Source organism: Antechinus flavipes, chromosome 4 (assembly GCF_016432865.1).
Source record: "Antechinus flavipes isolate AdamAnt ecotype Samford, QLD, Australia chromosome 4, AdamAnt_v2, whole genome shotgun sequence".
Lineage (NCBI taxonomy): Eukaryota > Metazoa > Chordata > Mammalia > Dasyuromorphia > Dasyuridae > Antechinus > Antechinus flavipes.
Genome location: NC_067401.1, coordinates 125,914,501 through 126,202,858, shown reverse-complemented (window position 1 = coordinate 126,202,858; position 288,358 = coordinate 125,914,501). Strand labels below are relative to the sequence as shown.

Sequence of the window (288,358 nt, the reverse complement as noted above, 5' to 3'; positions counted from 1 at the left end):
AGCTAAAAAAGATTGACACATTTTGAATCATTAAGATAGAAATAATGATCAAAAATTTCATCATTGGGATAAATATTTTGGGAGTTTCAAACACTTGTCTTCCTGTGTTTAAATCTGGCTTCAGATAACTTACTAACTATGAAACCCTGGGCAAGTCATTTAACTCTGTTTATCTCAGTCTCTTCATCAGTCAAATGAGCTGGTGAAAAAAATGACAAACCACTCCATATTTTGCTTAAAAAATCCCAAAAGGGGTCACAGATAGTCAGACATGACTAAAACAATTTAAAAACAAAATCAATATTTTGTCAAGTGATAATAATGAAATCATTAAAAATAAAAACACAAAAATGACACAAAGGTTACAAATTATAACATTGTTATAAAAATTAGAAAGTTGAAATGGGCATAAAATATTTTTTCTCCATAATATTTTAAAAAATTATTTTTATGTTAAATTGTTAAATTTTATTTTTTGATTATTTCAATTACACATGAAGTTAGTTTTCGAAATTCATTTTTGTAAGATTTTGAGTTCCAGTTTTTTTCTATTTTCTTTCCTTAGCTCTCCCTTCTGTAAGACCATAAGCAATCTTATATAGGTTATATATGTACAATCATTTTAAACATATTTATTTGTTATGTTGTAAAAGAAAAATCAGAACAAAAGGGACAAATGACAAGAAAGAAAAAGCAAAAACAAATAAACAAACAAAAAGCTGAAAATGTCATGCTTTGGTTCTCATTTGGTCTCCATAGTTCCCTCTGTGGATGCTGATGATTTTCCATCCCAAGAAGTGTCTTGGATTACTGTATTACTGAGAATAGTTAAGTCTATCATAGTTGATCAGTATAATCTCGCTGCTATTGCTCATTTGACTCAGATTCATCAATTCATATAAGTCTCTTCAGCTTTTCTGAAATCAGCTAGCTCAACATTTCTTATAAAATAGTAACATTCCATTACATTCACATACCATAACTTATTTAGCCATTCCCCAATTGATGGAAACCCATTCAACTTTCAATTCCTTGCCTTTACAAAAAGAGCTGCTACAAACATTGTTGTACATGTAGGTCCTTTCCCTTGTTTTATTATACCTTTGGGATATAGACCTAATAGTGACAAAACTAAAACAAAAGATATGCAAAGTTTTATAACCCTTTGGGAATAGTTCCAAATTGCTCTCCAAACTATCTGGATCAGTTCTCAACTCTATCAACAATGTATTTTTTTTTTTTTTTTTGGTTTTCCCACAACCCCTCCAACATGGATAACATTTATATGGTACTTCATGAATGGCACATAGTTAGCCCAAAGTCTGGCACATAATAAATGCTTAATAAATGTCTATTGGATTAAATTGATTTATCTCATTTGATCCTGGTAACAAACTTAGAGGGTAGGTTCTATTATTATCCCCATTTTACAGATGAGGAAATCGAGAATGTGAGAGACTGACTTTCCCAGGAGTATATGATTACCTAAGTGCATGGAGCAGGATTTGATTATGGGTTCTTCCTAACTCCAAATCCAACATGCAGAAAAACTGAAACTCTCAATGTCAAACTGGGAAGGGATAACAGAAATGCAATCATAATAAAAATAATGGCCTGTAATTTAAAAGAATTAATTGTCAAGAAAGAAAACTAAGCTTCTTTCTGGAAGTAGAAAGAGAAAACAAGGATCAATGTGGTGGCTCTTCTAGGCTTGGTTCTCAATCACCATCATATACCTAGTTTTGTTGGAGTGACATGATTCCCCTCACAATAGCATTTTCTTTTATGTATGTGTATGTGTGTGTGTGTGTGTGTGTGTGTGTGTGTGTGTGTGTAAATAAAAGTGTAAATAAATATATATATATAAAATCTTACATTCTGTGGCATATATACATACATACATATATATATATATATATTATATATATATATATATATATGTATGTATGTGTGTATGTATATATGCCACAGAATGTAAGATTTTTGAGGGCAGGGATTATTATACATTGTCTTTGTATCTTCAGGGTTGGTATATAGTAGGAACTTAATAAATGCTGGTTGTCCAAATAACTGAACAACTTTCACAAAAATGGTCAGATACTTGATACTGATCAGGCTACAGAGGGGAGGGTGTAAGTACACAGAATACTTTTCTGCTTCCCTCCTCCCCCCAACTACTCACCAACACATCTGTCTGGTCCCTGGGCACATTATACTGTGAATTCCTTGGGAGCAGAGACTAATTTCTTTTACCTTTATATTCTCAGAAATGAATACAGTGCTCACACATAATAGCTTTTTAAAAATGCTAGCTTGACTGACAGATTGAATATTTTATTGCCTTTCTAGGGAATCCTCCATTAAGCAACACTCAATATTTCTAATTAATTATCTTTAATAAAAAAGGGGATAATTTTGTATTTCTGCTCTATCTAATCTTAGGAAATTGTTTTATCTCTTTGCTTAGTTAGTCACATCTTATTATTAGTCTTTGAGAGTCCTAGAATCTGGAATCTTTAGAGATGGATTGTTTGGTTGGTTGTTGTCCTTTAATCTCCAAGATGACCAAAATGGCATCATTATATTGGGAGAATCAGACACAAATGGAATAATTCAATTAGACATAAAAAGAATTTTAAGGATAAACTACTTTAAAAAATTTATAAATATAGAAATTGTGGTCCTGAGATATGAAATCATTATAGAGAAAATGGAACCCTAGGATTAAAACCATCATTATTTGATTTATTTAGTTAAAATTAGTTCTTCTACCACTTGACCATCCCACCTCATTTTCCATCTGGGTAAGGGTGATAATATGAAATGATACCCTTATAAATGGTTTTGGCATCACTATAATTCCATTCTTGATTGTTGCAAGACAGAATTATACAACATTGTAGTAAGTAGTCTTTCATTGGAGTCCCAAAATAATACTGGCTTGGTTGTGAATGGAAAATACAATATGCAAAAGCTGTCTATGCTCTCTCTGTTACAACTGAGTTTCCCAAGAAGAATTACACTAATTGCCAATTTCATTTGTCTTTAGCAATTTCATTTCCTTTAATATATCCTTAGGAACCTTAACTCAGCCTCAGACAGTGTCTGTGAGGCAAATTAACATCAATATTAAAGAAGTACCTTCATGAGTAGAGATTTCCATTGTTGGGTTTTGCTTGATAACCACAAAAATGTTTAAATTTTTTTGCCATCATTGATTTTTCTCTTATTTTTCTAATGTTGTCCCTCAAATTCTCTTTATTTGGGCAGGTTACTGAAATCTGATCTCTGGCAAGCCTTAAGAGAGACACTTTCTAATGATCAAATATTTTGAATATATGGTTTCCATAAGTGGAACCATTTACTGCTAAAACAATGTGGAACAGTCAAGAGTCTCAGCAGAAGTTCTCGCTGATGCTCTCTCTGCACTTTCTTGACTGCAGATTTTCCCCTTCTTGATCTATTCTGCTTCCTTTTGGTCATTTTTGATTATGTTTTCCTGGATAGACTTCAGAAAGATGAGCTGTGACTTCTAAACTCTGAATCATATCCTACAGACTCAATTTAGCAATCCTTAGTTGATGTGATCACCTCCCCTTTTCAAACTGGTACATGAGGTCACTCAGTTATTGTCAGCTCTCCAAGATCCTCATGAACAATTTGTGGGGAAGAAAATACAGTCTGATTTCCAAAGATCTTTCAGGTTTTTAAGAAAATGTACATAGTTTGAAATTAGCTCTGAATCAGAAGACAATTGTGTACAGCTCTGTATGCTTACGTACATCTGCGGTCTCCCTAACATTCCCTTTTCTGCAGGTTGTTTGTATATATGTGTAAATAAAGGAGACAATAAACATATTCTGGCAAAAATATATTAGTTCTTCATTTCTGCAGGACTTAGAACTATCACGTTTTAGGGAATCATAAGCCTATTTCTAGCAGCAAGGGAAACTTTTGCTAGATGAGTTATTGTGGTCCTCTCCATTTCAGAGATTTTTTCCCTACTCTTGGACAAGCAGAAACAGAATAGTTTGAGAGATATTAACAGAAGAGGAATTGGAAGCTACCAAAACTGGCCACACTTTGCTTCTACAAAAATGTTTGAATTTTCAAATATTCTTTTTGTCCTTGAAATTTTATTTTAGAGGTTATTTTAGAGGGAAAAGTAGGTAGCAGGCTAATTGCCATCCCTGAAATCTCACAGTAGGCAAAAGACAGAGTCAAGATGTGAATCCCAAGCTTTGGGATGGGAGCACTATGAGTTAACCTCAGAATTATGCTGATGGCTGTTTGATTGACGAATACAGTGCAGGAAAGGGTATACTCTAGGGGAGTAGACTTTAGAGAAATTTAAATAGGGCAGTTGAAGAACATGTAACAGAGTCAAATTTTTCCAGTTTTTAGAAAAAAAATATTGTGAAGTTAGAGGCAGCTTGAAGTAGTAGTTGGAGAGGAAATCTTAAAACTAAGATAAGCTTACTTACACTTGCTGGATGTGTGACTATTTCAAGTCATTTTATACAGCAAAGATCAGACACTATCTGGGTGACCTTATGCAAGTTATTTAATTTATGTCTGAGAAGCAAAAAAAGGAAGGCAGGACGAGGAAGAAGGATGAATAGAGAAAGGATAGAAGGAAGGAAGGGAAGGAGGAAGGGAAGAATGAGGAAATAAGAAAGAAGGAAGGAAGTGAGGGAGAAATGGAGGGAGCAGTCAAATGGAATGAAAGAAGGAAGAAAGAAAGGGAGGAAGAAAGGAAAGAAAAAATGAAGGAGGGAGGGAGGAAAGAAGGAAATAAAGAGGAAGAGTGGGAGGAAGAAAAAAAAGGAAGGAAGGAGGGAAAGGAGAAGGAAGAAATGAAGAAAAAGAGGTAGGAAGGAAGGAAGGAAGGAAGGGAGGGAGGGAGGGAGAGAGGAAAGAAGAAAAGAAGGAAGGAAGGTTATTAAGTGCCTACTATGTGCCAGTCAATATGCTAAGTGTTTTACAAATAGTATTTCATTTGCTCTTCATGAAAACCCTAGGAGGTAGGTGGCATTATTAATTCCATTTTTACAGATTGAGGAAAATAATAGCTAGAAAATGTTTGAATCTAAATTTGAACAGTTTTTTTTGACTCTGAGTCCAATTTTTTTTTCACTATATCTCTTAGATGCCTCAGTTTCCTTATCTATCATTACCTAACTTTCAGGTTATTGGGAAAATCAAACCTGATTATATATATATATATATATATATATATATATATACACATTACTTTGCAAATCTTAATGTGTTATACAAATGTTAGATTATTATTATTTACATTATATTTTATTATATAATATAAATATGTATATATTTATAAATAAATAAATGAAAATTAAAAAATATAAATATAAATGAATATAATATATAAATATTATATAAATTGCACAGAAGTGGCTTACCTATACTGGTAAAGTTTCCTCACCCTGGAAATTTTTATATCAGTGAACCACTGGACTAAAATGCAGTTCCTATCCCTTTCTATGGCTAAATTGCTTCAGAGTGGTTAAGGTGTTCAGGAATTTTTAAATACTTTAAATGCAATGGGACACAATGCCAGTATGTTATATTTATATAAATAATTACTTAGGAGCAAGGATTAAGTCTGGAAAGGAACTTAGAGGTTACCTATTAGTCTGAACGCTTCATTTTACAGATTAAAAAAAAAATAGAAAATGTCAAATGTGAAAGCACCTGTCCATGATCACACAACTAGTAAATAGCTGTGCTGAGAATAGAACTACTGCCTCCTGACTCTAACTCTGGCAATTTATTTAATCTTTATACTACAATGTCTCCTTGTGTTCTATTACAACTACCCCAAACTTTTGATCAGCTCAAATGTTAGAATCTTCTTGCTACAGAAATAATTATATTTGAAAATAAGGCAGAAGTAATTGTATTATTCTATTTTTTTCATGGCATGTTAAGTGAAAAGCTATAAAATATTCACAGCTGAAGACTTGATCTTATTCTATAAAAAAATTAAATTGGTAGAAGCTCAAGTAAATTGATATTCAATTCTTCTCAATTCTCTAGTAAAATCTAATTATTCTGCCCATGTGAAATCCAATGGAATTAATACTGTGTGGCTCCTTATGTTATGTTTATGATATACATTTTATAAATGTAGTTTATCTATATATGTGTACATATATATGTATATGCACATGCTATTTGTGCATGAATGCACACACAAATACATACATACATACACACACACGCACACACACACACACACATATATATAAACCACAAACTGACCATTAAAATAATAGGTTAACTCTAGAGTTTAGAATGTCAATTAGGAAATCAATTAGTTGAAGTCATGTTATACTTTTGATGCCAAAATTAATCACTTATTATAAATGAGATGCTCCACTTTGATTAAAGCTATTAGTTGCTATTAGTAATTTTATTTAAAATTTTCCTAAAATGATCATTTCACAGTGAAAGCCCATGGTTATCCTACATTTTCCTATACTGACTCACAGAAACATTTCTTAAGTTAAGAAATAACATTTCCATATGGTATATAATAATACATTAATATGTCCACAATCCCATCCATATTATTCCCTCTGTCCAGGTCCAGATAGCAAAGACTAACCATATCTTCTCAGCCTATGAGCTTTGTTTACATATTTTCATATTTTGATCTCAGAGAATCCATTAATTGAGTTGGGAGCCCTCCTCTAATTCTCTTAACATGTCAGAGATGCCAGTGGAACACAAAACCTATTCCTTTGCTTTCTCTCCTTTTGCATTAAAGAGAACATTCCTTTGTACTGGCTGTCATCTGTGGCTGGAATACTTCATCTCTTTGCCTCATCCTCTTGGCTTCCTTCAAGATTCAGGTCAAATCTCATCTTGCAGAAGATGAGAATTTTGGTCCCTGTTCACCCATTATTGCCTTCTTTTTGAGATTAGCTATATGTGTGTATATTTATATATACATACTTATTTGCAGGTTATTTTCTTTTTAGAATGTGAGATACTTGAGAGCAAGAATTATATTTTTGCTTTTCTTTGTAATGCTAATACCTAATACAATGAATCCCTTATAGCAAGTGCTTAATAAAGGCTTGTTTAATAAATGCAATCACAAGCTGGACCTCCTCCTTTTCCAGCTATACTTCTCTCTTGAAAGATCTTTTCCACTATTTCTTTTGCATAATCCTTGATTGAAAATATGTGGGAGGCTAAGCTGCCACTTTCCCTTGGTCTTTTGGATTTACCCTTAATTTGAATTCTTCAGAGATTTAAGTATTCCATAAATAGAACCATAATATGTGAATCTGCTTTTGCCCATTGCAGATATGGAAAGCACAGTTTTATATTTCACTTTAGAAATGGAGCAGTTGAGAATCTTACTAGTCTTGCATGACTTCCTCTAAACAAGCTGTCTAAAATGTCCATATTGCAATTTCATTCAAATACACAATGTTATTCATTGTTCAATATCATTTTTGCAGTGGTTTCATGCTTTCTCTGATATGTTTTCTATTTCAAAATCTATGGGGCTCTTTCATTGGTTTTGTATGGAATGCTCAGCTGGTCTATGCTATTTGGTGGCTGAAAAAATAATAGAAACTCATCATTAGCCATAATGCTGCTGTGTGGTATTGGGAACCTAATGCAATGGTGAAAAACTGAAAGGAGAAAGCACAGACCAAATGAGGACCCCCAGCTCAGTTCAGATAGCATCAAGATTTTTGGCCGGTTCTTAACATGAGATGTTAACTTGTCCTATTCACACTTGGAGGTATAAGTGAGCTAGCCCGGACTTGACAATTCTTGATGACAAAAGTTTCTTAGTCTTAATGATTTTTCTACAGGACTGCTCCTTCTTACTTGCTTTCTGATCATCCATGTTCTTATATATTTCTACTCTCCAGAATTTGTATTACAATCTATATATAATAGTTGTATATGGCGGTTTTTTTTTTGTTACTTATAAGACTATGCAGTTTAATTTTTTTTGTTTGGGCTTATATAATTGACTGATAAAAGAAAATATTTAAGTAGTTGATATGAACTACAAATTTAAAAAAGAAAAAAAAGTGACTCACACTGACAATGTACCTTGGACCTGAGATTTTTTTTTTTTCCTTCAGGAAAATGGATACAGTGGGGAAAAAAAAAAAATTAAAATGTACGTTCAAATCCAGTCTCTGATGTTTATTGACTGAATAACTTTGGGCAGATTATGTTACTTTTTTTTTTCTCCCTAAGGCAATTGGGATTAAGTGAGTGACTTGCCCAGGGTCACACAGCTAGAATGTGTTTAAGTATCTGAGATCAGATTTGAACTCAGGTGCTCCTGACTTCAGGGCTGGTACTCTATCCACTGCACCACCTAGCTGCCTCATATGTCAATTTCTTTGACACTATTTTCCTCATTCATAAAACTGAGAGATTTGGATAAATTGATTTCTGAAATTTCTTCTGAGTCTTCCTGACTCCATATCTAGCACTCCATCCACTGAGCCACTTAGCTACCTTTTGTGGCATATGGTGAACGATCATTTTTCTTATCATTTAACTCTACCTATCTATGGCCCTTAATATGGCATTAATAAATGCTTTTTCACTGCCTGGCTAATTATAAGCAGTGTCTTCTTTTTTACAAATTCATATAACACTTTCTTCTTCTTCTTCTTCTTCTTCTTCTTCTTCTTCTTCTTCTTCTTCTTCTTCTTCTTCTTCTTCTTCTTCTTCTCCTTCTTCTTCTTCTTCTCCTCCTCCTCCTTCTTCTTCTTCTTCTCCTTCTTCTTCTCCTTCTTCTCCTCCTCTTCCTCCTCCTTCTCCTCCTCCTCCTTCTTTTCTCTCTCTTTCTCTCTCTCTCTCTCTCTCTCTCTCTCTCTCTCTCTCTCTCTCTCTCTCTCTCTCCCCCTCCCTCCCTCCCTCTTATTTATTTATTTGCTTGTTTATTTATTTGTTTGTTATTTGTTGCTGAGACGACTAGGGTGTAGTAACTTGCCCAGGGTCACATAGCTAGTAAGTGGTAAGTGCCTAAGGCCAAATTTGAACTCAAGTCCACCTGACTCCAGGAACAGGTGTTCTATCCACTGTACCATCTAACTGCTCCCTCATATCACTTTCTATAGACTTCTGCACTTATAACTTGTGTTACATTTAATTTATATATTTATTATCCTCATTTAAGCTCCTTGAGAAAGTAATTATGTACCTGTATACTCTTTCCTACCGGCCACCTATGATTCTAAAATATAGTTTTAAAACCATATTTATTTAGTAAACTTTTTTTAAACAGAGGTTCAACCAGATGATCCCTTCTAGTTCTACTGCTCTATAATTCAAAATAAAAGTATGGAAATGGTGAAACAATGAAAGCAGGTTTCACTTTATTAGAACATGTTTTTCCTGGGTTCCTTTACTTCACTATTCCCAAAAAATCCCCCAAAAATACACAGCATTGTCATCTGTGTATAGATACAGAAAACCATTTCTTAGGATATATGTATACTTATCATCTAGGATTTTTTCCAGATCTGAAATTGTTTCACCAAAAACTAATCAATTTGTCAGTCAACAAAGAAACAACATCATCAGTTAATTTAAGTAAAAATTTACTGTAAGTAAACTGAAAGAAAGATCCTTAAAAGTCACCGGTCTAAATCCATTTTACAGATATAAAACTGAGGCCTAGAAGAGGAATGACACTGTTCCAAGAATGTGTTGGTATAAGCAAAACCTAAGTCCCTGACTCCTTGTCTGTCATTTGTTTTTCACTACTTCAATGTATGTTTTTAAAATCCAATCATGGAACTCCTTTATCAATTTTCATCATTTTTTTTTTTAACCTTGGGATTTTGAGGAAATGTTCACTGCTTTTTATAGATTTTTGTCCCAACTAAGCATTTTTATGTCATGTTAATAGTGCTTTACAATTAAGATTTAGAGAATTTTACAGTTAGCCTTAAAATATTTTCAGAATTCAATTATTATTCAAAACTATTATTTATCAAATATACACATATATCTCACAATAGGGAGCCATAGTGGAAGGAACACTGACTTTGGAATCTGAGACCCAAGTGAACATGTCCCAATTTTATTGGCCTATTTCCTTAACTATAAAAAGAGGAGGTTGACCAAATGATATTTATTGGCCTTATACATCTATATTTGTGATCTTACAACTCCAAATGTTAGCCTATCTTAGCAAACATCTTTGTATTTTTAAAAAATATTTTTTCATATAAATATGTATATGTATGTATATTATATATGTGTGTATGTATGTATTTATATTTATATATATATGAATATATACATACATATACATTTATATAGATACATATGTACTATGTATATATGTATATTTTTCCATTTTTCTTCTATATTCACTGAATTCATTGATTGAGATCTGATGATGTGATTGGTCACCAATGGATATACATGATATTAATACAGAATGCTGAGGACTGATTCTAACAATGAGTTAAAATAGTTCTCTTTGAGCTCTAGCTTTAGATTATTTTCATTTGATTTTCCATAAACTCTTGATATTTTTTTTCCTTGGAAGATAAAAACATAGAGGTCACAGAATTAATGCTGGAAAAGACCCTAGAGATCATGTACTTCATCTCTATTATTTAATGGTTTAAAAAATTGAGACGAAGGGATTAAATGATTCAGTCAAGATACATAAATACAAAATAGTAAAAAACAAAGGTGGATGAGCATTCTAGAAAAGGGCTTGGCAAGTCCTAATAACCAGAGGTGCTAGATCTCACCTAAATATTGGAGATCTAAGAATCATTTGAAGAGAAATTATAATTAAACCCATAGGAATTGATGAAAGAGAAAGAGAGACAGAGAAGGAGAGAGAGGCAGAGACAGAGGCAGAAAAAAAGAGAGACACAGAGGAAGAAGAAAGAAGGAGGAAGAGAAAGAAGAGGAGAAAGAAGAGGAAGAGGAAAAAGAAGAGAAAAAGGAAGAGAAAGAAGATTAAAGGCAGAGGAAAATGAGGGAAAGAGAAAGTGCACAATGGAAGTTCAGAGATCTGGATCATTAACACATTTGAGTTATTAGAATGTATGGTACCACTCTTTGATGACATTGTTTCTGCCAATCCATGAAGTCCATCACAATAGCACTTTTACCTTTTGTACACAAATAGCAGAGGACAGAGAAATGGGTAAAATTTGAAATCCTATTCATATAACTTAGTCCACAATGTTCATAATGGATTGTTCTTCTGATAAGGCATTGCTATGGCAGAGAATGATGAGAAATAAATTTTAAATCTTAGCCATATATGTATGTGTGTGTATATGTGTGTGTATTTACATATATACATATATACACATACATATATCCTTATATATGTATGTATGTATGTTTATGTATGTGTGTATTTATGTACACACACACAGTGTGACCATGAGCGAATGAATAGTTTATTCCTTCAGTGATTCAAGCAATTCTCTAAGACTTTTGTGCAGATATTTACTGATGTGTATCAGTGAAAGAAGGTTCCATATAATGAGAACTAAAATCCAGGCCCGCTCCCCTATAAAATAAAGAAAAAAAAGGAGGGAAAGGGTATGACTACTTATACATTGTTGATTCATAGATATAGAACAGGAGGTAGCCTTAAGAGGCCAAAAAGTTCAAATCCTTTATTTTGCAGATGAAGAAAGCGAGACACAAGCTGACTAAGTTAAATGTACCTTGGGCCATTTCATTGTCTAATGTGCTTGAAGTCCAAGTCTTCCTGCTTGTAGTCTGGTTCAATAGCACAGGTAGAAGGCTACTTTCTACATCTATATGTCTGTATCTATACATTTCTATGCCTATATAGATATAAATATATAGAGACACATACACCTACATATATGTATATCAGGATATACATACACACATATATATATATATACATGTATGTGTATATGTGTATGTGTTTGTACATATATTTATATATAATTCCTAGAACAGCACAGTATGATGACTAATTAAGGTCAATGGGTCCTAGGAAGAAAGAATCTTATTGTTGAACTCATTGAATGTTTTAGGGAGATATGTTGGAGAATGTTAGGGAGATATAGGAAAGGTTCCAATCTTAGTTTTAATAAAAGCAGTGACATACTCAGGTGGAACCAGGAGTTTTCATCACAGATTTATGAACAGCTGTGATTATGCTTTCTTCTTCTATGTGAGTAGTCCTGACAGCTTATGACAACCATGACTTCCATTACAACTTGTGCTCCACATTGAAAATTATAGCACCTTTCACTCCTCCTATAAATTATTTTCTGCCTTTGACCTCTTTGCATTTTAAAAATGATCACCAAGGAGAAATATGTGCTTTTCTTTCTCATTGTAGACAAATTATTACAAGGACATAAGGACATAGAAAGTTATAGGACAAGGGAGTGACTAAAGGATTCGTCTTGAGAATGGAAAGTCCTTGATTTGACCTTGGCTATTTGACTACTAGCTATGTGTGCCTGGTAAAGTCACATAACAATTCATTGTCCTAGAACGCCCTAAGGGCAAAAGTCACAGATGAGTTGCTGATTCCAGGTAGTGAAGAGGATTTCCCCATCAGGAATCCTTTATTCTGATAATATCACTGGTCTGCCCCACAAAGATAGAGATTGAGAGATCTAGCAATATCTACATCACATCTATATCCATAAGAAGATATAGGCTATCTATCTATTGATCTATCTATTCAAGATGCTACATACATATAATGCCAGAGACCATGTTCTTGAGAATATGTCAGAGACCATGTCCTTGAAGACTGCCGGAGACCATGTCCTTGGAGGCAGGAGACAAAGAGCTAAGAAGAGTAGCAAACACCCTAAATTCCTGAGATTAGATAATGTGTGTCCCAAGAAATCGGTCATCTCCGCCCAGGATCTAGATAACAGTATACTCCAGGATTTCTGCCACACCTATGGTCCGACATTCTTCTCATTGTAACCCCCCACTCAGAAATCATATTTAATTAAACCCTCTTCATTCATTAAACAGAGACATTCACCATCTTAAATCTTGAGTTGCCTCTCTGTCTCTCCGATCCTGTTCCCAAGCACAGCGTGCTTTACAGACTGTTGTCTTACAGAGCCTTTGCTCCTCCTCGGCCCCAGCTCCCCTCGATGACCCACTGTTGATGTCCTGCTGGACAGGACAATATAATATAATACAACTTAATTTAATGCAATGCAATGAAATAAAACATAACATCTCATTATACATGTATGACATATTATGGATAATATAATATGATATTATGCTATGCTATATTACACATTATACACAAACTCTATCATATTACATTGCATTGTATTATACTGTATTGTGTCATGCTCTGCCATATATCATTGCCATATCAATATACTGTAGTGTATTATTCTATTCAGTACTATATTACATTATCATTATATTATACTATTGTGTGATGTGGTGTGATGATGTATTATATTATTAATTAATATTATATAATCAAAATGTAATAATTTTAAGTTATATAATTTAACATTATATAATATATACTAATTATATAAATAATGTTATTACATTATGATTCAATCATTGTATTATTTGTTTTATATATTCCATCATTCTATTTTTTTATTTTACACTATATCGTGATATATTATAATGTAGCTATTTTAATATAATTTACAGATCAACTTGTATATATCTGTAAGCCTATCAGAAATTGGGTTCTAGGGTTCTAGCATATTTTTGTATGTAATCTAGACTTTAAAAGATATGAAATTTCACACAGGTGAAGGTATAGGAAATTTCAGATAGACGCTAACCAGAGCCAAAGCTTTTTATCAGCCATCCTCCAGGCTACCAAGCCTTCCTTGTGTGGGACCCCCAGCTAGACTGTGTTGGGTGATGACTAGTTTCCTTCTGTATGATTTGACAGCTACAGGGGCATACCTGCACATATTTATCCATTTAACTCCGACCAGCTTGCTCTTCCCCTTGGGTTCCTTAGGACTGATCCTATGACTTGTAAGAATACCTTACCACCGTGAAACTGAAAAGAAGAGGCTTCTTATTCTGGCTGGATTTGCCTTCATTGTAGGAAGTGGTCGGGCCCTATCCTGGATTTATGCGTGACTGCTAATCCAAACATTGTTCCAATTTTCTAGGTTGGAACTGCAATTATCTTCAGCTGTTTTTCCTTGAGTTCAGTTTTGCAAGTCATCACAGCTATGGCTTCTTAGGGGGCATCTTGATTTCTGCCATGAGCCTTATTTTTGTCGCCTCTTTGGGGAACCTCTTACTTGGATTTCATTTGCTCTTTCAGGTGAATCTGTATTTGGGACTGGCAGTTATTTGTGGCTTTATCCTTTTTGATACTCAGTTCATAATAAAAAAGTATGAGAATGGAGATAAGGATTATATCTGACACGGTGTTGACCTCTTCTTGGATTTTGCCGTCTTCTTATGGGGATTTTTGATGATCCTGGCAATGAATGAAAAGAACAAGATGAAATAAAAGGAACAAACACCATCCAGCCTTTCTATCTTTTGGTGTCTATCCCTCAACTCCCTTATTTTTTCAATGTACACATTATAGGGGGCATGTTCCATCATGGAACATCAGAAATGGAAATGGAAAACATCAGAAAAGATTTTACACTTTGCATTTTTATCTAAGATAGTTGTTTCAATCCAAAAAAAAAAAAAAAAAAAAGTGATTAACACCTTCCCCTTTGTAATTTTCCTCTATGTTCCCTGGGGTTCTTTATCAATGCCTTTCCTTCTTCTATGTAGACCCTTGTCTTTTTCCCTTCTTAAGTCATTATATCCTGATAGTAATGATGAAAATGGAACCAAAGCAAAAGCAATGGATTCTAGGAATCAAGCTTTCCTAGTTGTACTTTCCAGGTGGATTTGAAGTTTTTGTGGGGAGGGGTTTATTTTGTTTTGCTTTATTTATTTATTTTTTAAACTTTTTAAAGCCCATTTCTTCTCCTTTGGCTTCATTTTCATTTGATTAGTTACTATGGGTGTGAATATGGAATTATAGGAAAGGGTATATTTTAGTGGATTGGTCAGAGGCATTACAACTAAAGCAGTTTGGTAGTAGGAGAGTTGATAATATGCTTTTAGGATTGGGAAAGCCTGAATTCAAATCCTGCTTCAAAGCTTTGCTATTAGTTTAACTTTAAATAGATCACTTAACCTCATTCAATATCAATTTGCTCTTCTATAAAAAAAAGGCAATAATATTAACATTGAGAGTACTGCTAGGTTCAAATGAGACAGTATATGGAAAGCACCTTATATACCTTAAAGGGCTATATAAATACTAATGATGATAATGATGATGAATTCAATTCAACAGGATGAAAGACAAATAACACAGCACATAGAAAATGCTTACTAAATCCTTATTGACTTGCCTATTAAATTGTAGCAACAGCAGCATACATAAAGAAAATGCACAGCTACCATATGTGGGTATAGTCATAGCTGGAGAGGAAGTGTCCAGTGTCCCCAGAAAACATGGCCTAGCTGGACCTTCTCAGACAAGAGAATAAATAGGCCCTAAAAGAAAAGTATGCATTATAGTGATAAGACATTTGCAAGGCCGTGAGTAGGGTAGTTGGGCAGCTTGACATTGAAGGATAAGAGGAAACTAAAAGATGAGGTGTAAAGATGAGTGGTTGCTATGGGAAGCAAATGGGTCTATTTGCCATACACTGAGAAACATTTACCTGTCCCGCACTCCATAGATATGGACAACATTGGGCAAAGCCCAGTACTATTCAGGAATCTAGCTAGAGGCTTCACTGATGAATGGAAATTGCCAAAAATGCTATAAATATAATTATTTTGTTATCCAGTCCCATAATAATGTGAACAACTTCCTAAAGCACTTGCAAACAATCTAGAGTCTGAGAACATGGGTTTAAATCCCATTTTAGATGCTTCCTACTCATGTAATCTTGGGTAAGTCACTCTACATATTGAGTCTATTTCCTCATTTTTAAGATGGAGGCTTGTTACTAAGATTATCTCAAGTTCTTTCTAATACTAAACTTATTATTGTTATCTTTGTGAGTTTTGCCTTTAGGTTGATACTATCAGTTTACTGCTGGCCTGGCAGATATACTATCTTGTCTCATCCACAAAATAGAATAAAAGACAAAAACAAATTCGTTCCTATGTGCTTTGGTTGTACCCTAAGAATTCTAACTCTGCCTCTGGACAAATCACTCCAATTTCCCCTTGTCCAACCCTGCTTCAAGGAATTATCTTGCTTTGACATAGTAGAGTTAAACTTAAATATTCATCTAGTGTAAGCCCTTTGATTGTAAAGAAGTTTCAATATAATAGATGTATGGGATAAACATTGCAGAAGGCTGAAACACTGTATGATTGATTTAAACAAAGTGTTAACTCAGTGGAATTGATAAGACAATGGTTATCTAGTTTAGCATGGTGATTAACAGTTCTCTAGTTCAGTATGATTGAATTAATCTTACAACCAATAATGGTTCCCTAGTGATATAATGATTGGCTTATACTCAGCATGATGAATGGGTTTAATTGTAATAGAATATTTAAGAAGGTCAGAGTCAGACCTACAGACCTATTTGGAACAGACTCAGGGAAGACAGAGGACTGGAAGCTGGAGCACAAGCTCCCAGACTCAGGGAGACTTTAAGACCATCGTGGTGGTCTGCCTGCCTTCCCCACATAAACTAAGACACATTCTGGAGGACTTCTGGAAATCTGGCCTGGGCCCCAGACAAGGAAACAGACTGTGAAGGAGATAATAAAGAATTTGGCCTTTATCCCTGGTAATTTTTGTTATGATTACTCAGCTGAAATGAAGGCTGGTTCAAAGACATACAGAAAACTAACCAGAACATTACAAAACATAATACTTATAATACATAGACTAAATGGAATGTGAGTTGTGTGACTCAAATTTCCTTATTTAGTGGATGATTGTTGAAATATGGGTTTCACTACAGTATCCAAAATATCTTGGAGAAAGAATATAAAGGATAGAGAGAAATGGTGATTCCTATAAAGTACTGCTTGTATTGTTAACATGTTAGGCTAACCTTGAACTGTGGGGTAAAGGGAACATAGTTATGTCTAGGAAAGGGGGATACAATGGTGAGAAGACCCTTGATATGTGTCAGCCAGGCCTTGTTAAGGAATGTGGGCTAGGTTAGGATAGTCACATATATGTTGAGTTTGGAAAGGGACCTCAAAAGTTTGGGGTTGCAGACCATTGTCAAGAAGTGTCTCAAAAGAATTTGCAGGCTTAAACTCATAGCCAAGTCAAGGGGCATTAATCCCTGAAATACAGAGCAACACTGGTGAAAGAAGCTGTCCCTGTCCCCTGCTTTTACATCAGAAAATCAGTGCCCTGGGGAAAAGCTCCTTCTTCTAGTTACAGCTCTACCAATCACTGATCTAACTTTTTGCCTTGAAGGTCTCTGGATATCTGGACTAGACTGTTTCTTCTATTCAGTCCCAAATAGAACATTTCCTGTAATTATAGTGATTGTTTATCTCTGATTTAAAAAAAAAAAAAAAAAAAAGAAGTCACCCAAATCAAACTTTACTTATTATGATTTCTAAATAGAATAAAGAATTTCTTTCTTTCTTTATTTTCCTCTTTAAAAGCAGTGCCAATACTGACAAAGGTAAAAAAATAAATACTTTTCAAGGAAAAGCCCTAACAGTAAATCCGTTAATACAGTAATCACTGTAATTATCACTTCTTTTTCTAGTTTCTTGGCTTTCAGCTCAGGCTGTTTTCTACAACTCTATAATGTCAAGAAAAAGTAGTCTTGATTTTTATGTAGTACACATATTTGAATTCTAAATAGTGAAGTTATGAAAGGGAATAGAGAAAGAAAAGAAGGTGGGAGAGATAGACAAAAACAGAGACAGTGAGGGAAACAGCTAGAATGAGAATTGGGAACTTTTAATAATAGGAGTAATAAAACAAACAAAAACCAAAAAATGACAATAACAATAATAAAAACAACTCTCCTGAAAAATCTCTTGGTCAGCTGCTGGCAGACAGTAATGAGGATTTTAGTGGTTTTAGTTTCCTTTCTCTGATTTCTCTAAGATTTACAGAGGTCAACATATAAAGAAAATCATAATAAAATTCACCTGGAAGAACAAAAGAATGATTTTAAAAGATTTTTTAAAAATGGAAATGAAGGACGATTATTACTAAATCTCCAAGTAGGCTATAAAAAAAAAAAAAAAGGTAATTATCAAAGCTATTTGGTACTATTAAAAATAGACAAATTGATCATTGAAATTCCAATGTCTTTGTTGAGTCTACTTCTCGAGCAGATTTCACCCTAAAGATAATTACTTTGAATCAGCTGCTGGTCTTGATTCTGTTTGGGGATTTCTTTTTCCTCTACCTTAGGGCTACACTTTCCGTGACTGCATGGAGGATCGCCTATATTAGTTTGATTTTAGATGAGATATTAATGAATGTTATCAGATATGAATGCTCTCCTCAACCAAAAATCCTGCAGTATGAAAAACTCAAAAGCCCTTTAATATTTTTAAAAGGAGCCAAAATACATAATTTGAGCTAAAAAAAAAAAAACTCATTTTAAAAATTATTTTTAAATATGTTTGTGAGGAACTGACAGAATGAAGAGATTTTCATAGTAATATAGCCTTAAACAATACTTTAATTGTGACTTGAGACTTTATAATAACAAATGGGGCTATAGCTAAAAAGCTGCAGGTGTTAGATAATCTTAAATGAACATTCCCCTCCAGCTTTCCCACCACCTCTTAATTAGCATTTAAGTACTTCTTTTCAAGGTGATGATGGTTTTGGATTCTCTTAAAAATTTATTACTTGTATTCTTTTGCTTCTGGCTAGATTTTAGTGATTAGAATGTAAGCCTGGACTCCCCCAAACAATGGGAGAAAAGGCCAGGCAGGCTAGGGGATTGGGCTTCTGTGCTCAGGGTATTTAATATTGTGTTTTGAAGTTTTTACTTGGCTCTCCGTTCTCTGACAAAAATCTTGTCAGATGAGAGATGTCCTTTCTGGGAGATCATAATAACCCCCTTTTGCTTTTTCTTACTCTGAGTCTGTTTTTGTGAACTTATTGTCCCACACATGTTGATACAAAAATGTATAACAACACCAGCTGTTGTAAAAACCAATCATTTCATAAGTCCATTCTAGGTAAAATGAACAGTCTCTTCCTTCTCAAAATCATTTTAATGCGGTTGATGTAGTAAATGATGTGTTTGTAAGCACCAGAAGATGTGATTTAGGAGCTTAGTGAATATTGAAGTTTGGTCATATGAAGAATTCATAATAGGCCTTCTCTTTGGCAAAAAAGTAGGTTTATGTAGGAGAAGAAATTACAGACAAAATAAAGAGATACAATAGAGAATTAGGAATACATAGAAAGAAAAAAGGTTTTAATAATTAATGAACGAGATGAGGCGAGATCTTTCAAGGCAGCTGTGAAAATCGAGTAAGGGTTCATCTACTTCAGAGTTTGAGTAGGCCTGAAGGACATTAAGCACAGAGTCAAGGGCATACTTACGTAAGTCTCCTTCCTGCTATCCTCCCATGATATCAGTGTCTCCCCATTTCAGTCAAATATGGGCAACTATGTACTTATTGGTCAAGTTCAATTTCTTGGGTAGTTTCCAAGTTTAGAATGTGAGACCCTCAGCCAATAAGGATGAGGGTCAGTGGTGGGAGGGGGTATTTGCGTTAGGGATTAAAAGTGTTGACCCTGCCTGTAATGGGCTGAGGCTTGAGTTGATGCACTGAGGTTCCAAGCACATGAGGCTAAATAGTAATTGGACCATACTCTATTAATATATAAGCTTGGAGAAAGAATGGCCCCCGCCCACTCTTTGAGCAAGTCCTGATGTGTTGTATAGGAAATGACGATTTTGGTGGGTGGAGGCAGGGGAGTAGAAAAGGAAGGGGAAGGAGAGACTTTTGGGATTGCCGTTGCCACGGTTGGCTCAGCTCACATCTCTCTCTGTTAGCTGGCTTCCTGTCGCAACTGCCCATATTGCTATTGCAATCTTTCTTGCCCATATTGCTATCACAATCTTTATTCACCTCTTCACTTCAATAAATATTGAAGATTTTTCCCTTAACCTGAATTCCTGACTCCGGCTGATTTTAAATACACGGTCACTACACCTGCCCCCCATGATGCTTCCTCCCTTCCATTGTCTGCTCCGTGGGTAGGACACTCTTCTCTCCAGAATGTATAATAAACTTTGCTTTGCTTCTAGAGAGCTCTCCAGCTTTTTTATTAAATGGTGACCCCTCCCCTTCCTGAACCACACATTAATGATGAAAAAGACAGTTGTGGATTTTACAATAATTAGTCAGGCGAAAGGAAACATTCCAAGAATTTGGGGCACATTCTTAGCTCACAGGCTAAGTCTTAAGAAGGATTTATCACCTTAAAAGAAGAGTTAGTTAGTTATGAGGAGGAGGCAGAAATCATAAGGCATAGTGGTGAATGAGACCAAGGGAAGTTTTCTCAAAAAAGTCTATGAGATGGACAGACCTTATGACAGGAGTCATATGACCCCTACTCTCAGAGGTCTGCAGGGTCTTAGGCCCAGGTACAAGAGGTCACATGATTCCTAGGCCTAGCTTAAGGAAGTGATGTGACTCACAAGAAGCAGACAGCATTGGTGACCATTGTTCAATCATGGTTACTTCCTTTTCAGTCCATCCAATGAAAAGACTTTTTAACCAGCTTTACTATTTTCAGCTTGCCAGATCAAGCTCATGTTGGGAGCTATGTGCTTGGGCCTCTCCCTGCAGGGAATAAATACATGCTTTTTCTTTGTATCTGAAGATGGCTCTTAATTAGTCAATTTGGGTAAAGAGTCTAGCACCCATCCCACATTGGGGGGTGGGGGTGGCAGTGGGGGGAGGGGTGTGATGAGAGGAGAGGCACAATGTGGCATGGGGGAGGACTGAAGAGAAAGACCCCACAAGGCAGGGTGTCAAGGCTGACTGACCCAAAGAAGCTCAGCAAAGAGGGGGTGGGCCATAAGCATTTTTATAGGAGAAATTTAATCTCAGGGACATGACTTGAATTTCTTGGCTGCACACAAGGGGGGGCACCCATGGGATTGTGAGGTGGGAAGGCCTGCACCTCAGGGGGTTGACATAATTTGGATTTTTTTGCTGAATACAGCAAGGTAGGGCTATAAGGCTAAACTGATCCCCATCAGTGCTCCTCCCTATTTGTCTCAGAGCAATACTTCAGTTTTTCTCTGCCAACTGTACCCAGTCATCCAGGACTTCTTCAATTTAATTTAAAATACTAAAACAAACCCACTACCTAATTCCCAATCTTTTACCTTTTGATTAGAATTCAACCTTTTATCATTGTTACAAAAATTAATTCATTTGTACTTTGTAATTCATTTCACCCAAAAGTACCCTCAATTTCCAGCAGCTATTTGTTCTGAGTTCCCCCTCTCCTCTTTATACTCTCTTCCCTCCCCTCTGTCTTCCTTCTTTTCTCTCTTCCCTTTCCTTTTCCTTTTTTTCCCTCTCTATTTCCTTTTCCTCTCTCCTCCCACTTTTTACCTTCACTTTTCTTCTTTCCTCCAACTCCCCCACCAGCAAAAGCCAAAGCTTGAATTCTGCTTCTAAAACTTTCAATGGAAGCCAGGAGAATCTTGTAAAAAAATCTGTTAAGTCAAAGGACTGCGCTGAAAATCTTAACTCTTCCTCTGGGAAAATCACTTTATTTCTTCATCTTTGGCAAAACTTTGGGGGTGTAAGTTAATGACTTCTGATCTATTTAGCTTTTAATATGTGGATTTTGTTTAGAAACCCTACTTAAAGTGTTTGACCTTCAGTTTCCTAATACGTAAAATAGGAATATTAAAATTTGTACTGTCTTCTTGTAATAGAAATGATCTGCTAATGTGAAAACATAGAATTGTGACTTTTTTGTCATTTCCTACAAAAGGAAACAAATGAGTCATAAATTATCTGGATGAAGCAAAGGAAGTCATTCAAATAGCTACACCTTCCCCATTAACCCATTCTCACTTAAAAATTTAATGGATACCTCCTAATCCTAGTACCTCTAATTGTTATATAAAATATACTTTGCTTCTTTATCAGGACAGAATTTTGATTTTCTGATTATGTGAGCCCAAAAACTAAGTGCTTGTATTCATTTCCATAGTTAAATTGTACAGGGAAAGAATACGTTATTTGGGTGACAGAACAAAATAATTAAGGAGAAATTTAAAAAGCAAAGCAAGAAACTAACTAGTATGAACCTTAGTTATGCTTCACAGAACATCTTCATGGTTGACTGAGGCTTTAGCAAATCATACAGATATCTTTGTATTCCACCCCTCCCGAAGGGTCAGGACCTTGCTCGTTTTGTATTGCTATGATTCAGCCCAGGTTCTGAGTCCTCTCTGACACTGGCTTACTGAAACCACATTAAAGTTTCTCAATATTTTAGGCCAACTTTACTGAGAAAACTTTACATATAGAAATATTTTTGTAGTTGCTTGGAGCACAAATCCTTTTGATGCCATGAAGATATTCTGACATTGATCCCTTTTGCAGTGGAACAGACACTTCATTTGGGCTTGAAAGAACTTGGTTTCAAATCCTCCTTCCAATGCCTGTTTGGCATTATGTACTTGGGTATCAGTCTCCTCATCAATAAGATATAGATGGCCTCATATACATAATATGTAATACTATATAATTATATCTCCATATATCTCTATAATTGGAGATATCTCTAATATGTCTCTATAGTTATAATTCAAGATATCTCCACTATATTGTATATGCACATATAAATTAAATTTAATATACACATACATTATGTATACACAGATATTCATATATGTATGTTTATATGTACATATGTATAATACATATGTAAACATGTTATATTTAAAGAGCATAGTTTTAGATTGTTAGAGAATAATAGAATGGGATAATATAATTTTAGATTTTTAGAATAGTAAAATTGTGGTTCGAGAGACATGAAATATTCACACAGCACATTTATCAAAGGACAAAGACTTGCCATTTATTACATGATATAGCTCACAGGCTCATCCAAATATGACTAAGCAAGAATAGAATCACAAAAGATTAAGCAATGTGCTTCCTGAGTTGGTGAACTTTTAAAATCACAGGGGAGAGAGGAAGAGCAAGGGCAGGATCTAGAAAGCAAGGGAAGGAATTAAGGAGGAGTTGGGGAGGAGCTAGGAAGAAACCAGTGAGGTACCAAGAAAGGGTCTAGTCAAGATCTAGTGATTTAAGTACACAATAAGAAGGCATTAGTAGGGTAAGTTTTTAGATACGCTGCTAACAAGACAGTTGAGTGAAACAGGATGGGTGGTTTATATTTCTGACAACGGAGGCCTGATGGGGTGATTAGAAATCTGGTTCCATATACATTCGAGGTTTTCTTTGCAAGGATACAGGAGTGGTTTGGTATTTTCTTCTGTTTATTTTTCTGAGGAGAAAATAAAGGGAAACTAGGTTAAATGACTTGTCCAGGGTCACATAGCAAGTATATGAGGCTAGATTTGTGCTCACTATATGAGTCTTCTTGACTGTAGACCCAGAGCTTTGTCCACTGAACTACCTTGCTATCCCAAGTCTCTTCCTATGGAACAGAGATCATTCGAATGCTGTTGTCACAGGTGGATGATATAAAATTTGCTTTCATAATCTATCAGTAAGTCCTTGGAAAGTCCATCAAGGGTAATTTTTTTTCCTTACACCTAAATAATCACTAAGTCTCCCATGAAGACCAAATGCTTTTAAGTCTTTCCCATAACTTTCCTTCAGCCAAAAGAAGAGATTCTTAACCCTTTTTGTGTTTTATGGCCCACTTTGGTAGTTCAATGAAGCCTATCTTTCCAAAACAATTTATAAATGTGTAAAATAAAATATACACTGTAATGCCAGAGAAACTGAGGCAGGAGAGAGATTAGAGAGTTTTTAATATTTTATTAATGGGAGAGTAAAATTGACTGGACAGGACTCTCGTCTCAAATTATCCAGTCAGACAGAGATAAAGATACATTGGGACCAAGGAATCCATGTTGGTCCCAGGACTGGAGGAGACTGTCATCTCAAAGAATCCAGCAGACAGCATCCAGCATCCAGCCGCCAGCCGCCAGCCGCCAGCCTTAAGAGATGAATGGGAGAACCCCAACTTCTTAAATATCTTTTCTCTAAACAAAGGAAGGGGTGAGAAGCATGGGAAAATTTCTGTCAGGATGGAGGAGGCCATAAATCCTAAAAACCCAGAGACAGGATATCTGAATACACAGAAATAAAGATATCAGTGAGGTATCTTGGAATATTTCAGAGGGATATTGTAAATTCTTGAGGGCAGAAAAGAGTCAGGAGGTCTACTCTCTTGTTTATCTTGCTAACAATTTATAACCTTAGAGCAAATGGTCCTTAGTCTTAATGGCCAGAGAAGGAGTTAGAAATAAGGGGAATAGTTAGGGAGACTGAGATAAGGGAAACTCGTACAGGGAAACTGAGTCCAGACAGTTAAAGAGAACTGTGGCATAACAACACAATTAAAGAAAATTGGCTATACTGAAATATAATTATCAAGATACTTTTTAAAACACACCCAAGTTCTCAGAACCTAGGTTAACAACTCCAAGAGGCCTAAGGGCCCTTCAATACCTCTCCTGGACACAACCTAACTTGAATACCTTTTCAAATTGTATTCCTCTCTTTAAACATTTCTAACTTTTCTCCATATTCCATTCTAGGACAGTATTTTTACTGATCCTTTTCCTTTTTATTAAGGATATTCACATCAAGTCACATATGTGCACATGCATGCAGATACACATTCACATGTACACAGGACCTAAAACTGTGGCTAATAACTTGCACACAATAAGGAAAACTCTCTCCACTTCTTTTGGAAACGAAGATTGCCTCTGCAGTGCCCTTTGCTTTCCCAACTAAGACTTAAAAGATTCCTCTTGGGAGAATTGCTCAGAAATAGGTGTAATATTTGTAGAATGAGGATAATATCAGCACCTATTTCCAAGGGTTCCTGTGAGGATAAAATGAGATAATATTTATAAACTTCCTTCCAAACCTTAGAATTGAAATAAATTCTAGATATCATCATCATCATCACCATCATCATCATCATTATAGTTTTATAGTCTCTATTTGTAGTGGAAGCAGTAGTGCAAATTAAAGGTGGTTTCATAAATGTTAAGAAGTTTCTCTTCAGCATTCAGATGTCCCAGTTCCACATCTGAAAATAGTAATCAAGTTTTCTCTATCTTGTCTACATAAACAATGGATTCTAACTTTATATGAAATTACTTTTCAGCAGAACTGTTTGAGAAGACCATTTTGATAAACCACTCTGTTTTCTCTGTCCCTTTCAAACATGGGATAATGTGTTATAAAATCAATTATATATATACTTTTTAGACTATTTTAGAATATGCTTTAAGCTACTGAAAGATAAATTCTTCTCTGGAAAACAGCAGTCTTAAGATTATAGGTTTAATGGTAACATGTATAAAGGGGCAACTATAGAGCCAACTAGCAATTATGTGGCGCAGGGGTTAGAGCACTGAATTTTCAATCAGGAAGATTCATCTTCATTTCAAACCCAATCTCAGACACTTTACTAGCTGTGAGACTATGTGCATATCACTTAAACCTGTTTTCCTCAGTTTCCTCATCTGTAAAATATCCTGCAGAAGGAAATGACAAACCATTTCAGTATCTTTGCCAAGAAATCCCCAAATGAAGTCAGGAAAAGTCAGATACAATGACCCAATTTAAAAAAAAAAAAAAATACATTACTTTCACATCAGAAATCTCATTTGATCCTTACAACATTAAAACATTGAGTTTGTAGCATTTCCCCCATTTTACAGAGATGATTAAATTTAGATATAAGATCATAAATTTAGAGCCAAAATCTTTAGAAGTCATTTAGCTCAGTCTTCTCCTATTATTGATGAGAAAGCTGAAATTCAAGGCTAAATGGTTTGTCTAAAATCATGTTAAGTACAAGTTAGAATCCAAACCCAAATATTTTATTACCATTTAATATTAGTATTGAGGTGGAGAAAGGGGAATCCCAAAAGTTTGGGGTCCCAAAATGGTGCTGTGAGAATTTGCAGTCTTGAACCCATCTCCTAGTCAAAGGGGCAAAGCAATGCCATTACAAAGTGAGCTGAATTCTAAGGAAATTCAGCAGAGGAACAAAAGGAAGGAGATATATTTATCCAGCTTTCAATCATTTATATGCTAATTCTATGGCTCATAGGTAGTAAGGAATTTGGTTCTCATTGACCAGATTATTACTGTCCAGATTTATGGGTCAGCAATGAATTGAGGAGTGGTCTTATTCACTATTGCCTCAAGAGTTTGATCTATGGGAATTTCCTGAAGCAAGAAGCTATCTGACTAAGGAGTGATCAGAATCAGACAGAATAGACTTGGGAGTGTCCTGAGGCAGAAAATCTAGAATCACTCGCTTATTGCTAGAACAGAAGCCCCCCTAAAATCAGGGGACCACAAAATCATATTACATCACTAGTAAAAGACCATGTACTCAAAGCCTAAATTTTAAACTCCAAGTGCATCATTTCACAATGCTGAAATTTCCAATTGATGCATTATTATAGAAAACATCTGAATTCTTGATTTAAATAAATAAGCACAGGAATTGTCTTCACCACTCAGTTTACAGCCTTTCTTCCTCTCTCAGTAATCTTTATAGTTCCCAGATCAGATCTGCATGAATTTCATTTGCAAAACAATTGAAGTAATGGAGGATTTCTTTGCCTTTCTATGAAGAGTGAATGTCTCTATTCATTCTCTAAGACAGATTTAAAAACAAAACAATACAGAACCTTGGAAACTTCCAATGTCACTGCATCAATTGCAGAAATTACAATGAAATAAATGCTCAACTCGGCATCTGACTTACTCCATTTACATTTGGCAGAGATAACATTCAAATATGAAAACAAGTAATACAAAGAATAATACAGGTTATAATAGAGATGGTATGATTTGCAGTCTTGGTTGCATAAAACTGGAAAGGTCAGCATCATGGAAGATGGTCTGCTTTCCTAAGATAGAGATACTAAGAAAAAAAGGTCCATTTTTAAAATACTACCCTTAGACAATCAAAAAGGAAATGAATTTTCATATTGAAGAAGCAGGAGCTACTCTTCAACAGATCTAGTCATTTCTTCCTTTCAATAGGACCCCTTAGGGAAATTTTGTGTACCCAAGAAAATAAAACCTTTAGAGAATGTGACTGTCTTTGCTAATATATGTCCTGGAGCTTACTGGTGAGATGGAAGTATCCAATGTGTATATGTTCAACAGCTGCCTGTCTGGGGGAAAAAAACAAATCATGACATTTAAGTTTAATCTGCATTATTATTATTTTTACTTTTACTTTCTTAAATCTAAACAATTAAGAAAAGAATAATTTAAGACGATTTATAGCATTTGCTGATTTCTGAGGTGTAAATGCTATCAATGAAAATATTAAGCCTGGGATACACTCCCAGAATTTTCAGACTTATCCTAACTCTTTTAAGTGCTTTTTGTACTTTGAAAGGAGAATTCCACCCAAGTCATGAGATCAAGTGAGTGCCTCTCTCAAGAAACCTCAGTCAATAAGGTAATTTTGCTGAAATATATCCTTGTCTATTTTTAAGCTTTCTCTGGTGTAGTGAGCAAAGTCATCTCTTTTAGCATCCTTACTGCCTTCAAACAGTTCTCCCATGAATTCACTTGCTTTCATTCTAAACCAGAAAATCCATTACTCAGCAGTCAACTGATCAGATTGTTGGTGATGACATTCCTGATAACATTCCACACCTAATCCTGATCCACACCTAATCCTGATGAATACCTAACTTTATTTTATTGCCATGATCCATACTGACTTGTTTTTCAGTAATCAAAATGAGTCTGATCTTACTATCTTCTGGGCCATTTCTATGACCCCTAATAACAAACTCAGTCCTCAACACCATGCAAGTCTATTCTTCCTTCTTCTAGGACCAACTACCTACAAATAATGAAAGAAAGAGAAAATCAACACTGCTCTGAACTACTTCATCCAACTGTGTTTACTCTGGAGTTCAAGATAGCAAAAAATGGCATTTTTTCTTATTTCTAGAAATGCATATTGCATTGGGAGACGCTAACGCTCTTCATGAAATTAATAACATATTTCAATTCAATTCAAAGCCGTAAATTGTTGGAATCCTTACTAACTGCTAAGTAATTAGAGTTGATCTAATCTTACAAGAAGTTGTTTTGGCCAGAACCTGAAACAAGGTACTAAGTAGAACTAATCAATACAAGGCTTGTGTTCACACCTTTACTCATTGGAGTTCAATGAGTTCATACCTCCCTTGAAGTTCTTTGGGCCAGAGAGCACTATAGGAGAAAACCCATAATCCCTCTCTCTGGAAGGAGCATAAATAGAGCTTCAATGGGCCAGTCAAGGAAGTTCTTCAGAGGAAGACGCTACAAGTCGAGATTTCACCTGAATGACATGAAAACTGGAGCTGGCTGGAGGCTGAAGAAAGCAGAGGCAGAGGCTGAAGGATCAGACCTTTGGATTTGGTGACATTCGGAGGGAGCTCTTGGAACCAAGCAGAGAGATAGGCCTCTAAGCTAACCGGGCTATATTGGAAATAATAAAAGATCTGAACTTTTATCACCTGGCTGCGTTTTAAGAAGAAAAAGCTCACCACATTTTGGCGCCCTGAACGTGGGACTAACAGACCCCTCAGTGGATTTCAGTGGAAAAGCTACGATCCTGATCCAGTGGAAAAGCCTCTGATCCTGATCCAGTGGAAAAGAATCTTCAACCCAGAAATTAGGGTGAGTGCAACAAAGAAATTTTGTTAGAAGAGTTAAAGTAGAATTTCAGCTAAGATGGGACAGATATTTAGAAAACAGCCTGTTTCTGTTCAAGGAAAATGTTTAGAGAGCATTGTCAAAATTATGGAAAGCCAAGGTTTAATTATAAGTTTACAGCAAATCACTGAATTTTTACAAATTGTAAAGGACATATGTCCTTGTTTCTCTCTTGATAAGGAATTAGATCTAAATGAATGGAAATTGGTTGGAGAGGATCTTTGTCAATTCTATGATAAAAATGGGCCTAACTCAATAATTAATACATATAATATAATACAATTGGCTATAAGAAGTTATTTAAGTGATAGAATGATGAAAAGGAAAGTACAGGAGGAAGAAGTGCCAACTTTACTAGGTGAAAAGGAGGACGGATCAGATGAGAATGGAGTTAATTACAATTCTGAGTATGATACTTCACAGCAGGAGGAATTAGATGATTCCACATCTCATGACCCTCCCCCCGCAATTAACCCTTCATGGGTGGAACAAGGGGGAGAGAGAGAGACAGAAACACAGTCAGCTTCTCCTGTAAAGCAGAATTTGAAAAGATTAGAAAAAGCATTAATTAAGGCAAAAAATGAAGGAGAAGATATATCTGATTTTATAAATACATATCCTGTGATTGAAGAGCTCAACTCCTCAGGTCAAAAAGAGAGAAAATACACTGCTTTTAATTTGGGAAAAATTAAAGATTTGAAAAAGGGTTGCACTCTTTATGGGGCTACATCATCTTATGTGAAGATGTTACTAGATAATTTGTCTTATGAAATCCTAACCCCGAATGACTGGAAATCCATAACGAAAACTTGTCTAGAACCGGGACAAAATTTATTGTGGCTTTCGGAGTTTCATGAATTATGTAGGATTCAAGCCCAATGCAATAGGCAAACAGGAGCTATTGTACAAGTTGCTTTTGACCAACTAGCTGGTGAAGGTCAGTATGCAGAGAGTTCAGAACAGATTTATTATCCCATAACACTGTATGAGCAAATTTCTAAGGCTGCAATAAAAGCTTGGAATTCTCTCCCTGGACAGAAAGATGGAAATAATGTTTTCACAAAAATAGAGCAAGGTCCCAATGAACCTTTTGCAGATTTTGTGGGACGTTTACAAACAGCTGTAGTAAGAACCATTGGAGACAATGCAGCAACAGAAATAATGACTAAACATTTGGCTAAGGAAAATGCAATGAGGTTTGCAAAAGAATTATATGGGGGCTAGACAAAGATGCTCCTTTAGAGGAAATCATAAGATGCTGTGCCACAGTGGGCACAAATGCTTATTATGCCCAGACTATGATGAACATGGAAAGACAAGGTCCTTCTTGGCAGAGGAATTCTAGAGAAACTCGTCGATGTTTTCAGTGCGGAAAAATTGGACATTTGAGAGCTCATTGTAGATATGGATATAGAGTGAGAAGACAGGATGAGAGAAAACCCAAAACTCCATGTCCAAAATGTAATCAAGGCTTTCACTGGGCCTCTAAATGTATATTGACCCAGAGGAATGAGAGGCAGGGCCCAGCTCCAAAGTATCAATCAAAGGACAGGTGGGGCATAATAGCAGCTGAGGTTACACCCAGAGAGACTTTAGAAATTCAGAACTCTGATGTCATCAACCAACAGAAAAGTAATCAGGATTACAGTTGGGAAGAATACAGGCCTTTTAAGACAACAAGACAATATCCAATGCAAACAACTCCAATGTAATTACCAGATGATGAGGAGAAATCCCAAATTTGGTAAATAGAAGGGAATTAGATTAACTGCTTGGGGAAGAGGATCTGCTTATATTTCCACAGATGGAGAAAGAATCAAATGGCTGACAATGAGGCTGTCAAAAGGACTCTTAAAATCTTCAGAAATCAATGGATTTCCTAACACAAGATGAAACTATTTCAGTTCCTGAAAAACCAGCAAGAATCATTGGGTTCCCTGAGATGAAAAATTGTTGATGAGACTTTTTGCAGTACTTTAGAGCTTACAGGAATTATTAGATTCCTGGCATGTGAACTAATGGACAATGGATTGCTTATGGACTATTTCTAGGACTTATGGGCATGTGTAAATCTTCAGGTTGATTCATGTTGTTACATTAGTACTAGCCTGTGTTATATTGCTATGTGCTTATGTAAATTATGTATAATGCTTCCCATATTGATGGATTTATGTATACCATGTATATCTGTTCCAAAGTTCTGGCCCATATTGATGGATTTATGTGTACCCCCTCAGAAACCCCCTATGTTTTAAAACAAAAGAAAGGGGGAGATGTTGGAATCCTTACTAACTGCTAAGTAATTAGAGTTGATCTAATCTTACAAGAAGTTGTTTTGGCCAGAACCTGAAACAAGGTACTAAGTAGAACTAATCAATACAAGGCTTGTGTTCACACCTTTACTCATTGGAGTTCAATGAGTTCATACCTCCCTTGAAGCTCTTTGGGCCAGAGAGCACTATAGGAGAAAACCCATAATCCCTCTCTCTGGAAGGAGCATAAATAGAGCTTCAATGGGCCAGTCAAGGAAGTTCTTCAGAGGAAGACGCGACAAGTCGAGATTTCACCTGAATGACATGAAAACTGGAGCTGGCTGGAGGCTGAAGAAAGCAGAGGCAGAGGCTGAAGGATCAGACCTTTGGATTTGGTGACATTCGGAGGGAGCTCTTGGAACCAAGCAGAGAGATAGGCCTCTAAGCTAACCGGGCTATATTGGAAATAATAAAAGATCTGAACTTTTATCACCTGGCTGCGTTTTAAGAAGAAAAAGCTCACCACAGTAAATATTTATCTAACTGCCAATGTACAAAGAACTGGCATACCAAAAAATAAAAATAAAGTGTTCCCTCTTCTCATGAATCTTGTAATATGTTTAGGGATACAACATATAACTAACAGGGCATAGATATAAAGTTAGAAGGGACTTCAGAAGTCATCCAGTCCAAACTCGTTATTTTGTAGTTGAGGAAACTGAGACTCTGTGAGATTAACAAATTTGCTTAAAGTCTCAAGTGTTGGAGGCATTCCTCTTTGAACCCCATTCCCCTTACTTTAAAGCTATTGTTCTTTCAATATGTAATCAGATAATTATAAAGATAATTGTGCTATCAAATGAATGGCTAAGAAATGACTCTAAGTCCTCTGGCTTCTGTTACTATTGGGTTTCCAGGTATCAACACTTAGGGAACTTGAATCTGTAACAACCCCATAATTAAGGACAAATATGAATCTATGGGAATGGGTACATGTTTCTTTCTGAAGGGAGGCAAGTACTTATTGCTTACTTCAGGGAGTAAACTTATGAGCCTTTCTCTGCCAACCCTACTTAGAGACCCAAGACTTTATCACAATCACATGCAAAATCTTCTCAGAGATCATCTAATTTTCTCACTCTGTTCAATTCTGTTTTTTCTTATTTTCTCTTATCTGTAAATTCTTTTATCTCAATCTGCTGGGTTGCTTATCTCTCTTAAGAAGGAGGTCTGCAGGTTCAGAGGTGCCCAAATAAATGCTCTTTCTTGTTTTGGAGGTGGTTTGAACCTGAATTCTTTCAGAAATGGCCTGGAATGTATATTCTGACATTTTTGGTGTGCTCCAACAGAACTAAGCTTTGTAAGAAAACAGATTCAAGAGGCATAGATGAGAAGGAAGCACATTGGGATCTACCCCGATAGGTGCAGAGAATATCTATCAAATGTAATAGAAAATAAGAAACAGACCTATTTCACAGTAAGAGAAAATATGGAAAGAGAACATTTGGGGGGAGGAAAAGTAATTGGAGGAAAGAGCAACAATCAGGAAGAATGAGGAGGAAAAAAAAAATAGGATATAGGATCCTTCATGAACCTATTTTGGAATTTTCTTGGCAAAGATACTGGAGTGGTTTGTCTTTTTCTTTGTCAAACTTCTTTTTATTTCTTGAACAGATGAAGAACTAAAATAAACTGAGTCAAGTAACTTGACAAGGATCACATAGCTAATAAGTATGTGAGGACAGATTTGAATTCATGAAAATGAGTCTTCCTGACTCCAAGCTCTATGTTCTCTCTACTAGCTTCCCTAATATATTCAGAAAGAAGCTAATGATATTACAAAATGAAGATAAGGAGAAAGAGTTTTCGAGTCATTGGGAAATACCATGAAAAGACAATGAAGAAAATAATGGAAATGTCCTCTTTAAAGAGTAGGAGGAGGAATTTCAATACATGTCAGCTAAATGTTATCAAAATAGTCGGATAAAGTTATAGTCTCATCTTTCAAATGCATATTAGAGGAATGTCATTTCAGGTAGAAAAAGCATCAATTTCTTTTAACTAACTTAAAGGTAAACAGTTTAACCTTATTTTGATCTCATTATTTCAAAGTCACATTTTCTATTCATCTTTACTTTTTTTATCAGGAATGCTTGAAACTTCTCTGTCATTGAATATTCCTTCCTTCCTCCCTTCTCTTACCCCTCTTCCCTAGGATTATACTGAGTTTTGCTAGGTAAATGATTCTTAATTCTAATCCTAGTTCCTTCACCCTCTGGAATATCATATTTCACATCTTCCTATTCATTAATGTAGAAGCTGTTAAATCTTGTGTTATTTTGACTGTGGCTTCCTGATATTTGAATTGTTTCTTTCTGGTTGCTCCCTTAACTTGGGAACTCTGGAATTTGGCTTAATATTTATTTTCTGAGGCAATTGGGGTTGACTTGCCCAGGGTCATATAGCTAGGAAATGTTACATGTCTAAGGTCAAATTTGAACTCAGGTATTCCTGACTTCAGGACTGGTTTTCTATCCACTGTGCCACTTAGCTGCCCATAGATTAATATTTAAGATTTCATTTGAGGGTCTCTTTCAGGAGATGGTGAATTCTTTCGATTTCTATTTTACTCTCTAATTCCAAAATATCAGGGCACTATTCCTTGATAATTTATTGAAGAATGAGATCTAGGATATTTTTTTGATCATGGCTTTTGGCATTTTGGGTAACTCAATAACTGTTAAATTATATCTCCTGGCTTTTCCAAGTCAGTTATTTTTCCCACTGAGAATTTTCCCCTTCTTAATTTTTTCCCATTCTTTTGCTTTTGTTTTATTGTCTTTTTTTTTTTTTTTAATATTCCATAGATTCATTCTCTTCTACTTGCCCAATTTTACTTTTTTTTTTTTTTTAAATAACTTTTTATTGATAGAATGCATGCCAGGGTAATTTTTTACAGCATTATCCCTTGCATTCACTTCTGTTCCGATTTTTCCCCTCCCTCCCTCTACCTCTTCCCCCAGATGGCAAGCAGTCCTTTACATGTTGAATGGGTTACAGTATATCCTAGATACAATATATGTGTGCAGAACCGAACAGTTTTCTTGTTGTACAGGGAGAATTGAATTCAGAAGGTATAAATAACCCGGGAAGAAAAACAAAAATGCAAGCAGTTTATATTCATTTCCCAGTGTTCTTTCTCTGAGTGTAGCTGCTTCTGTCCATCTTTGATCAATTAAGGCTCTCTTTGTCGAAGAGATCCACTTCCATCAGAATACATCCTCAAACAGTATCGTTTGTTGAGGTATATAATGATCTCCTGGTTCTGCTCATTTCACTCAGCATCAGTTCATGTAAGTCTCGCCAGTCCTCTCTGTATTCATCCTGCTGGTCATTCCTTACAGAGCAATAATATTCCATAACATTCATATACCACAATTTACTTAACCATTCTCCAATTGATGGACATCCTTTCATTTTCCAGCTTCTAGCCACTACAAACAGGGCTGCCACAAACATTTTGCCACATACAGGTTCCTTTCTTTTCTTTAGTATCTCTTTGGGGTATAAGCCCAGTAGAAACACTGCTGGATCAAAGGGTATGCACAGTTTGATAACTTTTTGAGCATAGTTCCAAATTGCTCTCCAGCCAATTTTACTTTTTATAGAATTATTTTCTTCAGAGAATTTTTGTGCATTTTTTTTCCTATTTGGCCAATCCTACTTTTTAAGGAGTTCTTCTCAGTGGATTTTTGTGCCTCTTTTACCATTTGGTTTATGTTTTCTAAGTATTATTTTCTTCAGTATTTTTGTATGTGTGGCTATTTTAACAAACTGTTGGCTATACACTCATCTCCCAACCCCCAATTTTTTCTCTATTTCTTTTATCTGATTTAAATACACACACATAAATGCATATATATATTTCTATCTATCTATCTATCTATCTATCTATCTATATACACACACACACACACACACACACACACACACATATGTATGTATATGTAGATAGAGAAATAGAGATGACTGGGGTGAATCCTGAGACTGTGTCCCCTTTAATCTGTAAAAGAAGAGAGATTTGGGGGTCTCAAGCTCTCCTCTGGGAAAAGCATACCTCTTCCAGACAAAGCCCTCTTAAGTGGTTTCATTCAATTGGCGGGGACTAGTTGCACCCTCTATTGAGTTGAACATTATTAGCCTGGGACCACTTCCAGTCCCAGTTAAATGGTCTCATTCAGTTTGAGATCTTGGCCCCATATTCCTATTGAGTGGCTTGAAACTCCAAGATAAGTAGTCTCTTTTCAATTGGAATCTAGGCCTGGAGGCATTGACAACATTGAAGGATTGTCATTCAATTTTGAATGGAAGCCCTAGCTTCAGCCCACTAATAAAAGACAACTCTGAACTCCAAATCTCTGCAGAAGTCTGAAACAGGAATTTGCTTTGCCAAGGAGGCTCTCTTCTTGGCACAGCTGTCTTCCAGGACTCTTGCCCACTGTGAAGATATTCTCTTCTCAGAATTTTGCCATTTTCCCTGACAGAATCCTGCCACTAAGAAATCTGTCTTCCTAGCAAAGCTGGATTCTCAGTGCCAATAAAAATCCCTTTTGCCATTTAGATTTTGGGTTTGTGAATTCTTTTGCGTTGGACCTGCATCTCCAATTAGAGAGGATTCCCTACTTTAATTCTCATAACTACCATTATCTGATAGACAGACAAATAGACTATCTATCTGATAGACAGACAGATTCCAAGTCTCTTTCATGGACTGAGGCCAATTTACATATTTCTTTGAAGTTGCTGGATGTATATTGTTTTTGACTTTGTTGTTTTCTTCTGAATTTGTGTTCTGATCTTTCTTATCATTCTAGCATAGTAAGTTTCTGTGGCTAACTTTTTTTTTTTAATCATTTTTCATTTTCCTAGCTTACATCTTGACTTTTAAATTTTATGTTAAAGTTGGGCTCTGTGCCTGGGTTGAAGGAGATTCTTCAAGGTTTTCCATGCTGTTGGTTTCAGAACTACTTCTGTAAATCTGTAGGTTTTTGTTTCTTCCAAGGTGATATGATCTAAGGAAAACTGTGTTTACTACTCTTTAGGTCTGAGCTCTGGTCTATGAGAAGCCACAAGTACTTTTTTTCTGCCTTGGAGCTCTGACCACAGTCCTCATTGAACTGAGACTGGGACCCTAGACTACAATTTGGACCAGCAAAGGGAGATATTTCTATAATTTCCTTCTGATCAGTTGTCTGAGCTTTAAGGTCTGTGGGCTGGGAACCCTGCAAGCCACTGCTGCCAATTCAGTTGTTCTCAAGGCCTGCTATTGACTTGCCCCTAGATGCCTATGATGGGCTGCCCTTCTAAGATGTTGACCTTCTAAGATATCTTAGGGTAAAAAATTGTTTTACCCTATTCTTTTATAGATTCTACCACTTCAGAATTCACTTCATGATATTGTTTTAAAGTCATTTGGGAAGGACAGCTAGGTAGTACAGTGGCTAGAATACTAGTCCTGGAGTCAGGAGGGCTTGAGTTCAAATATCACCTCACACATTTGACACTTAAATCTAATTGCTTTCCCCTCCCCCCCCCATATTATTTAGGAGACTGATGAGAATCCTTGCTTTTTCCCTGCCATCTTGGCACTGTCAGTATGATGCAATTTTAAGCATAGGAATATCAATATACTCATATCCTCTTGGGGAATTTTTTTTATTAGATTTCATTTTTTCACCATAAACAATTTATTGCTTATTGGTTCTTAGTCTTTGGGAATAAGGAATATCCACCATTTAGAAATGACTATTAAAAAATATTGAGTTATTATTGAATGTTGAGAAACATGTCAATATTAATGATTTATATTCATCTGAAATTGCTAAGTGAAAGGACTCTACTAAAATTTTAACTGAAATCTAGGTAGTATAGTGGATGGAGTGCTGAGCTTAGAATTAGGGGAAAGAAAAAAACAAACTATTCTTCATGAATTACTCTTAGAAAAGCACTTAATCCTGTTTGCCTCAGTTTCCTCATTTTTAAAATGATCTGGAGAAGGAAATGGCAAATCATTCTATTATCTTTTCCAAGAAAACTTCAAATGAAGATACAATCAAGAGACTGTAAAACAACAAATCTTTAAAAAAAAATTTCAATAGTATTTAATTTTTCCAAATACATGCAAAGATAATTTTCAACATTTACCTTTGCAAAATCTTGTGTTTTCAATTTTTCTTCCTCTCTTTTCCCTCATCTTCCCCCCAAATAGCAAGCAGTTTGATGTAGATTAAGCGTGTACAATTTTTCTAAACATATTTCCTTATTCAACATTCTACACAAGAAATATCAGATTAAAAGGGGGAAAAAACAAGCAAAAAAAATACTTTGATTGATATTCAGTCTCCATAGTTTTCTCTTTGGATGTGAACAGCACTTGCCATCACAATTCTATTGGAATTACATTGAATCACCTCATAACAACAACAAATCTTAACAGAGCCCATCTTTCTTCTTAACTTCTCTACTTCTGTTGAAGGCACTCTGAGAAATACTGAAAAGTTAAGCTTCCATAGAATGTTGTAAACTTCAAGATGATATAAAATACACCTTGGAACTATCACTGACTGATGAGTTTTCAGAATGTGAGAAATTAAGGAAGGTTCCATTTCCACAAAACAATTAAGTTTCAATCTCTCAGAAGCTTTGAGAAAACAAGGACTTGGGGAGAAGGAAAGCAGTAGACTCAATCAAAAAGAGTATTGTGGTTTTGAGAAAACTACAAGCTTGAGATAATAGTTGATACAGCTCAAACTGGTTGAAGTCAATAATCTAATTTGACCAAATTACTTTTGTGATTGCTTGATAAACTAAATGAATAATAAACGACACAACCCTTAGGAGGAGTTTTCCACAAGTTTTTAACATGGGATATATGACAAGGGAGGAGGAACATATTTATACATATTTAGGGGAAAACATACAATGGGCATATCAGAAAGATTATAACCTCTAAAGGAATGGATCACTCTCATCTCTGAAGGGAGGGATTGTTCAGAGCTAACAAATATAAAGCTTCTATTTCTCTCTTCTATACTCAGCACTCCCTCTTCCCAGAGAGAAGTGACTTTTGGCCAGAAATGTTAAGATTCTTCTTAAATAAATTTCCTTTATATTTGATTTTCAGTGTCAAGTTGTTTCTAACAGCATCAACACTACCCTTCCCATCTCCTAGTTTCACAATTTCAGAATTATCCATGACTCCCATTTTTACTCAAATCATATGTAATCAGTTGCCATGTTTTGATCTACCTCCACAACATCATTTACATTTGACATATTCTCTCTATTCATACATTAATAGCTCAAACCCTTAACTCTTCTGAGATTATTGTAACAGCATTCTAATTAATCTCTCTAGTTTTGGTATCCCACAACCATTCTCTTTCCTCCAAACAACTGTCAAAGTGATTTTCCTTGAGGGTACAATGGACTGCTTTACTCCTATTCAATAATTATCCTTGGCACTTTATTGTCTCTGTGATAAAACAAGAATCTCTCTGTTTACCTTTAAAACTTGGACTCTGCTTATCTTTTCAAAACAGTACTTTTCTTCCTTTTCTCTGAGAGTTAGTCAAATTTTGAGCACTTTATGTCCCATCTAGGTGCCTTTGCATTAGCCAACTTCCACAGAGTACCTGAAATGCTCTCTCTCCTTGTTTTACTATATAGAATCCTTCAAGATTAAATTCAAATACTATCTTAAAAAACAAAACAAAACATTTTCTGATCCTCTCACATGGTAATGTCTTTCCTTATCTAAGCTACCTTTTTTTTGTAAATTATTTCTATATGAAATATTTTTATTTATTCAGCATATACTTATGAAGGATGGAATATTTTATTCACCAGTTTCCCATTAAGGTTAGGCTGAATCATTATTAAAGAATTAGTTGACTCAGAGGACTAAGAGCTTACTAAGAGCTTACTATTCAACATATAAAACAATGCTATAGATAATATTTTAAACAGTTCCTATATATTTTATGCTAAAGATTGTATTCCATAAAAGTTTCTATTGTTCTTCATGATATAAGAGGAATTGTATACAAATTTAATTGTTCTGCATATTTTATTTTTAAAGTGGTATAAAATAATTACATAATCCTGATTGTATAAATATCTGCTCTGGAACCAAATTTCCTTAGTAGCCTGTTGCAGAATATCAGCATGAATGTACACTGATATTTCTTTGCTTACAATAAAAGTCAATATTATCACTTTTGAAAAGATTGACCAATTTTTATTACCTAATACTTCCTCATTATTTCCTTATTATTTGAGGACAGAAGCAGTCATGATGTCCTGAGTCAGAGAGGACAGATTCTTGGAGCTGTGGTTGAAGGAAGTTTGTTTGGTGAAGCACAATTCACTATACTGGAATCAAAGGAGCTTCAAGAAATTGAATAAAATCAAGTGGGGCTCTTGATATGTTTATCCCTGTATCTTGCTCCTGATATGACTAAATAAATCTTTTGTTAAGTGTTGAATAATTAAAAAAATTTTATTTGGTTCTAACATCAAACCTAAATTAAAGAAGAACTGATCTGAATCTGGCCCGGACAATGTAGCATAGAGGATGGATAGTTAACCTCAAAGCTATGAGATTTGGGATTCAAATAGAGTCTCTAACACATACTGTTTATGTGATACTAAGCAACTCATTTGACCTCTTAGTGATCATTTTTTTTAAGATTATGAAATGTATAGAAGTTGCTTATCTGTATTAGTGATGGGAGTTTCCTCTCAGGTAGGAGTAGTCTACAACAGTTTACTAAGGAAATTTGGTTCCAGAGCAGATATTTATACAATCAGGACAATGTAATTATTTTATACCACTTTAAAAATAACACATGCAGAACAATTAAATTTGTATACAATTCCACTTATACCATGAAGAGCAATAGAAAATTTTATGAAATATAATCTTTAGCATATGGCATTGTTTTGTTTGTGATTTCCTTATACCAATGAAATCAAAGGTCCAATTGCATTTTTTTCACATATTTATATATCCCCATTAAAGTATATTTGAGAGTAGCCAGTTTATTTTTATATTTGTATACAGAGGTATATGTCACAATGCTTGTTTCATAGTCATAATTTAATGACTACTGTTTGATTGATTACTTGGTTATCCACTCTGAAGGTGCCCACAGAAACTATGATGAGAAATGAAATATGATGGCCCACATGGTGGTGTATTCCATCTCCATGGAATTGTTCTTACTATTTTGCTCATAGGTTTCTATTATCAGAATAAAGTAAATAAGGTGCACAGGGAACAATTTACAAGGAAGTAAAGAAAAGATGTACACTCATGAATATAATTTCTTCTACATATATGCATATATATGTACATATATGTACATTCTTAAATTGGTATTTATTAGCATATATTTTGAATCCTCATTCAAAATAAGGATTCTGCTGGGCACATGATAATGTTCTCTTTTGGTTTGTTTCATTTTGTTTTGTATTGTTTTTCTCTTTTTCTTTTTGCTTATTCTATTTCTTCTTATAAAATAAATTTAGGGAAAAAATGATGTCATGAAATAAGGTTTGAGAAAGCAAAAATGAGATGCAGATATGGTGAAGAATAATAATAAGGCATTATTATTAACAATAGCAATAAGGTATTCTCAATGCCAAAAGGTACATTTATAAATGTGTAAAGGTCTTGAACAAAATCCACTTATAATTTTCTGCCATTCTTTGGGAAGGTGTGATTTTTATACACAGAAGGAGGCAGAAGAGACCAGGAAAGCTGTTTTGACAAACATTTGGGGAGATATTTTTTTTAGAAGTTTAAGATAAGTATAAGATCAGGGAGGAGTGGGGAAGGATGCCTAAAGGATAAGATCAAAGAAGAGTAGGAAAGGATCATGGATATTTGAAGGACAAAGTGAGGGGGAATTTGAAAAAAAAAATCAGGAAATTTAGCAAAAATAAAGTTTGGAAAACAAAATCAGGAGAAATTTGGAAAAAACAAAGGAGAGATTTGGGAGAATGATTTTAGATTGGATTAAGGAATTTTGGTCTTAGATTGAGAGCAAACCAGCTTAAGTTCCCATCACCTTATGTGGTCTTTTTCTACCCTTGAGATATCATGTCTTTACATATTGTAGGGTCTCAACTGGTGGAAACCATACAATCGGGGTACAATCCATTCTAAGGAGATGGGTGGGTGAAAGTATTACAAAGGCACTATGCCTAGTACATAACTTAGTGTGTGTTTGGGAACTTACTCAAACTGACCAGTACTTGGTTTTGTGGAGTCCCAATTGGGTTGAAAGCAATAACAAGGATATAGTAACCAGATACCTAGGATCCAGGACCAAAATTAGAATTTCTTCTAAATGTGATGCAAATCTATAATGACATATGTAATGATGCTTTGCAACTACTCTTCTCTTTGTCTAATTTCTATAATTATCTATAGATAATTCTATAATTATCTATTTCTATAATATATAATATATATTATAATTATCTATAATATATAGAAATTATAATTTCTATAATTATCTATAAAAAAGCCATGGGGCTTTTGGTAGGTCTTTGCAGGAATCCACTGAAGAGTCTGGCCATCACCTCACAATGCATGGCAGGAATCTGAGATCCAACAATGTCTGGCAGCCACTCTCAGACAGTCCCTATGTAAGTAACTCATTACAATTATTAAACCATTGTTATAGTCTTACTAGAGCTCCCTGTCTCTTTCTTTGCTACAAATGATCTGCCCCTTGGTTGGGGAGATGGGGGAGCTTGCCCCTTGGTTGAAGGAAGACTCAAAGTCCCTTTGGTTAGGGATTTCTGGACCCTACATATGTAGGTGCACTGTCCTAAGCAATGTAATTTTTGGTCACATATTTTTAAAGATATCTTGAGGTTTGGAGGTAAGACTTTTTTTTAATTTTTAAAATTTCCTATTCATTTATTTTATTATTTTACACTCAAAGAACTAGAGCAATTTCTTCTTTATCCTGGGCAGTTCTCATAAATTTGTGATTTCTTATATATAGCCCTGGGGAAGGGGGGGAAGAACAGATCTTTTATAAAGCTCATTGTGATTCAAATGGAGCTACTTGAGTATACTTTAAACCCAAATCACTCAGGTTTTCTTTGAATGTCCTACAATAGGCTCCAGACCAAATCTTTGTTCATTGTTTGGGTTTTGCTGACTCAGAGTGAATGCAAATAATCATTGTCATTTTGATCTGGCCTGAAACTCTGAAATTCTTCCTCTCCCAGATTGACATTCTTGTAAAGGCTAACTAGACCTTCTTTTGCTTCAATTCTCTTCTAACCTGTAGTCTTTGAATGTGCACTGCGCTTGACAAACTGAGATTTGGAAAAGACCAGGGAAATTCATTGTACCCTGAACTAATGCCAGTCCAGATGAATTAAGGAAAGAATGAGACTGATAACCTTGAACAGCCCTATCTCTCTTGAATCCAGTTCATTTGCAAATTAAGACATTATTATCATCAATTGCAAGATGGCAAATTAAATAGTAAATTGCCAAAATCCCCCATATTCTTCTTCAAACTATTATAAAATCGTGTCCATAAATAAATCCTGAAACAGCAGAACCAGCAAAAAGGAGGGTGAAAAAAATCTTTTATCCCAAGAAATTTGGTAATTTGGTAAGAGAGGTCTGTTTCACTTGGATAAAGGGAAAGCAGAGTCCAGAACAGGAAACAACAACAAGCCAGCAGCAAGCCTGTAATGCCAAAGAAACTGAGGAAGACAGAGATTAGAAACCAATTCAATAGTTTATTAAATGGAGAGAAATACTGGGACAATGGATTCATGTTTGATCCTAGGGCTGGATGAGACTAGACTATCATCTCAAAGAATCTAGCCCCATGTATCGGGACAGCAAGCTTTTTTATAGGATAACAAGAACAATGACATAGTGGGGAAGGTACTTAGGTGGGGATAACCTAATGGTGGGGAGACCCATAGGATGACACAATGGAGGGAGGTTACTGATATTCTAATGACATCTAAAATGGATAAACCTTTATCCTTTCAAACATTAAGAAGGAATGTCTATAACCTAAAGATATAAAACCTTCATCTCATCAGACATTAAAAGGGAAAAGTTATAACCTGAGGCAGAATAACTAAATAGGACAATGGGGAAACTAGGTCAGGACATCAAGATGGACCTTTGGCACAACAAGCCTACCATCAGCAAACTAGTTGGGGGCGGGAGGAAGGGGGGGTTTCTGAGCCCAGTACAGTGGAGCAGGCAAAAATCAACACTAAAAACCAATAGGGTCCTCAAATTCCAGCTCCAAAAACTTCCATTTGTTTCAGTGTGGTCCAAGGAGAATACAGAAATACCTCACCAGCTTCAGCCCATGCTAGACACCATCCCATCTCAGGATCAGGTAAGATGCCAGACTCTTATGGTCTCTAGCAGTGCCAGCCTTCCCCAGCCCACTTAATTAGTGTAGCATCAGACACAAGGGTCCCCCTCCATGATCCTCAGGGCAACATCAATGTAGCACCAGCAGGTAAACAGCCAGTACCTGCAGCCCATAGCTCAAGAAGCCTGTACCTCTTCCACCCCAGGAATAGAGTTCAATTTCAAAGAAGGAAAAAGGTCAAAAAAAAATGAGCAAAACAATAACAACAAAAAAGAATCTGAACATTGAAAGTTATTATAACGGGAAAATCAAGACACAAATTTAGAAAAGGACAACAATGTCAAGATACCTATGGGCAAAATCTGAAAGAAAAACAGGTCTCAAGAGCAAAAAAAAACTCATGGAAAAGCTCAAAATAGAACTTAAAAATCATATTAGAGAGGTAGAAGAAAAATAAAATGAGAATAAAATAATTATGAAAAAAATTAGTTTACAGCTTAGAAAAAGAAAACATTTAAAAAGTAGAATTGGTCAGTTTCTCAAATGATAAATGATCAAAAGCTATGAACAACTTTCAGATGAAGTAATCAAATCTATCTATAGCTATATGCAAAACCAAAATGTTCCAATTCACTATTGATTGGAGAAATGCAAATTGAAAGAATTCTGAACTACTACTTGATACTTATTAGATTCGTTAATAGAACAGAAAAAAAGAAATAATAAATAGTGGAGGGGTTGGGGAGGAATGAAACATTATTGCATTTTTGGTGAAATTGTGAACGTGTTCAATCATTCTATACAGCAATTTCGAACTAGGAAAGAGCTATAAAACCATGCATACCCACCTTTTGACCTAAAAATTCCAAGGTCTATACCCAAAAGATATTTTAAAAAGTGCAAAGAACCTATATGTATAAAAATATTTATAGTAGATCTTTACTGTTGTTAAAGAATTGGAAATTGAGGAGAATGATTGAACAAATTATGTTATGTGATTATCATGGAATACTATTGTGCTATAGAAGCAGGTTGTGTCCCTTTAAGAAACCATTTCCTATTGATCTGTGATCCCTTTCAGATTCCCATCCCCTCCTGGCTGAAGCATATCCTCCCCAAAGTTGTCTTTCCTGGATGCCAGAGCCTTTGATTCACAAGTCCTGATCAAAAAGCATCCCTTTGAATTCCAATAGGAGATCCGGGCTTATCCCAGCTCCCACTGGATCTGAGCTAATTTAGGCTCTCCCAGCCCCACTGGTTCTGATCTGCTTCGATTGTTCCAGCCCCCATTCTGACTTGCTTGGGCTTTCCAGCTCGGACTTCCCAACCCCCACTAAGATGCCCAATATAATAAGCAGCCATCAACTAAAGTCTTTGCAGATGGACCTCAGTGGTTCACTCAGCTGACTTTCTGTCGATTGAGAACTACATTCTCAGTACAAAACTCTGTTTTACATAGATCTGCCACTAAAGAAGTCAGTCTCTGGGTAAACTGATTTCTATCTAACAATAAACTTTCATTTTGCAACTAATATTCGGGATAATAAACTTTCACTCCTAGAACCTGTGGCCGATTTAATGGGGATTCTTAATAACTCTCTTATAGCCACTAACCTCTAGACCACCAGGAATCTAGACCACTAAACCTCATCATTATAAAAAATGATGAACAGGAGGCTCTCAAAAACAAACAAAACTTGAAAGACTTCCAGAAGCTGATGTAAAGTAACATGTACTGTGTACAAAGTAACAACAATATTGTAAGATGATTAGCTGTGAATGACTTAGTTTTTCTCAGCAATACAATGATCCAAGACAACTCTAAAGTACTTGTTATGAAAAATGTTATCTACATAAACAAAGAACTGATGGTATCTGAATACAAATTAAAACATACATGTTTATTACTTTTATTTTTTGAGTTTCTTTTTTGCAAGGGGGGAATCTTTTTTTTTTTTTTTTTTTTAATCAGGACTATTATAAAAACCTTTTTCATGAGTACACATGTATAATCTATATCAAATTGCCTTCTCAATAATGGAAGGAAGGAGGAAGGGACAGAATTTGAAAATGTTAAAAACAAATGTTAAAAATCATTTTTACATATAATTGAGGAAAAATAAAACAACAAACAAATTTTAAAAAGAGGGGAACTTTTTTACTTTTAGAATTAGCTAAATGGGAAAGGTGATACAAAATTCCACTGAAGAAAACTATAACTTTTTAAACTCTTTAAAAAGTAAAATTGAATAAATGGAATAGGAAGTACAAAAACTAACTGCAAAAAACAACTCTTTAAAAGTTAGAATTAAGCAAATGGAAACTATTATGAGACATCAAAACTTAGACAAGGAAATTCAAAACAATGGGAAAGAAAAGAGGAAAATGTAAATTACCTCACTAGAAAAACAAGTGACTTGGAAAATAGATTTAAAAGAAACAGTTTCAGAATGCTGGACTAGTTGAAAGCCACAATTAAAAGGAGTTGCTGGACAGCATCTTTCAACAAATTATCAAGGAAAATGGCCCTGATGTTTTGGAATCAAAGAGCACAATAGTCATTCAAAGAATCCACTAACTACCTTAGGAACAAGATCCCTGAATAAAATCTCCAAGGAACATTATAGCCAAATTTCAGAATTAACAGATAAGGGAAAACATTACTGCAAGTGGCCAAGAAGAAATAATTCAAATATTGGGGAGCCACAATTGAGATTACACACAACTTAACAGTTTAACAAACAAAAAAGTCATGCATCATGATATGCCAGAAGGCAAAAGAGCTAGTACTACTGTAATGCTGGAGAAACTGAGGCAGGAGAGAGATTAGAGAGTTTTTAATACTGTATTAATTGGAGAGCATAATTGACTGGACAGGACTCTTATCTCAAATTATCCAATCAGACAGAGATAAAGATATATTGGGACCAAGGGAATCCATGTTGGTCCCAGGGCTGGAGGAGACTGTCATCTCAAAGAATGCAGCATTCAGCATCCAGCGATGAATGGGAACATCTCAAACCCTTAAATACATTTTAGAACAAAGAAGAGAGAAAAGGGCAAGAAAACTTGTCAGGATAGGGGAGGCCATAAATCCTAAAATACAGAGACAGGACTTCTGATGTCAGTGAAGTATCTTGGAATATTTAGAGGGATGTTGTTGAGGACAGAAAAGAGTCAGGAGGTCTACTCTCTTGTTTATCTTGCTTGCATTAACAATTTATAACCCCAGAGCAAATGGTCCTCAGTCTTAATGGGCCAGAGGGGAAGTTTTACAGTTTAGGGGATTGAAACAGAACAGTTAAGGAAACTGAGACGAGGGAAACTAGTGCAGAGAAACTGAGTCAGGACAGTTAAAGAGAACTGTGGCATAACACTACAATATAGAATCATTTATCCAGTGCAATTAAACACAATAATTTGGGGAGAGGGGAGAAGGAGGGAAGGTCATTTAATGAAATAAAAGGATTTCAGTCTTTCTAAGGAGAAGAATAGAAATGAACAACAACAGCAACAACAAAATGATCTCCAAAATCAAGAACCAAGAGAAGGCTAAAAAGGTAAAAAAGGAAAAGAAAACTTAAGACATTCAATGCGGGTGAACAACTTACATATCTTCAATGATACTTATAATTCTTAAAAATTATATCACTAATAATGCAGCTAGAATAAGTATACATAAACAGAAGGTACAAGTATGAGGTGAATTTTAGGGAATTACATAAAAACAATTAAGGGATGAGAAAGAGAAGTACACTGGAAATAGAAGGATGGAGAGGTAAACTAAGGTAAATTATTTCACATGAAGAGGTTTGAAAAACTTATGATAGTTGAGGGATAAATGGTAGGGTAGGTAATGGGCATTGCTTAAACCTTACTATTATCAGTATTGATCCAAAGAGAAAATAACATACACAGTTGTTTCATTATAGAAATTACCTGATAGGAAAGTAGGAGGGAAGAAAATTTTAGTAAATTGGGAGATGAGGGACTAACAGAAGAGAGGACAGCTAGGAAAGGTGATAGAAAGCAGCAAAATACTGTCAAGGAGGGAAAAGATAAAAAGGAAAGAGAGGACAAACAGAAGGAAAAATAGGATAGAGGGAAATACTTAGTAATCATACTGTGAAAGTAAACAGGATACACTCTCCCATAAAATGGAAGTGAATATCTGAATAGATTAAAAACCAGAATATGTTGTTTATATGAAACACATGAAACAAAGAGACACACAGATTAAAGGGAAGGGACTGGAGCAGAATCTAGATTATGCTTAAACCGAAGTTAAAAAGGAAAAAAAAAAAGGCATGGATAACAATCCTGATCTTAGACAAAGCAAAAACAACAAATAAACTTAATTAAAAGAGAAAAAGAAGGAAACTACACCATACTAAAAGTTACCATAGACACTGAAGTAATATGAATACTAAATAAATATACACCAAGTGCTGTGGCATCCAAATTGTTAAAGGAGAAATTAAATAAGTTGCAGGTTCATGACAAAACAAGAGATAGAGATCCTTGTAAAGTATAAAATGGATTGTTAAAAGGTATTTACACAAAGAAAATCAATGCAAATAATATTAGAAGGAAAACAAATTTAAGAAATAATCTTTTAAGCACTGATAAAAGTCTCATTTCTCAAATATATAGGGAACTAAGTCCAATTTATAAGATTATAAGCCATTTCCCAATTGATAAATGGTCAAAGAATATGAACAGGCAGTATTCAGAAAAAGAAATCAACGCTATCTCTAGGCATATGAAGAAGTGTCCTAAATCACTTTTGATTAGAGAAATGCAAATTAAAACAACTCTGAGGTACTACCATACACTTCTCAGCTTCACTAGCAGGACAGAAAAAGAAAAAGAAAATTATAATTACTGGAGAGGATCTGGGAAAGTGGGGACCCCAATGCATTGCTAATGGAGTTGTGAAGTGATCAAATCATTCTGGAGGACAATTTGGAACTATGTCCCAAAGGCAGAAAAACATGAAAAGACATAAACTGATGAAAAGTGAAATGAGGAAATATTATAAATAGTATTGTAACATTGTATGATGATTAATTATGAATGAAGTAGCTCTTCTCAGCAACATTATGACCTAAAACAAGTACAAAGGATTCACACAGGAAAATGTGTGAATTACACACCCAGAGAAAGATATAATGGACTCTGCTGCTTTTTAAATTTTTCAAAATTATTTTTATTTTAAAAAAATATTTATTTTCCCTAGTTACAGGTAAAAACTTTTTTTTTTGTTATGTCTGTATATTCATTTTATGAATCATATTGGAAGAAAAGCATCAGAGCAAAATAGAGAAGAACCATAAGAGAGAGAAAAAAAACAGAAGAAAAAGGAAAAAAAATGAACATAGCATGTATTGATGTACATAGTTTCCATAATTCTCTCTTTGGATGCAGATGGTATTTTTCATTCAAAGTTTATAGGGATTGCCTGGCATGACTGAACTGCTGAGAAGAACCAAGTTTGTCATAATTGAACATCCCACAATATTACTGTTGCCGTGTACAGTGTTTTCCTCATTCTACTTGTTTCTCTCAGTATCAGTCCATATAAGTTTTACAGGCCTTTCTAAATTTGGCCTGTTTATCATTTTTATAGAACGATAATGTTCCATTACTTTCACATACCCTTCTTTATTCAGCCATTACCCAACTGATGAGCATCTACTCATTTTTCAATTTTTTTTAATCATCCCCAAAAGAGCTGGTACAAACATTTTTGCACATGTGGATCCTTTTTCCTCTTTTATAATTTCTTTGGGATACAGATCCAATAGAGACACTGCTGGATCAAAGGATATGCAGTTTTATAGCCCTATCGGCATAATTTCAAATTGTTCTCCAGACCTAAAGAACTCTGAATACAGATTGAAACATACTTGTTTCACTTACTCTCTTCATGTTCCCTCCTACTTTTGATCTGTTTTTTTTTTCATAATTGTGACTATTATGAAAATTATGTTTTATATGATAATACTTGTAACCTGAGAGACAGGAAAAAAATTGGAACTCAAAATGCTCTAAAATTGAATGTTAAAAATTATCTTGCAAAATTGCAAAAAAATTAAAATACTATTAAAACAGACATCATACTCTAGATATTATTGACTCTCTTTAAGAATTAAGGATGAATAATAACATGTTTGTTTAGGATGAGGGAAGGATAATGATATGAGGTATATAAACCAGCTAAAAGCTTTCTTTATTTACTGATAATTCTTGCTAATTATTTAGTTGTTTGTATTTACTCAAAAAATACAAATGATTTCATCTATCCAAAACTTTAACACACACACACACACACACACACGAATTACCCTTCTCTGGTCATGGCAATGGCTATATTTTCTAAAATCATCAAGATTTTGTTCTTGTTCTTTTCTAACTTCCTTATAAGAAGTAAGATTTCAGAAAGAACAATTTACTTTATCCCTCTTATCTCTGGATGGGTTTGCTACTGATAAGGATTAGAAAGGTGTTCTTCTAAGGGAACTGTCTGTATAAGTGCCTAATATGTCTTTGAAATATAACTACTTAAATGGAGAATCAACATTCAGAGTGGACACCCAGGTTAAGCAATTCTAGTTCATAGAGTCTGACTGAAGAATATGTAACTAAAGTTTCAGTTCTAAGTTGAAATTAATTATAAACCATTAACTATGTGATTTCAGAATGGTATTTGTTGAATAATTTTTACATAGGATATACTGGCATATTCAGCAGTGAATAGAAAGTGGTCATGATGAATCCCCTTTTCCTCTTTTTCTTAAACATTGTTTAGTTCAAAATCTTGTAAAAAGCAGCTATTCTGATGACAGGTTGTAGATGCTGGATAATTGTGTGATTGATACAATAAAGTTATATCATTCTTGCATGCCATTTTCTTCCTGCTATCATATAGCATTCTCCTACTGTGATAATGACATCTTTTAGTATATTATTGATGGAGGTAGGCATCAAGAACATGCTGCTGTCAAGTTTACTTTTTCTCCAACATTAGACAGCAAACTTTGGTCTTAAAGAATAATTGTATTTCTGCAAAAATGAAAAATTTGTTAAAGTAATTTTACTCATATGAACTCTACTGTCATCAATCAATATACTCCTTGGAACTCATAATGTTTCTGTCCTTTAGCAGTGTGTCATAGAGAGAAAAGAAATAGAGATGTAAACCACTATCATTTGCTTTCTCAATTCTCTTCTTCCTTTTTTAAGATGACAATTGAAAAGCCTGGATGCTCAGCTTCAACATAAATGTAAATCTGTTCTCCTTTTCAAGTAATCAAGAATAGTTACTAGCTGAGGGTAGACTTTACAAGAAAGCAAAAGAGAGAAAAGTAATGTATTTATCTGTGGACTGAGGGAATATCTCTGGAATGGGATAGTTCATTTAAAAAGAAAAGCACCAAAGCAAAAGATAAAGAAAAAAAAAGAAGTATTTGAGATAAATCTGCTTTTATTGCTTTTATTAAATCTGATTGTGATGAGAGAAACAATATAGTGTACTAGAAAGAGTACTGTATCTTGTCAGAAAATCTGCCTCCAAGTCTCAGCTCCAGTTATATAATAAGCCACAGACATATCATTTAACTTGGATTCTATCTTTCCATTCTGTGCAACTAGTATAACCACTCATCTTTGAATTACTTATCTTACCAGGTTTGAACCTGATAATATTCCATAAATGTGAGCTATTATTTGTGTCTTAAGATCTACCTCAACATTTTTGTCACACATGTAAAAACTTATGCAATTTATTCATTCATTAGGAAAAAAAATAAAATGAATTATTGGCAACATTAATAATTATAGTAACATCATACTATTTATTATCATATTTAAAAATTTTGATGGATCTGAGATGAATTAATTTAAATATTAAAATCATTAGCATAACAACTTATTGACACCTCTCAGGACATTAATTATTGCCATTAAGTCAAGGGAATGCATTGGAAAGCAAATTAAAGTTTTACATGTAAACAGTTCTTTGAATTTTTGTTGAAATTTACATCTATTTCTCATTTTTTACCTAATATATCAAATGAGTGCCACACTAATAAGTGCAATACTTTGAACATATAACTTTGTCAATAAGCACTTGTTGATTTCTTTATTGGTGGCACAAATTAGAGAGCAAAAAAAAAAAAAAAAACAGTACATGAAAATACAATTAACCAATTGATTAATTTTATTTCTTTTTACTTATCTCTGCACAAAGCTACTAATTTGCATGAGATTCTCTCTTGATTAAGACAATTGTAACTGCAATGTATATTTCCAGTTATATTTGAATTTAACAGTTCTTGAATTTTTATTAAAAAGAAAGGATTAGATAATACTCATATTTTCTGAAACATCTAACAAATCCTTGAGAACAGAAGTATAAACAAATTCATAATTTATGCATTTCTAACTAGCTTTCCTTGTTGAACATTTTAACTGTCCACTTCTGTTTTATGTTGTAACAATTGCATGTTTGTTATTTTTCTGAGAAATTGTCATGATACTATCTATATGTTACATACTTTTTTTTTTATCTGAATTTCCATTAATGTCAGTGGAAATTTTATGCATGAAACCAGCATTAAATGTGGTCCCACCAAGCAGAAGATTTATTTACATCCTTTCTCATTTTATAAATTGATGTGTGGTAAATGGAAAGCATAGACAATATGATGCTGCTGAATGTCAAAAATCTAGGCAGAGTCTCATTTTTCATGGGATGAAGGAAATTTTTAGCTCTGTTTTAGAAATTATGTTCATATCAAATAAATTTTATACTTGTCTAGTTATCCCCATTTGAATAATAGATGTACTCTCCACTATTCAAATTTTATGTTACTCTCTTGCAAAGTATATCAGAGATTTCTTGGCTTCCCTGTTTTGTTGATATTAGTTTTTTTTTTTTTTTTTTTTTTTTTAATGAAGCATTTTGACTTTATAGTTTCCCACACAAGCAGAGCATTAACTAAGATGTAAAAATCAGGGCTTTCTTCTTTGTAGAATTATATGGCATTGATAAGATTGAGAGGATATTAGTGGATCACATAGGTTGTCCAGGAGTTGTTGCTTTGTCTCACCCTGTGACTACAATATCTTAGTTTCTATTCATATGTTTCTTTGGCGATATTACTTATTGTAATTCCATTTCATAATTCCCTGTCTTTGATGTGTTGGAGATCATTCATCCTTGTTTTTTTTTTTTTTTTTACTTCTCCATAGTTTCCTGAATGTTTTTCATTTTCTGTTATGTAGAGAATATATAGTTTTATGACTTACAGTGATAAATTGACACTATAACAGTAGTATTTATCATATCATCATCATCACTATCATATTTACTAAAACTCTGCTTCAAGGAGAAGCTTGGGTTCATCAAAATAACTTTGCAATTTCCCAAATGCAACCTAACCCAATTCCTTGTTGCTGTTGTAAGCTGAAGCACGAACACTACAGAACCCAAACTCCTCTTTCCATTTGGAAGGAACACCAGAGGGAGACCATGCCTATAAAAGTTGAGTGATTTTTATAAAGTAGAAATAATCACATGGGACAGATAGCCTAGTGCCCCAAAAGCTCAATTTGGGTAAAGCAGGAAGTGGTTTTTTATAATTTCCTAACAAAGGGAAGTAGGAAATGGGAAAGAGGGATGAGAAATGGGCTGATCTGGAGATAGAAAGGAGTATATTGTAGATGGATGGATCCAAGCACAAGGGTGAAAAGTTCCAGGAAGAGGGGCACTGCCTTTTTGGTACATTAAAAAGTAAATAAGACAAGGAGAGGAACAACAAGAGTCAGAGATTAGCTAATACTTCAGGTGATGTTCAAGTTTGGTTTGGGCTAAACTAATTTTATAATCAATGATTCAGTAACTCTAGCTGGGTTTACTCTTGGCCACTGCAGAGAGTTGGTGATTCGATAAGCCATCTTGTATCCTGATTAGTCAAGTTAGTCCCATACTGTTCCCCTTGGATAATTGGGGAGCTCAGGTAAAGCAGTTAGCATATTCATTTTCACACTATCTTTAATACTGGCTGGCATTTGGGCCCATTTACATGTCTTCCTTAGTGTTGCCTTCTTGAGTCTTACTAAGTTAATTATATAGCATGTGAATTTAAGTAGATGAATGAAATATCTGAATTGTCCACAAGGTGGTGATATATTTGATTCATTATTTCAGGTCCTGTCAATTTCTAATGGCATCTATAAAACATATCACTTTTCTAGATGGTAGCACTATTTCCATTATCCCCTAGAGCGTTTTTAACCTGTAAATGCCTGGGGAACTTTTTTACCATCAAGACAAGAAGTGTTGCTAAAGTAGCATGGTGAATTGTTCCCTTGCTGACTCAGTAACAGTTTAATATAGAAGATGAAATTCAATGTTGTTCAAAATATCAAAAGATGAAATCTATCTTCACTTACCTCAGGACTCAGACTCATATCTTATTGACATATATACTCTTTAATTACTTTCCAATGTATACATAACATCACTTAGGCTTTAACAACATGAGAATAAATATAAAAGAAATTTACCAACTTATTTTTTTTTCTTTTTCTTGTCCCCTAATTCACCAATTTTCTTTGTGAAGAGGAAATGCCCTTCAATCACAATCCACATAGCTTATGGAAAAAGTGGAAGAGAATATTTATTCTCTACTTTAGTATTATGACTGAAATAAGAACGCTAAGAAGACAGAAGAATTTCTACTAGGCATATCAGGATCATTGACAGAAAACAAACAAACAAAAACTTCCTAACATTTACCTGATAAATGAGATTAATAATAAGTGGCAGGAATGGTCACTCTGGATTTTTTTATCACACAGTTCCCTGTTTCCTTCTCTGATCATGGAATACAAATTATTATTTCAAGGTTTATCTCCTGTGCTTCTTTCTCAAGAAAAAAATTCAAATTACCAGGGCAAGTGAAAGAAGATGAAAAGGAAAAAAAAGGGAATAGAAAACTGGTGTAGATTTTGCAATCAAAACTAATCTAGTCACTGAGTGTGTATGTCCACCAAAAGGAGTAAATTACCAGATCATGACAATGAGATTGCCACTTGCAGGAAAACATCACACCATTATCATCATTGCCTATGCTACTACTCTGTCAAATCCTGATGAGGGCAAAGAAAAAAAAATTAAGACCTGGAGACTCTTATTATCAATATGCCAAGAGAGGACATGTTTATAATTCTGGGACTCTCTAATTCTAGAATAGGCTCAGATTACCAGACATAAAAGAGCCTTTGGGAGGAATGGAGTTAGAAATAGAAACAGCAATGATCACTTACTACCGAAGACTTGTGCATCTCATGATCTTCTCATTATCAACACTGTCTTCTACTTACATAAGTGAAATAAAACCTCATGGATACACCCTTATAGAAAATTAGTATTTAATAGATTATGTAATTTAATCTGACTAATGCGTAACTCTATTTAATATGATTGTAATGTATAACCTATATCAGATTGCTTGAAGTCTTGGAAAAGGGGATGGAGAAGAAGAGGAGAAACAAATGGAAATCAAAATCTTAGAAATGTAAATGTTAAAAACTATCTTTAAATGAAATAAAATATTTAAAAAGACCATGTGATTATAAGGAGGAGAGACAAGATGTGAGAGTGATGGAGGTAATGTATGGTGCAGGAGTGCTGTATTGATCATAGACTTATCCTCTAAAGTTAAAGATTTTCATTCAACAAATGGCATCCCAAGGCAAAAGGACTACCTGAAGAATACTTATTGTATTCCATTTCATAATTCCCTGTCTTTGATGTGTTGGAGGTCATTCATCCTTGTTATATGTCTGTGAAACCTTTACAATACACCAGTGTTATGCCAGGAAACTAAGTCACTTCCATTTCAGTTATCATACAAAGATTCCGAAGATCACTTGGGAGAATAAAACAACAGACACTGAGGTTCTTTCTTGAACTAAAATACCAAGCATTGAAATCCTACTGCAGAGATTGCAGTTGCATTGCACTAGCCACATTGAATGCTAAATATATGTTTGCAAAATGACTCTTTTACAGAGTACTTATACAGGGCAAGCTCTCATTTGGTCATTTGGTCATCAGAAAAAGTCATAAAAGGACTTTTTTTTTTTTTTTTTTTTGCTGAGGCACTTGGAGTCCAGGATCACACAGCTAGGAAGTGCTAGGTGTTTTGAGACCAGATTTGAACTCAAGTCCTCCTGACTTCAGGGCTGGTGGTCTATCCACTGTGCCACCTAGCTGCTCCCTACAAGGACATTCTTAAGGTCTCTATTAAGAACTTTTGAATTGGCTGCATGACATAGGAGAAACAGGACCATCCAGCATGACATGTCTTCATAAAGAGAAGGTTCTGTGTTTTATGAGTAGTGGACAATGGACAAGTGACAATGCTCTTGCATATTCTCAGGTATTAAAGTACCTCAAAAGAAAGCAAGATGCACAAAGAGAATCCACCCCAAATGTTCATATGAACTATTTGTGCCTGATCTGTAGTAGAGTATTCTGAGCTTATTTTGGTGTGAAGAGCCACAATTGGACACACGTAATTTGACTCTAACATAATGATGTCATTTTACTCCTTTTTGAGAACAAAGGATAACAACCAATCAACCAGCCCAGCCAAGTCATATTTTAGACTAGAGCAGACTTCCTCTAAATGCAAGTTTATGATCTGGATAGAATGAATCAAAGCAAAAAAATTGTGTGTGTGTGTGTGTGTGTGTGTGTGTGTGTATATATATATACATATACACATAATATAAACAAATAGGAATAATATACTAATATAGCTTTCTGAATTCCAACACAGAGTGCACATTGTTCCATAACTATCACAGGTATATGTTATAAACACTTTCTCAAATCTGAAGGACTACCATTCCATAGCTGAATTTATAAGATTCACTTCTGTCCCTGTCCCAATGTGACACAACAAAACAAAATTAGCCTTAATTCATTTGGTCTATCCCCTTTCTTGTTTCTTTGATGAAGGATTATGTATGCATTTTAAATAATTAAATGATATAATTCCCAAGTTCTAGGCAGAATGAACAAGGTATTAGACAGTTGGCAATTGGGTTCAGGAAAGGATGGTGAGACTATAGTAAATCAGAGAGGAGCATATTTTTGGACAAATGACTCATTGGAATATGTCCTGAATCACTGATCTATTTATTTTACTTACACAATACCACAGGATTGTTGAACCATAGAATATCACAGCTGGTAGGGATTTTAAAACTTATCTATTCCAACCTATTCATTCTATCGAGAAGGTAAGTGAGGGTTAGACAGATGAAGTGAACTGCTGAGGTTGTCACAGTTATTAAAGCTGCTGCTTGTACACAAGCTGACTCTTTTTCTGGGGCTTATTTCCAAAACACCACAGATATCTTTACATGTAAAACCTTGTCCAATAGGCTGGATTCCAATTTCAAACTTTCCTGCTGATTACTAGGAAATCATAATAGTAGCTGTGAAATCCTGTTTCTGAAAAATAGAGGAATGACCTATCATGCTTCTTCCTTTTTTCCTTCTTTCCTTCTTTCCTTCCTTCCTTCCTTCCTTCCTTCCTTCCTTCCTTCCTTCCTTCCTTCCTTCCTTCCTTCCTTCCTTTCTTCCTTCCTTCCTTCTTTCTTTCCTTCCTTCATCCCTTCATCCCTTTATCCCTTCTCCCTTTCCTTTCTCCTGTGTTTTTTTTTTCCTCCCCCTTCCTTTTTTTCTTGAATAGTTCTTACTTTAATGAATATGGGGACATAATTTGAAGGTGGAGAGGCAACAGAAGGAAAGTGATAAGACAATGGGTTAAACTAAGTTTTTCATTCTTTTAACACAGAAGCTGGCAAGTCTTGTGTGATCTTGACTATTATTCCACAATATTTGTAGTATTTCTGGCTGTTTGCAATATTTTCTCCTTAAAATTAGACTCCAGCATTTGGCCACAATGTTCTTTTTGTTGTTGTTGTTGTTGTTTTCTTGATTTTTAAAAAATAATTTAAAATGATAATAGCTTTTTATATTTTTAAAATACATGCAAAGATAGTTTTCAGCATTCACTCCTACAAAATCCTGTGTTCCAAATTTTTCTCCTACATCCTCCCTTTCCCCCTCCCCTAGACAGCAAGTAATCCAATATAGTTAAACTTGTGCAATTCTTCTAACATATTCCGCATTTATCATGCACAAGAAAAATCAGATGAAAAGAGGAAAGAATAAGAAAGAAAAAAAAAAACAAGCAAGCTGACAACAACAACAACTACAATGGTAAAAAATACTATATTGTGATTCACATTCCATCCATATAATATTTTCTCTGGATGGAGATGGCTCTTTTCATCCCAAGTGTATGGGAATTGTCTTGAATCACCTGGTTGTTCAAAAGAGCCAAATCCATCACACTTGATTATCACATAATCATGTTACTGTATACAGTATTCTCTTGGTTATACTCATTTCACTTAGCATCAGTTCATGTAAGTCTCTAAAGACCTTTCCAAAATCAGATTGATGATCATTTCTAACAGAATAATGGTATTCTGTTACATTCATATAACATAAACTTATTCAGCCATTCCTCAACTGATGGGCATCCACTCAATTTCCAGTTCCTTGCCACTACAAAAAGGGCTCTTACAAACATTTTTTCACATATGGATCTTTTTCCCTTTTTCACGATGGCTTTGGGATATAGACCCATTAAAGACACTACTAGATCAAAGGATATGCAATTTTATAACTCTTGGAACATAGTACCAAATTGCTCTCCAGAATGGTTGATTCAGTTCACAACTTCAATAAGGATCCTAATTCTTCCACATCCCCTACACCATTTATAATTATCTTTTCCTGTTATCTTAGTCAATCTGAGAGGTGTGAGATAGTACCTCAAAGTTGTCTTAATTTGCATTTCTCTGATGAATAGTGATTTAGAGCCTTTTTTCTTATAACTAGAAATTGGCAATAATGTTCTTAGGAATTTTTAGGTTGAGAGCTGTTTCAGAAGGTAATGCATTTATATATATGTATGTATGTATATATATTTAACCCTTCTATGAATTTGTGCTGGACTTAGATACAATTAACATTTTTCTTTGGGAGGCTTTGCTGAATGTTGTTTCACATTGTTCCTTCTTCCGAGTTTTGGTCTTTTTGATCTTTCCTACCATCAGAGGAGCTTTCTATGGTCAAACTTTGTTATTGTTGTTATTTGCTAATTTTCCCACCTATTTCATGGCTTTGAACTTGGGATAGAGAAGCACTGTATCAAACTTCAGGGCTCTTTTGTTTTGCTATTTTCAGAACTAGTTCTGGAGGTTGGCAAGTTCTTGATGCTTCTAAGGTGGTGTGATCTAGGAAGAAGTGTGGTGGTCACTGCTAGGGATCTGCACCCCTGCAGCCACAAACATTAGTTCTCTTCTTGGCCCTAAAGCTATAATCAGTCCTTCAGATAGCACAAATGTTTCTCTTGACCCTAGAATTGTGACCAGATCACCTATTGTCCTGCAGCTGCATACATTAGCTCTTCTCTTTTACTTGGAATTGACCCCTGTCCCTGTTCCCTTATGACTGACCACAAGCACTCTTTTCTGCCCTGGAATTGCATCCCAGAACAGTGTATGGGCAATAGAGCTGCCTGTCAGTTCTACATGCATTTCTAATCTCTTTCTAACCATTTGGCCAACTGCCTTACCATTTCTAGGCTAAGATAATAGATCCCAAAGCTGCTGCTGCCCTGTCACAGTTGACTCCAAGGCTGCTACATGTGCTTCAGTCAGACTCTGAAATTGATCACGGATCTCTATTGTTGACTTCCTAAGTTTCCTTAAGTTGGAAAATGCCTTCCTCTGATCTTTTGTTAACTCTGTTACTTTAAAATTTCATTTGAGGAGTATTTTAAAGTTCCTTGAAGAGGAATATTGGGAGAGTTCAGCTGATTGCTACCTATATTTTGCCATCTTGGCTCCTCCATTATAATACCTTCATTTTAAAGGGAAACACACTGAATATCATGATCCTGAAAAAGCAAATTGACTTATATGATGTCTCATAAGTAGTTGTAGGAAAGCTTGGATTTCAGTGGTTTTCTGACTTGAAATACTGTGCTGTTTTTACTCTATGCTGCTTGAATCATCAGATCTGGATATGACTATAGAAGATGGCCCAAGGGATTCTGACAATCACTGGGGAAACATCTTCAATAGTAGAATATATGCTACTATGCACACATGTTTCTTTCTTTTTATGTGACAAAAGAATGATTTATTTGAACAATCTATGATAAAATTATATAAAATAACCTATTTTCTTAAAGACATTTACCTTATCACCTGGGAATCAAATGTACAGATACTGCCCCCAATCCAGACAAAATAAATTACCACTCAGTGGGAAAGGGAAAGGGAAACAAACCAAACTGGAAAGAAAGGGCACACATGTTTCTTGATCACCTGTAAGCAATTATTATTTTTCAGTCATTTTTCAATCATGTCTGACTCTTCATGACCCCTTTTGGGGTTTTTTCTACAAAGATACTGGAGTGATTTGCCATTCCCTTCTCCAGTTCATTTTACAGATGAAGAACTGAAGCAAACTGGGTTAAGTGATTTGCCCAGGGTCACACAGCTATTATGTGTCTAGGGCTGAATTTGAACACAGGAAGATGAATCTCCTTGACTCCAGGCCTGCTGCTCTATCCACTATACCACGTAGCTGACCTTGTAGCAATTAGCAGAGACTTGGAATAAGAAGAGTCTGGGTGTGGCCTAAAATGTGGCTGCTAGTGAAAGGAAGTATTTCATCTTTATTTTCTAATTTTAACTAATTCACTCTTTTGCTTATATTTACTTTCTCAGAAGGAATACAAATGTTGCTAATGCTTTTTAAATTGTGTGCACTCTGGGGCTCTGAAGCTAGAACTAGCTTTATACATGGTCTTAGCTAGAAAATTCCTTGGAAATGGTTTATTCTGGAATCACACCTTGAATGGCCAAAGCAGAATATTGTTCCAGAGATCACACAATTTTAAAGGACAATAGCAACTTTTATATTATTTTTAAGGAAGGACATGACCAAAGAATGAATAAGTTAAAAATAAGAAAATACCAAATGGTATTTTTCCTTTCACTAGGAGCCACATCTTAGATGAGCTTCTCCCTTACCCAGACTCTCCCTATTCCATGGTAGCTCCCTCAATAACATTTGAGTAGACTTAGGGTTTTGATTATAGGAGTCATTGTGCTGAGATCTTTCTCCCATTTACTCCTCACAGAGTGAGGAACTAAAATGTTTCTTTTCCCTCCTACCTCACCTTTAGGAGTAAATCTTGAGGTTCTGAAGTGTCACTCCAGTTTCTCACTATCTCTAATGAATAAATTATCTATCTTTGTATCTATGTATCTATCTCCATATATACATACTTGTTTGCTTGAGGGGAGGTGCTTGAAGTATTAGTTGTGTTGATTGTTGTTTTGATCTTGTCCAGTCTTGTCATATTTTTTTTTCAACCAGGAAGGAGTCTCTTAAATATGAACTGACTCATCTAAAATACAGCTATTGCATTTATTATTTTCTGAGAAAATGCAATATATTTTTAAAATTCTAGATTATTCTAGTTTTAAGTTCTTATTAATTTTTCATTTTATTTTATTAGTCAAAGAAAGAGATAGACAAGTAGACAGACACACAGACAGACACAGAAACAAAGATAGAGAGAGACACAGAGAGACAAAGTCAGAGAGACACAGAGACAGGGAGACAGAGAGAGACAGAAAGAGAAAGTGAGGAAGAGAAACAGAATGAGAGAGACAGAGACACACATAAATATGGCAGGTGTGGGGGAGAGAAAGAGAGACAGAGAGAGACACACAGAGAGAGAGAGAGAGAGAGAGAGAGAGAGAGAGAGAGAGAGAGACAGAGACATAGACAGAGACAGAGAAACGATGAGGAAGGAGGGAAAAGCTCGCAAAACCACAAGCCTGTTACAAATTATGCTGGAATTATGACTATGGTAACCTCCAGCTCATCCTGGTCCTGAATAGTAAAGTATCAATCAGGGAGGTTTTATTATCCTACAAACTGTATACATAAGTGTCCAGGGAATGAGACCTGAGGGAGTGATTGGAAAAGGTTGGGTTTGCAAAATGAAGGTTTCTTACCTAGATGAAGGCTTTTAGACCTAGAATAGAAATTAGCTTCTTGTTCTTTCCTAAATTATACAGTATTATCTATGCCAAACATCAGTGTAATGCAATGGAAAGAGGAAAGAAGGGTGGATTTAGAGTCAAAGGAACTTAATTCAGACCACCTATTTGTCACTTACAATCTGTATGACGACTTTGGATGAATTACCTAATCCCACTTGGGCAATATGTTATTGAAGAATTCCTTGAACAGTATTTTTGCCTACTGCTTATCAACATCTACTTGAATATCTTCTAAAACTGAAAGCTTACTACATGCCAGGTCAGTTTATTTTATTTTGGAAGCAGCATGATACAATGAAAAAGGTGTTGCTATTTCAGTTCAGTTCTTCTCTTTCATATTTCCTGTGTGATCATGGGTAAATCATGTAATTTCTCTAGTCTTCAGTTTCCTTATCTGTAAAATAAGGATATTCAGTTAAATGACCTTTAGAGTTCCTTCTAACTTTAAATCCATGATTTAATGATCCAATGACCAAAGCACATATCCAAATCACTTGTTCTGCTCATTTTATAGTCAGACTGATTGATGATTTTCAATATCCTGCTTTCTAATGTTTACTCTCCATTTTCTCAGGCCCTGTAATGTTGTAGAATGAGTGCCACATTTGTAATCTAATAAACTCTTGGGTTTAAATCCCAGATCTTCTACTTAGCAACTGTATCATATTAGATAAGCCAGTTCAATGCTATATAAGACTTGGTTTTTCTCATCTATAAAATGAGTAGGTTAAGCTAAATAACCTGCAAAGTACCTTCTAGCTCAAAAGATGATCTTAAAATTATACTAATTTATCTCTCTGTGCATTGCATGCCCACAGTATAATGTCAGTCCCAGGAAAGTAGAAGCTATTTTTAATTTATTTGTCTCCATATCATCGATGTATATTATGGTGTCTTGCACATAGTAGGCACTCAATAAATATTTGCTGAGCTGAATTAAATAGTTTCCCCAGAATAATGAAATATTTTCTTATGTATTCAGTTTTACCCAGCCAATATATGTAAGGGCTGATCTAGATTGCAAGTAATATTCTTCACAGCTCTCAAATTAAGTATTGTCAGAGGTAGCATTTGGACCCCAATTTTCTTTACTTCAAGGGCACCTCTCTAACTCCATATTCCATGCTATGTCTTTGATGACAACCAACATATACACAGTAATTTGAAATTTAAAGTACTTTACATTTATTATTATATATAATTGCAATATTCCTATGAGATCAGTACTTCATAAATAATGGAGTTTTACATTTGAAAAAAGATAGATGTATATATTTGGTAAATGATTTGCCCATGGTCACACAGTTAATGAGTATCAGAGACAGGATTTGAATCTATGACTCCTGGTTCTATAGTAAGCTGTTTCCATTATGCTTCATGGATTTGTGCTTTTTTCCCCTTTATTCAAACTTACTTTTGTCATACTTATTGCATGATCAGAATTAATATGGAATCCAAAGAATTTTATTGACTATTTAAGGTTCCCTACTTGTTTATACAGCATTTCCACAACTTAGGCTCCCCTCTTCCCCTGCATGTCTTCCTTGCTACAAAGTACAATCCATGATTTTAGGTCACCAATTCTGTCAAAGGACTTTACCATTGGTATTCACTTCATCATCAGTCTTTTCTCTATCTTTACCTCTCTCCCTCTCTCTCTCCCCCGCCTCATCCCTCCCTCCTTGATTCCTTCTTCTTCTTCTCTTCTTCATTTTCTTTCTTCTTCTCTCTTCTCTCTCTCTTTCTTTCTCTCTCTCTCTCTCTCTCTCTCTGCCTCTGTCATCCACCCCTCCCCTTCTCTTTGTCTCTCTCTTACTCTATCTTTTTCTGTGTCTCTATCTTTCTGTCTCTCTGTTTTTCTCTGTCTTTCTTCATCTTTGTCCCAAAATAACATGAGACTGTTTACTGGGAGATGAGATTCATTATAGAAATAAACATATCTGTGAGTACTTTGTAGCACTTAAACTTCAAATGATTTTCAAGCAATTTTGCTGTCAGCATTGCAGTAACAAGTTAGCTAAATAAATGTACTGCCTTTTAAAGTTTCCTCTGCCAATGGCTGATATTTAGCAAAGTTCTGTGATTCCAAGGTGAGCTGGTTATTCGAGGTCTTTGTATAAGTTAGTTGAAATTTTATACACACTCAAGTAAGCATGTTATATACATGATGTGTATATGTGTATGTGTGTGTGTGTGTGTGTGTGTGTGTGTGTGTATCCAGGAAGCATAAAGAGAGGATCAGAAACCATTCTTTGATACAGCTGGTACTGTTCTCACGTTGAAGATTCTATCCCTCTTTCTTTTATTTCTGTGGTCAGCTAGACAACCTAGGGCTCAGACTCACTTTGCCTTTAATGCAGCTTTAAATGGTATTTGAATTATGAATACTTTTAAAGACTCATTTTTGATTTATATATGTTGGGAGAAGCCCAATGGGCAGAAAATATTAAAAGTAAACATAGAAAATGGCAAATAAACCTGTACAAATGGGGGAAAAAACCCTATAATCTTCAGGGGAAATATATTCAAATAGGATCCTTTTCCAACCTGCCTGTGGCTGGCTAAATTACCTTCCCACTGAGATATGCCAGGGGACCTTTGCCTGCTGAATACAGAAGCATGTACAATTATAGGATAGTTTGCAAAGTTTAGCAGCATATATCATTTATACAGTAGGTGCTTTGTATAACTTTACACCAGGGTGGAAACAGGTAGAGAGGATGCTGAGAGGTCTTGCTAAAACTGGGAAAGTGGGTACAGAATAGAAATTATGAATAGAGGAGAGGTTAAAGAATGAGAAAAGCTTTAACTTCCCCTCAGGATTCAGACCTCAATTCAGAAACTAGGAAAATACTGACATTGCTATGTGAATGGTTACTAAATAATAGCTCAGTACTTCATATTACAAAATGAAGAAATATAGGAGCCTATAGGAAATTTGTCTACTTCTATCCCACCCCTCTGTTTCATCTATCTGGAGTACTCTTCTGAATTTCTATACCAAGATTCACTCTTGATATAAATCACAAAATGGTGAAGAATTAGCAATAATAAGAATAGGGTAAGGTACAAGAGAAATCAATACTGTAATCTAAAGGAATTGCTATATACCATCTAAACTGATATTAAATTAAGGGATCGTTTATCAATGAAGATAAATATTTTATTTTTTAAAGTATTTTATTTTTCCATAGTTACCTGTCAAGAAAAAATTTAGCATTCATTTTTTTTACAAGATTTTGAATTCCAAATTTCTCTCTTCCCTTCCTCACTCACTCCATCTCTTTCTCTCTTTCTTCCTTCTCTTCCCTCTCCTTTCCTGAAGAGGGTAAGCAGTTAGATATAGTCTATATCAGGGGTCCTCAAACTTTTTAAATAGGGGACCAGTTTACTGTACCTCAGACTGTTGGAGGGCCGGACTATAGTAAAAACAAAAACTTTGTTTTGTGGACCTTTAAATAAAGAAACTTCAAAGCCCTGGGTGAGGGGAATAATCATCCTCAGCTGCTGCATCTGGCCCATGGGCTGTAGTTTGAGGACCCCTGGATATGTGCTGCCTTGTGAAATACATTTCTATATTGGTCACAGTCATGAAAGAAGAAATAGATCAAAAGGGGAAACAAAATCATGAGAAGTAAAAAAATATTCTTTATTCTGCATTTCAAGTCCATCAATTTTTTATTTAGTTATGGATAGCATTTTCCTTCATTAATCCTTTGTGCTGTTTTGGTTCATTGTGTTGCTGAAAAGAGTGGAATTATTCAGTTGATCATTACACAATGTTGCCAATAATGTGTACAATGTTTTCCTGTTTCTGCTCATTTCATTTTGCATCAGTTTGCACAAAACTTTACAGTTTTTTTTTTTAAGTGAAATTTTTCTGTTCATTATTTCTTATTGCACAGTAGTATCCCAATACATTCATATACCACAGCTTATTCAGCCATTCCCTAATTGATAGGCATCCCCTCAATTTCCAATATTTGCCACATAGAAAAGAATTACTATAAATGTTTTTGCATATGTAAGTCTTTTTTCCTTTTTGATGATTTTTTTTTTTTGGATACAGACCTTGAAGTGATATTTTTTGCTGGGTCAAAAGACATGCAGAGTGTGTTTGTATTCTTGACACAGTTCCAAATTATTTTCCAGAATGGTTGGATTACTGTTACAGTGCATTACTGTTACAATTTTCCTACAACCTATCCAACATTTAACATTTTCCTTTTTTGTTATAATGACCAAATTGATAGATGTGATACATATTTTAAATAACAAAAAAGCAGACTTGAATATTTGATAATAGAGAAAATCAATATAACTCATTAAGAGATGATTTTGGTGAAATCATGCAATTTTCAGAGGAATCATTTAATCAAGCAAAAAATTTCTGTGCAGTAGATGCAGTGTTGGTTTTAGAATAAAGAATAGGATTCAAATTTTGCCTCAAACATTTGCCAGCTGTGTGTACATAACTTCCCTGGCCCTTAATTTCCTTATCCAAAGAATGGTACTGATCATACCTACCTGACAAAGTTATTATAAGGAGCAAAAAATTATATTTCAATTCATAAAGTGTTATTGTTAGCTATTAAGTAGGACAAAAAGTAGATAAAGTATCCAAATTTCCGATGCCTAAGTACAGATCATTTTTCTAATCAATAAACATTTATTGAATACTTATTATGTGACGGACATTGAATTAGCGTAGTTTTGAGAGTTTCTCAACATTAGGTTTTTTTCCTTTTGGTGGAAGAAGAAAAATATTGGGTTTTATTTTTTTTCTCCTATTAATAAAAGCATATAAACTTTTCTTTTTCTTTGTAGTAAGTTTATTTATTTTTAATACACATTGCTTTATGAATCATGTTGGGAGAGAAAAACCAGAGCAAAAGGGAAAAACCATGGGAGAGATTTTTAAAAATTGAAAAAAAGTAAACATAGCCTATATTGATTTATATTCAGTCCCCTTAGTTCTTATCTTAGATTCAGATGGCATTTTCTATCCAAAGTCTATTGGGATTGCTTTGGATTACTAAATCACTGAGAAGAACCAAGTCTTTCATAGTTGATCATTGCACATTCTGCTGCTATTGTGTATAATGTATTCCTGGTTCTGTTTATTTTGCTCAGCATAATTTCATGTAAATCTTTTCATTCTTTTCTAAAATCAGCTTATTCATCATTTTTACATAAGAATAATATTCCATTACCTTCATGTACTGGATCATTTCCCAACTCCACCAATAATGCATTAATGTCCCGGTGAGGAAAAATATTGGTAAGGTAGCATCATGAGGTAGCATGAAGGCAGATTTTTGTGTCTGAAAGACCTGAATTCAAAGTCTATTTCTGACTCATAGTAACTATTCAAATAACAAGTAAGAGATTTCCTAATCTGCATCATTCCATACTAAGGATGTAGAATATCCCCTTTGGCAATGAAATGCATGTGTTTATCATTTTACCAGATCAATTTGTTTTCTCATTATTATTGGAGTATGTCTGTGTAGTGTATTTGGATTATCTATAAATGAGGTGACTGAATTTGACAGCTTCTGAGGTCCTTTTAGTTCTATATTCTATGATCCTATGCAACAGGATTCTAGTCCCTGGAGTAACTAGCTGTGTCACCTTATCCATATTATTTTATCTTAATTTTTGTTTCTTCTATTGAAAAATGCAAAAAAAAAAAAGCTAGATCTTGAAGGTTTATCGTAAAATGATTGGTCAATTACATATGAGTTGGAAATAGAACTTGAACTCAATTATTTCAGACACAAAATCCTGCCCTCACGGTACCCAATGATCTCTGAGTTTTAGAGAAAAAAAAAAGTTTGACATAATCAAATAAAACACATGAATAAATAAGTAAAGCTATTCTCCATGATTGTTGTTACTATTTTATACCATACTATCATTGTCATATTTTTAAAATTATAATACCCCAAATTTATTCCTGAAAAATAGATTTTTTTGGAGTAGATCATCAGTAAGATCCTTTACAATTCTAATAATTTTACATATTCACATTTTATATACATAGCACACTTCTGCTATCCTGAGCATTACACATATACTATCAGTTCTTTCTTCTATCCCCTATAAAATATTGTTTGGGAGGCATCCTTCATAAGTCAAAATATTAACAATATATTGAATGATATTTATAATAGCAGAATCACTTGTTTCACTTCTCATCTTAATGGGAAGAATATCTTTAGCTTATCTCCATTATATGTTATAAAAGCTCTAGATTTTAGATAGATACTATTGAACATCTTAAGTAAAAGTCTATTTACTCTTCTGGATTTATTTATTTTAAACAAATGAGTTATAATAAAAGATTTTTGTACATCAAATGACATGACATAAATATGTTTTCTTTTTTTTTGTTGTTAACCATTTTTGATAACATGATAGTGGTGGAGTAGAAACTGAGAATTATTTTAATTTACATTTTTCTAATTAGTTGCAATTTGGAATATTTTTTCTTTTTTCCCATTTTTAACCTTAATTTTTATTATTAATATTTTCATATCACTTTATTAAATCTGGACAATCAACAAAATAATCTCATTTGTAGTTCCTGTTTTCTTTGTTAAATAATAACCTTTTATTTTCAAAAATACATGTAAAGATAGTTTTCAACATTTATCCTTGCAAAACCTTGTGTTCCAAATTTTTCTCCCTTCCTTTCCTCTACTCCCTTCCCTAGATAGCAAGTAATAAAATGTATGTTAAACTTGTCCAATCTTCTATACATGTTTCCAGATTTATTGTGCTGTGCAAGAAAAGTCAGATCAAAAAGGAAAAAAAAAATGAGAAAAGTAAAGAACAATAAAAAAGGTCAAAATGCTTAGTTGTGATCCACATTCAGTCCGCACAGTCTTCTTTCTGCATATATACAACTCCTTAAATCACAAGTCTATTAGAATTGGCCTGAATCACCTCCTTGCTGAAAAAAATTTAAGTCCATCAGAGTTGATCATCACATAATTTTGATGTTGCTGCATAAAATATGGAATGTTCTTTTTATGAGTTTATAGATAGAATGAGTTTCTTCCCTTGAGAATTGTCTATTTACATTCTTAAAGAATTTATAATTTCAATAATATACAAACTATTTGGAAAAATAGGGAAAGAAAGAGTTCTACCGAATTCCTTTTATGATACAGATGTGGTATTTGGAAAAATAGGGAAAGAAAGAGTTCTACCGAATTCCTTTTATGATACAGATGTGGTGCCAATACCTAAACTAGATAGGGTCAAACCGAGAAAGAAAATTATAGATGAATTTCCTTAATGAATATTGATGCAAAAATCTTAAATAAAATATTAACAAAGAGATTATAGCAAGCTATCTCCAAGATAGTACACTATAACCAATTACCAGGAATGTAGGACTGGTTCAGCATCAGGAAAATTGTTAGCATAATTGACTACATCAATAACCAAAATAACAGAAATCATATGGGGAGCCAAGATGATGGAGAAGGCTCACTTGACTTTCTAAGCTCCTCTCATTCTCCTCATAACCAACTATTTAATTCAGCCTCAAAAATAGTTCTTCACTACTTAAATTCATGAAGATTAGAAGCACTACAATTTATCAGCCAAAGTCAATCTGGAAGATTGTCAGGAAAGGTTTGCCTTAAGGGGCCAAGAACAGACTAACCCAGGCAGCTAGAGATTAGTATCCTGAGCAGACCAGGGACCAGGTGATCTCTGTGACTAGAGAAGTTAGGCTCTAGGCTAACTGCTCTGCCTTGACTACAAAGCAGTAAACTGGCAGAGAAATTAAAGCCAAAAACAGAGGGTTCTCTAACTAACGAGATCTGGCTAAAAGTGACTCAGGCAGACTATAAGGCAGCCCTGTAGCCACATCCTGCAGTTCAGGGCGTTTGCAGGGGCAGTTACAATCTGCAAGGCAGGGAGGCACAGCCTGGGCATCCTCTAATTTTCACAGTGTGGGGCTCGGCTTGGGGCAATAGAAATTCCCCAGCAGACTGTGACTCCTGGGGCAGAAACACTTCCAGTCACTGCACAACTATTCACTGCTCAACTGCTAATACCCATAGCCCCAAGGCAGACTTTGGCTTGGGATAGTGAAACTCTCACTGCTCAGTGTCTAGCCCCAGGGCAGTCAGTCATTCTCTCACACAGCAGGGATTCTTTGCAGGGCAATTTCCCAGCTCAGCCCTGCCCGCCTGAGTTATTCCCGGGTGGGGAACTCTTTCCCAGAGCACTCCAGTACCTCACTGCTTTTTGTAGCCATCTGGCAGGACAGCTACACATCCATATACCATTCACTGCTCTGCAGAGGAAGCTGGTAACCTCCTGGCTCTGAAGGCAGACCCTACAGGCTCTAACAAAATGAGTAAAAAAATCAAAAGAATGATTGATAGTTTCTATACAGAAAGAGATCAGCTTTTCAATCCTGAAGAAACTAATAGCAGACAGTCTCCAGACAATTGTTGGTCCCCAATACAAAAGACTCCTAGAAGAGACTATTAAAAAACTTAAAAGAGAACTAGAAAAAAAATGGGGAAAGGAAAGAGAAGCTATGCAAGAGAGTACAGAAAAGGCACATAACTCACTAAAAGAAAAATTTGATAAAGTGAAAAAAGAAAACAACTTCCTGAAATGTGAATTGGAAAAGATAAAAAACTCCCAAGAAGTGCAGGGAAACAGAATTTGTGAATTGGAAAAAGAAAATAACTCACTAAAAAAAAAAATTAGCGAAATGAAAAAAAAAATTCCATAGAGCAAAATAACTCTTTTAAAAACTCAGTTGGAAATATACAAAAAGAAGTAAGAAAAGCTACTGAAGAAAATAACTCACTAAAAATCAGAACTGAACATAGAAATGACTGATTCATTGAGACATCAAGAATCAGTCAAGCAAAACCAAAAAAATGAAAGATTGGGAAAAAATGTCAAATATTTACTTGGAAAAACAACAGATCTGGAAAATAGATCTAGGAGAGATAATCTGAGGATCATTGGACTACCCAAAAATTATGATGAAAAAAAGAGCCTAGATACTATTTTACAGGAAATCATCAAAGAGAACTGCCCAGAAGTAATAGAACCGGAAGGAAAAATAGGCGTTGAAAGAATTCATTGAACACCTTCTGAAAAAGACCCTAAAATAAAAACTCTGAGGAATATTGTGGCCAAGCTTCAGAATTTTCAGAGTAAAGAAAAATTTTTACAAGCAACCAGGAAAAAATAGTTCAAATACCGAGGTGCCGCAATAAGGGCCATGCAAGATTTGGCTGCCTCAACATTAATGGATTGAAGGGCCTGGAATCAGATATTCTGAAAGGCCAAAGAGCTTGGAATGCAGCCAAGAATAAACTACCTAGCTAAGCTGAGCATTTTTTTCCATGGAAGAAGATGAACATTTAATGAAACGGAGGAATTCCATTTGTTTCTAAGGAGAAAACCAGACTTAAACAAAAAAAAAAAAATTGATCTCCAACAACAGGACTCAAGAGAAGTAGAAAAAGGTAAAAGCAAGTCTTGAGAACTGCATTCTATTGTGGATATAGATAAAAACCATATGTATAATTTGATTTTACTGATATAACATAAAAAGGGGAAGTAGAAATGGAAAGGGGATAGTGTCAGAAAAAGGGAAAGAGGAGATAAAAAGAAGGAAACTACATGTGACACTAAGGTAAAGGAAACCTATCATATCTGAGGGAACTTAGAGAGGTGGAGGAACATTGTGTGAATCCTACTCTCATCAGAGTTGGCTCAAAGAGGAAATAATTGACATATTTGTTTTACAGAGAATCTTCTCTCACTTCATTAAAAAGTGAGAGAGGAAAAGGGAAAAGGAAAAAGAGTAATAAGGGAAGGGTACAAAAAAGGGCAAGGGATTCAAAGAGAGGAGGATGGGATACAAAAGAGGGAGAGCTGCATGACGCAAGTTAGGACCAATAAGTTTAATACGAGGGAAGGAGGGAAGTAGAACAAGAAAAAGAAAAACATGATCTGGGAACATTAAGATGGCAGGAAATACAGAATTAGTATTGTAACCGTAAATGTGAATGGGATGAACTCTCCCATAAAGTGGAGTGGGTAGCAGACTGGATCAAAAGTCAGAACCCTACAATATGTTGTTTATAGGAAACACATTTAAAACAGTGAGATACATACGGAGTAAAGGTAAAAGGCTGGAGCAGAATCTATTATGCTTCAGGTGAAGTCAAAAAAGCAGGGGTAGCCATCCTTATCTCAGATCAAGCAAAAGCAAAGATTGATCTAATTAAAAGAGATAAGGAAGGAAACTATATCTTGTTAAAGGGTACTATAGACAATGAAGCAATATCAGTATTAAATATATATGCACCAAGTGGTATAGCATCTAACTTCCTTAAAGAGAAGTTAAGAGAATTGCAAGAAGAAATAGACAGCAAAACTATAATAGTGGGAAATCTCAATCTTGCACTCTCAGATTTAGATATATTAAATCACAAAACAAATAAGAAAGAAATTAAAGAGGTAAATAGAATATTAGAAAAATTAGGTATGATAGATCTCTGGAGAAAACTGAATGGTGACAGAAAGGGGTATACTTTCTTTTCAGCAGTTCATGGAACCTGCACAAAAATTGACCACATAAAAACCTCAAATTAAATGCAGGAAAGCAGAAATAGTAAATGCTTTTTTTAGATCAAAAAGCAATAAAAATTACATTCAACAAAAAGTTAGTGTAAATAGACCAAAAAGTAATTGGAAACTAAATAATCTCATTTTAAAGAATGATTGGGTGAAACAGCAAATTATAGATACAATTAATAATTTCACTCAAGATAATGACAATGGTGAGACATCATACCAAAATTTATGGGATGCAGCCAAAGTGGTAATAAGGGGAAATTTTATATCCTTAGAGGCTTACTTGAATAAAATAGAGAAAGAGAAGATCAATGAATTGGACTTGCAACTTAAAAAGCTAGAAAAAGACCACATTAAAAACCCCCATTCAATTACTAAACTTGAAATTCTAAAATTAAAAGGAGAAATTAATAATATAGAAAGTAAAAAAAAAAAAAACTAATCAATTAATAAATAAAACTAAGAATTGGTTTTATGAAAAAACCAATAAAATTGATAAACCTTTGGTAAATCTGATTAGAAAAAGGAGAGAGGACAATCAAATTAGTCATCTTAAAAAGGAAAAGGGAGAACTTTTCACCAATGAAGAGGAAATTAAAGAAATAATAAGGGGTTACTTTGCCCAACTTTATGCCAATAAATTTGATAACTTAAGCAAAATGGATGACTACCTCCAAAAATATAGGCTTCACAGAAATTAATTGTGTTTATAATTTCCTGTTTCACCCAATCATTCTTTAAGATGAGATTATTTAGTTTCCAATTACTTTTTGGTCTATTTACACCTAACTTTTTGTTGAATGTAGTCTTTATTGCATTGTGGTTTGAAAAGAAAGCATTTACTATTTCTGCCTTCCTGCATTTAATTTTGAGGTCTTTCTGTCTTAATATATGGTCAATTTTTGTGTAGGTTCCATGAACTGTTGAGAAGGAAGTATGCTCCTTTCTGTCCACCATTCAGTTTTCTCCCGAGATCTATCATACCTAATCTTTCTAATATTTTATTTACCTCTTTAATTTCTTTCTTATTTGTTTTATGATTTGATTTATCTAAATCTGAGAGTGCAAGATTGAGATCTCCCACTATTATAGTTTTGCTGTCTATTTCTTCTCGCAACTCTCTTAACTTCTCCTTTAGGAAGTTAGATGTTATACCACTTGGTGCATATATGTTTAATACTAATATTGCTTCATTGTCTATAGTACCTTTAGCAAAATATAGTTTCCTTCCTTATCTCTTTTAATTAGATCAATCTTTGCTTTTGCTTGATCTGAAATAAAGATGGCTACCCCTGCTTTTTTGACTTCACCTGAAGCATAATAGATTCTGCTCCAGCTTTTTACCTTTACTCTGTATGTATCTCCCTGTTTTAAATGTGTTTCCTGTAAACAACATATTGTGGGGTTCTGACTTTTGATCCAGTCTGCTATCCATCTCCCCTTTATGGGAGAGTTCATCCCATTCACATTTACAGTTACAATGACTAATTCTGTATTTCCTGCCATCCTAATATCCCCAAATTATACTTTTCTTTTTCTTGCCCTTCTTCCCTTTTTCCCTAGTATTAAACTTATTGTTTCCACTTCCTTTACGCAGCTCTCCTTCTTTAGTATCCCTCCCTCCTCCCTTTGAATCTCTTCCTCTTTCTTGTACCCTTCCCTTATTACTCTTTTTCCTTTTCTCTTTTCCTCTCCCACTTTTTAATGAAGTGAGAGAAGATTCTCTGTAAAACAAATATGTCAATTATTTCCTCTTTGAGCCAACTCTGAGAGTAGGATTCACACAATGTTCCTCTCCCTCTCTAAGTTCCATCAGATATGATAGGTTTCCTTTGCCTCATTGTCACATGTAGTTTCCCTCTTTTTATCTCCTCTTTTCCCTTTTTCTGACACTATCCCCTTTCCATTTCTACTTCCTTTTTTATATTATATCGGTAAAATCAAATAATACATATGGTTTTTATGTATATCCACAACAGAAATACATTCTCAAGAGTTCCTTTTACCTTTTTCTACTTCTCTTGAATCCTGTTGTTGGAGATCAAATTTTTTGTTTAAGTCTGATTTTTTCCTTAGAAACAAATGGTATTCCTCTGTTTCATTAAATGTCCATCTTCTTCCATGGAAAAAAATACTCAGCTTAGCTGGGTAGTTTATGCTTGGCTGCATTCCAAGCTCTTTTGCCTTTCGGAATATCTGATTCCAGGCCCTTCGATCCTTTAATTTTAAGGCAGCCAGATTTTGCGTGACCATTATTGTGGCATCTCGGTATTTGAACTGTTTTTTTTCCTGGCTGCTTGTAAAATTGTTTCTTTAGTCTAAAAATTCTGAAGTTTGGCCACAATATTCCTTGGAGTCTTTATTTTAGGGTCTTTTTCAGAAGGTGTTTGATGAATTCTTTCAATGCCTATTTTACCATTCAGTTCTATTACTTCTGGGCAGTTCTTTTTGATGATTTCCTGTAAAATAGTATCTAGGCTCTTTTTTTTTTTAATCACAATTTTTGGGTAGTCCAATGATCCTCAGGTTATCTCTCCTAGATCTATTTTCCAGGTCTGTTGTTTTACCAAGTAAATCTTTGACATTTTTTTCCAATCTTTCATTTTTTTGGTTTTGCTTGACTGATTCTTGATGTCTCAATGAATCAGTCATTTCTATTTCTCCAGTTCTGATTTTTAGTGAATTATTTTCTTCATTAGCTTTTTTTACTTCTTTTTGTTTTGCTCTATGGGATTTTTTTTCCATTTCACTAATTTTTTTTTTAAGTGAGTTATTTTCTTTTTCCAGTTCATAAATTTTGTTTCCCTGCACTTCTTGGGAATTTTTTACCTTTTCCAATTCACATTTCAGGAAGTTGTTTTCTTTTTCCACTTTATCAAATTTTTCTTTTAGTGAGTTATGTGCCTTTTCTGTACTCTCTTGCATAGCTTCTCTTTCCTTTCCCCATTTCTCTTCTAGCTCTCTTTTAAGGTTTTCAATAATCTCCTCTTGGAGAGCCTTTTATATTGGGGACCAATAATTGTCTGGAGACTGTCTGCTATTAGTTTCTTCAGGATTGAAAAGCTGATCTCTTTCTGTATAGAAACTATCAATCATTCTTTTGATATTTTTACTCATTTTGTTAGAGCCTGTAGGGTCTGCCTTCAGAGCCAGGAGGTTACCAGCTTCCTCTGCAGACCAGTGAAAGGTATATGGACGCATAGTTGTCCTGCCAGATGGCTACAAAAAGCAGTGAGGTACTGGAGTGCTCTGGGAAAGAATTCCCCACCCGGGGCCTGCAGGGTGGAGCTTGGAAAGTGCCCTGGGAAGAAGCCCTGCTGTGTGAGATAACAACTGCCCTGGGGCTAAATGCTGAGCAGTGAGAGTTTCACTTCCCAAGCCAAATCCTGCCCTGGGGCTGTGGATATTGGCAGCTGAGCTGTGAATGGCCCTGCAGGGACTGGAAGTGTCTGCCAGGGAAGCACAGTCTGCTGGGGAAGTTCTATTGCCCCAGGTGGAGCCCCACACTCTGCTGATTAGAGGCTGCTCAGGCTGTGCCCCACTGCTGTGCAGATTAGTAACTGTCCCTGCAAAACCCCTGAACTGCAGGATATGGCTGTAGGGCTGCATTAAAGTTTGCCTGAGTCACTTCCGGGTTTGAGGGGTTACAGCCAGATCTCGTTAGGTTCTGGCGGTTTTTAGAGGACCTTCTGTTTTAGGCTTTAATTTCTCTGCCAATTTACTGCTTTGTAGTCAAGGCAGAGTAGTTAGCCTATAGCAGAGTCGTCTCTATAACTTCTCTAGCCACAGAGATCACCCCCACCCCTGATCTGCTCAGGACGCTAGTCTCTCACTGCCTGTGCTAGTCTGTTCCTGGCCCCTCAGGATAAACCTTTCCTGGCAATCTTCCTGATTGACTTCACCTGGTAAATTGTAGTGCTTCTAATCTTCATGAATTTAAGCAGTGAAGAGCTGTTTTTGAGGCTGAATTAAAGATTTGGTTATGAGGGGAATGAGAGGAGCTTAGAGAGTCATGTGTGCCTTCTCTGCCATCTTGGTTCCGCCCCCACATTCATCTGCTTTCTTTTTTGGGCTGGGTGGTGTTACGAGCTTCCTCTACAGACTGTGAGGGGGTGGGGTGTGGGGCAGCAGCGAGACCCTAACAGGACAGTGATGGCTCTATCTGCACCTGCACTCTGAAACTCTGAGAGTGTGCTGAGACACCGTGGGGGAAGGGTGGCCAGGTCCCTAGAGACTCTAGCTGTTCCAGGTTGTATTCTTCACCCCAGGTGTTTTTAGCTTTTTTGCTTGTCTATTGGCTTGCTGCCAGGGCAAAGTATCCAATCCTGTAGCAAAGCTCTCCCCTCAGAGACAACTGTGATCACACCTCACCCCTCTCAGGTCTGCTCAGCTGTGAGCTTTCTGCTATGCTCTTGCTGCTGCTGCCTGCTCTCAGCCTGGGACCAATCTAAAACTGTCCCTGCCCTCTATCAAAAACCTTCCCGCCAAATTTCAAGAATGTCTTCTCTTTGTAACTATTTGTGGGTTTCTTTTCAGTCAAGCATTAATTCAGAGGCTTGTTATGAAATGTATTCTGAGAGAAAACACAGAGCTTTTGCAGCTGTGTGCTTCCTCTCCACCATCTTGGCCGGAAGTCTCATGATTTCCTCTGGGACTAAGAATTAGGACTGAGTCTTCCTTCTGCTCTTAGGTTCATAGCCATTCTGTTAATTTTTTGGAACTCAGTCCCTGTTCCTTACACAGGTTAGGTAACTCTCTCTCACAAATGAGACTGCTTCTCTCCACTCTAGAATTGTGACCTAGCACTAGGTAATGGGCAAAAAAACAAACACAAAACAAAACAAAACAAAAAACTTGCCAGGTAAAATTTGTTTCTGTTCCCAGTTCTTCTACAAAGATTCCCTAGGATCTTTTTCTGTCCCAGTGTTCAGTCCCGTTATCATTTCTGTGGTGATCACTATCCACACCTGTTACCATAACTGCTGCTCCTACACTGTACTCCTAGCTAACTCCTACCTCAGCCCTAAGCTGGGACAAATAACTCAACAAATTCTTTTTTGGCTGTCCTGATCAATATTTAGTCTGGCACATTTCTTGGTTGTTGTGAAGAAAATGAGTTAGGAGAGGTGGTTTTCATTCCATTATCTTGATTCTGTACCCAGTCCTCTACTTTTCTAAAGAAAACTCTTACTGCAGAAAGACCTTAGTAAAATTTTTAAAAATTTGTTTTTACACAATTAATTATATTTCACAAATGGAATAGAATTTTTGATAGCAACTATGTAGTATTTGTTCCTTATCAAAAGTACTTAGATCCTATCAATACTTTGTAATTTATGCAAAGAGTATATGTGGTTTGAAAGTCAAAATTTCAGACATTTCCAAATGTAATGGGGAGGCATCATGTTCCCATATATAGGTTGAAGGATATCATCAATTTTTACTGGCACAAAGTATGTACAAAGAGATATGATCCAAGAAATATACATATTTAGAAAAGGATCTAAATTAGAATTTAGGAGGGCTTAAGAACAGTCCAGCTGCTGTACTGCTAACCAACAAATGTTAAAGGGTCTAGAAAAGGGCTTTCAACCTTTTTAGACAGAATATTGATGGATTTTATGGGAAGAGGTGGACAAGAAAACAATGTATTCTATTACATAATAGTTGAAGTTTTCCTTCTGACACAACAATAGCTATGTCACCAAAGAGAAATCAGTTAACTTCTTAGTGCTCTTAGGTAATCATCTGAGACTTTTAGCTATAAACAAGTCATTGAAGGAATTGGTAGGAGTTTTCATCAGAAATTCTCTGTATCTTTGAAATCATAGGTAATGATCAATCCACATAAAAATACAAAAATAGAATAAAAATAAAATAAAATGGAATAATATTGGATAGATAAAACAAGATACCATAAGATAGCATAGAACAGAATACCATTAGTATAGGTGAATCTATTATTACCTGGATCACTGGAGGAAACACTCTATTAAGGAAATCATGTATGTTTTGGAGCATTGACCAATGGGGTAATAGTAGGTCTACTATAAACCAGGTTCTATGCTAGGTACTAGAGATTCAAGTCAAAAGCAAAACAGTACTTGACCTCAAGCATTTTGCCAATAATAAAGTCATATATTCTAATCATAATCATACACATGCGTGCATATATAGTATATCAGACAAATATCCACAGCAAGGAAAGTAGCATATCATATCTAAAAATTATATTTTGATTTAATAATAATAGCCAGAATTTATATAGTGCTTTATAATTTGCAAAGTCCTTTACAAAAATTAACTTATTTTGTTGTCAAAACAATTTTGGAAGGTAGGAGGTATTATTTCCATTTAAGTGAAAGATTCTACCTTGATTTGATGTCTTAGTGAATGAAAGTGTGTTTATATTTTTTCATGTATGATGAGATTTCAAAAAGCTGCAAGATAAAATTATTATTTGCAATCTACTTGAAATTCAAATTGTTAAGGGACTTTGCAATTTTTCACCGTAGTATATGGAGGAAGTGTATTTAGAAGAGACTCTCTTGTCAAAGGAAATAGATAGTTTTAGACTTAAAATATCCATAAATGATTCTCCAAGTAATATGAAATGAACTTATCAATAAACTATAAAGCATAGCTTTGTGTTTTGTCAAGGAAACAAGTAAAATTGCTGTGACAGTGTCAGAATTGAAATGAAGATATAATTATTCCTCTGTTATTTAAAGGAAAATAAAAGTACACAACATAGAAAAAGGACGAAAATGAAGAGAAATATGGATTTCTCAAATATGTCCTGAAAATTAATGTTGGAATAAACCCATCCACTTTCCATATTATAGGGATAACTGGAAAAAGTGAAAATATTATATTTGTGATTCTCTCAAATACATCATAGATTTAGAAATGGAAGGGAATAGCATCCATCTTTTTCAATATCTTCATTTTACAAATAAGAAAATTGGAACATAGAATCATGAGTGAGTCATCCAAAGTCAAAAATTTGTTCAAACCTATGCTCAAAAAGTTATCAAACTGTGCATACCCTTTGATCCAGCAGGGTTTCTACTGGGCTTATACCCCAAAGAGATACTAAAGAAGGGAAAGGGACCTGTACATGCCAAAATGTTTGTGGCAGCCCTGTTTGTAGTGGCTAGAAGCTGGAAAATGAATGGATGTCCATCAATTGGAGAATGGTTTAGTAAATTGTGGCTTATGAATGTTATAGAATATTATTGTTCTGTAAGAAATGACCAGCAGGATGAATACAGAGAGGCTTGGAGAGACTTACATGAACTGATGCTAAGTGAAATGAGCAGAACCAGGAGATCATTATATACCTCAACAACGATACTGTTTGAGGATGTATTCTGATGGAAGTGGATCTCTTCGATAAAGAGAGCTAATTCAGTTTCAATTGATCAAGGATGGACAGAAGCAGCTACACCCAAAGAAAGAACACTGGGAAATGAATATAAACTGCTTACATTTTTGTTTTTCTTCCCAGGTTATTAAATATCTTCCCAGGCAAAATGGACAACTTTGATTACATTAAAATAAAAAGTTTTTGCTATTATACCGAGCTAGAAAAAATAATAATTTTCATCTGAAAAAAAAAAGATCAAGTATTTCAAGGGAATTAATGGAAAAAAATACAAATGAAGGTGGCCTAGCTGTACCAGATGGAAAATTATATTATAAAGTAGCAGTCATTAAAACCATTTGGTACTGGGTAAGAAAGAGTAGTCGATCAGTAGAATAAGTTAGGTTCACAAGACACAATAGTCAATGACTATAAGAATTTAGTGTTTGAGAAATCCAAAGACCCCAGCTTCTGGAATAAGAACTCAGTATTTGACAAAAATTGTTGGGAAAATTGGAAATTAATATGACAGAAACAGGTATTCACCCATACCTAACACCATATACCAATATAAGTTCAAAATAGGTTCATGATTGAGACATAAAGAGTGATACTATAAGCAAATTAGAAGAACAAGGAATAGTCTACCTCTTAGATCTATAGAAGGAAGGAATTTGAGGGCAAAGAAGAACTACATTATGGAATACAAAATAAATAATTTTGATTACATTAAGTTAAAAAGTTTGTGGACAAATAAAACCAATAAAGACAAGATTAAAATGGAAGCAATAAACTGGGGGAAAATTTACATCCAAGAATTCTGATAAAGGCCTCATTTCTAAAATATACAATTTTGATTCAAATTTATAAGAATTCAAGCCATTCTCTAATTGGTAAATAGTTAAAAGATAGGAACAGAGAGGAACAATTTTTTGATGAAGAAATTACTACCATTTGTAGTCATGTGAAAAAAAAAATCACTGTTGAAAAGATAAATGCAAATTAAGACAACTCTGAGGCATCAGATCTATACACCTCTCAGATTGGCTAAGATGACAGGAAAAGATAGTGATGGATGCGGGAGGAGATGTGGGAAAACTGGAACATTAATATATTGTTGGTGCAGTTGGGAACTGATCCAGCCATTCTGGAGAGCAATTAGGAACTATGCCAAAAGGGCTATTGAAGTGTGCATATTCTTTGATCCAGCAGTGTTTATACTAGGCCTGTATCCCAAAGAAATCATAAAGGAGGGAAAGGGACTCACGTGTGCAAAAAAGTTTGTAACAGCTCTTTTTGTGGTAATAAAGAATTAGAAATGCTCAACAATTGAGGAATGGCTGAATAAGTTGTGGTATATGAAGATAATGAAATATTACTGTTATATAAAAATGATAAGAAGCTAATTTTAGAAAGGCTTGGAAAGATTTACACAAATTTATGCTGAGTGAAACAAGCAGAACCTGGAATACATGCTACACAGTAACAGCAAAAATGTGTGATGATAAATTAAGAAAGATTTGGAACTTTCCTGTGGTTTAGTGATTCAAATTAATCCAAATAGACTTTTTGACAGAAAATGCCATTTTCATCTAGAAAAAGAACTATGGAGATTGAATGTAAATCAACACATGGTATGTTCATTTCTTTTCCTGATTTTTTTTCCCTTTCCCACTGTTTTTCCCTTTTGCTTTGATTGTTCTCTCCCAACATGATTCATAAAGCAATGTGTATTAAAATGATAAGTAAAATAAAATAAAAATAAATGTGAGAGCTAATGGTAGAAAGGTTAGTTTCATCATTTTGTAATTGGATATTGGAATAGTGATAACAAAGAGACAATTAAATCATTACTCCCTTTTAGAAAATAGCCAGGGTTAGTTCTACATTGGCATTACATAAAGGGGGCTTGGGTCAGAAACCCTAGCTTGCCAGAAAATTTGTATTTTTGAAATACTACAAGTTAGAGATGATGAAAGTAGCTACAGTATTTAGAAGTGCTACACAATGTTTCAAATTATAAGTATTTGACACTGCAAATGTTTGTGTTTAAGAATTTCATATGGATTAGAGAAATAAATATCTGTCCATTACCTAATGTCTACTCATTTCATAAATTTTATAACCTTTATAGAATGATTAATATTATCTTATTTAGAAAAATCCTAAACAAGAGACATATTTAAGATTTTTTGAAGGGATTTTCAGATGGAAGCTGAATAAACTACTGAATGTAATAAAAATCTCATCTTGTCTCTTTTTAAGAAAGCTTTCTACATTATTAATCACCATTTACATGAAACTGAAATCAGTCTGTTAAAGGAAGAGACATTTTCTGGGTCATGATGACAGATGTGTGACTATGTGTCTCTTTTGACCTCAGTTTTTTCATCTACAAAATTGGGGAAATTGAATTTAAAGTGTCTAGCTTAGAGAACTGTGGGGTTCAAATGATGTATATGAGGCTGTTATTGATCAGGAAATTTAATCAATTGAATCCAATTTGCCCTCTTGACAAGATTATACAATGCAAAGTGAAAACAGAGAAAATGAAACATTAAGGTTTTATCCCTTTCATATATAGAGCAATCTTATTTGCAGCTTATAAAGTCTTGCAGTCTAATTTTCTAATCTAAATGGCTTATTTATGTATTGTGTAAAGTATAATATGTAAATGTATGTTTAAAGTATGGCTTATTCCGGATTTGTAAAGAAGTACAAAGATATCTTTGCAATCTATTTTCCTTTAGACAGCATAAAATTGTTAAACCGTACTTACTATATTATAAGCTAAATTGCAATTTGGTGGTTTATATATTAGCCATATTTTTGGAGGTTTTAAAAAGTGATACAATGAACTCCGCATTAAGTTAAGAGTTACAAGTTAAGAGAACAAGAGCTCTTATTAGTCAAGGAAGTCGGAACCAGCAGTCAAGAAGAGACAAATATAGAGGAAGAACCCACCCCTTGAGATAGATTTGCTTTCTTTCTTTTACTCTGAAATTCTCTCTTCTCCAGTTTCAGATTTCCTTTCTACTCCCTTCCCAATCCCCAAGTGAGCAGTGGAATTTTGCAGCAGAGTAACATGTCACATGCTAGTAAGAGAAATCTTGGCTGATACAAAAGAAGCAGAGACACTTTTAGCTCTGATGGTCAGAATTTGATCTTAAAGAAGAGAGGGTTATAGAGACCAACTTAGGGACCTTCCTACTGGACACACTATGTTTATTTGAAAGGTTCAGACTTCTAATGTAACACTCTACATAACACACAACAGCAATCAAATCATGCTTCTGTAATACAGATGTAAGCATTAAAAATCAATGATTTTTTGTGGAAAAAAAAAAAGGATTTTTAGTATGGCTACATATTTCAATTTAGACATGGGGTTAGCACTTGGACAAAACTTAACTAAAATAAAACATAGGCTTTTGTTCAAGCCTTATTGGGGATGAATCTATGACATATTCTGTTTGAAATGTATAGCTTTTAAACTGCTTATGACATTGTTTTTTTTTTTTTTTAATAACTTTTTATTGATAGAACCCATGCCAGGGTAATTTTTTTTTTTTACAGCATTATTCCTTGCATTCACTTCTGTTCCGATTTTTCCCCTCCCTCCCTCCACCCTCTCCCCTAGATGGCAAGCAGTCCTTTACATGTTGAATAGGTTACAGTATATCCTAGATACAATATATGTGTGCAGAACTGAACAGTTTTCTTGTTGCACAGGGAGAATTGAATTCAGAAGGTAGAAATAACCCGGGAAGAAAAACAAAAATGCAAGCAGTTTATATTCATTTCCCAGTGTTCTTTCTTTGCTTCTGTCCATCTTTGATCTGAATTAACTCTCTTTATCGAAGAGATCCACTTCCATCGGAATATATCCTCAAACAGTATCGTTGTTGAGGTATATAATGATCTCCTGATTCTGCTCGTTTCACTTAGCATCAGTTCATGTAAGTATGATATTGTTTTTTAGGCAGTTATATTTCTTCTTGCCATCAAATCCGGCTGCACTTCTTCCTATTAAATTTAGTTTGTTAGTAATTGCTCTCCAGAAATCCACGTCTTTCTACTATTGCACATTTGCCATAGCTGATGTTTTCCAGTCTTGCACAAAGAAATACTGATATACAATTACTAATCAAACTGAGACAGCTAGAATTTAGAAATATAAATTTTGGAATAGGAAAGGAAATTGTGTCTAAGAGAGAAGGCTAGAAAATCTTGTAATTTAAGAAGAATCCAAAATTTGCTACATGAAGAATATTTTGTCTTAAAATAGTAAATGAAATCTTTTTTCCTGTTTAAAGATTAATTCTGGTCATTGGAAACTTAATAAAACAAAAACTGAAAAAAAGTTGTTTCCAAAGTAGAAAGGCATCATTAGTAAAATTACTAAACATATTTTTCTCCATTTTTTGAGAAAAAAATACAACATATTATGGTAACAGTACAAAAGTACATATTATTTTTAAGCAATCAAATTAAAGTGAATATATAAATGCAATTTTTGATTATTTCTTTCAAAATCTTTGAAAATGATCTTTCAAAAATATGAAATAAATTTATTTTTATATATATGTATATATACAAATATATACATACTATATATATTATTTTATAATAACTTTTTATTGACAGAACCCATGCTAGGGTAATTTTTTACAATATTATCCCTTTGCACTCACTTCTGTTCTGATTTTTCCCCTCCCTCCTTCTACCCCCTCCCCTAGATGGCAAGCAGTCCTATATATGTTAAATATGTTGCAGTATATCCTAGATACAATAATGTATGCAGAACCGAACAGTTCTCTTGTTGCACAGGGAGAATTGGATTCAGAAGGTAGAAGTAACCCGGGAAGAAAAACAAAAATACAAACAGTTTACATTCATTTTCCAGTGTTCTTTCTTTGGGTGTAGCTGCTTCTGTCCATCATTGATCAACTGAAACTGAGTTAGGTCTCTTTGTCAAAGAAATCTACTTTCATCAGAATATATCTTCATATAGTATTGTTGTTGAAGTATATAATGATCTCCTGGTTCTGCTCATTTCACTTAGCATCAGTTCATTTAAGTCTCTCCAAGCCTCTCTGTATTCATCCTACTGGTCATTTCTTACAGAACAATAACATTTATATACCACAATTTACCCAACCGTTCTCCAGTTGATGGGCATCCACTCAATTTCCAGTTTCTAGCCACTACACACAGGGCTGCTACAAACATTTTGGCACATACAGGTCCCTTTCCCTTCGTTAGTATTTTTTTGGGATATAAGTCCAGAAGTAACACTGCTGGATCAAAGGGTATGCATAGTTTGATAACTTTTTGGGCATAATTCCAGATTGCTCTCCAGAATGGTTGGATTCATTCTCAACTCCACCAACAATGCATCAGAGTCCCAGTTTTCCCGCATCCTCTCCAACATTCATCATTATTTTTTCCTGTCATCTTAGCCAATCTGACAGATGTATAGTGGTAATGAGATAAAATTTTAAAGATTAAAAGACCAAATATAAGTAATTTATATGGTGTTTGTTTCAGAATAAAGTATCATCTAACACTATCATCACAATATCAAGCACAAAGAAAAAAAAGTTTCATAGAGCTCAATTATCTTCAGTAAAATGCCAATATATCTTAGAATGACTACCTTTGCTTCTGTGAAAGATACCTTTCCTAACTTTTGAGATTCAGTAAGAAAAAAGTTACCTAATTTTGCTATTTCCTTGAGTTCCAGAAAAAAAAAAGTGTTGTCTTGACCATCTTTATTTCTTAATTATATGTTTCTCTATTAGTACATGCTATATAGGTACCTATTCTTTCAATTCATTCTCTCCATTTGTGAAAGAATACATTCCAGGTTTATGAGGACAAAGTTTTATTATTCATGTTCACAATCAGTTTCCCTAGAAGACTTTGCTTTAATCTAGTTGTGTCAGATTTATAGCAGTTAATGATGATGGAGGCTTGTGAATTGTTGTTTCAGGAATTCATACCCACAGAGTATTTTGAACCTGGGGTACTTTGTACAATGAGAGCAATAATAACAATAATAGTAAATTAGCTAGCCCTTATATAGTGCTTACTATATGCCAGGAACTATGCCAGGAACCTTACCATTATTATCTCATTAGAGTCTCACAGCAACCCTGGGACATAGGGTGCTATTATTATCCACATTTTACAAATGAGAAAAATGAATAATAAAGAGATGAACTGATTTATCCACAATTAAGACAGCTAGTAAATGTCTGAAGACATTCTGAACGCAAATCTTATTGACCTCAGGCTTAGTGATTTATCTACTGTGCTTTCTAGCTTCCTCTAAGAACAAAGAAGCACCAAACAAATAGCTTTGGTCAAGGCAACTTCTGACAAGTTCTTTAGAATTTTTTTGACTAGTATGTCTTATTTTGAATGAAGTTTGTATTATCATTCTGTTAAAAATAACAAATTAATTTCTAAAATATACTCATTGTCAAGAGCTGAGTTTTAATACCATATTTTTGATCAATTTTTGTATATTGATCATTATTGCTTCTAATATGTATATGATTATGCCTTAAACTTTTACTTTGCATTGCTTTAATTGCTAACATTTCTATCACCCTTTCCTTATGTCTAAATTGTTTACTTAAAAACAAAGGTGAAATGATTTGTAATATTAAAAAAAAAATTCTGTACAGAAGATTGCCTGAAAGAGTGAGTGGGCAGAGTATTCCCTATGGGATTTAGCATTTGAAAAGCACCGCACAAATCCTGCTTACAAAGATTGGGAAAACACACACATATCAATTTCTCTCTGAAATTCTCACTTTATAAACACAGAAATTATAAACATATATAGTTTACATACATTGTAAAGGGATCAGAGAAAGCTTCATGGAGGAAGCATTTGAGATATAATACACTTTACAAGCCTTAAACCACTCTATAAATCTAAGCCATTATAATTATACTCAAATAAAATGAAATGGTAGACATTCTTAATGCTCTCTGCTGAGCCCTGGGAGTTCAAAGACAACAATGAAATAGTTTCTATCCTCAAAGATCTTATATTCTATTAAATGAAGAAATAGGTACATAATAAACAAGAATATATGAAAAATTTTGTGCGTATATGTATAAACTTTGTTACAAAGCCAAAAACAAAACAGTTGTTGGGGATAGGGAATTTTGAATTGTACAGAATCTTGGAATGATTATCCATTGCTCTGAACTCTAATTTTAAAAAAATTGAGAAACGGCAGGACAAAAATGTCAGATTAAAGACAAATACTTATTTGAACTATCCCCCAAATTCTTAATAAAGTCTAGACTGGCAGAATTCACAAAAATCTGGATTGAAACAATTTTCCAGCCCAAGACAATTTAGAAGATTGGCATGAAAATTTGTCACACCAAAGAGTCAGAGTCCAGTGCAGGCCACCAGCATAAGTCTGGCTCCAATAAAGTAGGAGCAGGTCTTGGGAGCCATTGAAATATCAGCTGCTGTGACTGCTTCTAGAGCTCTCAGCACCCAGACTTTGTAAGGTGGTCAAACAACTGGTCAGAAGGAGATTAAAAGGATCTCTTTGCTAGTACTGAGGCATACTCCATTGCTTTGCCCATATTTGGATCCAGATTGCAGTCCATGGACTGTGTCAATCCCTGGGCAAAATAAAACAAACTCTATTTAATAGAAATTTACAACTTCATTTACAACTATCTTTTTTTAAATTTTCTTTTCTGTTGGATATATATTTTATATTGAAATGTTCATTTTTACTGATGCTTTTAAAGCTTATAATAACTGAAATATTAAATTAAAAAAGGCACGAACCTCAATTTGTTTAACCACTGGAGGAAGAGAGGTGATTGTAGAGAAAGAGTCTGAAAGAACTTGGATACTTGCTTTAAAAAACATGTAGAAAATAGCAGTCTAAAAGTATACTTGTGCTTGTGTACTTATGGGGAAAAATCTGAAGTGGCTTAAAACTTATTCCCTTATAATTATGAGTACAAATGCCATTGTTTTCCCCTTATATGGAAGTGGTTTGATACTATCTATAAAAATCATGTGCTGTTTGTAACTGGAGTCAGCTTCACCCAAATTACTTGTTAATTTGCACATCAGAGTTTGCAGTCACAGTGAAGCAGGGGCCCTCTTCAGGGTTCCAGAACAGAAAAGAGTGCTTGTCATCACTCATAACACAGATTGGAGAGGAAGAAACATCTCTCGCTAGATCATACTAACTAAAAACCTACAGTTCCCTAGAAATATCTCTGAAAACAGCTACATAAACACCCTTTCAGCTTCAGACAGTGAAAGTTCCACCCTTGAAGCAAAACCCTCCTTTAGCAATGAGCTAAAAGTCAAATAATAGACTGAGAAATGAGCAAAGAACAGAAAGAATTTTGACAGAGAAAGTTACTATGGTGATAAGAAATATCAAAACATGCACTCAGAAAAAAGCTCTTATATCCAAAGACCCCAAGAAATATATAAATCTGTCTTTGTCTATTGAAGAGCTCAAACCATAAGAATCAAGTAAGAGAGGTAGAGGAAAGATTGGGAAAAGAAAAGAGAGTAAAGCAAAAAACTTGTGGGGGGAAAAAAAGTCAACAGCTTAATAAAGGAAACATAGACAATACCAATGAAATTAGCACCTTAAAAAACAGATTTGATCAAAAGGTAAAGGAAGTAAAAAAAATCAAAGCACTGAGCAGAAGAATTCCTTAAAAAGCAGAACTAAGAAAATAGAAGGAGAAGCACAAAAATTCATAGAAGAACCTTCTAAAAAAGTGAATTTGCCAAATGGAAAATGAAGTACAAAAGCTCAATGAAGAAAATAATTCCTTAAAAATTAGAGTTAAGCAAAAAAGCTGAGTTTATGAGAAGGCAAGAAACAATAAAACAAAACCACAAGAATGAAAAATAAAAAAGATAATGTGAAATATTACATAGTAAAAACGACTGACCTGGAAAATAGATCCAGGAGAGAGAAATTTTAAATTATTTTATTACCTGCAAGTCATGATGAAAAAAATAGCAGCTTCTACATTAAAGGATTAGAGGAATTGGAATATGATATTCTGGAAGGCAAAGGAGCTAGGATGACCACTAAGAATCACTTATTTAACATAACTGTATTTTCATTGAAATGGAGGACTTTCAAGCATTTTAATGAAAAGACAAGAGCTGAACAAAAAAAAAAAATCCAACTTTCAAATACACAACAAAAGAAGCATAAAAAGATAAATAGGGAAGGGAAATCATAAGGGACTTAATATAATAACTCATAAGAACTTTCTCATTATTATGGCAATTAGAAGGATAGATAGAAAGCACTTGAGTTGAATGTGAAGGGATGATAAAAATAAAATTAATTTAAGTGATGAGAAAGAGGAATGTATGGGTAGAAAGGAGTAAGTTATCTTACATAAAAGAAAGAAAAGCTTTTATAATGGAGGAGAAGAGGGTGAATGTGAGAAGTGAGTAAACTTTATTGTCATCAGAATAGACTCAAAGAGGGAATAATATACATATTCAGGTGGATATCCTACAGAATAATAAGAAAGGAAGGTAATAGGAGAAGATAAGATTGATAGAAGGTAGGGAATTCAAGGAGGTGGTAGTCAGAAGCAAACACTTTTGAAAAGGGAAATAGGATAGAATAAATAAGAAACTGCAGGGAATATAGTAAGCAAGAGTAACTGTGAAAAAAAAAAATTGAAGTAAATTACTCTGATAAACTTAAGAGCCATTCCCCAGTTGATATGTGATCAAAATTATGAGCAGTTTTCAGTTGAAGTAATCAAATCTATTTATAGCCTTATATAAAAAAATATGTTCTAGCTTACTATTGATTAGAGAAATGCAAATTAAAAGAATTTTTGAGATGCTATCTCAAAATCTGTTAATTTGGCTAATGTGACAGAAAAAGAAAATGACACTTGTTGAAGGGGATGTAGGAAAAATGAGACATTAATGTACTGTTGGTGAAGTTGTGAAGTGAATCAACCACTTTGTAAGGGAATGGTTAAACAAACTGTTGGGTATGATTATCATGAATTACTCTTTTAAGAATTTATTTAGTATTTTGTCCCAGTTACATTTAATTTTTTTTTTTACTTTTGTTTTGAAAACTTTTGAGTTTCAATTACTTTCCCTTCTTCCCACTTCTACCCACCCATTAAGAAACCACATGTGAAGTTATACAAAACATTTCTCTAAAAGATATGTTGTGAAAGAAAATATATATCTCCCACCCTAAAAACAAACATAAAACCCTCAAGAAAAATAGGTTAAAGAGAGAGAAAGAAAGTGAGAGAGAAATTGAAAGAGAATGTTTGCTTCAGTCTGTATTCAGATATAATCAGTATAATCAGTTTCTTCTCTTGGTCTGCATAGTATTTTTCTTTTTCATGATAAATCCTTCAGAGTAGTTGTGTTTCATTGTACTGCTGAGAATTGCAAAAGCATTTACAGCTGAACATCCCAGAACATTGCTGTTACCTTGTATACAGTATACTTCACTTTGCTTGAATTCATGGAAGAGTATCCATATTTCTCTGAGAGTATCCTGCTCACCATTTCCCACAAAACAATAATATTCCATCATAATTACGTACCACAATTAATTCAGCCATTCCTCAATTGATGGCTCAATTTCTTTTTTTCTTTTTTTTTTTTTGTCCTGAGAAATGTTGTATAAATATTTTTGTACATATAGATTCTTTTCCTTTTTCCAAATCTTTTTTGGAATTCATGCCTAGTAGTAGTATTCTTGGGTCAAAAGATATGCATAAATTAATAGCCCTTTGGGGGCTAAATAAAGGAATCACATAATTTTGAAGGATGATATCTTTTGTTCATTTATCAATTGGGGCATAGCTCCTATTTTGTATAAATTTGAGTCAGTTCCCTCTCTATTTGAGAAATGAAGCCTTATCAGAGAAACTTGCTCCAGAATTCTTCTTACAATTACTATTGCTAGCTGTGTTTTCCCCATTCATTCTATTTTTTCTCTCCTTTCAGCCTGTCTATTCTCAAACATGTTTTTCTACTAACCCCTCTCTTCCCCAATATGCTTTCTATTTTTTCACCCTCTCCTGTTTCCCATATCCTATTCCTCTCTGAGTTTCATGCAAGGTAAGACAGATTTCTATACCAATATTGAGTATGTATATAATTTCCTTTTTGAGCCAATTCTTAGGAGAGTAAGGTTCACTCACTCTTCTTTCCTCCCTCTCTTCCCCTCCATTATAAAACTTTTTTCTTGTCTCTTTTTAGGTGAAATGATTTATACCACTCCACTTCTTCTTTTCCCTTTTTCCAAATAAATTCCTCTCTCATCCATTAATTTCATTCTTTTAGATATTATACCTTCTTAATTCATTTCACATCTGTGCCCTCTCCCTATACATACTTTTTCTGACTGCCATAATAATGAGAAAGTTTAAAGAGTTACAAGTATAAACTTTCCATGTAGGGTTGTAAATAGATAAACTTATATTAAGTACCTAATGATATCAATTTCCTGATTGCTTCTTTATGGTTCTTCTAAGTCCTGTATTTGAAAATCGTATTTCCTATTCAACTCTGGTCTTTTCATACCAAATGCTTGAAAATCCTATATTTCAATGAGCTTCCAGCTTTTCCTATAAAGGATTATACGCAGTTTTGCTGGATAGGTGATTCTTGGTTGTAATCCAAGTTCCACTAGTCTCTAGAATATCATATTCTAAGCCCTCTTGATCTTTAATGTAGAAGCTGATAAATCTTGTGCTATCCTGACTGTCTCCACTATATTTGAATTCTTTCTTTCTAAATGGTTGCCATATTTTCTCCTTGATCTGAGAATTTTGGAATTTGGTTATAATATTCCTGAAAGTTTTCATTTTGGGATCTCTTTCAGGGGTGATCAGTGGATTCTTTCCATTTGTATTTTCCCCTCATTCTAGAATATCAGAACAGTTTTTTCTTGATAATTTCTTGAAAGATAATGTCCAAATTCTTTTTTAGATCATGACTTTCAGATAAATCAACAATTTTAAAATTATCTCTTCTTTATCTATTTTTAGGTCAGTTGTTTTTTCAATAAGACATTCTACATTTTTTTTTTGTTTTGCTTTATTTTATCTTGATTTCTCATAAAATTGTTAGCTTCCATTTGCTCAATTCTAATTTTTAAGTAATTATCTTCTTCAATGAGATTTTGTACCCTCTTTTACCATTTGGTCAATTTTGCTTTTTAAGAAATTCTTCTCCTCATTATCTTTTTGTATTTCCCTTTGCACTATTTTCAATTCTCTTCCTACTTTTTCTCCTGTCTCTCTTAGTTGATTTTCAAAATCTCCTTTGAACTCTTTCATGGTCTGAGAGCAATTCTTATTTTTCTTGGAGGCTTTGGATGTAGGAGCTTTGATTTTGTTATCTTCTTCTAAATGTATGTTTTGATCTTCCTTGTCACTATAGTATTATGGTCAGCATCTTTTTTCATCTGCTCATATTCCTAGTCTATTATTCACTTTTTATCTCTGTTAAAGTAAGGCTATTTTTTCTAGGATGGAGGGTGCACGGATCCAAGTTTAAGAGTTTTGTGCAGCTATTTTCAGAGATCCCTCTAGGGATATAATCACAAGCACTCTTTTCTGTCCTATAATTTTTAGGAGTACCCTTACCTCACAGAAACCTTAACATGTAGTGTGCTAGAGCAACAGAGTTCGTCCTAATAGTCCTTTCTAATGAAGAGACCTCCTGTGAGCTGAGGCTCTGAAAGCTGCCATTGTCACCACTACCTACACCCATTCTTGGTTTGCTAGTTTGCCAATGCCCTCTCACCCTACTGGCTAACCTTTTCTGTCAATCTTCCAAGTCATCTTTGCTGTCTCTGAGCTGAGAGGCCTAGAAACCACAAGTATTGCTGCTGATTCAGAAATCCTTCTTTGCTGGTGCTGTAAAATTTGCTTAGAGTCATTTAAAAAAGGAATTTGGGGTAGTTCAGGATAAAGGTGGGGGAGTTCTTGCCTTATCTCTGCCATCTTGGCTCTGTCTCCTCCATGGAATACTATTGTGATATAAGAAATGATGAGGAGGATGCTTGCAGAAAAAATCTGGAAAGACTCCCATGAGCTTAATGCAAAATGAAATGCATTGCATACAAATTAAATATGTTGATAAATGTTATCCATATCCAGAGAATGAACTGATTTTTTTTTCTGAATATAGAGTGAAGCCAACTTTTTTAAACTTTATTTTTTTGAGGACTTTTTTTTTAGAGGGGAGAATATGTTTTCTTTTACAATATGACTGATGTGGAGATATGTTTTGCATCACTACAAATATATATCCTTTATTAAATTGTTTCCCTTTTCAACGAGGAGGCAAGAAAAGAGAGGAAGAAGAGAATTTGGAACTGTTTTAAAAATAAATGTCAAAAATTGTTTCTACATGCAACTGAGGGAAAATAATATAGTGAATAAATGGGAAAGAATTAAAAAGTGAAAAGTCAGCAATTCCATGAGTGGGGTAAAGAAAGAATAAAATTCAGATGTGGTGGTAGGAGGTATGTAACAGTCTATCCAAAAGCATGGCAATGAAATACGGTATATGGTGTGGTAATTTCTTTGGCTGGGAGCCAGAGTACATGATGGAGAACAATGTGTGATAAACATGGAAAGTTACAGGTGGCTTGCAGGTAATTTTAAATGACAAATAGAGGAAGTTATATTTTATCTTAGACTTAGAGATGCTTGGCAGCCATGGGAGTTTTCAGAGAAAGGGAGTTACATTGTCAGAGCTGTATTTTAGGAATATTTATTTGGCAGGTGAATAGAAAATAGACTGAAAAAAGGAGGCCTGATCTAGGGGAGTGGGTGAGGGGAAGGAGAGGAAAATTTTGGAACAGAAGGTTTTGCAAGGGTCAATGTTGAAATATGTTTTGTAAATAAAAAAGCTTCAATAATTATTAATTTAATAAAAAGTTTTAATAATTTAATATTTAAAAAAAGGAAAAAGGAGGCTTGGGAGAAAATGTCAATTAGAAAGTTACTGTGCTAATGGAGCAGTGATGAGAATATGAACTGGAGTGGCTAAGATATCAATGGAGTAAAAGAGTGAAGTCAAACTATACAGTTAAAATAAAAACAGCTTGCCTACAGATTAGACTTGGTAACTTTCTGGAAGAATATATTATAAGTGATTTCAAATGATCTAGATTGAGAATTGGGAGTGGGTGCAGGGAGAAGAAAAAAGGGAACAAGGAATAGCTTTTAATAGGAAACTAGAATTACAGGAAGGGACTCATCTCTTAATTTCTGATAAGCTTGAATTTCTAAGTATCTGTCACTCACAGGATACTAGATCATTTCAATAAAGCATGGGTTTCCTTTATATTCTCTCATGTCTGGGTTGCTCTATCAGTTACCTAGTTTACAACAATTCTAAAAAAACCATCTGCCCCCATTCTCATCAAATCACTCTAAGGTTAGAAGGCTAAATAAAGATATAAAGCAGAGTTTGTAAAAGTTCTCTTTTTCATGGAGGACGTTTGCTCTTGTCTAGTCTTTTGTTCTAATAGAGGCTAAATTTCTGGTTTCTTTTACTTTTTTTTTCAGGCGTTTGCCCCTCTAAGCCATTCTCCACTCATTAACGTAGGCCAGCTCTTGTAATTTAATTAGATTCTCAATTGAGCTGTCAGAATCCAGTGCAAAATAGTGTAGATAGTATTCCTGCTGCCTTAAAATTATGTTTAGTGAGCTGGATTAAGATAGAATTATATCTCTCCCCTTTCTTAGCACCACATTCCCAAGGGAACTCATTAAACTTTATTTTCACAATGCAAAGCCTTCTTTAATGTAATATTTTAATATACAGGAAAGAATCTTCATCCCCAACTTCTATCTTTCTTCTTTTTTTTTCCCTGTGAAATATCTCTAAAAAGTTAGATTACTTAGGAAAGATGGGGGAGGAGAGATAGGAGGAATTGATCACTTTTTGAAAAAAGAAAATCTTATTTTGGAATCTTAGCTATATTTAACTGTGTAAGTTTTAATTTTTTAGCAAGTCAAAGTGGGTAGATATTTGGAGAAGCACATAGAAACATTCTCAGTTCACAAGATGATTAGTGGGAAAAATAGAACATTCCAATTATTCAAAGTTTTTGGAGTTATTTCACTCTAAATTAATGAAAAATCTGAATTGTATAGCAGTAATTCCTAAACTGAGAATTTGAACAATGGGCAACAGAATTATTACAAGGTATGTAAATCCTTATCCATGCAAAATTTGGCTATTTTGATCTTTATTTAATCTCAGCATAGTTTACAATGTGAGAGTAATAACTATACCTTTTTCAGATTAAATATTTCACACATATGCATAATATTATTTTCCAAAAGTATGTTGATACTATATTTATAAAGTGAAAACTCACTGAAAAGTGCTAATGAATTAGAAGTAATTTTGGTCATGATGTATTTTCTCAACAGATATTCATTCTAGCCAGTGTCATGTAAGGGTCCATTAATTAATTTTTTTAATGTTATAAAAAGGTTCTCCTACTTCAAAAAGGTAGGAGCCACTAATAGAGATTATGCATTTTGATACTCTTGTAGTATTTTTTTTAAGCTTCAGTTTTCCAAAAGCAGTTTTTAATTATTTCCCCTTATCTTAGCTATTACTAGTGAGAGAGCAGGAACTGAATAATCTAAGAGACAGGAAGATTTGGGGTCAAATCTTTCCTCTGATACAAAGTGGTAGTGTGATTCTTGGCTATATACATAGACAAAGGAAAATTTTGGTGACAATAAAAGGTGCTGATCCACAAGGATAAGGAAGATTCCATGAAGAGTTCATTATCATAGGAAAGAGGAAATTTTAAAAAAAAGGGGGAAAAAAGAGATAAGCGATCTCATCCAGACATCATTAAATCACAGGACTATAAAGGAGGCCGAGATGTCAGAGTCCATCACCTATAAAACTTATGTTAAAGATTAGGAAAGTAAAATAAGTGAAGTGATCATCAGTATCACATAGATAATAAGCATCACAACTGTTAAATCAAAAGTATATTTTCTGATTTCAGATATAGTGTGACTCCCCCAATAAATAAGATATATTTGTGGCATTTTTTTGAGAATTTTCTTTTTTTTATGAAACTTTTTTAATTTTCAAAAGATATGCATGGATATTTTTCAACATTAACCCTTGCAAAATCTTATGTTCCAATCCCCACCCCCTTCTCCTTACTCTCTCCCCTAGATAGCAAGTAATCCAATATATGTTAAACATGGTAAGATATATATGTTAAGTCCAATATATGCATACATATTTATATAATTACCTTGATGCACAAGAAAAGTAAATCAAAAAAAGAAACAAAATGAGAAAGAAAATTAAAAACAAGCAAACAACAACAAAAAGAGTGAGGATGCAATGTTGTGATTCACATTTAGTTCCTAAAGTTATCTTTCTGGATAGAGATGGCTCTCTTCATCACAAGATAATTGTAATTAAACCAATTGTAATTGGTTTATATTGTCTCATTGTTAAGAAGTGCCTTTTCCATCAGAATTGATCATTTTATAATCCTGTTGTTGCTGTGTACAATGATCTCATTCTGTTCATTTCACTTAGCATCAGTTCACGTAAGTCTCTCCAGACCTCTCTGAAATCATCTAGCTGATCGTTTCTTACAGAAAAATAATATTCTATAACATTCATATAACTTATTTAGCCATTCTCCAACTGATGGGTATCCACTCAGTTTCTAGTTTCTTTCCACTATAAAAAGGGCTACCTAAAACATTTTTGCACATGTGGGTCCTTTTCCCTCCTTTAAGAGCTCTTTGGGATATAAGCCCAATAGAAACACTGCTGGATCAGAGGGAATACTCAGTTTGATAGCCCTTTGGGCATAGTTTCAAATTGCTTTCCAGAATAGGGTTGGATCATATCATCTGCAGAGACTGATAATTCACAACTCCACCAACAATGTATCAGAGTCCCAGTTTTCCCACATCCCCTCCAACATTCTTGATTATCTTTTCCTGTCATCTAAGCCAATGTGAGAAGTGTATAGTAGTACCTCAGAGTTGTCTTAATTTATATTTCTCTGATCAGTAGTGATTTAGAACACCTATTCTTCATCTGAAAATTGTCTGTTCATATCCTTTGACCATTCATCAATTGAAGAATGGCTTAAATTATTATAAATTTGAGTCAATTCTCTCTATATTTTAGAAATGAGGTCTTTATCAGAATCTTTGAATGTAAAAATGTTTTCCCAGTTTATTGCTTCTAATTTAATCTGTATTAGTTTTATTTATTAAAAAAAACTTTTTAGCTTAATATAATTAAAATTATCTATTTTTTGTTCAATAATGAGTCTAGTTCTTCTTTGGTGAAAATTCCATTCCTTCTCCACAGATCTGAGAGGTAAACTATAATTTGTTCTACTAATTTGCTTGTAATATCACACTTTATGTCTAAATGATGAACCCATTTCAACCTTATCTTGGTATAGGGTGTAAGTTGTGGGTCAATGCCTACTTTTTGCTATACTACTTTACAATTTTCCCAGCTGTTTTTTCCCCAAATATTGAGCATTTATCTCAAAAGATGGGCTTTCATATGACAATATGCTCCAAATCATTATTAATTGGAGAAATGCAAATTAAGACAACTCTGAGATACCATTACACACCTGTCAGACTGGCTAGAATGACAGGGAAAGATAATGTGGAATGTTGGAGGGGATGTGGGAAAACCGGGACACTGATACCTTGTTGGTGGAATTGTAAACACATCCATCCATTCTGGAGCGCAATTTGGAACTATGCTCAAAAAGTTATCAAACTGTGCATATCCTTTGATCCAGCAGTGTTTTTACTGGGCTTATACCCCAAAGAGATACTAAAGAAGGTAAAGGGACCTGTATGTGGCAAAATGTGTGTGGCAGCCCTGTTTGTAGTGGCTAGAAGCTGGAAAATGAATGGATGCCCATCAATTGGATGATGGTTGAGTAAATTGTGGTATATGAACATTATGGAATGTTATTGTTGATTGAGATGATTGATGCCAGTTCAAATGATATTGTGATGAAGATGAAGATATGGTGAGGAAGATCCACACCCAGAGTGAGGACTGTGAACTGAATGTGGATCGCAACATAACCTTCTCACTCTTTCTGTTGTTGTTTACTTGAATTTTTTTTACTCATTTTCTTTCTTGTTTGATCTGATTTTTCTTGTGCAGCAAGACAATTGTATAAATATCTTTACATATATTGGATTTCATATATATTTCAACATGTAAAACATATATTGAATTTTTTGCCATCTAGGAAAGTAGATATTAGGAAGGAGGGGAAAATTTGAAATTCAAGGTTATGCAAGAGTCAATGTTGAAAAATTATTCATGCATATCCTGCTTGTGGCTCCTTGATGTTTGAATTGTTTCTGACCAGTGGGATGAATACAGAGAGGACTGGCGAGACTTACATGAACTGATGCTAAGTGAAATGAGCAGAACCAGGAGATCATTAGATACCTCAACAATGATACTGTTTGAGGATGTATTCTGATGGAAGTGGATCTCTTCGATAAAGAGAGCTAATTCAGTTTCAATTGATCAAAGATGGACAGAAGCAGCTACGCCCAAAGAAAGAACACTGGGAAATGAATATAAACTGCTTGCATTTTTGTTTTTCTTCCCGGGTTATTTATACCTTCTGAATTCAATTCTCCCTGTGCAACAAGAAAAGTGTTCGGTTCTGCACACATATATTGTATCTAGGATATACTGTAACCTATTCAACATGTAAAGAACTGCTTGCCATCTGGGGGTGGGGGTGGAGGGAGGGAGGGGAAAAATCAGAACAGAAGTGAATGCAAGGGATAATGCTGTAAAAAAATTACCTGGCATGGGTTCTATCAATAAAAAGTTATTTTTTAAAAAAAGATATTTGAATTGTTTCCTTCTGGCTGCTTGTAATAATTTTTCCTTGATTTGATAATTTTGAAATTTAGCTATGACGTTCCTTGGAGATTTCATTTTGGGGTACTTTCAGGAAGTGATCGCTGAATTCTTTCAGTGGCCATTTTACCCTAGGATATCCAGGCAGTTTTCCTTTATGATTTCCTGAAAGATGATGTCTAGACTATTTTTTCCATCATGATTTTCAGGAAGTCCAGTAATTCCAGATTGCCTTTTCTATATCTATTTTCCAGGTCAGTTGTTTTCCCAATGAGGTATTTTACATTTTCTTCTATTTTCTGCTCTCTCTCTCTCTCTCTTTTCTTTTTGTTTTGTTTCGTTTGACTGATTCTTGAAGCCTTATTTATTCATTCACTTCCATTTGTTCAATTCTAATTTTTAATTAATTATTTTCTTCAGTTAGTTTTTAAAAATCTCCTTTTGCATTTGGCCAATTAAACTTTTATATGAAGTGTTTTATTCATTGAATTTTTTTTCCATTTCACAGATTCTGATTTTCAATGAATTGCTTTCTTTTTCATATTCATTTTGTAAGGAGTTATATGTTTTTTTTTTTCCATTTCATCAAGTCTATTTTTAAGGAATTTCTTAAGATAATTTCTGCTTTTTCTTTTCCATACCTACTTGCAAAGATGTCATTTCCTTTCTCCCTTTTTCTCCTAACTTTTGTTTAACATCCTTTGTAAATTCTTCTGAGAGAACTTTGTGAAATGGGGACCAACTCATATCACCCTTTGGGGCTTCATCTGGTGTTGATTTGCTTTTAGCATCCTCAGGGCTTAAGATCTGTTCTTCTCTTTCTCCATAAAAGCTGTCTATGGTCAGAATTCCTTTTGCTTTCTTGCTTATTTTTTTAAAAGTTGAGATCTGTTCTTTTTTTTTAATTTTATAATAACTTTTTATTGACATTAGTAAGTAAGTAAGACATTGCCAAAGTAATTTTTTACGACATTATCCATTGCACTCACTTCTGTTCCGATTTTTCCCCTCCCTCCCTCCACCTCCTGCCCTAGATGGCAAGCAGTCCTATATATGTTAAATATGTTGCAGTATATCCTAGATACAATATATGTATGCAGAACCAAACATTTCTCTTGTTGCACAGGGAGAATTAGATTCAGAAGGTAAAAATAACCCAGGAAGAAAAACAAAAATGAAAATAATTTACATTCATTTCCCAGTGTTCTTTCTTTGGGTGTAGCTGCTTCTGTCCATCATTGATCAATTGAAACTGAGTTAGATCTCTTCGTCAAAGAAATCCACTTCCACCAGAATACATATTAATGCAGTATTGTTGTTGAAGTATATAATGATCTCCTGGTTCTGCTCATTTCACTTAGCATCAGTTCATGTAAGTCTCTCCAAGCCTCTCTGTATTCATCCTGCTGGTCATTTCTTATGAACAATAATATTCTATAACATTCATATACCACAATTTACCCAACCATTCTCCAATTGATGGGCATTCACTAAATTTCCAGTTTCTAGCCACTACAAACAGGGCTGCCACAAACATTTTGGCACATACAGGTCCCTTTCCCTTCGTTAGTATTTCTTTGGGATATAAGCCCAGAAGTAACACTGCTGGATCAAAGAGTATGCACAGTTGGATAACTTTTCGGGCATAATTCCATATTGCTCTACAGAATGGTTGGATTTGTTCACAACTCCACCAACAATGCATCAGTGTCCCAGTTTTGCTACATCCCCTCCAACATTCATCATTATTTTTTCCTGTCATCTTAGCCAATCTGACAGGTGTAGTGGTATCTCAGAGTTGCCTTAATTTGCATTTCTCTGATCAATAGTGATTTGGAATGCTCTTTCATATGAGTGGTAATACACCACTCATCTGAAAATTGTCTGTTCATATCCTTTGCCATTTATCAATGGGAGAACAGCTTGATTTCTTATAAATTAGAGTCAATTCTCTATATATTTTGGAAATGAGGTCTTTATCAGAACCTTTAACTATGAAGATGTTTTCCCAATTTGTTGCTTCCCTTCTAATCTTGTTTGCATTAATTTTGTTTGTACAGAGGCTTTTTAATTTGATATTCTATTTTGTGATGAATAATGAACTCTAGTTCATCTTTGGTCACAAATTTCTTTCTCCTTCACAAGTCTGAGAGATAAACTATCCTATGTTCCTCAAATTTATTTATAATCTCGTTCTTTATGCCTAGGTCATGGACCCATTTTGATCTTATCTTGGTATATGGTGTTAAGTGTGGGTCTATGCCTAATTTCTGCCATACTATTTCAGTGATCCCAGCAGTTTTTATCAAATAATGAATTCTTACCCCAAAAGTTAGGATCTTTGGGTTTGTCAAACACTAGATTGCTATAGTTGACTATTCTGTCTTGTGAACCTGGCCTATTCTTGTAGACTAATCTATTTCTTAGCCAATACCAAATGGTTTTGGTGACTGCTGCTCTATAATATAGTTTCAGATCAGGTCAGCTAGGTGACCTTCATTTGATTTCTTTTTTTATTAATTCCCTTGAGATTCTCGACCTTTTGTTGTTCCATATGAATTTTGTTGTTATTTTTTCTAGATCATTAAAATATTTTCTTGGAAGTCTGATTGGTACAGAACTAAATAAATAGATTAGTTTAGGGAGTATTGTCATCTTTATTATATTCACTCAGCCTATCCAAGAGTGCTTAATATTTTTCCAGTTATTTAAGTCTGACTTTATTTGTGTGGAAAGGTTTTTGTAATTTTGCTCATATAATTCCTGACTTTCCTTTACTAGATAAATCCCCAAATATTTTATGCTGTTGACAGTTATTTTGAATGCAATTTTTCTTTGTATCTCTTGCTGTTGAATTTTGTTGGTGGTGTACAAAAATGCTGAGGATTTATAGGCATTTATTTTGTATCTTGCTACTTTGTTAAGTTATGAATTATTTCTAATAGCTTTTTAGTAGAATCTCTGGGGTTCTCTAGTATACCATCATGTCATCTGCAAAGAATAATAGTTTGGTTTCCTCATTGTTTACTCTAATTCCTTTAATCTCTTTCTCCACTTTTATTGCCAAGGCTAGTGTTTCCAATACAACATTGAATAATAATGGTGATAGTGGGCAACCTTGCTTCACTCCAGATCTTACTGGGAAAGGTTCCAGTTTCCCCCCATTGCATATGATGCTTACTGATGGTTTTAAATATATGCTCCTATTTTAAGGAAAAGTCCATTTATTTCTATACTCTCAAGTATTTTTGTTAGAAATGGATGTTGGATTTCATCAAATGCTTTTTCTGCATTTATTGAGATGATCATATGGTTTTTGGTTGGTTGGTTATTGATATACTCGAATATGCTAATAGTTTTCCTAATATTGAACCTGCCCTGCATTCCTGGTATAAATCCTACTTGGTCATAGTGTATTATCCTGGGGATGATTTTCTGTAATCTTATTGCTAATATTTTATTTAAGATTTTAGTATCAATATTCATTAGGGAGATTGGTCTATAATGTTCTTTCTCTGTTTTCAGCCTACCTGGTTTAGGTATCAGTACCATATCTGTGTTGTAAAAGGAGTTTTGTAGGACTCCTTCATTCCCTATTTTTTCAAATAGTTTATATAGCATTGGAGTTAATTGTTCTTTAAATGTTTGGTAGAATTCACATGTAAATCCATCTGGTCCTGGGGATTTTTTCTTAGGGAGTTGGTTAATAGCTCGTTCTATTTTTTTTTTTTCTGAGATTGGACTGTTTAAGATATTTATGTCTTCCTCTGTTAGTTTGGGCAAGCTATATTTTTGAAGGTATTCTTCCATTTCATTTAAGTTGTCAGATTTATTGGCATAAAGTTGGGCAAAGTAACTCCTAATCATTGCTTTAATTTCTTCTTCATTAGTGGCGAGTTCTCCCTTTTCATTTTTAAGACTAACAATTTGATTTTCCTCTTTCCTTTTTTTAAATCAGATTTACTAAGGGTTTGTCTATTTTGTTGTTTTTTTCATAGAACCAACTCTTAGTTTTATTAATTAATTCAATAGTTTTTTACTTTCAATTTTATTGATCTCTCCTTTTATTTTTAGAATTTCAAGTTTAGTGTTTGACTGGGGGTTTTTAATTTGTTCCTTTTCTAGCATTTTTAGTTCCAAGCCCAATTCATTGACCTTCTCTTTCTCTATTTTATGCAAGTAGGCCTCTAGAGATGAGAAGTTTCCCTTTATTACTGCTTTGGCTACATCCCATACATTTTGGTATGACATCTCATTATTGTTGTTTTCTTGGGTGAAGTTATTAATTATGTCTATGATTTGCTGTTTCACCCAATCATTCTTTAGTTTGAGATTATTTAGTTTCCAATTATTTTTTGATATACTTTCCCCTGATTTTTTGTTGAATGTAATTTTCATTGCATCATGGTCTGAAAAAGATGCATTTACTATTTCTGCCTTATTGCATTTGAGTTTGAGGTTTTTATGTCCTAAAATATGGTTAATTTTTGTATAGGTTCCATGAACTGCTGAAAAGAAAGTGTACTTCTTTCTGTCTCCATTTTGTTTTCTCCAGAGATCTATCATATCTAACTTTTCTAGTATTCTATTTACCTCTTTGACTTCTTTCTTATTTATTTTGTGGTTTGATTTATCTAATACTGAGAGTGCAAGGTTGAGATCTCCCACTATTATAGTTTTGCTGTCTATTTCTTCTTGCAGCTCTCTTAATTTTTCTTTTAAGAATTTAGATGCTACACCACTTGGTGCATATATGTTTAATATTGATATTGCTTCATTATCTATGCTACTCTTTAGCAAGATATAGTGCCTTTCCTTATCTCTTTTAATTAGATCAGTTTTTGCTTTTGCTTGATCTGAGATCAGGATGGCTACCCCTGCTTTTTTGACTGCACTTGAAGCATAGTAGATTTTGCTCCAGCCTTTTACCTTTACTCTGCATGTATCTCTCTGCTTCAGATGTCTTTCCTGTAAACAATATATTGTAGGATTCTGGCTTTTAATCCATTCTGCTAACCACTTCCTCTTTATGGGGGAGTTTACCCCATTCACATTTATGGTTAAAATTACCAATTCTGTATTACTTGCCATCTTGTTAATTCCTGTTTATGCTTTTCTCCCTTCTTTCCCTCTTACTCCCCTTCCCAGTATTAAGCTTGAGAGCACCACTTGCTTCTCACAGTCCTCCCTTTTTAGTATCCCTCCCTCCTCCTTAGAGTTCCTCCCCCTATCTTATTCCTTTCCCTCACAGTTTCCATATTTCCTTCCATGTAGCTAATTCATTCCCTTTTCACTTTTCCCTTCTCATTTTTCAATGAGGTGGGAGAAGTTTCATCATAAATTGACTATGTCTAAAATTTTTCTCTTTAAGCCAATTCTGATGGCAGTAAAATACCCACTAAATTCATCCCCCTCCATTCTTTCTCTCAGTTATAATAGGTTTCCTTTGCCTCTTCGTGAGATGTAGTGCCCCCACTTTACCCTTTTTCTGGTACAATGTCCTTTCCATCTCTAGTTTCTAGAACAATGTATACATGTATTCTTTATACATCTTTATATCAGAAATGTAGTTCCCAAGATTTCTTTTTACCTTTTTAGGTTTCTCTTGAGTTCTATATTTGTAGATCAAACTTTTTGTTAAGTTCTGTTTTTTTCATCAAAAATAGGTGAAATTTGCTTATTTAGTTGAATGACCATCTTCTTCCCTGGAAAAAGATGCTCATTCTGGCTAGGTAAGTTATTTTTGTTTGCATACTGAGTTCCTTACCCTTTTGGAATACCATATTCCAGGCCCTTCGATCTTTTAATTTGGATGCTGCTAGATCCTGGGTAATCCTTATTGTGGCTCCTCTATATTTGAATTGGGTTTTTCTAGCCCTTGCAGTATTTTTTCCTTTGTCTGAGGATTCTGGCATTTGGCCACTATATTTCTTGGTGTTTTGATTTTAGAACCCCTTTCAGTAGGTGATCAATGAATTCTTTCAATGTCTAATTTACCCTCTGTTTCTATGACTTCTGGGCAAGTCTCTGATAATTTCCTGGAAAATAGTGTCCAGGCTCTTTTTTTCACCATACTTTTCTGGGAGTCCAGTAATTCTCAGATTGTCTCTCCTTGATCTATTTTCTAGGTCTGTTGTTTTCCCAAGAAGATATTTCTCATTTTTTTTTCCATTGTTTGATTTTTTTGGTTTTGCTTGACTGATTCTTGTTTTCTCCTCAAGTCATTCAATTCCATTTGTTCGATTCTGATTTTCAATGAAGTATTTTCTTCACTCACTTTTTTTATATCTTTTTCTAATTGGCCAATTGAGTTCTTTTGTCCTATGGATTTTTTTTTCCATTTCACCAATTTTATTTTTTAGACAGCTATTTTCTGTTTCCAGTTCACTAATCCTATTTTTCAAGGATTTGATTTCTTCATCCACTCTGTCTTTAAATGAATGGGATGACTTCTCCAGATTCTCTTGCCAAGTCTCCCTCTCCTTTTCCCATTTGTCTTCTAGCTCTCTTGTGAGAGCCTTTTTAATTTCTTCTATGAGATCCATTTGTGCTGAGGAACAGATGATCTCCTCCTTTGGGGATTCACCTGGAGACAGTCTGTTTTTAGTCTCCTTAGGGTCTAGAGTCTGCTCTCTATTTGTATAGAAGCTGTCAATGGTTAAGGTCCTTTTCAATTTTTTGCTCATTTTGTCAGAGAAGAATCAAAGACAAACCAGCAAAGAAAAAAAGAAAAAAAAAAAAACCCAAATGGAATCTGCTTTTTGGAGGGAGGGGCTGGGTGGTGTTACCGAGCTTCCTCTATAGACTGTGGGGACAGCAGAGAGGCACTAGCAGGACTGTGCTGCGCCTGGGCTCTGAGACTCCGAGAGCATGCTGAGACACTGTGGGGGAGGGGGTGACCAGGTCCCGAGAGATTCCAGCTGTTCTTCACCCCTGGTGTTTTTAGCTTCTCTGCTGGGCTACTGACTTGCTGCCAGGGTAAAGTATCCAATCATGTAGCAAAGCTCCTCCCGCAAAGATGGCTGAGATCACACCCCACACTCTCTGGTCTGCTTGGCTGTGAGTTGCCTACCTTCAACCTGTGCCCGATCTAAAACCGTCCCCGCCCTCAAGCAAAAACAGAGCTTTCCTGGTGAATTTCAAGGATGTCTTTTCTTGGTAACTATTTTTGGGTTTTTTTTTTAGTCAAGCATTAATTCAGAGGCTTGTAATGAGATGGATTCCGAGAGAAAATGTGGAACTTACACATCTGTGTGCCTCCTCTCCCCCATCTTGGCAGGAAGTCTAAGATCTGTTCTTAAGGCAAAGGAGTGGTAGCCATTTAGTTTGCCCTAGGGCTGTTCTGCTGACAGACTTGGAGACTGGATAAGCATGGCTAGCATTCTTTTGAGTCTTAGAGGCTCCAAATTAATCTTTTGTTTTGACTTTTGGGTGTCTTACAGCAAATATAACCACTGGCTTGCAATCACAACCAAATAGACTGAGAGCCTAGAAGCAGATTTCCTAGTGCAAGGAAGCAGCAATGCTGCGCTTTCACATCTTGGCTCTCTGACCTCAGTCTCCCTGGCAGCCTCTCCCCCTGCCTGATTGAAACAGACCTTTTCTGAAGTTCTTCTACATTTTTTCTTCTGGAAATTTGTTGTACTCCAAATAATTGTGGGGTCTGTCACTACAAAACCAGCTTAGAGGCTTAATCTGCTTTTGATCTGAGAGAAGCTTGGAGGAGGTCACAGAAAGCTGAGTCTGCTCACTACCTTCATGGTATAAGATATAAGATATATTTGTTAATGGAAATGAGCTTAATCCATTATGAGTATTGCAAATTGCACTACCATTTTTTTTTTTTGCTTTTTTTTTTAACCTGAGGCAATTGGAGTTCAGTGACTTGCCTAGGATTACACAGCTTGGAAGTGTTAAATGTCTGAAGCCAGATTTGAACCAGGGCTGGTGCTCTATCCACTGTGCCATCTAGCTGCCCCTGCATTACCATTCTTTAAAACAAATTGACCACTTAGGTAGATAAAACATGACCATTTATAAAAGACCCTCCCTCCCCTCCTCCCCACTTCCCCCCCCCCCACTGCTTTGTACAACCAATCTGCTGTAATTTGCTTTACCAGTCCAAAGCACCTAGATACTAGATACTATCTATATCTTTGAATATTCAAAAAACCAACTTTGTCTCAGTCTTTGTATCAATAAAACCTCCAAAATGAATAGAGGCAAAATTAATAAGGTTTCACTGTCTTTATGCCTTTTCAAAGTTTATAACAATATTAAGCCAGAAGAAATAGAACCCTATTTCATTTTCACCATGGATGTGAACCTGATGCTGCTTTCTTGTCAAAGTTGTAATGGTTTGGAGGCAAGGATGAGATTTCTCCTGAAATGCAGCACTGTCCGTGAATAGATAAGAGCAATAAAAACCAGTCATTATTCCCCAGGCCTGTGGTTGTTATTTTTTTAAAAAATTCAGCAACATCAAAAGTCATGTATTTTATATTAGTGGTGACTTGTTCATCTCTGCCTGGATTAGCTCATCTATGTGCTTGTTCAATTGATGGTCTCTACCTTAAGGATAGAATAAAGAACAGTGTGGATCAGTGATCTGAAGGGTTTTTTTCCCCTTAGATATTTAAGCTTTTTCCCCCCAAAAAAATTTAAATTAAACTCTCCTGTTATTGTCAATGTATGACTTAATTTTATTTAAAAGAATAGTATGATGGAATCGCTTGGCTTCTTTGCAAAGAGAAGATTAAGTATTAAATAATTATTCACCAAGGGATTTATCCATAGCTCTTCTGTAGAATAAAATTAGTTTCCTGAAAATACAGGCCAAATGTGTTATTCATAATTTTATGGTAAAAGAAGTAAAATTGATATGAGAGTGTTTGGCATAGACCACAAAATCCCATTAGCAGCAAACATCTGTGACAGTCTAGGAGTGGAACACACCACAAGAATTTATTATATAACTAATAGTTCCCTTGAGTTCCTTCTGGGGGCACTAGGAAGAGAAAGACTGTTGTTTTAAGTAGGGACTTTCACTTTTTTCTACTTTTAACAAAATTAGTTTATATGGTATCACAGCTCTTTAGAAAAATATAACAGCATAAGGTTAATACTTAGAATGGGTAATAGGTAAAAGTTCTAAATGCATGTTACAAGAACACTAACCAGCAGGGGGCTGACTTGTGCTTGCCCCAGGGAACTAACTTGCCAGGTAGAAACTTCCTGTATTCAGTGCACAGGGACTCTCCCTATGACTTCTAGACAGAAAGTTGGATGCCATATAGGAAGAACATCTGCTTTTGTTTGGTGGGCCATCAAAATTTTAGGATTCTACCATGGTCATGACCTTGTTATGGGCTCATTTTTTCCTACTAGTATGACTACACCTGATCAAGATGGAATCAAGATGGAATGTCCAGGTATTGCCTGGCTTGAACATCCATTTACTAGTATTCATGGTGATGAACTAATGGCAATTATATATATATATATATATATATATATATTTGAGTTTGATACTACTGATCCAGCTCAATCTCTTCATTTTTCCCGAGGAAAAAGTGAAATCAGTGAAAAGTCTTGTTGAAAGTCACATAGGTAATAAATAATTGAGCTAAGATTTGACTTCATATTCTTCATTCTTTTCAAAAAATTCATCTTCCACTGAATAAATCAAAAGGAAAGCAAAGAATGGAGATGAGATGAGGCGGGCAGGAGGTAGAAGAAGATGATTGTAGAGAAAAAAAATAAAGCTATATAAGAAACCAAGGAACATATGGGAAATAAGAGGAACGATGTTGAAGTTTGTAATTGCCTTACTTCTGCAAGACATTTGAGTCTTTCACCTTTGGAATTCTACTAATTTCCCATTAACTCAAACTAGGCCAACTTCAATAGTGTTTGGAGGACCCAAGAACTAACTAACCTCCTACCTGTTTCATTGTTAAACATACCATTTAATTAAAGTCCAGGAAAGCAACATCCTTCAATACTTGGGGAATGTAGTGAACTCACATGTCTAAACTAAGCTGTACTGAAATATTCCCTTTATATGAGACTTTTACATGAAAAGAAATAACAAAACCAAAAATTAAATGTTCAACTATTTTATTTATATTAAGCAAAAACAAGAGGATAAGAGAGGTATAGGCTGAGATAACAATAGTAGATAAGAATCTTGTGAGAGTACATATTATGCCAGACTATCCCTGATTTAGGAATCCTGACATAGCCCACCCTACATGCCATCTTCTCCAAGAAGTATTCCATTTTCTCCTAAATCTCCTCTCTATGTCCAGTAGTGATCTCTGTTTTTTTTTCCAATTTCAATTTCCCCTATCCATGTATCATCTTTGAAATTATATCATCATTTTCCCCTATTTGTGTCATTACCATATCATAAAGTTGTGAAGACAGGATATATGTTATTTACTCTCAATCAATCAGTCAACCAATAAGCCTTTGTTAAGCACCTATTATGTACCAAGCTTTATGATAAGCTCTAGAGGTACAACAGGTAAAAGGTAGGCCCTTAAGGACCTAAGAGTATCTTTGTGTTCCAAGCCCATAGAGTTCACTTTATATATGAAGAAACTGAGGCTTATAGACATAAAGTAACTTCAGCAAGATCGCACAGGTAGTAAATAGCAGATCTAAAATTCAAATCAAACTGCACTGATTCTACACTTATCCTATATAATGTCAAACTGTTTAAGGCACTTAAAAATAATAACACAATGTTAAATTGAATAGTCTAATTGAAATAGGTTATTCATTTATTCATTCATTTAACAATTTGTCAAGCTTCTACTTTGTTCCAAGTGCTATGTTAACCAATGAGAATACCAAGACAAAGACAAAACCATCCTATCCTCAAAGGGCTCTAGTCCTATTGGGGGAAACAATAGGAACATTGATAAACAAGTACAGTATTTATATGCAGAGTAAATCCTAAGTATTTGGGAGAAATGAAAAGAGGAGTAATGAGGTATAGGTGGCACTAGGAATCAAGAGGCCCCACTTCTCAGTTAGCTAAAATATCCTATTTATGAAGTGTTTTACTTAACCAAGTTATTCCTGGTTATATACAATTGACTCCATTTCATGTATCACCAAGGCATAACTGGCAAAGTCATGCTTTTATTTTATGATTTAACCCACGGAAAGCTTTGTTTCTGCATTAGACTTGCTTTGGAAATTATTTATAAATTGTTTTCTAGATTATATTCCAAATGGCTTACTTTTTGGCATTTTGGCATTTAAAAGAATATGTTCTAAGTGAATCTGGAAATATAATAAAAGACAATATTGTAGTTATGTTTTCAGTGGTTTTCCTAAAGGGAAAAAGGATTGATTCTTTCTATTACCATCCAATGCTATAAATATAACTATTTATCATTGTACACGAGGAAGCAATATTCCCTTTCTAACTCTGTCTCCTAAAATTTTTCAATTGCTAAACATTCAGCCAAGAGTTAAGGATTTATGATGTTGAGAATGATAGAGGGCCTTATTTTCTACATATAAACATTAAATTACTACTTTGGTGAGAGGGTAAGATGGGGAAAACTATTGCTTTCTCTTTTCTGTAGTCTAAACAACATGCTTACTGTGTTTGGTGCACATTTTTCTATTCAATACTTTGCAGTCAAAATTCATCAGTTCTCTCTCTAGAAGTAGATAGTATTTTTTTCATCTTTCTAGGTTTTTCTGAAATCATTTTGCTTCTCATTTCTTATAAAACAATAGTATTCCATTAAAATCATATACCACAGTTTGTTTAGCCACTCCTCAAACGATGCACATCCTCTCAACTTGCAATTCTTTGTCACCATAAAAACTATGCTATAATTATTTTTGTACATCTAAATTCTTTCCTTTTTTATTTGATCCAAGGCTAGTCATGACATTATTACTCTGTTTTATATCTTTGGGCATAATTACAAATTGCTTTCCAGAATGACTGATTCAAGTCACAATATCATCAACAATGTTTGGTGTCTTTACATAACATATTTGAGATTCTACTTTCCAAAATAAACTCAGGAATTAAATAAAAACAATTACAAAGAAACTTTTCACAAATAAACCCAAATCTAAACAACTGAAAAATATTAATTGTCATAGGTAAGCATATGTATGCAAAAAATTCTTTGTAATTCTGTTGCTACAGTTCCTAAGTTTTTTTTGACAGGTAGAAGCTCAAGGATTTTATATTGTCTTCAGTTATGTTAAATGAAACTTCTCTGTCTCTTCTTAATAAACTTTATGTGGGTTTATTTTATATCTTGTGGCTTCTGAAACCATAGTTTCAAATTTTTTTTAGTTTATTTTTTAAGATTCTTGAAGTATATTATCATATTGTCTGAAGGGCTATTTTAATTTTTTTTCATTATCCATTCTAATTCCTCCAATTTTTCCCCTTACTGCAATAACTATCATTTTTAATGTAAAAATGAATAACAATGGTGGTAATGAACATTTTTGCCTCAACTCTGATCTTATAAGGAAGGATTCTAACTTGTCTCCAATATAAGTAATGTTTGTTGATAGTTTTAAATAGCTTCTACTTATCATTGTACTTTTAATAGGCCTTTTTCTCCATTTCTCCCAGTAGTTTATATATAGTATTAACATTCCTGAAAACAATACCAGTACTGAATAGAAATTTTTATATTTGAACAGAAGACTCAAGACAAACATAATGGTAACAATGAAATAAAAAAATCATTTAAGGATGAGAAAAGTTGAACTGTTTATATTCCTATATTGCAAAATAAGACCTATAAATCCTAGAATCTTTTAAAAAATGTTTTAAAATTATTTTTTATTAAAAATTTTTATTTACAAAATATTTGCACGGGTAATTTTTCAACACTGAGCTTTCAAAGCCTTCTGTTGCAAATTATTTTCTCCTTCCCCCCACCCCACACTCCTAGATGGTCGGTAGTCCAATACCTGTTAAATATGTTAAAGTATATGTTAAATCCAATTATATATATATATATATATATATATATATATATATATATATATATACACACACACATATATATTTAAGCAGTTATCTTGCTGCACAATAATACTCAGATCAAGAAAACAAAATGCAAGCAAACAACAATGGAAAGAGTGAGAATTCTATTTTGTCATCCACACTTAGCTCCCATAGTCCTCTCTTTGGGTGTAGATGGCTCTCTTCATCACTGAACAATTGGAATTGGTTTGAATACCTCACTGTTAAAAAGAGCCACGTCCATCAGAATTGATCATCATATAGTCTTGTTGCTATGTATAATGATCTTCTGGTTCTGCTCATTTCACTCAGCGTCAGTTCATGTAAGTCTCTCCAAGCCTCTGTGAAATCACTCTGTTGGTCATTTCTTACAGAAAAATAACAGTCCATAATCTTCATATACCATAATTTATTCAGCCATTCTCCAGTTGATAGACATCCATTCAGTTTCCAGTTTCTTATCAATACAAAAAGGGTTGCCACAAACATTTTTGCACATGTGACTCCCTTTCTCTCCTTTAAGATCTCTTTGGGATATAATCCTAGTAGAAACACTGCTGGGTCAAAGGTTAGACACAATTTGATAACTTTTTGAGCAGAGTTCCAAATTGCTCTCCAGAATGATTGGATCCATTTACAGTTCCACCAACAATGTATCAGTGTCCTAGTTTTCCCCCATCCCTTCCAACATTCGTTATTATCTTTTCCTGTCATCATAGCCAAACTGAGAGATGTGTAGTGGTATCTCAGTAACTCCTAAAATTTTTATCATCATCATTTAAATAGACGAAGAACATGAGTATAAGTTGAATATAAAGGAATGATCTCCAAAAAAATTAGGGGGTGAGAAAGACAGATGCACTGGGAGAATGGAGAAAGATGGAAAAAGGACAGTGAAAATTATCTCACAAAAAAGAGGCACACAAGGAACATTTTTTTCTAGGGTAAGGGGAAATGAGGGGAATGGGAAATAGTGAATTTTATTCTTATCATAAATGGTTCAAAAAAGGAAGAACATACACCCTCCCTTGGGTTTAGAAATCTATGCAACCCATTGGAGGTAAGAATGAGAGAAGAGGGGGTTCTGATATAATGGAGAGCAGGTTAAGGGAGGCAGTGATTGAAGCGCCGAGACTTTGAGGAGGCAGGGTAAAAAGAGAGAGAAGGTAAAACAGAAAAAGTAGAATAGACAAAAATATACAGTAGTCATAACTAAATATTAATGGGATGAACTAGCCCAGAAAATGAAAATGGATAACAAAATGGATTAAAAACAAGTTTCCAACAATATGCTGTTTACAAGAAAGATTCCTGAAATAGATGCACACAAAGAAAAATAAGGGATTAGGATAGCATCTTTCATGATTCAACGTTAGCAAAAAAAGATAGTGATAGCAGTCATGATCTCAGGCAAAGCAAAATTAAAAATAGATTTTTAAAAAGAATCAGAGAAGCTACATTTTGCTATATACCATGAAGTGATAAAAATATATACACCAAATGGCACAGCATTCAAATTATTTTTTTTAAAAAATAATGAGTTAAAAGACAAAATTGTAAAACAATGTTAATGGCAACCTTAACTTTTCATTTTCAGAAGTAGATAAATCTAACCATTAAATAAATAAGAAAGAAGTTAAAAGGATGAATATTATTTTAGAAAAGTTAAATATGATACACCTCTGGAGAAAATTGACTAGAAATATAAAGGAGTATACTTTTTGCCAGCTGCACATGGCACCTTCACAAAAATTAATCATGTATTAGGACATTAAAAACCATACAAATGAAAGAAAAAAACAGAAATATTAAATTCATCCTTCTCAATTCATGATACAATAGAAGTTACATTAAGGGCCTGTGAAAACATGTATTAAAAGCTAATTGGAAATTAAATCAAATTGAATCCTATAAAATGAGTGCATTAAAGAATAATCATAAAAACAATAAATATCTTCATTAATGAGAATGATAATGTGATAATCCACCAAAATTATGGGGAAATAGTCCAAGTGGTACTTAAGAGAAAGTTTATAATTTTAAATGCTTACATGATGAAAACAGAAAAAGATCGGATCAATGAACTGGACATTCAACTAAAAAAAAAAAAAACAGAAAAAGAAAAAAGAAACAAATTAAATTTCTAAATTGTAGACGAAATTTCAAATCCTAAAAGTCAAAGTTGAATTTTTGTGCCTCTGTTACTATTATACCAATTCTTCTTTTTAAAGAATTATTTTCTTGAGTATTTTTTGTTCCTTTTTTACCAAGCTTTTTGCTCTTTTCATATTTTCCTTGTATTACTCATTTCTTTTCCCAGCTATTCTTTTATCTCTCTTACTTGAATTTAAAATTCTTTTTGAGCTCTTTTGGGAACTCGTGTTGGGTTTGTGTCCATTTCATTGTTTTGTTTTTGTTTGTTGTGTTTTGTTTTCCTTTCAGATTTTGCTCATAGTTGTTTGGGCTTCATTGTCTATTCTGAGTTTGTGTCTTGATCTTCCCTGTCACCACAGTCTATTTTTATGATCAGATTTTTTAAATTGCTTGCTCAATTTTCCAACATATTTCTTTATTCTTTATGTTAGAATTGAATTTTGTTTTTGGAGGAGAGAGATAAGGACAAAGACAGACAGACAGACACACACACACACACACACACACACACACACACACACCCCTAGAAGAGATACACACACAGACAGAGACAGAGACAGAGACACAGAGTGAGAGACAGAGACAGAGAGAAAGTAGAGTTAACCTTAAAACAAATATGTGTGGTTAAACAAAAAAGATCTCTACATTGGCCATGTCTGAAAAAATGTATGCCATGTATAGTATCCATTACTCTTTGTTCAGAGAAGAAGATCATGTTTCATCACTGATACTTTGGAAAAAAGGTTGACTTACCTCATATGGGGGCATCTATGTCACTTTTCCCCTTTTGAAGATCACACAGGGAACTCCTAATTGGTTCTTAAAGACTGAAGTTGGTTTCCAAGATGATGAATGACTGATTGTGTTTGTGTGGGCTATAAGTGGGAGGAAATAAGTAGAAAGGAAGGAACTACCCCTTTACTTTAAGCTATAAGAGCAAGCTATGCCATATGGCCAATCTCTCCATCTTATACCACTTTTTCTTCTTTAAGGCTTCTCTCCTTCTAATTTCTAGACTCATGTTCAGCAAGGTATGTATGTGGGGGATGCTCATGAACTGGGTAAAGAAGATTTTTCTTTTTCACCTCAAAGCAGAAAATGAGCTTGTAGGGTTAGTGGAAAGTAAAGTAAAAAAGTGAAAAAAGAATTAAAAAAATCCTATTTATTGTTATACTCTTGAATACGCCATCATCACCTTATCTTAGGTGTAAATAGAAGATTGTAATATCATCTCTTGAACATTCATAAAATAAATGGATTTAGTAACCTTAGAGAGAAAGTCTGATGGCCTAAAAAGGAATATTAGACTTGGAGTTAGGAGACTTGAGTTCAAAACCTAGAGCTGTGGGTGTTTGGATTGAAGTATACCTAATGAAGCATTGTGGGAAGTTATCCCACAGAATGTGAATGGAGCTAAATTTCCTAGTCACTTTCAGTGACTTAAGTCCTTCAGCTTAATGATGAATAACTTTTGCTTTGGAATGATACAGTAATGCTTTATTGGTCCCTGAGAGTTGATGTGTGGTGTAGAGTGCTGGACAAGTCATAGACATATTTAACAAGCTAAATGTTCTCATTCAACAACAACAACAAAAACAGCAGCTTCAAGGTAAAAAGGCTGCTGAAAGAATTAATGTCAACAGTTTAGGGCACCTCTTTGAGAGGGAACAGTTTTTTGCTACCTTGGATGGTAAGTTGAGCCAACATATAGTTGGCAAGAGTGGAGCATGAGCTTCATAAAAGAGAAGAAAAAGGTCAAGAAATATTAAAAGGAGAGAAAATGTCTATTATTTCTCTTTCTTCTTATCTTTTGAATGTTCTGGGAATTTTAGAGTATCTACTCAAACTTCTATTGTTGAAAGAAAGGAAAAAGATATTTTTATAGCAATGATGGCAGTTCATGTATAGAAGTGAATATATACCCTTTTCTAAGTGAACCTAAGAGTAGATATCAAGGCTTGTTTTGAAACTGTGAGTTCAAGAGACTGGGAACTCATGGTTCTTGATCAGTATTACTTAGCAGGAGATGACTTCTGAAATATCTTCTCACCACCACGAAGAGGATGATCCCATTATATCCTGTCTTACCACAAGATAAGAAATTTGAATAAATTGTTCAGACAGTATAGAGGCAAGATGAAAGTGAAATGCCTGAAAGTAATCCCAATACGTGGGAAGCGATAAATTATTGTCATGACTTTATTTATCAATGCAAAGTTATGAGTATTTTATATTGTAACTATTCTTTTTGTGGTGAAGGTAATAAATAACTGCCTTATCCCTTATCATTATGTACCTTAAATGCCTTCCTAGAATAGAACCTATTAATTCCATTTTGTAAGATCCTAGACAAGAAGCAAGTTTAAGATTTAGAAATTATTATCTGAGATTTTAGGATGGGAAGCATCCTGAACCAGGGTACCAGAAGAATTTGACTCAGTTAAACTCCCCTAAGACTGAACCAAGTCACTCTGTTAGTAAATAACAGTGTAAAACATATGAGTAAAAATAAAAATATGAGATACTGTTTTCTACAAAGAAATCCCAGTTCTGCATTAATGTGTTTATATTAGCATGGTTTGTGTTATTGAATAAGTCACTTAACCTCTCTAACTTCAGTTTCCTCACCCTTAAAAATAAGGCAATAATACTTTCCCTAAAATATACTTTCATCATTCAACTGAAACTGCTTTCTCTAGTTACCAACGACAATCATAATTACCAAATCTAATGGTCTTTTTCTCAGTCTTTGTATTTGTTGGCTGCCTTTGACATTGTGAATCACCTTGTTCTGCATGCTATTCTCTTTTCTCTGGGTTTTCATGTCACTACTATATTCTGGTTCTTTTTCTACTTCAATAATTGCCCCTTCTCAGTCTCACTTACTGGATCTTCATCCAGCCCCTACCCAATGATCACGGGTGTCTCTGAAATCTGTCCTGGGCTGATTTCTCTTCTCCCTGTTACTCTAACTTGGTGACATAATCACTTACTATGGAATAAATGGTCATTTCTGTGTACATAATTCTCAATTCTATTTATGCTAACATTTTCCCTGACTTCTATTTTCTATTTTTTTTCTTTTTTTTTTTTAAATTCTTTTTTTATTATAGCCTTTTATTTATAAGATATATGCACAGGTAATTTTTCAACATTGACAATTGCAAAACCTTTTGTTCCAACTTTTCCCCTCCTTTTCCCCACACCTTTCCCCAGATGGCAGGTTGACCAATACATGTTAAATATGTTAAAGTATAAGTTAAATACAATATATGTACATGTCCAAACAGTTATTTTGCTATACAAAAAGAATAAGACTTTGAAGTAGTGTACAATTAGCCTGTGAAAGAAATAAAAAATGCAGGTGGACAAAAATAGAGGATTGAGAATTCTGTATAGTGGTTCATAGTCATCTCCCAGAGTTCTTTTGCTGGGTATAACTGGTTCAGTTCATTACTGCTCTATTGGAACTGATTTGGTCCATCTCATTGTTGAAGAGGGCCACGTCCATCAGAATTGATCATCATATAGTATTGTTATTGAAGTATATAATGATCTCTTGGTACTGCTCATTTCACTCAGCATCAGTTCCTATAAGTCTCTCCAAGCCTTTCTGAAATCATCCTGCTGGTCATTTCTTACCGAACAATAATATTCCATAATATTCATATACCACAATTTACCCAACCATTCTCCAATTGATGAGCATCCATTTAGTTTCCAGTTTCTGGCCACTACAAAGAGGGCTGCCACAAACATTCTTGCACATACAGGTCCCTTTCCCTTCCTGACCTCTATTTTCATATCATCAATTGCTTTTGACTATCTTGAACTGGATGCCTCATAGACATCTTAAACTCAACATGTCTAAAATAGGACTAGTTTTTTTTTTTTTTACTTAAACTTCTTTTCTTTCTTAATTACCCTATTTTGAGGGTACTACTATTTTCCAAGTCTCCTAGGCTTATCAATACAGCATTATTCCTAATCTCTTACTCACTTCACATATCCAGGATGTTGCAAGTTTCTATCAATTCTATATTCATAACATCTCATATAGTGTATATACTCTTTTTTCTTCTTAAAAGACTGTCAATATGCTGGTGCATGTTCTTATCACCTCACATATACTTTAATTCCATGGCTTTCTAGGTAGTCTACCATTTTTAAATCTACCTCAACTCCAGTCCCTTTATACACTTTTTTTTCTGAGGCAATTGAAGTTAAATGACTTAACTAGGATCACACAGCTAGGAAGTTTTAAAAATCATCTTTCTAAAGTACAGATCTGATCATGTCATTTTTCTCACTTTAGCCACTAATTCCAGTGATTCCCTTTTGCATTCAGAATCAATATAAAACCTTATGTATGACTTTTAAAGACTTTCACACTTCCTCATCTCTTTCTGGAGTCATTCCTCCTTCTACTTATCCATATATTATAGCATCCAATGACACTGTTCTCCTTTGCATGAATTATTCCATCTCCTAACTGTGCTTTCTCACATACTGTCTACCTTCTGAAGCAGGTTTTTCCTAGAACTTGTTTATGCCAGTGTTTCCCCGAGATTATCTCCAATTTACCTTTTGTGTACATATTGTTTCCCTCTAGATTATTATCAAATTGAAATCAAGGACTACTTTTTCTTTCTTTTTAATTCCCTAGCATTTAACATAGTGTCTGGCATCTAGGAAACAATAAATAATTTTCGACTGGACCCATCTTGGAGGGTTAAAGTGAAGAAAACACTTTACAAATTTTAAAGAGACATCTGTATATCACATGTAATGTCCTGATATCTTGATTCCCAAAGATAAAGTATAAAACAGTATTGAGCCACATTCAAGTTGACATCAACTGGGCACTGAAATGCTATAAGCCATTACACTTGGAAAGACATGTATTAGTCAAACAGAAAAACACAGAAGAAGTCCTTTCAGAAACTGAGACTTTTCCTTGAAAAAACAAAACAAAACAAAACAAAACAACTCCTATATGTCAGAGAGGTTAATCTCAGTTGTGAAGATTACTTTTTCCTTCTCATTAACTCTACCCTTCTTTCCCAGATCCTAAGGACAAATTAGGCATGGGGGGAGGGGGAATTGAAGTTCTTTAACATCTCTTCTGAGCATCTAGAGAAATCTTCTAGGAAGGTTTAAGTAGACAGACACTGAAGACTTGCTATGTGGAATGGAATGTGGAGAGGAGAGATTACCTTGTGTTTCTGAAATATGTGTAGGAATTTTATTCCAAACAAAGCTAAATGCAAGCAGCATTTGCCAAAGTAGGGATCAACTTCTCACATGTCTTTGTTTATGAAGACTTTTAAAAAATTAAATTTTCTCTCCAAATCAGAAGTTAAGAATAAAGTCTGAGATATACTCAGAAATTTCCAAAAATTATAGAAAAATTTCTCTTCTAATTAACACAGCTCAATCCATTTTGAAGAAAATCTCATTTTCCTTTAGCTTAATTTCCCTTTCTTAATACCAAACTATTTCCAAGCTTGAACAAAATAACTAGGTCCTTTATAGCATAAAACACAGGTTGTCATTAAAACAAGGTACAGTAAGCCATAATAAAGACTTGTAGTGGAAGTTAAGATCTCTTCTTTCTTCTCCACTTGGGATAAAGAAGGAAAAGTGGTATGACTTGAGTTCTCCAAACCAACATCCAAGGATTTTGGAGCATAGGGAAATTAGCTGTGAATTGGATTTCATTTTTATCAATCACATAAAGGGCTGGTTTCTCATTTCTTTTTGATTTGGACAGCCACTCAGGTACTACTTCTACTGTTCTTTGCCTTCAAAAGCAGGGGGTAAGCTTGTCCTTTCTCAACCTTCCTGAAAGACTTGATATGAGAAGAATTGATCCAGGTATGAATATATTTTCTTCTCTGAGCATTCTCATGGTTTCTTTCTGGAAGGAAGTTCACTCAAAGTAAAAATCCTCTCAAAACCTAGGAGAGATTTGTTTATCTATATACATTAGCACGTACTCTCTCCCTGCCCCATTTCACTCCCCCATATGTATCCAAGTTATTATTGCTGGGGGAAGGGCTACCTGAGTGTGTAACCATGACTTTAGTAATTTATGGAATAAATGCATTCTTGATGTCATTTAGAGGAAGGAGGAGGGGCAGTGTTTGGTACATTTCCAGACATCCTAAGATAATTTTTCTCTTCTAGTGGAAAAATTAGAAGCGTACTTCTATAATAATCACGATGAGTTATAATGGATATGTCTTGTAGAAACTATCATTCATGGACATTTTGTAGCTGGTTTATACTTTTCCAAAAACAAGTTGAAAATGTTGTTTTTGGTTACTTTGTCTTTGCTAATCCTTGCTTCATTGTCTTTAGCTGCCCTTTGGAAATGTCACAGCATCAGGTACCAGACTACAAAGGAAAGGATTATAGTGTCTTCCTACATTGAGGCCATATGGCACCCAAGAAATGGCACCTCGTGCCCTTTTTATTCACTTTTTTCCATTTTAGCTTTACAAAATAGAATTTCCAACTATGATATATTCACGGGAGTCCTGGGGTCAGAATCCAGGTAGGTTTATAGTGAACAATGATGCTTTACGGATTGAAGAGCAATTTGTGGGAGTGATCGTTGGGGTCATCATCCAGTGGAAGGATCTGTTTAGTAGTTGTGCTAAATCATATATAGATTGTGTGGGCTTAAGCTATGTAGAAACTGAATTAGATAAAAAAATCTAACCCCTAACACATACACAAACCCCAATCAGATGACAAAGGGAGAAGCTTGAGAAACAGGGGACTTGATCTTTTTTTTTTTTTAATAACTTTTTATTGATAGAACCCATGCCAGGATAATTTTTTACAGCATTATCCCTTGCACTCACTTCTGTTCCGATTTTTCCCCTCCTTCCCTCCACCCCTTCCCCCAGATGGCAAGCAGTCCTTTACATGTTGAATAGGTTACAGTATATCCTAGATACAATATATGTGTGCAGAACTGAACAGTTTTCTTGTTGCACAGGGAGAATTGGATTTAGAAGGTATAAATAACCCAGGAAGAAAAACAAAAATGCAAGCAGTTTATATTTATTTAGGGGACTTGATCTTAAAAAATGTTTGAAATATAATTTTGTAAAAACCAATTTGTGTTAAATGGTTAAATAGTATTCTGAATGCTAATCATTGACTACCTAACAAATTGAGAGAACACATAGAGTAGGGTATTGGGCTACGGACAAAGAGACACCCACTAATTCCTATGGGTACCTGAAAACAGAGAAATAGAGATGGGAGAGAGAGAGAGAGAGAGAGAGAGAGAGAGAGAGAGAGAGAGAGGAAGAGAGACAGAGAGAGACAGGGATAGAGACAAGAGAGACAGAGACAGAGGCAAAACAGGGGATAGACACAAGAGAGAGGAGGAGGGATGCAAAAAGAGGAGGAGAGGGAGAGAAGAAGAAGGCGAGGGAGAAGCAGAGAGAGAGGGGGGGAGATAGGGGGATGGGAGACCCCTCCTGAAAGCCTGACATAAGATATATATTAGAATAATATAATGATTTCATCATTTTCCCAAGCAGAATACAGCTTATGATTTTGGGACTTGGTCCAATAGATAGAAGCATAAAGTCAGTATATTCCGAACCATCTGGGGTCTTCCAACTAATATGAATGTTGTCACTAAATTATATGTGTTTTTCATTTGCAGGGATGTGGGCATGTTAAACAGTTTCTGCTGTGGTGTGTGAATTTACCTGAAATCCTCAATCATTTTCTTCTGCAGTGAGTACTGGATCTTCCTCCACCCTCATTATACTCTTCCCTATTCACTTATCATCTAGAGTGCTAAGAACCCTCCTAAAAGCCTTATTCAATGTATTCAACTTTTTTTTCCCCTAAGTTTTGTGTTAGATTCTCTCTGACTTTCAAAATTTAGGTTCCTTAGGGCTCTCATTATTTGGGGCTCCCACTGATTTAACTTTCTATCTTTCTTTCTCCCCCTCTCTCCCACACCTTCTTTCCCTCCCCGCCCCGCCACAACTTCTGAGAGCAATGGAATTCATGGAGCTAATTTAAGTGCACTAATCATTTACCTTGCTACAAAAGTATACTTTGAGGTTTGAGTTATCGAGTCAATGGAGTTTAACTTCTTGTCCCAGCAACTCCAGGAGAAGAAACAAAGCTGAAAATGCTTCCCTAGAAAAAAAATGGGTGAAAAAGAAAAAGAAAATCTGTCCCCTGCTAACAGCATAGCTTTATAATCACTGCAGAGTGACTGCTTCGACAGAATAACAAAGATACCAGCAAGGGCATTAGGAGGGGTGAAGACTTCACCAAACTTGGAGATAATTTCTTTAGAGCAGGCATTTTAAAGCTGGGGTCTGTGAGGTCAATCTCTCTCCTCCCTTTCTCCTTCCTCTCTCTCTCCCTTTCCCTGTCTCTCTCTGTCTCTGTCTCTCCTATTTCTATTATATTCTCTGTGTTTCTCTCTCTCTCTCTCTCTCTCTCTCTCTCTCTCTCTCTCTCTCTCTCTCTTTCTCTGTTGTTCTTTCTCTCTCTCTCTCTCTCTTTGTATTTCTGTCTATCTCTCTGTGCCTCTCTCTATGTGGCTCTGTTTCTCTCTGACTGGATCTCTCTCTGACTTTGTTTCTGTCTCTCTGTCTCTGTCTTTGTTTCTTTATTTCTCTGTTACTCTCTCTCAGTCTCTGCCTGTCTGTGTCTTTCTGACTCTCTCTGTTTCTGACTCCGTATTTAGTTCTATCTCTGTGTTTCTGATTTTGTCTCTGTCTTCATATCTGTATTTGTCTTTATTTCTGCTTTGCTGTCTCTGTATTTCTGTGTCTGTCTGTCTCTGTCTTGCTGTGTGTGTGTGTATCTATCTCTTTCTGTCTCTGTGTTTCACTCTCTATATGTTTCACTTTGTGTATTCTCTTTGTGCCTTTCTGTCCCTCTCTGTCTCTGTCTGCTGTCTCTTTGTTTCTCTCTATCTCTCCATCTCTTTCTCTTTGTCTCTCTCTCTCTCTCTCTCTCTCTCTCTCTCTCTCTCTCTCTCTCTCTCTCTCTCTCTCTCTCTCTCTGCCTGTTTCTGTTTCTGTCTTTCTGTGTGTGTCTCTCTCTGTCTCTGTCTTTCTTTCTCCTATAGACACATTGAGATAAAGATTTAGAGAGAGAGAAAGAAAGAAATAGGGAGATAGGTAGAGGGACAAATGTATACAGGTACAGAGTCTGATACATACATACAGATTGTTGTTCAGCCTCAGTTGTATTTGACTCTGTAATCTTGGATTTTCTTGGCAGCATACTACAGTGGTTTGCCATGTCTTTTTCCAGTTCATTTTGCAGATGAGGAAAAAGAAGCAAACAGGATTGAATGTCTTGCCCAGGGTCATTCAGCTACTTAAATGTTTGAAGCCTGATTTGAATGTAGGAAAATTAGTCTTCTTAACTAAGACCTGGCACTCTATCCATTGCAAAGCCTAGCTGCTCACATATATACAGACAAATAGAAACCCCGTCCACACACACACACACACACACACACACACACACACATATGAATATATAAATATTTTAAATAACTGCACTTCAGCATAATTGATTTCCTTTATATTCCTATGAGCTTTATTTTAGGCATTAAAAATAATACCTTCAGAAAAAGTCCATTGTTTTCACCAGACTATAATTTCTCTCTGACTTCCTACATGCCTATACACCATTCCCCTATCCCCCCAAAAAACAAAACAAAACAATAAAACAGCCTTTCAGTAAAGTGTTTGATTTTACAACACATGATGCCCAAGGCAATAATGATGGAAGGGATTGACAAAGTGTCCTATTCCCAGTCTCCCCCAAGTCTAATCTGGGGCTTTCTCACTATTTTAGGAAGTTTTTTTTTTTTTTTAATAGTCACATGACTCTTGTGAAGCTGCTGAGATAGACAGAGAATGAATCTGGGTCTTTTATTTAGCAATTACCTTTCAGTAATATTTCAGATTCTCCTAAATTATTCCCAGATATGATATCTCCTTTCTTGTCTCCTATTCATGGATACTACAAGCATCTTATTTCTGCTCCTCTCCTCTCCATTTCTCACAGGTACCCACGAAGCAAGAAATCAGATGATGAAAATTACAACACTTTTTTACAGATGTTTGCAGCAACAATTAACCAATCAATAATATTTATTAAATACCTATTATATACCAGTCACTAATTTAAAGAAAGACAAATAAACAAGATGAACATATACTATCCCTTTAAATTCTCTCAGAGGAATACACAGAAAAAAATAAATAAAAACACATTTTTGAATTGTGTACAATTTTTCAAGCACTGAACTAAGTGCTGAGTATGCAAATAGGAAATTTCCTTCCTCATCTTTTTTTTTTCTGCTTCCTTTTTTCTTTCCCCTTCCTTTTGATACATAATTATCATTCCTTCCCTCCCCCATAAATATTGCCTGTTTATTTCCAATAGCAGCAATATGAAGAGCAGTCCTACCTAATTAAGAAAGGGTATCAAATGAAAATTGGTGACTGAAATTTAAATGTGTAAAATTTCAAGTTTAAATCTGTTAAACTTAAAAATAATTGCTCTACAGGAAAAGACAAAATAATATAGTAAGAAGCATGTCAGACTTTGATTTGGATTAGAATCTAGATCCTGTATGGTTCTAGACGAGTCTCTTAACTTTCCTGAGCCTCATTCATACATTTACAGAATGAATAAGTCACTCTGCCTCAGTTTCCTCATTCATAAAAGGAAGATAATATAGCTCCTGTCTACTAATTAAAAGGATGTGCTTCTTGAGGTTTAAAGTGCTATATATATATATGTTCTTTATTATTATTTTTATAGTAAAATGATGCAGGATTTTTCAATCAAGTTTTTTTTGGCAGTATAGTTCAGTGTTTAAATGCTGAGCAATACCACTTGATAACAGTAACTTGTATTGATAAATGTGAAATATCATACATACATTTTTAAAAATTAATCTGTCCCTCTCATGAGCTTTTCCAATTGAGGGGGGAAAAAAAGCAAAAAGAAAGAAAAAATATACAAAACTCTCAATACATAGCTGCATAGTTCAGCAGAACAAATAATTCCCACGTTGACTATTTCTCAAAAATGCATGCCTTTTTTTGATGAACTTTCAGTTCATTGTCTCTGTAGCAACAGGTGAATGGGATATTTCTTTGTTACCCATATATGTTATATCTTTTCCTGTGAGTTTTTGTAATGTGGTATAACTAAAATTTCTGCTCTTTTCCAAGATGGATTCCTGTCCTTGCTCCTCAGAGAGAGGTTGCCAAATGAGAATTATATCAGCTTCCCTTCATGCTTATGTCTATGAATATTTTTTCTCATTTCAAGCTGTGTTCTTTTTTTGGAGGAAAAAAATAGATATAAACTATATCCAAAGACTTGACTCTTTGGCAGCATTAAAAAAATTAGCACATACACATACATAATGAATAGCAAATAAACTTATTTATTTTCTTGTCAAAAGAAAAAATTAATTTAAAAGATTATACAAATTAGAATATGCCAGACTATGAACAGAGTGCATATAAATTCTGGCACTGAGAGGAAGATACTACAAGAGAATCCTAGATTTCACTCAAGGGGAAATTCTCTGAAGTCTCTAGTATGACCACAATAAGGACACAATCCTCTCCATATTGGCTTCAGGAAGTCTTTCTGGCCCTTCAGGGATCTCTTCTTGAAGAAAGTCTTGAAGAAAGATCAAAATCTGACATACAACGACATATAGTATAATGACCTAATGAAGTAAGGAAAGAGAAAAAACACAGAAAGACAAAATAATGTAATAGGAAGCATGTCAGATGTTGATATGGAATAGCAGAATAAGAGTTCAGTCTCCAACTCTTCTGTATCATTGTGGACAAGTCCCTTACTTTTTCTGACCTTTATTTTCCTCATTATAAAATGAAGATAATAAGACTTGTATGACTTCTTTCACAGGATTTTTATAAGAAACAGTGTAACATAATGAAGATAATTGAGGATTTGAAGACAAAGAACCAGGGCTCAAAATTCAGCTTTTCTATTCAGAATCTCTGACTTGGGCAAGCCATTTACTCACCTTGGTCTTAAGGTTTTTTCATTGAAAAAAGCAGAAGTTTCTCTCTATGGTGTCTTTAAACTCTAAATCCTATTATTCCATTAAACAAGTAGTAAACTAAATTGCAAAAGAAATATAGTCTATTATTCATAAGAAAAAGAATTAATGAGAACAAGTTGTAGGAATAAAAGCTAATACTTTAGCTATAATTAATATAGTAATTAATGGTTTGCAAAACATTTTACATCATATATATTTGTTTGTATATGAATGGGGATTCAAACTCAAGTCTTTCTAACTTTCTAAATTCAGATTAAATCTCCCCACTGAATCCTTCATGTGCTGATTATGTCCTTGTGTCTATTTTTTAAAATCACTCTTAGGCCAAAGAGTGCTAGCAATGGAATGGACTTGAATAGAATCTTGAAAGATCAGAAAAGATGTTAGAGGTCCAGTACCTGAGGTGAGGAAGTCCAGCTCTAAGGAATAATATATATAGCCTTCTGGAATTGAATCAATGTAACAACCAAGTTCCTATACCTGTAAGCAAAGGAGTGATCCCTGTCCATGGGCTATAACACATGTAGAAGAGATCATAGTGGGATGTATGTTTTTTAATAACTATTTTAAGCATGAATCAACTTTTCTCATGGACCAAATTGGTAGAGGAAAGAATGGCCTGGTCCAGAAAGAGACATTTGTATTTCTGTTCTTGAAATATTTTCTCAATAAAAATATATTTGTAAATGCTAATTGAGCTAATGGATTTATTAATATTGAGGAGAAATCAACTGGTTAAGATGATAATGGGTGCTAACAAATGGCATTGACAATTTTGAGGAAGTGTTCATCTGCACTGGTTAGACAATCTGATGAGATAACCAGTCAATTGATAAGGAATATGGGGAGATGTTATAAGCAAGCAGAAGAGAAGCTAAGAGGAATGGAAGCGTAATCATACTATTTCTTAGAGTTACTTCTAAAGACTGAGAAATAGATGTAGAGACTCTAAAGATGTAATTTGCTAGTCCTGGGGAGGACTGGGAGCATAAGCCCCAAGATCACTTTCTTGATATCCATTCTATGATATTGATGAATCAACAGCAACTCACAATTCCTGATACTGCAGGCTTCAGTGTTCTTTCACTCTTTGTAGAGTGCTCATGAAACCCCTCCTTAAGCCTACTCTTTCCCATGGTCTCTGTGATAAGTAGTTCCCTACATATTCTTTACATAATTGGCAAAGTGATTGTCCTTAGATGCTGATTTAAACTGTATTCTCCTGTTTAATAAACTCTAAGCACTCCCTATGGATTCAATGATAAAATATAAACTCTTTTCTTGGACTTTTAAAATCACTAATAACTTGGCTTGAACTTATGTTTTTAGCATCAAAACACAATAGCCTTATTCTGGAATTCAACAGTCCAAACAATTTGAACTCTCTGTGCTTCATAAAATAACATAACATAAAATAATACTATTTCTGGAGCACTCTGTAACACTACTGTATCTGTAACATTGTATTGTATGGGTCCCAGACTTGGAATTCAATCCTTCCTAATCTCTGCCTTATAGAGTCTCTTTTTTCCTTCAAGACACAATTCAAGCATGACTTTGCATAAAGCCTTTCCTCATTTCCACAAATCCTAGTGCCCCCTTTTCAGACTACATTGTGTATTTATTTTCTTTATATAATTACTTGTACTCATATATGTATTTATTGTCTCCACCCACAGAATGTGCTTTCTTCTTGGTAGATTTTATTTCATTCCTTGTATTTGTATCTTCAGTGCCCAGCACTGTTTCATACAAAGTAGGAAATTATTTGTTGATTAGATTGTAGATTGTCTTTTTTTAAAACAATTATTGTCAGAAATGCACTACAGATAGAATCAGACTTGGCTTTTAATTCTCTGACTGTTATTACCTCCTATATGAGTTTATGAAAATAATTACCTATTTGTGGTTCTCAGATTCCTCATCTATGAGATGAAAGACTTGGTACTTGATTTATGACCTTAGGAAACCCATATAAAAATCTAGTTTCTGTTTCTATGTAGTATGGGGGTAATTGCATTTGAGCTATTTGCCTCCATAATTGTAGTGAGGAACCAATGCAATAAAGTTGAGCCATGTTTTAAAAAAAATACAACTTTGGAGTCAGGGCTGCCAATTAGAAAGGATCTGGAAGATTCAAAAAACTGAATACTGAACACTGAACAGCTTTGAATTCTCTGGAAAGCTCCCTCCTGAAAGTGAGAGATTGTACAGTTTCAACTTGGAATCATGTCTGAAGCACACACTGGTAAAAATCAATACCATTCAGTCAATCATATTTGAAGTCATTGGATAACACATGTTCTTTCTGTAATGAAGTGGGTTATCTTCTTTGGAATGGGATGGAATGGCAGCCTGGGGAGGAGATAAGAAATACTAATGCAATGCTCCATTTAAACAAATCAATGGACCAGTCTACCTTGTAAACCACCAAACAAACAATTGATGCACAGCAGTCTGACCACTTAGGGCAGCCACAGTCACACAGATTGGTTTTCATTTCTTGAAGACCCCTGGAAGGTCATTAGCACTAGGGAAGCATTAAGATGACAAGTAGGATGAATTCACATCTGTCTTGATAGTAGTGAAGTCAATTTGCTTTGGAAAGTCTGAGAGTATTTCCCTTCTGGTCATGAAGTTCCTTTTGCCAAATGCCCTACAGTGACCTGCTTAGTCTCTTTTTTTGTAGAAAAACTTTCATTTTCTCTGAAAAGACATGTAGTAGACATGCTTTTCACGCCAAGTTTAGTTCCTTGCTTTTTCAAGATAATTTGTCTTTCCCAAACTTTAAAATGGAATAACTGATAAAATAAACTTTAAAAAAACCCCACAGAGTAACAGACAAACAAGTATTCAAATCCTTCTTAGCCATAGATTTAAAAGTACTTTTTTTTTTCCCAGAAAGATAAATGTTTTAGGTAAATGTTCTGCCAAGTTTTGCTTTCAGACCATGTTGTCAGGCTTGGTAAATTTTTCAGTAGCTGTCAGAGTAAATTTATTAACAAAGAGATCTAAATTCTTGTGCAATCCTGAAGGGGAATGTCCTGGTGATCAGCTTTCCTATAATTTTTGGGAGATCAAATGTGTAGCATAATTAAAATGCAAAAAATAGGATTAGTGACATGAAATCTCCAACTGCCATCAAGTATGTGATAATAATAAAGAGTAGATTGTAAGAGTAGACTTAAAATAAGTCATTGGAAAATATCCATTCAGTCCTGTGTGCACAAAAAGGAGACAGAGGGAGCACATAGAATCGCTAATTTTGGAGAAGTACACATTTACAAGAGAATAAAAGCACAGAGGGCACTCAGTTGACAAAATAAAAAAAATACTGGATAAATTGGATGGGAGTGAGCAACAAAATATACTGGAAGAAAAAGACACAATGGAAAGAAGAAATCCTAATTGTTTTTAAAGGAATTTTCAAGATCTGCATAAAAAAGAGCATTTGATAGGAATTTTAATATTACCCCACTCATCTGCCTCATTTACAGAAGAACCTAATTGCTAGAGAATTTTAGTGATATTTACCCATTACAAAAAATGGAGCAGAGACTCCTTTTGAACTCAAGTTCTCTTCAGTGCTGATGTTCTTTCTAGTGTGTCAATCCATTTACTCTTAAGGTGAATGAAACTGTCTTTCATGAATCAGTTTAGTATAGAATTATTGAACATTCAAAAGCTGTATATTTAATTAAATATTAAACTTGCCCATAATCTTAGAAGCTGGGGATAAAACCTAGAGAAAATAAATCAGGAGTTTGCAAATTAAGGAAAGAACAGAAGGGAAGAAGGAAGGAAGAAGGAAAGAGAGAAAGAGAGAGAAAGGGAGAATAGAAGGAAGGTGGGAAATAAGAAAGTCCCCTCCCCACCTCACACACAAACCTTTTGCAGGAAAGAATGAATAATTACATTCTAGAACTAGAACTTCACAGTCATTCAGACCAAGGGCTCTTTGTGCATTTGTTTGATGAACTCCTTGAGCATTGGTGAAGCTTACACCTTTTCAAATCCCTTTTTGTAAAAATATTTTAACATGCATCAAAATTAAATAAATAAGATTTCAAAGGAAACAAATTTTATTGAAATAAAGATAGAATTTTTTCATCCAAGTTTACAATCCCCTGAAATCTATTTATGGACTTTTTTGGTAGACCACAGGTAAATAATTTGCTATAGATCTCATGGAAAGGAGAGTTCCTGGCTCTCTCTAAGCCTAATAGACAAGAAAAACAATTTTAAAATGAAATAATATCTTAAAAATTGAGCTTTTTTTATTTCTAGGTGTGTTTCCTCCATCTGTTTCCTCCAACTGGGTGAGAATTAACTAATAATAACATCTTGCATTTATTTAGTATATTAAAGTTGTGAAAGACTTTATATACATAATCTCAATTGTACTTTTCCTGCTTGAGTGGCCAAAATTGGGTGGTTGCCTATACATTTTAACTGATCTTGTCTTTTCAAGGAAGACTACGCATAACTGAATTTAACTCAAAAGATGTTGCTGAGTATGTGGGCACAATAGAATTCTATGTGTTAGAAAGCAGGCATTTGCCTGCAAACCCTGCTCCACCATCAGTAATAATTAAGCAGAGGAAGGTTTAGGAAGTTAATCCACACATTTATGCACAATTTAGACAGTTAATGCTAATGGTTTTTAAATTAACTTTCCTCTCTTTTCAGTACAACTCTACCTGGGCTACAACTCAGTAAACAACCTTGAAGATTACAGGCTTTCTTTAGTTTACCTAAGAGAGTCCAAGACATGACATGCTCTGTAGAGCTGTAAATCTTGGAGAAAGCTATTTCCTTCATTACATGAATGGTGTAATTACTATTTTATTTTGTCACTCCTGCTTCTCCCAATCTATCACAGAAATGCATTATGTCTTGCAAATTTTGTTAATCTCCTTTTTAAAAATAATATATCCCACACCACTTTCTAAGGTCCATATTTGAAGAAGACATCTTAGTTCTTCCAGCAAAGCATCTTTTAACATATATTATTAAGAGGTTTTCAATTTTAAATTATAATAAGAAATTTATAAACTGACATTACAGTGCCTTGGATGAGCTTGAAATTGGGATTAAATGACCTGACTTGAGGAAAGACAATACAGTGAAACTGAAGAAATATCAAAAACACATCAGTAGATACAACTTTTAGTTGTAATTTCATTCATGAACTCAGTGACTAAGTAAATCATAATGATCCCTGGACTTTAATTTCTTCATCTGTAAAGTGGAGGAGAGGGATTAGGAAATTAGATTAAATTAGCATTTATTAACCTGGGGATGTAAAACTGATTTAAAATATATTTTGTTTACTAATTTCCAAAATAAATGGTTTCCTTTTATATTTATGCTAGATGATCATGGAAATGATGGAAATCCTCCCCTAGATGGAAATGCTACTTTACCAACCAATTAATGGAGAGTAAGTCCCTTCATAATACTTATAATTAACATTTATGTAATACTTTACAAATATCTCATTTTATTCTCAAAACAACTCAATGAGGAAGATGTTTTCTTATTCCCATTTTGCATCTAAAGAAACTGAGGCAGAGATTAAGTGATTTGTAAAGATCATAAAGATGGTATCCAAATTAAGATTTTTATTTAGTCTTCCTCACATCTAAATATTTATAAGCTATGCCATGTAGCCACTTGTTTTTATCTTGCTGAACCTATTTACTTATCTGGGAGATGAAGATAGACCAGTTAATCAATCAATAAGCATTTATCAAAAATATATTATGTGTTGGATGAGATAAAATCTGTGGATCCAAACATAAAAATAAATAATCCTTGACCTCAAAAACATATTATATCATTGAATATCATCACCTACTTTAGTCATTCATTCAGAAAATAAATACTGATTAAGTCTACTAAGCACTATGCTGAATATTGGAGACACAGAAAGAGGCACAAGACAGAACTTATCCTCAAGTAGCTCACAGTTGTATAGGGGAGACAAGAAACAAGCAATTATATGTAAATAAGGCATATCCAAGATACAATATAATGCAGGAAACAATTAAAAGAAAGAAGCATTTTATTTTTTATTTTATTTTATTTTATTTTTTGCTGTTGTTTATCCCTTTTTGAAGAAAACCATTACATCAAGATGTTGGAGTAAAACAGTAGATGAAAGGAAATGTCTTGATTTGTAAATGAATTAGATTTAAGTGAGACAGAATAACACAAAATCTTAAGCCTTACTCTCTCTTCCAGAGTTATCAAGTCCAATGGTGAGACAAAAGTCAAGATGATTATCAATGACCAGAAATGGAGTGGATGACTTTGGCATCTTTGAGGTCTGAGGTCTCTATACCCTCTACAATGCCTGCTGAGTAGGTAATCATTAGGTTAATTATTAGAGTAGGTAGGGTAAGTAGATAGGTAGGGTAATTATTAAGAGCTATTGGATAAATTGTTTTTATCTGCACATTCTACCAGGGGAAGTATCCACATGCTTGACTAGACATTCTCTGAATTAATTGATGAATTTAAGGCTGACTGGTTACCCTAAAGCTGGTTTAGCCTTCCTGCCAAGATGTTTTATAGGATGTATCCCCCATGGATAATATAGCTTCTAGGAGATCAAAGTGAGAGTTGGGTAATAGGTAGTAGACACCAAAGTTGAATGAGAAGCACTGAAAAGAGTACACACCAAATATGATAATTTTCTTGAACACTATATACACCCCATTTAATAAGCATATGAAATGGGATTTGAAACCAAGTACTCCTGACTTTAAATTTAGCCCTCTATACACTATTCCACATTAAAGCTGCCTAAACAATGTTAACCATAGGGACAAAATTCTATTGTCAAGGGTGAGAGAGATTAAAAACAACACGCAATCCAACAAAAGAAAAAAAATATATAAAAAATGAAAGAAAATAGAAGTCTAACACTCACAGCATTAGAATTAAGAGGGATTGGGAAAAGCTTCTTCTATAAGATAGGATTTTAGGTGGGACATGAAGTAAATAAACTAATGAAAGCAGTAGGCAGAGATGAGGAGGCATAGAATTCCAAGCACAGGAGATGCCCCCCCCCACAAAAAAATAAATTCCCAAAGCTAAGAAATGGTATGTTTTGTTTGTGAAATGAAAAAGCCAATATCACTAGATCTAATATTATGGGGATTAAGATCTAAGAAGACTTGAAAAGTAGTCAAGAACTAGATACTTAAAGGCTTTGAACACCAGAGAATTTTTAATTTGAAACTGGAGATGGATGATAAACAACCATTAGAGCTTATTGAGAAGAAGGTAGAATAAAATGTTTGGACTTGCAATGTAAGAAAAATAATTTGTTTGCTGGATGGAAAAGGGAAAAATCTGAAGCAGATAAACTCGTCAATATATTATTATAATAATCCAGGTGTGTGGTAAGGAAGGACTGCAACTGAGTGCTGGCAGAGTCACAAAATAGATGGAGATATATGTATGTTGCAAAGTTTACATCAACAGGCCTTGGTAATAAATTGGAAAATAAGAGGGGATATTAGAGATGGAAGAAACTCAGGTTCTGAGAGTGAGAGACTAGGAGAATGGTGTTGCCTTTAATAAGTCATTGAAAAATTAAGAGGTGGAGATGGATTAGGAAGAAAGGTAAAGAGTCTGATTTTGGACATTTTGAGTTTAAATTGTCTACAGGACATTCATTTAAAGATATTTGAAAAGCAGAAGATGAGAGAGTGCATATCAGGAGAAAGGTTGGTACCAAATAAATAGATTTAAAAATAAGAATGTAAAGATAATTAAATAAATGGGAACTAATAAAATAACCAAAAGAAATAGTAGAGAGAGAGAAAATAAGAAGACTTAGGACAGAACCCTGTGAGATACCTATATTAGTGTTATTTCAATAAATATTCTGCAAAGGAGACTAAGAAGGAGTGACCTGATGTGAAAAGAAGTAGGAAAAGATTTGTCTTAAAAACTGAAAGAGATAAGAATATGTAAGAGAAGACAACAAGATTGTTGTGAGGAAAGAATTATGTAAATTTTATTTTTTTTAAAGATATGCTTTACTTTACAATGTTACATAGCATCAATTATGGTTTTATTGCATTTAATTTATTTTTGTTTTCTATTTTTAAATTTTATGTTTATTTAAAAAACAGAATAGAAAAGAGAAATATAGAAAAAAATCAGAAGAAAATAAAACAGAGCAGGAAAACTTCAAGGAGGATTCAAAATATATAATAATAAATTTAGTAGAAAAATTTATATTCATGAGTGCCCATATTTTCTTTACTTCCTCATAGGTTGTTCTTTTATTCTCTGCTGTGATTTTTTTTTATTTTATCCTTTTTTTCCCCCCTTTCATCCCCCTCTTTCCCCAAGCAAGCTCTAATTAAGCACAGATATATTTAATAGATACATTTATATACACACATACACAAATACATAGATAGATGTGCATTCAAACCGGTCCACAGATCCATACTCACACTCATCTACATATATCTATATACACCCATGAATAGGCAACATGCTTACATATCTTCATATATTCAGACAGACACACATTTACCCATATGTAAATATGTATCTAAAACAATATTAATATGGCTGACATAATGTAGATTTCTCTTTTGCTTGAATCTCTAAGTTTGACTTTGCTTAAGAACATTGATTACTAAGAGTATTTTTTTTCCTAATAAATATGAGTCCTGATCCTTGTTGTAGTGCTTGTGTATATCTCTTCTTTCCTATCCCTGCTTCTACTTAAATTCTGCTCCTTAACTTGTTTTGCTATTATTTAACTTCCCCTATTCATTAACTTCACTTGTTTTCTTCCCCCACCTTTTACTTCTTCCTCTACTTCCTCCCATATTTCTTTATAGATTGTGGAGAGTGCTATACTGTTTATGATATATTTGACCCATTCTTGATGTGAATAGGTTTTCAGAACTACGAGCCCTCCTCCCCCTTCTAATGCCTCCATATCTATTCTTCCTCTGTACCTCATTTAAGGATTGGGTATGGGTATGGGACCTTATACCCAATTATGGATGCCAATCTTAAACATATAGTATACATTTCCATATAAAAACATAAACAATTCATACATGTCCAAAGTTCCTTGAAATTAATCTTGGATATTGGCTCTTATGAATTCATATTTTCTATTGAGTTTGAGTTTGGTTGAAAGAAAGTCCTGAAAAACTGCAAGTTCATTGAATGTGCATTTTTTCATTCTATATTATGGATAATTTTTCTGAATATGATATTTTTAAATCCAGGCTTATTCCAAGACCTGTGGTCTTTCATTGTCGCTTCTGGTAAGTCCTGCACAATTTTAATTGTATTTCCAACATATTTAATGTTTCTTTTTTTTTGTTGTTTTTTGCAGAACTTTGATTTGGGGGTTTTAAAATTTGGCAATAATATTCCTATGTATTTTCCATAAAATGTTTCTTTAAAATGATGACAAGCAGATTTTTTTTCTTTCTACTTTTCCCTTCTATTCTATCATTACAGGACAATTTCCAGTGATTATTTGTTGCATTATTTTGTCAAGGTTCATTTTTTTTTTTTTTTGCTCATAGCTTTCAGGTAGTCCAATTAATTTTACATATTCTCTTCTTGATATGTACTCTGGATCTGTTGCTTTTCTTATTAGATGCTTCACATTCTGTTCTATTTTTTTCAATCTTTCTATTTTTTTTTTTTATTTCTTGGTCTCCTGTAGCTTCATTGCCTTCCCTTTGTCCAATTCTAATTTTCAAAATGTTATTTTCATCTTTATGACTCTATCTCCTTTTTAATTGGTTAATTTTTTTTCATAATCTCCTTGTTTTCCTTGGATGATTTTTACTTTTAGATTTTAATTTTTTTTTAGCTTTTCCTCAATGTCTTTTATTTGATTTTAACTTCTATTTGGAGTTTTTCATTAAATTCTTTTTTAGGCAAGGAGCCATTTGCCATTATTCTTCAGGCTAGAAGAACATTTTTTTTAACTTCGGAATGCTCTTTTAAAGGTGAATCACAATCTTTTTTACTTTCATAGTAAGTTTATATGGCTGGGTTCTTTCTTTTTTGACAATTCTTTTTTTTCCCTTAATGAGAGATATTAGAATAAGCACCTCTAATTATGGGGGTACCTCTAGCTTCACTTCTCTCCTCTAATCTGGAACCCCAAACCAAAAGTTCTACATTCCTACAAGTCCTGTCATCCAGCAGTATCCCTGTCCGTTTTTTTTTTTTTTTTTTTTTTTTTGTCACTCACAGGGTATGTTGGTTCTTTTTTTGTTCACGGCCCAGTCTCTCTAAAATAGCTGAGTCTGGTGTACCTGATCAATAGAGATTCCTTCTGTATTCCTGGATTTAAACCTTTGATTTCTCACTCAGTTGGAAAGATGAAAGTTTCTGTGGTTCCTACTAAGGCTCCAGCCAAATCAAGCAAGCCCCAGGTTCCCAACTTGTTTGTGTGAAGTTACCCTAGAGATGTTTGCACTTCACACTGTTTAATCCTTGATCTGTGTCTTTCTTCAAATTTTCCCAGATGACTGTCTCAGGAGAATCCTTGTTCTCTCCCAAGTCTTAATTTTTCATCTGTCTGTGTTTACCCAGAGATGCAAATTTGTTCTGTTTTGGGGGGAAATTTGGAGAGCTTGAAATTTACTGACTTACTCTGCCATCTTCCCAGAATTCCCTCCTCCCATAGTATTAATTGTAACATTGAATTCAAATGACACAGAGAATCCTCAGCTACTCAAAGTTTTGGAAGTGAATGGTTGACCAGAAGGCATAACACAGACACATTCCTCATAATGACATTGTAGTTTGAGAATTAGCTCTGATGCTTATTACTCATGCTCATTATAATGTTTTCTTGGGCAATTCGTTTTGCCTTTCTCAGCCTGTTTTTTTTTTGTTGTTGTTGTTTGTTTGTTTTGTTTTGTTTTGTTTTTGTTTTTGTTTTGTTTTTGTTGTAGTTGTTGTTTTTTCATTTTTTCAAATGGCAATGCTAATACTTCCACTTCGTACTGGTGAAAAATGCATTTTGAAAGACTTTTATGAACTAATATCAAGTGAAGGGGATAGAACCAAAATATCATTGCACAAAGTAACAGTAATTTTATAATAAAATTGTGAAAATCTTAGATATTCTGGTCAATACAATTCAAGGCAATTCAGAAGAATATATGATGAAAATTGCTATTGCTTCTAGGGAGAGAACTGATGAACTCTGACTGCAAATTGAAGTAGCATTTTTCTCACTTTATTTTTCTATGTGTGTGTGTGTGTGTGTGTGTGTGTGTGTGTGTGTGTGTGTGTAAGAGAGAGAGAGAGAGAGGGAGGGAGGGAGGGAGAGGTGGGGGGCTAATATAGAAATAAATTTTACATAATTTCGCATGGATAATATGAATCATATCTCTTGCCTTTTCAATGTGGCAAGGGCCCTGATAGGATCAAGTGGATTTAGAATTCAAAATTACAAAATCAAGAAGGAGAAGGAAAAGGAGGAGGAGGAAAAGGAAGAAGAATTTTAAATAATTTTATATATACTTATATGTATTTAAATTGGACTGGAATGTCAAGTTAATTTTGGAGGATGGGAGGCAAGAGATTTTCAGAGAATAACCAAAGAACTCATCTTCTCTTTAACCATAAGGAGGCATTAAAGCTTAAATATCTAAACCTATTTACTGATTAGGAAAAACAATTGTCTGTGACATCAATTACAGGACCTGCTCAAACTAAATTTGGCCCCAATATCTACTATATCATATTATTGATTCATCTTGAGTTTGCCATCCACTAAAACCCTAGATAGTTTCAGAGGAGCTACTATTTTATCCTTCTCCGCCCTGCCCATGTTTTATACTTTGGAAGTTATTTTTTTAATCAAAATTAAAGGCTATAAATCTATCTTCATGAAATTGTATCTCCTTAGACACCCAATACAAAGAAATATGCTAACCATTTTGAAAGCCACTTTTATTGTTTGTGTCTACTACTTGTTAGTTACCTACAAACTTTTGTATATGGTACAGGAACATAAGCAAATAAATCTAAGGAGAGATGTATACAGCTGCATCTTCTCAATAAAGGATCTTGAACCTCCTGAAGAAAAGATATGGTATAATTAATACATAGGGTTTTTAAAAAAAATTTCTATTATATACCAGCCACTATGTTAAGTATTGGGCATAAAAGGTCAAATGATGGTCCCTGTGGTCAAGGAGTTCAATCTAATGAAGGAGATAAGAAGCATTCAGCTATGTATGAACAAGCTATATATCAGGAAAAAAATGATACAATCAGCATAAAGGATACTTTAGATTTGAGAGGGATTGAGGCTTTAACTTGGACTTTATGGGAGCCAGAGAAATCAAGAGATGAAAATAATTAGGGAGTGAGAAATTTTTAAAAAAGAGACTTTTGGGGTTGGCTAATGGGACCATCTTTTGTCACAGCTGAAATTAGGAAAGACTTTAATTAAGTAAGCCAAGCTTGCCCACTGCATTTTGAGTTACCACCAGCTATCTGAACCTTTGTCTTACCACTGGACTTTGATGACCCTGAAGGAGAGGATGAGACTGATGACTTTGTGCAGCTTTGTCTCACTTAAATCTAGTTAGTTCATCTCCCTTGCATTCTCATTGGTATTCTGGGAATGAAGTATGAACAGCAACATAACTTGGTACTTTCTAAGCTAATAAGATGTAGGCATTCAAAGAATTTGATCCAACTCTGTCAGATTACTCATTGTAACTGCATTGATATTAACAATCTCCCAATTTAAAGATTAGCAAAAACATTTTATTCAAAATGACTGTAGACTAACTGTATTTTTCAAAGTTGAACTGATAGTGAAAAAAATATTAATTCAAGTATGTTTGTGCATATGTGTACTAAGACCTTCTAAAATCAAAGCTCTAGTGGAAAAATATATTACAAGAAATTAGCAATTATACAATACCAGTATTAATATATACATTTGGAATTGCAAAGTCAATCATAAAATGATCTAGACTTAGAGATGAGATGTTCTGACCATTGAAAAGAAGAACAATCATGGGAGAGTGGTAGAATTCAATTCCATGACTAAAAGCATAGTGTAATGTTTATCGTATTATGCTGCTAAACTTCTTATATTACTTCCCTTTAGAGCTTTTTGGCAGTAGAGTTTCTACTATGGAAAACATGACCCATTGATAGAAGGGGAAACTCAATCCTTAATCAGGTTGGTCAGAACCTTTTATGTTTGCTAATCCAATGTTCATATTCCAATGGAATATGTCACATTACTGATGGCAGCAGAACAAACAGCAGCTCAAATCATTATGGAATAGACATTTGAATGAGTGACAACACATGGAATCCTTGCTTACTATAACTTATATATTATTATATTATATTCTACTATTTTACTATAATTCAGAAGCAATAAAATCTCTCCAAGTTGCTGCCGATATATTACCTAGTAGTCAACCCTATAACTATCTTTGAATCAAAGACAAAGGATTAAATTAGTGAGAGACAACATGATTTGAAAGAACAAGGGGGCTATTTTTTTCTAGATTTCTTATTTTGTAATGATATAAATTTATTTGTTAAATTGTTTCTATATATTTAACCCCATGGATTAAAGATGCAAACTTTAGCAAAGGACCATAAATGGGGTAGATTTGATTTTACTTTCATGAGACTTTCAAGGAAAGGATGTCCTGGACAATGACTCAGGGAACACTTAGTAATAGGTTCACAAAGTGAGTTTCCATATTAAATTCAGCTTTGTATCAGGCTGCATGTCAGAAAGTAATGATCACTTAAATAATGATATGTGATCTTGACTTTGATGAAGATTGGTAACTGTGCTAGAAGTGGTACCAATTGCATTCTGGACTGATATTTTTGTTGCTGATAATGCTCATAAACTTGACTTTATATAAAGGCATTTAATGTGAAATACAAAGATTTGACATCATTCACCAACAGTTAAGATTTCTAAGATTCCTGACTTAGTCTTTAGGGAAGAAACCTTTGATTTTTAGTTTTGGCTTTCTCTTAATATTATGTACTTTTGTACTGGTCAGGATTTTTTTTTCTCTTTCTTTTACTTAAACTGAACTTCTTTTTAAATGATATTTATATAAAATAGCCCTTATGAGGGTAGCTTCCCCAAATATTTTCTTTCCAAGCTGGAAATTTGAAGCTACATTTCTGGAGATCTCAGAGAAAAAATTCCAATATTCATGTATTAATATTGTATTACTTTCTCCCATTTCTTTGGATGTTATTCTAAGTTTCTTCTTAACTTTATGGTTGCTTATATCTCCCAAATGCAAACTATTTCTTCTAACCTTAGATCTTGCTTAGGTTTCCTTGTTTCCTCCTTCCAAATCATCTATATATTCTTGGAATCATCTTCTAGATCTCTCCAGAAATGTCCTAGGTGCCCAGCAATGAGAAACACTTAAAACAGGTCACAGTGTCCTGGATGAACATTGATATGTTATCTGAATGAAAAGAAGGTTTATTGACATTGAAAAGTTGAATTTGGACTTTGGTTTCTCAAAGGCACATTTCTTTCATAATCATTTCCCAATTTACTTTCACAGATACGTTTTTCTCAACTCTCATTGAAACCAGAGGTGCTTTTGGAAGGCTTTGGCTATTGCTCCTGCTAACCAAAAAAAAAAAAAATCTATTTCCAGCCCTGAGCAGGCATTGCCATTGCTATTACTTTTACCCAGTGAATCAGCCAACATATTTTCCAGTCAGAAAGGAGACTGAATTTGATCCTGAAGTACAAGTGAATATGAATGCAGCAGTGTTTGAGCAAATAGTCCAAATCATGACTCAAGGCATTCTACCACAAATTGTTGTTTATGAATATGATTGAAAATTATTGTACTACACAAATATAACTACGAAGAAACTCAGGAAACTTACATGAAGTTTGTAGAGCAAAGTAGGAAAAATTGACAGAGGATTATTTATCATGACCATAGTAATGGAAAGAAAAATGGTACTGAAAGACAACAGAATTTAGATCAATGTGATGATTAATTTTGACTATGGGTAATTGAGAATGACATACAGGATTATTTAGAGATGAAAAATAATGGACTATATATGTAGAATGAGCCACAATATGTCAGTCATGGTCAACAAACTGATTTTACTCTGCTTTATTTTTGCTTGATGGCTCTTATTTGTTTCAAGGGAGTTCTATTAAAAGATGTGCTGGAAAATAATAATAACTGAAACCATGACAGTGGACAAAAGAGTTTCAGAGTCAGAAAGATTTAATTGCAAATCCTAATGCTGATAAATACTAGCCAAATTGTCTCTTTTATTTTTTGTTTTCTAAGTTAACTAGGTCATTTTCCAATGAAGTATTTTACATTTACTATTATTTTTCTTTTTCTTTTAGTTTGTTTGACTGGTTCTTGAAGTCTTATAGAGTCATTAGTTTTCATTTGCCCCACTCTACTTTTTAATGTGTGATTTTCTTCAGTTTAAATTTTGTATCCCTCCCATTTGATTAATTCTACTTTTAAAGATCTTATTTTCTTCAATGAATTTTTTTTTTGCATTTAGCCAATTATATATTTTTTAAGGAATTGCCTTCCTTTTCCAAGCTGTTGACTCTCTTGCATGCCTGTCATTTCTTTTTTTTTTTTTTTTCATATTTTCTTTTACCTCTTTTATTTGCCTTGAAAGTCTTTTATGAGCATTTCCAAGAAGCCTTTGTCTTGAGACCAATTCATATCACTCTTTGAGATTTCCTTTATGGACATTTTGTCTTTGTCTGAATTGGTGTTTTGAGCTGCCCCATCACTATAGTAGCTTTCTATGATCAAGGTTCTTTTCTTTTTCTTGTTAATTTTCTTTCCTTTTATTTTGGTATTTCCTCTTTTTTTTTTTAACTTTTAAGGTAGAACTTTGCTTTTGGGGTAAAGGGGATGCTGTCCCAAACTTTCTGTTTAGCTCTGAGCCTTAGTTTTGAAACAGGCCCCCCTGGTTTTTGCAGAGACTACCTTTTTATGCCCTTTTAAGGAAACAACTTAGTTTCCCAGAATTTGTCTTTTGAGCTGGGACTGGAGACTGCCCTACTGGTTTGCTCTGCTACTGAAGCAGGATTTATGGTTTCAGTTACTGATCTGCTGGGATAAAGAAATTCTCATTGGCTTTCCTAGTCTGTGTATGAGCTGCAGTGAACACCCTTATGATCCCAGTGAGACTGATCTCCCTTGAAGTTTTTCCAATCTATCTTGAGCTGGAGAATGTTTTCATTCCAACAGACTCTTTTCAGAGGTTTGATTTCATGTGGTTTTCAAGGGAAGCTGGGAGATATTGAGCAGCTTTCTGGTTTCATTCTACCACCTTACAAAACACTGATTACATAAATGAAGTCATATCTAAACTATTTAAAAAATATCAATTTCTCATAAGCTAATATACTAAAAATGACAATTTTATCTAAATTGGTCTACTTTTTTAGTGTCATACCAATCAAACTGCAAAAAATATTTTATAGAACTAGAAAAAATAATAAAATTCATCTAGAGAACAAAAGATCAAGAATATTAAGGAAATTAATAAAAAAAAATACAAAGCAAGGTAGCTTAGCAGTATCAGACCTAAAACCAATTATAAAGCACTACTAATCAAAACCATTTGGTACTGGCTAAGAAGTAGAATGGTGGATCAGTGTAGTAGATTAGATACACATGGCACACAATAATTAATGAGTAAATAATATAGTGAAGAAGGATAAAAACTCACTATTTCACAAAAATTCTTGGTAAAACTTGAAAATAATATGTCTAAAAATCTCACACCATATACCATAATAAGGTCAAAAGGGATACATGATTTGGACATAAAGGGTGATATCATAAACAAATTAGGAGAGCAAGTGATAATTTACCTATCAGATCTTTGAAGAAGGGAGGAATTTATGATCAAAGAAGAACTAGAGAACATTATGAAAGGCAAACGGACAACTTTGATTCCATTAAGTTAATGATAAATGTTGGTGGGGATGTGGAAAAACTGGGACATTGGCACATTGTTGGTGGAGCTGTGAAATGATCCAGCCATTCTGGAGAACAAACAATTTAGAACTCTGCCTAAAAGGCTATAAGTGCATGCCACTATTGGATCTATGTCCCAAGAAAATCATAAAGGAGGTGAAAGGACTCATCACATGTGCAAAAATATTTGTAGTAGCTTTTTTGTGGCAGTAAAGAATTGGAAAATGAGTAGATGCCTAACATTTGGGTAATGGCTGAATAAGTTGTGGTATATGAAATTAATGGATTATTATTTTTCTAAAAAATGATGAACAAGCTTATTTTAGGAAGGCAAGAGAAGATTTACATGAACTGATGCTGAGTGAAACAAGCAGAACCAGGAATACATTATATACAATAACAACAAGAATGTGCAATGATCAACTATGAAAGACTTGGTTCTTCTCAGTGGTTCAGTGATCCAAGATAATCTCAATAACCTTTGGATAGAAAATCCCATCTGAATCCAGAAAAAGAACTATGGAGATGTGTTTTTTAACAAGACTAGAAATAGATCCTCATATTACATATAATTTGCAAAATGTAGTACATGCTATTTGTATTTAAGAAACACTAGAAATATTTCCAGAGAGATCAGGTATAAAGCAATGATGTCCATTGCCATCAAATTTATTTGATATAGTTCTAGAATTGCCAGTTTATCAATATGTTATGCAACATAAATGTAGGGAATATGAATAGGTAAAGAGGATATAATTATCTCTATTTGTAGAGCATATATTTTGCACAGTGAATTCTTGAAATTAGAGAAATGCAACCACATAGAATGTCAAAATTGGAAGCTACACTAAAAAACTTTTCCTATGGAGGTAATTTGAAAATTCATTCAATTGTACATATAATAATAGATTACTGAGTATAAGTTTCAAAATTATAACACTGATTGAATCCTTGATGTTTGTCCTTAACTAATACTATTAAAGTATTAAATTTAGGAAAAATATTATAGTGTGCAGTTAATCTTTGGAAATTATAACTAGAATATGATGAATAAAAAATATGAAAGAACTGAATATCCTTCAGAATGAGGGTTAAGATTCCTTAATAACAGCCACAATAGGACAGTAACATTTTCCAAAGTGTAGAGAGAAATCTATTCCACTATTCATTCTGACACATGCTATGATCTGCCTTCAGAATCCATTAGTTCTTTCTCTAGATATGTATAACATTTCCCTTTCTGTCTTTGTATTTGTCTTGGATCATTGGGTTGCTAAGGAGAGCTAAATTATTCAAGGTTGATGATCACACAATGTTGAAGAAAGTAAATACAATGTTTTCCTGGTTCTTATTTCACTTTTCATCAGTGCACACAAGGTTTTTTTTTTTTTTTTTTTTTTTCACATTTTCTCTGAAATCTGCCTGCAAAACTGTATCCCATTACATTTATAAACCAAAGCTTGTCCAGTCATTCCCCAGTTATGGGGATCCCCTCAATTTCTAATATTCTGTCACCACAGAAAGAACTGCTATAAATATTTTTGCATACATTGATCCTTTTTCCTTTTTATTATTTCTGATTCTTTTCTCAATAGTAAAAATAGTTCTAAACATTTGTTTTTCTAAGACTTAGTGTACTAAATTTTTCTCTCTCTCTGTCTCTGATTCCCCCCTCCCCAAGACAGCAAGCAATCTGATATAGTTAAATATGTGCAATATTCTTAAACTTATTTTGTATTTGTCATATTGTGCAAGAAAAATCAGATCCAAAGATAAAAAAAATGCAAAAAAGAAAAAAAAGTGAGAATACTATGCTACAATCTATATTCAGTCTTCATAGTCCTCTCTCTGAATGCAGATGGCATTTTTTATCCCAAAAATATTGGAATTGCCTTGAATCACTGCATTGTTGAGAGAAGCCAACTCTATCATAATTGATCCTTATATAATCTTATTGTCACTATGCACAATATTCTTTTGGTCCTGCTCACTTCACTCAGAATATGATCTCTTTGGGATACAGAACCAGTATTGCTGAGTCAGTGCATAGTTATATAGCCCTTTAAGAATAAGTCCAAATTGCTCTCCAGAATGATTGGATCAATGTACAAATCCAACAATAAATTAGTGTTCTAATTTTCCCACATCTTCTCCAACATTTATCATTTTCTTTTTTTGTCATATTAGTCAATATGATAGGTGTGTTCTCAGAGTTCTTTTAATTTGTATTTCTTTAATCAAAAGTAATTTCAAACATTTCCTCATATGCTTTGTGATAGCTTTGATTTCTTCATCTGAACACTATTTGTTCATATTCTTTGACCATTTATCAATTGGGAACTGGCTAGTATTATAAATTCGACTCAATTCTCTATATATTTGAGAAGTGAGGCCTTTATTAAGATACTTGTTATAAAGATTGTTTCCTCAGCTTTCTGATTTACTTCTAATCTTGGTTGCATTGAAATTATATAATTTTTTTAAAAAATTAATATAATCAAAATTATTCATTTTGCATTTTGTGATATTCTCTGTATTTTGTTTGGTCATGAATTCTTCTCTTATCCTTAGAGAGACTATTCTTTGCTCTTCTACTTTCCTTATGATGTCACCCTTCATCTTTAAATCATCCACTCACTGAAACTTTATCTTGGTATATGTAGTGAGATGTTGATCTATACCTCATTTATGCCCTATTGTTTTCCAATTTTCCTAGCAATTTTTGTAAAATATTATTTCTTAGTCTAATAGCTGGAGTCTTTGAGTTTATCAAATATTAGGTTATTATAGTAATTAACTACAGTGTCTTGTGTTTTTAGTCTATTCCATTGATGCACCAATCTATTTCTGAGACAGTGGCAGATAGTTTTGATGATTACTGTTTAATAAGATAGTTTGAGAATGGGTAATGCTAGGCCATCTTCCTTTGTATTCCCCCCTGTCCCACCCCATTATTTACCGTGATATTCTTGACCATTTGCTCTTCCAGTTGAATATTGTTATGGTTGTTATTTTTTTCTAGCTCCATCTGATAATTCTTTAGTACTTTGATTTATATCACTGAATAAATAAATTAGTTTAGACAGAATTATCATTTTTATTGTATTGGTTCAGCATACTCACTAACAATTGATGTTTGTCTGGTTGTTTAGATCTGACTTTATTTGTGTGAAAAGTGATTTCTTGATTTATCTTGGCAGGTACACTTATTTTAAATTGAATTTCTCTCTCTCTCTTGTTGCTGAACTTGTTAGTCATATAAGAAATATTGATTATTTATGTGGGTTTATATTATGTCCTGCAATTTTGCTAAAGTTGTTACTTATTTCAAGAAATTTTTAGTTAATTTTCTAGGGTTTTCTAGTCATATCATTTGCAAAGATATGGTTTTGTTTCCTCATGCTTATTCCAATTCCTTTAATTTCTCTTATTATTATTACAATACTTCTAGTAATATATTGAATAATAGTGGTGATAAGAGCATCATTGTTTCATCCCAATCTTTTTGAGAAGACTTCTATCCATTACAAATAATGTTTATTGTTGTTTATTTGTGGATATTGACCATCATTTTAAGGAATGTTCCCTTTAGTCCTGAAATCTCTAATTTTTTTGATGAGGAATAGATGCTGAATTTGGCCCCAAAATTTTAAGCATCTATTAAGAAAATCATATGCTCAATTCCTTGATAAGTACTTTTTATTGATTTAACAATTTAGTGAAACATATTTTCCTTAATTACTGAATCCTATGAATTTAGGTCACTTGTTTCATTGTTGTTATTTTCTTTAATGAAATTAATGATTGTTTCTTTGATTTTTTTTTCCTCATTTATTTTTTGGGATTAGATTATTTAGTTTCCAATTAATTTTTAATCTACTTTTGCACTATCCTTTGTTGAATATAATTTTGTTTCATGATTATAAAAAGAATACATTTAATATTTCTATCTCTTGATTTTGAAGTTTTTATGTCTTATTGTTGGTTAAATTTTTGGAGGTGCCATGAATTTTTGCAAAAATGAATATTCCTTTCTGTTCCCATTCATTTTTCTCTAAAGATCTATCATATCTCACTTTTCTAATATTTTATTTGACTCTTTAGTTTCTTTCTTGTTTAATTTTTGGATTGGATTTATCAAGTTATGAAAGCAGACAGTTGAAGTCCTTCACCACTGCAGTTTTGCTGTCTGCTTCTTACTGGGGCTGTTTTTTTTTTTTTTTTTTCCCCAGAATCTGGATATTACCAGACAGAGGACTATGGAGATTTAACAAGGATAACAGCATAATATTTTCACTTTTTTTTTTTTTTTTTTGTTGTTGTTGTTGTTGTTGCTGGTTGCTTGCTTGTTTTTTTTTTATTTTTTTATTTTTGATCTGATTTTTCTTATGCAGCATAATTATGTAAAAATATGTTTAGAAGAATTGCATGTTTAACCTATATTTTATTTCTTGTCATTTAGGGGAAGAGGAAGGTGAGGAAGAAGGTTTTGCAAGAGTGAATGTTGCAGGGACTTCCGGTTAAGATGGCAGAGAGGAGGCACACAGCTGTGTAAGCTCCACCCTTTCTCTCACTATCCATTTCATTACAAGCCTCTGAATTAATGCTTGACTGAAAAAAACCCACAAATAGTTACCAAGAGAAGCCACCCTTGAGATTCGCCAAGAAAGTTCTGTCTTTACTGGAGGGCTGGGATGATTTTAGATCGGGCGCAGGCAGCGGGCAGCAGCAGTGAGAGGACGGGAGCAGACTGGAGAGGGGGTGGGGAGTGATCGCAGCCATCTCTGCGGGGAGAGCTTCGCTACAGGAATGGATACTTTGCTCCGGCAGCAAGTCAGCAGCCCAGCAGAGAAGCTAAAAACACCGGGGCTGAAGAATACAACCCCAAACAGCTGGAGTCTCTCGGGACCTGGCCGCCCCTCCTTGTCCCCCCCCCCCCCCCCCCAGTGACTCAGCACGCTCTGGGATCTCAGAGCATACGCGCACACAGTCCTGCTAGTGCCTCACTGCTGCCCCCCGCAGTCTGTAGAGGAAGCTCGGTAACACACCCAGCCCCTCAAAGAAAGAACCCAGATTTTTCTGTTTTTCTTTGGTAGTTTGTCTTTGATTATTAAACAGAATGAGCAAGAAACTGAAGAGAACTTTAACCCTTGACAGCTTCTATACAGATAGAGAGCAGACTCTAAATCCTGAGGAGACTAAAAACAGACAGTCCCCAGGTGAATCCCCAAAGGAGGAGATCATCTGTTCCTCAGCACAGATGAACCTCATAGAAGTGATTAAAAAGGCTCTCACAAGGAAGCTAGAAAAAAAAATGGTAAAAGGAGAGAGAGGCTTGGCAAAGGGAGAGGGAGGCTTGGCAAAAGGAGAGGGAGGCTTGGCAAAAGAGCCTGGAGAAGTCAGTTAAAGAGAGAGTGGATAAAGAAGTAAAATCCTTGAAAAATAGGATTGGTGAACTGGAAAACAAAATTGGCGAAATGGAAAAAAATTCCACAGAACAAAAGAACTCAATGGGACAATTAGAAAAAGATTTTAAAAAAGTGAGTGAAAAAAATACTTCACTGAAAATCAGAATTGAACAAGTGGAATTGAATGACTCGAGGAGACAAGAAGAATCAGTCAAGCAAATCCAAAAAAAATCAAACAATGGAAAAGAATGTGAAATACTTTCTGGGGAAGACAACAGACCTGGAAAACAGATCCAGGAGAGACAATCTGAGAATCATTGGACTCCCAGAAAAACATGATGAAAAAAAGAGCCTGGACACTATTTTCCAGGAAATTATCAAAGAGAACTGCCTAGAAGTCATAGGAACAGAGGAAAAAATAAATGTTGAAATGATTCATCGATCACCCACTGAAAGGGATCCTAAAATCAAAACACCAAGGAATATAGTGGCCAAATGCCAGAACCTCAGATGAAGGAAAAAATATTGCAAGCGGCTAGAAAAGCCCAATTCAAGTATCAAGGAGCCACAATAAGGATCACCCAGGATCTGGCAGCATCCACATTGAAAGATTGAAGGGCCTGGAATATGATATTCCGAAAGGCTAAGCAACTTGGTATGCAACCAAAAATAACTTACCCAGCGAGAATGAGCATCTTTTTCCAGGGAAGAAGATGGACATTCAACAAAGTAAGCGAATTTCATCTATTTCTGATGAAAAAGCCAGAACTTAACAAAAAGTTTGATCTACAAATATAGAACTCAAGAGAAATCTAAAAAGGTAAAGATTAATCTTGGGAACTATATTTCGACTATATAGATGTATAAAGAATACAGGTATACCTTGTTCTAGAAATTGATGAGGAAAGGACATTGTACCAGAAAAAGTGGGGGTAGTACATCTCATGAAGAGGCATAGGAAAACTATTACATCTGAGAGAAAGAATGGAGGGGGATGAATATAGTGGGTATCTTACTGCCTTCAGAATTGGCTTTAAGTGAAAAATTTTAAGACATATTCAATCTATGATGAAACTTCTCCCACCTCATTGAAAAGTGAGAAGGGAAAAGTGAAAAGGGAAGAAATAAGCTAAGTGGAAGGGAATACGGGAACTGGGAGGGAAAGGGGTAAGATAGGGGGAGGAACTCTAAGGCGGGGGGAGGGATACTAAAAAGGGAGAGCTGTGAGAAGCAAGTGGTGCTCACAAGCTTAATACTGGGAAAGGGAGAAAGGGGAAAGAAGGGAGAAAAGCATAAACCAGGGTTAACAAGATGGCAAGAAATACAGAATTGGTCATTCTAACCATAAATGTGAACGGGGTAAACTCCCCCATAAAGAGGAAGTGGTTAGCAGAATGGATTAAAAACCAGAATCCTACAATATGTTGTTTACAAGAAACACACCTGAAGCGGGGAGATACGTGCAGGTTAAAGTAAAGGGTTGGAGCAAAATCTACTATGCTTCAGGTGAAGTCAAAAAAGCAGGGGTAGCCATCCTGATCTCAGATCAAGCTAAAGCAAAAATTGATCTAATTAAAAGAGATAAGGAAGGGCACTATATCTTGCTAAAGGGTAGCATGGATAATGAAGCACTATCTATATTAAACATATATGCACCAAGTGGGGTAGCATCTAAATTCTTAAAAGAGAAATTAAGAGAGCTGCAAGAAGAAATAGACAGTAAAACTATAATAGTGGGAGATCTTAACCTTGCACTCTCAGAATTAGATAAATCAAACCACAAAATAAATAAGAAAGAAGTCAAAGAGGTAAATAGAATACTAGAAAAGTTAGATATGATAGATCTCTGGAGAAAATGTAATGGAGACAGAAAGGAATAAACTTTCTTTTCAGCAGTTCATGGAACCTATACAAAAACTGACCATATATTAGGACATAAAAACCTCAAACTCAAATGCAGTAAGGCAGAAATAGTAAATGCATCCTTTTCAGACCACGATGCAATGAAAATTACATTCAACAAAAAACCAGGGGGAAGTAGACCAAAAAATAATTGGAAACTAAATAATCTCATACTAAAGAATGATTGGGTGAAACAGCAAATCATAGACATAATTAATAACTTCACCCAAGAAAACGATAATAATGAGACATCATACCAAAATGTATGGGATGCAGCCAAAGCGGTAATAAGGGGAAATTTCATATCTCTAGAGGCCTATTTGTATAAAATAGAGAAAGAGAAGGTCAATGAATTGGGTTTGCAACTAAAAATGCTAGAAAAGGAACAAATTAAAAACCCCCAGTCAAACACTAAACTTGAAATTCTAAAAATAAAAGGTGAGATCAATAAAATTGAAAGTAAAAAAACTTGAATTAATTAATAAAACTAAGAGTTGGTTCTATGAAAAAATCAACAAAATAGACAAACCCTTAGTAAATCTGATTAAAAAAAGGAAAGAGGAAAATCAAATTGTTAGTCTTAAAAATGAAAAGGGAGAACTCGCCACTAACGAAGAGGAAATTAGAGCAATAATTAGTAGTTACTTTGCCCAACTTTATGCCAATAAATTCGACAACTTAAATGAAATAGAAAAATACCTCCAAAAATATAGCTTGCCCAAACTAACAGAGGAAGAAGTAAATATCCTAAACAGTCCCATCTCAGAAAAAGAAATAGAACAAACTATCAATCAACTCCCTAAGAAAAAATCCCCAGGACCAGATGGATTTACATGTGAATTCTACCAAACATTTAAAGAACAATTAACTCCAATGCTAAATAAACTATTTGAAAAAATAGGGATTGAAGGAGTCCTACCAAACTCCTTTTATGACACAGACATGGTACTGATACCTAAACCAGGTAGGCTGAAAACAGAGAAAGAAAATTATAGACCAATCTCCCTAATGAATATTGATGCTAAAATCTTAAACAAAATATTAGCAACAAGATTACTGAAAATTGTCACCAGGATAATACACTATGACCAAGTAGGATTTATACCAGGAATGCAGGGCTGGTTCAATATTAGGAAAACTATTAGTATAATTGACTATATCAATAACCAAATAAACAAAAACCATATGATCATCTCAATAGATACAGAAAAAGCATTTGATAAAATCCAACATCCATTCCTAATAAAAACACTTGAGAGCATAGGAATAAATGGACTTTTCCTTAAAATAGTCAGGAGCATATATTTAAAACCATCAGTAAGCATCATATGCAATGGGGAAAAACTGGAACCTTTCCCAGTAAGATCTGGAGTGAAGCAAGATTGCCCACTATCACCATTATTATTTAATATCGTATTAGAAACACTAGCCTCGGCAATAAAAGTCGAGAAAGATATTAAAGGAATTAGAGTAGGCAATGAGGAAACCAAACTATCACTCTTTGCAGATGATATGATGGTATACCTAGAGAACCCCAGAGATTCTACTAAAAAGCTATTAGAAATAATTCATAATTTTAGCAAAGTAGCTGGCTACAAAATAAATCCCCATAAATCCTCAGCATTTTTATACATCTCCAACAAAACCCAACAGCAAGAGATACAAAGAGAAATTCCATTCAGAATAATTGTTGATAGCATAAAATATTTGGGAATCTATCTACCAAAGGAAAGTCAGGAATTATGTGAGCAAAATTATAAAAAAGTCTCCACACAAATAAAGTCAGACTTAAATAATTGGAAAAATATTAAGTGCTCTTGGATCGGCCGAGCGAACATAATAAAGATGACAATACTCCCTAAACTAATCTATTTATTTAGTGCTATACCAATCAGACTTCCAAGAAAATATTTTAATGATCTAGAAAAAATAACAACAAAATTCATATGGAACAATAAAAAGTCGAGAATCTCAAGGGAATTAATGAAAAAAAAAATCAAATGAAGGTGGCCTAGCTGTGATCTAAAATTATAATATAAAGCAGCAGTCACCAAAACCATTTGGTATTGGTTAAGAAATAGATTAGTGGATCAGTGGAAAAGGTTAGGTTCACAAGACAGAATAGTCAACTATAGCAATCTAGTGTTTGACAAATCCAAAGCCCCTAACTTCTGGGAAAAGAATTCATTATTTGATAAAAACTGCTGGGATAATTGGAAATTAGTATGGCAGAAATTAGGCATGGACCCACACTTAACACCATATACCAAGATAAGATCAAAATGGGTCCATGACCTAGGCATAAAGAACGAGATTATAAATAAATTCGAGGAACATAGAATAGTTTATCTCTCAGACTTGTGGAGGAGAAAGAAATTTGTGACCAAAGATGAACTAGAGACCATTACTGATCACAAAATAGAAAATTTCGATTACATCAAATTAAAAAGCCTTTGTACAAACAAAACTAATGCAAACAAGATTAGAAGGGAAGCAACAAACTGGGAAAACATCTTCACAGTTAAAGGTTCTGATAAAGGCCTCATTTCCAAAATATATAGAGAACTGACTCAAATTTATAAGAAATCAAGCCATTCTCTAATTGATAAATGGTCAAAGGATATGAACAGACAATTTTCAGAGGATGAAATTGAAACTATTACCACTCATATGAAAGAGTGTTCCAAATCATTATTGATCAGAGAAATGCAAATTAAGACAACTCTGAGATACCACTACACACCTGTCAGATTGGCTAAGATGACAGGAAAAAATAAAGATGAATGTTGGAGGGGATGCAGGAAAACTGGGACACTTATGCATTGTTGGTGGAGTTGTGAACGAATCCAACCATTCTGGAGAGCAATCTGGAATTATGCCCAAAAAATTATCAAATTGTGCATACCCTTTGATCCAGCAGTGTTTCTATTGGGCTTATATCCCAAAGAAATACTAAAGAAGGGAAAGGGACCTGTATGTGCCAAAATGTTTGTAGCAGCCCTATTTGTAGTGGCTAGAAACTGGAAAATGAATGGATGCCCATCAATTGGAGAATGGCTGGGTAAATTGTGGTATATGAATGTTATGGAATATAATTGTTCTGTAAGAAATGACCAGCAGGATGAATACAGAGAGGACTGGCGAGACTTACATGAACTGATGCTAAGTGAAATGCGCAGAACCAGGAGATCATTATACACTTCGACAACGATATTGTATGAGGACATATTTTGATGGAAGTGGATTTCTTTGACAAAGAGACCTAACTGAGTTTCAATTGATAAATGACGGACAAAAGCAGCTACACCCAAAAAAAGAACACTGGGATACGAATGTGAACTATCTGCATTTTTGTTTTTCTTCCCGGGTTATTTATACCTTCTGAATCCAATTCTCCCTATGCAACAAGAGAACTGTTCGGTTCTGCAAACATATATTGTATCTAGGATATACTGCAACATATCCAACATATAAAGGACTGCTTGCCATCTAGGGGAGGGGGTGGAGGGAGGGAGGGGAAAAATTGGAACAGAAACGAGTGCAAAGGATAATGTTGTAAAAAAAAATTACCTTGGCATGGATTCTGTCAATATAAAGTAATTATTAAATAAAAATTTTTTTTTAAAAAAAGAGTGAATGTTGCAAACAATCTCTGCATATATTTTGAAAAACAAAAAGCTATTATAAAAAAGAATATGTATACTCATATTGCTTGGTGCCTATGTGTTTAGTAATGATATTACTTCATTGTCTGGTAACTTTTAATAAGATGTAGTTTTTTTTTTCTCAACTCTTTTAAATCTATTTTGTTTTGCTTTTAATGTGTCTGAAATCAGGATTGTTATCTCTTTTTTCTTCTGTTGAAGCATAATTTATACTGCTTCAGTCTCTTACATTTACCTTGTATGTGTCTATCTGCTTCAAGTGTGTCTCTTGTAAATGATATATTGTAGGATTCTGGTTTTTGATCCACTCTACTACCTGCTTCAGCTTTATGGGAGAGTTCATCCTATTTACATTCAAAGTTGTGATTATTACTCACATATTTCTGTCTCTCCTATTCTTCTTCTTGTTTGTCCTCTTTCCCCTTTCAAACTTTCCCTATGAACTTCCCTGATGTGCCCTCCTTTTTTTTTTTTTTTTAGTCTTCACCCTTCACCTTTACTCATTCTGCTCTCCTCCTACTTTCTTGCCAGTAAATTCATATTGAACTGATCATATATACTATTGAGACTTTGAGCCAATACTGCTGATAGTAAAGTTCAAGTGATACCCATCACTCACCCTCTCATCTATCCCTCCATTATGATAGATCTTTTATGCTTCTTCATGTTAAAGAATTTATCCCACTCTCTCTACTCTCATCCTCTTTTTCATCCCTTAATTTTTTTTTATGTCTTTACTTCATATTCATCTTATTCCCTTGCTCTCTATCTATGTATATATCTTGTGCTGTACTGTTATGGTGGTATAATTTTAAAGAATTACAAGTGTTCTCTTTCCCATGTTGGGATGTAAACAGTTTAACTATATTGAATCCCTTATGTTTTCTTTTCTATTTACCTTTTTAAACATCTCTTGAGTCATGATTATGAAATTTTTCACATAATTCTGGTTTTCTCCTTATAAAAACTTGAAATCTATTTCATTAAATAATTATTTTCCCTTTAATTTATAATATTTAATTTTGATGAGTAAGTGATTATTGATTGCAGTCTTACTTAGCTTCTTTGCCTTCCAGAATATTATGTTCAATGACTTCCAATCTTTTAATATTGCAGCTGATAAGTCCTTTGTAATCCTACTTGGCTAGCTCTACTTTCAAAGCAGTTTTCTTTTTTGTTTCAAGCTGTTGACTTTTTTTAATAATACTATCCACATCACTCATTTCTTTCCCCCAATTTTTCTTTTACTTTTCATATCATTTTAAAGCTTCTTTTTAAAGATCTTTTTTATGCAATTCTCCTTTTTTATTTCTTTTTTCTTTTATTAAAGTTTTTTTTTTATTTTTTCAAAACATATACATGGAAAATTCTTCACAAAACCTTGTGTTCCAATTTCACCCCCCTTTCACCACCCCCTCCCCCAGATGAAAAGTAATCCAATATATGTTAAATATGGTACTATATGTATATAGTACCATATTTAACATATATATATATATACATATATATATATATACACATACATGAAATCCAACATATTTATATAATTATCTTGCTACACAAGAAAAAAAAAAACAAACTGGAAAACTATGAAAAAGAAAATAAAATGTAATCAAACAACAACAAAAAAGAGTGAAAATGCTATGTTATGAGCCACACTCAGTTCCCACAGTCCTCTCTCTGGGTGTAGCTTGTTTTCTTCTTCATAAGATCATTGGAACTGGTCTGAATCATCTCATTGTTGAAGAGAACTTCGTTTATCAGAACTGGTCATTGTATAATCTTCTTGTTGTCTACAATGATTACTGTGCTGTTCATTTCACTTAGCATCAGTTCACATAAGACTCTCCCTTCCTCTCTGAAATCATCCTACTCATCATTTCTTACAGAAAAAATAATATTCCATAACATTCATATACCATAATTTATTCAGCCATTCTCCAATTGATGCTCATCCATTCAGTTTCCAGTTTCTTGCCTCCACCAAAAGGGCTGCCACAAATATTTTTGCACATAGGGGTCCCTTTCCCTCCTTTAACATCTATCTCTTTGGGATATAAGCCCAGTAGAAACACTGATGGGTCAAAGGATATTCACAGTTTGATAATTCTTTAAGCATAATTCCAAATTGCTCTCCAGAATGATTGGATCCATTCACAGTTCCAGCAACAATGTATTTGTGTCTCAGTTTTCCCACATTCCCTGCAATATTCTTCATTATCTTTCCTGTCATCTTAGTCAGTGTGAGAGGTGTAGTGGTATCTAAGAGGTCTCTTAATTTGCATTCCTTTAATCAATAATGATTTAGAGCACCTTTTCATATGAGTAGAAATAATTTTATTTCTTCATCTGAAAACCGTCTGTTCATATCCTGTGACCTTTTATCATTTGGAGAAAGATTTGAATTCTTATAAATTTGAGTTAATTCTCTATATATTTTAGAAATGAAGCTTTTATCAGAAATTTTGATTGTAAAAATTTTTTCTCAGTTTATTCTTCTCTTCTAATCTTGTCTGCATTAGTTTTGTTTGTACTAAAAACTTGTTAACTTAATATAATCAAAATTATCTACTTTGTAATCAGTAATGATCTCCAGTTCTTCTTTGGACATAAATTCCTTTCTTCTCCACAAATCTGAGAGGTGAACTATACTATGTTCTTCTAATTTGTTTATAATCTCATTTTTTATGTCTAGATTATAAACCCATTTTGACCTTATCTTGGTATATGGTCTTAGATGTGGGTCAATACCTAGTTTCTGCCACATTACTTTATAATTTTCCCAGCAGTTTTTGTTAAATAGTGAGTATTTTTCCCCAAACTGGGGTCTTTGGGTTTATCAAACACTAGATTACTATAGTCATTGACTGAGAACTTAACCTATTCCACTCATTGACTACTTTATTTCTTTGCCACTATTAAATGGCTTTGATTATGCTGCTTTATAATATAGTTTTAGATCTGGTACAGCTAGGTTACCTTTATTTGTATTTTTTTTTTCATTAATTCCCTGGAAATTCTTGACCTTTTGCTCTTACAGATGAATTTTGTTATTATTATTTCTAGATTTATAAAATAATTTCTTGGGAGTTTGATTAGTATAGCACCAAATAAATAGATTAATTTAGGTAGTATTATCACTTTTATTATATTCACTCAGCCTATCCAAGAGCACTTGATTTTTTCCCCAATTGTTTAGATCTGACTGTATTTGTGTAGAAAGTGTTTGGTAGTTCTATTCATATAGTTCCTGACTTTGTCTTTACAGGTAGACTCCCAAATATTTTCTTTTAATTGGAATTTCTCTTTGCCCTTCTTGCTGCTGGCCTTTTTTGGTGATAGATAAAAATGCTAATGATTTGTATGGATTTATTTTGTTGCCTGCAACTTTGCTAATGTTGTGGATTGTTTCTAGTAGTTTTTTAGTGGATTCTCTAGGATTCTCTATGTATGCCATTATGTCACCTGATAATTTGATTTCCTCATGACCTATTCTAATTCCTTTAATCTCTTTTTCATCTCATTGCCAAAGCTAGCATTTCTAATACAATATTGAAAAGTAATGTTGATAGTGGACAACTTTGTTTCACCCCTCATCTTATGGGAATAGTTCTAGTTTGTCCTTATTACATATGATATTTGTTGATGGTTTTAAATAGATGCTACTGACTATTTTAAGTAAAAGTCCATTTATTCCTATACTCTCTAGTGTTTTTAATAGAATGGGTGTTGGATTTTATCAAATGCTTTTTCTGCATCTATTGAGATAGTCATATGATTTTTGTAAGTTTGGTTATTGATTTAGTCAATTATGCTAATAGTTTTCCTAATATTGAACCTGTCCTGCATTCCCGGTATAAATCCTACTTGGTCATGGTATATTATCCTGGATATTTTCTGTAATCTCTCTGCTAATATTTTACTTAAAACTTTTGCATCAATATTCACTAGGGAAATTGCTTTATTATTTTCTTTCTCTGTTTTCACCCTAACTGGCTTAGATATCAGAACCATGTCTGTGTCATAAAAGGAATTTGGTAGGACTCCTTCTCTCCCTATTTTTTCAAATAGTTTGCATAATATTGGAGCTAATTGTTTTTTTAAATGTTTGGTAGAATTCATATGTAAATCCATTTGGCCCTGGAGATTTTTTCTTAGAAAGTTAATAGCTTGTTTTCTTTCTTTTTCTAAAATGAGACTATTTAAATAATGTATTTCCTCTTCTGTTAATCTGAGCAATCTATATTTTTTGTACATATTCTTCCATTTCACTTAGATTATCAAATTTGTTGGCAAATAGTTGGGAAAAATATCTCCTAACTATTGCTCTAATTTCCTCTTCAGTGATAGAAAGTTCTCCCTTTTCATTTTTGAGAATAACAATTTGATTTTCTTCTTTCCTTTTTCTAATCAAATTAAATAAATTTGATCTATTTTGTTGTTGTTTTTTTCATAAAATCAACTCTTAGTTTTGTTTATTCATTTAACTTAATTCAAGCTAAACCTTAGAGTTTCTTGAGCATAGTGTTATAAATCAGTCTCAAAAACTACTAGTCTACTACTAGCAATTATTTATTTTTAATTGTAAGAGTTCAGTAGAATCTTGGCACTATGATTTGACTTTTAAAATTTTTAGTGAATTAATTCTAATTCTTATGAAAAATGTTAAAGTGAACCAAAAACAATTCATGTTGGGACTGAAAATAGTAATGGTCATAATTAGATAATATTAAGTGACATTTTAAAATTATGTCCAGGTGGGTGTTGATTTTTGTGACAAATGGACATGGCAATTTTGTGGACAGTGATAGGATCCACTTGACTTATTTCCCCTCTTATGAGGGGAAGATTTCCTAATGGTCAGACCTAATTATTACGATAGTATATCTAGAATCATGTAATTTATGATTCATAAAACTGTTTCTCCAATAATAATTTCTAACCTTTATCATAAAAAAGAATTGAGAGCTTTTTATCTAGAAAGATAATAAATATCTATTGGTGACTTATAGGCCCATTCTTGGTTAAAGTTTGATGTTGTTACAACTATGTTCCCCTCCTCTTTTTTATAGTAAATTCCTCTACCTAATGAAATATAATAAATTGGATATCACTCTTTACAATAATGATAATATAGGAATAAAGGGAAGAATTTTTTTATTATAGCTTTTTATTTACAAGATGTATGCATGGGTAATTTTTCAGCATTGACAATTACAAAACATTTTATTCCAACTTTTCCCCTCCTTCCTCCCACTCCTTCCCCCAGATAGCAGGTTGACCAATACATGTTAAATATGTTAAAGTATAAGTTAAATACCATATATGTATACATGTCCATACAGTTATTTTGCTGTACAAAAAGTATCAGACTTTGAAATAGTGTACAATTAGCCTGTGAAGGAAATCAAAAGTGCAGGCAGACAAAAATAGAGGAATTGGGAATTCTATGTAGTTATTCATCTCCCAGAGTTCTTCCGCTGGGTGTAGCTGGTTTGATTCATTACTGCTCTATTGGAATTGATTTGGTTCATCTCATTGTTGAAGAGGGCCATGTCCATCAGAATTGATCATCATATAGTATTGTTGTTTGAGTATATAATGATCTCCTGGTACTGCTCATTTCACTCAGCATCAGTTCATGTAAGTCTCTCCAGGCATTTCTGAAATCATGCTGCTGGTCATTTCTTACCGAACAATAATACACCATAATATTCATATAGTACAATTTAGTCATCCATTTTCCAATTGATGGGTATCCACTTAGTTTCCAGTTTCTGTTCACTACAAAGAGGGCTGCCACAAACATTCTTGAACATACAGGTTTCTTTCCCTTATTTAAAATCTCTTTGGGTTAAGAATACTGGGAAATGAATGTAAATTGTTTGCATTTCTGTTTCTTTTCCTGGGTTATTATTTTTACCTTCTGAATCCAATTCTTCCTGTGCAACAAGAGAACTGTTTGGTTCTGCACACATATATTGTATCTAGGATATACTGTGACATATTTAACTTGTATAGGATTGCTTGCCATTTGGGGGAGAGGGTAGAGGGAGGGAGGGATAAAGTTGGAACAGAAGTGAGTGCAAGGGATAATGTTGTAAAGGAATTTTTTTCAAAATAAAAAAAATGAAAAAAAATTTCTTTGGGTTATAAACCCAGTGGTAACACTGCTGGATCAAAGGGTAGAAGAAATTTAAAAAAAAATTTTTAAATAAATGAAAATCTACTTTTTCTTCTCTCTTTCTGACTCCAGGAGAAGGAGGAAGAAAATAAAACAATTTTTTTAAACAAATAAACATAATCAAGTTATGTCCAAGGGCTCTACAATTGTGCATACCCTTTGACCCAACAGTGCCATTACTAGGTCTGTATCCAGGGAAATTATAAAGAAGGAAAAAGGACCCACATGTGCATAGTTCCAAATAGTTCTACAGCATGATTAGATCATTTCACAACTTCACCAACAATGCATGTTTTCCCACATTCCCACCAATATTTATCATAGTCTTTTCCTATCATTTTAGCCAATCTGAGAGTTGTGAAGTAGTTCTCTGAGTTGTTATAATTTTCATTTCTCTAATCAATAATGATTTAAAGAATTTTTCATATAACTATAGATAGATTTCATTGCATCTTCTAAAATTATCTATTCATATCTTTTGACCATTGATTAATTGAGGAATGACATAGTTCTTTATATAGTTTAGAAATGAGACCTTTATCAAAAATACTGTCTGTAACAGATTTTTCTCAATTTTGTACTTCCTTTTTAATCTTTTTCTTGTTTGTTTTATTTGTGTAAAACCTTTTTCGTTTAATGTAATCTAAGCTGTCCATTTTGCCTTTCTCCTTTGGTCATAAATTCCTCTCTTCTCCAAAGATCTGATAGGTATATTATCCCTTGATCTCCTACTTTGTTTATGGTATCACCCTTAATGCCCAAATCATGTACCCATTTTGACTTTATTTTGTTATGATGTGTGAAATGTAGGTCTATGCTGAGTTTCTGACATATTATCTTTCAGTTTCACGATCAATTTTTGTTAAATTCTGAGTTCTTATTCTAGAACTTAAGAGTTAGGAGGTTTATAAAATAATAAATTGCTATTAGCCTTGATCATTGTCATGTATATCTAATCTATTCCATTGATCCATACTCTATTTCTTGGCTAGGACTAAATGGTTTTGGAGGCTGGTGCTATATAATATAGTTTTAGGTTTGGTACTGCTAAACTACCATCCTTTGTAATTTTTTCATTAATTCCCTTGATATTCTTGAACTTTTGTTCTTACAGATAATTTTTTTTCAAATTCTATAAAATAATTTTTGACAATTTTATTGGTATGACACTGAACAAGTAGAACAATGTAGACAGAATTGTGATTTTTATTATACTAGCTCAGCCCACCTATGAGCAATTGATATTTTCCCACTTGTTTAGATCTGCCTTTATTTGTGTGAGACATGTTTTGTAATTATGTGCACATAGTTCTTGGGTTTGTCTAGGCATTAAAAAAAATATTACTAAGTGAAGAGAGGGTAGAAGTGATAGGAAATAAGTTAATGGGTGAGTAAAAAAAAATTAATACAACAAAAAAAAAAAAAACACACTCTGAATATGTTTTGGAATGATAGAACCCATAAATACTTGGAGTGTAATAAATTTATAGCAAAAGATATTTTGGAAGAGCGTCAGAAAAGGTTTGTCTGATTCAGGCAGTGGGAAGAGCAGTTGCAGCCCAGCACAGGCACAACATAGTGCAGAGCAATGCAGGGAAACCCAGGAAATTTCCTCAAACTGAGGTAATTTAGTGAGTGATTCCTAGCCAAAGTACAATAGCTTTTACTATTCTATCCTGCTTCAAAAGCTGTGAGACCTCCAAAACAACTACAGAAAGCAAATGGTGAGCCCCTAAACTGCAATATAACACAGAACTTGGCCACATCTACCCAGCATGGGAAGGAATCCACTAGCAGCAGTCCCAGGGTAGTGAGAAGCCACAGAGTAAGCTTGGGACAATCTCCCCATTGCCCTAAGAGGAGATCTCAACATTTAAAAATGAGCAAAAAAGCAAAAAGAGCTCTGACCATAGACAGCTTTTATGGAGAAGAACAGCTCTCAAACTCTCAAACAAACTAAAGGCAAACCATCTCCAGATAAAGTCTGAAAGAATGATATAAGTTGGTCTCCATCTCACAAGGCTCTCTTGCAAGAATTCTAAAAGTATCTTAAAACAGAGTTAGAAGAAAAATGGGGAAAGGAAATGAAAGCTCTGGAAAAGGAAATGCATAAATTGTCTGAAGAACCACTACTTAAACATTTGTTTGGATGAAATGAAAAAAAGACAGCAACTCCTTAAAAACAGAATTTCTGAAATGGAAAAAAAAATCCAATACACAAAACAATTCATTTAAAAATTAAATTGGCCAAATGCAAAAGGAAATTAAAAAAAAAAGCCAACTGAAAAAAAGTAACTCAGTAAAAATTAGAATTTAACAAATGGAAGTAAGTGAGTTAGTAAAATATCAAGCACCAGTCAAACAAAATGAAAAAAAAAAAGATGAAAATGTAAAATACCTCATTGGAAAAATAATTGACCTGGAAAATAAATTCAGGAGAGACAATATAAGAATTATTGGGTTATCTAAAAGACACAATTAAAAAAAATCTTAGACATTTTTCAAGAAATCATCAAAGAAAACTGCCCTGATATCTTAGAACCAGGATGCAAAATAGACAATGAAAGAATCTACCAATCACCTCATGAAAGAGACCCCAAAATGAAAACTCCAAGGTATACCATAGCTAAATTTTAGAATTATCAGACAAAGGAGAAAATACTGCCAAAAAGAAACAAATCAAATGTAGAGAAACCATAGTCAGGATTACTCAGTATCTAGCAGATTACACCTTAAAGGATCAAAAACCCTGGAATATGATATTCTGGAGAGCAAAGTCTTTTTTGCAGTCAAGATTGCAGTCAAGAATCAACAATGCAGCAAAAATAAGCATTATATTTCAGGGGGAAAGATAAAAACATATTTTTTGATAAAAAAGCAAGACCTGAAAAGAATATTTTATCTTCAAATACACAATTCAAGAGAAGCATAAAGAGATAAAAAGGGAAGAAAAATAGTATATTTGTTAAAGATAAAAATGTGTACATCCTTATATGGAAAGATGACATGTTTAACTCTTGAGAATTGTTTCTTTGTTAGGATTATACTTAGAAGGCACAGGTATCATTTGACTTTACTGTGATAATATAAAAATAAGCTATGGATTGAAAGGAAAGGGGAGGAAAATGGGATAATTTATATTACATGGAGAAATAAAAAAGACCTATTACAATTGAAGAAAAGAAAGGGCAGGATGACCACTGTGTGAACCTTAAGCTCATCAGATTTGGTTCAAAGAGAGATTATCAGACATATTTAGTTTAATATAGAAACTTGTCATTTCCAGAAAGGAAGTAGGAGGAAAAGGGGGAAGGGAAAGTAAAAGTGGAAGGTCAAATAGAGAAGAAAGAAAGGAAGAGATGTAAAGGAGAGAGCAGACTGAGGGAGTTGGTAATCTGAAGCAAAACACTAGTAAGGAAGAAAAAAAGGGAAAGAAAAGAGAAAAGTATAGATTGGGGAAAATAAGATAGTGGGAAATAGAGTATTTTTAACTATGAATTATCCCCAGGTTAATATACCATGACCTAGTGGATTTTTACCAGGAATTCAAGGTTAGTTGTATTAGTATAGTATTACAGTATACAGTAATAGTATTAGTAAAACTATTAACATAATTGATTATATCAATAACCAAGCTAATGGAAAATTATATGATCATCTCAATAGATGCAGAAAAAGCATTTCACAAAATCCAATATCCATTCCTATTAAAACCACTAGAAAGTATAGGAATAAATGGAGTTTTCCTTAAGATGACCAGTAGCATCTATTTAAAACTATCAGCAAATATCATATGTAATGGGGATAAAATAGAACCATTCCTAGTAAGATGAGGAGTGAAACAAGGTTACCCACTATCACAATTAGTATTCAATGTTGTACTAGAAATGTTAGCTTTAGGAATAAGAGAAGAATAAAGAAATTAAAGAAAGTAGAATAGGTAAAAAGGAAATTAAATTATGACTCTTTGCAGATGATATACTTAGATAATAATATATTATTATATTATTACAATATACTTAGATATAATATTATTATAATATACTTTAGAAAATCCTGGATAATAAACTAAAAAACTACTAGAAAAAATTCACAACTTTAGCAAAGTTGCAGAATTCAAAATAAATCCACAGAAATCATTGACATTTCCATATGTTACTAACAAAATCCAGCAGCTAGAGATAGAGAGAGAGGCAGCTAGGTAGTACAGTGGATAGAGTACCAGCCCTGAAGTCAGAAGGACCTGAGTTCAAATCTGGCCTCAGACACTTAATACTTCCTAGCTGTGTGACCTTGGGCAAGTCACTTAACCTTATTTGCCTCAGGAAGAGAGAGAGAGAGAGAGAGAGAGAGAGAGAGAGAGAGAGAGAGAGAACTTTATTTAAAATTGCTGTAGATAATATGAAATATTTTGGAGTCTACCTGCCAAGAAAAAGTCAGGAAATATATGAACAAAATTACAAAATATTTTCCACACAAATAAAGTCAGATGTAATCAATTGGAAGAATATTAAGTGCTCATGGGTAGGCTGAGCTATTATAATAAAAATGATTATTTTACCAAAATTAATCTACTTATTCAGTGCCATACTAATTAAACTCCCAAGAAATAATTTATAGGGATAGAAAAAATAATAACGTTCATTTGGAAAAAACAAAAGGATAAGAATTTAAAGGGGATTAATGAAAAAATGCAAATGAATATGGTCTAGCTGTTATAAATCAAAAACTATATTATAAAACAGTAGCCATCAAAACCAGAACTAGAGTAGTTGATCAGTGGAATAGGTTAAGTTAATAGTCAATGATTATAGTAATCTAGTATTTGATAAACCCAAACACCCCAGATTTTCTGATAAGAACTTACTATTTGATTAAAATTGCTGGGAAAAATGGAAATTGGTATGGCAGAAACTAGGCACTGATCCACATCTAAAACCAATAAAATGATAAGGTGAAAATGAGTTCCTGATTTAGACATAGTGATACTATAAGCAAATCAAGAGAACAAGGAATTGTCTACCTCTCATACATATGGAGAAGAATAGGAATTTTTGACAAATCATATACTAGAATACATCATGGAATGCAAAATTGATACTTTTTATTATATTAAGCTAAAAAATCTTGTACACACAAAACCAATTCAGATGAGATTAGAAGCAAAGCAGTAAAGTAGATTTTTTTTTTTAACATCTAAGGGTTCTGATAAAGATCACATTTCTAAAATATATACAGACTTGGCCCATTTATAAGAATATAGGCCATTCTCCAAATAATAAATGGTCAAAGGATACAGACAATTTTCAGATGTAGTAATAAAAACCATTTCTAGTCATATAATTAACACAACTCTGAGGTACTACTATGCAACTCTCAGATTGGCTAAGATGACAGGGGAAAAAAATGATGAATGTGGGAGATGTAGGAAAACTAGAACACTAATCCATTGTTGGTGGAGTTGTCCACTGATTCAACCATTCTGGAAAGAAATTTGGAACTATGCCCAAAGGACTATCAAACTGTGAACATCCTTTGATTCAGCAATGTCTCTCTGGGGCCTCTATCATAAAATAGGGAAAAGGACCCACATATGCAAAAATGTCTGTAGCAACCCTTTTTCTAGTGGAAAGGAATTAAGTGGATGCCCATCAGTTTGAGAATTGTTGAATAAGTTATGATATATGAATGTCATGGAATATTATTGTCCTTTAGGAAACTATCAACAAGATTTTTTCAGAAAGGCCTGGAGAGACTTACATGAACTGACAGTAAGTGAAGTGAGTGGAACCAGATCATTATACTCAGCAACAGCAACAGCAAGATTAGATGATGATCAATTCTGATGGACATGGCTCTTCAACAGCAAGGTGATTGTGGCCAGTTCCAATGGTTGTGTGATGGAGAGAGCCATATGCATCCAAAGAAAGGACTGTGGAGACCAAGTGTGGATCACAACATAGTATTTTCACTTTTTTGTGTTGTTTGCTTAAATTTTGTTTTCTTTCTCATTTTTTTCCCTTTTTGATTTGATTTTTCTTATGCAGTATGGTAATTATGGAAATATATATTGAAGAATTGCACATGTTTAACATAAATTGGATTACTTTCCATCTATGAGATGGGATCAGGGAAGGGATGGATAAAAATATTTGGAACTCAAAGTCTTGCAAGTATCCATGCATATGTTTTGAAAATAAAAAAGTTATTTTAAAAAATATAAAGCAAAAACTACCTTTTTTTTTTTTAAAATGAGACCTGGAGTTGTACTAATTTATCAAAATACTTACTGTCTTTAGTCTTTCTTTTCTTTACATATAAAATAAGAGTACTAGATTAGCATTCATATTAATTTCATTTCTAAAAATGCCCTCCCCTGATTTAAAAAAAAAAAAAAAGGTATGTGTACTGGTAAAACAAATGCTGAAATTAGAGCTAGCAAGACTAGAGTTTCTATCCTGTTTGATGCTTGCTAGCTTTGTGTTGCTGTGAATAATAACTTTAAATTTCTCAGAATATCTGTTTCCTCATATGTAAAATGGGAATAATAGGAGTACCTCTGTCACAAGTTTGTAAGAGTCAAATGAGATTATATATATAAAACACTTTACAAACTTGTATTTTATACATACAAACTTGTACTAGCAGCTTTCTAATTCACTGTCCTTGTATTTCCACTGAATGCTCTGTCTTTACAAAGTTTGAAAAAGTATATTATTATTCTGTATATAATGGACATTTATCTTCCCCCCTTCTAATTGTAACTCTAGTAATAGTAGTCAAATCATAAAAAGAACAAGTCATTCATTTATCCTATGACAACAATTACCATTCCCTTTGACTTCCCCAAGAACTTCATTCTGGCCAACATTTACATATGTTCTCTCTTTCTCTAATGGAAGAACTTCACCTTCTCTCTGATATCTCATCTTCATTGCTATTTTGTTTCATTACATTATATTTCACTTATATTTGTACCAGCGCAGTGCCTAAATTATATTAAGAGCTTAATTTTTCATTTTTCTTTTCTGGAATTATCCATTACCCCTTCCCCCTACTATGTACCTTCCCTTTCCTTTTCAGCTTCATTTGGTGTTTTGCCTTCTCCACTAGAATGTAAGTTCCTTAAGGGGAGAAGCTGCCTTTCTTTTCCCTTGAAATTGATAGTTGCATACTTGTTCATTGATTCTAGGAAGCAGGACCAGGACTGGTGGCAAAAATGATGAGAAATGACTAAATATTCTTCATAAGGAGTAAATCTCCAATCCACAGCCTAACTATCCCTGATTCTCCAAAGGGGTAATGAGACTTCCCCAGCCCAGACTGTCTTCTCCATTGTTGATCCAACTCACTTTCTTAAAGGAACCAAAACCTTTGCACTCTCTCCTCATTCCACACTTGCTTCCTTGGATGTGGAGGTGAAAGCGTTGGTACTACACTCTCCTCATTCCAGGATTGTGGTCTCTGCCCAGAGTCCTGGATCTTCTCTTCTGTTCTTCTATTGCTGTTTCTACCACCTTTGCCTGGGGTACCACTACTGCTGCTTGGTCACAACCACTGCTGCTGCTCTTGCTGCTTCTCCTTATACTGAACTGTGCTCCTTCCTATTGTTTTGGAATTTGGAACTTATATGCTGATGTTGCATCATGCTATAGGACAATGTGATCTTCCTTTGGTCTGTTCACATACACTGCACAATCTCAGCATCAATTCCATCTTGATAGTCCTGTCCATCTCTTCCTTCATTGGTGATGAGTAGAGGGAAATGGTAGCAGCTGTGGTATGGGCAGTATGTTAGACCAAGTTCACATCCCTGCTACTCAATAAAGACACCAAACAAGTGAGACAAGTGCCAAACAAGAGTAAATCACTGAAGTATTTTTTTTTTCCATTGAAATGCATCAAATACTGAATTCATTGAGTTTTGAAGCAGATGAGTGCTGAGGAAACACTATATTTCTATTCCCAACATTTAGCACAGAGTCTGGCACATAGTGGGATTTTTAATAAATACTTATTGATTCACATATAACAATACCTTCTTTAGTTATTCATTCTGTCGTGCATTTATTGACTTGTTTTTGGGGTCTGCCAAGTAGTGAAAAAAGGGAATAGCTTGTTTTTCTTTGGTGTCAGAGAAGTATTCATTTTTAGTATTCACTGATGAATTAGGAGAGGAGGGAAGAAAGAGGTAGAAGACCTTGATTTTCTCTCTGAAATCCCTTTTCTATCTCCATTTTATTACATTATATTATATTTCACTTAATTGTGGCTTCATCCCTTTGACCTAACTCCTAAACCTTTAAATTATCCATTTAATGAAATTAACTGTGTCACTTTTAAATTTTACAGAAACTGCTTCTTTCTCAATCTCTGTGTCTCCTAATTATACTTAAGCCCTGAGTGGGTTTAAGCTTGAGCTTTACTTCCATCACTACCTAAGCCAGTTTGTTGTTTGGGTAATGTAGCACACCACTATTAGGGGTTTTATTAACTTTCCTTGTTTTTTGTCCCTAGCCTCATTACTTCACAGCTCTTCGTGTTAAATTGCCAAAGCCTGAACTCCCTGCCTGGCTTCTTTACAATTGCATTTCCTCCCTCTGCCCTGCTCTCTGCTCCCCTCCCTAGATTTCTTTCACCTTTTTTTTTTTTTTTTTTTTTTTGCCTCATCAGCAACTCTCCTTTCTCTGCAGCATGTTCATTCTTCCAGGTCATTAACATATAAAGTGGGAAAAAAATGGCCTTAATATTGACCCTTCTGGTTCTCTATTTCCCAGCCTTCTACCTCCTAAATGGTTTCCACGCCCAAGTGCTCTTTTCATAACAAATAATCCAATTCTTTCTCCACTTAAGTGTGGCATAAAAAGGAGGTTGAACTCTGTTATTTTAAAATATGAAAGCCAAGTCATTGAGAGCTTAATGAAGTGAAGTCTATGAAAGATAGTTGCTCATCTTATCAGAGTGCAGAAGATTTCAGGCCTAAGTTCAGGGAACGCATAGCCAAAAATAAGAGGTAGAAAGCACAAGAAATGGTGCATCTATCTGATTTAATAACTACCCATTAAATATCTTTGACTAATCATGCTAAGGTTTATATAAGTGTACTGGGGCAGTCACTGACTGTCAAGATCAAGAAGAAAAAAATGTAATCTCCCTATAGTTAAATATTAATCTAAATATTAACCACAAACCATATCATTGACCAAAATTATTAGCAAGCATTTATTTATTTACTTACTTATTTATTTTGTTGTTGTTGTTGTTGTTGTTGTTGTTGTTGTGGAATAAGCATTAGCCTAGGCACTGAGAAAGAGAAATGTTAAAAGTAAAGTAAATTTATGAATATCTAACAGTATACTTTGGGAAGTATGACATACATATGAAATAATTAGACAATGTGAGAAAATATGAACAATACATAGCAAAAATATAAAATAGTACAATATAAATATTAAATTAAAATTCTATGAATTCACACATTTCCTTCCCACAAGATATCTTTATGAGAAGTATTATAACTATTCAAAAGTGGAATCGGCTATACTTCCACATGGGATACTACCCCATCTCTCCTGGTTATACAGAGTTCATTACTATCTCTGAAGGCTTTAGGGATAAACCTATGAAACATTATTTCAAGTTTTGCAGTATTTCTCCTGATTAACAATCAATCAGTTGATTCATTTAGTATATCTGAAGGTGATATACTAAGTACAAAGCGTTGTCCAGAAACCTGGTTTTATTATATGAAGATTGCATAGAAGGAACAATGGACCTAATTTTTTAAAACATATTTTATTTTATTTTATAATAATTTTATATTGACAGAATCCATGTCAGGGTAATTTTTTAAATAACATTATCCCTTGCACTCGCTTCTGTTCCCATTTTTCCCCTCCCTCCCTCCACCCCCTCCCCTAGATGGCAAGCAGTCTTATATATGTTAGATATGTTGCAGTATATCCTAGATACAATATATGTTTGCAGAACCGAATAGTTCTCTTGTTGCACAGGGAGAATTGGATTCAGAAGGTAAAAATAACCCAGGAAGAAAAACAAAAATGCAAATAGTTCACATTCATTTCCCAGTGTTCTTTCTTTGGTTGTAGCTGCTTTTGTCCATCATTTATCAATTGAAACTGAGTTAAGTCTCTTTGTCAAAGAAATCCACTACCATCAGAATACATCCTCATACAATATCATTGTTGAAGTGTATAATGATCTCCTGGTTCTGCTCATTTCATTTAGCATCAGTTCATGTAACTCTTGCCAAACCTCTCTGTATTCATCCTGCTGGTCATTTCTTACCAAACAATAATATTCCATAATATTCATATACCACAATTTATTCAGCCATTCTCCAATTGATGGGCATCCACTCATTTTCCAGTTTCTAGCCACTACAAAAGAGCTGCCACAAACATTCTTGCACATACAGGTCCCTTTTCCTTCTTTAAGATCTCTCTGGGGTATAAGCCCAGAAGTAACACTGCTGGATCAAAGGGTATGCACTGTTTGATAACTTTTTGGGCATAATTCCAGATTGCTCTCCAGAATGGTTGGATTCTTTCACAACTCCACCAACAATGCATCAGTGTCTCAGTTTTCCCGCATCCCGTCCAACATTCATCATTATTTTTTCCTGTCATCTTAGCCAATCTGACAGGTGTGTAGTGGTATCTCAGAGTTGTCTTAATTTTCATTTCTCTGATCAACAGTGATTTGGAACACTCTTCCATATGAGTGGAAATAGTTTCAATTTCATCATCTGAAAATTGTCTGTTCATATCCTTTGACCACAATGGCCCTAATTTACAAAGGTTGTGAGTTACAAAAGTAGAAAATACATATAGTACAAGAGATAATTCATTTCAGTGGTAACAGGAAATTTTTTTCTCCATCATAGTATTTCTATAAAATTCCTTTATGGTATAGTTTTCTGCTGGGCTCTAAGAATCGTTGTCTTTCTACATTGTAGTTAACATCTTTCCCTGAAATTACATTAATGTTTCTGAAGTCTTCATTTGTGTCTTTCTGTTCTTTATGATGGTGCTTCTTTTTCCATTGGCCACTGCTACTCTGCTGGACATTACTATTCATGTTGTAAACTCATGGCTTTAGAGCTTTGGGAGTTCATATAATTACAACTTAAACAATTGCATTTGGGGGGTTCTAGTTTGAACAAAAAAGACTAAAAAGGCATCCACTGGATGCCATATATGGATGAAAAATTGGGTATCTACCTTCTTCCATCTATATTTTAATTGGACTTCAAAGTAATCTAGTTTCATTGTGCAGCTACAAAGGAGAATAATGGAAAGGTGGCTTACCCTTTTTTCTATATCAACTTAAATCAAGTTCAATAACCCCTGACTCATTAATTCTTTTGTATCAGCAGCCACATAAAGAAATCTTTGTCATGACATAGAATAAGTTCTTCATAAATGCATGATTAAAGATAGGTATTCAAAATGTCACATAGTAAATTGTACAATCTGTTTAATTTTCCAAGAATAGCAAGTATTAGTATAAATCAATCAGTATATTTATTAAATATCCACTACATGCTGGACACAATGATAAGCACTAGACTGTGCTGTGTTTCTGTCATAATTAACATTGTTTTATCAGGGAAAGGATAGGGAAAGGTAGAGGTAATTGACTACATTTTGAAGTAAAAACAGTACTTTTACAAAAAGCATCAAGAAAACATTTTTAAAAAATGTTATTCTTTCCAGATGTTGTCATATATAATCAAAAGAGGATGCTGAAAACTATGGCACAAGTAATGAATTCCTAATCATAGAATTGTAGGCATCAAGGCAGCTGGTTTGATAAACTATTTTAAGGAAAGATATCCCCCACCCCCACACATGCCTTGCCTCTAAGTCACATTGAATAGCAATTGCTTACTTTGTGTATGCATAATACTAGTCCTTATACAAAAATAAAGTGTTCCAAGCCAGATGGCTATTTCTTTATTTTTGTGATTATCTGTTCCTTCAAGCTTATATTAAACAACAAGATGTAGCAAAATGGCAAATATGTATAAATATAAATGTTAAATGTAAATATATATTATATAGAATGTAATATGTATGTATGCATATATGTTTTATAATAATTATTATGTATGTTGAGCACAGTATTTAATCTGCAAAATTCAGAAAAAGCTTGCTTAAATAAATAGCTACTCTGGTAAATTTAGAACCTTCTTATAAAATGTGAGATTTTTTTTTAAATGTGAACAGCAGAATCAAAATGGTAAAGATATTAATTTGCCTTAAATCTCCCAAATGTCTTTCTAAACAACTTCAAAATAATGCCTCAAAGAGTGTTCTGGAACAGCAGAATCAACAAAAACAAACAAACAAAAAGGTAAAAAAAAATTCAAGGCCAAGAAGACTGAGAAAGTCAGCAAGAAAAAGTCTGTTACATTGAGGTGAGAGTAGAGCACCTTCCAATGCAACTAGCCCCCAGCAAGCAAGCAACAGGCTTGATGGGGAAAAATGAGAAAGTAACTGAAGAAGAATGGATCTGTAGTAGCAACTTCCAGGACTTTCTCCAACTATAAGTAAGAGGATCAGACAGCAGGTAAGATTATATGAAACCTTGTGCTGGCATTGGGTACAGTACTCTGTTGCATTGCCCATAAGTAACTCTAGATTTCAGTCCCAGGGCAAGAAGGAGCACTAGAACATTAAAGCCACAGAACACAGGGACTCTGGTTATAGTTCCTGAGTGAAAAGAATGCTTGTAGTTGCTAACAGACTAGAGCAAGATCCAGAATGGTGTCCTTTCCTTTTTCTAGATCATGCCACATTGGAAGAATGGTAAAGTTAATGATGGGATTACCTCTGAAAACAGCAGGATGAAAACTTGAAACCTGAAACAGTGGCTTCTCCATCCTAGGAGCAGAACCCAATTTAACATAAAGTTAAAAGTCAAGAAATAGATCAGAAAAATGAAGAAGAAAAAAAAAAAAAACCCTGACCATAGGAAGTTGCTATAGTGACACAAAGATCAAAAAAGAAAAACTCAGAAGAAGACTACAAAGTCAAAACAGCTGCATTTAAAGCCTCAAAGAAAAATGTGAATTAATCTCACCCCACCCACATTCCCTATTCCTCACCTTCCCCTAGGGAAAAAAAATTCTGGAAGATCTCAATATTTTTAAGCAAATAAAAGAGGAAGAGAGAAAATTGTGAAGGAATTATGCAAGGACAACATGAAAAAATTGTAAAATAGGTAGAAAAATACAGAGCAAAACAACACCTTCAACAGTATATGCCAAATGGGAAAAAAAAACAAAGATTTACAAAATTATTCATTGAAGAAAATAATTCTTTGAAAAGTAGAATTGGTTAAATGGAAAAGAAGGAAGAAAATAAGTACTAAACTAAAGAAAATAAAATCTTAAAATTTAGAATCATTTAAGTAAAAGCAAATAACTTCATAAGACATTAAACATAATAAAATAAAAGTCAAATGAGTGGGGAAAATAGAAGAAAATGTGAAATAATTTATTGAAAAATTAGGTGGCCTGAAAAATAGATCAAGGAGAGAAAATTTAAGAATTTTTCTACTATCTAAAAATTTAGACATCATCATTCAACAAATTATTGAGGGAAATTGCTCCAATATTCTAGAAATAGAGGATAAAATAGAAATTAATTACTTCCAAAAAGATGCCAAAATGAAAAGTCCTGGGAATATTATAACCAAATTCCAGAGTTCCTGGGTCAAATAAAATATATAATAAGTAGCCAGAAGGAAACAATTCAAATATCACCTACCCATTGGCAACATCACACAAGATTTAGCAACTTCTCCTATAGAGAACCCAAGGGCTTGGAATACATTCTGGAGGGCAAAGGAGTTAGTACTGTAACCATGAATTATCTACATAGAAAACTGAGTAAATTCCTTCAGAAAGAAAAATAAATAAATTAAGGAAAAGGAGGATTTTCAGGTATTCCTGATAAAAGAAAATGGTTGAAGAGAAAACTTCAATTTCAAATAAAAGACTCAAGAGAAGCATTAAAAAGTTATACCAGAAAAATAAATAATAAGGAATACAATAAGGGTAAATAATATACATTCCTAAATACGTAGATGATATTTGTAACTCCTAAGAACTTTATCATTATTATGACAGAAGACATATACATATATACAAGGGTGTGATAATGGGAAGATATCTTAACAAAATAAAGTTTGAGAAAGAAGGATGTTCTGGAAGAAGGGAGAAAGGAGTGGTAAATTATCTCACATAAAAGAGGTACAAAAGAACTTTTACATTAGAGGTTCTTGTTATTGTTGTTGTTTGTCCTTTGTTCTTGAAGAGAACCATGACATCAGGGAGGGGATGCCATGATATTCAAGTGAATTGCATTTAAGTGAGGGAGAAGTGTGCATGGTCACCTGCTTCACTTTCCCCTCCATAACTATCTGCGTTTAGTGGCAAGATATAGATCACTGATTGGAGTAGAGATTAATTGGGAGTGAGTGGGCGCAGCTTGAGCCTTACTCTCATTGTAATTGACTCAAAGAGGTAATACCACATATTCAGTTGGGAATAGAAATATTTCTTACTCTGCAGGAAAACAACAGGAGAAGGGGATAGAAGATGGGAGGGGCATTGATAGAGGGAGAATGGATTGAGAGGAGACAATGGTTAGAAGAAAATACTTTTAAGAAGGGACAGTGTAAAAGAAGAAAGAGAGAAAGGGATAAAGAGAAAAAGAGAGAGAGGGAGGGAAATAAAGAAAAAGATAAATGGGAGATATGATGCAAGAAAACACACAGTAATTATAATTGTAAAAATATTTAATTCACTTTTTGATAAAAAGCATTATTTCTCAAATATATAGAGAACTTCATCAAATTTACAAGGCTGAAAGTCATTCTCAATGTGGAGTCAAAGATAGTTTTCAGATGAAAATATTAAAGCTATCTATAGTTATTTGAGGAAAATGGTCTGAATAACTTGTAAGCACTACTGCAGACCTATAAGATAAAGTAATGTAACAGAAAAGGTAATGACAAATGTTGGAAGGGAAATACAAAAATTGGACCACTAAAACACTACTATGGTAATTGTGAACTGATTCAACAATTCTGAAGGTCTGAGATGAGAGGTGAACTGAAGCTAGTGGCCCCCCTCAAAATAAAGGAATGAGAGGTGCTTGCACTAAAACTTCTCATTGAAAAATGAAACATACAAAGAAGAAAGAACCCAACCACAGAAACTTACTATGGGATTAGGGAAGACCAGGGTTCATCTTTAATGGACAGTGAAGCTAAAAAAGCTTCTTCTTCCCCAAAGAGGAATGTTAAATAGCTACCTTGACAGAGAGAATTTATAGAAGAACTCAAAAAAGACTTCAAAAATTGAATGAGATACATTGAGGAAACACTTTTTTAAAAATACCTAAAAAAGAAACATCCAAAAAAAGATTATTAAAAAAAGTTAACCCATTCAAAAAGGAAATAGAATCTTAAAGAAGAAAATGATTCTTTGGAAATTAGAATTGAGAAAGGGGAAGGCAGCGAAGTTATAAGAGACAAGAAATAACAAAACAAAATATAAAAAATGAAAAAATATAACAGAATATGAAATTTCTTATAAGAAAAGCAACAGATCTGGAGAAAATATAAGAAAAGAAAATATAAGAATAATTGGACTACCTGAAAGCTGTGACCAAGAAAACAACCTTGATGCAATAATGCAAAAAAAAAATTATCAAAGAAAATTGTCCTGGAGTGATAGAATACTAGGAAAAAGTAGAAATAGAACAAAATCTACTGATCACCTCCTCAAAGAGATCTTACATGGAAAACTCATAAGAATATTATTGCTAACTTTCAAAACCTCTAGATCAAAGAGAAAATTTTGTAAGAAGCAAACCAAAACATTCAAATATGCTTGAGTTACAATTAGAGTTGTATAGGATTTTTCAGTGTCTGCAATAAAAAGCTACAAGTACTGTAATAATATTTATTGAACAATCAAAAGAATTAAGCCCGCATTCAAAAATATCACACCAACAAAACTAATTATAATAATGAATGAAAAAAATATACATTCAGTAAATTTATTGATTTTCAGGACTTTGTCTTTACCAAACCTAAACTTTAATAGAAAATTTAGGGACTTCTGGCCAAGATGGTGGAGAGGACACACATACATCTACTTAAGCTTCGTCTTTTCTCTCAGAATAATTTATTTCATGACAAGCCTTGGAATTAGTACTTAACTGAAAAAAAAAACACACAAATAATTACCAAGAGAAGATATCCTCAAAATTCACTAGAAGAGGTCTGTTTTTGCTTGAGGATGGGGATGGTTAGATTGGGCACAGACTGAAGGCAAACAGCGACAGCACAGCAGACAGAGTAAAGCAGGCAGCTCACACCTGAGCAGAGCAGAGGAGGGTGGGGTGTGATCTCAGCCTTTCTGTGGGAAAAACTTTACCACAGTGTTGGCTACTTTGCCCTGGCAGCAAACCAATAGATCAACAGAGAAGCTATAAACACAGGAGGTAAAGGCTATAACCCCAAAATGCTAGGGTCTATCAGGACCTGGAAACACCCACCTGGAGTGACTGAGCATGCTCTCAGAATCTCAGAGCACAGATGCAGTACAGCTGTTGCTGTCCTGCTAGTGCCTCACTGCTGCTCCTGCATTCTGTACAGGAAGCTCGGTAACACCATCCACCACCACCCCCCCCGCCAAAAAAAAAAAAAGACTGCATTTGTTTTTGTTTGTTTGTTTGTTTTTGTTAGTTTGTTTTCTTTGCTTCTTCTTTGACAAAATAAGCAAAAAATTAAAATGAACTCTATTGATAACTTCTATATAGATAGAGAGCAGATTTTAAACCCTAAGGAGACTAAAAAACAGACTGTCTCTAGAGTGCTCTTAGATAGGCTGAACAAATACAATAAAGATGACAATACTCCATAAAGTAATCTATTTATTTAGTGCTATACCAATCAAAGTCCCAAGAAACTATTTTAATGACCTAGAAAAAAAATCACAACAAAATTCATATGGAAGAAGAAAAGGTCAAGAATTTAAAGGGAATTAATGAAAGAAAAAATCAAATGAAGGTGGACTCGCTGTTTCAGATCTAAAACTATATTATAAAGTAGCAGTCACAAAAACCATTTGGTACTGGTTAAGAAATAGATTAGTTGATCAGTGGAATAGGTTAGGTTCACAAGACAAAATAGAAAATAACTATAACAATCTAGTGTTTGACAAACGCAAAGATCCCACCTTTGGGGATAAGAATTCATTATTTGACAAAAACTGTTTGGAAAACTGGAAATTATTATGGCACAAATTAGGCATGGACCGACACTTAACACTGTATACCCAGATAAGATCAAAATGGGTCCATGGTTTAGGCATAAAGAATGAGATTATAAATAAATTAAAGGAACATAGAATAGTTTACTTCTCAGATTTGTGGAAGAGGAAGGAATTTTTGACCAAAGAACTAGATACCATTATTGATCACAAAATAGAAAATTTTGATTATATAAAATTAAAAAGCTTTTGTACAAACAAAACTAATGCCAATAAGATTAGAAGGGAAAGCAACAAACTGGGAAAACATTTTTATAGTTAAAGGTTCTGATAAAGGCCTCATTTCCAAAATATATAGAGAATTGACTCTAATTTAGAAGAAATCAAGTAATTCTTCACTTGATAAATAGTCAAAGGATATGAACAGACAATTTTCAGATGATGAAATTGAAACTATTTCCACTCATATGAAAGAGTGTTCCAAATCACTATTGATCAGAGAAATGCAAATTAAGACAATTCTGAGATACCACTACACACCTGTCAGATTGGCTAAGATGACAGGAAAAAATAATGATGAATGTTGGAGGGGATGTGGGAAAACTAGGACACTGATGCATTGTTATTGGAGCTGTGAATGAATCCAACCATTCTGGAGAGCAATCTGGAATTATGCCCAAAAATGTTATCAAACTGTGCATACTCTTTGATCCAGCCGTGTTACTACTGGGCTTATATCCCAAAGAGATACTGAAGAAGGGAAAGGAACCTGTATGTGCCAAAATGTTTGTGGCAGCCCTTTTTGTGATGGCTAGAAACTGGAAATTGAGTGGATGTCCATCAATTGGAGAATGGTTGGGTAAATTGTGGAATATGAATGTTATGGAATGTTATTGTTCTATAAGAAATGACTAGCAGGATGGATACAGAGAGGCTTGGAAAGACTTACATTAACTGATGCTGAGTGAAATGAGCAGACCAAGAGATCATTATACACTTCAACAATAACACTGTATGAAGATGTATTCTGATGGAAATGGATATCTTTAACAAAGAGAAGATCTAATTCACTTCCAATTGATTAATGATGGACAGAAGCAGCTACACCCAGAGAAGGACCACTGGAAAATGAATATGATTGGTTTACATTTTTGTTTTTCTTCTCAGGTTATTTTTACCTTTTGAATCCAATTCTTCCTGTACAACAAGAGAACTGTTTAGTTCTACACACATATATTATATCTAAGATATACTATAACATATTTGACATGTATAAGACTGCTTGCCATCCTAGGGAAGGGCATGGAGGGAGGGAAGGGAAAAGTCAGAACAGAAGTGAGTGCAAGGGATAATGTAAAAAATTACCCATGCATATATACTGTCAATAAAAAAGTTATAATAATAAAATAAAAAGAAAAGAAAAAAAAGAAATTTTAACCAAAAAAAGCCAGTATCAAAGATTAATTTTAAGGGACTCAACTTTGACAAATTGTTTATGTTTTTTCCCCCATGGAATTGTATATTATATATTTAAGATTGACATTAGTAATTGAGTATCTCACAAGAAATATTGGGGCAGAATGGAGTAAGATTTGACTTAAGAAGCAAAATTATCTAGGCAAAGATAAAAATAGTAATTATTCCATACAAATCTGGGGCTCAGAAAGAATCAATACAGAGGCATTAGATAGGGAAGGAGGACTGGTAATTCTGAAAAACTACTCACATTGGGAATGAGTTAAATAGAGAAAATTATATCTATATAGAATTAGATAGATAGATAGATGCTTTGACGTGTCTAGTACTTTTCCAATATCTTTAAAGAAATAAGAGGAGAGGGAATAGAGTAATGTGGAATGCAGAAGGAAGTGTAAAGTTATGGTAGAGGTACATGGTGTATATATTAATGGGAATGGGATAAAAAAGGACAAGAAATAGTGGGGAGAGTAGATAAGGGAGAAATCCATGGTGGAGAGAGGGTAGGTATGTAATAGACAAGTTAAGAAGTAGAATTAAAAGTAAGTTATCAGGGATAGGAAATATGAGCAAGGCAAGTTAAGTAATAGACAAAGTAGAAGTGTTAGCAGGGATAGAAAAAAGAGGTAAACAAAAAATGCTGTAACAAAGGTCAAGAGTAGAATTTATAAGAAATAAAAAAAAGTAAGTTTAGTAATTATTAGTCTCAGATGTGGTCAAACTTAAAGATAGTCTTTATATATCTTTATATATAGCCTTCTTAGGAAAGGTGGGGGATAAAAAGGGGGGAAAATAAAGTTAAAATAACAGAGCAGAAAGCAAAATGATAACGTACAAGGAAACAAATAAAAGATGGAAAGTCATCAATATAATCTCTTCTGTTATTATACATGTGTCCTTGAAAGGGGAATTTATTGTTATATATTTTGACTTTTCCCTGATTGTCTGTGAGGCACATGACAATCTTTTGTCTTTTTATTTTTTCTTTTCTGTCTTTCTTTTTCTATTTTGTATTATGTATTTAATTTTAAATAAAAATATTTTCAAAAACCATGACTAATATAGAAATGTGGTTTCAGGATGGCACATGAAACATATTAAATTTACTTCTCTTTGAGGGGAATGGAGATAATTTGGAGCTCACAATTAAAAAAAATTAAAAATGTTTACATGTAATTGGAAAATTTTTTAAATGCTAACAGCTTAATTATGCTTTAATATATATATATATATAATTAACAAAGTTGAAATTTTAAAGTAAAATCTCTTGATTTAAATAGACATAATCATAGTGATTATGTAATGGTAAATATAGTGTGATATTGTAGATAGATATTCTTAGAGAAAGGATAAGCTGTATTTTTGTACTATCTCTAACATAATGTCACTGAATCTGGACAAGGAGCTCAAGCTCTTGATGATCAAGTCAACTCTTCAAATATTACACTTATAGAGAAGCCATTGCTTTTCTTTAATAAGAACAATTTCTTTACCAGGTAAATCTGATAATGAAATCACAAGCATAGCCTATATCACAATTTATCAATATTTAAAATATACAAATGGATATATCACATTACACAAGCAGAAAATATTCATATATGTATATATATGTATGTATGTGTTTCAAGGAAGGGCAATTAAGTTTCCAATCTGCTGAGATGAAAATATCAATATTCATATTTTTTAGGACAAAGATGAAAAAAAAACCACTAGAACTGAATTCATAGGATAATTGTGTCATAGGTATATATAAATGGATGACAGATAGTTTCGTGTCCAGTCTCATTGTTTTACAGATGGGGGAGTTGATATGCAAAAAAAAAAAAAGATGAAATTATTTGTTCACATTAATAAAAAGCAGGTCCAGGATTTTAATTCAGATCGATGAAATTTAGTTAAAACTTTTTCAAGATTCTATTCCATTTCCATCCATTCTGGGGTTCATAAAATAAGATTGATTTTTTTCCCCTTAACTTTATTTATTTCATGTGTTTCAATGTTCTCATTAGACTTTAGTGAGCAACCGATATATTAAGAGTTTTCGGTTAGAATTAAAAATAAATTTCCAAGATAGAAAAGGCTCTACTTCACCAAATATCTGTAATACAGTGGGGAAATATAATCTATACTCCTGGAACTGACTGAAAAGCAAATACAAAGCAATAAAATGTTTACATGTTTACTATTTTGCAACTGAATTATTTTAATATAGTAATTCAGTACTTAAATAACTTAAGGCAATAAAGAAAGCAGTGATTAAAATCATTTTGTATTAATCACAGGAAACTTTATAAAGAAGGTGAGTTATGAACAAACTTGACTTTTCCACCATCCCAAAATGCAAACCTCCATATTTATGAGTTCTAAAATTTCCTTAAATGATCATGATTTATTATTATTTCATCTCTATCTCCATCTTTCAACTGCAAATCATATTCTTCCTCCACACCATAATCTCTAATTTTTTCAACACTAATTTCTTTACCACACCAGCACTCCTTCCCTTGCTATACTCTCCTTTTTCCATCTAGATCCCTTAGTGAACCAGTTGTATTGTGTATTTCTCTCTTCTCTTGCTTCCCTTGCTCCCAATCACCAATCTTCCCTGTCAAGCCTTAGCCTTGGATCATTCCCAACATGAGATGCCTTTGCTTCTATATATGTGCTGCTGAATTAAATTGGAGAAAGTAATGGAAACTTGCTGACTAGGTACACTATAAATTTATGTTAAGTAAATCAACAGGTTGCCCACACTCTTGTAAGACAATAATTTTATATTTCTCTAACTGTTCCCTATCCCATTCCTCACAGCACCTATTCCAAAGATTTTTCAAACTTATTCAAATGTTCAGTGACCTACCCCGTCCCATCCTTTCAACTAAGAATTTTGCCTCATATCTTATTGAAACTAATTGATGTCAATTACTAAGAATTTCCTCTTGCCCCTTCTTACTCATCTAATACCATCCCCTTTAACTATTATACTGTGAGCTTCTTTAGAGCAGGAACTGTTTCTTCCCTATCTTTGGATGGTTAGTATTTGGTCCAGTGCCTGGTCAACTGGCTATTTATAGAATGATTGACTGATATTTGGTAGTTTTTATTTTTATTGTAGAAGCACTATCTACATTTTTATTTTTTCTACTCACTTAAATTTCCATCAATTCATGCAAGTCTTCTTATAGTATTTACCATATTTATTGTTTCTTACAACATAGTGATTTTCCATTACACTCACATCTCACAAATTGAATATCCATACCCCATGTGTGGACATTGGCTATTTCCATTTCACAAATAATAGATTGTTTTAGTTATTGGGATAGCCCCTTTCACTCTTTTTTTTTTTTTAAATTTTTTATTTAATAATTACATTATATTGACACTCATTTCTGTTCCGATTTTTTTTCCCCTCCCTCCCTCCACCCCCTCCCCTAGATGGCAAGCAGTCCTTTATATGTTGGATATGTTGCAGTATATCCTAGATACAATATATGTTTGCAGAACCGAACAGTTCTCTTGTTGCGTAGGGAGAATTGGATTCAGAAGGTATAAATAATCCGGGAAGAAAAACAAAAATGCAGATAGTTCACATTCGTTTCCCAGTGTTCTTTCTTTGGGTGTAGCTGCTTTTGTCCGTCATTTATCAATTGAAACTCAGGTCTCTTTGTCAAAGAAATCCACTTCCATCAAAATATGTCCTCATACAATATCGTTGTCGAAGTGTATAATGATCTCCTGGTTCTGCTCATTTCACTTAGCATCAGTTCATGTAGGTCTCTCCAAGCCTCTCTGTATTCATCCTGCTGGTCATTTCTTACAGAACAATAATATTCCATAACATTCATATACCACAATTTACCCAGCCATTCTCCAATTGATGGGCATCCATTCATTTTCCAGTTTCTAGCCACTACAAACAGGGCTGCTACAAACATTTTGGCACATACAGGTCCCTTTCCCTTCTTTAGTATTTCTTTGGGATATAAGCCCAATAGAAACACTGCTGGATCAAAGGATATGCACATTTTGATAATTTTTTGGGCATAATTCCAGATTGCTCTCCAGAATGGTTGGATTCGTTCACAACTCCACCAACAATGCATTAGTGTCCCAGTTTTCCCGCATCCCCTCCAACATTCATCATTATTTTTTCCTGTCATCTTAGCCAATCTGACAGGTGTGTAGTGGTATCTCAGAGTTGTCTTAATTTGCATTTCTCTGATCAATAATGATTTGGAACACTCTTTCATATGAGTGGTAATAGTTTCAATCTCATCCTCTGAAAATTGTCTGTTCATATCCTTTGACCATTTATCAATTGGAGAATGGCTTGATTTCTTATAAATTTGAGTCAGTTCTCTATATATTTTGGAAATGAGGCCTTTATCAGAACCTTTAACTGTGAAAATGTTTTCCCAGTTTGTTGCTTCCCTTCTAATCTTGTTTGCATTAGTTTTATTTGTACAAAAGCTTTTTAATTTGATGTAATCGAAATTTTCTATTCTGTGATCAGTAATGGTCTCTAGTTCATCTTTGGTCACAAATTTCTTTCTCCTCCACAAGTCTGAGAGATAAACTATTCTATGTTCCTCTAATTTATTTATAGTCTCGTTCTTTATGCCTAGGTCATAGACCCATTTTGATCTTATCTTGGTATATGGTGTTAAGTGTGGGTCCATGCCTAATTTCTGCCATACTAATTTCCAATTATCCCAGCAGTTTTTATCAAATAATGAATTCTTTTCCCAGAAGTTAGGGGCTTTGGGTTTGTCAAACACTAGATTGCTATAATTGACTATTCTGTCTTGTGAGCCTAGCCTTTTCCACTGATCCACTAATCTATTTCTTAGCCAATACCAAATGGTTTTGGTGACTGCTGCTTTATAATATAATTTTAGATCAGGTACAGCTAGGCCACCTTCATTTGATTTTTTTTTCATTAATTCCCTTGAGATTCTCGACTTTTTATTGTTCCATATGAATTTTGTTGTTATTTTTTCTAGATCAATAAAATATTTTCTTGGAAGTCTGATTGGCATAGCACTAAATAAATAGATTAGTTTAGGGAGTATTGTCATCTTTATTATGTTCGCTCGGCCGATCCAAGAGCACTTAATATTTTTCCAATTATTTAAGTCTGACTTTATTTGTGTGGAGACTTTTTTATAATTTTGCTCATATAATTCCTGACTTTCCTTTGGTAGATAGATTCCCAAATATTTTATGGTATCAACAGTTATTCTGAATGGAATTTCTCTTTGTATCTCTTGCTGTTGGGTTTTGTTGGTGATGTATAAAAATGCTGAGGATTTATGGGGATTTATTTTGTAGCCAGCTACTTTGCTAAAATTATGAATTATTTCCAATAGCTTTTTGGTAGAATCTCTGGGGTTCTCTAGGTATACCATCATATCATCTGCAAAGAGTGATAGTTTGGTTTCCTCATTGCCTACTCTAATTCCTTTTATATCTTTCTCGACTCTTATTGCCGAGGCTAGTGTTTCTAATACGATATTAAATAATAATGGTGATAGTGGGCAACCTTGCTTCACTCCAGATCTTACTGGGAAAGGTTCCAGTTTTTCCCCATTGCATATGATGCTTACTGATGGTTTTAAATATATGCTCCTGACTATTTTAAGGAAAAGTCCATTTATTCCTATGCTCTCAAGTGTTTTTATTAGGAATGGATGTTGGATTTTATCGAATGCTTTTTCTGCATCTATTGAGATGATCATGTGGTTTTTGTTTGTTTGGTTATTGATATAGTCAATTATGCTAATAGTTTTCCTAATATTGAACCAGCCCTGCATTCCTGGTATAAATCCTACTTGGTCATAGTATATTATCCTGGTGACAATTTTCTGTAATCTTTTTGCTAATATTTTATTTAAGATTTTAGCATCAATATTCATTAGGGAGATTGGTCTATAATTTTCTTTCTCTGTTTTCAGCCTACCTGGTTTAGGTATCAGTACCATATCTGTGTCATAAAAGGAGTTTGGTAGGACTCCTTCAATCCCTATTTTTTCAAATAGTTTATATAACATTGGAGTTAATTGTTCTTTAAATGTTTGGTAGAATTCACATGTAAATCCATCTGGTCCTGGGGATTTTTTCTTAGGGAGTTGATTGATAGTTTGTTCTATTTCTTTTTCTGAGATGGGACTGTTTAGGATATTTACTTCTTCCTCTGTTAGTTTGGGCAAGCTATATTTTTGGAGGTATTTTTCTATTTCATTTAAGTTGTCGAATTTATTGGCATAAAGTTGGGCAAAGTAACTCCTAATTATTGCTCTAATTTCCTCTTCGTTAGTGGTGAGTTCTCCCTTTTCATTTTTAAGACTAACAATTTGATTTTCCTCTTTCCTTTTTTTAATCAGATTTACTAAGGGTTTGTCTATTTTGTTGGTTTTTTCATAGAACAACTCTTAGTTTTATTAATCAATTCAATAGTTTTTTTACTTTCAATTTTATTGATCTCACCTTTTACTTTTAGAATTTCAAGTTTAGTGTTTGACTGGGGGTTTTTAATTTGTTCCTTTTCTAGCATTTTTAATTGCAAACCCAATTCATTGACCTTCTCTTTCTCTATTTTATACAAATAGGCCTCTAGAGATATGAAATTTCCCCTTATTACCGCTTTGGCTGCATCCCATACATTTTGGTATGATGTCTCATTATTATCGTTTTCTTGGGTGAAGTTATTAATTATGTCTATGATTTGCTGTTTTACCCAATCATTCTTTAGTATGAGATTATTTAGTTTCCAATTATTTTTTGGTCTACTTCCCCCTGCTTTTTTGTTGAATGTAATTTTCATTGCATCGTGGTCTGAAAAGGATGCATTTACTATTTCTGCCTTACTACATTTGAGTTTGAGGTTTTTATGTCCTAATATATGGTCAATTTTTGTATAGGTTCCATGAACTGCTGAAAAGAAAGTGTATTCCTTTCTGTCTCCATTACATTTTCTCCAGAGATCTATCATATCTAGCTTTTCTAGTATTCTGTTTACCTCTTTGACTTCTTTCTTATTTATTTTCTGGTTTGATTTATCTAATTCTGAGAGTGCAAGGTTAAGATCTCCCACTATTATAGTTTTACTGTCTATTTCTTCTTGCAGCTCTCTTAGTTTCTCTTTTAAGAATTTAGATGCTACCCACTTGGTGCATATATGTTTAATATAGATAGTGCTTCATTATCCATGCTACCCTTTAGCAAGATATAGTGTCCTTCCTTATCTCTTTTAATTAGGTCAATTTTTGCTTTAGCTTGATCTGAGATCAGGATGGCTACCCCTGCTTTTTTGACTTCACCTGAAGCATAGTAGATTTTGCTCCAACCTTTTACCTTTAACCTGCATGTATCTCCCCGCTTCAGGTGTGTTTCCTGTAAACAACATATTGTTGGATTCTGGCTTTTAATCCATTCTGCTAACCGCTTCCTCTTTATGGGGGAGTTTACCCCGTTCACGTTTATGGTTAGAATGACCAATTCTGTATTACTTGCCATCTTGTTAACCCCGGTTTATGCTTTCCTCCCTTCTTTCTCCTTTCCCCCCCCTTCCAAGTATTAAGCTTGTGAGCACCCCTTGCTTCTCACAGCCCTCCCTTTTTAGTGTCCCTCCCCCCACCTTAGAGTTCCTCCCCCTATCTTACCCCTTTCCCTCCCAGTTCCCGTATTCCCTTCCGCTTAGCTTATTCCTTCCCTTTCCACTTTTCCCTTCTCACTTTTCAATGAGATGGGAGAAGTTTCACCATAGATTGAATATGTCTTAAGATTTTTCACTTAAAGCCAATTCTGAAGGCAGTAAGATACCCACTATATTCATCCCCCTCCATTCTTTCTCTCAGATATAATAGGTTTCCTATGCCTCTTCATGAGATGTACTACCCCCACTTTACCCTTTTTCTGGTACAATGTCCTTTCCACATCAATTTCTAGAACAAGGTATACATGTATTCTTTATACATCTATATAGTCAAAATATAGTTCCCAAGATTAATCTTTACCTTTTTAGATTTCTCTTGAGTTCTATATTTGTAGATCAAACTTTTTGTTAAGTTCTGGTTTTTTTCATCAGAAATAGATGAAATTCGCTTACTTCGTTGAATGTCCATCTTCTTCCCTGGAAAAAGATGCTCATTCTCGCTGGGTAAGTTATTTTTGGTTGCATACCAAGTTCCTTAGCCTTTCGGAATATCATATTCCAGGCCCTTCGATCTTTTAATGTGGATGCTGCCAGATCCTGGGTGATCCTTATTGTAGCTCCTTGATACTTGAATTGGGTTTTTCTAGCCGCTTGCAATATTTTTTCTTTCATCTGAGGGTTCTGGCATTTGGCCACTATATTCCTTGGTGTTTTGATTTTAGGATCCCTTTCAGTGGGTGATCGATGAATCCTTTCAATGTTTATTTTTTCCTCTGTTCCTATGACTTCTGGGCAGTTCTCTTTGATAATTTCCTGGAAGACAGTGTCCAGGCTCTTTTTTTCATCATGTTTTTCTGGGAGTCCAATGATTCTCAGATTGTCTCTCCTGGATCTGTTTTCCAGGTCTGTTGTCTTCCCCAGAAGGTATTTCACATTTTTCTCCATTGTTTGATTTTTTTGGATTTGCTTGACTGATTCTTCTTGTCTCCTCGAGTCATTCAATTCCACTTGTTCAATTCTGATTTTCAGTGAAGTATTCTCTTCACTCACTTTTTTAAAATCTTTCTCTAATTGTCCCATTGAGTTCTTTTGTTCTGTGGAATTTTTTTCCATTTCGCCAATTTTGTTTTTTAGAGAGCTGTTTTCTGTTTCCAGTTCACTAATCCTATTTTTCAAGGATTTTACTTCTTTATCCACTCTCTCTTTAATTTTCTCCAGGCTCTTTTGCCAAGCCTCCCTCTCCTTTTGCCAAGCCTCACTCTGCTTTCCCCATTTTTCTTCTAGCTCCCTTGTGAGAGCCTTTTTAATCACTTCTATGAGGTTCATCTGTGCTGAGGAACAGACAATCTCCTCCTTTGGGGAATCACCTGGGGACTGCCTGTTTTTAGTCTCCTCAGGATTTAGAGTCTGCTCTCTATCTGTGTAGAAGCTGTCAAGGGTTAAAGTCCTCTTCAGCTTCTTGCTCATTCTGTCTATTAATCAGAGACAAACTACCAAAGAAAAACAGAAAAAACTGGAGTCTTTCTTTGGGGGGGGGGGGGGAGCTGGGTGTGTTATCGAGCTTCCTCTACAGACTGCAGGGGGCAGCAGTGAGGCACTAGCAGGACTGTGCTGCGCCTGCGCTCTGAGATCCCAGAGCGTGCTGAATCACTGAGGGGGGGAAGGGAGGGGCGGCCAGGTCCTGAGAGACTCCAGCTGTTTGGGGTTGTGTTCTTCAGCCCCGGTGTTTTTAGCTTCTCTGCTGGGCTGTTGATTTGCTGCTGGAGGAAAGTATCCCAACCTGTAGCGAAGCTCTCCCGCAGAAACGGCTACGATCACTCTCCACCCCTCTCCAGTCTGCTCCCGTGCTCTCACTGCCGCTGCCCTCAGCCTGCGCCCGATCTAAAACCGCCCCAGCCCTCCAGTAAAGACAGACCTTTCTTGGCGGATCTCAAGGATGGCTTCTCTTGGTAACTATTTGTGGGTTTTTTTCAGTCAAGCATTGATTCAGAGGCTTGTAATGAAGTGGATAGTGAGAGAAAGCGCGGAGCTTATGCAACTGTGAGCCTCCTCTCCGCCATCTTAACCGGAAGTCCGCCCCTTTCACTCTGAATTGAATTTATTTCAAATGAATTGATCTCACAGCAATCTAACAAGTCTATAAAATATAGAATCATTGGCCCCTTATAAGGAATCCTTATGGAAAAGGTGAAAATTTAGATGGATCTCAAATCAAAGAACCTGGATTTGAATTATGGCTCTACAATTTACTATTTTTTTGTGAAAGTGAGAAATCTCCTCTAACCTCTCTAACTCATTTTCATCAATTGTAAAATGAAAAACTTGGACTTGATAGCCTCTAAATTTAATATTCTTTCTCTTTGGATGGACCCAATTTAAATTACAAAAAGCATAGGTATACATTTCCTTTTAATAATTGTGAGGCAAAATAAAAGCATACTTCAAACAATCCTTCAAACTTCAAGTCCATCAGTTTCCCTTGTATTAGGTATTTGCTCAAAACCAAATTAAAAACAAAGACCAAAACTGTTTACAATAATTTTTTGAAACTGAGGAATGGACTGACAATTCACTGATTCAAATAACTTACTGTCCTTATGTAACTTTTTTATGGGAAATACCAATAAATTTCTCTTCTATTGCATTCCTGGCTTTTACATGATTTCATTAAATCCTTAATTATTGAAATGCAGAGACAAAAATCTTGAGATATATGGTTTGGCTTGTCATTTTGCTTAAGGATAACTTTAGTATATGTATTTGGTAACCTGCTTTGTTTATGATCTCAACATAATTTTGAAGCATTTCTACCTCCTTTACCCCCATCTCACACATCTTTAAATAACTTGTATATCCTATATTTTTATACAATAGAATATCAAAGTAAATCTGTAGCTAGGGAATCAGACCTGGCAATAAATTGGGAATGAATTACCCATGTAATTCATACATATCATGTGAACATTAAACTAAGAGGCAAATTTACTGTTAAAGAGGGGAGAATGCAGGGGTTTTAATGCTAAGAACATTTGATAGCAGAGTATTATTTTGGAATTTATTGGCTAAGACACAATGCATATATTCCCTGAAAATCTTCAATCAGAATTTTGATATGACACATTCTGTAGATGTCACTTCATAAAGTCAAACATTTTTATCTTGAGAGTAAAAGTTTTGGCAGTTAGAACTGTACAATCAAATAGAAAACATAAAGATCTTGTCTCTTCAACTTTTCATGTAATTCAAATAGGTATTTTTGAGGCAATAATAGTAGAAAGAGCAAGAAAAAGAAGTTAGAAAGATCAGGTCTCAGATTTGATCTTTGATACTGAAACTAATTTGTTGCCTCTACTTTGGAATCAGGAAAACCTGAGTTCAAAGTATGGCCTCAGACCTTGGACAAATTATTTAATATTTATTTGCTTCAAATCAGTAAAATGGAGGTACTAATAGCATCTGCTTCCCAGATATGTTGTAAAAATAAAATAAGATTATATTTATTTATATAAATTTGTAAACCATAAAACTTGATATAAGTACTTATCATCATCATCATCATCATCATCTTAGTGGACAGAATACTTTGCCTGGATTCAGGAAGACCTGGTTCCAGAGGTCTGAGCCTAAACAAGTTATTTAACTTCTGTTTGTCTCAGTTTCCTCATTTGTAAAATGAAGATAATAAAAGGTCCTCCCTCCAGGGTTTTTGTTAGTATAAAATGAGATAATTACTGTAAAGTGCTTAGTACAGTACTGGACACAAAATAAACACTATATAAATGTTAGCTGTTATTATTAATTAATGTGGTCATTAGATTCTTCAATAAGAAATTTTTAATTGGAATGAATGGCAAAATTGAAGGATATTCTAAAACCATATATTATTAATCATGTCACAGAGAAGAAAGGAACACAGAATGGAGCAAGTTAATCCTGTTAAGTGAATCAGCATGTTTTAATTGACTTGTAAACAGAGTTCAATAGGGAATTAAAACATCTAATATATTATAAGGAAAGGAAGGCATTGGCACTGAATTCCTGACACCTAATTTCAAAATGAGAGAAATGATTTTTCTATAGAAACTGGATATTCACTTATTAAAAGTAGAATACATCATATTCTGAGGGTCCATTAAATTCTGTATTAATAAAAAATACTCTAAAAATGTTAACATTCTATACTCAAACTGACAAATTGTTAACATTGGAGAGACCTCAAAAATCAACTAAACTTAAACTCCTTATTGTACAGGTAAAAACATTGAGGTTCATAAAGAATTGAACTGAAAATGATTTTGGAGATATTGTCAAAACCCTTCATTTGCCTTTCCTTCCTCCCTCATTTCAATCCTTTCTTCCTTCTTTCCTTTTCATTTTCTTCTTTCTTTCCTTCCTTTCTTTTTTCCTTCATTTGCTCTTCCTTTCCCTCTCCCCTCTCCTTCCTCCTTCCCTCCCTCCCTTCTTTCCTCTCTTCTTTCCTTCCTTATTTTCTCCCTCCCTTCCATCCCTTTCATCTCGTCCTCCTTTCATTCCTTCTATCCTTCCATTCTTCCTTTCTTTCTTCCTTCTTTCTTTCCTTCTTTTCAGCCAATCTCTCTCTCTCTCTCTCTCTCTCTCTCTCTCTCTCTCTCTCTCTCTCTCTCTTTTCCATTCTTGCAGGTTTTTTTTTTTAAATCCACAAATAGAGTTGAAGTTAAGTGATATGTCCCAAGGAATTCAGGTCATAATTTGCAGAAGCAAAACCAGAAGTAGGTAGATGAAATAGCGGTGAGAGCACTGGACCTGGGGTCATAGCAGACCTGAGTTCAAATTTGACATTAGACATTTCCTAGTTGGGTCTTGCTGAATAGGTTACTTATACTATGTTTCAGTATTCTCACTAGTAATATGATGGGGATAATAATAACATATACCTTCAAGGGCTGTTACAAAGATCAAATAAGATAATATTTATAATGCAATTAATACAGTGCCTATTACATAGTGGGCATTTATAAGTTTGTTTTCTCCTTTGCTTTAAACCTAGGAATTTACATATATTTTATGAGACCACCACAATAATCTTACCAAACAGATAAGAATTAGAAATATCATTTTTACTTCCCTCCCCTTCTTTCTTTCTTTCTTTTTTTTTCAGGTGACCAGGTTGTTCTTATACACATGAAATGATTTGCCTCCAGTCACAGATGATAAATGTCAGAAGTAGGATTCAAATACAGGAATTTTCTGACTCAAAGTCCAGTACACCACACTGCCCCTTTCTTATGAATTGACCAATGGTTACTTAAAAGCAGAGCTATAACTAGAAGAAAACCAAGGCTTTTCATTCCTACTCTATTTGTATTGACATTATTAACATTAATACTGTTATAAATCTATGATTATCTTGATGTAGTCACTCCAGTGCAGTGCAGAGTATCCCATTTATATGTTTTTATCCTCTATAATTCTTGTTCATGCCACCCCTCACATCCTTCATGTTGGACCTTTTCAGTAGGCTGCCAATTATAAAGGGTCTTAAATCAATCTCTCTCTACCTATTCTACCCACTCTCTGTTTCTTACAATATTCCATGGGTACCAGTGGAACACTTGGGACTTCTCTGTTATCCTTCATTCTTGCTAATTGACTGACTTTTTTTTTTCCTGAGGAGATATTTTCTGAAAGATCTTTTATGCCAGTTTTGTAAAAGCTGTCCTTCTACTACACCATGCAAAAATCCCTTTGAAGCAAATTTGGTTTGTTAGCAAGTTCTTTACAGCTTGTACTATTTCATAATTAATGGCATGATTCCTCTTAGTAGATACTTTTTTTTCATCCCTCAAATGTTTATTTTTTGGCTACCATTGATATTTTCTCTAATGAGTTGACATTATTCTGATCTCATTATATAAGATAGCAGGTCTTGCCTTAGCTTTTTTTTTTTTTTTTTTTTTTTTTTTTTGCATCATAAGGATAAAAGAAACAAAGCATAAAAATGTCTTTTCGGGAAAATGCTAGTCATTTTACTGTGCCAATTCAAAAGATCCTGGGACACATTCTAAGTCTTCATGCTGTATTGTATAACCCTATAGTTTCTGATATGGTAAATCATGTCACATAGTATGTTTTTTTTTATTTATGTGAAGAACAGAAGGTTTACATGATGTCAGTTTAGTTTTAACATGGCTTATAAATAAATGCATTCATATATCTAAAAATATGTATGCAGGCATATACACAGATATAAACATACATATATGTAAGCATATGCATAACCCAAAGCCCATTCATATGATTCTTTTCTCATTATTGTAGATCAATGCCCTATATCTGCAAGAGGGATGTGATAGAATTGGCTACAGAGAAGTCTTCAGTCTCATCAAGCTCTTCTAAGTTCTAGCTTTTAGAAAGAAATTGGATAGTGCCAACTTCTGTTGGTGAAGGGAGATAAAGATTTGGATGAAATTAAGATGAAAAAAGGTGGTCATCTTCACTACGTTCCTAATCCTAGTTAGCTGGGGATATTTTTCCTTTGGGAAATTTCTCCTTTGAGTAAAATCTGGGACTCTGTTTTGGTTGAGTTGAGGTTCTTTCATATCCAAAGCTACTTCACCATATATTATCTGGTATATATTCTCATATCTATACTTTCCTTAATTTCTATTTTAGTGTTGACTTGTATAATTTTATTTATCTGTTTGCATCCTTATTTTTTTCTTTATTTATGTGTTTTTGCTGTTTCGTATGTCAGTTCATTCTGAAAATAGTATTTAGTGAGAAGGGACTCAAGACATATATAAAACTTGGGGCCCTTTTCTATTAAATGTAGTGATCAGAAGTTTAATTTGAAACTAAAATGTATATGTCCTAGACTAACAATATTTAAGGTTGCTGATAGACACAATTCTTTCCTGACACTTTCTGAAAAGAGAAGAACCAGTTTCTCTGAAAAGAGAAGTCCCAGACTTCTGCTTTCTTTTCCGGCAGGAATAAAAGTCTCCCTGAAGAAGGATGGGGAAGGAATGGTTATACATGTCAGTTCTTGCTTCTTTTCAAGCCATATACATAGCACTTCTTTGTACAAGTGAGATACAAAGAGGAAATACAGAATAAAAATAGCTAAATGAATTTACAAAGCTCAAACAGATAGTGAGTATAAGAACTGGATTGGAAACACAGGTCCTCTAAATTAAGTACTTTTCACAATAACATAATGCAGCTGTATGTTATCATTGGTACCTTAATTTGATATTGAAGAGACTATTAGATACCAATCCTCTTTTAGCTGCAAAAAAGAATTAAATCAGGAATGATATTTTTATTTGTATTTTACATATAAAATAAAAATAAAAGTATAACCCTGTCAACTTTAGGTTATATGTCTGTGCTTCCTGCTCTTCCAAACAAGAAGCTGTAATTATCTTGGTACATGATGATCAATTTGGACTTATCTATAGTGTAGAGAAGAAACATCATTGACATTACTGCAGTAATTCACATGGAAGAAGAGGGGATAGAACAAATCCTTTTATATCAGCATACTACCTAGTTAATTATCCCATTCTTTAAGGGGCAGAAGCATTGGGGAAAATGTCTTTAAGTTGTGTATCCTTCTCTATCCTTATTCCTTTTATCACTTACAAGATGAGCTTAGAAAGTAATGGTCAATGGTAACCCATTGCTACCATTTTAACATGTTACATTGAAAAGAATATGGACTCATGAGTCAAAGTGCCTGGGTACATTACTACCTCTAACATTAATTACATGTGCAATCATGACAAAGGTAACTCTAGTTCCCAGGGCCATATTTTCCACACCTATAAAAAGAAAGAATTAGAATATATACCCTTTGAAACCGCTTTTTGTAATGTTCTGTTTATTTTCTGGAGGTCTTGGGACCAGCCTTGGTCTCAGCAGAATAAAAACCACAAAAATGGTCAGGAATGAGTCCAAAGTCTTTATTGTCTCCTTCACAGTCTGTTATTATTTCCTTTACAATCTATCTCCTTTACCTGAGTCCAGGCTAGCTTTCTGCAGGTCCTCCAGAATGGGTCTTGGTTTCAATAAAGGAATGAATGAAACAAGAGAGCCACCAGGAGGCTGAGCAAAGTTGGAATCATTTTTCATCTCATTGAATAAGTGAAGGAGACAGGACAGACACCACAAGGGTCTTTATCTTTCAGTGTGTCTACCTTCCAGATCTCTTGGCTCTTATATACTCTATTATAAGTACATCACCATAAGTGTCAGTCTTGTAGGATAGGTGTCAACTTGTAGAACTATACTAAGTACTAAGTACATATAAACTAGAGAATCATTATATTAATTCTACTGAGTTAACATCTTGTTTTAGGATTAAATCAATCATAGTGAACTAGACAACTATTAATCACCATGCTAAACTAGATAACCATTGAATTATCAATTCCTCTGAATTAACACCTTGTTCCAAGTATACTTTTCCAGAGTTCTGCCCTTTACAGCTTTCAATGCAAGATCTGTGATGTTGTGAAACTAAGGCATTCCAAAAAGGGCTATGCTTAAAATCACCAAAATTTTAAAGATGCTGAAATTGCATTTCATAAGTGGTAAACTACAACAGAGTTTAATATCTAGTTGGCAAAAACAACTAATTAAAATAGTGATCTAGCATATGGTATTTCTTCTGTCTGGCTTCTATAACATAACTGTGTTCTCCTTTTCCTTCAAACAATGGCAGCCTTCTAAGCAAGGAGTTCCCTGGGTCCCAGGCACTGGACTAAAACAGTAAAAACAAGAGGAAAATGGGACTATTGGGAGCTTAATCTATATATATTTTTTTCTTCATGCAATAAGGTTTTACAAATTATACTTTAGCTTCCATCTGCATTGTGCTGACTATTTTTTGTACCACTCCTTGAAAGCCTGAGATGCTTTTCCCAACAGACTGTGTTCCAAGTCTAAGTCTGATTTTGCTTACACACTGATATTCCTGGACCAGACTACAGCAGGATCTGCCAACAGTCACTGCTTCCCTGTAACTCTGTTAAAGTCCTTAGTCTTACAAACTAAAAGCCTACATCCTATTCTGTTTCTGTGATGAATGGAATGGTAATCAAAAAATTGGCACCAAGAGGCTGACTGTTCCCCTTCCCTCAAAAAGCAGGATATGAGGATCCAATTGTAATGATGTGCTTTTCTTAAAATTATCACTTAAGAAAAAAAATTATGTTCAGTCTTTGACCGTGGTAGCTATTCTTTCAATAGGAAGGAGTATCCCAAGATACATAGACAAAAGCTTGACTCACTTTCCATCAAATACCAATTACACAAATGCTATCACATGTAGTTAATAGTTTACAAATCCATTTATCCAAGCCAATGGAAAAATAATCAGAGAATGAAGGAGTGGAGACAAATGGTGGAGAGAAGCCAAGAAGTTCCCTGAGCTCTCCCCAGTTTCCCTTGGAAACAATATTAATCAAGCTTCTAAATAGATTATGGAGTGATAGTGTCTACAAAAGATTGAAACAATGTTCCAGCTTAACATAACTTAGAAGGATTTCAGAAAAGGCCTGTCTTACCTGGGCAAATGAAGAGCACAGCCCAATTAGATGGTGTCTAGGCAAGCCAGTAGGAGACTCTTAACCACAACACAGATCGGTGACTCAGACTCCTTGATCATAGCTGAGCAAGCCAGTGGCAAAGCAGGACAGTTATGAGACCTCCAATATGAGTATATAAGGCAAATTGTCAGCCCCAGAATACTAACAAAGCAGGTACAACCAACCCAGGTTATCCCAAAACAGTGTCCAAGTCACAAACAGGAAAACCAGTGACCAGGTCTTTGGCCCCCAACATAAGAAGTTTCAGAAATGGCCCCCATTCCTCAGGAAAAGAGCTCAATTTGAAAAGTCATTAAAAATGCTAAAAATGCATCAAAACACAAACTCCAAAAAGGAAAAAAAAAACTATTAAAATGTTTACACATGAAGCCTCAGAGAAGAATATGAATTGGTGTCAAGGGCAAAAAGTTCTACTGGAAGAGATCAAAAAGGATGTTAAAAAATCAATTAAAAGAAGTACCAAAAAAAAAATGAAAAGAAATGAGAGTTATATAGGAAAACCATGAAAAAAACAGTCAACATCTTAGAAAAAGAAGCACAGGAAGATTACTTTAAAAAAAAAAGAACTTGAAAAGTACAATTGGTCAAATATAAAAAGAAGGTACAGAAATTAATTGAAGAAAATATACCTGAAACATTTGAACTAGTGATAAATTGTCAAAGGATATGAACAGACAATTCTCAGATGAAGAAATTTAAACCATTTCTAGTATATGGAAAAAATGCTCTAAATCATTCTTGATCAGAGAAATGCAAATTAAGAAAACCCTGAGGTAACACTCCACACATCTCAGATTGTCTAAGATAATAAGAAAAGGTAATAATAAATGCTGGAGAGGTTGTGGGAATATTGGGACACTAATACATTGTTGGTGGAATTGTGAATTGATCCAATCATTCTGGACAGCAATTTAGAACTATGGCCAAAAGACTAACAAATTATGTGTACCCTTTGATCCAGTAGTGTCTCTACTGGGCCTGTATCCCAAACAGATCATAACAAAGGGGGAAAAAGACCCACATATGCAAAAATGTTCATAGCAGCCCTTCTAGTGGCAAGGAACTGGAAACTAAGTGGATGTCCATCAGTTGGAGAGTGGCTGAATAAATTAACATAAGAATTTTAAGGAATATTATTGATGTGTAAGACAAAATCAGCAGGATTATTTCAAAAAGGTATGTAGAGATTGAACTGATGTTAAGTGAAATGAACAGAACCAAGAGAACATTGTATACAGCAACAACAAAATTATGTGACAATCAATTCTGATGGATGTGGTTCAATGAGGTGATTCAGGCCAATTCCATTAATGGACTTGTACAATGACTTATAATGGAGAGAATCAACTGCATCTAGAAAGAGGACTGTGGGGACTAAGTATGGATTATAATACAGTGTTTTCACCATTTTTGTTGTTTGCTTACTTTTTGTTTTCTTTCTCACTTCCTCCCTTTTGATCTGATAATCAGCATGATAATTGTGAAAATTTTATAGAAGAATTGAATATGTTTAACAAATATTGGCTTACTTGCTGTTTAGAGGAGGGGGTGGGTATTGGAATCCTTACAAACTGCTAACTAATTAGAGTTGATCTAATCTTACAAGAAGATGTTTTGGGCAGAACCTGAAACAAGGTACTAAGTAGAACTAATTAGTACAATGCTTGTGTTTGCACCTTTACTCATTGGAGTTCACAAGTATGCCAGCTTCACAAAGTAAACTTTGTACCTTTGTGAGTTCACACCTCCCTTGAAGCTCTTAGGACCAGAGAGCACTATGGGAGAAAACCCATAATCCCTCTCTCTCGTATCCCACAATTCCTCCCTCTTGGATAAAAGAAACAGACAGAGGCTCTCGGTCAGATTTCAGCGGAATTACGCTAGAAGCCCTCTCTCCGAGGCAAGGCAAGAGAGAATATATTCCACTTGGCTGGCTGGTCGCAGAAGAGAGTTCAGCTGCATTGAAGAGGAGCACTCTAGTGCAGACACAGAGCACTTTGGGAGAATTCACATCACTGTGGTAGGTGGCCGGGCTTCTGCACGCCCCCCACTGAGAACAAGCTGGTCTGAAAGACTCACCAGAAAGCTAGCCGAGCCCCAAGTGAAGGAAACAAGAGATTCATTCCATCTCTGTGCTGGTTGGAGGCAGAAGAAAGCAGAGGCAGAGGCTGAAGGACCAGACCTTTGGATTTGGCGACATTCGGAGGGAGCTCTTGGAACAAAGCAGAGAAATAGACCTCTAAACTAACCGAGCTATATTGGAGATAATAAAAGATCTGAACTTTTATCACCTGGCAGTGTTTTGAGAAGAAGAAGCTCACCACATTTTGGCACCCGAACAGGGACCAACAAAATCCTGATTCCAGGGAAGGCACCCAGAGAGAACTTTTATAATATTTTAAAGAAGAACAAGAACCCAACATTTGAACTCCAACAGGTGGGGAGAAGGGAGGGAGAAATAATTTGGAACTCAAGGTTTTGCAAGGGTGAATGTTAAAAACTATCTATGCATGTATTTTAAATATAAAAAAGGTTTTATTTAAAAAAATAGAATTGAGCAAGTGTAAGGTAATGACCTTAAGAGACATTAAGAATGAGTCAAACAAAATCAAAAGAATGAAAAAAAATAGAAGAAAATATAAAACATCTCATGAAGAAATGAGATTTTCTATTTACGTGGAAAATAGATCTTGAAGAGATGATACTAGAAAATCATGAATATCACCTTTGGAAATTTTTGAGAAAAACTGCACTAATATCCTGTACCTAGGAGGAAAAATAGTCATTGAAGCAATGTACCACTCACTTCCTGAAAGAGATCCCAAAATGAAAACTCCAAGGAATATTGTGCTTAATTCAAGAATTATCAGGTCAAGGAGAAAAATACTGCAAACAGCCAGAAACAAACAGTTTAAATACCAAGGAATCACATTCAAAATTATACAGAATTTAGCCGCTTCTAAATGAAAGGATCAGCAGGTTTGGATTTGACATTCTGGAAGGCAAAGAAGCTTGTATTAAAACCAAGAACCAACTACTTGGAAAAAAAAACAGAGACATTCAATGAAATAGGGGAATTTTAAACTTCCTTGGTGAAAAGACAGAGCTGAACAGAAAATTTGATCTTCAAATAAGAAGAGAAGCATAAAAAGGTAAACAGGAGAGAAAGCAAAATAAAATCTTATTCAATGAGATTAACTGTTTAAATTCCTATCGAGGAAAATGATACTTTTAAGTCTTAAAAATTACATGTCTATTACAGCTGTTAGGAGTATATATAACCAGAAGGTATAGGTATAAATTAACACTGATGTGATGCTATTAAAAAAAGAAGAAGAACAAGTAAAAAAAGATTTTCCTGGAAGAAGAGGAAAGTGAGAGGCATAACATGATAAATTTCATCATCTGAAAAGATGAATAATACCTGTTATAGTAAAGGGAATAAAGAGAAGGGGTGAACAGTGTTTGAACCTTACTCTTAATGAATTTGCTCAAAGAGGTAATAACATATATACTCAATTTGATTTAAAACCATATTATCCTATAGAAAAGCAGGACAGGGGGAAGAGGAAAGAAAAATAGGTGTGTGGGGGGGGGGAGAGTTGCTAGAATTGAAGGAGGTTCTGGACAGAATTAAAATACTGATGAAGAAAGATAGAGTGCAAGTAAAGAGAAAAGTGTAAATAGGTGTGGGGATAGGATGGAGGAAAATATATAATTAAAAATCATAACTATGAATGTGAATAGGAAGAATTCTCCCATAAAATGGAGTGGATATATCAGAGGGGATTAAAAAACAGAGTCCAACAATATGTTGTTTACAAAAAATACATATGCCGCAGAAAGATACATACAGTGGACTTCTGGCCAGGATGGTGGAAAGGAGGTACACAACTGTGTAAGCTCCGCGTTTTCTCTCACTATCCATTTCATTACAAACCTCTGAATTAATGGTTGACTGAAAAAAAAAAAACCCACAAATAGTTACCAAGAGAAGCCATCCTTGAGACTCGCCAGGAAAGGTCTGTTTTTGCTCAAGGGCAGGGATGGTTTTAGATTGGATGCAGGCTGCGGGCAGGCAGGCAGAGGCAGCAAGAGCACGGAAGGCAGCTCAGAGCCAAGCAGACTGGACTGGGGCCTGATTGCAGCACTCTCTGTAGCTTTGCTACAGGATTGGATACTTTGCTCCGGCAGCAAGCCAGCAGCCCAACAGAGAAGCTAAAAACACCGGGGGTGAAGAATACAACCTGGAACAGCTGGAGTCTCTCCGGACCAGGCCACCCCTCCCCCACAGTGTCAGAGCACGATCTCGGATCTCAGAGCGCAGGCCCAGCACAGCCATCGCTGTCCTGTTACAGTCTCACTGCTGACCCCGCAGTCTGTAGAGGAAGCTCGGTAACACGACCCAGCCCCTCTCCCCCTCCCCCCCCCCCCCCACAAAGAAAGCAGCCTCCATTCAGGGGTTTTTTCTTTTGTTTCTTTGCTAGTTTGTCTTTGATTCTTAGACAAAATAAGCAAAAAATTGAAGAGGACTTTAACCCTTGACAGCTTCTATACAGATAGAGAGCAGACTCTAAAAACAGACAGTCTCTGGGTGAATCCCCAAAGGAGGAGATCATTTGTTCCTCAGCACAGATGAATCTCATAGAAAAAATTAAAAAGACTCTCATAAGGGAGCTAGAAGAAAAATGGGAAAAGGAGAGGGAGGCTTGGGGAAAGAGTCTGGAGAAGTCTTCCCACTCACTTAAAGACAGAGTGGATAAAGAAATAAAATCCTTGAAAAATAGGATTAGTGAACTAGAAACAGAAAATAGCTCTCTAAAAAACAAAATTGGCGAAATGGAAAAAAATTCCATAGAACAAAAGAACTCAATTGGACAATTAGAAAAAGATTTTTAAAAAGTGAGTGAAGAAAATACTTCATTGAAAATCAGAATTGAACAAATCGAATTGAATGACTCAAAGAGACAAGAAGAATCAGTCAAGCAAATCCAAAAAAATCAAACAATGGAAAAGAATGTGAAATACCTTCTGGGGAAGACAACAGACCTGGAAAACAGATCCAGGAGAGACAATCTGAAATCACTGGACTCCCAGAAAAGCATGATGATAAAAAGCCTGACACTATTTTCCAGGAAATTATCAAAGAGAACTGCCCAGAAGTCATAGGAACAGAGGATAAAATAGACATTGAAAGAATTCATCAATCACCTACTGAAAGGGATCCTAAAATCAAAACACCAAGAAATATAATGGCCAAATGCCAGAACCCTTAGACAAAGGAAAAAATACTGCAAGCAGCTAGAAAAACCCAATTCAAGTATCAAGGAGCCACAATAAGAATCACCCAGGATCTATCAGCATCCACATTAAAAGATCGAAGGGCCTGGAATATGATATTCTGAAAGGCTAAGGAACTCGGTATGCAACCAAAAATAACTTACCCAGCTAGAATGAGGATCTTTTTCCAGGGAAGAAGATGGACATTCAGCGAAGTAAGTGAATTTCACCAATTTTTGATGAAAAAGCCAGAACTTAACAAAAAGTTTGATCTACAAATACAGAACTCAAGAGAAAACTAAAAAGGTAAAGATTAAACTTGGGAACTATATTTCGGCTATAAAGATGTATAAAGAATACATGTATACCTTGTTCTAGAAACTAGATGTGGAAAGGACATTGTACCAGAAAAAGGGCAAAGTGGGGGTACTACATCTCATGAAGAGGCAAAGGAAACCTATTATATCTGAGAGAAAGAATGGAAAGGGGATGAATATAGTGGATATTTTACTGCTTTCAGAATTGGCTTTAAGAGAAAAATTTTAGACATATTCAATCTATGGTGAAACTTCTCCCACCCCATTGAAAAGTGAGAAGGGAAAAGTGAAAAGGGAAGGAATAAGCAAAGCGGAAGGGAATATGGAAACTGGGAGGGAAAGGGGTAAGATAGGGGGAGGAACTCTAAGGCGGGGGGAGGGATACTAAAAAGGGAGGGCTGTGAGAAGCAAGTGGTGCTCACAAGCTTAATACTGGGAAGGGGTGAAAGGGGAAAGAAGGGAGAAAAGCATAAACCGGGGTTAACAAGATGGCAAGTAATACAGAATTGGTCATTCTAACCATAAATGTGAACAGGGTAAACTCCCCCATAAAGAGGAAGTGGTTAGCAGAATGGATTAAAAGCCAGAATCCTACAATATGTTGTTTAAAGGAAACACACCTGAAGCGGGGAGATACATGCAGGTTAAAGGTAAAGGGTTGGAACAAAATCTACTATGCTTCAGGTGAAGTCAAAAAAGCAGGGGTAGCCATCCTGATCTCAGATCAAGCTAAAGCAAAAATTGATGTAATTAAAAGAGATAAGGAAGGGCACTATATCTGCTAAAGGATAGAATGGATAATGAAGCAGGATCTATATTAAACATATATGCACCAAGTGGAGTAGCATCTAAATTCTTAAAAGAGAAATTAAGAGAGCTGCAAGAAGAAATAGACAACAAAACTATAATAGTGGGAGATAGCAACCTTGCACTCTCAGAATTAGATAAATCAAACCACAAAATAAATAAGAAAGAAGTCAAAGAGGTAAATAGAATACTAGAAAAATTAGATATGATAGATCTCTGGAGAAAATGTAATGGGGACAGAAAGGAGCACACCTTTTTTTCAGCAGTTCATGGAACCTATAAAAAATTTGACATTATATTAGGACATAAAGACATCAAACTCAAATGCAGTAAGGCAGAAATAGTAAATGCATCCTTTTCAGACCATGATGCAATGAAAATTACATTCAACAAAAAGCCATGGGAAAGTAGACCAAAAAATAATTGGAAACTAAATAATCTCATACTAAAGAATGATTGGTTGAAACAGCAAATCATAGACATAATTAATAACTTCACCCAAGAAAACGATAATAATGAGACATCATACCAAAATGTATGGGATGCAGCCAAAGCAGTAATAAGGGGAAATTTCATATCTCTAGAGGCCTATTTGTATAAAATAGAGAAAGAGAAGGTCAATGAATTGGGCTTGCAACTAAAAATGCTAGAAAAGGAACAAATTAAAAACCCCCAGTCAAACACTAAACTTGAAATTCTAAAAATAAAAGGAGAGATCAATAAAATTGAAAGTAAGAAACTATTGAATTAATTAATAAAACTAAGAGTTGGTTCTATGAAAAAACCAACAAAATAGACAAACCCTTAGTAAATCTGATTATAAAAAGGAAAGAGGAAAATCAAATTGTTAGTCTTAAAAATGAAAAGGGACAACTCTCCACTAACGAAGAGGAAATTAGAGCAATAATTAGGAGTTACTTTGCCCAACTTTATGCCAATAAATTCGACAACTTAAATGAAATAGAAGAATACCTCCAAAAATATAGCTTGCTGAAACTTACAGAGGAAGATGTAAATATCCTAAACAGTCCCATCTCAGAAAAAGAAATAGAACAAAGTATCAATGAACTCCCTAAGAAAAAATCCCCAGGACCAGATGGATTTACATGTGAATTCTATCAAACATTTAAAGAACAATTAACTCCAATGCTAAATAAACTATTTCAACAAATAGGGATTGAAGGAGTCCTACCAAACTCCTTTTATGACACAGACATGGAACTGATATCTAAACCAGGTAGTCCGAATACAGAGAAAGAAAATTATAGACCAATCTCCCTAATGAATATTGATGCTAAAATCTTAATAAAATATTAGCAAAAAGATTACAGAAAATCATCCCCAGGATAATACACTATGACCAACAAGGATTTATACCAGGAATGCAGGGCTGGTTCAATATTAGGAAAACTATTAGCGTAATTGACTATATCAATAACCAACCAAACAAAAATCATATGATCATCTCAATAGATGCAGAAAAAGCATTTGATAAAATCCAAAATCCATTCCTAATAAAAACACTTGAGAGCATAGGAATAAATGGACTTTTCCTTAAAATAGTAAGGAGCACATATTTAAAACCTTCAGTAAGCATCATATGCAATGGGGAAAAACTAGAACCTTTCCCAGTAAGATCTGGGGTGAAGCAAGGTTGCCCACTATCACCATTATTATTCAATATTGTATTAGAAACAATAGCCTCTGCAATAGGAGTCAAAAAAGAGATTAAAGGAATTAGAGTAGGCATTGAGGAAACCAAACTATCACTCTTTGCAGATGATATGATGTTATACCTAGAGAATCTCAGAGATTCTACTAAAAAGCTATTAGAAATAATTCATAATTTTAGCAAAGTAGCAGGATACAAAATAAATCCCCATAAATCCTCAGCATTTTTATACACCACCAACAAAATCCAAGAGCAAGAGATACAAAGAGAAATTCCATTCAAAATAACTGTTGATAGCATAAAATATTTGGGAATTTACCTACCAAAGGAAAGTCAAGAATGATATGAGCAAAATTACAAAAAAGTTTCCACACAAATAAAGTCAGACTTAAATAATTGGAAAAATATTAAGTGCTCTTGGATAGGCTGAGCGAATATAATAAAGATGACAATACTCCCTAAACTAATCTATTTATTTAGTGCTATACCAATCAGACTTCCAAGAAAATATTTTAATGATTTAGAAAAAATAACAACAAAATTCATATGGAACAATAAAAAGTCGAGAATCTCAAGGGAATTAATGAAAAAAAAATCAAATGAAGGTGGTCTAGCTGTACCTGATCTAAAATTATATTATAAAGCAGCAGTCACCAAAACTATTTGGTATTGGATAAGAAATAGATTAGTTGATCAGTGGAAAAGGTTAGGTTCACAAGATAGAATAGTCAACAATAGCAATCTAGTGTTTGACAAACCCAAAGATCCTTACTTTTGGGATAAGAATTCATTATTTGATAAAAACTGCTGGGATAACTGGAAGTTAGTATGGCAGAAATTAGGCATGGACCCACACTTAACACTATATACTAAGATAAGATCAAAATGGGTCCATGACCTAGGCATAAAAAACGAGATTATAAATAAATTAGAGGAACATAGAATAGTTTATCTCTCAGACTTGTGGAGGAGAAAGAAATTTGTGACCAAAGATGAACTAGAGACCATTACTGATCACAAAATAGAAAATTTTGATTATGTCAAATTAAAAAGCTTTTGTACAAACAGAACTAATGCAAACAAGATTAGAAGGGAAGCAACAAACTGGGAAAACATCTTTACAGTTAAAGGTTCTGATAAAGGCCTCATTTCCAAAATATATAGAGAACTGACCCTAATTTATAAGAAAACAAGCCATTCTCCAATTGATAAATGGCCAAAGGATATGAACAGACAACTTTCAGATGATGAAATTGAAACTATTACCACTCATATGAAAGAGTGTTCCAAATCACTATCGATCAGAGAACTGCAAATTAAGACAACTTTGAGATACCACTACATACCTGTCAGATTGGCTGAGATGACAGGAAAAAATAATGATGAATGTTGGAGGGGATGTGGGAAAACTGGGACACTGATGCATTGTTGGTGCAGTTGTGAACGAATCCAACCATTCTGGAGAGCAATCTGGAATTATGCCCAAAAAGTTATCAAACTGTGCATACCCTTTGATCCAGCAGTGCTACTACTGGGCTTATATCCCAAAGAGATACTAAAGAAGGGAAAGGGACCTGTATGTGCCAAAATGTTTGTGGCAGCCCTGTTTGTAGTGGCTAGAAACTGGAAAATGAATGGATGCCCATCAATTGGAGAATGGCTGGGTAAATTGTGGTATATGAATGTTATGGAATATTATTGTTTTGTAGGAATGACCGCAGGATGGATACAGAGAGGCTTGGAGAGACTTACATGAACTGATGCTAAGTGAAATGAGCAGAACCAGGAGATCATTATACACTTCGACAAGAATAATGTATGAGGATGTATTCTGATGGAAGTGGATTTCTTTAACAAATAGCCCTAACTGAGTTTCAATTGATAATTGATGGACAGAATCAGCTACAACCAAACAAAGAACACTGGGAAACAAATATGAACTATTTGCATTTTTGATTTTCTTCCCGGGTTATTTTTACCTTCTGAATCCAATTCTCCCTGTGCAACAAGAGAACTGCTCTGTTCTGCAAACATATATTGTATCTAGGATATACTGCAACATATCTAACATATATAGGACTGCTTGCCATCTAGGGGAGGCGATGGAGGGAGGAAGGGGAAAAATCAAAACAGAAGCGAGTGGAAGGGATAATATTGTAAAAAATTACCCTGACATGGATTCTGTCAATATAAAGTTATTATTAAATAAAATAAAATATATATACATACAGTGTAAAGGCTATAACGGAATATACTTCTCTCTCTCTCTCTTTCTCTCTCTCTCTCTCTCTCTCTCTCTCTCTCTCTCTCTCTCTCTCTCCCTCCTTCTCTGTATATATATATATGTGTGTGTGTGTGTGTGTGTGTATTTAAAACAGGTGCAGAAATCTTTATTTCAGACAAAACAAAAAGTAGAGTTAATTAAAAGAAAGAAGGAAACAAACTATATCTTCCTAAAAGGTATCACAAGCAATGAAGTGATATCAACACTAAACATATATTCACCAACATGTGTAGCATCCAAATTCTTAGAGGAGAAGTTAAGAGTTATATGAAGAAATAGATAACAAAAACAAAGGGGGACCTCAACCTATCCCTTTGAGAACTAGATAAATCTAACCATAAAATAAGTGAGAATGAAGTTAAGGAGGTGAATAGAAATAGAGAATTTAGATATATCTGGCCTCTGAAAAAAAAAAATAGAATGAAGATAGAAAAATGCCCCAATTAACAAAAGAGGAAATAAAATACATAAACAACCCCATTATAAACAAAAGAAATTGTACAAGCAACAGTGAACTCTTTAAGAAAACATAAATTTCCAGGACTAGATGGATTTATAAGTGAATTCTACCAAAACTTTAAAGAACAATTAATTCTAATACTGTATAAACTATTTGGAAAAATAGGTGAAGAAGGAATCTACCAAATTCTTTTTATGACACAAATATGTTGCTGATACCAAAACCAGGAAAAGCCAAAACAGAGAAAGAAAATTATTGACCAATTTCCTTAATGAATATTGATGCAAAGATTTTAAATAAAATATTATCAAAGAGATTACAACATTTTATCATTAGAAAAACACACTATGTGACCAAAGATGAACTAGAGACTATTACTGATCACAAAATAGAAAATTTTGATTATATCAAATTAAAAAGCCTTTGTACAAACAAAACTAATGCAAACAAGATTAGAAGGGAAACAACAAACTGGGAAAACATCTTCACAGTTAAAGGTTCTGATAAAGGCCTCATTTCCAAAATATATAGAGAACTGACTCTAATTTATAAGAAATCAAGCCATTCTCCAATTGATAAATGGTCAAAGGATATGAACAGACAATTTTCATATGATGAAATTGAAACTATTATCACTCATATGAAAGAGTGTTCCAAATCATTATTGATCAGAGAAATGCAAATTAAGACAACTCTGAGATACCACTACATACCTGTCAGATTGGCTGAGATGACAGGAAAAAATAATGATGAATGTTGGAAGGGATGGGGGAAAACTGGGACACTGCTGCATTGTTCATGGAGTTGTGAACGAATCCAACCATTCTGGAGAGCAATCTGGAATTATGCCCAAAAAGTTATCAAATTGTGCATACCCTTTGACCCAGCAGTGTTTCTATTGGGCTTATATCCCAAAGAAATACTAAAGAAGGGAAAGGGACCTGTATGTGCCAAAATGTTTGTGACAGCCCTGTTTGTAGTAGCTAGAAACTGGAAATTGAATGGATCCCATCAATTGGAGAATGGCTGGGTAAATTGTGGTATATGAATGTTATGGAATATTATTGTTCTGTAAGAAATGACCAGCAGGATGAATACAGAGAGGCTTGGAGAGACTTACATGAACTGATGCTAAGTGAAATGAGCAGAACCAGGAGATCATTATACACTTCCACAACGATATTGTATGAGGATGTATTCTGATGGAAGTGGCCTTCTTTGACAAAGAGACCTAACTGAGTTTCAATGGATAAATGATGGACAGAAACAGCTACACCCAAAGAAAGAACACTGGGAAACAAATGTGAACTATCTGCATCTTTGTTTTTCTTCCCAGGTTATTTTTATCTTCTGAATCCAATTCTCCCTGTGCAACAAGAGAACTGTTCAGTTCTGCAAACATATATTGTATTTAGTATATACTGCAATATATCCAACATATAAAGGACTGCTTGCCATCTAGGGGAGGGAGTGGAGGGAAGGAGGGGAAAAATCCGAACAGAAACAAGTGCAAGGGATAATGTTGTAAAAAATTATCCTGGCATGGATTCTGTCAATATAAAATTATTATTAAATAAAAGAAAAGAAAATATTAAAAAAAAGAAAAACACACTATGACATGTTGGGATTTTACTAGGAATATTAGAAAACCTACCAACATGATCATATCCATAAAAATTATACAAATCATATGATTATCTCAATAGATATAGAAAAGTGTTTTGCCACAATACAGCACTCATTCCTATTAAAAACCATAGAGAGCATAGAGATACAAATATAAATATAAAATATTTAGTAGTTTACCTGCTGAGAAAAACCCAGGAACTATATAAAAAAGAAAATGAAATCATGATAACATAAGTAAATTAGAGGAACAAGGAATATTTTACCTGTCACTTCTTTGGAAAAAGGAAGAATTTGTGACCAAATAAGAGATAGAGAATATTATAAAATGCAAAATGGATACTTTTGATTACATTAAATTAAAAAAGGTTTTGCATAAACAAAAGTAATGTAACGAAGACTAAAAAAAAGCAGAAAGTTGGAAAAACAATCTTTTAAGTGTTTCTGAAAAAAGGTTTTATTTCTAAAATATCTAGAGAATTGAGTTATATTTATAAAGATACAAGTTATTCCCAAATTTATAAATGGTAAAAAGAATATGAACAAGCAAGTTTCAGAAGAAAAATTTAGAGCTAGCTATAATTATAAAATGCCCCAAATTACATTTAATTAGAGAAATGCAAATTAAAATAACTCTGAAATAGTAATTTACACCTACAAAATTGGCAAATATGAAAAAAAAGAAAATGATAAATATTGGAGAAGATATGTTAAAATTGAAATAGTGATGCATTGTTGGTGGAATTGTGAATTGCAACAACCATTCTGGTGAACTATTTAAAACTAAGCCAAAAGGACTATAAAACTGGGTAAACTATTTGAACCAGCAAGCCCATTACAAGGTCTGTATGCAAAAAAAGGTCTTACAAAAGGAAAATTACCCATATGTGCAAAAATATTTATAACAATTCTTTTTCTCATGGCAAAGAATTGGAAATTGAAGGAATACTGACCTGCTGGACAAGTTTTAGTATATGAATGTAATGGAATATTACTGTGGTATAAAACAATGATAAATAGACTGATTTCAGAAAAAAAAAACAGAAAGGCTTACATCACTTGATGCTTAATGAAGTGAGCAAAACTAGGAAAACATTGTGCAAAATAATAACAATATTGCAGGCTATTCAACTATGATTCACTTAGCTCTTCTTAGCAATGCATAAATCCAAAACAATTCCAAGGCCTCATCCAGAGAAAGTATTGTGAACTCTGAATGCAGATAGAAGAAGATATTAAAGGGGGGGTGCAAAATTGTGAAGGGATTTAAGAATGGTATTTAAAGTTTGTTTTAAAGAACAAGATTTAGTCTATTGAAGATATTAACAGGTGGTATAGAAGTTGTCTTCCGGTATTTATGAAGGGATTATTATATGGAAGAGTGATTATATTTTTTTATCTTGAATTTAGAGTGAAGTGGTTGGAAGCTAAAAAGCAATATGATGGAATAAATGGTTAGTTGGATTTAGAAATAAGGAAGACCGGAGTTCAAATGCCACTTTTCATAATTATTAACTATATGACTTTGCAGAATCTGATTAAATTCCCAGTATCCTCATTTATAAAATAAATGGGTTGGACCAAATACAGCTCTAAGTGAGTAGGGTAGACTCTATTAGATTCCTTCCTTCCTTCCTTCCTTCCTTCCTTCCTTCCTTCCTTCCTTCCTTCCTTCCTTCCTTCCTTCTTCCTTCCTCTGTCCCTACTTCCTTCCCTCACTTCCTTCCCCATTCTCTTCCCTTCTTTTATCCTTCTTTTCTTCCTTTCATTTTTCCTTCCTTCATATTTCCCTTCCTCCTTCCCTGAACCTTTCCGTCTCTATAGATCAGTCTGTTTCTTCTATTCTTCCATAAAACGATAAAAGTAAAAATGAGGTGAAAAAATAGCCTACTACTAAAATTATGACTAACATAAGCTATATAAAGCCCACAAAAGATTTGTGGAATAGAAGAAGAGTAAGGACAGAGAGAAAGAATTTTGTCCAGCATGCTTTTGCCATCTCTAAAATCACCCATTATAGATAACTGATTATCTCTTCTGCCCACATACAGTGCAGGTCCTGGGTAGTAATGTTTGCAAAACTGCCTAATCAAGACTGTGTTGTTCCTGGTCTTTGTCGGAAAAAACAACCAAAGGCAAAACAAAACAATAACAAAACAATCTTTTATTTATACACATTAGTCTGTCAGCACAAACCAAGTTCATTGATTTAAGAATTTTTCTAACATTACTAAAAGTGATTAGAAAGAATAAAGAGCAACCGAAATACTCTCATGTGACAATTACTGTAGGTTATCTAAGCCATTTCCTTCTTGGCTTTTATGAGCAATTTGACAGAACAGGATTATTTCTGCTGATTTCTGGTCAGCACAAGATCTTTAAACCACTGGTCTCTGCGATACATTTTGAGATGACTTGGTGGAGTTATTGCTGCAACAGCACCTGATAATCAAAGGAAGGTCATGGCACATCATGTTGAATATTATTCCTGACAGATCCTCATCACTCACAATTGACTAATTCCCACAAAAGCACATCTGCTGCCCAAGTTTAGATTGGATTTATGCTTCTTTCTTCCTGGGGAATACATAGTGTGGTAGAGAGTGAATGAGATGCAAATATACAGACAGAAGAATAGACAAACAGAGACAGAGCAAAGAAGAGAGATACAGAGATAGAAAAAAAATCAGAGACACATGAAAACACATATGCATACACAGATGAAATAGCAAGATGTTATTAGTAAAAAGATAAATGGCATAATAATAAGGAGCACTATGCTAAGATGAAGGTGATGAGACATTTATGTATTTTTACTATATGCTAAGTCCTTTACAATTATCTTATTTCTTCCTTACAAACACTCTGAGACATAAATCCTATTATTATGATCATTTTACAGATGGGGAAACTAACACAAGTAGGGATGAACATATGTTGTCTAGGGTCTCACAGATAATAAATATCTGAGATTTAATTTGAACACATTGTTTCCAATTCCAAGTTCAAAGTTCTATCTTCTGTATCGTGCAGCTGCCCATAGGTATCAATTTTATAGCTCTTATAATGTGCCAGAAGCTGAGCTAAATGCTTTACAATTATTATCTCATTTGTTTCTCATTGAACCTTTGAAGGTTGGTACTTATTATTTTTTATGAAATTTATGAAATGAAGAATGAAAATTATTATTTTCATTCTATAGATGAGCAAACTAAGGCTGAGAAAGGTTATAACTTACCCAGGGTAATACAGTTAGTATGATTTGAGATCATATTTAAATTCAGGTGTTCCTAACTCCAGTGCCAGGAAGATTGCATAAAAAGATTGCTTCAAAGCTTGCCAGAGACAATGAGGTACAACAGAAAAAAAAATGCTGGATTTGGATCCAGAGACCTTTGATTCAAATCTTAGCCATACCTCTTAGATTTGTGAGACTAAGAAAATTACAATCTCTAATTTTAAAAACTCATTTTTTTTCTTCCTTATGCAATGAGATTCATATACAGAATACCTTGGATGGTACCTTTTGCGTGGAATGACTGAGAAGATTGTTTCAGGAAGAGTCTGATGATTTGGAAGTGCCTTGGAGATATTTGACTATGAAGAGACATTCAGTTATTCTTCTTGGTCTCTCTATGACATGTCTGGGAGGAGTCTTTTTTTCATTATGCTTCAAAGCCTGAACTAGAGATATCTTCTAAAAGGCTGAGTCAATCACATCTAAGTTTCTGTGCTTGGTTCTTGAAGGATTTCTGTAATGCCTTCAAGCACAACAGCTGATGGAAGGAAGTTGTAAGTGGATAGATGTTGGAGACTTCTGCCCTCTGTGATAATGTGGCTAATTAAAGGTCATATTTAATTTACCTCTGAATTGGTTTTATACTTTAGGGATAGAATTGGAAACTTCAATCTAGTAAATTTTGAAATGTCAGGAGGATGTTTCTGCATCCCGGCATTTCAGATTATGTTTGTCTTTGAGTTAGGCATATAGACACATAGGAACAAGGAATAACCTTTGCAGTGATTGCTGAAACCTAGGAGGTTAGTTGCTGAGACACAGATACATCTGGTAATCATAGAATATTTTAACAGGAACTTGATGGGAACATTGTTATGTAGAAATGGAATTAAGAGTTTGTTACTATTGGGGGGAATGACACACATGTTTAGGTTTTTGCTCTTGCTATAACTTCAAAATCAAAAGCATATTATAAAATATAATTATTGTGGTGAAGTGACCATTAATGGTTTCTAATGATGGAGGAAGAAGAATGAAGTAAGAGTCAATAAAAATAGAGAGAAACTCACAAAACTTTTAACTATCACTAAGACTTTAAGTACAGTTTCCTCAGCTATAAACCAGTTTGTAAAACAAGATAGTATTTAAAGTCCTATCCAATTCTAAACCTATGATTTTAAGATCCCTCAGTCAGGGGTGGAGCCAAGATGGCAAGAGGATACACACTTCTTTCTGAGCTCTCCTACTACCTTCACATTAATTACAAAATTCAGTCTCTGAAATAGTGCTGGATTGATAGAATCCACAAATATTGGGAGTGCAGCAAATTATCAGCAGAAGATAATTTTGAAGATGGCCAGAAAAGATCTGTTTTGATTGAGTGTGGGCAGACATAGGCAGGGAGGCAGAGCAAGGAGGCCAGTTCACTCTTAGCAGACCTGGGAGAGGTGGTCACCATGGGGCAGAGAATCTATGAAAGTGTTGGCTACTCTGTCCTGGTTGCAAGCCAATAGATCAGTAAATAAGTTATAAAACATCCAACACAAATGCAAAAGGTAAAGAGTATACCCCAAAGAGCCAGAGTCTTATGGGACCTGGCCACATCAATCCAGCCCTGGGAGTGACTCAGCATGATCCTAGTGCAGCCACTGTCACTTCTGGGTCTGTAGAGGAAACTTGGAACCACCTTTCCTTAAAAACAGATCCCAACTTTTTTTAATAAATAAAAAGGGCAAAGTGAGCTCTAATTATAGACAGCTTCTATTGTGAAAGAGCAGATTTCAAACCCTGAGGAGACTAAAAGCAGATTGTCTCCAGATGAAGCCCCAAAGGGTGAGATAACTTGTCCCTACCACATAAGGCTCTCCTAGAAGAAATTTTAAAAAGATCTTAAAAGAGAGCTAGAAGAAAAATGGGATATGGAAAGAAAACTCTGAATGAAGGTTTAGAAAAGATATATAACTCATTAAAAGAAAGATTTGATAAATTGGAAAAAGAAAACAATTCCCTGAAAGAGAACAACCCAGATGTCATAGAATCAGAAGGTAAAATGGCCATTGAAAGAATTCATTGAACATCTCCAGAAAAAGACCCCAAAATTAAAAGTCCAAAGAATATTGTGGCTAAATTTCAGAACTATCAGAACAAGGAAAAATTATTACAAGCATCCAGAAAAAAAAAACACACAATTCAAATACAAAGAAGCCACAATAAGGATTACTCAGAATCTAGCAGCTTTCACAATGAAGGATCAAAGGGTCTGGAATCTGACAAAGGAACTTGGAAGGCAGTGAAGAATAAACTACCCAAGATCTGGGGAAAAATTTTATGAAAGAGATGGCATTTATACATTGAAAGATTAACAATAATTATAACAATAAGAACAACAATAATAAAAACAGCTAACATTTATGCTAAAAAAATAATAAAGAATAAACTACCCAGCTAAACTGAGCATTTTCTTCCAGGGAAGGAGATGGGAATTCAAGAAAACAGGTAAATTTCATTTATTTCTGATGAAATAAAAAGGTAAAAAGAGCTCTTGAGAACTGTATTTCTATTATGGGCATACATAGAGAGTGCTAGTATAATTTGATTTTGTTCTTATAATATAAAAAAGAAACTAGAAATGGAAAGAGGATTGTTCCAGAAAAGGGAAGAGTGGAAGTAAAAAAAAGGGAAGTGAAATCTCACAAAAAGAGGAAAGAAGGAAGGGGGATGAACATTGTAGGAATCTTACTCTCATTACATTTGACTCAAAGAGAAAATATTAGATTTGATTTACAAAGAAACTTTTCTCACCTCATGGAAAAATAGGAGGAGAAAAGTGAAAAAAGAGAAGGGATATGCTAAATAGAAGGAAATACAGAAAAAGTAGAGGAAAGATATAAGAAAAGGGGAGGGACTCTAAGGGGGAGAGATTCTAAAGGGGGAGAGCTGCTTGAAGCAAATGGTGCCAATAAACTAAATACTGGGGAGGGGTGTAAAGGGAAAGGAATGAGGAAAGTATAATCTAGGAATAATAAGATGGCAGGAAATACAGAATTAGTAGTTTTAACCACAAATAACCATGAATGGGGTTAACTCTCCCATAAAGTGAAGGTGGATAGCAGATTGGATTAAAAGTCAGAATCCTACAATATATTGTTTACGGGGTGATACTACAGAGTAAAGGTAAAAGGCTAAAGCACAATCTACTATGCTTCAGGTGAAGTCAAAAAGCAGGGGCAGCCATCCTGATCTCAGATCAAGCAAAAGCAAACATTGATTTGATTAAAAGAGATAAGGAAGGAAACTATATCTTGCTAAAGGATAATATAGATAAAAAAGCAATATCAATATTAAACATACATGCACCAAGTGGTATAGCATGGAAATTCCCAAATGAGAAGTTAAGAGAGCTGGAAGAAGAAATAGAAAACAAAACTATAATAGTGGGAGATCTCAACCTTGCATTCTCAGAACTAGATAAATCAAACCACAAAATAAATAGGAAAGAAGTTAAAGAAGTAAATAGAATACTAGAAAAGTTAGGTATGATAGATCTTTGGACAAAACTGAATGGAGACAGAAAGGAGTACACTTTCTTCTTGTCAGTTCATAGAACATACAAAAATTGACCAGATATTAGGACATAAAGATCTCAAAATCAAATGTGGAAAGGCAGAAACAGTAAATGCATTCTTTTCAAATCATGATGTAATAAAAACTACATTCAATAAAAATCCAGGGGAAAGTAGACCAAAAAGTAATTTTAAATTAAATAGTCTCATCCTAAAGAATAAATGGGTGAAACAGCAAATCATAGACACAATTCATAATTTCATCTAAGAAAATGATAATAATGAAACAATATACCAAAATTTGTAGGATGCATCCAAAGTGGTAATAAGGGGAAATTTCATTTTCCTAGAGGCTTACTTGAATAAAATGGAGAAAGAGAAGATCAAAGAATTGGGCTTGCAAATAAAAAAGTTAGAAAAAAAGAGCAAATTACCCTCCCAATCAAATACTAAATTTAAAATTCTAAAAATAAAAGGAGAGATTAATAAAATTGAAAGTAAAACATCTATTGAATTAATAAATAAAACTAAAAGTTGGTTTTATGAAAAAAAGAACAAAATAAATAAACTTTTGGTAAATTTGATTAGAAAAAGGAAAGAGGAAAATCAAATTGTTAGTCTTAAAAATGAAAAGAGAGAACTTTCCACTAATGAAGAGGAAATTAAAGCAATAATTAGGAGTTACTTTGCACAGCCAACTTTATGCCAATACATTCAATAAACCTAAATGAAATGGATGAATACCTACAAAAAGTTAGGTTGCCCAGATTAACAGAGGAGAAATTAAATTGCTTACATAGTCCCATTTTAGAAAAAGAAATAGAACAAGTTATTAATCAAGTCCCTAAGAAAAAATCCCCAGGATCAGATGTATTTACATGTGAATTCTACCAAACATTTAAAAAACAATTAACCCCAATACTATGTAAACTATTTGAAAAAATACAGAATGAAACACTTCTACCAAATTTCTTTTATGACACAGACTTGGTACTGATACCTAAACCAAGTAGGTTGAAAACAGAGAAAGAAAATTATAGAACAATATCTTTAATGAATATTGATGTAAAAATCTTAAATAAAATATTAGCAAAGAGATTACAGAAATCATGCTCAGGATAATACACAATCGTCAAGTAGGATTTATACAGGAATGCAGGGCTGGTTCAACATTAAGAAAACTATTAGCATAGATGACTACATCAATAACCAAATCAACAAAAAACATATGATCATCTCAATAAATGTAGAAAAAACATTTGATAAAATCCAATACCCATGCCTATTAAAATCAGTAGAGAGTATAGGAATAAATGGACTTTTCCTTAATATAGCTAGCTTTGGCAATAAGAGATGAAAAAGAGATTAAAGGAATTAGAATAGGTAATGAGGAAACCAAATTTTCCCTCTTTGCAAATGATATGATGGTATAATTAGAGAATCCCAGAGAATCTACTAAAAATTTATAAGAAATAATAACACAACTTTAGCAAAGTTACAGGATACAAAATAAATCCACACAAATCCTCAGAATTTTTATACATCATTAACAAAATTCATCTGCAAGAGATTCGAAGAGAAATTCCATTTAAAGTAAGTGCCGATAGTATAAAATATTTGGGAATCTATCTGCCAGAGAAAAGTCAGGAATTATATGAGCAAAACTACAAAACATTTCCCACACAAATAAAATCATATCTAAACAATTGGAAAAACATTAAGTGCTCTTGGATAGGGCAAGCAAATATAATAAAGGGGGCAATATTACCTAAATTAATCTAATTATTTAATGCTATACCAATCAAATTCCCAAGAAACTATCTTACGGACCTAGAAAAAAAAAAACAACAAAATTCATCTGGAATAATAAAAGGTCAAAAATTTCAAGGGAACTAATGAAAAAATAAATTAAACGAAGATGACCTGGCTATACCAGATCTGAAACTATTATAAAGCAGCTGTCATCAAAACCATTTGGTACTGGCTAAGGAATAGACTAGTTGATCAGTGGAATAGGTAGGTTCACAGGACAAAATAGTCAATAACTTTATCAATCTAGTATTTGAGAAACCCCAAAGACCCCAGATTTTGGCATAAAAATTCACTCTTTGACAAAACTGTTGAGAAAATTGGAAACTAGTATGGCAAAAACTAGGCATTGACCCACACTTAACCTGGTATACAAGATAAGGTCAAAATGGGTTCATGATCTAGAGATTAAGAATGAGATTATACCTGCCATGTAGGGGAGGAGGTCAGGGGAAGGAGGGGAAAAATTGGAACAAAAGGTTTGGCAATTGTCAATGCTGTAAAATTAATCATGCATATAACTTGTAAATAAAAAGCTATTAAAAAAAAAAGAATGAGATTATAAATAAATTAGAAGAACATAGGATAGTTTACCTCTTAGACCTGTGGAGGAGGAAGGAATTTGTGACCAAAGAATAACTAGAGATCATTATTGAACAAAAAATTAAAAATTTTGATTCTAATTAAGTCAAAAGTTTTTGTACAAACAAAACTAAGGCAGACAAGATCAGAAGGGAAGCAATAAACTGGAAAAACAGTTTTGCATTTAAAAGGTTAAGATAAAGGGCTCATTTCCAAAATATATAGAGAATTTATTCAAATTTATAAGAAATCAAGCCATTCTCCAATTGATAAATGGTCTAAGGATATGAAAAGGCAATTTTCAGATGAAGAAATTGAAACTATTTCTAGTCATATGTAAAGGTGCTCCAAACAACTATTGATCAGAGAAATGCAAATTAAGTCAACTCTGAAATGCCACTCACTACACACCTTTCAGATTGGCTAAGATGATAGGAAAGAATAATGTCAAATATTGGAGGGGATGTGGAAAAACTTGGACACTGATACATTGTTGATGAAATTGTGAATGAATCTAGCCATTCTGGAGAGCACTCTGGAATTATGCCCCAAAAGTTATCAAACCATGCATACCCTTTGGTCCAGCAGTGTTATTACTGGGCTTATATCCCAAAGAAATTTTAAAGAAGGGAAAGGGACCCACATGTAGAAAAATATTTGTGGCAGCCCTTTTTGTATTGGCTAGAAACTGGAAATTGAATTGCTGCCCATCAATTGGAGAATGGCTGAATAAATTGTGGTACATGAATGTTATGGAATGTTATTGTTATGTAAGAAATGACCAGCAGGATGATTTCAGGGAGGTCTGAAGAGACTTACATGAATTGATGCTAAGTAAAATAAGCAGAATCAGGAGATCATTATATATGGAAATAACAAGATTATATGATGATCAAGCGTGATGGATATGAGATGATTCAATCCAGTTCCAATTGCTCAGTAAAGAGAATCAGCTACATCCAGAGAGAGAGACCTATGCTAAATGAGTGTAGATTACAACATAGCATTTCTCCTCTTTCTGTTATTCTTTGCTTGCATTTTTGTTTTCCTTCTCAGGTTTTCTTTCTTTCTTTCTTTCTTTCTAGATTATGCAGCAATTTTTTCTTGTGTAGCAAGATAACTCTATAAACATGTATACATATATTGGATTGAACATATTTAACATGTGCTAGATTGCCTGCCATCTGGGGGGGGGAGGATAGTTGAAACAGAAGGTTTTGCAAGGGGCAATGTTGAAAAATGGATTTTGTGTGTGTGTGTGTGTGTGTGTGTGTGTGTGTGTGTGTGTATTACCAGCAGCAGAAAATTTTTTATGAGAGACATTTTATGGAAACACAGTTATTTCCCCCTTATAGCATGATCGGTAACTTTATGCATTAGATGTTATCTAAGTCCACATGCTAAGGTATCTAAGTCCACATGCTAGGGAGTGCAAACAGCACTATAGCAGGTGTTGAATCTTGCGAGATGTCATGGAAGCAAACTTTCAAACAGAGAAGAGAATTATAGTCAGAACAAGCATTTTTCACAAGTTTCTCATCAGTCTCCTGGCTTGGCCCTTTGATGTGTTGGCTCATTTAATTACCCTGACTAAAAAAGTCTTATCATGTCTCTTCTCCCTTTCCTTTCCCATAGGTTACTGAAGGAACTCTCCTGGGAGATCCTACACACAAACAGCTTTCGAGTGCTGCTGTTTCTCTGTTTCTTATATTTCTTATGTCCCACATTCAGGTGTCATATGTTGTGATATGGGAGCCACCTGCCAGTGGCTGCTGGAGGTCTAACTCGGACCTGTAGAATGGATCCCTTAATGTGAGAGGATGATGTTGATGCAAGGAGACTGAGAGGCAGTTGCATTCTCTGACCTCTCTCCTCTTCCCTCTTGATTCCAATTTATTTCATTCCCAATCCACAAGGAACATCTTTGAAGGCTACTTTGCAACTCCTTTAAGTTTATGATTCACAGCTGTAGAGGCTCTTAGAGAACTGACCTGCCCCTTCAACCAGGCATGGTCCTTAACACATCATTCTTGTCTTCATGCTGTCAGCCTTTAAATGGCCTTTCAGAATTATGACCTTAGGGAAAAAATAATACTTTCTATATATTCTGATATGGAAAAAGTATCCTCATCCATTCCACTCTATTTAGGTTAGCATATTAGTATTTTGTTTTATTTAGTTTGGCTACATTTCAGCCCAATAAATCATGCTGGCTTGATGTTCTCTAAGAACATATGATCCCAGATTTTGCTTGCTTAAATTCTCAAAATCTGACAAAGAATCAAGCTACTATAAATGAGAAGTCTTTTTAAAGTTGGTAGACTGATAGAATTCCTTCTAGGAGAAAACACAAAGATAGAATGCTGTATTTTAACCTATAAGCAGCCCACAAAATAATTAATCCATTCCTTTGCTGTGTTAAGGAGAGAGCACATTTGCTTATGTGAAGGAAGACTTGCTGTTGAAAGACGTCAGCACTGGCTTAAATCCTGCTCTGGTTAGTACAAAAATGCAGAGGCATGTCAACTGAATAAGAAATAGGATACGTGAATGCTACAGTTTCGTGCCTCCAGAAGAAATCTAATCAAATATTAACATGGAATTGTGAACTCAATAATTCAGAAGTTTCCTCCAATAATATAAACCAACCATACCTCTCTATCCTGTGCAATTCATATCATAACTTCATTATAGTGTTCTACATAACATTAATTTTTTTTGGTTTCTCCTGATTTTTGGAGAGCACCAGAGCAGTACTAAGGTTTTCTGTATATCAAACTAGCATTCACAACATGATCAGCCCATTTTCTCTTACAATCATCTATTTTTTGATGATATCTTTTAATTCTACTTCCCCCTCCATTTCCTCATTTATATTTTGCAGCCAACTTCTATCCCTCTTCACTTTTCAATTGCCCTTTGTGTAATATTTATTTTATATTCTTTGTGAATCACTGTAAACCATGTTTTGGACCAACAGAACCTCAATGTTGAGTGCTACCTTTTAAAACTGCTTTTGCTTTCACAGGAAGTATAAAATCATTGACTCAGTTTTGCATTTTTTTTTAGAGGCAATTCAGCCCATTTTTCTTTATCTATTGAAATCTAAATCCAACTCAATGTATATATGTATTATATGCCCTGAATTATATATCAATAGAAAAGTAATAATGGTTTTCCATTCAAATAAATATTAAGGGATATTTAAAGCATATTAAAAAAGTAGAAATTCATGCCATTTTTTCCAATATGGATAATCAGTTAAAGTTTAATTAACTTTTTTTTAGCAGGCTCTGAAATTTAGGAACAAAATTAAGAACAAAAAGACCTCATGATTCAGAAGGAATCCTTCTTCTACATGGATAACACTCTGGATCTCCTCTGTAACAGTGGTAAGAATCATTAGCAAACGCATGTTTTCCTGTATTTTTATGATCAGAGAGTCATTGAATAGATGCATTTCTAGTACATCTTTTAACAATTCTTGAATGATATTATTAATATGGATGAAAACACCTTGTTCAAAAAAAGTCCACCAAAACATATACATTTTTGTACTAAAAAACATAAACCCAATTGAATTTTATAAATTCTGAACCATTCATTTAGAATGCAAATGGAAAAGATATGCTGTATTATTAAATATAACTTTTGAAAACTTGCTTAATCCTTACAAATATCCTAATCAAATATAGCTTCAATAATGAATAATTTATCATCATAATGCTTTCTAAGAGAATGTACATATAGATTTATAATTATTGATGTACTCCTACTCACATTTTTATATTAATATAAGTTTAGAATTATCTTCAAACATTGCTTATCATTTTATTTTAGTTATATTATATATTGATCTCTTAGTATGCTTGTATTTATTGGTATATATTGGTAATTGGAATAAATCTCTTCATTATGCATTTGTTCCCATATAGCTACATTTTTACATTTTTGTTAGCATTTGAGTTTCTACCAATTATGGTCTGAAGATTCAAGTTTGGTGTTTTCACTGCCCTTGGTAAAGACAAGTTTATAATTTTTAACCAATATTTTTCACTTTTAAAATATCTGTTACCTAATTATCATTATTGATATTCCCTATTCCTTCCATATACAATTATGAACATATATTTTAGAGTCAAATTCCTCTTGGTTTTGGAAAGTTTCTTCTTCAAAAAATTAGTCATAGTATTCAGGAAATATACCATCCAGATTGCAGGGGTCCTTTTTGTCCCAAAGGAAAAAAAAGTTGCTTCTATTTTAAAAATGAAATATGTTCTTTTCTTAATGACAGTAAAAAAAAAACACATGAAAAAAACCACCATTTGGGTAAGGTCAAAGTAAAAAAAAAAATTTTTTTTCTGAAGACAGTGAACTTGATTGATGAAAACCTGACCAAGGAAGATACTACCTTTGACATCCTTTTTTGTAGTTAAAAATAGAAGGAAAGTTGAAAAATTATGCCTTCTTTATCCATATACTTGATGCTCCAGGAAAAAAACAAAATTAAAAGAAATCCCAACAATGAATGTAACATAATGATTTCAATTTTTTTGTTTGTTTGTTTGACTGTTTAGGCCACTGTCAAATAGCCCTTCTAATAGAATTATTGTTTTACTGCATATTTTGTATTTAAACTAATATTTCAAAACATCTTATGGTAGTCAACATAGAAAGGACCATAAGATCATTAAGGTAGAGAAAATTGAAATAACTTCTCCAAGATCACACAATTAATGGAAGTCCTCAATGTGCTTTATGCTCTAGCAAGGTTGTGATACTCTTCCATTCCTTCAATGGAACATCTATGCCTTGGCCCATGCTATTTTATTTTCCACTAGATTGGCGGTTCCAAAAAGGGAGGGATGATGATAATTCCTTTTTTAATAGCAAATGAAATCGTATTTTAATAGAATTTAATAGTGTTTTGATAGTATTTAATAATATTTAATAGTATTTGATAGTATTTAATAATATTCAATAGTATTTGATAGTATTTTATTTTTCCAAATGCATGATTTAGCTTTAGTCTTTATTAATCCATAGTCTTTTTTTCTTTCCTTTTTCTTTTCTTCTCCCTTCCTTCCCCCCTCCCTTTCTCCCTTCCTTCCTTCCCTCCTTTATTCCTTCTTTCCTTCCTTCTTTCTTTTCCTCTTTGCCTCCTTCCTTCCTTTCTTCCCTCCTTCCTTACTGTCCTCTCTTCTTCCTTCCTTCCTTTCCTGTTTCTTTATTGTCCCATCTCAGTTTTTGGATTGGTACTTAATTCTGGGTCAGTTATCATTATCTCTTTTACTTTTCTTTGGGAATGAAAAGGACCTTTTGATCATGTGCTCTCCATGGTCTCATACCACTGATTTTTCAGTTTTGAATGAGCTATCTGCATGATCTAATGCTCAATACTTAATTTCTATCCTATCTCTTCATGCCCTGATATACTTCTCATCCCTTTTTTCTCTCTCCTTCTGTTTTCATAATTCTCAAGCAGTATTAGTTGTATATCATCATCTTCTTCCCTGAAATAACTTAACCTTATATTAAAAATCACTGGAGTGCTATGACATCTGAAAGTATTCCCTATACTACCATTCCATAAACCAATTGATTTCTTGGGTATTATTCTGGTCTTTTCTCCTATTATAGCACCAAAGTTATCTATTAAAAGCATTATCCAGTCCTGTATACTTTAAGAGTGAATTATAAGGGCAAGCTGTTCATGCTTCCAAGAAGCCAGGGTTAGGATCCCACTGTGCTCAATGAAATCTTTTATATCAAAATCGACACAAATCTCTGCCTTCTCTAGTACATTCCCACTTAGCTCATTTGAAATTTTCAGGCCCTGGTATATTCATCAGATTCAGAGTCCCGTGGAAACTTGAATTCATAGAGTCTATAGGTTTCAGGAATAGTTGTTGGTGCTGCATTCTGCCTCCTCTAAACAGTTAGCTCATATCCTATATAAAGTGACAATCTTGAAGTCAGAAAGACAAGTCAAATGTTGCCTTGGACACATACATCAGATGACACTGATAACAAAGTTATCATAAGCTGTTGCAATTTTAATGTCCTTGTAAAATTGGAATAATAATCACATGGCCTATGAGAGAACTAGACTTCTCTATGACATGCCATTGCCATCTTAAATGGAAATCTTCTTTTATCTTTTTTTTAAAGCTTTTTTATTTTTTTTAATTTATTTGTTTTAATAAATTTTATTTTATTTAATAATAACTTCGTATTGACAGAATCCATGCCAGGATAATTTTTACACGACATTATCCCTTGCAATCACTTATGTTTCGTTTTTTCCCCTCCCTCCCTCCCCCCCCCCCCCAGGATGGCAAGCAGTCCTATATATGTTAAATATGTTGCAGTATATCCTAGATACAATACATATTTGCAGAACCGAACAGTTCTCTTGTTGCACAGGGAGAATTGGATTCAGAAGGTAAAAATAACTCGGGAAGAAAATCAAAAATGCAAATAGTTCACATTCAATTCCCAGTATTCCTTCTTTGGGTGTAGCTGTTTCTGTCCATCATTTCTCCAATGAAACTCAGTTAAGTCTCTTTGTCAGAGAAATCCACTTCCATCAGAATACATCCTCATACAATATCGTTGTCGAAGTGTATAATGATCTCCTGGTTCTGCTCATCTCACTTAGCATCAGTCCATGTAGGTCTCTCCAAGCCTCTCTGTATTCATCCTGCTGGTCATTCCTTACAGAGCAATAATATTCCATAACATTCATATACCACAATTTACCCAGCCATTCTCCAATTGATGGGCATCCATTCATTTTCCAGTTTCTAGCCACTACAAACAGGGCTGCCACAAACATTTTGGCACATACAGGTCCCCTTCCCTTTTTTAGTATCTCTTTGGGGTATAAGCCCAATAGAAACACTGCTGGATCAAAGGGTATGCACAGTTTGATAACTTTTTGGGCATAATTCCAGATCGCTCTCCAGAATGGCTGGATTCGTTCACAACTCCACCAACAATGCATCCCCTCCAACATTCATCATTATTTTTTCCTGTCATCTTAGCCAATCTGACAGGTGTGTAGTGATATCTCAGAGTTGTCTTAATTTGCATTTCTCTGATCAATAGTGATTTGGAACACTCTTTCATGTGAGTGGTAATAGTTTCAATTTCTTCATCTGAAAATTGTCTGTTCATATCCTTTGACCATTTATCAATTGGAGAATGGCTTGATTTTTTATAAATTTGAGTCAGTTCTCTATATATTTTGGAAATGAGGCCTTTATCAGAACCTTTAATTGTAAAGATGTTTTCCCAGTTTGTTACTTCCCTACTAATCTTGTTTGCATTCGTTCTGTTTGTACAAAGGCTTTTTAATTTGATATAATCAAAATTTTCTATTTTGTGATTGGTAATGGTCTCTAGTTCATCTTTGGTCACAAATTTCTTTCTCCTCCACAAGTCTGAGAGATAAACTATCCTATGTTCCTCTAATTTATTTATAATCTCGTTTTTTATGCCTAGGTCATGGACCCATTTTGATCTTATCTTGGTATGTGGTGTTAAGTGTGGGTCCTTGCCTAATTTCTGCCATACTAATTTCCAGTTATCCCAGCAGTTTTTATCAAATAATGAAATCTTATCCCAAAATTTAGAATCTTTGGGTTTGTCAAACACTAGATTGCTATAGTTGACTATTCTGTCTTGTGAACCTAACCTTTTCCACTGATCAACTAATCTATTTCTAAGCCAATACCAGATGGTTTTGGTGACTGCTGCTTTATAATATAATTTTAGATCAGGTACAGCTAGACCACCTTCATTTGATTTTTTTTTTCATTAATTCCCTTGAGATTCTCGACTTTTTATTGTTCCATATGAATTTTGTTGTTATTTTTTCTAAATCATTAAAATATTTTCTTGGAAGTCTGATTGGTATAGCACTAAATAAATAGATTAGTTTAGGGAGTATTGTCATCTTTATTATATTTGCTCGGCCTATCCAAGAGCACTTAATATTTTTCCAATTATTTAAGTCTCACTTTATTTGTGTGAAAACTTTTTTGTAATTTTGCTCATATAATTCCTGACTTTCCTTTGGTAGGTAGATTCCCAAATATTTTATGCTATCAACAGTTATTTTGAATGGAATTTCTCTTTGTATCTCTTGCTCTTGGATTTTGTTGGTGGTGTATAAGAATGCTGAGGATTTATGGGGATTTATTTTGTATCCTGCTACTTTGCTAAAATTATGAATTATTTCTAATAGCTTTTTAGTAGAATCTCTGGGGTTTTCTAGGTATACCATCATATCATCTGCAAAGAGTGATAGTTTGGTTTCCTCATTGCCTACTCTAATTCCTTTAATCTCTTTCTCGACTCTTATTGCAGAGGCCAGTGTTTCTAATACAATATTGAATAATAATGGTGATAGTGGGCAACCTTGCTTCACCCCAGATCTTACCGGGAAAGGTTCCAGTTTTTCCCCATTGCATATGATGCTTACTGAAGGTTTAAAATATATGCTCCTGACTATTTTAAGGAAAAGTCCTTTTATTCCTATGCTCTCAAGTGTTTTTATTAGGAATGGCTGTTGGATTTTATCAAATGCTTTTTCTGCATCTATTGAGATGATCATATGGTTTTTGTTTGGTTGGTTGTTGATATAGTCAATTATACTAATAGTTTTCCTAATATTGAACCAGCCCTGCATTCCTGGTATAAATCCTACTTGGTCATAGTGTATTATCCTGGGGATGATTTTCTGTAATCTTTTTGCTAATATTTTATTTAAGATTTTAGCATCAATATTCATTAGGGAGATTGGTCTATAATTTTCTTTCTCTGTTTTCAGACTACCTGGTTTAGGTATCAGTACCATATCTGTGTCATAAAAGGAGTTTGGTAGGACTCCTTCAATCCCTACTTCTTCAAATAGTTTATTTAGCATTGGAGTTAATTGATCTTTAAATGTTTGATAGAATTCAGATGTAAATCCATCTGGTCCTGGGGATTTTTTCTTAGGGAGTTGATTGATAGTTTGTTCTATTTCTTTTTCTGAGATAGGAGTGTTTAGGATATTTACTTCTTCCTCTGTTAGTTTAGGTAAGCTATATTTTTGGAGGTATTCTTCTATTTCTTTTAAGTTGTCGAATTTATTGGCGTAAAGTTGGGCAAAGTAACTCCTAATTATTGCTCTAATTTCCTCTTCGTTAGTGGTGAGTTCTCCCTTTTCATTTTTAAGACTAACAATTTGATTTTCCTCTTTCCTTTTTTTAATCAGATTTACTAAGGGTTTGTCTATTTTGTTGGTTTTTTCATAGAACCAACTCTTAGTTTTATTAATCAATTCAATAGTTTTTTTACTTTCAATTTTATTGATCTCTCCTTTTATTTTTTGAATTTCAAGTTTAGTGTTTGATTGGGGGTTTTTAATTTGTTCCTTTTCTAGCATTTTTAGTTGCAAGCCCAATTCATTGACCTTCTCTTTCTCTATTTTATACAAATAGGCCTCTAGAGATATGAGATTTCCCCTTATTACCGCTTTGGCTGCATCCCATACATTTTGGTATGATGTCTCATTATTATCATTTTCTTGGATGAAGTTATTAATTATGTCTATAATTTGCTGTTTCACCCAATCATTCTTTAGTATGAGATTATTTAGTTTTCAATTATTTTTTGGTCTACTTTCCTGTGGCTTTTTATTGAATGTAATTTTCAATGCATCATGGTCTGAAAAGGATGCATTCACTATTTCTGCCTTACTGCATTTGAGTTTGAGGTTTTTATGTCCTAATATATGATCAATTTTTGTATAAGTTCCATGAACTGCTGAAAAGAAGGTGTACTCCTTTCTGTCCCCATTACATTTTCTCCAGAGATCTATCATATCTAATTTTTCTAGTATTCTATTTATCTCTTTGACTTCTTTCTTATTTATTTTGTGGTTTGATTTATCTAATTCTGAGAGTGCAAGGTTGAGATCTCCCACTATTATAGTTTTACTGTCTATTTCTTCTTGCAGCTCTCTTAATTTCTCTTTTAAGAATTTAGATGCTACACTACTTGGTGCATATATATTTAATATAGATACTTCTTCATTATTCATTCTACCCTTTAGCAAGATATAGTGCCCTTCCTTATCTCTTTTGATTAGATCAATTTTTGCTTTAGCTTGATCTGAGATCAGGATGGCTACCCCTGCTTTTTTGGCTTCACCTGAAGCATAGTAGGTTTTGCTCCAACCTTTTACCTTTAACCTGCATGTATCACCCCAAAGCTTTTTTATTTTCAAAATAGATGCATGAATAATTTGTCAACATTGACCCTTGCATAGTCTTGTAATTTATATTTCCCCCCACTTCCCCTCACCCCCTCCTCAGATGGCAAGCAATTCAATACATGTTAAACTATTTGTTAAATCCAATATGTGTAAACATATTTATACAATTTTCTTGCTGCATAAGAAAAATCAGATCAAAAAGGAAAGAAAATGAGTAAGAAAACAAAATCCAAGCAAACAATAACAAAAAGAGTGAGAATGTTATATTGTGATTCACATTCAATTCCCAGAATCCTCTCTCTGGGTGTAGATGGCTCTCTTTATCACAAGATCATTTGAACTGACATCAATCATCTCATTATTGGAAAGAGTCACATATATCAGAATTGATTGTCATATAATATTGATGTTGCTGTGTACAATGATCTTCTGGTTCTGCTCATTTCACTTAGCATCAGTTCATGTAATTCTCCAGGCCTCTCTAAAATAACCTTCCTGAGTGTTTCTTATAGAACAATGATATTCCGTAACATTGATATACTACAACTTGCAGTCATTCTCCAACTGATGAGTATCCACAAAGTTTCCAGTTTCTTAACATTATGAAAAGGGTTGCCATAAACATTTTTGCACATATGAGTCCCTTTCCTTCCTTTAAGATCTCTTTTTATATAGGCTCAGTAGAGACACTGCTGGATCAAGGGGTATGCATAGCTTAATAACTTTTTAAGCATATTTCCAAATTGCTCTCTAGAATGGCTGGATCTGTTCAAATTTCCACCAATAATGTATCAGTGTCCAAGTTTTCCCACATCCATTGCAAGATTCATCATTATCTTTTCCTGCCATCTTAGCCAAACTAAGAGGTGTGTAGTAGTGTCCCAAAGTTGTCTTAATTTGTATTTCTCTGATCAATAGTAATTTAAAGCACCTTTTCATGTGATTAGAAATGATTTTAATTTCTTCATCTGAAAATCGTCTATTCATATCCTTTGACCATTTATGATTTGGAGTCAATTCTCTATATATTTTAGAAATGAGGCCTTTATCAGAACCCTTAATTATAAAAAAAATGTTTTCTTAATTTATTGCTTCCCTTCTAATCTCATCTGCATTAGTTTTGTTTGTGCAAAACCTTTTCAATTTTATATAATCAAAATTATTTATGTGGTGTACAGTTATAAGTTCCAATTCTTCTTTAGATACAATTTTTTTTCCTTTTCCACAGTTCTGAGAGGTAACCTATCCTATGTTCTTCTAATTTGCTTATAATATCACTCTTTATGTCTAAATCATGAACCCATTTAGATCTTGATATGTAGTGTTAGGTGTGGGTCAATTCCTATTTTATTCTGTACTAGTTTACAATTTTCCCAGCTATTTTTGTCAAATAGTGAGCTCTTATCCCAAAAGCTGGGGTTTTTGGGTTTATCAAATACTAGGCTTCTATAGTTATTGATTATTTTGTCTTGTGATCCTAATATATTCCACTAAATGACTACTTTGTTTCTTAGCCAGTACCAAATGATTTTGATGACTGCTGCTTTATAATATAGTTTTAGATCTGGCACAGCTAAACCACCATCATTGGCATTTTTTTTCATTAATTCCCTTAAAATTCTTGAACTTTAGTTCTTCCAGATGAACTTTGTCATTATTTATTCTATGTCTATAAAATAATTTCTTTGGAGTTTGATTGGTATGGCACTAAACAAGTAGATCAATTTAGGTACACTGTCGCTTTTCTTATATTTGCTCAGCTTCCCCATAAGCACTTGATATTTTTCCAGCTGATTAGATCTGAATTTATTTGGAAAGTGTTTTGTTCTTGTGTTCATATAATTTTTGACTTTCCCTTGGCAGATAGATTCCCAAATATTTTATACTATCAAAAGTTATTTTGATTGGAATTTCTTTTTATGTCTCTTGCTGCTGGACTTTGTTGGTAATATACAAAAATACTGATGATTTATGTGGATTTATTTTGTATCCTGCAACTTTGCTAAAGTCATGAACTGTTTCCAGTAGTTTTATAGATGATTCTCTAGATTTTCTCTAGAATTCTCTAAGTATACTATCATATCATCTGCAAAGAGTGATAATTTGGTTTCCTCATTACCTATTCTAATTCCTGTAATCTCTTTTTCTTCTCTTATTGCCAATGCTAACATTTCTAATACAATATCGAATAGTACTGATGATAGTGGCAATCTTGTTTCACTCCTGATTGATCTTATTGGGAATGGTTCTAGTTTGTTCTCATTATATACAATGCTTGCTTTTGGTTTTAAAGAGATGTGACTGGTCATTTTAAAGAATGTCCATTATTCCTATATTATTTAGTATTTTTAATACGAAGGGGTGCTTGATTTTATCAAATACTTTTTCTGCATCTTTTGAGATAATCATATGATTTTTGTTAGTTTGACTATTGATGTTAATTATGTTAATAGTTTTTTTCTAATATTGAACTAGCCCTGCATTTTTTGTATAAATCCTACTTGGTCATAGTGTATTATCCTCGATTTTCTGTAATCTCACTGGTAATGTTTTATTTAAGATGTTTGCATCAATATTCATTAGGGAAATTGGTCTATAATTTTATTTCTCTGTTTTTACCCTACCTGTTTTAACTATCAGCATCGTATATACGTCATAAAAGGAATTTGGTAGAACTACTTTCCCTATTTTTTAAAAATAGTTTATATAGAATTGGAATGAATTGTTCTTTAAATGTTTGGTAAATTTACATGTAAATCCATCTGGCCCTGGAGATTTTTTTTCTTAGGGAGTTGATTAATAGCTTGTTCTATTTTTTTTCTAAAATGGGACTATTTAAATAATTTATTTCCTCTTCTGTTAACATAGGCAATCTATATTTTTGTACATATTCCTCCATTTCACTTAGATTATCAAATTTACTGACATATAGTTGTGTAAAATAATTCCTAATTATTGCTCTAATTTCCTCTTCATTGGTGGAAATTTCTTCCTTTTAATTTTTGAAACTAACAATTTAATTTTCTTCCTTTTTTGTAATCAAATTAACTAAAGATTTATTTTTGTGTGTTTTTTTTTAGAAAACTTAGTTTTATTTATTATTTCAATAGTTTTGTTATTTTCAAATTTATTAATCTCCTCTTTTGTTCTCAGAATTTCAAATTTGGTATTTAATTGAGAATTTTCAATGTGTTCTTTTTCTAGCTTTTTTAGTTGTAAATCCAATTCATTGATCTTGTCTTTCTGTATTTTATGCAAGTAAGCATCCAGAGATATAAAAGATCCCTAATAACTGCTTTGCCTGAAGCACACACATTTTGGTGGGTTGTCTCATTATTGTCATTCTCTTAGATGAAGTTATTGATTGTGTCTATGATTTATTATTTTACCCATTCATTCTTTAGGATTAGATTATTTATTTTCCAATTAATTTTTAGTCTATTTTCTCCTGGGCTTTTATTGCATGTGATTTTTTTATTGCATTATGATATGGAACAATTGCATTTCTGCATTTGATTTTGAGTTTTTATTCCCTAATATATGACAAATTTTTGTATATATTCCATGAACTGCTAAGAACAAAGTTAACTCCTTTGTGTCTCCATTCAATTTTTTCCCAAGATCTATCACACTTACCTTTTATAACATATTGTTTACTTCCTTAACTTCTTTCTTATTTATTTTGTGATTTGATTTATCTTGTTCTGAGAGAGCAAAGTTTAGATTCCCCACTGGCATAGGTTTGCTGTCTATTTCTTTTTACATCTTTTTTAAATTCTCCTCTAGGAATTTGCATGCTACACCACTTGGTGCACCACAATGAAGCATATGGGTGATATTGCTTCATTATCTATGGTATCCTTTAGTAAGATAGCTTTTTTTTTAATCTCACTGCTTTATTTTTTATAGCTTTTTATTTATAAGATATATACATGGGTAATTTTTCAGCATTGACAATTGCAAAACCTTTTGTTCCAACTTTTCCCCTCCTTCCTCTCACCCCTTCCCCCAGATGGCAGGTTGACCAATACATGTTAAATATGTTAAAGTATAAGTTAAATACTATATATAATTTCCTTCCTTCTCTCCTTTAATTAGATCTATCTTTGCTTTTACTTGATCTGAAATCAGGATCGCTACCCCTGCTTTTTTTACTTCATCTGAAGCATAATAGATTCTGCTCCAGCCCTTTACTTTCACTCTGTATATACCACTCTGTCTTAAATGTGTTTTGTATAAACAACATATTGTAGGATTCTGATTTTTTATCCATTCTGCTATCTTCTTCCATTTTATGGGAGAGTTCATCCCATTCACATTCACCATTAAAATGACTAATTCCTTATTTCCTGCGATCTTATTTAACCTAAGTTATGCTTTTCCCTTTCCTTTCCCCCTACCTTTCTCCCCAGGATTTTTCTTCTGATCACCACCCCCCTGAAACAGCCCTCCCCCTTTAGAGACCCTCACCCTTTCTTGTACCTTTTCCCTATTACTTCTGTTTTCCCTTCTATTAGCCTTCCCCTTTCTTTTCTCCTTTCCTCCATATAAGGTGAGGTAAATTTCTCTGCAAAACCAAATATGTATGATATCCTCTCTTTGAGCCAAATCTAATGAGAATAAGATTCACACAATATTCATTCCCCTCTCTTCTTTTGCTCAATTACATTAGGCCTTCTTTGCCCCTTTGTGAAATGTATTTCCCTTATTTTACCTCCTTTTTTCTCTTTTCCCATTCAATCCACTTTCTACCTCTTTGCCTTTTACAATATCAGATTCCAGGGCCTTTGATCCTTTAAGGTGGAAGCTGTTAGGTCCTGGGTAATCCTAATTGTGGCTCCTTGGTATTTAAATTGTTTCTTTCTGGATGCTTGCAATATCATTGCTTTGGTTCAATAGTTCTGTAGATTTAGCCACATTATTCCTTGAAGCTTTAATTTTGGGGTCTCTTTCATGAGGTGATTGGTGAATTTTTTCAATAGCTATTTTACCTTTTGATTCTAAGACATCAGGGTAATTTTCCTTTATGATTTTCTATAAGATAATATCTAGGTACTTTTTTTCATCATGGCTTTCAGGAAGTCCAATAATCCCTTAGACTGTCACTTCTAGATCTTTTTTCAGGTTATTTGTTTTTCTTAGAAGGTATTTCATGTTTTCTTTTTTTTTTTTTTTTGTTTTGTTTGACTGATCTTGACATCTTATTAAGTCATTCATTTCCATTTGTTCAATTTTAATTTTTAGTGTATTATTTTTTTCAGTTACCTTTTTTAGCTCTTTTTTAAAATTTGGCCATTTGAATTGTTTTGTTCTTTGCATTTTTTTTTTATTTCACAAATTCTGTTTTTCAATGAATTGGTACTTTTTTACATCTATTTTGTAATGAGTTATATGCTTTTTCCATTTTATCAAATCTATTTAGTAGGGAATTATATGCTTTCCTCATTTTTCTTCTGACTCTTTTTTAAGATCCTTTATGAAAGCTTCCAAGAAAGACTTGTGAAATAGGGATCAGCTTACATCTTCCTTTGGACCTTCATTTGGAGTTGATTTGCCTTTAGGAACCTTAGGATATGGGGTCCATTTTTTTTAAAGGCTTGAATTCTGTTCTGCAAAGGAGGAAGAGCTGCTTTAGTTTACCCTGGGGCAGTTCCACTGATTGACTTCTAGTACAGTATAATCTCAACCTCCTTCCTTCTGCTGCAGCTCAGTGGTTTACAATTTGCCTTTTGTAACAAATCTGCTAGATTACCCACAGGCAATCATGTGACTAAAAGCACTCTCAGAGTGCTAAATGCTCTAGCCTAAAAGGCTCTCAGAAGATTCCCAGGTGTGTGGAAGCTGCAACACTCTGACTCATGCCCCAACTGCTTGTGGAAGGCTCTTTGTGCAGCTGTCTGGGCTCACAGACTGCCCTCCTGATGGTTTGAAACAAACCTGTTCCTTAACACCATATACCAAGATAAGATCAAAATGGGTCCATGACCTAGGCATAAAGAACGGGATTATAAAGAAATTAGAGGAACATAGAATAGTTTATCTCTCAGACTTGTGGAGGAGAAAGAAATTTGTGGCCAAAGATGAACTAGAGACCATTACTGATCACAAAATAGAAAATTTTGATTACATCAAATTAAAAAGCCTTTGTATAAATAAAACTAATGCAAACAAGATTAGAAGGGAAGCAACAAACTGGGAAAACATTTTCACAGTTAAAGGTTCTGATAAAGGCCTCATTTCCAAAATATATAGAGAACTGACTCAAATTTATAAGAAATCAAGCCATTCTCCAATTGATAAATGGTCAAAGGATATGAACAGACAATTTTCAGAGGATGAAATTGAAACTATGACCACTCATATGAAAGAGTGTTCCAAATCATTATTGATCAGAGAAATGTAAATTACGACAACTCTGAGATACCACTACACACCTGTCAGATTGGCTAAGATGACAGGAAAAAAATAATGATGAATGTTGTAGGGGATGCGGCAAAACTGGGACACTAATGCATTGTTGGTGGAGTTGTGAACGAATCCAACCATTCTGGAGAGCAATCTGGAATTATGCCCATAAAATTATCAAATTGTGCATACCCTTTGATCCAGCAATATTTCTATTGGGCTTATATCCCAAAGAAATACTAAAGAAGGGAAAGGGACCTGTATGTGCCAAAATGTTTGTAGCAGCCCTGTTTGTAGTGGCTAGAAACTGGAAAATGAATGGATGCCCATCAATTGGAGAATGGCTGGGTAAATTGTGGTATATGAATGTTATGGAATATTATTGTTCTGTAAGAAATGACCAGCAGGATGAATACAGAGAGGCTTGGAGAGACTTAAATGAACTGATGCTAAGTGAAATGAGCAGAACCAGGAGATCATTATACACTTCGACAACGATATTGTATGAGGACATATTTTGATGGAAGTGGATTTCTTTGACAAAGAGACCTGAGTTTCAATTGATAAATGACGGACAAAAGCAGCTACACCCAAAGAAAGAACACTGGGAAACGAATGTGAACTATCTGCATTTTTGTTTTTCTTCCTGGGTTATTTATACCTTCTGAATCCAATTCTCCCTATGCAACAAGAGAACTGTTCGGTTCTGCAAACATATATTGTATCTAGGATATACTGCAACATATCCAACATATAAAGGACTGCTTGCCATCTAGGGGAGGGGGTGAAGGGAGGGAGGGAAAAAAAATCAGAACAGAAACGAGTGTCAATATAAAGTAATTATTAAATAAAAATTTAAAAAAAAAAAGAAACAAACCTGTTCTTAAATTCTTCTAAAGTATCTTCTTCTGAAAATATATTGTACTCCAAATATTTGTGGGTTGCCTCACTCCAAAACCATTTTAAAGGCTTAATCTGCTATTGGTTTGGGGAAAAGTTTCAGGCCACAGAAAGTCAAAGTCTCTGCCATCTTGTCTCCACTCCCCAAATTTTCAATATTAAATTTTTCATGATACATTTTTTCCCAATTAAATTTAGCAGCCAATTGGCAAAAATTATTGTGTATCCAGTGAAAGTCAAAACAAAATGAAAAGTAGCTTTAGCCATTGAGCATTTTATATTCTACCATATTTACCCTTCCTTATAAGGTTGAAAATGTCACTGAAATGAGGCTTTGATTACAACCTTCTCTAGACTGAATGTAGTTATACTTCTTATGGAATAATGCATACCTTCATGGACATTTGTATTTTGTGAATTTGTAATTCACATTTCTAGTATACTCAATCACTTTAAATGTTGTGGAGTATCTAGCTGTTTAAAAGTGTTATTGTTTAGTAACCCCATGTGGGTTTTTTTGGCAAAGATATTGTAGTGGTTTGATATTTTCTTCTCCAGCTCCTTTTTCAGAAAAGGAAACTGAGGCAAACAAAGTTACGTGATTTGCCCAGGGTCACATAGTTATTGTCTGAGGCTAGATTTGATGTCAGGAAGATGTCTTCTTAATTTTAGCTTCAATACTCTGTCCAGTGCATAAACTAGTTACCCTATTTAAAAGTATATCATGTTAAATCATTTTGTAAAATGGATAATGATTATCTAATCTAGAAGCAACGCAGTGTAGGCAACAGGACACTGAGCTATAAATCAAGATCTGGGATCAAAGCTCTCTACTAGCTTTTTTTACTAGTAATTTTGCATTAGTCAGTTAAATTTTTATGGTATTTAATTCTGGAAGACATTTTATATTTTAAAACCATCAACTGCAGTCTCCAGCTTTACAAAAGAGAAAATTGAGTCCTGGAATAGTTAATTTTTTCTAAGGTGACAGAGAGAACAAGAAGTATAACTAAGATTAAAAACACATTTATATATATATACACATATATATGTATATATATATATACTTTTTGTTATTGTTTCTGCTGCTGTTGATATTCTTCCTATATTACATTTGAACTAACAATTAACACTAATAAAGCAGATTATCAACCATAATCTCCATGCATATATAACCATTGGTTACAGACAATATACAAGTGCTGACTGCTGTGGATAGATTCATTTTTCTTGGGAATATACTTTCCAGGGGTGTGCACATTGATTATGCAATTGACACATGCAATGTCAGAGCTAGTTCAGGAAAGGCTCTTAAGGAAAGCGTGGGAGAGAAGAAGTATTAGATTGATTACCAAACTAAAGGTCTACAGAGTCATTAGCTGATGTCATTTTTGTATATCAGTGAAACCTGCACAATTTACCAGTACCATGCCAGGAAACTGAATTGCTTCTATTTGAATTGTCTTAGGAAGACTGAAGATCACCTGGCAGGATGATACTAGACACTGAGGTCTTTTTTTAAACTAAACTGTCAAACATTCAAATTCTACTGCTGAGTGTATCTCTGTTGGGCTGGCTACATTGTTAGAATGTCAAATGTATACTTGCCAAAAAGACCATTTTATGGAGAACTCACACATATCAAGTATTCACAAGGTGGTCAGAAAAAGCAATACAAGATCTCTCTTAAGAACTTTAGAATTTATTGTATGATATGAGAGACACTGGCACAGGACTACCTAGCATGGCATGCTCTCATTAGAGAAGATGTGTTTTATGAGCAAAGCATATTTGAATTAGCTCAGAAGAAAAGCAAGATGTGTAAAGCTTGAGAAACCACTCAAAATGTTCATAGAGACTATTCTGATTTGAGGCAGAGGGTTCCAAGTTCATATTGATCTGATCAACTAGTCAGGCACATTGACTTGACTCTAAAATAGTAATGTCATCTTAGTCCTCTTTGAGATTGAAGGACAAAAACCAACTAAATATTCCACAAAATGAAAATCATTTTTATTTTGCCTACTTCATAAGGTTGTTAAAAGAACTGAATATAAATTGAAAAATATTGTATGAATTTAAACTTTAAATATATATATATAGCTTATTTGTATGTGTGTATATATTATAAAACATATACATGTGTGCACTTATAAATTATGTGTATATATATATTTGCATATACAATACATTTATAAAAATAACAAATTTTTCTGTCTCTGTGTATGTATACATCAGCACTGATGACTCTAGCAGATCTGAGTTCTGTCCCAAGACCTGTAGCTTCCTTACTGTGATAGCATTTAAACTATCATATCCTGTTTTACTCTTCTAGCCTCTTCTGGAGATCCTGTCTCTATGTCACATTATTTGTCTCCTATCTAGTGTACCTCAATCTCTTCCTAGGCATGAAAGGTAGGACTCAATGGCCATTCTTTTTGCCTAGGCTCTCTGAAGAGAATTAGCTATTGCCTCTTACATTATGACTGAATGAAATTATTCTCTGCAACACACCTAAAGAATTTGTCCAAAACGCCAAAATTTATTGTTACAACTGTCTATCAGAATTGCTTTCAACAGTACAATTCTACTATGATAGAATTTTTCTCTTTTGAGTTTTGGGAATGAAGGCAATATCTTTATCACTGCTGTAAAGATTAATGAAAAATAACATTGTAATTTTGAACTCAGGACTTTCCAACTTTATGTCCAATGCTCTGTTTACTATATCTGTTTACAGTTTACTAGCTGCCTCTAGCAGACTATAAAAATAGCTATAACCATTCATTATTAATTCATTCTTGTAAGTTCTAATTTCTCATTTCCTGTGTGTATTAGAAAAAACAATACCTGTCATACTTGATTTATATTTTACATTGAGCACTTTTTTATTTCTCTCCTTTTTTGGAGAGGTCCTAGACATGAACTACCAGTAAATCACTTTCTGAGGCACTAGGTTTGGAGTTTAATAAACCAAAGAACATGAAAACAGAAAGCTCTACTCTCAGTAGAGACTAGTTTTCCTAAAACTGAATCTGATCCAAACTGCATGACTGGGTTTAGAACAAAAAGTGGCACGGTATTCAAGATTCTCAGCCCAGGAGTGACTCTTCAAGTTTGATGATTCTTTCTCTTTTAGCACAATGTGTAATGTCCAGGCTCACTCTTTGGTGGACCTCAGGATCAGCCCGAGGCTTTGGGCTTAGTGGGGGAGTAAAGTGAAGGAGGCAGGAGAGCAGCCACCATTGACTGGTCAAAGATGGAATCTGGAACCTGAAGTCTTCTCTGTGGCTGAGGTCGCTATGGCCAAGAGGGCCCTCTTTCACTGGGACTTTATTAAATACCGCAGCATGACTACATTACAACGCCACACTGGGCATGTGCAGCTGTAAAACATCATATCACCACATTATCCTAAGTATAAGCCAACTAGATTGACCACATCATTACATTACATCAAGCATGTACTTAAAGAACCACCATCTTATAAGGAGTAGGTACTTAACTAGTTGCACCCTGCTGTCTTAGATTCAATTACACCCTTTCAGAGTTCCCCTGACTGTTAATGTTTTATTTACAAATAAATGTTTTTTTTTCCTTCTTTCTTTCTTTTCTTTTAATTTTTTTTCCCAGTTACATATAGAAAAAAAAACAAAACTTTTTTTTTTTTTTTTGTTAAACATGTACATTCGTTTTTTAAAGACATATTTCCTTATAAATCACATTGGAAAAGAAAAATCAGGACAAAAGGGGAAAAACAGACATGAGAGAAAATAAAAAGAGGGAAAAAAAGTGAACATAGTATGTGTTAATTTACATTTAATCTCCATAAGTTTCTCTCTGTATTTGGATGTCATTTTCCTTCCAAAGTTTATTGGGATTACCTTGAGTCACCAAAAGGGTGAGAAGCAAATTTGCCATAGCTGATCATATCAAAATTTTGCTTTTGCTGTGTGCAGTGTTTTCCTGCTTTTCCTGGATTCACTCAGCATCAATTCATATAAATATTTCCACGTCTTTCTAAAATTAAACTGTTCATTATTGTTAATGGAAAAATAATATCCCATTACTTTTATATACCATTATTTATTCAGACATTTCCCAATTGATGAAAATCTACTAATTTTCCAATTTTTTGTCACTACAAAAAAAGCTTCTACAAATATTTTTGCACCTGTGTGTCCTTTCCTCTTTTTTATGATTTCTTTGGGATACAAACCCAGTAGTGTCACTGCTGAACCAAAGGCTATGCATAATTTTATAGTCCTTATATAGTTCCAAATTGCTCTCCAGAATGGTTGGATCAGTTCACAGCTCCATCAACAAAGCATTAATGTCCGGGTTTTTCCACATCTCCTCCAATCCTCCAATATTTATCATTATCTTTTTCTGTCAAATGAACCAATCTGAGAGGTATGAGGTTGTACCTCAGAGATGTGTTAATTTGCATTTTGCCAATCAATACTTGTTCATATCTTTTGACAATTTATCAATTAGGGATATGAACAGATAATTTTCAGATAAAGAAATTAAAGCCATCTATGAGTATGAATATTATGAAAAAATGTTCTAAATCTATTATACCACTTGATGCATATGCATTTAATACCAATACCACTACATTGTCACATCTCTTACCCCTTTGTCCTAGTGTTCCTATTCTCCCTTCCATCCAACCCCTCCTTTTTTTCTCCTTTCTCCTCCTATTTCCTTATATAGTAAGATAAATTTCTACACCCAACTGAATGAATATGATATGTGCTCTTTGAGCCAAAACTGATGAGGTTAGGCTTCAGACCATGCTCAACCTCCTCCCTGCTTTCTTCTATTATAATAGATCTTTTGTGCCTCTTCATGTGATCTAATTTTTCCCATTTTATCTTCTCTTTCCTTTTCTGCCAGTACAATCTTTTTTCCACCCTTTAATGTATTTTTCTTTTATATCAGCACATTAGAGTCAATTCAAATCCACCATGTCCCCTCACTGCCTTAATAAAAGATATTTTGTCCTTCCCTTTCCAAGCTGTTGACTCTCCTTTGAATATCATTCTTTTCTTTTCCTGATTTTTTTCTTCTACCTCTCTTATTTGCCTTTTTAAATCCTTTACAAGCAATTCCAAGAAGCCTCTTTGGACATGAGACCAATTCATATCACCTTTTGAGATTTTCCATGTGGGCATTATAGTTAGTGTTCTTTTTTGTTTTTTGCTCATTTTCTTTCTTTTTTTCCTATTTTGTGACTTTTAAGGTCAATCTCTGCTCATGAAATATAGGAGGTGCTGTCTTGGCTTTGAGCATGTGGGCATCTTGTGTTTAGTGTCTTGCTAACAGCAGGACATAGCCTAACATGCTCTCTCCAGTCAATAGGCTGGTTTCCCAGACTGGCATTTTGTCTTCTGGGCTGATATTGGAAGCTGTCCCATTAGTCTTCTCAATTAATGATCCAGGACTGAGGGTTTCAGTTGCTGATCTACTGTGATTAAGACTCTCTTACTGATCTTCCCAGGCACCATTTGAGCTGGACTGGACACCCCTTTCACCCCAGTGAGAATAACCTTTCTTGAAATTCTTTCAATCTATCTTGAGGAGGTGAGTGGTTTCATTCCATCAGACTTTCTTCAGAGGCTGGAAAGCTCGAGCAGATTCCTGGCTTTATTTCACCATCTTGGCTTCCCTCACCCCCATTTATTTTTTTACTGTATTAACTCAAGTCAATCTTTCATCCTGAATTTGAATCCAGTGATTGTTCATCTCAGCTTGAAATTTAGAGTCCTTCATTCAAGCTCCAGGTTTTATAGAATTATTCCATTAAATGGGATTTACAATTCAACAGCAACAAAAACAAAAACTATCTTGCCTTTATGCAAAGTATATGTTTTTTCTTCTACTCCCATGTCTCCATGCTGTTGTAAAACTATCCTGCCATGTCACATAAGCAATCCTTTCTTACTGCTTCCCTTATATGCTCCAGTCCCTAGATTCCTCCAAATCACAGCTCAGGTATCAACTTCTTTACTTTCCTAAATGACCTGATTATAATGCTTTTCCTGTACTTCAAAAACTATATTTCTACTCATGTGTATATAGGTTGTATCCTTCAGTAGCCAGCTAGTTGGTACAATGGATAGAATGCTAAACCTGGAGTCAAGAAAACTCATTTTCCTGAATTCAAATCTGACCCCTGGCATGAACTATGTGACTGATTAAGCCACTTCACCCTGTTTGTCTCAGATTCTCATGTATAAAATGAGCTAGGAAAGGAAATGTTATACTACTAGCTGTCAGTTTCTTTATCTGTAAAATGAGCTAGAGAAGAAAATGGCAAACCACTCAAGTGTTACTGCCAAGAAAAACCCAAACAGGGTCAGAGAATCAGACACAACTGAACAAAATTCTCTTAAAAGAAAAACTTTTTCATGACATTTTGGTGTGTATTATTCTGAATTGGGTGTTTGCCTATAGAGCAAAGATGGCAAGATCTTTTTAAGAACTATGAGTAGGGGTAGATAGGTGGTACAGTAGGTAGAACACCAGTCTGGAAGTCAGGAGGACCCGAGTTCAAATCTGGTCTCAAACACTTAACATTTCCTAATTGTATGACCCTGGGCAAGTCACTTAATCCCAATTTCCTCAGGGAAAAAAGAAATACAAGTAAAAACAGAGAAATATACTCTGGGATTACCTATGTAACTACATACATTACATAGGTAACTATATTCAAGAGTAAAAACTAACAAGTATCTACTTTTCCTTCTTCTACCCCACTCCACATTCCCAGATGCTACTCATGAACCATGAAATCATTGGATATAAAGAGGGACTTCCAGTTTCTTCTTCTTTCATATTATATTACTTTTTTCTGTATTATATTATTTCAAAGAATTGTCTCAAAGCAGTTGTATTTGTCAATGATGAGAATTAATACCCAACTTTTTTTCAGTTTTTTGGATTACAATGCAAGATAACCTAGCTGAAATCATAATAGTAGATTAACTCTTAAGTTCAAGTAATAAATGATTTTCTTTAAGTGGGATGTCATTTCATGTGATAAGTACAAAGAAATCATGGCATATTAGTTTGTAAAACAAATGGAATTCATTTCATCTTGTTTTCTTTGGAATGCACTAATCATCTCATTATTAATCAGAATAGTGAAGGTGAACATTAACTAGTTGTCATGTACTCAAATTATCAGGGGCAATACAGAAACACTTGAAAGCAGATATTTCAGACGGTATATTTTCACATATAAAATGTATGTGCTGTAACTAGCAATTCTGGTGCTCTAGTCAAATACCAGAAGGCAAGCTTTTATGGAACAAACAATAACCAAAAAATTCAGTTGGGATAAAAAGTGAAACATGTCAGGGATTGTGGGGGAAGAGAACACAAGAAAGTGCTCTGTGGCAGATATAAAGATCTTGGAATATTAATTCTCATGTATGGATACCCCAAAACATTGCAAGGTTGCTACTGAAAGAGGATATAGATGTGGGTTGAGAAGGGCCCCATCTGAGGATAAAGAGATTTCATTATTTTTATTATTATTCTATTATTAAACAGCTAAGACATAGGGCAATTTTAGATTTTAAAAATACTTTACATATATTATCTCAATTGAACCACATAACAGTCCAGTGAGATACAAACTATTGTTATCCTAATTTTATAGATGAGAAAACTGAGGCTTTTAAAAGTTATATAACTTGATCAGGGAGAAATTGGATGGAGAGAAATACAAAGTTTAAAATCATCACTGTGGAAAAAAAATTTAGTGAGTTTCTTACACATTCTTAACATATTAAGTTAAAGTTAAACACTTCTTAAAAATATTGGAAACAATCAAATTTATAGAAATAATTCTTCATTGATAAATAGTCTAAAAATATGAATAGGAAATTTTCAGACAAAGTAATCAAAGCTACTTATAGCCATAAGAAAAACAATGCTCTAAATCACTATTGATGAAAGAAATACAAATTAAAACAATTCAAGGATACTACCTAACTCCTGTCAGATTGAATAGTACGACAAAAGAGGAACATTATCAATATTGGAGGAAATGTGAGAAAATTAAAACTAAAATATTAACATACAAGCTTTATTCTGATCCAACCATTATGGAGGACAGTTTGACTATCAAATCATGCATGCTTTTTAACCAAACAATACCACTACTAGGTCTTTCTCAAAGATAAAAACAAAAAAAAAAAAAAGGAAAAATACATATATGTACAAAAATATTTAAAGTGGCTCTTATAGTGGTGGCAAAGAATTGGAAATTGAGGGGAGGTCCATCAACTGGAAAATGATTGAAGGAGCTGTTGTATATGATTGTGAAGGAGTAGTATTATAGTTTCCAAAGTGAGTAGGATGCTCTCCAAAGGAAAAACAAAAAACAAAAAACAAAAACAAAAACAAAAAAACACAAAAAAAACAAAAAAACCTGGAAAGACTTACATGAACTGATACAAGGTGAAATGAGCAGAACATGAGACCATTGTATACAGTAACAGCAATAGTGCATGATGATCTACTATGAATAACTTGTTATTCTGAGCAATGCAATGATTCAAGATAATTCTGTAGCATTTATGAAAGATACTGTCCATCTGGAAAGAAAAAAAAAACTGGTTGAGCTTGAATTAAGATCAAATATATCTTTTTTTTTCTCCTTTTGTTTCTTTTAATTCACAGAAAATGACTTGCATGGAAATGTGCTTTGCATCACTACAATTTTATAACCTATGTCAAATTGCTTGCCTTCTCAATCAGGAGGAAAGAATTTAGAACTCAAAATCTGAAAAAAAAAAAAGTGAAAATTGCTTTGCATGCAATTGGGAAAATAAAATCAATTTAAAAATTCAGCTTGATCAAAATTGTCTATTTTGTCTTTTGTAATTTCTTTTATAATTAAGAAAACAATCTGAAAATAGCATTTCAACTCTCATTTATGTTTTTGTTTACTATTTTTTCTTTGAGATTATACATCTTTTATTTCTCAAAACAAAATTTTAATATATTTTTCTTATCTTAATAAGTATTCTTTTGAAAATTTAACTCATATAATATTAGTTCTAGAAATTAATTTAGATAGCATCATGAATATCCTTAATGAATATCCTTATAATTATTTATCAATGTTTTTAGGCAAGTGCTGAGTGTGCTTTACTATATTGACTTCCAGATGTTTTGTGTATTTTGTAAATATGTTGTAAATTTCCTTTTCTAGTTTCTCCAGTATTTTTCTATAATTATAAAGAAAATTTTGCAATTTTATTCATTCATTTTATATTCTGCTAATTATAAAAGTGATAGTCTCGATTATTTAATTTGCAAATATTTGAAGTTTTTTTTTTCTATCAACTAGTATATCATTCAGTTAAAGGGACACTTTTCTTTTATCCAGTGTTTATGCCTTTAATTCTTTCTCTTCTATTGCTTTTTTTGATATTTCTTATACTATATCAAATATTTGTAGTGAGATGAGGCATCTTTATTTTTGTCCTTAGTCAGTCATGGGTGTTACCTCTGACAAAGCTGCAAAAAACCTTAGCTTAAAAAAGCCAAGGTCTTCCACTGCATCAGGGGTCATCTCTAGTTGAGATGATTTTTGTCTTGTTCCTGGACTCCTATGACTTTGAGGTCCTTTCTAATATAATTGGCCCTCTTCTAGAACAAAGAATAAACAACAATGTCATTCAGTCACTCAGTCATGACCCCATGGACCAGAGCTGTCCATGGACAAAATACTGGAGTGATTTACTGGTTCCTTATCTAGTGGATTAAAACAAAGAGGTTAAGTGTTTTACCTAGGGTCACACAGCTACTAAGTGTCTGAAGTCAGATTTGAAGTCAGATCTTCCTGACTCCATGCCTGGGGTTCTATTCATTCATTGAAAATCTTGCTAAATATAGTGCAAAAATACGATAATAGCATAAGCTATCTATAATTATTTAAGGAAAGTGAAAATACTATTATTCCAGGTTACATGAAAGACCTATGTAGAAAGTATGCTCTGGGCTCACTCTTCCAGATCCAGAACAACTATATCTTTCCCTCAAGGACCAAGATCCAAGGAGTATCTTTATGATGTTATTGTTTCATCATAGGTACCTTCTTGTTAGTCAGGAATGACTAGAACACTACTTCTATTTAACCAAGTATTAATTTTCTTTAACAAATGGGTGTGTATATATACAAGAATAAAAGTACAAACATTTTCTGACAAAAACTGCTTAGTGAGATCACTCTCCTAATTCAGTTTCCTAAAAATCTGGGCTCAAACTGACAAAACTTCTGCATTATATTAATTCCACCAAGTTAAAATCCAAATGTAGCACTGATATTAGATGGTTCTTCTCAACCAATGTTTGAATGAGTCTAGAAAGTCATTCTTCCTTCCTGGGGGTATTATTGCTGGCCTGGCTGAAAAATGCAGAATGGGTTCAACTCTCAGATTTTGAGACTCCCAGACTTCCCAATTTCCAGATAGCTCTTGACTTTTTCAAATTCATAAGGTTGCAGCTTCCAATTTTCCCCAAAATGAAAAGAAAAAATGCTGAGTCTGACAAAGAAAAAAGACCTTTTTGCAGTGATGGTGAGAGATTACATCATAGGCATGACAGACAATTTCTTTCAGATTCTTGGAGTTTGGAGAAGGAATAATAATTTTGAGGGAGAACAAGCAAGTCAAGGTGGCTAGAATGGAAAGTTTATAAAGTTGAATAAATAATATTGGAAAGGTAGGTTATTGCCAGAATATGAAGGATTTTAATTCCAAGCTCATTTGTAGGAAAGTCAGCTTTATATTCAAGTTGTTGTGAATGACCGGAATTTTGATACTGGGAGAATACAAGTTGTTAAAAACTAAGAAGATTTAAATGATGTCTATTAGAGTGGGTTTCCCAAAATAAAGAGGACAAATAGTGAATCTTCTCATCAATCATGTGAAAGTGAGGAAACATAGCAACTGAGAGTTTTTTTTTTTTTTTTTTTGAGGAAGAATGTGTGTAGTCATACAATAATAAGCTGAAAAAATGAATGAGAGAACTATTCTGAACTTTCCATGTTGTCATTGCTGCCTAATTTAGAGTGTCTAGGAATAATATTTCTTAGTTTCCAGTAGACCTCAGACAATTATTAAAATCTCTTAGTACCTATAGGAACTAAACACTGAAGAAGTATCAATAAAAAAAAATGAGATTTTTGTTTGTTTTAAGGCTATTTTCCAAGTATAGTGACAGGGTGTTGCCAATCTAGATTAAATAAAATGATACTATTGAAGCTTCTAGGGGAAATATAGCACTGATTCTGAGGTCCTCTGACCTTAAAGTGCTATTGTTCTAACAATCTGTCTGTCAATGATTCTAAACTCTTTCAGCTTTAGGATAGTTCTGCAAACATTGCTGATTGTCAGATAATTTGCTAGTCTTTGATGAGTTCCTGATCTCATCAGGATATAGATATAGTGATATAGAACTCCTCAGTTCTACTTCTGAGCCATAAAATTATCATATCAGTGCCATGAAAAACTGATCTCTTGTCCTATAAATGTGTTTTCTTGCTCTACTTGCTTCTGGTTCTTTATTAATTCTTTTTGGAACTTAGTCCACTTCAATTGGCATTATAATTACAATAAACTTTGTCCCTTGATTTGGAGATGGGTTCAAATCTGCAAGTTCTTTTGAGATAACTAGTGACACCAGTATGTAACCCCAACCTTTTGGGATCTCCTTTTGAACCTAATTATTAATCTCCTATTGAACACTTATAGGTTTATTATCATGGCATTATCATTAGTGAATCTTGCTAAGATAGTTTCTTTACTTTGATTTCTCCTTGAATTTTCAATAGGTTTCTCCTTTCCTTAATTTCTCCACTTTTAATGGTCTAAAGATTTAGGAATAGGATCAGTGTTGTGCTGTTTAAATTCAAAAACAGAGCAACTTTCTTATATTATTATTGCTAATTTTATGATATTCATATTTTAACTTCCTTTAGGAATTATATGATGCTGAAGTAATCTCTTATTATCCTTCTTACAAGATTGATTGTTTTCATATGTGAAATTAATATATTGCTTCCTTTTGTTTCTGGATTATTTTCTTCTATTTCTTTATTTTTGAGTCCCAAATCCACCATTTTCTTTTTCAGATCTTCTTAGATCTCTTCAGATCTTCATAGACATTCCCCATCAGGTCTTCAAAGTTCAGGCCCTTCTGTTTCGATTGTGTTGTTGTTACTGTTTTATATTTACATGGAAATTCTTGATTTTAAATGTAATTTAATTCCTTATCTTTATTTTAAAACATTAATCTCAAGGAAAAAAAAAACTTTTTTGAAGGAGGGTGTGTGTGTGTGTGTGTGTGTGTGTGTGTGTGTGTGTGTGTGTTTAATCATCTCTGAGAAGACTTAAGAATCCTCTTTTGCACTGAGAAATTTTGTGTAATTTTCCTTCATAAAAATGAATATTCTCTGTGTTTTCATCTCTTTTTGAGTTTTTACTAATTCACTTTTCTGTTTTTTGAGTCTCTGGGTTTATTCATATATTTGTGAAATAGGTTTAAAATTAGAGGTATATATATTTTTTCCCCTCCTGGGTTTTGTTCCTTTCAGAATTTCTGTTGTATTCCCAATCACTAGTTTCCTGTTTGCCTTGTATCTTCTTAGTCTACTGATGAATAGTTATCCCTTCTCCCCATCCCTTGGGCATAGCTCTTTTCTTTACTCTTCTAGCTGCCTCTTGACTTACCACAACTTCCATCCAATAGCTTTTCCTTTCTTTTTATGAAGTTTACCTGAATCTGTGTCTAGTTCTTCTTCTGGTGTGAGATTGGAAAGTCCAGACTGTTTCTGAAATATAAGACCCCTTAAAAACTGGACCACAAAACAAAAGTTTCTGATCTTGCTTGTGATATTTCCAACTCCAGTGTGGCTCAAATATAGAGGGGATGTTACTGAGGATGATTTCTGAGAATTTAAATTCTATATTATTACATTATTTAACTTATACAGTGTTTCTGTCTTTTAATGGTATAGTTAGGTTAGGTATCATTATTCTCTTTCATATAATTCTTTTGTTGTTATTGAAGTTTTAGAATCAGAAAATTTGTTTAATTGAGGAGTTCTTATCCTGGGGTACATAGACTCCCAAGAAGTTTGTGAATTTAGGGAGAGGAGGAAAGGAACTTAGATCTGCATTTTTAGTAATCTCTAAAAATTAACATTTCCTTCCATTATAAATGAGGGTAACAAAGTCAGTAGTATTAGCAGTACTTGTTTGTCAGCAATCAAAATCAGGTATTTTCATGTTACATTATTATAAATATTATGAGATATATTTTATTCTTATCATTACTTTGAAATTATTATTGTTATTAGACTAATAGGCCACAATTGATTAGTCTTTTTTTCAGTGGAATATATTTCAATACAATTTGTTTCTTTTGAAATCTTTTCAATTTTACTTTATGCAATTATAGGTATTGTTCTTTGGAGTATAGAAACTTCACTAGACTGCCAAAGGGATCCATTAAAAAAGACAAACAGAACAACCAAACAAACAATAATAAAAACTCCTGACCAAAGCTCATCACACTGTCCCCTGAAATGTTTCTGATCAATAATTTGATATTTTGAAAAATGCCACGGGGTTAGGGTGAACTTTTTTCATCACTCATTTTTTTTCAAAGTTCTAAGCTGAATAGCTGTTAGAAAAGAAAAGATTCTGATGATATACAATAGCTTTATTTAAACAATATTCCACAGAAGGAATTAGTAGGATTACATGTTTTCTTGGTTGTCAATATTATGCATTTCTTGAATTCATCAATGTCTATGTCTTTCAGTGGTATCAGTTGTAAAAATCTGAACTCCTGTAGTGGCACCTGACTATCCTGAAATTGAAATAAAATTTTGCCTAGAGAAATGTTTGGTCTTGCTGAGAAATGAATCGGAGTGGACTTGTTGCTGAACATACTAGATACTGGAGGAATGTGAAAGGGAATGAGAATAATAGGAGGAACTAGAGAAATAGTAATATTAACATACAATTCAAAGAAAGAATCTCTGCTGAGTTGGATTGTGCACTTCCATTTTCTTTATAAAATTCATTTTATTTTAATACTTTTTCTGTTTTGATTTTTTAAAATACAACTTTAAGGGTATTAATAATGAAAAAAAAATTGGGGAAGAATGTGACCATGGAAAATCACTTATTCTATTTGTGTTTTAGTTTCCACATCTTCAAAATGAAGAATTTGAAATATATGACCTCTGATCCCTTATCTATAAATATCATCCAATAAGATCTTTGAAATTTAATTTTAACATCCCTAAACCAGGGACAATTTTCTTAATTAGTCTATAGAACCACCATTAAGATTCAATGAAACAATCAATTTGCAAACCCAAAATTTCTATTTTAAAAAGTTGTCATTATTTATCTCTTCCCAATCCCAACATCAATCCTAAGGATACACTACAGGTCTCTTTTAATCATAATTGGTTAATAACCATGTTTGAGTAACTAAGTTTATCTATCTTAGAGAAAGTTTTATTTCATCTTCATTGAAATCCCACCACAGACAGGTATATTTTCTCCTAAGCAAGTCACCAGCAACCCATATGACAGGTGTCTGTACATTGATCTCTCCTGAAGTGATGGAGTAAAATGCTTTCAGTTGTAGGAAAAATTGTTTAGAAGCCTCAGGATTGGTCCCTTTGTGGATGGCATCGACTTCTGAGGACAGCTCATTTTATCTTTGCTTAAACTAGTATTGATCAAACAATCAAATATCATGTCAGATGTGGAATGGTGGTGCTTAAAGCCACACCAAAAATAAAGTTTTCTATTGAAATCTTTAAATCAATCTGTATGTTGTTGACTATGAACATAAGGCTTTAGATTTTGGGGAAGCATGATTTTAATTCTATTTATTTATTTACATTTGTTGTTGATGATGTTTATTTGTTTTTTGCATTTTACAGTAAGAAACAAAATAGTTTCTTAATAGTATATGAATATCCTACTCATTCTGTCATTCAGTATTAGGTTTATCATATCATCTATCTTTTGTTAAGAAACCTCTGAACTCTTCATCTGTAGAAATACAGTTCTTAGAGAATCCATGTTTTGATGAAAGATCTGTAATGGCTAAGTGCTTTGTAAAATATTGAAGGGGTCTGCCAACATCTAAAGCTGACTTCTTAAATTCACCATCAAAAACTATCATGAGAGAACTTGTAGACTAGCTTAAAACAGTCTTTAGTACAAGGGAAATGATTAAATCATTACATGAGAGAAATTACAACTTGGGGTTTTTGGAATGAGAAAAATCTTAAATCTCCTTACTGAGAAATGTGCAGGGTTTTAGCAGAGATTTGGAGAGCTTTTAGGTTTGAATCTCCAAAGTCAGCTCAGGGAAGACTGGCTTTCAGCTGAAAATGGGTCAGGGCAAAAAGAGTGATATTAATTACAGCTAAACTCTCTAGAGAGCTATACTACAAAGCTTGAGACATAAACATAAAGAAACATAAAACATATGGAATTACAAAATTGAAACTCAGAAATATGCCATCTGAAACCAAGTCATGGATTTTGAAAAGGGCGTGGGGGAGAGAGAGAGAAAGAGAAAAAGAAAAAGAAAGAGAAGAGAAGAAAAAGGAAAAAAAAGAAGGAAGGAAAAATTGATATTTAGTACACCTTTCTTCGATATTACATGGTTATTGTTTATTATGAGTCATTTCACAAATTTTAATATTCATTAAAAATTATGGTTGTTTAATCATGTCTGACACTTTGTGAACCCATTTGGAATTTTCTTGGCAAAAACATTAGAATGATTTGCCATTTCCTTTTTCAGTTTATTTTATGAATGAAGAAATTGAGATAAACAGTCTTAAGTGAATTACCCAGGATAACACAGAAAGTAAGTAAATTTGAACTCAGGTCTTCCTGACATCGGGCTCAGTAGGGTATTCACTGTGCCACCTAGCTGCTCTCCTTTATCATTTCCATCCCCTTTCCCAATAATAATATTAGATTGCAGACTCTGTGAAGTTAAGAACAGTAACCTTTGAGTTTTAATTATCTTTGTATCTCTTCCAACATGGAACACTGAATAGTAGCAAAAAACAAAAACAAAAACAAAAACAAAAACAAAAACAAAAAAAAAAAACTACTTAAATGTTTTGTAACATCTGATTTGTTTTGTTCCTAATTATAGGTAGTGATATGATAAGCTGCTGCAGAAACTTAAAATACAAGACCAGTACTCTTGCTAACAAGGAGTCTCAAACAGGCCTGTAATTGTCTTTAGTAGAATTGTTACAAATTGTTTTCTGGGTGCTTACTTTGTACAATTCTCTACTTGGGGCACACTATCTCTGGTATATAATTTTTGTTGGGATGTGAGGAAGGGAAAAACAAAGGAATATAATTTACATATTACATATCACATTACATATTATATGATTATTTTTAAATTTCATTTTCTTTTTTTAACATTAATGATATATTAATTTTTCTAATTACAAGTAAAGTTGATTTTTCAACATTAATTTTTATAAAATTTTGAGTTCCAATTTTTTCTCCCTCTCATCCATACTTCCTCTCCAAGATAGCATGCAAATTGATATAGTTTATACATATATGATCAGTTTTTAACATATTTCCAATATATTATATATTTTAAAAGAATAACAAGTTGGACACAATAGGATCAATATTTTATGTGCAATTATCTTTTTAAAAAAATTATACTATCTTATGGAAATGTTTTATTTCATAAATTAAGAGATAAATAAATTAAAAATATATAAGAAAATATAACCCAATGATCTGCAGTAATAATCTCTTAAAGTATCTATGGGAGTGTTTCTCTATTAAAGAAAGATTTCTGGACTTCCGGTTAAGATGGCGGAGAGGAGGCTCACAGCTGCATAAGCTCCACGCTCTCTCTCACTATCCATTTCATTACAAGCCTCTGAATCAATGCTTGACTGAAAAAAACCCACATATAGTTACCAAGAGAAGCCATCCTTGAGATCCGCCAAGAAAGGTCTGTCTTTACTGGAGGGCTGGGGCGGTTTTAGATCGGGCGCAGGCTGAGGGCAGCGGCAGTGAGGGCACAGGAGCAGACTGGAGAGAGGGTGGGGAGTGATCGCAGCCGTCTCTGCGGGGAGAGCTTCGCTACAGGTTTGAATACTTTGCTCCGGCAGCAAGTCAACAGCCCAGCAGAGAAGCTAAAAACACCGGGGCTGAAGAATACAACCCCAAACAGCTGGAGTCTCTCGGGACCTGGCCGCCCCCCCCCTTTCCCCCCCCACAGTGACTCAGCACGCTTTGGGATCTCAGAGCGCAGGCGCAGCACAGTCCTGCTAGTGCCTCACTGTAGCCCCCTGCAGTCTGTAGAGGAAGCTCGATAACACACCCAGCCCCCCCACCCCCCCCAAAGAAAGACTCCAGTTTTTTCTGTTTTTCTTTGGTAGTTTGTCTCTGATTAATAGACAGAATGAGCAAGAAGCTGAAGAGGACTTTAACCCTTGACAGCTTCTATACAGATAGAGAGCAGACTCTAAATCCTGAGGAGACTAAAAACAGGCAGTCCCCAGGTGAATCCCCAAAGGAGGAGAACATCTGTTCGTCAGCACAGATGAACCTCATAGAAGTGATTAAAAAGGCTCTCACAAGGGAGCTAGAAGAAAAATGGGGAAAGCAGAGTGAGGCTTGGCAAAAGGAGAGGGAGGCTTGGGAAAAGGAGAGGGAGGCTTGGCAAAAGAGCCTGGAGAAGTCAGTTAAAGAGAGAGTGGATAAAGAAGTAAAATCCTTGAAAAATAGGATTAGTGAACTGGAAACAGAAAACAGCTCTCTAAAAAACAAAATTGGCGAAATGGAAAAAAATTCCACAGAACAAAAGAACTCAATTGGACAATTAGAAAAAGATTTTAAAAAAGTGAGTGAAGAGAATACTTCACTGAAAATCAGAATTGAACAAGTGGAATTGAATGACTCGAGGAGACAAGAAGAATCAGTCAAGCAAATCCAAAAAAATCAAACAATGGAGAAAAATGTGAAATACCTTCTGGGGAAGACAACAGACCTGGAAAACAGATCCAGGAGAGACAATCTGAGAATCATTGGACTCCCAGAAAAACATGATGAAAAAAAGAGCCTGGACACTGTCTTCCAGGAAATTATCAAAGAGAACTGCCCAGAAGTCATAGGAACAGAGGAAAAAATAAACATTGAAAGGATTCATCGATCACCCACTGAAAGGGATCCTAAAATCAAAACACCAAGGAATATAGTGGCCAAATGCCAGAACCCTCAGATGAAGGAAAAAATATTGCAAGCGGCTAGAAAAACCCAATTCAAGTATCAAGGAGCCACAATAAGGATCACCCAGGATCTGGCAGCATCCACATTAAAAGATCGAAGGGCCTGGAATATGATATTCCGAAAGGCTAAGGAACTTGGTATGCAACCAAAAATAACTTACCCAGCGAGAATGAGCATCTTTTTCCAGGGAAGAAGATGGACATTCAATGAAGTAAGCGAATTTCATCTATTTCTGATGAAAAAACCAGAACTTAACAAAAAGTTTGATCTACAAATATAGAACTCAAGAGAAATCTAAAAAGGTAAAGATTAATCTTGGGAACTATATTTTGACTATATAGATGTATAAAGAATACATGTATACCTTGTTCTAGAAATTGATGTGGAAAGGACATTGTACCAGAAAAAGGGTAAAGTGGGGGTAGTACATCTCATGAAGAGGCGAAGGAAACCTATTATATCTGAGAGAAAGAATGGAGGGGGATGAATATAGTGGGTATCTTACTACCTTCAGAATTGGCTTTAAGTGAAAAATCTTAAGACATATTCAATCTATGGTGAAACTTCTCCCATCTCACTGAAAAGTGAGAAGGGAAAAGTGAAAAGGGAAGGAATAAGCTAAGGGGAAGGGAATACGGGAACTGGGAGGGAAAGGGGTAAGATAGGGGGAGAAACTCTAAGGCGGGGGGAGGGATACTAAAAAGGGAGGGTGGTGAGAAGCAAGTGGTGCTCACAAGCTTAATACTGGGAAGGGGGGGAAAGGGGAAAGAAGGCAGGAAAGCATAAACCGGGGTTAACAAGATGGCAAGTAATACAGAATTGGTCATTCTAACCATAAACGTGAACGGGGTAAACTCCCCCATAAAGAGGAAGCGGTTAGCAGAATGGATTAAAAGCCAGAATCCTACAATATGTTGTTTACAGGAAACACACCTGAAGCGGGGAGATACATGCAGGTTAAAGGTAAAAGGTTGGAGCAAAATCTACTATGCTTCAGGTGAAGTCAAAAAAGCAGGGGTAGCCATCCTGATCTCAGATCAAGCTAAAGCAAAAATTGATCTAATTAAAAGAGATAAGGAAGGACACTATATCTTGCTAAAGGGTAGCATGGATAATGAAGCACTATCTATATTAAACATATATGCACCAAGTGGGGTAGCATCTAAATTCTTAAAAGAGAAACTAAGAGAGCTACAAGAAGAAATAGACAGTAAAACTATAATAGTGGGAGATCTTAACCTTGTACTCTCAGAATTAGATAAATCAAACCACAAAATAAATAAGAAAGAAGTCAAAGAGGTAAATAGAATACTAGAAAAGTTAGATATGATAGATCTCTGGAGAAAATGTAATGGAGACAGAAAGGAATACACTTTCTTTTCAGCAGTTCATGGAACCTATACAAAAATTGACCATATATTAGGACATAAAAACCTCAAACTCAAATGTAGTAAGGCAGAAATAGTGAATGCATCCTTTTCAGACCATGATGCAATGAAAATTACATTCAACAAAAAAGCAGGGGGAAGTAGACCAAAAAATAATTGGAAACTAAATAATCTCATACTAAAGAATGATTGGGTGAAACAGCAAATCATAGACATAATTAATAACTTCACCCAAGAAAACGATAATAATGAGACATCATACCAAAATGTATGGGATGCAGCCAAAGCAGTAATAAGGGGAAATTTCATATCTCTAGAAGCCTATTTGTATAAAATAGAGAAAGAGAAGGTCAATGAATTGGGTTTGCAATTAAAAATGCTAGAAAAGGAACAAATTAAAAACCCCCAGTCAAACACTAAACTTGAAATTCTAAAAATAAAAGGTGAGATCAATAAAATTGAAAGTAAAAAAACTATTGAATTGATTAATAAAACTAAGAGTTGGTTCTATGTAAAAACCAACAAAATAGACAAACCCTTAGTAAATCTGATTAAAAAAAGAAAAAGGAAAATCAAATTGTTAGTCTTAAAAATGAAAAGGGAGAACTCACCACTAACGAAGAGGAAATTAGAGCAATAATTAGGAGTTACTTTGCCCAACTTTATGCCAATAAATTCGACAACTTAAATAAAATAGAAAAATACCTCCAAAAATACAGCTTGCCCAAACTAACAGAGGAAGAAGTAAATATCCTAAACAGTCCCATCTCAGAAAAAGAAATAGAACAAACTATCAATCAACTCACTAAGAAAAAATCCCCAGGACCAGATGGATTTACATGTGAATTCTACCAAACATTTAAAGAACAATTAACTCCAATGTTATATAAACTATTTGAAAAAATAGGGATTGAAGGAGTCCTACCAAACTCCTTTTATGACACAGACATGGTACTGATACCTAAACCAGGTAGGCTGAAAACAGAGAAAGAAAATTATAGACCAATCTCCCTAATGAATATTGATGCTAAAATCTTAAATAAAATATTAGCAAAAAGATTACAGAAAATTGTCACCAGGATAATACACTATGACCAAGTAGGATTTATACCAGGAATGCAGGGCTGGTTCAATATTAGGAAAACTATTAGCATAATTGACTATATCAATAACCAAACAAAGAAAAACCACATGATCATCTCAATAGATGCAGAAAAAGCATTTGATAAAATCCAACATCCATTCCTAATAAAAACACTTGAGAGCATAGGAATAAATGGACTTTTCCTTAAAATAGTCAGGAGCATATATTTAAAACCATCAGTAAGCATCATATGCAATGGGGAAAAACTGGAACCTTTCCCAGTAAGATCTGGAGTGAAGCAAGGTTGCCCACTATCACCATTATTATTTAATATCGTATTAGAAACACTAGCCTCGGCAATAAGAGTCGAGAAAGATATTAAAGGAATTAGAGTAGGCAATGAGGAAACCAAACTATCACTCTTTGCAGATGATATGATGGTATACCTAGAGAACCCCAGAGATTCTACCAAAAAGCTATTGGAAATAATTCATAATTTTAGCAAAGTAGCTGGCTACAAAATAAATCCCCATAAATCCTCAGCATTTTTATACATCACCAACAAAACCCAACAGCAAGAGATACAAAGAGAAATTCCATTCAGAATAACTGTTGATACCATAAAATATTTGGGAATCTATCTACCAAAGGAAAGTCAGGAACTATATGAGCAAAATTATAAAAAAGTCTCCACACAAATAAAGTCAGACTTAAATAATTGGAAAAATATTAAGTGCTCTTGGATCGGCCGAGCGAACATAATAAAGATGACAATACTCCCTAAACTAATCTATTTATTTAGTGCTATACCAATCAGACTTCCAAGAAAATATTTTATTGAGCTAGAAAAAATAACAACAAAATTCATATGGAACAATAAAAAGTCGAGAATCTCAAGGGAATTAATGAAAAAAAAATCAAATGAAGGTGGTCTAGCTGTACCTGATCTAAAATTATATTATAAAGCAGCAGTCACCAAAACCATTTGGTATTGGCTAAGAAATAGATTAGTGGATCAGTGGAAAAGGCTAGGCTCACAAGACAGAATAGTCAATTATAGCAATCTAGTGTTTGACAAACCCAAAGCCCCTAACTTCTGGGAAAAGAATTCATTATTTGATAAAAACTGCTGGGATAATTGGAAATTAGTATGGCAGAAATTAGGCATGGACCCACACTTAACACCATATACCAAGATAAGATCAAAATGGGTCTATGACCTAGGCATAAAGAACGAGATTATAAACAAATTAGAGGAACATAGAATAGTTTATCTCTCAGACTTGTGGAGGAGAAAGAAATTTGTGACCAAAGATGAACTAGAGACCATTACTGATCACAGAATAGAAAATTTCGATTACATCAAATTAAAAAGCCTTTGTACAAATAAAACTAATGCAAACAAGATTAGAGGGGGAACCAATAAACTGGGAAAACATTTTCACAGTTAAAGGTTCTGATAAAGGCCTCATTTCCAAAATATATAGAGAACTGACTCAAATTTATAAGAAATCAAGCCATTCTCCAATTGATAAATGGTCAAAGGATATGAACAGACAATTTTCAGAGGATGAGATTGAAACTATTACCACTCATATGAAAGAGTGTTCCAAATCATTATTGATCAGAGAAATGCAAATTAAGACAACTCTGAGATACCACTACACACCTGTCAGATTGGCTAAGATGACAGGAAAAAATAATGATGAATGTTGGAGGGGATGTGGGAAAACTGGGACACTAATGCATTGTTGGTGGAGTTGTGAACGAATCCAACCATTCTGGAGAGCAATCTGGAATTATGCCCAAAAAATTATCAAATTGTGCATACCCTTTGATCCAGCAGTGTTTCTATTGGGCTTATATCCCAAAGAAATACTAAAGAAGGGAAAGGGACCTGTATGTGCCAAAATGTTTGTAGCAGCCCTGTTTGTAGTGGCTAGAAACTGGAAAATGAATGGATGCCCATCAATTGGAGAATGGCTGGGTAAATTGTGGTATATGAATGTTATGGAATATTATTGTTCTGTAAGAAATGACCAGCAGGATGAATACAGAGAGGACTGGCGAGACTTACATGAACTGATGCTAAGTGAAATGAGCAGAACCAGGAGATCATTATACACTTCGACAACGATATTGTATGAGGACATATTTTGATGGAAGTGGATTTCTTTGACAAAGAGACCTGAGTTTCAATTGATAAATGACGGACAAAAGCAGCTACACCCAAAGAAAGAACACTGGGAAAGGAATGTAAACTATCTGCATTTTTGTATTTCTTCCCGGGTTATTTATACCTTCTGAATCCAATTCTCCCTAAGCAACAAGAGAACTGTTCGGTTCTGCAAACATATATTGTATCTAAGATATACTGCAACATATCCAACATATAAAGGACTGCTTGCCATCTAGGGGAGGGGGTGGAGGGAGGGAGGGGGGAAAAAAATCGGAACAGAAACGAGTGTCAATATAAAGTAATTATTAAATAAAAAATTAAAAAAAAAAAGGAAAGATTTCTGGATTTCAAAATAAACAATTGCTTTCTATTCTCTCCTTTCCCAGGAATTTATAAATAGCTCATCAAATAATGATTAAATCATTTTCTCATATGAACAAAATAAAGTTATTGTGAATAATAAGCTTGAACTTTTCCAACCCTAAATGCCCTAAATAAATAATATCTTGTTTTCCTTGGTGTTCAGTTTTTTCCAACTCTTGAAGACTTCATTTGGGATTTTATAAAGCAAACATACATTTCCTTCTTTAGTTCATTTTACAGATGAGGCAATTAAAGCAAATTCACTTGAGTAACTTGCCCAGGGTCACACAGCTAGTATGTGTTTATGGTTAGAGTTGAACTCAAGAAGATATAGTCTTCCTGATCCCAGGATTAGCATTCTATTTACTGCACCATTTAGCTGCTCTATAATAGCCACATTCTACCCCTAAATGTTATGAATTATGTATAATTTTATTGTATTATTTGTCTTTAAAATCAATAATCTATGGGTAAGATGACAGGAAAAGATGATGACAAATGGTGGAGAAAATGTAGGAAATGTGGGACACTAATGCATTGTTGGTGGAGTTGTGAAATGATCCAACCATTCTGGAGAACAATCTGAAACTATGCCAAGGAACTATTTAACTATGTATACCCTTTGATCCTGCAGTGCCATTACTGTGCCTGTATTCCAAGGAAATTATAAGGAAAGAAAAAGAATCCATATGTGCAAACATGTTTGTAGCAGCTCTTTTTGTGCTGGCAAAGAATTGGCAAATGAATAGATGCTTGTCAGTTGGGAAATGGCTGAATAAGTTGGGATATATGGAAATAATGGAATATTATTATTCTATAAAATGATGAACAAGCTGATTTTAGAAAGATGTACATGAACTGATGCTAAGTGAAACAAGAAGAACCAAGAATGTACTGTATACAATAATAACAAGAATGTGCAATGATCAACTATGAAATATTTGGTTCTTCTCAGTGGTTCAGTTATCTAAATCAAGTCCAATAGACTTTAGTCAGAAAATGGCATCTGCATCCAGAAAAAAGAACTATGGAAATTGAATGTAAATCAACACATACTATGTTCACTTCTTTTTTTTTCCCTGTTTTTTTTTTTTTTTCTCTCCCATGGTTTTTCTCTTTTGATCTGATTTTTCTCTTCCAACATGATTCATAAAGCAATGTGTATTAAAAAGAAATACATTTAAAAAAATTAAATTAAATTAGCATTCTACACAGAAGTCCTACATTATTGACTTTACTCATATAACTCGATCTTAATATTAGCCAGATGAAGATAACTATATAAAAATTTTCTGTTAGAAATTTTTAATAAACAGAAAAAATTTAACAATTCAGATAATAAGCCATTCTCTCTCTCTCTCTCTCTCTCTCTCTCTCTCTCTCTCTCTTTTCTCCATATATACACGGAAAGTATGTGTATATGGAGAGTATATGGAGTGTGTGTATAAACGCACACAAAAACAATTATAATATTATGAATGATATTTATAATTTTCTTGTTACAAGCATAATTTCTGGGATCTTTATATGAAAAAATTCTGTCTTCCAGGAATTGAAAGAGAACTAACTATATTGATAGCAAGAAAGAGTTATACATATACCATTAAATGTTCAATAAATTATTCTACTTACCCTTGGTTGATTCATTCAATACCTTTTTATTTGTCTCCATGTATAAAATTAAAGACATTTTAAAAAGTATTGTCTTACACATAACAAAAAGGACAAATTAATATTCCATAATAAATTAATATTAATGTAAACAGGTGGCATAATAGAGTGATTCTGAAGTCAAGAAGACCTTAGTTCAAATTCAGCCTCATATATTTATTAGTTCTGTGATTCTAAGCAAGTTACTTAACTCTTTATCTGTCAAATGAGCTGGAAAAGGAAATGGTAAGCCACTCCAGTATTTTTGTCAAATAAAAAAAAGAAAGAAAGAAAGAAGGAGAGGAAGGAAGATAAGAAGGGAGGGAGGGAGGGAAAGAGGAAGGGAATGTAAAGAGGAAGAGTGTAGAAGAGTAAGGGAGGGAGGGAGGGAAGAAGGAAGGAAGGAAGAAAAATGGAAAGAAGGAAAGGAAGAAAAGAAGAAAAAAGAGAGAGACATAGAGAGATAAACAGAGAGAATGAGAAAGAGAAAGAGAGAGAGAGAGAGAGAGAGAGAGAGAGAGAGAGAGGACACTAACAACAAAATCTAAATATGGTCAAAATTAAGTTGGACTCAACTAAAAATGAGTAAACAGTAATTTTTGTGACAAATTTAGGAAAATATGCTATTTAAAAAATATTCTTCTAAATGGTGGTAAAATATTCTCTTCAGATAGTCAAAAAAAAAAAAGATTTTCATATCTTCCCTGTTAATTGACCCTCCTATACCTGTTCAGCATCGGAATGTATCCACAAGAATTTGAATCTTATGCTGACTGAAGTTGCTTTCCTAATAGAGTTGTGTTTCCAGGATTATTTATACCCTGAGAAATAGAAAAGATTTCAAGAGCCAAAGACGCATCAGGCTTAATTTGACATTTTCACAGATTGGTGTCTCTTTGTACTGTGTCCTGAAAAATTAAGTTGTAAATCTCTAGGTAAATTTCATTTCTATTAATTTCAGGTTCTTTGACTCATAATTTGCTTTTTGTTCACTTCATAATCAACTACAATTATCCCTTGCATATCACTGGCATTAGAGGTGTTGTTTTCCCTATAATCTTGAAAATCCACATATTGCTAATGTGAAAAAACTTGTAAATATTGAAAAGAATGCAGGAAAACTGGGCCACTAATGTTTTGTTGGTTGAGTTGTGAACTGATCCACCACTCTGGAAGGGCTATAAAATTGCACATATCCTTTGACCCAGCAATACCACTACTAGGTTGTATCCCAGAGATTAAGAAAAGGGGATCGGGAGAAAGTTCAAAAAATATTTGTAGCAGCTCTTCTTTCTGGTTGCTAGGATTAAAAACTGAAGATACCAATGGGGGAATGACTGAGCCAATTTTGGTAAATGATTATAGTAGAATATTATTGTAGTATACAAAATAATAAGCTGGATGACTTAAAAAAAACTATAAAAACATAAACTGAGGCAAAGTGAAGTGACTAGAACCAGGAGAACATTTGTATATTGTAAACACAATATTGTATGATGAAGAATTGTGAATGACTTGGCTATTCTTAACAATACATTGATCCAAGACAATCCCAAAGGATTCATGATAAAAATATTATCTGCTCTGGAGAAAGAACTGATGGTATCTGAAAACCGACTGAAACACACTAGTTTTCATTTTTTTCCTTCCTTCCTTCCTTCCTTCCTTCCTTCCTTCCTTCCTTCCTTCCTTCTTTCCTTCCTTTTTTCCTTTCCTTTTTTTTCTTTCCTGTTATTAAACTTTTCTTGCACAAAATGCAATCTGAAAATGTTTTATATGATTTTACATGTCAAAAAGAAAAAAAAAATCAGTTCCAAAATAGGCAAAAGAAATTTTCACTCATGGGCTTTCTTAAACTGACTGATTTAGTTGAAACATGCAAATGTTTGCAAATAGGAAGACATGCTGTTTTATTTCTTAATTTAGCAACATACTTAGTCTATCAAACAGTAAACACTACTTTGCCATTTCATTAATATTATTCTTTCCACTGGGAGACATTAGTTGCCTTAAATATATATCTGCACATTTGTATCATCCCATTTTCTGTCTTACTGCAAAAGTACAGTTAAGTTTTTTGGCAATCATTACTTCATTATCATTATATTTGTCTCCAATAAGTGCTTAGGCAAAGTTTTGACTGTTAAAAGAATGAAGAACTTTTAGCCTGATTACATACTAGCTGACTCCTAGCTCTTACGAAATGGAGATAAACGAACATTCTTAACCATTTTACTATGGGTGAATATGTTTTCCTTCTAGTTCAATTTATATTTAATCTTCAAATGATTAAGACTAGATATTAGGATGAAGAGGTGAATATGAGATTGAAATTTTAGAAATATCAGTATAGGAATGGGGGTGGAGGAACTTCTAGTTATGGCAGTATGAATGTGTAGAATCTCAACTCTATAGAACAGAACCGAGCATTTATCTGAAAAGTAAACAGATACAAACATAATAGAAAACTGAAAAAAAAGAGAATTAAGTTGCAGTCAAGAACTGATGTGGGGGATGGGATGTGGCTAGAATGGACATCATCATTTGGAACTGTAATCATACTAGGGAAACCAGTGTTATCACTAGTAAATAGAAAACAATAAAACTTGGGGTACTCTCTAAGAGTCTGCTTTGAAGACTTACCCCTGTAAAGGCAAATTGTATTTACCAAGTAAGCCAATACTTGGGCACAGATACCAGATTCTAGATCTGGACTACCAGATAAGAATCAGAGAGATCCAGCCCGCATTGTTCATGCATAATTGGTGAGAGTGTAGAATCCAATGCAAAAAAATAAGGTCAAGTCAGTATGAGAAAGCCAATCCTGTGTAGGACCTCGAAGGAAACCTGAGTCTAGATCCAAGAAACCCTGATTGGGGATTATCAAAGCCCAGCTATGGGACAGAAAAACAAAGAAAGAACAAAATATCTTTTGATATGTAATTATGCAAAAGTAAGGACATAAAGATTGACCTAGAACAAAACTTACAACAAACCACTAAGAAACCAAGATAAAATTAATTCAGGTGTTTTCTATTTCTAGTCACTATTCAAAATAGTAGCAGTAAGGATATCCAAGGTTGTAGAGGAGATAGCAATTCAAAGACTAAATTCATTCAAGAGTATATCAGATACAGAATTCTAATCCAAAAAGAGAGAGTAAAAATAAGCAATAAATAAATAAATAAATGAAATGTTGAGCACAAGTTAAAAATACTCACACTTAAGGGAAGCTCAAATGGTAAATCCAGAGAAAAAGAGGAAATCCATAAACAAAGGATTAGAGGGGGAAAATCACTTGGACATAAAGACTAGAAGAATAGCTTAAAGTGAGAAACATAAGGTGTAGAGGGCCTCAGATAGTGAAGGAAATCTGGGAGGATACTGCTCACAAATAGCTCTCAAGCGCTGCTGCTTCTTTGTTTCTTGTGTTTCTTATGTTCCACATTCGGGTGCCTCTGAAGCTGTGGATCGTAACACTTGAAGGAGCAGCAAAGCAGTCTTTATTAAAGTAGGAATAAAATAAATTGGAGGCAAGAGGGGAAAGGAGAGAGGTCAGAGAACACAACTGCCTCTCAGTCTCCTTGTATCACCTTCACCTTCTCATATGAAGAGATCCATTCTATAGGTCTGAGTTAGCCACCAGCAGCCACTGATAGGTGGCTCCCATATCACAACAATAAGGTAATAGCTATAATCAAAATTTTTAGAAAGGGCTGTGGAGTTTTTTGTTTCTTTGTTTTAAGCTTAAGACAAAAACTAAAGGAGAAATATTGCCTAAGTAGTAGAATCCTCTAGAAATGACATGAAGATCACAGACTATAGTAATTCCATGAGTCAAGAAAAATATCAGAATAAAATGAATTTTTTTACATATAAAAATATTCATACACTATGAGAAAAAACTGGGCTGGATAAAGGAAGACAGTTTAGAATTGTCAGGCTTCATACAAACTATGACCAGTCAAAAAACAAAAAGGAAAAAGCAACTGGATACTATATTTCAAGATGTCATTCAAAATATTGACAAGATCTATTAGAACTGGAGGTTAAAATAAAAACCAAATTACTCTAATGAACACTTTCAGAAGGAGAGCCCAACAGCAAAGAACATAAATGCCTTAGTCAAAATCCAGGGCTTCTAAATCAAAGAAAAATAAAGTACTTACTAATAAGAATCTAGAAAGAACACATTTACCAAGGAACCACATTCAAAGTCTTAAAAGATTTTGCTTTAATGACTTTAAAGAAGATAGAATTTTAGAATGTAACTTTTCAAAAGGCAACATAAAAACACAACCAAATACAACTCATGCTGAGAAACTGACTATATTTCCATAAAGTGGAAATAAATAATTAAAAGAACAGAAAACGCAAAAATCTTACTGGTTACACACACACACACACACACACACACACACACACATACACACACATACACACAGAGCAAAATGGAGCTATATAGAAACTCTAAAATGCAAACATGAGTATTAAAGGAAAGTAATAGGGACTGGACCAAATAACAATGAAATATTTATAATTTATGTTTTTCTGCAGTTGGAGACAAGTATCCCATCAAAATTTATTTTTTAGAGAAATGAAGGAGCTAAATAAGAAAAACGGGAGGCCTGTTAATTTCTTTATTATATTGGTTTTAAAGAAAAGAATGAAAATAGAGGTGGAAGGAGTACATTACAAAAGATATTAGGAAGAAAGCAAGGATTTTAAATTTTCCACAAATGGGGTAGACAATAAGAAAAGCATATAAGCAGAAGAAGTGGTGTGGGACTTGGGTTTCTCAAGAACTTCAGTCATCTGAACTGAACAAAGGTTGAATACACACATTTGCTATGGAACTAACAAGTTATGATAGAGGATAATCTATACTTAGCAATCATAAAAGTGAATTTGAAAGGAATAAATCTACCTTAAACCAAAGGAGGATAGCAAGAATGGATTAGAAAATAGGTCTCCATATTTGTTCTTATCATCATCATCATCTGCATTTTCATTTGTATGATGCTTTAAGGTTTTTAAAGTACACACATACACATATATAGATAGATAGATATAGATACATACATATATGTAACATATATGTATATATAAGTAAAATCTAATTCACAAAAAGTACATGAAACAAATATATTAAGGAAACAGATGCTTTTTTATATCTCAGATAAATTCAGAAAATCAAGGAGAACAATCATGTTTTCAGACAAGTAAATATAATTAATATATGTAAGCAGGTAAATTGCATGTTTTAAAAGATCTATGATTCTTGAAATGATATTGATATTTTAAATTAAATACTATTAATAATTTATGTATGGCATAAATGTGTATACATATATACATATATTTTAATATGTGTATATACATATTTATGGTTACTCATGTAGACAGATTTACATATATGTGTGCATGTTTGTTTATGTATATGTATGTTTGAATCTATATATTTATCTATACTTACACTTATTTCTACATTTATTCTTCTACTTATCTTTATGAAATATAAGCTCATTTTAAGTAGTGACTAATTGTTTTTATTTTTTATTTACAGTGATGGTGTTCAGTGCCTGGTGCCTGGTACATAGCAGATATGTACTTATACTTCTTAATTTATAGGTGAAAATTTTAATGTACTCTTTTAAGAAGTGGCCAAATTAAATAAAAATAACAAGAATTTAACCTGAATAGAATTTTATTAAAGTTACACATGAAATATTTCTTTCAATTAATGAATGAAAAATAAAGAATAAACATTTCTCAGGAACATATGGCACTTTTATAAAAATTGGCCATGTAAAGTGCTGAAAAATCACATAAAATGTGAAAAAATCAAATATGTTCTTTATTCCCACAATGAAATACAATTATAATCAACTAAAGGCATTTGAAGAAAGACTTCATTTGTAAATGAAAACTAAATATTTTATTCTTAAAAAACAAAGGAGGAAAAAACAGATAGTAGAATCAGTAGATATATTCCTCAAAAGGAAAAAAAAATGAGTTGACAGAGTCAAAAGTTGTGGGATACAGGCAAAGCAATCATTTGGAAGAAAATATTCTGCAGCAAATTTCTCTGATGAAGTGCTAATAGGCAAGATTATATATATATATATATATATATATATATATATATATATATATATGGAAGAGATACAAATATATAAGAACAAAGGTCATTCTCTGATCACTAGTCAATGAATATGAACAAGAAATTTATAAAATAATTAAGATAACTATGGAAACCATATTAGCAACTATATTAACAACTATGAGAAAGATTTTTCCAAATAATTGATAGTGAGAGAAATTAAAAATAAAATAATTCTGAGATTTTACCTCACAGATATCAGGTTTGTAAGGATAAACAAATAAGGCAAATAGCAATGGTTAATGGTATAGTAAGAGGAGAAACATCTTAATGTGTCATTGGTGAAGTTGTGAGTTGATTGAGTCAAAGCCATCATTATATGTAATAGAGAAACCTTCTTAGAAGTCTTTCCAATAATAACAAAGTAAAGCAAGGAAATCCTTACTAGCTACCACACCACAGAGATAGAGATGAGAAAGATTCATCACCCTTTTTTGGGTCATTTGTAGCAGTCAATTAACACTTGTAATAATGAAAATTCTCATAGTTGGCTTTGTATAAAATGTTGAACCCTGTTAACATTGCTCTTTGTGTGTGTGTGTGTGTGTGTGTGTGTGTGTGTGTGTGTGTGTGCATTGCTAATTTAATTCCAATGGATGCTAGTCATTCTCATCCATATCAATTTGGTTTGTAGATGGTGATTCACTGGTGATGTGTCTCCGAAGAATGAAAGTGAGAAACATGAAATTGAAAATTAATACCCACTTTATTTTGTATTATTGAAATATACCTTCAACAATTCCTTATTATTCCTATAAGCTACTCTACCCCAGAGACTCAAATCCTTGAGCTGTTGCTCACCATAGAAGGTGAATCAATTTGATCAGATGTTTGCCTAACAAAAATGTTTCCAGGAAAGGTGAGTCAATTTGGTGTCTACAGGGAGATTTTCCAGAGACTGTGATGTCAATTAACTTTATGTTTTTTCTGTGACTAGGTCATAGATATTCCCCTCTATGAATCAAGTCAAGCATAGCTGATTTACATCTCAGGGTCTGACCAATTGTAGCCTCATGTGTAATTTGTGTCACTGTAGTATTTTGGTGCACTAAATAATCTGTTATCTTTTCAACTGCATAAAAAGAATTGCTCTGTCAGATGGATCATTGACTGTTGAACAGTCTTAAATCTAATTTACTGGTATTTGTTAGCTATCTTAATAAATTGATTGTTCTTAGAACTTTATATTTCATTTTCTCTTTATTGAAAATTTTTATCATGGCACCATTGCTATATGATCTAGAAATGTCAATAATAGTGACAAGAAACAAATTCAGTGAAGTATGGGACAAAAGAAACTATATGTATCTATGTAGATGACAAGAATCTTCACTTCAATAATTCTAGAAATAGTGGGAAAATATAAGAAAGATAAAAGGAAAGAAAAATAAAAAGAGGGGAAAGCATGAAAATAAAAGAGGGAAGAAGAGAAGAATGAAAAAATGTGGGGAGAAAGGAAAGGAAAATAAAATGGTTTAGATCACAAGATGAATATATTGTGCAGATACAGCAAATGCTGATAGCTATTTTGTTCTATCTTTTACAAAAGTTCCATTTTAGAAAGTATGCTAATGAGTTTTCAAAGTGAAATAAGACAATTGTGCATCAATACACAAGTGAAAAAAAATAGAAAACATATAAAGTTAGGCATTGTAATTGTAAATATCCAATTCTTCAGTGCCACTCTAAATACTAGTACATTCCTTTTCCTGTACCACAGAGGAGCAGTACAACATTATCTAGAATTTTTCAAAATGCAGAGCATTAGGTTCATATATTTCAGTTAGAAATGGAATCATAAATTATTAAGTCAACATCCTCTTCATTTTACAGATGGGAAAACTGAGGCCCATAAAGGTTAAGTAACTTTCCCAGGAACATGAGGTCACAAATAGGATGTGAATTAGGAATAAGAATTGAAATAAGGTACTCTGACCAAGTTCAGAATTTTTCCACTGGTTCAGGCTACACCACTCCTACACTGAAATCAGTATGTCAGAAGTGACTTGCAGGTTCTAGAAAAGAAGTTAGCTCAAATATAGTCATTGCTATTAAAAATACTAGAGAACATAGGAATAAAAGGAATTTTCCTTAAAATAATGAGCAATTTATACCTAACTCCAATAATAAACATTAAAGTTGGATTCATTCCCAATAAGATCAAGGGTGAAACAAGGATGCTCATTATCACCCACTATTATTCACCATTATACTAGAAATAATGGTTTTAGCAAAAAGAAAAGAAAAAGAAATTAAAGGAAATAGGCAATGAGAAGATAAAACTATCACTCTTTGCAGAGGATATGATGATATACTTAGAGAATCTACTGGAAACAATTAACAGCTTTAGTAAATATCAAATGCTCATGAGTAGGCTGAGCTTATATAATAATGCTGTGTAAAATGGCCTTCTTGCTCAGTGCCGTACCAATCAAACTGCCAAAAAATTATTTTATAGAATTAGAATAAGTAATAAAATCTATCTGAAATAAAAGGTCAAGAATATCAAAGGAATTATGGGGAAAAAATACAGAGGATGGTAGACTAGCAGTACCAGATTTAAAATTATATTGTAAAACAGCAGTCATCAAAACCATTTGGTAATGGATAAGAAATAGAGTTGTGGAATAGATTTGATACTCATGACACAATAATCAATGTATACATTAATCTAATAATTGATAAACCCTTGAATTCCAATTTCTGGAATAATAACTCATTATTTGACAAAAAATTTTGGGAAAACTAGAAAATAATATGCCAGAAATTTGTCATAGATCTCTATCTCACATCTCATACCAAAATAATATTAAAATAGGTACATGATTTGGACATAAAGGGTGATACCCTAAGCAAATTAGGAGAACAAGGGATAATTTACCTAGCAGATCTATGGAGAAGGAAGGAATTTATAACCAAAGGGGAATTGGAGAACATTATAAAAAAGCAAGATGGACAACTTTGATTATATTAAATTAAATTTTTTTCCACAAACAAAACCAACAGAAACAAGATCAAAAGGAAAGTACAAAGCTGGGGAAAATTTTTCACAGCCAGTGTTTCTGATAAAGGTCTCATTTCTAAAATACATAAGCTATATAAAACTTATAAGAATACAAGTCATTCCCCAATTGATAAATGGTCAAAGAATATAAATAGACAATCTTCAGAAAATGAAATTTAGTTATCTATAGCCATATTAAAAAATGCTCTAAATCACTAATGATTAGAGAAATGCAAATTAAAACAGTTCTGAGCACTATCTCTTAGCTCTCAAGTTGGCTAAGATTACAGGAAAATATAGTGATAAATTTTGGCAAGGATGTGGGAAAACTGGGACACTAATTCATTGTTGGTGGAGTTGTGAAATGATCCAGTCTGAAGAGCAATTTTGAAATATGCCCAATGGGATATTAATCTCTGCATACTCTTTAACCCAGCAGTGCCACTGGGGGGTCTGTATTCCAATGAAATCATGAAAGAGGGAAAAGGACCCACAGGTGCAAAAATGTTTGTAGCAACTTTTTGTGGTAGCAAAGATTTAGAAATGAGTAGATGCCTACCAATTAGGGAATGGATGAATAAGTTGAGACAGATGAAGATAACGGAATAATATTGTTAAATAATGATGAACAGGCTGATTTTTCAAAGGCACGACAATATTTACACAAATGGATGCCGAGTGAAACTAGCAGAACCAGGAATACATTGTACACAATAACAGCAAGAATGTGAAATGATCAGCTATGAAAGACTTGGTTCTTCTCAGTGGTTCAATGCATCAAGGCAATTCCTATAGACTTTGGATAGAAAATGCCATCAGCATTGAGAAAAAGAACTATGGAGTTTGAAATGAAATTAACACATGCTGTGTTCACTCTTTTCTGTTATTGTTGGTTTTTTTTTTCCCCTTTTTGTTCTGATTTTTCTCTTCTAACATGATTCAAAAAGCAATGTATATCAAAAATAAGTTAATTAATTTTTAACAAAAGAAATTAACTCGCAAACCTCTTAGTGGAGAGTTATTTTTACTATCCTTTTTCAAAAATTATATTTACTTACTAACCTTATTTAATATTGATTCTAAGCTATGCAAAGTTTATTTAGATAGACCAAAATCTATGTGTGTTTCTGTCCTATTGTCTCAAGCTCATATGACTACTGTTAACTGAAATCTAGCAAAATAAAAAAAAATGAATAAACAATATTATTTAGGAAATAAGGTCTTAGAAAAAAATTCTAATTTGAAATCCAAAAATCCAAGTCTCTAGATGAGTATATGTGGAAAAGAAGGTCTCAGATTCTCTGGTAACACTTTAGAGCACTGAATTTACACAACAATCTTTCACAATAAGATAAACACAAAGCAATAGTCTAACCCCCACCTAGTAAATGAGAAACAGGGTCCAAATATCTCAATGATTTTATTATAGATTGGCTAATTGGACTCTCATTAGCTTTATGATATTACTTTTATTGTCTTCTATAATTCAATATCGAGTTTTTTCAATAACCTTTTTAATAATAAACATTTACATTCAATTTTAAGGGGTAAAAGCTTTCTAATATAAGATTTATATATAAAAAAGTAATTGCTCTCCTTTATCTTTTTTTTTTTTGCTGTTGTTCTTCTTACTATAGAGTCATAATTGATTCTTTATATTCCTGTCAAATTAGTGACATTGTTTAAAAATTTTTTAGTTGGAAGTTATATATGAATATGTGTATGTATATATTTATATTTATCATATTCTCTCTTTAAATCAGATTTCTTTTTGTTGCCTAGCTCCACTTATTTTATTATTATTATTTTTAAGATTCATGTTACAATTTAAGCAATAAAGTTGATTGGCTCACATTTCCACAAACATATAAATCCATTTATGTTCAGGTGGATGGAATTGAATATAAATGTCAGGGATAATAATGAAAAAAAAAAAAACAACAACAACAACACAAATGACTCACTGGGAAACTCTCACTGCTAAGTGTCTAGCCCCAGGGCAGTCATTATCTCACACAGCTGAGGTTCTTTGAAAGGCACTTTCCCAGCCCTGCTCTGCAGGCCTGAGTTACTTTCTGGTGGGGAACTCTTTCCCAGAGCACTCCAGTACCTCGCTGCTTTTTGTAGCTGGTCGACAGGACAGCTACCCCGTCCATATACCTTTCACTGCTCTGCAGAGGAAGCTGGTAACCTCCTGGCTCTGAAGGCAGACCTTACAGGCTTTGACAAAATGAGTAAAAAAATCAAAAGAACGATTGATAGTTTCTACCCAGAAAGAGAATAGCTTTTCAACCCTGAAGAGACTAATAGCAGACAGTCTCCAGACAATTGTTGGTCTCCAATACAAAAGGCTCTCCTAGAAGAGACTATTCAAAACCTTAAAAGAGAGCTAGAAGAAAAATGGGGAAAGGAAACAGAAGCTATGCAAAAGAGTACAGAAAAGGCACATAACTCATTAAAAGAAAAATTTGATAAAGTGGAAAAAGAAAACAACTTCCTGAAATGTGAATTGGAAAAGGTAAAAAACGGAGTTTGCGAATTGGAAAAAGAAAACGACTCACTAAAAAAAAAAAAAAAAAAAAAAAAAAAATTAGTGAAATGGAAAAAAATTCCATAGAGCAAAACAACTCAATTGGACATATACAAAAAGAAGTAAAAAAAGCTAATGAAGAAAATAACTCACTAAAAATTAGAACTGAACAAATAGAAATGACTGATTCATTGAGACATCAAGAATCAGTCAAGCAAAACCAAAAAAATGAAAGATTGGAAAAAAATGTCAAATATTTACTGGGAAAAACAATAGATCTGGAAAATAGATCTAGGAGAGATAACCTGAGGATCATTGGACTACCCGAAAATTATGATGAAAAAAAGAGCCTAGTTACAGGAAATCATCAAAGAGAACTGCCCAGAAGTAATAGAACCAAAAGGGAAAATAGGCTTTGAAAGAATTCATCGAACACCTTCTGAAAAAGACCCTAAAATAAAGACTCCAAGGAATATTGTGGCCAAACTTCAGAATTTCCAGACTAAAGAAAAAATTTTACAAGCAGCCAGGAAAAAACAGTTCAAATACCGAGATGCCACAATAAGGGTCACGCAAGATCTGGCTGCCTCAACATTAAAGGATCGAAGGGCCTGGAATCAGATATTCTGAAAGGCAAAAGAACTTGGAATGCAGCCAAGAATAAACTATCCAGCTAAGCTGAGTATGTTTTTCCATGGAAGAAGATGGATATTTAATGAAATAGAGGAATTCCATGTGTTTCTAAGGAAAAAACCAGACTTAAACAAAAAATTTGATCTTCAACAACAGGAATCAAGAGAAGTAGAAAAAGGTAAAAGGAACTCTTGAGAACTGTATTTCTGTTGTGAATATACATAAAAATCATATGTATAATTTGATTTTACCGATATAACATAAAAAAGGGAAGTAGAAATGGAAAGGGGATAGTGCCAGAAAAAGGGAAGAAGGGAGATAAAAAGAGGGAAACTACATGCGACAATGAGGCAGAGGAAACCTATCATATATGAGGGAACTTAGAGAGGGGGAGGAACATTGTGTGAATCCTACTCTCATCAGAGTTGGCTCAAAGAGGAAACAATTGACATATTTGTTTTACACAGATTCTTCTCTCACTTCATTAAAAAGTGGGAGAGGAAAAGGGAGAAGGAAAAAGAGTAATAAGGGAAGGGTACAAGAAAGGGGAAGGGATTCCAAGGGAGGAGGGAGGAATACTAAAGAGGGAGAGCTGTGCGACGTTAGTGGGATCAATAGGGAAAAAGGAAAGGAGGGCAAGAAAAAGAAAAGGATAATCTGGGGATATTAGGATGGCAGGAAATGCAGAATTGGTTATTTTAACCGCAAATGTGAATGGGATGAACTCTCCCATAAAGAGGAGGCTGATAGCAGACTGGATCAAAAGTCAGAACCCTACAATCTGTTATTTACAGGAAACACATTTAAAACAGGGAGATACATATAGACTAAAGGTAAAAGGCTGGAGCAGAATCTATTATGCTTCAGGTGAAGTCAAAAAAGCAGGGGTAGCCATCCTTATCTCAGATCAAGCAAAGCAAAGATTGATCTAATTAAAAGAGATAAGGAAGGAAACTATATCTTGCTTAAGGGTACTATAGACAATGAAGCAATATCAGTATGAAACATATATGCACCAAGTGGTATTGCATCTAACTTCCTTAAAGAGAAGCTAAGAGAGTTGCGAGAAGAAATAGACAGCAAAACTATAATAGTGGGAGATCTCAATCTTGCACTCTCAGATTTAGATAAATCAAATCACAAAACAAATAAGAAAGAAATTAAAGTGGTAAATAGAATATTAGAAAAATTAGGTATGATAGATCTCTGGAGAAAACTGAATGGTGACAGAAAGGAGTATACTTTCTTCTCAGCAATTCATGGAACCTACACAAAAATTAAATGCAGGAAGGCAGAAATAGTAAATGCTTTTTTTTTCAGATCACAACACAATAAAAACTACATTTAACAAAAAGTTAGGTATAAATAGACCAAAAAGTAATTGGAAACTAAATAATCTCATCTTAAAAGAATGATTGGGTGAAACAGCAAATTATAGACACAATTAATAATTTCACTCAAGATAATGACAACAATGAGACATCATATCAAAATTTATGGGATGCAGCCAAAGCAGTAATAAGGGGAAATTTTATATCCTTAGAGGCTTACTTGAATAAAATAGAAAAAGAGAAGATCAATGAATTGGGCCTGGAACTTAAAAAGTTAGAAAAAGACCAAATTAAAAACCCCCAATCAATTACTAAACTTGAAATTCTAAAATTAAAAGGAGAAATTAATAATATAGAAAGTAAAAAAAAAAACTATTGAACTAATAAATAAAACTAAGAGTTGGTTTTATGAAAAAAACCAATAAAATTGATAAACCTTTGGTAAATCTGATTAGAAAAAGGAGAGAGGGAAATCAAATTGGCAGTCTTAAAAATGAAAAAGGAGAACTTACCACTGATGAAGAGGAAATTAAAGAAATAATAAGGGGTTACTTTGCCCAACTTTATGCCAATAAATTTGATAACCTAAGTTAAATGGATGACTAACTTCCAAAAATATAGGCTTCCCAGATTATCAGAGGAGGAAGTAAATTGCTTAAATAGTCCCAACTCAGAAAATAGAAATAGAACAAGCTATTAATCAACTCCCTAAAAAAAAAATCCCCGGGACCAGATGGATTTACATGTGAATTCTACCAAACATTCAAAGAACAATTAGCCCCAATGCTTTATAAACTATTTGAAAAAATAGGGAATGAAGGAGTCCTACCAAACTCCTTTTATGACACAGACATGGTACTAATACCTAAACCAGGTAGGTTGAAAACAGAGAAAGAAAATTATAGAACAATCTCCCTAATGAATATTGATGCTAAAATCTTAAATAAGATATTAGCAAAAAGACTACAGAAAATCATCCCCAGGATAATACATCATGATCAAATAGGATTTATACCAGGAATGCAGGGCTGGTTCAATATTAGGAAAACTATCAATATAATTGGCCATATTAATAATCAAATTAACAAAAACCATATGATCATCTCAATAGATGCAGAAAAAGCATTTGATAAAATCCAACATCCATTCCTATTAAAAACTCTTGAGAGTATAGGAATAAATGGACTTTTCCTTAAAATAATCAGTAGCATCTATTTAAAACCAGCAGTAAGCATTATATGTAAAGGGGACAAACTGCAACCATTCCCAATAAGATCAGGAGTAAAACAAGGTTGCCCACTATCACCATTACTATTTAATATTGTATTAGAAATGCTAGCTTTGGCAATAAGAGTTGAGAAAGACATTAAAGGAATAAGAATAGGCAATGAGGAAACCAAATTATCACTCTTTGCTGATGATATGATGGTATACTTAGAAAACCCCAGAGATTCTACCAAAAAGTTATTAGAAACAATCTACACCTTCAGCAAAGTTGCAGGATATAAAATAAACCCACATAAGTCATCAGCATTCTTATATATCACTAACAAAACCCAACAGTTAGAGATACAAAAAGAAATTCCATTTAAAGTAACTACTGATTGTATAAAATATTTAGGAATCTATCTGCCAAGGGAAAATCAGAAACTTTATGAGCAAAACTACAAAACACTTTACACACAAATTAAGTGGGATCTAACCAACTGGAAAAATATTAAATGCTCTTGGATTGGGCAAGCAAATATAATAAAGATGACAATACTACCTAAATTAATCTACTTATTTAGCGCTATACCAATCAGACTCCCAAAAAACTACTTTGATGAATTAGAAAAAATAACAACAAAGTTCATATGGAAGAACAAAAGGTCAAGAATTTCAAGGGAATTAATGAAAAAAAATCAAATGAAGGTGGCCTAGCTGTACCAGATCTAAAATTATATTATAAAGCAGCAGTTACTAAAACCATCTGGTATTGGCTAAGAAATAGACTAGTTGATCAATGGAATAGGTTAGGTTCAAAGGACAAAACAGCCAATAACTTTAATAATATAGTGTTTGACAAACCCAAAGACTCCAGTTTCTGGGATAAGAATGCATTATTTGACAAAAATTGCTGGGAAAATTGGAAATCAGTATGGCAGAAACTAGGCATTAACCCATACTTAACACCGTACACCAAGATAAGGTCAAAATGGGTTCATGACCTAGGCATAAAGAATGAGATGACAAATAAATTGGAAGAGCATAGGATAGTTTACCTTGCAGACCTGTGGAAGAGGGAGGAATTTATGACCAAAGAAGAACTAGAGATCACTATTGACCACAACATAGAAAATTTTGATTATATCAAATTGAAAAGTTTTTGTACAAACAAAACAAATGCAAACAAGATTAGAAGGGAAACAATAAACTGGGAAAACATTTTTACAATCAAAGGTTCTGATAAAGGCCTCATTTCCAAAATATATAGAGAACTGACCCTAATCTATAAGAAATCAAACCATTCTCCAATTGATAAATGGTCAAAGGATATGAACAGACAATTCTCAGACGAAGAAATTGAAACTATTTATAGACATATGAAAATATGCTCCAAATCATTATTAATCAGAGAAATACAAATTAAGACAACTCTGAGATACCACTACACACCTATCAGATTGGCTAGAGTGACAGGAAAAGATAATGCAGAATGTTGGAGGGGATGTGGGAAAACAGGGACACTGATACATTGTTGGTGGAATTGTGAACACATCCAGCCATTCTGGAGAGCAATTTGGAACTATGCTCAAAAAGTTATCAAGCTGTGCATCCTTTGATCCAGCACTATTTCTACTGGGCTTATACCCCAAAGAGATACTAAAGAAAGGAAAGGGACCTGTATGTGCCAAAATGTTTGTGGCAGCCCTATTTGTTGTGGCTAGAAGCTGGAAAATGAAAGGATGTCCATCAATCGGAGAATGGTTGAGTAAATTGTGGTATATGAACGTTATGGAATATTATTGTTCTGTAAGGAACGACCAGCAGGATGAATACAGAGAGGACTGGCGAGACTTGCATGAACTGATGCTGAGTGAAATGAGCAGAACCAGGAGGTCATTAGATACCTCAACAATGATACTGTTTGAGGATGTATTCTGATGGAAGTGGACCTCTTTGATAAAGAGAGCCTTAATTGATCAAAGATGGACAGAAGCAGCTACACCCAGAGAAAGAACACTGGAAATGAAAATAAACTGCTTGCATTTATGTTTTTCCTCCGGGGTTATTTATACCTTCTGAATTCAATTCTCCCTGTGCAACAAGAAAACTGTTTGGTTCTGCACATATATATTGTATCTAGGATATACTGCAACCCATTCAACATGTAAAGGACTCTTGCCATCTGGGGGAAGGGGTGGAGGGAGGGAGGGGAAAAATCGGAACAGAAATGAATGCAAGGGATAATGCTGTAAAAAAAATTACCCTGGCATGCGTTCTATCAATAAAAAATTATTTTAAAAAATGACTCACTGGCTTCAAAATATGTCCATAAACAAACCTTATTTTTCTACAACTTTTCCTTAATGTCTAGACTTTTATTTCCTTTGAACATTCATTTTGATTTGGAAATTTTCTTGTTTTTGAACATTTTCTGGTATGATTACATTTGTGTTTTTTCCAATATTTTTAGAGTTCTTTTTCTTATTTCATCTCTTGTTTTAGTGGGGAAAGAAAATATGCTTTCCAAGGACAAAAACATTAAAGATACTTTTTGAAAACAATTTAGGGCTGATCATTGTCTTCCTATAATGATCATAATTATTTTACATAGTAGAGAGACCATTTTTCCTCTAAATGTCAAATGAGGTCATTTGCTGAATAATATATCAATAAAATATTGCATTATTTTATAAGTATATAACCAAAGAGGTGGAAAATAGTCTCAAAAGATCACTATTGTGCTCCCCCTAGTCTATTCTGGGTTGTATCTAAATCACTCTAAACATATGGGTGTTTACTCAATTCCTGATGATCTATAATGAAAATGATGTGATATATTGATTTGATAACAAGAAATTTGTATCATATCTCATTCAAATCTTTCTTCCTGATGCATTACTCCATTATTTTACATTTTTCTGCTAAATTAAATTAATAAATTTGATTGTCCCACATTTCCAAAACATAAAAATTCATATATCTTTAGGTGAATGGAAATATAGGAGATACACAATGTAATATGGTGATCAAATTTTGTGAATAAACTGTTTCCAACGGAAGAAATGTAGATTGACAACAACCATGTGCAAAATGGTTCCAATTCAATAAGAAGAAAATATAATCTGAAGTTTCATGTCATTAACATATATTGAAAAAGATGAAAATAGATGGGAATAATCAGTATTGCAGGATTATAGAAAGACTGGAAGAATAATGCACTATTAGTTGAACTTCGTATGGTCCCAGCAGTTCTGGAAAGCAATTTGGAATTATGCTGCTAAAAGTGCTTAAAATGAAGATATCCATATATTCTGTTAATGCAAACATAACCTTGAAAATAGCAAATATGTGTGTGTGTGTGTGTATGCACACACACACACATATTTGCTATTTTCACATATATACCTTATAATATATACTAGAGAAAGAATAGAATCAAGTATAAAAACTTGGTTTCAAAGAAAGGAAGGTCCTGATTCATGTCCTACTTTGACACATACTGTCACTTTCATTGAATTATTAACCTATCAGAGCTCCACGAACCTAAAATAATAAATTGCTCATATATAATATATGTATATTATGTGTATATATGTATATAATAGAATATTTATAGCAGGATTTTATTTTAGTAGGAAAGAAATAGAAACTAATTAGTTGATCATCAGCTAGGGAATGACTAAGCAAACTGCAGTACATGAATATAATGTAATATTACATTTCATCTAATGTAAGGAATATGAAAAAATAGAGATAAACATGAAAGAAATATAGAAGAATGGAAAGAAGTGATGAGCTTATATACATTTCAATAAGTAGAACTAATAAAATAATATGCCCATTGATTCCAATAATGTAATTGGGAAATAGCAATCACAATGGCAAAATGGAAAATAATTCAACATAATTATAATGACCTAAGTGTATTAATAGTTTGTTAAATATTGACACCACATGGGATTTTTGATTTCTTATTACATAAAATGGTAACAATAAGATCTGCTTTATATAATTTAGGGGGTTGTTATGCAGGTTAAATTTCATAATGTGATTTTAAAACACTTTGCAAACTATAAAATGCTTTGAAAATATAAAGAATTTAGAAACTGCTTATTCTTTAATATTATTTTTATGATTCAGCAGGACTTAACACTTTGAAATGAGAAAATTAAATTTATTTAGTTCCCATGTTGTCTCTATATGATGATCAGACTATCTTATAAAGGGGAAAAACTTAAATTAATTTCTTGTTGAAACCCATCTACACAATGTGAAGTGAAGTATTTCTCAAATCTCTTTCTTCCTTCAAGAAATATCCATCTGTTATGGGTCAGAACTCTGTACTTAAAACAATGATTGTTACAAGGTGCTAACTCAGTGGAATTGATAAACACAATGGTTATGTAGTTTAGTATGGTGATTAATAGTTCTCTAGTTCAGTACATGTACTTAGTACTTAATATAGTTATTCTATAAGATTCTATAAGATCACTATGATGATGTAATTAAAATAGAGCATATAAAACTGGAACAAACTCAACCACGGTCAGTGACTAGCAGAAGACAAAGAACTGGAGGCAGGACCTCAAACTCTGGGAGCCAAAGAGAGACAGATTCATTCCATCTTCATCAGCTCTATGATAGCTGGCAAACTTTTTTTCCTGCATTATTATCGTTATTATTGTACAATTTGTGACTTCATCAATAAGCAATGAATAAGGACATTTCTTCCTTCCTTCCTTCCTTTCTTCCTTCTTGCTTTCCTTCTTTCCTTCCTTCCTTCCTTTCTTCCATCCTTCCTTCCTTCCTTCCTTTCTCCCTCCCTCCCTCCATCATCATCATCTCTCTCTCTCTCTCTCTCTCTCTCTCTCTCTCTCTCTCTCTCTTTTTATCCTGAGGCAATTGATTTGCCCAGGGTCAAGATTTGAACTCAGGTCCTCCTGATACTCTATGCCACCAAGCTGCCCCAATATGGACATTTCTATTTTTTAAAAGAGTAGAAAGAGAGAATTATATATGAAACTCAGAATAATTATCAGATATTAATATAAAATAATGATCTGTGGTTCTTTACACAATTCCCAACTGCCCTCTTGGGGGAGGAATATTTTCATTTTATATTCCATTCTCTTAGAATCTTAGTTTTTCAGAATAAAAATACTAAAGAATTTCACTGAACAAGTCAATGAATAAAAAACATTATATTAAGGTTTCTATTGCTTTTTGTAAAAAGCAATTTTTAGTTTTACTTTTGAATAATAATAAGGACTAGAACTGTGATTTTATTTGTGTAGAAAAATCTCAGGTGTGTAAAGTCTACTAATGTATATCAGCATCTTTAGTGAAATTTATTATCTTAAGTTTCTAGAGCCCTGAGAGGTTAAATGATTCAATGAGGTTGCCACAGTATATATCAAAGAAGGACTTGAATCAGGACCTAACTGTCTTTGAAACTAACTTTCTAGATTTGACTCCATTTTTTCTTTCATGCAGGTTTTACACTTGGATGAATTGAAAAATCCATTATTTCACCAGGAGGTAATGAATTTCTCCTGCAGTGGAAAATACAATGATAAATATGGAAAGCTATTTGTCTGATATTTACTGTGTCCCAAAATTATTTTTTATGTAGCTTTATTTTTTTATGTAATATATTTCCATCTTATCCCTGTTGTAAAGTACATATAAATAAAATGCCACAAAAATAAATTGAAAAGAGTATGCTTCAGTCTGAATTCAGAGTTCTTTAGATCTATGCCTGGAGGTAAACAGGATTTTGTTTTTTCAATGATGAGTCCTTTGGAATTGTCTTAGATCATTGTTTTAATAAGAGAAGCTCAGTCTTTAACAGTTAAACATTATTAAAATATTGCTGGTACTGTATTCAGTATTCTCCTGATTCTTCTCACTTCACTTTGAATCAGTTCATATAAGTCTTCTAGGGTTTTTTGTTTTTGTTTTTGTTTTGTTTTGTTTTTGTTTTTATCCTGAAACTACTGGCTCTTCATTTCTTATAGCATAATAGTATTTTATTACAACCATATAACACGTTTTCTTCAGGCATTTCCCAATTGATGGGCATCTCAATTTCCAATTCTTTGCCACCACAAAAAGAGCTGCTATAAATATCTTTTAGAAATAGCTTCTTTTTCACTTTCTTTGATGTCTTTGATATATTATTGGTGTTGCTGGATCTAAAGATGTGTAGTTTTATAATCCTTTGGGCATAGGTGCAGATTGTTCTTCAAAATGTAGGTATCACTAAAGTTTTCGTGCAATTTGAAGCTATTGCAGCTAAAAAGAACACTAAAATTTTGGTATCTCATATATTATAATAGGCATTTTTGTTGTTTTGTTGTTGTTGTTAAGTGAGGATTAGAAGAGATAATAGATAAATGAGTGGAAACATAAAATCATTTGGTGAGACCAATATAATTACAAGAGATCAAGGAAAGCAGAATTTGATGATGGGTGTAATCCCACAACAAGGGCATAGTCCAGCTCTCACAAAATCCCCTCTTCACACTTTTTTTTTTTTTGAGAAGAGGGAAAGCCTTTGAGAAAGGAGTGATCCAGTGATGGAATTCTAGCAGTAGAAGGTCAGAGCAATAAACAACAGAAAGGCCATGCTGCACAGTGCAGATGTGGCATTCTCTGAATAACCAGATACAAGAAATTTGCTCACTGGGAAATACAGTTCACTCTTATATTGACACCCAGGTGGGGAAACTCTCATTATTCTACTCTAATTATATATTTATTAAGGTATTTTATAGTCCAAAAATTCTGTGATGGATCCTAAACTAAATCTTAAATCCTAAACCTAATCCTTTAACTAAATTCAGTTAAATAATTCTTTTTTACAAAGGACATTTAAGAAGTAATGATGGTAATAGGAATTTTAGCCATGAGAACTGACCAGTAAAACAAATACTATTGAATGAAATTTACTTTTAGGAACCATAAAAATCATACAATATGATCTGAAAATTACGACTCTGAGCTGTGAAAATCACTTGAAAGTTATGTAATAATAAGAATTCCTTGAGTAAAGATTGATCTTGATGGACAACAACATGGCCTTCCAAGTCTCAAATTCTCTGATTTGGTGAATCACAGGACAAGTCTTAAAACAATGAGTCTTTACTAGCACCACATCTTTTATTCATCACCCATCTCTATGCATCTGGCATGAAAGAGAGAAAGCTGGTCTAACTAAGATCATAGTCACTTGGGTCCCTGGTTGACTCTTGAAGGAAGGGCCATCCATAAGTGACCTGGGGAAGGTAGGAAAATGCTGATGAAAAGAAGATCTTAAATATTCAGCTACAATTAGATTATGATGAAAGCAAAATCCACATTAACACCTAATTAAATCATTATGATCAGTGCTATACAATGCATACTTTATCACTATCTGTGGTAGTTTAGCACACTTTCATCTTTGAAGTAACTAAGCTCATTAAAAACTGCTACTTGATGAACAAATCATCAGAAGTTTATGATGCTAAGTGACTGATATAATTAACCTCTTTCTAGGACTTTTAAAGCATTGTTAAGTCTATTTATAGTCAATTCTCACATGAAAGAGACTACTAGTGAGAAAATGACTCCTTAATTATAAAGTCAAAAAAAACTCCACATTTTAAAGGATATTTACATAGAACTATGGAAGTTACAGGGGTGTAGTCAGACTCTCCCTGTATAGGTCACCAAAATGATGAGGTTAAGGAGTATTGGATTCCAAAAGTATATTGGGTTTACAGATCAATGTCATGAGGTGTCTCAAAATAATTTGTAGGCTTAGATTTCTAAATCAAGAGGCAAAGATTTATCATGCTACTAACAGCAGGGTAAATTCATAAGTTTTTTTTTTTTTCTTTTAACAAGGAAAGGAGTTTTAGTAATTAACAAGGGGGAAGATATGTTCCCTAGGAGTAACCAAATAAAGATGCTATTAAAGAGTGATAAGTGATTATGCTATTGACTAACAGGCTAAATTTCTTTTTTTCTTTCTTTCTTTCTTTTTTTTTATTAAAGCTTTTTATTTACAAAACATATGCATGGATAATTTTTCAACATTTAAACTTGCAAAGCTTTCTCTTCCAAATTATCCCTTCATTCCCCTTTCCCCCCCTCCTAGATGGCTGATAGTCCAATACATGTTAAATATGCTAAAATATGTGTTAAATCCAATATATGTATATATATATATATTTATAGTTATCTTACCGCACAAGAAAAAATGGATCAAGAAGAAAAAAAAAAAGAAAGAAAGAAAGAAACTTGGAAAGAAAACAAAATGCAAACTAACAACAACAGAAAGAGTGAAAATGCTATGTTGGGCCCACACTCAGTTGCCATGGTCCTCTCTCTGGGTGTAGATGGCTCTCCATCACTGAACAATTGGAATTAGTTTGAATCATCTCATTGTTGAAGAGAGCCACATGCATCAGAATTGATCATTGTATAATCTTGCTGTGTATAATGATCTCCTGAGTCTGCTCATTTCACTTAGCATCAGTTTATATAAGTCTGTTCAGACCTCTTTAAAATTATCCTCCTGGTTGTTTTTTATTGAACAGTAATATTCCATAACATTCATATATTTTAACTTATTCAGCCATTCTCCGATTGATGGGCATCCATTCAGTTTCCAGTTTCTTGCCATTACAAAAAGGGTTGCCACAAACATTTCTGCATATGTAGGTTCCTTTCCCTCCTTTCAATTTTCTTTGGGATATAAGCCCAGTAGTAACACTGCTGGGTCAAAGGATATGCACAGTTTCAGAACTTTTTGAGCATAGTTACAAACTACTCTCCATAATGGTTGGATCCATTCACAGTTCCACCAGCAATGTATCAGTGTCCCAGTTTTACCATATCCCCTCACACATTCATCATTATCTTTTTCTGACAGACTAAATTTCTAAAGAAGTTTAGCTATAACAAGGACAAGGATTCCATGAGATCAGATTATGCCAGTAACAGGCAAGCTAATGTTATAAGTTGAAATAGCCCAGGCAATAAAATTCAAGACAACCGCAATGAGGAAGATTTAGAATTTATTTGGTACCAAGCTCGGGATGGAATTCTGATCGAATTCCCATACCCTTACAGAACTAAAGACAGCCTTATAAGCATTTCTGTTTAGTTTGTTACATTTTAATCTGTGATTCGCATTTTACAACAGGAGGATGGGGGCAGATATTTTAACATAGATAGATCAGTTTCGCATCCAGCGGGAGTACCGCCTGAGTACCGCCCGAGTACCACTCACCCGGAACAGATACCCTTAAGGGCATTGTTGAGCCGGCCTTTTGAAATGTAAAAGAAATCCCCCAATTTAGCTGAGCAAACTTTCTTCTGCTGGCCCAGGGCGGAAAGGAGGGATTTGTCCATTTCAAAATTAGTTAGGTTCCTAATAAGCATTAGTTTTTCTGACAAAGCAAACAGACCAATCCCCAAAAAAAGTTAATGGGAGGAGAAGGAAATTTAGCACCCTAAAATGAATTAATGATGTAATATGATTTTGGGGTCCTCTGACCTTGGGGAGTCTGTTCTAATGAGTCCTTGGTCTTCTGGCTTTGGAATCTGCCTCAGGAAACTGAGTACACCCAATCTATCTGAAAAACACCCTTAATTCATCTGGAGATTACTTCCTAAACTTACTCTCATCATCTATGATTGAAAGCTATATAAATGTATTTCCTTGCTTCAGTCTCTTTACTGGATTCTTAGAATTCAGTCCTCTCAGTAATAGAATCACATTGTTTTTAATAAATCATTGCCCCTTGACTAGGAGATGTGTTCAAGTCTGTAAATTCTTTTGAAACACCTCATGACACCAATCTGAGACTTTTGGGGTCTCCCCCTTCTCAATCTCAACACTATCATCTCAGGGTTGATATCATAACTTGGCTTTCTGATTAGATACAGTTATTGTTGGATTATCATGATTTTGTCAACACCCATGCAGTTACCAAGGGCCAAATCAGTGCCTAGTAACTAAAGCAACAGAGGAAAAGAAAAAAAAAAAATCCCCCAACCTTCATTCTCCAAATATGAAGCTAGTAGGCCAAATGTAAATGAGGTCAACCAACTGATTAAAAAACATTTAAGTGCAAATTATATCTCAGAAATTACACTAAACAGCTGGGGATATAAAGACAAAAGAAGATAACATGAATACAATCATATGGCTATTCAAGATACTTGTGAAGTAGACACAAGGTAAACTTAAAAGGGGAGGAACAAGTAGTTAGAGATACAGAAAAATCCACATTGGAGAGGTGATCTTTCAGCTGACACTTGGAAAAGTGAGGAATTACAAGAGGTGGAAGTCAAGAATTAGAATATTTCAATGCTAAAGCATGTAGCTAGGTGATGAGAATACCATTTGTGAGGAACAGTGTATAGACTAGTATATTTAGACAATAAAGTAGTTGGGCAGGAGAATGAGAGATGGCAGAAGAATATTAAGAAGATGACAAGAAAGAGGAAAAAAGGTTATTTAAGCAGGGTCTTAAATACTAAATTGTTGAGTTTACAAATGATCTTGTGGGTCATAGGGAGTCACTGAGTAATGAGTAATACTGGAGTATACTGAGTAATGAGATTAGATGGCTAAATTTATGCCTTAGTAAAATCATTTTAGTGACTATGTGGTGAATTGATTAAATTGAAAGAAGATTTAAGGCAAGGAAGACAATTGGGGAGGCTACTGAAATAATAAGGAGGGTTAATTAGGGAATAAACTAGGGTGGTGGACATGTGGGTAGAAATAAATTAGTGTACATTGAATGATCATGGAGATAGACACAAAAATATATGGTAATATATGATATTTGGAGAAAGTGAGAGTCAAGAGTTGAAGATGAGGTTGAAGTCAATTACCTAAATAGTTGAAAGGATAGCAGGACTATCAACAGTATTTTGTTCTTATTCATCTTTCATTCTCAAGGAGAATGCAATGATATCAGAGGGTTTTCACTTGCAAATGAATTGGATTTAAATCAGTTAGGGCTATATAGTCTCTATCAGCCTCACTTTTTAAACAAAATCTAAAATTAAGATCTTTACCAGTTCTCAATTTGTTTGGGGCAATGCCCATTCAATTACATTTAAAGATATATAAGATTTGAGACAAAAGATGGTCTACTTATCTATCACAAAAATCTGGGAAGGAAGACTTTCAAAATTTTTAGCTATAACAGAAAGCTATTGTTATTTGCAGTCTCCTTAAGCCATCAAAACCTATACAAATGATTAACAAAGTGTTGGGTCTGGATCTTGCTTTGGCCATTCAATAAAAGTAGGAGTAATTTGGGTTTCACCAACAACCATCAACGATATTTTCGAAGTTCAAAAGAGGGGTGAATTTGAGAGGAAAGAATTCAATTTTACTTGTTGCTTTACTGATACCAATTGCACACCTAGCTAGAAATTTCTAATAGGTAACTAATTACATGAGACTAGGTTTCAAAAAAGAGATATGGGTCAGATTAGATCTGAGAATCTTCTGCATAGAGAAGATAATTGAACCCAAGGGAAATGTTGACGTTATCAAATGAGAGACAAGATAGTGAAGAGAGAAAAAGGGTTCTCAACAAAGTCTTGGGATTTAACCACATTTAGCAGCAGTGATATATATATATATATATAGATTCAGCAAAGACTCAGGAGTGGTTAAATAAATGGGAGGAGAACATAGAGAGTGATTAATCTTGAAACCCTATTAATTATTACATAGCCCTAAGGTAATAATGTTCTGTTTAACAATGACTTCACCCTTTTTTCCCCAAGAGGCTTCTCTTTCCTCAGGTCTTGTTAATTTCCCCTTAAAATATAGATAATAAGGATTCAGTGTGGCTATCCCAAATATTCATTGCTATCTCAACTAATCCCCTATTATATTGTAGCACTAGTGGGGGGTGAAGGGGTCTTCCTCTTTTCCACTAAAGAAGAGGTACCTATTATCTGTGTCAGATAATACATCCCAAATGGTCATGAGGACTTTTTTATGGGCTGATAAGCTAGAACTCTATGGAGTATCTCACTTAGGACTTTAAGCCTGTTTCATTGAAAGAGTTTTGTATAGTGATTTAGGTTTTGACTTCTAGGTGAACTTGTGACTGAGATGTGATAGTCTTTTGGTATGTTTTTTTTCCCCCCTTTGGTACAAGACTTAGTGAGATCTTGATAGGTAGTGGATCTTTTTTTCCTAGCACTAGATCATCTGGACCATTAATTCTGAGAGAAATAATGGCAAAGGAAAATTAGATGAAAGTAGAATAGTCACCTGTTGTGATCTAGTTCAGATGGATCTGAATCAGTCCCTGTTCGGGCGCCAAGATGTGGTGAGCTTTTTCTTCTAGCCTGGATAGCTTAGAGGCCTATCTCTCTGCTTGGTTCCAAGAGCTCTCTCCAAATGTCTTTAAATCCAAAGGTCTGGTCCTTCAGCCTCTGCCTCTGCTTTCTTCAGCCTCCAGCCAGCTCCAGTCTTCATGTCATTCCGGTGAAATCTCGACTTGTAGCTTCTTCCTCTCAAGAACTTCTTCGACTGGCCCATTGGCCTATTTATGCTCCTTCCAGAGAGAGGGATTATGGGTTTTCTCCCATAGTGCTCTCTGGCCCAAAGAGCTTCAAGGGAGGTATGAACTCATTGAACTCCAATGAGTAAAGGTGTGAACACAAGCCTTGTATTAATTAGTTCTACTTAGTACCTTGTTTCAGGTTCTGCCCAAAACATCTTCTTGTAAGATTAGATCAACTCTAATTAGTTAGCAGTTAGTAAGGATTCCAACAGTCACCTTAGAGAGAGATAATGAGGACAGATCCTACCTGT

At 34.0% G+C, this 288,358-nt stretch overlaps 1 pseudogene; it reads left to right on the top strand.

The window, feature by feature from the left end:
* The first annotated feature begins 13,911 nt into the window (after positions 1-13,911).
* On the top strand, positions 13,912-14,602 carry LOC127561336 (bax inhibitor 1-like; annotated as a pseudogene).
* The last annotated feature ends 273,756 nt before the right edge of the window (positions 14,603-288,358 follow it).